This window comes from Sminthopsis crassicaudata, chromosome 3, assembly GCF_048593235.1.
Source record: "Sminthopsis crassicaudata isolate SCR6 chromosome 3, ASM4859323v1, whole genome shotgun sequence".
In the NCBI taxonomy this organism is placed as follows: domain Eukaryota; kingdom Metazoa; phylum Chordata; class Mammalia; order Dasyuromorphia; family Dasyuridae; genus Sminthopsis; species Sminthopsis crassicaudata.
Window position 1 is genome coordinate 415,049,035 of NC_133619.1, and position 254,065 is coordinate 415,303,099.

The window sequence follows — 254,065 nt, forward strand, 5'->3', positions numbered from 1 at the left end:
CAGTTGTTTCTGTTATGTATGACTTTTTATGATCTCAATTGAGGTTTCCTTAGCAAAGATACTAGAGTGGTGATACTAGAGTGGTTTTCCATTTCCTTCTCCAGCTCATTTTAGATTCCTGAAAATTGAGGCAAACAAGATTACTTGATTTACCTGGAGTCAGACAACTACTGTCTGAAGCCAGATTTGAACCTAGAAACATGAGTCTTCCTAACTCTATGTCTGGTACTCTCTACACTGCACAACCTATTAGCTATTTTGAGGTAACAAAAAAATACAAACTGAGGGAACACTTATAAGGGATGGCTGGTTAAATTGTGGTATATGAATGTGATAAAAAAAAAAAAAAAAAAAAAAAAAAACCTATTATGCTGTAAGAATGAGGAAATAGATGATTTCAAAAGGACATGGATAAAAGAGAATTGACTATATAAGAAAATTGCTTTAGGCAGCACAGAAAGTGGCCATAACTAAACAACTACGGGCAGAAAAATCTAAACCATTTCATAAAATCATAGGCTCCATATTTCCAGGAATTTTCAGAACCTGAGACTGAAACCGGAGAGCAGGAAAAAGGGCAAAGATATGGGAACTCCTACTAGGGATTAGATAGTCCCAGGATAATCCTTTTATTCCTCCCAAACCCCCACCAGCATGCCTAGTTGATTTCTGCCCTGAAGGGACAAGCAGAGAGCCACAGCCCTCTGGGTGTTAGAAGAATTCAAATAGAAACCTGGGCAGTCCCTGCTGAAAGGCTTCTGCTATATATTTCCATAGCCTTGGGGATCTTTATAAGACTCTCCTTTTAGCAAATCAACTAAATTTGTTAAAGTTCCTTGAGGGATATGTATTTTGTCCATTTTTAGATAGCTGAAATGGGGAATTACCCACACCTGTACTTTATTTAAAAAAAAAAAAAAAAAAAAAAAAATCATTCCCCTTGCAACCAGTTCTCAGATGGGGATCTCCCTCAGATGGGGAATGAAGCTTCTAAAGGAAATGGATTTAATGTGTTGGATTTTTTTGTTTCTCTCCTAAGGCCTTCCACATCATATTCACTATCTATTTCCGGAGCAATTAGATCCCACCTTTTGAGGGAAGCCTTACCAAATGGCTTCAGACCTTTGCTATGGTTCTTTCACAACACACAACTATTTAGGCCCAAGTAGGATCAATTAATGAAATGTAAGTAAAATACTGGGACAATTGTGGCTTGAACAAACATTTCTATCAATGAAAATAGACATTCTGAATGTGATCACAGTCTGCCAGCAAAGACCCTGCTAGGTGGGCAAAGGAGTATGACATTATTCTTACTTTGGATGTTGCTCCTAAATTAAAGGATTAATCAATACTCCCATAGCCTTCCTAAGTGATCCAAATGGGGCAGAACCTGGGTGGAGCTGAAAGAACTTCTAGTAGCCAAATGCTTAATTTCCTGGAACAGTCTTACAAAGGTAGCTAGGTGGCACAGTAGATAGAGTGCTGGACCCAGAGTCAGAGGACCTGAGTTCAAATCCAGTCTAGCTGTGTGACCCTGAACAAGTCACTTAACCCTATTTATCTCAATTTCTTCATTTATAAAATGAGAAGGAAATGGAAAATCACTTTAGTATCTTTGCCAAGAAAACCTCAAATGGGGTCACTGAGAATGATTTAGCAACAACCTAGAAGGTAGCCCATGGAAAGAAGGGCTGTTTGGGTGAGACTTTTCAGCAATCTCTAAGCATTTTATTCTGGGTAAAACTAAATAGAAAACCTTAGAATTTCCTGGAACCATCCCATGTAGATAACATTGGATCCCTAAAGAAGTGAAAACTATTTTTCTCTAGTGATGGAGAACACTTTCTAAGCCCATATTTCCTTACAACAAGCCTGTCTTACCTATGAGGAAGGGAGATGGGTACTAGTAGCTTGTAGTGGACTATGAGAATCTGAAAAAAAAAAAAAAATCGTTACATCTATTTCTCTAGCTGTTCCTGAACTCATCAACATTGTAGCTCAGGGTAGTCCCAGTCCACGGTAAATGCCATGGGGATATCAAACTTGTCAGTGTTTCTTTCTCTATTTCTATATTTGAGACTGGACAAGAATAATTTGTTTTTATATAGGAAGTAGTCCAATATGCATTCACTATACTTCCCCAAGGGTACATGAAATCTGTTTCATACTATCACATTATGGCAAAGACCTGAAAATACTTCCCTTTCTGAGGGTATTGATATTATCATAGTATTGCTTTCTAATAACATGAAGATTGTGAAAGTGTTGCTATATTAACTATGGTAAGTATAAATGTGTCTAGAAGAAAAGGGATCCTTTAATTGACATTGATGAGTTCCCAGCCCTTATCTCTAGAGTTTCCTCTCCCTAAAAGACAGAAAGCAGGGAGATGATAGGTCAGAGCTGAAGGTCTACTAAAAACTGCACATCTGCAGAAGGAAACAATAAAACCTCTTTTCTGTTGTTCCTCATTTGTCCTCTGCAAAAAATTGTCTGACAATACCTTACTAAAAGACATCCTGTCTTCTTACCTGGAGGAAAAGGCAAGTAGTCCTCTTACCTGGCTCCTTCTAATCTTTCTTTTACAACTTTGTAGACTGTTAGCCTGCTAGCTAAGCCCCCAAACTATAATTTGCTAGACTTCCTTTTGAGGCTAACCAATCAACACCCCAAAATCCAACACCCAAAGTGTAAATAAACTTTTTTGTTGCTTTAAGAAAATCCCTTTAAGTTCTTTCAAACTATGAACTATGACTCACATATTTTAACATGATGGTAATTTCAAGTCACTAGATGAGAGTGGATGAGAGTTTTTATTTAGTCATTCTTTAATGCCGGAGAAACTGAACAAGATAGAGATTAGAGAGTATTTAATAATTTATTAAAATGGGGAGATATACTGGGACCAATGGATCCATGTTTGGTCCCAGGGCTGAATGGAACTGTGGTCTCCAAGAATCCAGCATCCTCCATCCTCCATTAGATTGTAAGATTGTAGAGGTAAAGGTCAGTTTTTTACTTTCTTTGTATCTCCCTCGATATCACATTTCCTGATATATAGTAGATATATACTACATGACTGGTACATAGTAGATATGTAATAAAATTTTATTGACTGACTACTCACAAAGACCTTACACTTTAAAGTGAGGATAACACTTGTGTGTTTTCTTCTGTTATTGAAGAGAACCAAAATTATAACACTCTGTTACCAAATTACAATATGTTCTAACTATAGCTAATCAGATCAATTTGAGCTCAGAATGCTCTACCACAGGTCAGATACAAATCTGTACATATTTGTGAACGTTAACATCTGTGATAGTCTCCAAAGTTGTACATCTTGCATTTCTTTTTGTTAAAGTTTTATTTAGTATTTTATTTTCCCCAGTTACACATAAAAATTATTTTAACATTTAATCTTAAAACTTTAAATTCCAAATTCTCTCCCTTCCTCCTTCTCTGCATCTCTATTGAGAAGACAAGCAATTGTTATATATGTGTTGTCATGTAAAATATTTATATAATAATCATGTTGTGAAAAAACATAGACAAAAAAACTCAAGAAAAATAAAATAGAAAAAGGATGCTTCAATCTGGATTCTGATTATTCAAATAAGTTCTTTCTTTAAAAAAAAAATGTTTTTAAAACATGTATATAGCTTTCAGCATTCACCCTTGAAAAACCTTATGTTCCAAATTTTTTTCTCCCTCCTTTCCCTCCCCTCTCCTCTAGATGGCAAGTAATTCAATATATGTTAAACGTGCAGTTCTTCTATACATATTTCCACAATTATCTTGCTGCACAAGAAAAATCAGATCAAAAAGGGAAAAATGATAAGGAAAACAAAATGCAAGCAAATAACAATAAAAAAAGTGAAAACACTATGTTGTGATCCACACAAGTCCTCTCTCTGGGTGCAGATGGCTCTCTTCATCACAAGACTATTGGAACTGGCCTGAATCACTTCTCTGTTAAAAAGAGCCACATCCATCAGAATTGATCATCATATAATTTTATTGTTTTTGTATACAATGTTCTCTTGGTTCTGCTTACTTTACTTAGCATCAGTTCGTGCAAGTCTCTCTAAGCTTTTCTGAAATCCTGCTGATCATTTCTTATAGAAAAAATGATATTCCATAACTTTTATATATCATAACTTATTCAATTATTCCCCAACTGATAGACATCCACTCAGTTTCCAATTCCTTGCCACTACAAAAAGGGCTGCTACAAATATTTTTCCATATGGGTCATTTTCCTTTTTTTATAATCTCTTCAGGATACTGGGCCTGTGTCTCAGTAAAGACACTGCTGGATCAAAGGATATTGTTAGGTTCTTACTAAGTGCTAATGAGATAATGAGATATTAGGTTTTTACTAAGTGCTAAGTCGATACTTAACAATGCTCTAGTAACGCCTTTACTGGGAGTTTTACTTGTGAACTCCTGGGGAGGAGCAAGTTCATTGGTTGAAGTAATTTTTCCCAGAAGCCCTTGCATTATCCCACACCTATTCTCTGGAAGGCTAAAAGAGGGCAGCACTCCAGAGATAGAGAGTCTCTGCTCTAGGCCAGACTTGAGGCGGCTCTCTGAAGGAAGAAGTCTCTCTAGACCAGAGAGCAATCGGCAGTCTCTGGAGACAACAGCACGTTACAGGATATGGACAGTTCAATAGCACTTTGGGCATAGTTCCATATTGCTCTTCAGAATAGTTGGATCAGTTCACAACTCCATCAACAGTGTATTTGTCTCCCTGTTTTCCCACATCCCATCCAATATTCATCATTATCTTTTCCTGTCATCTTAGCCAATCTGAAATGTGTGTAGGGGCACTTCAGAGTTGTCTTTATTTGCATTTCTCAGCAGATCAGTTCTTTCTTTGGGGATGGAGAGCATTTTCCATCTTAAGTCCTTCAGAGTTGCCTTGGATCATTTTATTGCTAAGAATAGCTGTCTTTCCCAAATGATCATCTTACAATATTGCAATTATTTTGTACATGGTACATTTCACTTTGCATCAGTCCATGCAAGTCTTTCCAATTTTTCCTGAAAGTATTCTGCTCATCATTATATCACAATCATATTCCACAACATGTTCAACCATTTTCCAGATATGGGCATTCCCTCAATTTCTAGTTCTTTGCCCTTAGAAAAGAGCTACTATAAATATTTTTGTATATCTGTCCTTTCCTTTCCTTTTTTTTTTTTTTTTTTTTAATCTTTTGGGATATAGACCTAGTAGTGGTATTTATTGCTAGATCACAGTATGCCTGGTTTCATAACAGTCCTTTAAGCATAGTTCCAAATTGTTCTACAGAATGGTTAAATCAATTCATTACTCCACTGACCATGCATTAATATCACATTTTTCTCCCATTCCCTTCATCATTTATCATTTTACTTTTCTGTCCTATTAATTAGTCTAATATCTCAGAATTGTTTTAATTTGTAGTTCTCTAATTAATGAGTTAGAACATTTTTTCATATGGCTGGCTATAGATGGCTTTGAGTTCATATGAAAACTGTTCATATCTTTATTCATTTATCAATTAGGGAATGGCTCTTATTTTTCTTGAATTTAACTCAATGTTGTATGTTTGAGAAATGAAATTTTTATTAGAGAAATTTGCTTCAATTTTTTCATAATTATTATTGTTAACTGTATTTCCCTCCATCCTATTTGCCTCCCTATTTATTTTATTCTCTCTCTTTTCACTCTGTCCCTCCTCAAAAGTGTTTTGCTTCTGATGACCCCCCTACCTCAATCTGCCTTCCTTTTTATCCCCTGTTTCTTTTATTCCCTTCCCCTACTTTTTACTTTAGGGTAAGATAGATTTCTGTACATAATTGAGTGTGTATATTACTCCCTCTTTGAGCCAATGAAATGAAAGTAAAGGGTATTCATTCCCCCTTGCCTCCCTCTTTCTCTCCACTGTAAAAGCTTTTTCTTGTCTCTTTATATGAGATTATCCTGTCCCCATTCTGCTACTCCTTTTCCCTTCCTCTTAGTGTATTCCTTTATCACTTGATCTTAGCAATCCTTTATATTCAACTCACACCTGTGCCTTCTGTTTATGTAATACTCTTATCTGTCTTGATAATAAGAAAATTCTTATGAGTTACAAGTATTGTCTTCTCAGGTAGGAGTGTAAACAGTTTAACCATGTTAACCAGTTTGACATTATTAATTATGTTTCTTTTGAACTATGGCAATTCTGCTTTGCTCATAGAGCACAGTACTTTCTTTGATGTGGGTATACCATGATGAGAGGCACACTGAGTCTCCTATGTCACACAATCAGTTCCAAAGTTCTTGAGAGTAAAGACAACACATAAAATGAAGTTGGGAAATGGAGAGCAGGGAGAAGAACACCAGGTCTGAAGTATAATACAAGACAGTTAGCAGAGAGGTAGAGAAGGGAGAGTGAATCAGGCTGAACATTGGGGGCATGTTTGGGGCTTCTCCAGGGATGACAGGTCTTTAGAGGAAAGATTTTACCAGGATAGAAAGGGAATTGAGGAGGTAGAAATGCCAAGAGAACAAATTAGAAAGGAAGCTAGTAGGCCTAAAAAGAAAGTGAGATGAAGTAGAGATAATGAGCTTTAAAAAGCTTTTTCTAAGATTTTGAATGAGAAAGGGAGGGGAAATATAAGGAGATATCAGATATAGCTTCAGGGGTTGATGGTATGAAGACTTTTTTTTTTTTTTTTTTTATGAGTTGTGAAATACTTGAGCATATTAAAAAGTAGTAGCTAAAGTAGTAGATAGGAAGAGGTTAGAAATGGGGGAGGAGAGGCTTGGAGGGAATATGCATAATTGAGGTTACAATCAGGTAAAGAAGACAAGAGAGGATAAAATAAAGTAAAATTCAAGCTTGACAAGAAGAGACACTTCATCCTTAGACTTGAGGAAAAAGAAAGAGAAACAAATGTTGTCAAGGAGGTTTTGAGATGAAAAGAAAAGGGAAAATAGGAGTTCACACTGAATGGCTTCAATATTCTCAGTTAAGGAGGAAGTGAGTTTATAAAATAAGAAGAGAAAATGGGTAGAAGTGGAGATGGGAAAGTCACAATTCAGCAGGTAAACAGAATGATGTTAGTAATCCAGAGCTGAGGTTTGTCATAATGATAGAACAATGAAACAAGAGAACCGAATGTAGAGATTAGTGTAGAACTGAATTAACCCTAACTATAAGGTCAAGATTAGAAAGGGAAAAAAATGAAGTCAAAATGTCTTTAGAAAGTCTTGGAGTGTGTGTGTGAATGAATTAGAGGTCTCATTAAGAGTAAATAATGGCTTAGGAAGGGTTAGGTATAATAAAGTGATGAGGAATTATAAATGATTATAGTCTAAGAAAGGAATACCCAAGTTTTTAGTCATGGAGATGGAACTTTTCTGGGTAAAGTTGAGATTTGGCTTGTCATCAGACCTATAAATGGGACAGATGGACTACAGGAGGAGGTCAGTCACAAGATTTAAAGAGACTAAGAATTTTGGAGGTGGGGGAGTTTAAAGTTAACAATAAAATAAATACTAATGTCTTTGTGTATGAGAAGAATTGGAAAGGGGTAGGAAGACAGCAAATCTGAAATGATTTGGAGGCCAATTAATAACAGCTATCATTAAGTGAGATTAAAAAAATATCATATGAATTTCAAAGGATAGTGATAAAGGAGTTGGAGATGGTAATAAAAGAATTGGCAATATGGATCAAAAAATATTCCAAATCTTTCCTGGACCATTTTATGGAGATAGACAGTTGTAGATAAATGTATTATCAGTAATAGAAAGGAGAGCTAGGGATTTAGTGGTATCAGTGGAGGTGGGTCATTATAATGCCAGAGAAACTGAGCAAGACAGAAATTAGAGTATTCAATACAGAATTTATTAAATGGAGAGATTTACTGGGACCAATTGGATTCATGGTTGGTCCCAGGGCTGAATGAGACTATTGTCTCAAAGAATCCAGCCCTCAGTATCAGATACAGCATTCTTTTATAGAGTAACAAGAACAATGACATAAAGGAGCTACCTGGTTGGAGATGACCTAATGAGGGTAGGAACCTAGGATGAGGATGACATAATAGAGGCAGGCATAATGGAGGGAGGTACCGGAGAGGCTCCTGATATTCTAATGATGTCTAAAATGGATAAAGACCTTTATCCCATCAAACATTAAGAGGGAATGACTATAGCCTAAGGTCTAAGATATAAGACTTTTATCCTAACATTAAGAGGGAATGGTTATAACCTGAGGCAGAGTAATTGAATAGGACAATTAGGGAAACTGGGTCAGGACATTAAAAGAGAATTGAGGCACAACACTGTCTTAGTGAGGACTAGTAGATGGAAAGTGTGAGAGAGTTTCAAGATAAAAGAAAATCTCTTCACTGTAGCATGAGAGATAGAGGGACAATGGAAGAAGTGGTTAGAGTTGCAAGGACACATGAGTAGAGTAAGGATGAGAATGAATATGAGAATACAGTGTAATGCCTGAGAAATTGAGTAAGATAGAGATTAGAAAGTATTTAATAATTTATTAAATGGAGAGATATACTGGGACCAAATGGATCCATGGTTTGGTCCAGGGCTGAATGAGAATATCATCTCAGAGAATCCAGCAAACAATGAGAGTTCTCAACGACCTATATACACATTGCTCAGACTGGGGTAGGCTGAGGTGAGGGGCTGAGTCAGGGTGCTGAGAGCTGGAATGGGGCTCTGATAATCCAATTCTGACAAGGTGAGGGGAGGCATGGAGGAGGAACCGAGGAGATGGGGAGAGGCATCTTGATAAGATGGTATCAGACATTCTGGTAGCTTGGGATAGGGAGAGGCATTCTGATATTCTAAAACATAAGATCTTTTATCCTTATCAAATATTCTGATAAAGATGGAGGGGAGGTTTTGCAGGACTGAGAAGCAGAGAAACTGAGTCAGGTCAGGATAATTAAAGAGACTGAGAACTGTGGCATAACAATAGGAAGTAGGGACAATTAGGAGACTATTTTTACCTTATGCAGTTGGTGATTGACTAATTCATGAATAGGAAGAACAGATGGTGAGAAATTATTAGTCATAGGAATAATAGTGGATGGTAGTTTGTTTTTTTTTTTTTTTTTTTAAATGCTCATTGTCTTGAAGAGGTGATACTAATGGACAAGAGCTGGGAGTATAGAACCTTAGTCACTCATGCTTATGAAAGTGAGGTCAATGGTGCTAGGGGTCCCCTTTCCCTAAAAGAGGGCAGTGTGCAGTTCCCAATTCTGAATTGAGCTGGCCTTGACATTGCTCTTCAGAATTCATTATCTAAAAGATGACAAAACAAAAAGAAAATAAAAATACCTCTGTAATGCCGGAGAAACTGAGGCAAGATAGAGATTAGAGAGTTATTTTATTTTATTTGAAAGGAAGTGATTTATTGGGACCAAATGGATCCATGATTTGGTCCCCAGGCTGAATGAGACTATCTATCATCTCCAAGAATCCAGCAAACAATGTGACTTCTCAATAACATACATATGTATATATGGCTCAGATACAGGAGTAGACCAAGGATTGGGGTGGAGTCAGAGCACTGAGAGCAGGAACTGGACTCTGACAGTGGAGGGAGGTACCAGACATTCTGGGATTGGGAGAGACATTCTGATAAATAGGGAAGGGCTGAGGTCCTGATGTCTAAAATAGAAGGTCTTTCTCCTTATCTGGATCATCATGATTAGGAGGGATGAGGTGGTTTTGCAGGGTTGAGCAGAACAATTCAGGGAAACCAAGGCAGGACAATTAGGGAAACTGAGTAAGAACAAGAAAAGAGAATTGTGGCACAGCACCTCTTCAAAATTTCCCTATTTCTGTCAAAGATGTAGTTGTTCTAGTTTCCTCAATTCTTAACCTTATTATTATTCTCAACTCCTCATTTTCCCTCACTTTACATATTTGATCAGTTGCCAAATCTTTACATTTTTCTTTCCACAATATTTCTTATATATAGCCTCTTTTCTTCATTCACTTTAGGTCATGGCATCATCAGCTCTCCTGGGTTATTGTCACAGTCTCCTAATTATTCTCCCTGCTTCAAATCTTTGTCCTCTATACTGCTGCTAAATTGCTTTTCCTTGAGTATAAGCTTTCTGTTCTTCACACATAACATTTCCCATCTCTGGAGCTTTGCATTGAATCTTTTCTATGTCTGGAGAGCATTCCTTACTCACCTTTTCCCTCACAAAATCCCACTCTTTCTTGAAGACACACCTCAAGCCACTTCTTTCTATGTGAATCTTTCCTGATCTCCAACTATTAGTGATCTCTCTCAAATTATCTAGAATTTGATCACTTTGAAACATTTGAGTTGATGTTTTATATTTATTGTACATTTATCTTCATGTACACTTATATATGTCTTTGTAGTCTCCCTTTTTTATAATATAAATGCAGAAGAATAATTTCATTGATCATATTTATATTCTTAGCCACTGGCATATAGCAGGTATTTAATATTTGTAGATTGATCTTGTGCACATGTCATCTCCTTGATGAATTGATTCTATAACTCAATGAAAATTAAATCTCACTTGATAAAGATAGTAGGATAGTAGGAATACAAAATTATTCTTAATTGAGAGATGGTGGTGGAACCCTACTCATTATACTAATATCTGAATTTTGTATAATGCTTCTACTTTTTAGGGGAAAACAGAGGCAAGATTAAAAGGGGAGTGCACAAAAGGGGAGAGAGATCACATGGAGAAAATAATAGAACTAACAGAATTTCCCATAATATGTGGAGCAACAGTGTGAAATGGAGGCAATGGTTATGGCAAGGCTGACCATTCCCCTTCCTCAAACCCACAGTTCTGGGAAGGTGAAATCTAGAGGTGGAAAAAAAGGTGAAAAAAAGAGGTGAAATCTAGAAAGTCACAAGATATAAGACTTAAAAAAAAACCAAAAAAAAAAAACAGTCATTCAATCAGAAAGCTAGTCGAGCAAAAAAACAAAAAACAAAAAACCCCCACAAGTTTTAATCTTTATCTCCTTCTCTGCCTTATTTTGTGTGAATGTACTTGGCCCCTGTTTGTAACATTGTTCTTTTATTTTGTTAAAGACTGTATCTGACTGATATTATTTCTCAAACTCCTATGATATGACTTCGTCCTTTGCATTTTCATTGAATCATTTTGCTCTTGATGTATAAACAAAGGGAAGCTCTGGGAGTCTCACAGAGCGATACCATCCCTTCCACACAACTCCCACCTCCTCCCCATTTTTAGAGAGTTTTCACTCTCTAACTGGGTCATAATCAGAAGCTATTTATATATTTCAAAACTATACTTCCAAAGAGCAGAAAAGCCATGAACTTCGTCCTCATCAAACCATGAACCAAATTTAATATCTATAGAATTATGAACACTTTATTTAATCTTTAAAACTGCCCTTCTAAAAAATATAATGAAGATATTATTATCCCCATTTATTTTTTGGATAAGGAAAGAGATTCAGTTATGGTGATGTAAGTATTAAGTGAAAAGAATTGTGAAAGAGGATTCAAATCCAGGACTCTCATGACCACCCCTCCCCCAAATGCAGGGTTATTTCCATAATATCAAAGAAACAAGTCTCTTCTCCATCCATTCTTCCAATTCTTGGTCTTGTTTCCTAACCTTTACTTATGCCATTTTTGGTCCTGGAATGAACTTTCCCTTTCACTCATCTATTGACATCCTTCCCTTCTCTCAAGGCCCAGTTCAAGTGCTAACTCTTGAGTTATCCTTAACCCCTTTAAATGAGCAATTTTTCCCTCTTCAAACTTCTCCCTTTGCCTGAATCTCTCCTTCACACTTTATGCATCTCACTCTGTGTCATGGTTATCTGTCTATCATTTGTCCCCAATGGAATATAAGCTTCTAAAAATCAAGGTTTATCCCATACTTATTTTGAATCTTTTTATCTTACCCAGAATCTGGCATATAGAAATAATAATCATCAAAGACATTTATATAGTGTTTTAAGGAATACAAAATGTTTTACACATTTCATTTCATTATAACCTTACTAAATGCTTGTTGAATGAATAAAGGTATGAATGAATGAATTAAATGGTGTTTTTTAAGCTCCATATAACAATAGAACCTTGATTTTTGCCAATTTGCATAGCCAGCATAAAGCAATGATATCTGGAAAAGCTGCACATATACAACAGCACAGATATAGGTTCAGTTGCTCCAAGATCATCAAGAGATAAATAATCATGTCATCAGAAATTACAACATTATGTACTACCATAAATATGACAAATGATAGGCTAAATATTCACTGGCTCATAACAGTTGGCAGGCAAGCCATTCATAGAGCAAGAGTTCAATCTATTTGTTTACTTTCCAACAGTTGCTTTGATCTTTGCCTACTGCATTTGGAACCTCTGCCTACTAATGTAGCCTAGGAAACCTGGTGAAACCTTTGACTTCATTAGTTTTCAATTAAGATATGTGATTATTGTTGCAGAAAATGAAAGAATCTCTCCATGTGAGTGGGGGTCAGTGTGCTAAAAGCACATGTAACAAGAAATCTCATGAACTATTCCTAATGTAAAAGAGCTTTTTTTATTTCTAAAGAAGCTTTGTGTAGGGAAAGTCAAGACACAAGGATAATTAAGAAAAATGATGGTGTTTGTTGCCACAAAAGAAATAAATCTTTTGTGTCTCTTCTTCCTTATTGATTAAGCAAAGATCCCTACAATGGGTTTAAGTTGCTGCTTTTGTCACTAGTAAGGTAACAAGGAAGTTCATTATTTCATTATGTGCAATACAAATCTATATTTTTCATTTAGGGCTTAAACTACCATTGGTATAAAGGGAACTTCTTCAGTGGCACAGTAAATAGTCTGTGGCCCTCCAGTATAGATCCTTAATAATTGGTGGTTTTTTTTTTTGTTTGTTTGTTTTTGTTTTTTTTTTAATTCATACTAAGTAGAAGTTCTAGTGGAATTGTTCAAGGTGTTTCCTATTAGCTCAGTGCTAGAATACTAGCTTCTCACCTTGTATTTTAAAATCCCTCATCCATCTTCTGACTATGTTTATGGCATGATTTCACAATAGCCCTCCATTCACATATTCTATGCTTTAGTCAAACTAGCTTTTTGTTATTCCTAGGCATGATATTCTATTTCCCACCTTTGAACATGTGGTCTTCCTTCCATAGCAAGAAATAATCCCTTCTTCCTTCTTCTTGAGTTTTTCCTTGATTCCTCTGGCTCTTAGTACCCTAGTCTCAATGATTGTGTACTTAGTTTCTATAAATTTTGCATTGACTTATCAGTGAACATGGTATATTCTCCAGTAGAATATTACTTCCTTTAGGGCAAGGACAGTCTCGATTTTGTACTTGGATTCCCAGTACCTAGGACAGTGCCTGGCTCAGAATAGCTATTTAATAAATATTTATTGAGCTATTGACTGATTAACTGAGATAGTCCTTTAGCTAGAATCTTTCTTTGTATGTTCTATACTCAAAACCTTGATGTTAAAAATAATTGAATCAATCCAAGCAAGGGCTATATGTGTGTATACGTATAAATGATTGCATGTATATATATATATGTATATATATATGTATGTATACATATATAGATTTTAAAGGAGATATATGGTTGGTGCATCCTTAATTTTCAAACACAGGGTAATAAGACATGATTTATGTTCAGTTCTAGTAACAATTTCAGGTAGTGGACGGACTGCCCAAGGTTTCCCTTTATTTTCTCAGAGAAAGCTTGTCCCAGATTGCAAACATAGTAATTGAGGGTCTCACTAGATTAGAGGAGTAAAGACCCCTCTCTTTATATTTGCTTTTTTTCTCCAAATGCTAGATATGGTATCAGTCTGGGGATTGCCAAGATAGGTTCTATATAGCTTAAAATGTATCTATTTTAACTTTTATAGCTTTGGCATTTTTTCCTGACCTTCCCCCCCCCAAAAAAAAAAAAAAAAAAAAATTCTTGCTCTTGCTCTGTCCTATGCCCCCAGGGCATTTATCTAGCTATCAGATCTTAGTGGGAGCTTGCAGCAGGGTCTGCCAAAACCTACCATAGCATATGATCCAAGCAATGAGAAACACCAGCACTGTTCTCTATAGCAAGCATCTTTGAACAGTCATGAAACACAGCTTGAGAATAGAATCATCAAGAACACTCAAGAGAGAAGATGTGCTTTTTCTTGAATTTCATGCATTTTGGCTTAAAATCAATCTTCTATGTGACTGGTTCCTATTTCAACATTTAGGAACATAATGCAAAATTACAACAGTTAAAAATGATTCCCTGTTTTATCCTCTTACCTGTCTTTCCTGTCATGATGCACACAAAAATATATAACAGTCTAACCAAATAATCAACACAGACAGACTTTTAAGAAATAACCACAAACAAATAAGAAACTGGATAAGAACTGGATCTATAATTGCATTGCCATCGGATATTCACTTTATCAATGCAGATCAGTTCCTTCCATAAAACTTACAATCTTAGAATTGCCTAAAGGTTTGACAGATTGATTGACATGCTCAGAATTATATGACTAGTATGTGGCAAAGATGGGACCTGACTTTGTGTTTTTCTAGCTTCAAGGACAGCTCTCTATCCAGTAAACCATGCTACTTCATAATAAGAGAAAAGTATATTAAAAACAATTCATTAGCAGCAGATTTTAAAAGATTAAAGTGAATAATAATAACTAAAATTATATAGATCTTTACAATTTACAAAGTACTTACTTTACATATCATTTACAACTTTTAAGAACTCTGGGAGGTAAATTCTATTAGTGTTCCCATTTAAAAAATGAGAAAACTGAGGAATGAGACTGGTTAAATTACTTGTCTCATGGTCATATATCTAATGATTGTATGACAGAGGATTTGAAATCAGAATCCTGAATCCAAGTCTAGCACTCTGTACTTTGCTGCCTCAGTAAAAATTGAAAAAAGCAAACTAATACTGTGTTGGTAGAACTATGACTCAGTCTAATAATTTTAGAAACAATTTGGAATTATCTGGGAGATTTAAACTTCATACCCTTTAACCTAGAGATCTCACTTCTAGACATATAACCCAAAGAAGTCAAAGACTTATATGAACTAAAACAACATGAAGTAAAATCAGGAAAAATAAACACAATGATTGCTCCAATGTGAATGAAAGAAACAGTAAAAAAAAATCTTGATGAATGCTATGTAATTATAATGACTAAACTCAGAAAGTAAGAATTCTTAAGAAAAGGCTTTTCCTTACCCTCTTTGCAGAAGTAGAAGACTTACACATGGCTGTAAAATATTCTATTTACTGCCTGACACAGTTGTGTATTATCTGTTTTTGATGAAATTCTCTCTTTCTCTGTTTCTGTCTCTCTATCTTCCTCTCCCTCTCTGTCTCTGCCTCCCCCTCTCCCTCTCCCTCTTGATTTTCTTCTTCTCTCTGTCTCTGTCTCTCTCTCATTTTCTTTTCAAATCTGTGTTATGGAAGATGGCTCATAGGTAAGAGACAGTGTAGGGATATATTTAGAAATGAAGAAGTTATAAAAGCAAAATAAAATAAAACATAATAAAGAAATCAGAAATTCAGAGAAAGAAGGGAAGACTTATATAATCTGTTTAGTAAGCATATCCAGGGAAACAAAAGCATACAACAATAATAATGAAAATAAAGAGAATGGTTATGATGAAACAAAATATTACATGATGGTAAAGACCAATTTTGGCACTAGTGAAAAAAGATAAGGAAATGCAAAACCCTATTTTATAAAAGAAAATGAGGAGACTATATTTGAGGAATGTTGAATACTCTGACATGGGTGGTTGAAACTTTTTTCAAGTTTTGTTAATTGTTTTTATTTGTTGCAAGGATTAGTTCATTGGATAGAGGCAGGGAATGGAAATCAGATGAAGGGCAACGATATGTGGGAATCATTAGAAAAAAAAAAAAAAACCAGAAAAGAGTCAGTAAAACATGGTTGTTGTTTTTTTAGCTACACAAACAGCTGCTGCAGAACTCTGATTGTAGCACCCACTTTTCACCCACATTCCCCAAGTTCAGAAATAGCCTATGCAAAATAAAATAGAGGCTAACTGCCAAGAGCTCTTTAGATAAATGAACTGAGTGAGTCCTTGACCCAATGCAAATATTAGAGAGTACTTACTCCTAGTGCAATTTGATAGGACCATTCAATGTTCTTAAAATTGTTTGACCTATACAGCTGAATATATATTTTAATTCATACAGACCTAATGACCCAAAAATTTGGATTTAGAGCTTCTTGGAAAATGTTTCCCTCTAAAGGAAGAACAATTGGTACCTATCTTTCCAGGTGCTAATATCTCTGCCTCTCCAAGTAGGGCCCAGCTCTAAGTAGCTCTCCAGCTCCAAGCCACATTGGTTTTTTGGCAACAAAAATGACTATAATGCTTTAGCTAACATAAATATTCATTAGCCCAAGTTGGAGAGGCCCTTGAAGCCATCCAGGTAAGGACCCTTGCTATATAGGCTCCAGACTGAGCAGAGCAGTGATAACATATTTCCAAAATCTGAGGCAATCTCTAGGGCAAGTTCCTCCACAAACAATAGCAACAAAAAAGAAGAAAGGAAATTCTCTCAGTAAAACATTGAAGAAACATGCTAGAAGCAAAATGGAGACCAAGCTGATGTTCTATTATCATTGAAAGTTATAAATAAATATCCCTTTCCTTTTAACTGCTTTTGCTTCTTCAGAGAAAATAAGTGTCTATTAATCAGGCCAACAAGAAATATGGAAGTTTCCCATCATCAATTGATTTCAATAAAATTACTATTTTGTAAAAATGAAGACAAATCCACTTTGGAAAAAAATGCAAATTTGGGGCTACATAAAGGATTATTATCATTTTAGCAAGTGACAGTGAGATAGATAAGTTGGTTACTTGCCCAGGGTCATACAAGTACTTAGAATTTGAAACTTGATTTGAACTCAGATCTTCCTGATTTCAGAGTCAGTATTCTATATCCTGAGCCACCTAATTGCAATGCAAGAACTTCTTTCTGAGTAGAAAAATATTGGAGGCTTGCTTGCTTAGCAGAAAGAATTATGCAACAGAGAAAAGAGGGAACTGAGAATGGTTTCTAGTGGCTTAGGGGCTCAAAGAGTACAACTTCAAAGGAAGCATTTGGAAATAGATTAATCTCAATATTTTCTAGCATCCTATTTCACATCACACAAAGCCAATCAGGAGAAATCAGAATAGCTTCTGACTTTTTTAGTGTGAAATAAAACTAACACCTTTATATTTTTTGTGATTTCAGTGATTCTGAAAGTGAGACTGTGCATTCTGTCTCTACACACACACACACACACACACACACACACACACACACACAAAGGTAAGGCAGTTTTTCCCACACAAATGACTTCCATTTGGATTTGCAACAAACCTGTGGTTTCTTTCCTAAGTATTGATAGTTGATTAAGTCAAATTATGTCCTGTAATTTATATCATAGATAAGCATCCACTAAATTCTGTGGCTAAGAGCACAAACTCAGTTTCTTTCCAAGTTAAGCCAATTTTAGGACTGTCTTAATTTATTTTCAACTTGCATTGGTATGCAGGTGGATATACTGCTCAATTGTCATTTAACCATAGATTAAGTGTCTGCATGAAAGAGAGTATATTTTCTATTTTCAAATTGTTGAAAGTTTTATGGGGAGATGTAATGAAAATCAAGATGCTTTTTATGCAAGAAGAAATTCTGTCTGGCATTTAAAATCAAAGATTGGAATTTAAAAATCTGGGACTATCTTGCCCCATCACTTGTACTAGTTGTCAGGAAGCCCATACTAAAAATGTGGGAGTTCCAACAATTAAGAATTTAACAATTGATTTAGAAACTCTCACAACTCCTTTTCTTTCCTCACAACTTTGTTGGTTCTAGGTCTAAAGAAAGTATGGTATATTGGGTGGTTAGTGGTCTCTACTTTAGAAAAACTTGGGTTTGGATCTTTTTAGGCATTTCATTTAATCTCTGTGTCTCCCAGTATTCTTACCTGCAAAATGAAAAGACTGGAGTTAATGGCCAACCAAGTCCCTTCCACATATAAATCTATGATCCTATGATCAAAAATTACCTTTTTTTGGCCATGTTAGTGACCCTAGTCATATCCACAGTGGGGCAGGACTGAGCTGGGAAATGTTTAATAACTAACTTTTCATACAAAGACAATACCTGAAGCGCTTTTAAGTCCTGGGCAATCAACAAAACATCAAATTAAGCTCTGTTTGGAGATTATCAATTTCTAAGATGTAAATACACTGCTAATTTAACAATCAGCTTTTCAAAAGCTAGTTTGAGCTGACTTTAGCACCTTTGTCTGAGGGTTTCTATTCTGGAGGTTATCATCACTCCTTCAACCTATATTTAAATAGTACAAAGGTCCTAAGATCTTTAGTCAGATATTTTCACTAAATATATCACTTCAAAATGGTAACAAAAAAACTTCCATCTTATTTAACTTAATTCTTATTAAATATTTATCAAACCACCAATTCATAGGATCTTAGAATTTGAATACTTTAAGAGATAATCTGGATCAACCACCTAGACAATAAATTTCTTCTTCAATACCCCTGACAAATGATTTATTCTTTACTTGAATCTTCAAGACAAATTTAATCATTTAAAATTTCCTCATTCTGTTGAGGCCCAATCTGGCCCTCTGTATTTCTATTCATTTAACTAAAATCTTCCTGCTACAAAAACTTTCTTCTTCACAATATATTTTCAAATATTTGAAGATAACTATTGTGTATGGTCCAATGGTAGCAAAAACATTGATTCTTGAATCAGAAGATTTTGATGCAAATATTGCCTATGTTTACTGCCTATGTGAACTTGAGCAGTTTCATTTAACTATCTGAGCCTCAGGTTCTTCATTTAAATTTTTTTAAATTAAAAAAATTGCCAGCATTTATATAGTTCTTTAAGGCTTATAAGGTGCTTTGTAAATATTATCTCATTTTATCTTCACAGTAATCCTGAAAGGCAAATTATTATCATCACCATTTTACAGATAAGAAGACTAAGACAGAAGAGATTATAGGACTTCCTCTGGAGTCATACAGCTACTAAGTATCTGAGACTATATTGAACTCAGGTCTTTTTGACTTCCTATGTAGCACTCTACCAATTGTACCTTCTCGTTCATCTGTAAAATAGAAGGGGTGAAATAGATGTATCCCATGCTCTTTTCTAGTTTTTAAGCTATGATCTTATGGGCCTATTCCTTTCCTGAATTTCCTCTCCTTCAGACTTAATGTTCCCTCAATAATTTTTAAACTTCTTACCAGTCTGATTCTACTTCTTTGGGCTCTCTTGAGTTTTTCAGTGTTCTAGTATCTTGATGTAGTCTATATAGTTAGACTATTACTTCCCTTGACGTACACACCATACTTTCATTAATGCTGCTAAACATTGAATTTTTAAAAAAAATCATTTCATACTCTTTCTTGGCTTGTATTAAGTTTGTGATCAACTAATCCCCTGGGATTTTTTTTTTTAACATGATTAATCTAAACCAATTCTCTTAATCTCATTCTTGCATGATTAATTTTTGAAATCTAAATATAAGTTTTTTTGTGTGTATGTGTGTATTTGCAGATACATCTATTAAATTATATCTTTTTGGATCTAAGCAATATTTTCAACTTATCAGGATGTTTCTAGAACCTGATTCTGCCATTTCTCCCATGTTTGCGCCATTCAGAAATTGGATATGAATGCATTCTACACCTTCATCTGCATTTTATTATAATTTCTCAACATAACAGAGTCAAAGATAGAGAGATGTGTCATACCATTAAAATTACCCTTTGGGCTCAAGTACCAAGTACTTCCAAGTATCCTTGGAATTGAAACTACACATACTCTTGATCTATAACAATTTAGGATATCTTTTTTTTTTTAATATATTTCCCTGTGCCCCCAAGAAAGGAAACAGCTTTTTAGCTACTTGAAATAAATTTGTCCCATTTAAATCATAAAATTACCCAATAACCAACACTCTTTGGGTACAGGTGTTCAACCAGTACTTATATACCTAGTTACATTATCATCTATTCCACATTTCCCCATCTTCTTCTCAAAGAAATTACTTATCAAGTACTTAAAAAAAAAAAAAAGTCAGGGCATGGCATGATGGAGTTAAGAGATTCCAAGCAAATAAATGCAAGAGTATATTTGATTTTAAAATATCTCAATTTGCTGTTAATAGTGTCACTGTCACTAAAAAATGTCATTAATAGCTCTTTGAAAACAAAAAAAAATTCACATTTCAAGGAGATGAGTTTAAGTGTTGATGATACCATTTATAATCCATACTTTAAAAACTATAAATATAAGTAAATATCCTTATTCTTTCTATATGTGATCACTTTTCCTATAATTAATCTCTATTCTTCTGCTGTTTCGGGAACATTTGCAATCAGTAGTACTGCTACTGACTTAATTTTAATTAAATACAAACAGAATTAGTTGTCTTACTTTTCTAAAACTACTTCTACTGTTCTCCAAAATTCCTATTATCATGGGTAAAATCATTATCCTAGCTCTCCCTAGATGAACTACTCTCCCACCATAATCTTTCACCCTTCTCAAATTCATCTAGTTGCTATCTAAATATCTGTTTCAACACCACTGAAATCTATCTATTCTTCTTTATTCTTATTATATTCTCTTCTAGGGCCTAAGTTATAGAAATACTGGCATATTTGCTACTTCCCATGATCTTCCAACCTCTTTTCCAAACTTGTATTTCCCAAAGTCTAATATAAGCTTCTGGCTGTTACCTTTCTATGATTCTGATTATATCCATACTTCTAAAATGATATCTTTGGAGGCCTGAGAATAATTCCCATTCTTCTCTGTTTATATACTTTCACCCAAATTTTCCTAGACATATGGATCTGCAGCTTCTGCCCCTAAATCATACAGGTTCCTACCATTAAACTGCAGCTTATAGCCTACCACGATAATTTCTTAGATTCATTTTATCCATGTTTTAACCTGCATTGTGATTTCTTTCTGTCTTTGGTTTTTTGTTTTGCTTTGTTTTTGCTTTGAACCCATGATTCCATAAGATCAGGAAAGTCTCATTTTTATGTGTGAATTTCTATTGATTGCATAACCACTACATGATACAACAATTAAAGTTAGGCTCTTTTCATTTAAAAAAAAAAAACTTTTGAAATTTTGAAATTTTGAAAATTTGAGATTTCAAGACTGGAACAGAAATGAGCTTTTAAGGTAATGTTATTCTGTGTGACTAAAACTATCAGAGCTGTCCTATAGCTCACTAAAAATCAAAGATATATAAGGAAATACACATCTACTTTTACAGAGAGAAAGATAATGCATATGGAGAAGAATCAGCAAAAGGAAACAGCTTATTTCATAACATGAAAACTAATTGCAAATCAATGCTTGTTAATGAATTGCAAGAGAAGGAAGAAGGAAGAAATAGATCATTTCCTTCATATTTCCAGACAATGCATCCTCTGGGAACTGAAACTACTCGTACTCTTGATCTATAACAATTTAGAATAGTTTTATATATATATATATATATATATATATATATATATATATATATATATATATATATATATATATATATATATTTCCCTGTGCTCCCAAGAAAGGAAACTGCTTTTTAGCTACTTGAAATAAATTTGTCCCATTTAAAACATCAAACTATTCACATGCAAACAAGGCATCAAATTACATGTTTTATAAGGTAATTTAAGTCTTTATATTTATACCACAGTTCATTTTCTCTCCTAAACTACTCATGTGAAAACTTTTTTTATATACATATTTAGAAACTTTATTACATAAAAATTGTTTTCCTACTTTTTAAAAACATAAGCATATTCATCTATAATGGCTGTTATATTTTACATCTTTTCTTTATACAAAAATTGTTTTTCTTCCCTTTTCAGCACTGAACAGTGCCATACAAAAGGGGCTCTAGTTAGACAGTACTTTACACTATAAATTATAGTTACCTATATGTGGAATCTATTGCCATAGGAGATAGTAGGTTTCTTTCATTCAAGAACCTACAGCGGTAGTTTGATAATGACTTGTCACTTCATGTATAGCAAATTCTTATTCAGTTTCTGGTTCTACTAGTTAGCTTTTCTTTTCTAATTCTGAAATTCTGTGATTTACTGACTAATCATGAATTTACTTAATTTTCATGGTTTAGTGTTTTTTTGGGGGGATTGGATTTGTTTGTTTGTTTGTTATTTGCAAGATAATTAAGGTTAAACGAATGCCCTGGGTCACACAGCTAGTGTTGAATATTTGAGACTAGATTTGAACTCAGGTTCTCTACTCCAGAGCCAATGTTCTATTTACCATGTCATCTAGCTGCCCTTGATTTTAGTATTTTCTTTACCAGATTTGGTATGCAATTTATATGTGTGTATGTGCATGCATGTGTGTCTGTGTCTGTGAATAACATAGAACTAGGGATGTAAATGTGATTTTCTAACTTTGGAGGAGAAAAGAGATAAAATAAAAAGAAAAACATACCCTAAACTTGTAATAAAAAAAAAAAAAGTGGTTTCAGAGTTTCTTTTAAGGAAAAGTATAACCCTTTGAATATTGAAAACATACTTTAAATATAGATGAAAATTCACTACTTTGCATGTTAATAGGTCTCTCTCCCAACTATTTTATCATAGTGAAGCTTTGGGAAGTAAAGAACTCCAGGGCCTTTCCCTTAACCATTCTAAGGTTTTTCCTCTTGTCTTTCATATTTTTTTTCCTTATTTCCCACTGCCTAATAAATTACCAGCAACTACAAGCTTAAAACATTTATTATCCTGAGCATCATGTGACTGGTGAAGGACTGCAAATCTCTGTAAGAATAATTCATCCACATTGATTTTGCATGAAAGAAGTTTTTGCCTTTTATTATCTGATCCTGATAAAATCAACATTTAATCTTTCCTCCCCCCCCCCAAAAAAAAAAAAAAAAAACTAACAATAATGTAAAATATTTCTTAAGGAAAATATTCCTTTTACCAAAAATATTGCTTTTCATTTTGAAGACAGGTTGTTTTCTTTAAGCTAGTTTAGAATGAAGGAAGGTTACTTCACACTAGATAAATGGGGTTAACATTGACACATACCCTGAAAAATTCTCACTTTCAAAATCTGTAATGAGTTAAATAAAGGGAGCATTGGGTGAAAAGCTATCTATGGCAACTTTACCTTTATCCATTCACACATTTGCTCAACTTTTGAGAAATATTTATGAGATTTCTGAAGTATGCGCTGGGGCCATAAAAGGTATTGCAAGATTTGATTTGCTTCTTCTCTGTGGATATAATAAAATATTTTCCCGAAGCCTGTGACAGAACATAATGGATACAGCAAGCTGTAGTGGAATTTTGCTGGACTTGGACTTAAAGGTTTGCAGCCTAGTTCTGCCACTTGAAGACCTTGGATAGTCACTTGACCATCCTGGACCTCAGGTTCCTTATCTACAATATGAAGGAGTAAGACTAGGATGCCTCCAGGGTTTATGATTCTATAATGAATAACAAAAACATACTGTTGGATCCAAAGAAAAATCTTTTGAGCTTCTTGTAGCTGTACCAGAAATAAATTATATTATAAAGCAGTAGTCATCAAAACCATTTCATACAAAGAAATAGAGTAGTTGATCAGTGGAATGGGTTAGGTTCACAAAACACAATGATCAATGACTATAGTAATCTTGGATTTGATAAACTCAAAGACCCAAGCTTCTGGGAAAAGAAATTACTATTTGACAAAAATTGCTGGAAAAATTGGAAATTAGTTTGGCAGAAACAAAGCATTGATTCACACCTAATACCCTTTACCAAGATAAGCTCAAAATGGGTTCCTGATTTAGACATAAAGAGTGAGCAAATTAGAAGAACAAAAGATAGTCTACTGTTAGGTTCTTACTAAGTGCTAAGTCGGTACTTAACAATTCTCTAGTTCCAGCCTTTACTGGGAGTTTAACCCCTTTAAACTTCTGGGGAGGAGTTTGCATGCTTAGGAGGAGCAAGTTCATTGGTTGAAGTCATTTTTCCCAGAAGCCCTTGCATTATTCCACGCCCATTCTCTGGGAGGATAAAAGAGGGTGGCACTCAAGAGACTGGGAGTCTTGTCTGGGCCAGACCTGGGGCTGCTCTCTGGAGGCAGAGGAGTCTCGACTTTAGGTCAGAGTTGAAGCGGCTCTCTGGAGGAAGAAGAGTCTGGCTGGGAGATTGAGTTAATGAGAGCAGATCTCCCAGAGAGCGATGGGCAATTTCTGGAGACAACAGCACATTACAGTCTACCTCTCAAATCTTTGGAGAAGGAAGAAATTTATGACCAAAGAAGAACTAAAGTGTATTAATAAATGCAAAATGGATAATTTTGATTATATTAAGTTAGAAAGTTTTTGTACAAACAAAACCAATGCAGATAAGATTAGAAGGGAAGCAGAAAATTGGAGGAAAAAGCTTACATCCAAGGTCCTGATAAAGGCCTTATTTCTAAAATATATAGAGAATTGACTCAATTTTATGAGAATATGAACATTCTCCAACTGATAAATGGTCAAAGGATATGAACAATTTGCAGGTGAAGAAATTAAAACCATTTCTAATCATATGAAAAAACATTCTAAGTCACTATTGATCAAAGTAATGTGAATTAAGAAAACTCTGAGGTGCCTCTACACACCTCTCAGATTAGCTAAAATGACAAGAAAAGATAATGATGAATGTTACAGAGGATGTAAGAAAACTAGGATACTAATAATACATTGTTGGTAGAGTTATGAACTGATTCAAACATTCTGGAGAGCAATATGGAACTATGCTCAAAGGGCTATCAAACTGTGTATACTCTTTAATACAGCAGTGTCTCTACTGGGATCACAAATTGATCATAAAAAGAGATAAAAAGAACCCAATGTGCTAAAATGTTTGTGGCAGTCCTTTTTGTAGTGGCAAAGAATTGAAAACTGAGGGGATGCCCATCAGTTGGGGAATGAATGAATAAGTTATGGCATAGGTATGTTATGGAATATTATTTTTCTATAAAGAAAAACAATAATAGGATGATTTCAGAAAGGCCTGGAGAGACTTACATGAACTGATGCTAAGTGAAGTGAACAGAGCCAAGAGATCATTGTACACAGCAAAATCAAAATTATGTGATCAATTCTGATGGGCATGGCTCTTTTCAACAGCAAGGTGATCCAGGCTAGTTTTAAAGGTCTTGTGATAGAGCCATCTGCACCCAGAGAGAGGACTTGTGTGTGGATCACAACACAGTATTTTCACTTTTTTATTCTTTGCTTGCATTTTGTTTTCTTTCTCATTTTTTCCCTTTTTGATTTGATTTTTCTTGTGCAACATAATTGTGGAAATATGTATAGAAGAATTCCACATCTTTAACATATATTGGATTACTTGCCATCTAAAGAAGGGATAAGAGGAAGGGAGGGAGAAAAAAATCAGGGATACAGGGTTTTTCAGGGGTAAATGTTGAAAATTATCTATGTATACATTTTGGAAATAAAAAGAAAAAATTAAAAAAAGAAAAGAAAATTGAGGACCTCCCTCAATCAAAAAAAAAATAAATAAAACTCTCAAAACTTAGAACATAGTCAGCCTTAAGTAATTTACTAGTGATTAGTAGAATTGAAAAAGGCAAGAAGAATTGGACTTCTCTATTCAATAAATTGCAGTGGTTCCTTATTAATTCCAGTATCAGATGTAAAATTCTTTACTTGGTATTCAAAAGCCTTCATAACCCACTGTTCTCCAATTTTCCAGGCTTCTAACATCTTCTATATACCATTACCATCCTATATTCTCTGCAATTTAATTACACTGTCCTCCTTGCTATTTATCACACAAAACACTTTACTTCCTGTTTCTAGACACTCTATCTACAGACATTTTCACAATCAGTCCTCCATGCCTGGAATTCTCTCCCTCATCATCTCTTCCTCCTGACTTCCCTAATTTCACCTTCTCCAAGTAGTACTTTTCAAACCACCTAAATTCTAGTGCCTTTTCTCTCTTAATAATCTCCAATTTCTATCTTATTTGCATATAGTTGCTTACATATTGTTTTAACCACTGAGCACCCTGAGAGTAGAACTGCTTTTTTCATTTTTTTTGTATACCCAGTGCTTATCAGTGTAAAGCACATAGTAGGTACTTAATAAATGTCATTTGATTGCCTGTCTGATTCATGGGAAAGGACATAAAAGCATTGGCAGGGTATTTAGAACCTAAGGAAGGAAGGAGCTGAAGAAAGAAAAAGAAGTAGGTGTTTAAAAGACATTAATTTCAATACATTTATTTCAATACAATCAAATACAAGTCAATGAACATTTATTAAGTGCTTACTACTGCATGTATAAGGGAAAGCACCTTGTCTAAGGCTGGCTCCATAATAAGCCAGGAAATATTGAAGATTTGTTCCCTTAGCATCAAATTATTCAAATTGCCCAATTTGCAGTGAAGAGTTCAAATTAATTCAGTTCACTTCTATAAATATATGAAGTCCCTACTAAGTTAATACTTATGCCTACCAAACTCACAGGACTCTTATGAAGAAAACACTATGTAAACCTTAAAGCACTCTAGAAATATGAGCTTTTCATAGGTACAGCACACACTAATTCTTGTGCTAGCTATTCTCTGCCTAGAATTTCCTCTTTTTTTTTCCCCTCCCTCATTCTTCTCAGTATATGTTCAATAAATATCAATTTTAATAGCATTTAATTATTGTCATTATGCAAAAGAAGAGGGGATATCATGACTTCAGAGATCATGTCTCTGCCCTAAAGAAGCTTATAGTCTCCTAGGAAAAATAAGACATATATATAAATAACTATAATACTAAGGGATATTTCAAAATATGAGACATAAGAGAAGTACAAAGTATGACAATGGAGGTGTGCTAGGAACTATTTAGCAACTGGCTCATTATAAAAAATTGTATGCATGATACTTTTAAGTTTAATTTTCATTATTTACATTGTCTCCAGAATTTTGCGTCTAGACAATCAACAAAACAATGAATCGAGAACTGACATGTAACATTTCTGAGGTATATATGCTCAGATTGAAAATTTAACAATTGACTATAATATATTCCTAAATAAAAGCTAAGAGAACAGATCATTTCAGGATGAAAGGAAATAAGGAAATCTTCATGGATGAGATAGTGTTTCAACTGGATCTTGAAATTCTCGGTTTATAAATCTAAATCTGGAGGTAAACCCAAAAGGCTATCTATTGCAACCCTTTCATTTTACAGGAAAAGAAAGTGAGGTTAAGGGAAATTTAATTACTTGCCCAAGGTTTAACAGGAATAGAAATCAGAGATGAGTTTTAAACCTAGATTCTCTTACTCAAAGGCGGTATACCATGGTGACTTCCTTATATGAATAAAATTTCTATTGGTAAAGATGGATGGAGGAGGGAATAGTATAAGCCTGAAGAAAGCATATAGGAGAAAAACAAATGCAATATGTCCAAATATATTGTAAACTAATGCATTGTAAGCCACGGAGAAATAAAGGCATCTAAAAATTAAGAACCTGCTGGTGTTCCCTGTTCCCCTGCTTCTTGCTATTCCCTCTCCCTATTTCTATCTCAACAACACAAAAGCTTTTAACATCTGACTCACCTTGCCTGGAGATAAGGTGAAAAGTGTGAGTAAACTTAAAAGATTCAAACATTCAAGACAAGAAGAAAAGGAGAAATGCTTATAGATATAAAAAAGAAATTAGGTTTTTGTTTTAAGCAAATCTTAATTAAGCATATCTTAATAGGGTATCTTTGAAAAGCCAAGATATCTCTCTTCTAGGTGAATTAGTAGAAAACAAAGAGGTAATAATTATCAGAGGTCTTGGATAATTGCAGTTACAAGTTATGAGATAAAGAATTTTATTCTGCTTGACCTATCTCATCAGTCCAAAGGCCAGAGGGCCCAGGAAGAAAAACTGCCTTTTGACTGTTGCTCTCTTTCTAGAAACAGAATAAGAGAAGAGAAATAGAGAGTCTATGCCATATGATTCACATATTATTTTGTTGACTTGCTTATCCCAAGCTTCCAAGTCCTAGTCTGTGCTGGAGAATTGGGAGGACAGAATTAGACATTTTAAATGGAAATGGCAAAGTCAAATCCAGACAATAATCATTTAAGTGACTAATACATATACTGTAAATACTGAGAACACAAGAAAAGGAAAATATATGTGGCTGTATTTGTCCTCAAGGAGCATAAAAGAAGAAAATTTAGTCTTGATGTAAGGGAAAACTTTCTAATAATTAAAGCTGTTCTAAATTCAGATAGGCTGCTTAGGAAGCTAATGGCTACCTCTCACTGAGAGAAAGGGAAAATTCAAACAAAAACTGAAGAGCCAGGGCCATTTATTCAGGTTTGAGTTGCTTTAGATGTTCTGTAACATTGTTTTTGAGTCTAAAGGTCTGTTATGTTCTGAAAAAAATTGTACTCAGTAAAGTTAGAAGGGGAATAGATGTTTGCTTTCTGTAAACAAAACTCTCTCCATATGAGTATAAAATCTGTTATCAGTTGTATTGATCATTCCCCAAATCATTTTTTAAGACTTAGGAATCTGGACCTTAGGACTTAGGAATTTAGAGCTTGAGACATTACATATCCATTTTCTACTCACCCGAAAATTGGAGGCAGGGGAAGGAAAAGGTAGGACTGGCCAATAGGTCTTATTGCTTTTAAAGTAGTCGTGATTAGAATTCTTAGCACTTAGTAAAATTTTATGCTCTCATAAATCATAGAAGTGTGTGTATCACCACATAGGTATTCAAGATATCTCTCTCTTAGGTGAATTAGTGGAGAATAAAGAGGCAATAATTGTCAGATGTCCTGGGTAATTGCAGAGTTACAACTTATGAGTTAATATACTACACTAAAATGAGCAGCAGAAAAAAACCAAGGGGGTGGAATCAGAGAATGAAAGCTTACAAAACCATAAAGGCTAGTGTCTCAGTACAAGGCTCTGACTGGATGAAAAACACATTCACATCTAAAAAGAGACTAGACAAGCCAGGTATCCAGAGAGATTTTAATGTTTTACAAAATATTGATTAGAATTAGACCACCTTTGAAAAACAAGGAGTTTTCTAGGAAATAAAATAAAGCAAAACAAAACATCAGGACTAAGAAAAACTTTCTACCAATTATAAAGTTTCCAAAACCCCAAAGAATTGAAAAAACAGAAATATAGATTCCATACAAGGATTCACTTTCTGTTCAACAGCTTTTATAGAGCAGATATGTCACTGTGTTAGGAGTTGTGTGTGTTTGGAGAAGGGAGGAGAAACAAAAGAAAAATAAGGAAAGGTCTTTGTCCTCAAGCAATTTACAATCTTATTAAGGAAATAAGACAGTCACACACATAACAGAAGTAGCTGGGTGGTGCAATCAGCTGAAGGCTGGGTCTACTAGTTCTGATGATCTTGAGCACTTAAATGCTTGCCTCAGTTTCCTCAACTAATCAAATGGAGATAATAATAGTATTTACCTCCCAGAAGTTTTGTGAAAATCAAATGAAATAATTTAAAAATATTTAGCATAGTTCTTGGCATGTAGTAGGTTTTATAGAAATGCTTATTATAATAAGAATTATTATTATAAATATGGAATCTTACAGAACAAAGCAGAGAAACAGGTGAGTAAAAGCCAAAATGAGTTGGTGCATATGATAATGGGGTTAAGGGGGGAAAAAGAGAAAAATAAGGAATAATTTATTCCAGTCAAGATTATTTATAAACAAAGTAAATGTTTACAGTTTTCCTCTCCTTTTTCAGCATGTATACATCTTTTCTTCCTGTTCCTCCTTTGTTCTCCTGCAATCAGTCATATCATAGCATCCTCGAATTGCCTAGAGTTCTCACCTAATTTAATCTAGGGAAGTATTATAATTTAGATCATTCCTAGATTACCAAGAAAGTACACATAATCTAGATCTTTCTTTAGTTAATTAAAAAACTAATCTCTTAATCTTAACCTTAATATTATATTAAATATTGGTTCTAATGTCTTAAAATTCTCCACCCCAAAAAAACAAACAAACTAACAACAATCATGCATTTTAACAGATGAGCTAACAGCTTTATTTATTCTAGAAGAAGCTAACCCTTTTGGGTTTTACAGAGGCATCCAGCTCCGAGCACACAGAAGAAATTTAGTCATTCTTCAATAATTGTTTGATAATAGTAGGGAAATTCAAGCATCCTAACTAACAGTCAGATTGGCAAGATATTTTTAGTTAGATAGGCCTTTCAGTAACTCCTGCATCATTCCCTAGAGCATTACTGGTAAAAGAAGGACCACAAACAATAGAAATGTGTTTTGCATCAGAGAGACTTTCTAGGTGAGGAAGTTACAAAGAAGAAATAAGATAATTCACTTTAAAACAAGCCCACTTTCATTTTCATTTCCAAGTCTTAAGTGCTCCCTAAGGCATAGTATACCAACCCTCAAAGCTTTATAGGCAAAAATCCACCTTGAATCCTAGCTCAGCAGTAACTCTTGCCAGGGGTAGCTTTCAGATTTGGGCCCGTGTAAATGCTCTCAAGGTTTGGAATTACTTGGATATATAGGAAGTTTGCCAGTTAGACTATTGCCTGGGATGTCAAAGCAGATCAATATATCAATTGCCCTTTTGTTCTTTGAAATCCTTAGGAAATGAGATTCTTAAAGTTGGAGGAGTTAAAAATATAAGTGATTAAAAAGCTACATATTTTGCTTCCTCCTCTAAAGTTGAAGATGTAGATATATATCTTTATGTATATGTACACACACATATATACATATACATATGTACACACATATATACAAATACATATTTAGCAATAATACTTTTAAATAACCAAACAAGTAAAATATCCAGCAAATCATTTGGGCAAAGGGGATATTCTAAGATCCTATTATTCTTCAAACTTCTGAATCCATTTGAAAATTTCCAAGGAAATAATTAATATAGTTACATATCTATATACTGTGATCACATGACCCACAAGCTCAGCATTAAGTTAGGAATTCTAAATAACCACAATTTATAAGGAAGATTTAAATAGCCTGTATGAAAATGTTTTATGTCAAATCATAGGCTCAGGAGTCCATTACAGTCTAACTAGAAAACAAGGCTGTCTTTAATTAGTATCATTCTAACAGTAGCACTTATCTGCATATTCTTGGATAAAGCTCACTAATGCTGCCTCTCTGTAGTCAGGATGGAAGTCATCATCATTCTCCCTATTTTTGCTAGAAGGGGAAAAAAAAGTCTACAGTTTTCTACATGGTGTATAAATCCACTTAACACAATTATAATGCCCAATTAATCTTAGTAACATGAATGATGAATCATTTCTCCATGTGTCTGAAGACAATAAATTTATTTCAGCATTTGACTATTGTTTTAAAACCAACTGATACCTTTCCAGTTTAATCAGGAGACTCAGAATTGAACACAAATCTATACTCGGAAATACTTTGTCCCCAAGCAAATTCATGACTTTGTGCTACCCAAGGTATTGCATTTTCCAGGGACTAAGGAGAATTCCATCATCTGTCTGCATTTGGTGGTATCTCCTGCCATCTACTGATAGTTGAAAAGGACAAAAAAAAAAAAAAAAAAAAAAAAAAGATTTTTTCCCCCCTACTTTATTTACAAATTCTACAGCAGAATCATCAATAGTTGTGCTTTCTTAAGATCACAGATTTAAATGAGCAGCTAGTCCCTCATTTTATAACTCCCTCATTTTACAAAGAAGGAAAGTAAGGCATGATGAGGTTAAATGCTTTGCCCAAGTTCACCTAAGTAGCCAGTGGAAAATCCAGAATTTGAACCTATGATAGAGGAAGCTAAATGGCAAAGGGAGTAGAGTGCTAGACTTGAAGTAGGAAGATCTGGGTACAAATCCTTCCTCTGACAGTGAAGAATCTACTTAACTTCTCTTTGTCTCAGTTTTCTCATCTGCAAAATGAGGGTATTGGTCATGATAGCCTCTAAGATTCTTCTCTTCCAGATCACAAATCTATGATCATATGAACCCCAGTCCTCTTACTTTAAATCATCTGTTCACTGTGTCATGATGTCTCCTTTTCTTTTTGCTCCAATGTAATAAATGATCTAGAAAATTGAGATTTCCACATAACCAGTCCCTAATTTACTGCCTTTAGTGAAAAAACATAAAGGAGTTTCTACATGCCTCATCTTTCACATTGACAGGCAGTGTAGAATGGTTGAAGGCACATTGATTAGTTACTCAGAGACATGAGTTCTACTCCTGGTTCTGGCCCTCAGAGATATAAATAAATATTTTCACACTTGCAAATACCATAGACCCTAACTTTAGTGCTAAAGACAAAAAGCAAAGCAAACTCAGAGCTGTGCGCCTACTCACTGTGAAAAGGAACAGAGACCATCTAGGAAACATGTTTCCCATTATGGAGAATGCTCCTGGAAAAGGGAAATGGGAGCAACAGGAAGAGAAATTCACCCCAGATTACAGTACCATGGCTTCCTATTTTAACTAATTAGAAGACATTAGCTGTAAAAGGCTAAGGTCTCCCATTGCATGTAGGGCCATTTCCACTCGTCCTGATCTATATCTGGCCACTGGACCCAGATAGCTCTGGAGGGGGAAATAAGATACAGCCCTCTCAAACTCAAATCCAATTCACTGCATGTCATGGTTTCATGGTCCTCTTCAAGAAGGAGGGACAAACAACAGTTTTTTTTTTTTTTTTTCTAATTAGATGCTAATTCTGTTGAAGGACTCCAATTGTTGTTATTGCACACATGCCCAACCCCCCACTCATAAATTATGAAGTTTCTAATATGCCTTGGGGTAAATCTTCAATCTACTCTGTGAATGGACCTTCTAAAAATTCTAAGTTTGCAGAAAATAAAATTCATAAAATCAAAAAAACTAAAAATATTATAACTTCTAAAATAAATGTCTATTTTATAGTTTCTCCAAGTTCTAATGAGGGAAGTGGGGTTGTTGTTAGGTTCTTTTATTTTTTATTGTGTTCTGTCTTGAGATAGTACATTCTGGTGTCTTCATAATCTCAAAGATTATTTTGACATTCCTGGGAAGCAAAATTCTGAATTCCTTTTCAAATGTTCTAAGTATGACTTTGGCAAATCATTTCCCTTCCCTTCCTCATCTATACATAACATATGAGGGATGAACTAGATGAATTTTAGTGTCTCTGTCAGTTAAAAATTCTATGATCCTTTCTGAAAATTTAGTGTTGGATAAATTCCAGCTCAGTAAATTTCTAAAATAGGAACATTCAGATTCTACACATTCTTACAGATGGACAATAAAAAAGCACAGGAGCTCCCAAACAGGATCAGTCACACATTCTGTCATTGACCCTTCAAGGAAAACCCTTTCCCTTCTCACTATTAGACAAAACTCCCACATTTCCTGTCTTTCTTTACTAGTTGTATCTTTAGAAATTATAGGCAATTTCTCCTTCTATTTATATAACTATTTTATCATTTAATTTTCTGCACTTAGACTAAGAAAACTCAGTAGAGGAATACTAACCATACAGTTGACTGTAAATAAAAAATTTACTAGTGAACTTGGTCAACTTTAATTCTTAGTCAAGGAAATGATGGATTATAATCCTTTTTTGAGTAGTATAGCATAACTCATGTAGCAACCTAAATAATCTAGAAGTCTAGAGCATAGATAGACAAATAAATAGACAGACAAATTGATAGTTTATATATATATATATATATATACATATGTACATTATACACATAGGGAAAAAAATATATATATATATACTTGGAGTCATCTGAAAAAAGATGAAAATTGAACCCATGGAAACTGATGAGGTCACTAAAAGAAACATGTAGAGAAAAAAGACAAGAGACTCAGAACAGAGTATTGAGGTACACCAATACTTAAGGAACATGATATAGATTTGATCTTGCAAAGTAGACTGAGGAAAGCTGGATTTTTTGGTTTCTCAGCTCATAACAAATTAGAAAAGGATAGTAGGGCTTCAATAGATAGGCATACCAAGAGGAACAAAAAGTGAGAACTGACAAATTATGAGCAAGAAAGAAGATGGGGAGATAACAAAAAAAATATAACATATGCCATTCATGTGCTGTTTATATATTTCAGTTAGCCTTAAGGACTTCCCTATGCAAGCAACAAATAGTACAATTACTAATGTTCATAATGGTGACCATAAATCATCAAGAAAAGGTTAAATTTGGTTCAGCACACTTATTTACTAAGTTAAGAAAATATCTAATGCATTTAATTCCTTCCTAAATGACTGAAATTTTGTATTAAAAAAAATCAGTTTGAAGTTAAAGTTGCAAACATCAGAAATCAGGAAAATTTGTCATGATGCCAGATAAATGAAATGATATTTCATATTGCCAAAAATGATGATTGTAGCTCATATTCACATAGCATTTTAAGGTTTAAAATTTTTCATTCTCCATGTTTTATTTTGATTATCAGAGCCTTATGAAGTAGGTGCTATTATCTCCATTTTAGAAATGAGAAAATTGAGGCTACATGGTAATTAGCGTCTGAGATAAGATTCAAACCCAGATTTCCCTGACTTAAAAGTCCAGCACCCTATCCATTCTACCAGACAACAGAAGGAAAGAAGGAAGGAAGGGAGGGGAGAGGGAAGAAAGAAGGAAGGAGGGAAGGAGGAAAGGAAGGGAGTGAGAGGGAGGAAGGGAGATAGAGAGAGAAGGAGAAAGGAAGAAGAAAAAGGAAAGAGAAATTAATTTTTCAATGGTTTCTCCCAACCTACTTTTTCATGCTATAATTAAATGATCTTTACCCCATAAATCCAAGGATAAAGTGAGAAGAATGCTGGATTTGTTATCAAAAGATCTGAGTTCAAATGTTGGTTCTCTGATTTATTGTCTTTTACTTTGGGAATCTCACTTAATCTCTATAAAAGATAAAAAAAAAAAAATCCTCTGAGATACCAACCAGTTCTAGATCTAAAACAACAATAACAATAATTATAATTTAATACTAATAATGATTAACATTTGTATAGGGATTCATGGTCTGCAAATAGTTTTTGATATATTAATTCAATTGATTCTCAAAACATCTTTGTAAAGTAGGTCCTATCATCCTAGAAACTAAGACTGAGGGAGGCCCAACCACTTGTCCAAAGCCATACCACTGATACTATTGGTCCACCTGACTTCATCCATTATACCACCTGACCATTTTTATTTAAAACAAGGTGATCCAGATGACTACTAAAGCCTCTTCTAGCTCAAAGCCAATAATCCTATGATCCTGCTCCTATAAATCTCCTCTTCAGAGAATCAGGAGAAATGAACTGGATTAAAGTTTTACATCATCAATATTTGTCATCAAAAAGCACTCCCATATATACTTCAGTAATTCAAGGAGCCATGATTACTGTGGTGTGGTCACTCTATACTTTAAAAGTAAATTGTTCTCATGAATTGCTGTGGTTGCAAAAATAAATCCATCTCATTGGTGACTTAGTTTTCTGGTAATATGTTCTCCATATTTAGCCAGACTAGTACTGCAAAGATGGTCAGTCAATAAGAATCTAATATATGCCAGACACTGTTCTAAGCACTGGACAAGCATAGAATTCTTTGCTAAATCTGTAATCAAAGCCTTCCCAGTTTACTAGGTCCTACAAAAGCTTGCATCCCATTAGCATGATTTTCAAAAAGCTTGAGGCACTTTCTTATACTGGATTATGACAAGAATAGGACTCTTAGTGTGGATCACAACAGAAGATTTTCACTTTTTTGTTGTAGTTTGTTTGCATTTTATTTTCTTACTCATTTTTCCCTTTTTGATGTGATATTTCTTGTGCAGCATAATAGCTGTGGAAATATGTATAGAAGAATTGCACATACTTAACATATATTGGATTACTTGCTGTCTAGGGGAGGAGAAGGGTGGGTGGGGGGAATTTGGAAACAAAGTTTTGCAAGGGTGAATGTTGAAAATTATATGTGAACATATTTTGAAAATAAAAAGCTTTAGCAAAAAAAATTTCAAGTAAAAAAAGAGAATAGGACTCACAATACACAGACAATAATATGCAAGACATTCTAAGAGAAAAAAAGAAAATCTTTCTCAGATATGTTCTCTTAGTATCATGCATCAGGGTGTGAAGAAAAATCATTTGGGAAGAATTTAACCTGCTCTGCAAAGGTCAAAGAAGTTTCCAGCTGAAACTGATGACTCACGTTCCATACATCCTGATATTTCAGAGTGTTCAGGGAAAATGTAATCTGGTCCAACACACCCTTTTAAAAAATCTCTTTGCTTTCCGTCATTTTCCTTCCAACGCACAGCCTTTGCACATTTCATTGCAGAGGGAAGTTCAACAGCCAAGGTAGGGGAAGTCTCCTAATAACACCCAAGTTCAAATGCAGGGCAAGGCAAAGCAGGCATCTCCATGTCTCATATTTACTAAAGGGGCAGGTTTCATCCAAAAACACACAGAGGTCTCTCTTTCCCGCACCAATCTATAGTTCTACATTCTGGAATCTTTCAAAGCAAAGTTCTGAGGGTGCATTCCCCCCCTGTTTCTGTACACACACATATGCACGCACACACAAACACTAGCTTTGAAATCTGCTGCTATTGTTTCAAAACTTGAAACACATCCAGCATTTGACCTTAATTTTCCAGCACTTCAGGAAGCATGGATTCTCACACCCTAAGGCTGCTTCTAGAATGAAAACATGGAAATAACTCCCAACTAGACATTTCAAACCATTGTAGACATTTCTTAAATATCATTTTCCCCTTTTCTCTGAGGAAAAAAAGTGACTTTTTCATCAAACATATAAGATCACACCTTTGGGATCTACAGAGGAATTCTTCCCACGCCAGCAAAGCAACATGACAAGAAAGCAAACCCCATAGTGTATTATTGTGATACAATTCACACATCTGGCTCTGACCCTTTTTCAAACTCACATAACAGAGGAAGGGTTTATGTGTACACATGTGGGAATGCCCCTCACCAGCCCCAGTGAAATGAATAGATTTATACTTTTTTACTACTGTCACTGCCATAATTGCTTTGTGAACACAGGAGTATCACTTGAACATAGGAAAACAAAGAACTCTGATCATTCTGATTTCCTTCCCACCCTACCTCAAACAATAAGCATTTATAGAGAGCCTACTATTATTAAACAAATAGCATTGACTTACTAATGGTATCACCATTTCTTCTGTCTTTTCTGTCCAAAACTCTCCTCTGTAGTCACTACTTTTGCTTATGTGTTGTCTTCAGATATTAAAGGTAACTCTTTGATGGTCTTGCTCTCTTGAATTTGCAACTCTAGTTGCATATAGTAGATATTTATTAGATGTTTCATACTAATTCATTAATTTGTTCATTAGTATAAACCCACTGTAGTACCTAGATTGTGCAATGGTTAGGGTGTTGGGCTTGGAATCAGGAAAACTCTTTTGGAGTTCAAATATGACCTCAGACACTTACTAGCTGTGAGAGGCAGGGCAGGTCATCTAACCTTGTTTGCCTCAATTTTCTCATCTGTAAAATGATCTGGAGAAGGAAATGCAAACCACTCCAGTGATCTTTGCCAAGAAAATCCCAAATTGAGTTGTGAAGAGTCAGATGTGACTGAAAAACAACTGAATAACAACAAATGTATCCATTATTATAAAGCACAAGTGTTGAGTGAGTTGAATTAGAAAGATATGATTCTTGCCCTTTAAAAAATGTATAATCTAGCTGGAGAAACAAATTATACAGATTGGAAAGAGGAAATTGCTAAGAGACAGTATATGATTAAATGCTATTTTGTGTCATATAGACCATAACTGCTGTCAAAGTTCAGAAAAGAAGAGATCAATGAGGTCAGTAGAACCTCAAAAATGCTGCTTAGAGGAGGTGGGAATTGAGCACCAGGACTTGATGGATGGGAATTGAATAACGCAGGGCAAAGGGAAGCGAATTCTTTATGAAGGGAATATGAGTGAAAGCACAGAGGAGGAAGGACCATAACAAATTCATGGGTCAAATGAGAAAATAGATGTCAAGTGGTCTGTAAGTCTTGAAGCATCCATCTCTCTCTCTCTCTCTCTCTCTCTCTCTCTCTCTCTCTCTGTCTCTTTGTTTCTATCTCTCTCTCTTTCTGTCTCTCTGTTTCTATCTCTCTGTCTCTGTCTGTCTGTCTATCTCTCTCCTATAGTTAGAAAGCTTGAATTTTCTCTCAAACGCTTACTAGTTGTATCATTCTGGGCAACTCATTTATTCTCTGTATGCCTCAGTTTCCTCATCTCTAAAGTGGGGATGGCACCTTCCTTATAGGATTATGAAGATCAAAATCTATCTACCTATACATATTTTTAAAACACATATAGACTTCTGTTGTTTTGAAAAAGTAAAGAGACTATCCAGGTAGTTCAAAGTAATAAAAATAAATTAGATATTTACAAAGCATTTCAAAGTTTGGAAAAGTCTTTATTATATTATCTAGCCTGAGTTCACAATTATATTATCTAGCTTGAGTTCTTGTGAGATTGTTACTATGGGTACTAGTATCCCTATTTTATAGATGATGGAACTAAAATGCAGAGAGTTGCATTGATTTGACACTCAATTTGTGTCAAAGATAAAATTTGAATCTGGATGTTCCTAACTCCAAGTTCACCATTCTACACACTATAAGGTGTATGTATTATAGAGTAGTGAGAGATAAGGTTGGATAGATAGGTAGGGAACAAACCTTAGAGGGTCTTCAAAGCCAGCTACAGAACTTTAGAGAATTCTCTAAAGGAATTAATCTCCTTAAACAGAAAGGCTGGATGCTTTTCAGAGGTAGGCTGGGGAATATCATAGCAGAGACCAATGATATTTAACAGATGTTTTAAGTTCCTCCATTATGTGATTTGTTATTCTGAAATTAACCAAGTCCCAGAGAAACTTGGATGAGTGGCCAGCTTCATTAGATCCCTAAAAATAGCAAAGCTAGGCTGTTAAGATATCAAGGTTTATTAGGCTAAGTTAGGAAAAGAAATAAAGATCTTTACTGTACCTATCATTTCTCCCTTACTTTCCCCATATTCATGGGAGCATAGATCTATAGCTTCAATTCCTATACTAGAACCTCCTATAGTTTAACCCCTTATATTTTAGTTTTATTTTATTGAGTAGCCTACCAAACATCCAAGCAACAGGTTCATACAATCTTAAGACAGAATTACCTAATTTTAGAGCCAGAAGGGACCTCAATGGCCATCTCAGCAGACCCAAACACAAAAGGAATTCCCATTGTAACACACCCAATAAATGGTTGTCTCACCTCTTCTTACAAACTTCCAAAGAATGGACCACTTGGAGCAATTCATTCCACTTTAGGATAGCTCTAATAATTGACACGTTTTTCCTAACATCTCATCTAAAAATGGTCCTGTTGATCCTCCTTTGGCCCTCTGCAGATTAAGCAGATCAAGTCTATTCCCTCTCTCATATATTCATTCTTCAAATTTTGAAGGCATGTATTATGACCTGAACCCCAACCCTGAGTTTTCTTTTCTCCTAACTAAACATTGCCATTTCCTTCAATTGATTCTCATACATCAGATGTTTCATCATATTGATTTTTTTCCTTTGTATATTCTCCATTTTGTATATTATTCAGTGTCATATATAATGTGAGTCCCCTTTTTGACATTCCTAGCTAGTGAACTTCTATCATGTTGTTGAATACTTCCAGTGACAGAGAGCAAACTATCCATTTGGGAGATAATTCTAATTATTATAAAGTTCTTCCATGCATTCAAATAAAATCTGTCTCTTTCTATTGACTGATTATTTATAAAGTACCTTAAATTTACAAAATGTCTATATGGTATTAAATTTTATTCTTAAGGCAATACTGTGATAGAAGAGTTATCATTATGCCCATTCTGTAGAGAAGGAAATGGAGTCTCTGAAAGGTTGAGTGATTCTCCCTTGATAGCATAGCTAACAAATGTCAGAGACTGGATTTGAAATATATTTTCCTGACTCTGGGATCAGCAATCAACTACTACCACAGTCTGCCTCTTTCATAACACCCATTCATTCGTTCTAATCTTTCCCTTTGAAGGCAAAAGAAACCTAATGCTTTTTCCACTAATCAGTTAGTTATCTTGTTTGTTTCTTTTTTTCCCTTTCTTGGGATCAGAAGTTTTAAAATCTGGAAAAAAGACACTCTAATCCTTTCACTTTTACAGGTGAGGGATACAACTGAGATCTAAACACATTAAGCGGCTTCCTTAAATTGACACAGGTAGTAAACACTGAAGCTAGGCTTCAAACAAAGGCCCTTAGACTCCAAATCTAGAGCTATTTCCACTATAACACACAAGCTAAACATTCCCAGTTCCTTCAATTGTTCTTCTTTCAGTGCAGTTTCCAGACCCTTCACTATACTACTCATCCTGTGCTGGATGAAGTCCAGGTTACCAATGTCCTTCTTAAAACGTGACATTCAGAACTGAACACAACACATGAGGATCAGAAAGCAATTACGGGGCATTCTGTACCCTTTACAAATAAGCCAGACACATGTGACTGCAACAGAGATTGTGATTTTGGATCAGGAAGTAGTTCAGAAACAACATGGGAATCAGGGCAGAGAACTGTATTTTATTCTTAAATCATTCAGAGTGAAATATATCTCTCTCAAGGGAGCTAAGTGGTTCAGTGGATAAAGCACAGGACCTGGAATCAAGCTGACCTGAGTTCAAATCTAGATTTAAACATTTATTAGCTATGTGAGCTTTGACAAGTCATTTAATCTCTGTCTGTCATAGTTTTCTCAACCATAAAATGTGGTTATTGATAGCATCTATTTCCCAGAGTTATTGTGGAGATTAAATTATATTAATGATATCGCAATAAATATCAGATATTTGTAAAAATGCTTAAACCAGTGCCTGACACATAGTAAGTACTTAAAAATGTTTTCATTTGTTATTGATATTAGGAAATAATATTACATAGTAGATAGAAGAGGACCTTTTAGTCAGGACAGTTTAAATTCAAATCTTGTCTCTGACATATACTTGTTATATGACCACAGACAATAAAATAAATTTATCAGCATTCCTAGGCAACTCTCTAAGATGGTAAGTTAGAAACAACTTGCCTTGCTTAATGGAGTTTCTATACAAAGAGCTCCTTATACCAATGAAATCACAAATTTCTCATCCTAGCCCACTCCCCTTCCACACCACACCCCTTCCAAGGAAAAATGGCAAATGTGGTACTGTTTCCTAAAAACTTTTCTAGTTCTTACAATATAGATATATTCACATTTCCAAACTGTACGATCCTTCCTAAAAAAAGAAAAATTTCTGGCTTAGGTTAGAAGAAATATGGGTTGTGAAGGAAAACATTCAAGCGTGTTTGATCTGATAGTCATTTGTGTAGTCAGAGCCAAGTACATAGAGTCCTCACCTTCTCCACATCATTCTATCTCTGTCATTGGTGTGTTCTCAGTTAACCTCTGTGGCCCTCACTTTCCTTGTCTGTAAGATGAGGAGTTTGGAATGGGATAGTTTCCACATCAACATATCCTCTGAACTTTGCTACCCTGGAATAATTCAAACTTTTCCCCACAACAGGAACAACGACAAAATTCAGGATGATATTAAAGGAAAACAGGTTGTAATCCCAGACAAATTTTTTTTTTCCTCTCAAATTGGAAATCAAAAGTAGATTTCACACATTGAATGCATCCCATACAACTGCTAGAACAAATAGCACCAATGGAGGCTTCTCTGATCTGCAGTCAATAGTAACCTGTCTTACTCTGAGTGATTTTACATTGCTTCAGTTAATTCATAGATTCAGACCTTTAGCCTAGAGAATACCACATGCATTTTTCTAACAGTATCGAGAAATTCCTAATACATAAACCAGGGAATATATTACACTCATCCACTTGGCTTCCTCTGATTCTGAAACATACACACACACACACACGCACACACACACACACACACACACACACACACACATATATATATATATTACTCCTAAGAGTAACCCTTTAATTGTAGTCAAATTATTTACTTTCAAAATTCAAGAAGCAGAGATAATGGCTTCTCTACATTCTATATAGACCCTAGGCCTAGACTGGAATTCGCAATGGTATTCTTAACATTGCTAATATGAAAATTAAGGATGTTCTTAACCTAATTTAACATTTCTAGAACAACATTTTTAAAATGCTTTAAAAAATAAAGAAAGGAAAGGAGAAAGGGAGAAAAAAGAGGAAAAAGGGAGGGAGGTAAGGAGGAAGGAAAGAAGGAAGGAAAAAAGGGAAGGGAAGGGAAGGAAGGAAGGGAAGGAAGGAAAGGAAGGAAGGAAGGAAGGAAGGGAAGGAAGGAAGGGAAGGAAGGAAGGGAAGGAAGGAAGGGGAAGGAAGGAGGAGGTAAAGAAGGAGGTAAAGAAGGAAGGAATGGAAATAGGGAGGCAGGAAGGGAAGGAAAGGAAGGAAGGAAAGGAAGGAAGGGAAGGAAGGAAGGAAGGAAGGGAAAAAGGGAAGGGAAGGAAGGAAGGAAGGGAAGAAAGGAAGGGAAGGAAGGAAGGGAAGGAAGGAAGGAAGGGAAGAAAGGAAGGGAAGGAAGGAAGGAAGGAAAAAGGAAGGGAAGGAAGGAAGGAAGGGAAGAAAGGAAGGAAGGAAGGGAAAAAGGGAAGGGAAGGAAGGAAGGGAAGAAAGGAAGAGAAGGAAGGAAGGAAAGAAGGAAGGAAGGGAAGGAAGGAACGGAAGGAAGGAAAGGAAGGAAGGAAGGAAGGGAAGGAAGGAAGGAAGGGAGGGAGGTAAGGAGGAAGGAAGGAAGGAAAAAGGAAGGGAAGGAAGGAAGGAAGGGAAGAAAGGAAGGGAAGGAAGGAAAGGAAGGAAGGGAACGAAGGAAGGGAAGGAAGGAAGGAAGGAACGAAGGAGGGAGGGAAGGAAGGGAAGGAAGGAAGGGAAGGAAGAAAGGGAAGAAAGGAAGAGAAGGAAGGAAGGAAAGAAGGAAGGAAGGGAAGGAAGGAACGGAAGGAAGGAAAGGAAGGAAGGAAGGAAGGGAAGGAAGGAAGGAAGGGAGGGAGGTAAGGAGGAAGGAAGGAAGGAAAAAGGAAGGGAAGGAAGGAAGGAAGGGAAGAAAGGAAGGGAAGGAAGGAAGGAAAGGAAGGAAGGGAACGAAGGAAGGGAAGGAAGGAAGGAACGAACGAAGGAGGGAGGGAAGGAAGGGAAGGAAGGAAGGGAAGGAAGAAAGGGAAGGAAGGAAGGGAAGGAAGAGAGGAAGGAAGGAAGGAGGTAAAGAAGGAAGGAATGGAAATAGGGAGGCAGGAAGGGATAGAGGAAGGGAAAGAGAGAGAGAAGAAGGGAGGAAGGAAAAAAAAGAAGTTGAATGGCACCTGCTAAGTAAACATTGCTTATGTATAACATGATTTGAAATGATGATATTTCACAATGTTGTTATCCCATTGGAAGAGTAGGAAAATATCATATACTTATGTCAAATAAAGCCTGTTAAAGCCTACCTTGTTTGAAAGTCCAACCTAAGAAATAACTTTTACTTTGCTGAGAAGTATACCACTTCCTCAACATAGCAAACTATTATATCCCCAACTACAAAATTCTATGCTACAGTTTATGATACATATTTTACAGTATATGATAGATATTTCTGCAGACAAGTACAGCAAACAACCTTTGTAGAATGCATATTCAATTGTTGTACTCAAGCATATAAAATTATAGGCTCAGAGTGAGCTCCTTGAGGTCAGAGATTATTTTTTTTATCTTCCATTGTCTCCCCAGTCCTTAGCTTAGTGCCTGGTACATAATAGGCACTTTAAATGCCTACTGACTGACAAAGAACTTTACTTGGTCCCCAATCTCAAAACCTGCAGGTAAGAAGTAATCAGATACTACAATTGACATTTTTAGAATAAAATGTATATAAAATGTCCTAGGATCACAGATTTAGAGCTGGATTGGACCTTAGAGGTCATTTAGTCTGGCTACCTTATTTTACAGAGGCAAAAATTGAAACCTAGAAAGATTTCATGACTGACCAAGGTCATACAGTTACTAAATAGTGATACCTGGATTCAAACTCTGTACTCTAAGGCAAGGCCCAGTAGATTTCTGAATAATGGGAGTATCTGCTATTTGCAGAGGCAGTGTGGTAAAATGGAAAGTACTCTGGGATTAGAGTCAAAAGTCTGGGTTCATATTCTCACTTAAGCCATGTAACTTTTAGGAAACGCCATCTCAGCATTGAATTTCAGTTTCTTTATCTATATTTACTCTTATCATGCCTCTTTCCCATGATGTATGAACTGATATAAATAAATCAGTTTGTAAACTTAAAAAATGCTATAAAATGAAAGATAAGTGATTAAGATTATATATAAATTATGTATATATGCATATATATAGATAAATTAAAATAATTTGTATTTCTCTGAGCAGTATATTATTTTTATCCCTGCTTGAGAAGATGTGAATAATGGAAATGAGCAGTACACAGGGCATCAGGAGTAACCTGGGTTCAAATGCTGCCTCTGAAAATAATCAGCAGTGTGACTTGATTCTTAACCCCCTTGAGTTTCTATTACTTCATTCATAAAACAATGATAACAATATCTGTAGGATCATCTTCACAAAGTTGTTATGAGGTTTAAATAAGCAATAGAATGAAAAGTTCTTTGGTACACATGTATAGCAAATATATAATAGTTACTTCTGAGCAATTTAGTCATTAAACATTTGATCTATAGAGAATTTATATGAAAACATGGACAAGATGTGAAGCAGACAGATAAAGAGAGTATTGGATGTGGCATCTGAGGCCTTGAGTTTGAATAAGTCCTTTGCTTCATATTGATACTGTGACTTTCAACAACTTCCCTCAATTTGTTTCTCATTTTCTAGGACTCAATTTGTTCATAAGAATTATACCAGATGAACTTTGAGATTAATAGATCTCAGCTCTAGATCTTTTAGATAGATAGATAGATAGATAGATAGCTTTTTATTTACAAGATATCTGCATGGGTAATTTTTCAGCATTGACAATTGCAAAATCTTTTGTTCCAACTTTTCCCCTCCTTCCCTCCACCCCCTCTCCCAGATGGCAGGTAGACCAATACATGTTAAATGTGTTAAAGTATATGTTAAATACAATATATTGTATATCCATACAGTTATTTTGCTGCACAAGATGAATCAAACTTTGAAATAATGTACACTTAATCTGTGAGGGAAATCAAAAAGGCAGGTGGACAAAAATAGAGGGATTAGAAATGCTATCTAGTGATTCACACTCATTTCCCAGAGTTCTTTTGCTGGGTGTCAGCTCTAGATCTTTAATGCAATTAAACTGTTGCAATCTGTACCTCAAAAATTCTATTTTCCATTTATTTTCTTTTCCAAGGAATATATGGGAAGTATGGAATAGGAATAATTAGCATTAAGTTAAAATTCAGCATATGTGAAGATATAATACTAATGTTACTAATATTTAGCATTTTAAGGGTTACAAGGGGCTTTCTTCATAACAACCTGTGAGACAAGTAGTAAGTAATGAGAACACTTTTAAAGAATTCAAGTCACTAGGCCACACCAAAGCATATTCAAGAGTATTGAAAGAATTGGTTGATGTGATTGCTGAGATGGTACTTGCAACCTTTGAAAGACTGGGGAGTGCAGGGGAAGTTATAGAAGCCTGAAGAAGAGCAAAACTTGTCCTGATTTCAAAAAGGGAAAGAGTGTGGCTTCTAAAAACCAAAAACAAATGAATTTGACTTTTATTTCTGGAAAAATTCTAAAACATGCTATTAATGTAATAGTTTGTGAAAACTGAAAAGGGAAATGCTCATCAATAAAAACAGCACATCATCACCAAGAAAACACATCATACCAGACTAACCTCATTTCATTAATTAATAAGACGGGATAAATAAGCTGGGAAAACCAGTGGAATTCTGTAGAAATTATTTACTTAGATTTGAGCAAAACATTTGACCAAGTCTTTCATAATATCTTTTTGTAAAAGATGGAAAGATATGGACTAGAGGAAAATTAGTTAAGGATATTCAGAACTGGATGAATGTTAGCTTGGAGGGAAGACTCTAATGAAGTATCTCGAGAATCATCAGTCCTTGAGTTTATGCTGTTTAACAATGTGGAAAAAGGCATAAATGCCTTTGTGTCAGACTTGAACATGATATGAATTCAAAATTTGGAGCTCAAATATTTGATGACAGATTCTGGATCCAAAAGAGATCTTGAGAGGCTAGATCAATAAATCAAATGGAATAATTTTCATTTTAATAGAAGTAAATGAAAATAGAAGTGATTCAAATAATCACTTTTGCAAATATAGGATACATAGCTAGATAATGGTTTCTATGAAAAAGATCCAGATGTTTAGTTCACTGTGAGCTCAAAAAGCATCAACAGGGTCATACATTAGTCAAAACTGCTAATGCTATCCTAGATTGAATTAAGAAAAGCAATTTTTAAAAAATAGTATCTTCTGTGCTCTGTCACATCTGAAATTTCCAATTAAGTTCTGAGTGCTAAATTTTAGGAAAGAAACAAACTGAAGCATGTCCAGAAGAGCACACCACAATAGTAAAAGGCTTTGAAATCATGCCTAATCATAAGGTGTTCAAGGAAAAGGGGATATTTTTCATGAAGGAGAGAAGACTGAGGGAGAATATAATAGTTGTCTTCAAGTACTTGAAGGGAGAGGCACATAGTGGATATGAAGAAATTAAAATGCACTACTAATAGGGTGAGAGAAAATCAGAACAAAGACTATCATCAAAGAAATGTACAATTGCAAAAGAAGATGAACTGATCACAGGGCAAGAGAGCAGTCCATATGTGTTACATTGGTAACAAGAAAAAGTCAAGAAGGCTACCATAGTTTACATGAACCCCTTATTGTAAGGGCCCTTTAAATGGGCTGCGCCACAGTGCATCATTGAGGCCGGGAAGTAATTTCTGTGGATATTAGGACTGCCTTGTAGGTGGGATCCTGTCCATTTTGAGATAGCTTCGTAATGGGTGACTCTCTCCCTGATTGGCTGTGTGTGTGACCTCACAGGCCCTTTATAAGCCCACTGCAGGCAGCAGTCCCTCTCTTTAACCTGGTGCTCTTCACCCTGGCTCCCTAGCCTGGGTGGCCAAGCCAAGATGGGTAGCCAAAAGAGGTAAGGAGTTTGGTAGTGAACACGTGGGTCTTCTGACCAGGTGTTCACTCGGGAACCAACAAGTCAGGGCATCAGTCAGGGCGTTATGTGAGTAGGTATAATAAAGGCTTTTAAGATTACACGTGGCTGTTCTTGAGTGTGCTACCGGTTATTAAGCTATAGATTCAAGAGATTTTGGCCAGAGACCTTTGAAGGCCTCAGAGAAGGCGAGCCGGGTAGAGTTCACACTGCAAAGGACAGTGGTCAAAGGTACTCTGGTGGGTCTAGGACAGACTAGTAATAGTAACTGCCAGGAGAGCACGTTACACCTTATCATTAAGGTATCAGAGAATACAGACAGGATGCAGACAGAATGGGCAGGCATGAAATTATTGTAAACTTTCTCTTCAAAGAGAATATCTTCATTAGTAAGATCACAAATCCCTTTGCGTATTGTATATATGGATTGGTCCATATACATGTATTATAAATATACATACAGATAGAGATGGGGATTTCTCACAAGGTTGCACGCCTACTTCAGTCCTGGAATTCACACCTCTGATACACTTTTTACTGTTGGAGCCCTACCTCTGATTAGATCCTAGAACCCCTGTTTAAAGAGGGCCCTCAGGCCAATCATCTCTTCATTTCCCACCAGGGTATACCTCAGATTTCTTCATGTCCCTGCATGCAGTACCCCCTCTCCTACCTTTTTAGTTTCATTTTATGTGTTGTCTTCCCAATTAAGATGTAAGCTCCTTTAGGACAATGGTTGTCTTTCTTTTCATTAATATTTGTATTCCTATTACTTAGTACAGTACAGACTCAAAAGCTTAAGCAGTTCTTGAATGCTTTTTGATTGACAAAGAAAGATGTGACATTGACATATATCTGTAAGGTTTGCCACTCACTATTTATTCGTGTATTCATTTGAAGTATCTCTTAAGACAAGTAGTACGAGAATTATTATCCCCTTATACAGATGAGGACATGAGAATTAGAAAGGTAAATTAGCTTTCCTGTTGTCACAAATTAGTAAATATAAAAGGTAAGATTGGAACCCAGATTTTCTGATTCCAGGTTTAGTGTTCTTTCCATTACATTACACTGCCTGCAGTGGCTATCTAGCTCTTTAATTCTGCAAATTCTATAACAGAATCCAAAAAGATTGTGAAAAGCAAGAATGCTATGCCAAACCTAATAAGAGAAAATGTAATAGGAATACATGTCAAATTCTACACATGGGATCAAAAAATCAATTTTGTAAGTTCATAGCAAGAATTTTAAGAAGGAAATTGACAAATTAAAGCAAATCCAGGAATGTAACAAAGATGGACACCATGTAATATGAGGATTACTTAAATGACCATTAAAGGAATGGGTTTTTTTCCTCAAAAAGAAGATTTATGGAGGCCCATGGTAGCTGCAATCAAGTATTTGAAGGGTTGACAAATGAAAGTGAAATTAGTTTTCTATTTGGTTTTAAATCAAGGGTTCCTGACCTTGTTTTCATCCTTTTGGTCTTGAGTAACTTTCTTATGTCCTCTAATCAATATAAAAGGAAATAAATTCTATTTTACCAAGTATGTGAAAATAAAAAATAAGAGAATAAGCTTTCATAAAGATTTAGCATACAACATAACATATTTGTATTTATGTTGTAATATTGAATAACTTTATGCTATTAAATAACTATTAAATGCTGCTTTGTGCCAAAAAAAAGATTTTCTTTAATAAAAGAGTTATTAAAAGAATGCAAAGCAATGGGTGAGAACCTTGATTTTGTTTCTTGTCAACCTTCACTTTTATTTCTGTTACCAGTTTAAAAGAGATGTTACAATATTGTTCTTTCTTGTTACAAATTCTGAAGACATAATAACATAATTTCCAGCTTAAAGTTTGTTTCTTGCTTTGGATTTGATTGTGAGCAGGAATGAGAATCCTAATTCACTGAGTTACATTTTTACAAATGAAATTAAATTTTTGTGAATATTTTAAGTGAAGGGATACATTTCTCCAAAGTTTCAAAAATGCTTTAACTACATTGATTTGAAGTCATTTTGGAGTTTCTAGTTGTTGCAAAAATGAATTAACTCATCATTCCCTGGGTAATTGTCACCATTTTGTTTTCAGTTTAATATTAAAAAACTATTGTATCCAAACCACATTTATGTGACATTGATCAATAGGAATTATTTTTCTTAACTATTTCATCCAAATTTTCAGCTACATTAAAATATTTCCTCCTTGCCTATCTCCTCACTTCCTCACTGGTCCACTTTTCCCCCCACTACTTTGGGAATATTTCAGTAAGATAATATAACTATTTTTCAAATATACCTCATAATTCTTAGACAAAGTTATCATAGTACCTACAAGAAGTCCTTTAAGAATCCCTTCCCTAAAGGATAGAACTAAGAACAATAGGTAAAAGAAACAAAGAACAGATTTCAGCTTAATGTAAGGAACAACTTCCTAAAGATCAGAACTGTCCAAAAGTGAAATGAGCTGTCACAGAGGGGAGTGGATTTCCATTCATTAGAAATCTTCAAGGAGAGACTATTAGTGATATTTAAAAAAAAAAAAAAAAAAAAAAAAAAGGATTCTTATTCAGATATCATTCATAACAAATGGTCTTTGAGACCCTTTGCACTCTGATTTCTATGATTTTGTTTAGTGTACTTATGTTCCTGTAGCTCCCTCAGCATCAGGAATTCTCTACCTCTATCAATCCACATGTGAAAAAGTTCCACAGCTTAGAGTTACATAGAGTTGTCTGGGATGCTAATCTATAGCATACCTTTCCTAAGGTCACAAGCTAATAAGAGTCAGAAGTACCTGAAGTCAGGTTACCACCTTGACTTTGAAGGCAGCCCCACATCTACTATGGTACTTGTCTTTATGATTTTATACCTGTGCTACTAAAATCACAAATCTTTCAAAGTAATTATTTTTACTATGATGGTTACTACTCTACATGCTTATCAAGACAATTAAAAAGGTTCAAGACACATAGTTTCTGGGCAACAATCATTTTATTAATAAGGCCAGCAGATTATGAATAAAAAGATGATCATTAGACTATCTCCCTTTAACCAAAGACTTTTATGGTGGATGGCATATATATTATATATCTTTGGAAGAGTAGTTGTTCAATGAGGCCCTGAAAATGACATTGTGTGACTTGGGCAGAAAAAAAATATATATCTCTGTACTTAGACCACTTTAGCCTTGAGTTATCTAGATAAAACATCTGTCTCCACAGAAGCTTGAGTAGGATCTAAGAGGCTTTCCCACCTTAGATTAAATTCCTTGTTATTTTATGGACAAGTCACACATGGGAAGCTCTCATAAAGTGGTCAGAAAAAGCAATACAAGAACACTCTCAAGATCTCTCTCAAAAACTTTAAAATTGGTTGTATGACACTGGAACAGGACTACCCAGAAGGGATGCCCTCATCAGAGAAAGTGTTGTGTTCTAAGAACAAAGTGGAATTGAATTGGCTCAGAAGAAATATCAGATTCAGGGCAGCTAGGTGGCACAGTAGATAGAGCATCAGCCCTAAAGTCAAGGGGACCTGAGTTTAAATATGGTTTCAGACATTTAACACTTCCTAGCTGTGTGACCCTGGACAAGTCAATAAACCCCAATTGCCTCAGCAAAAAAAAGAAAGAAAGAAGAAATGTGAGACTTGCCAAATTAGAGAAGTCACCTCAAGTGCTTAATAGGGATTATTTGTGTCTGGCCTATGGCAGAGTATCCTGAGCTCATATTGGTCTGATCAGCTAATCAGACACACTGTAACTTGACTCTTAACATAGTGATGTCATTTCGACAATAACAAATCAAATTCCTTGTAAGATTGGATGGAGTCTGACCAAAACTGAGAAGAGTGAATTCAATCTCATTACAATAGTGTCCTTCAAAAGCATGAATTTAAAATCAGGATTTTGGAAGAAAGGGAGAGCTCTGAATTTCCCCAAGATATTGGTTATTAATAATCATGTCTCTCACAATGAAGCAAACTTTGACATGTTGTTAAAGGAAAGACTGCAGGAAAAAAATATATTCATTCATCCATTCATTCATGTATTCATCAAACATTTATTAAGTACCTTCTTGGACCAAAGAACTGGGACAGAGAGAAATAAGATGCATAAATGGATTATCACTCACTTTGTGTTACAGAGAAGAAGCAGCAGATAAAAAAGGGGAGGGGAGGTGATAAAATAAGGATTTTTATTTCTGAAAACCTTGCAAAACAGTTATAAAGGTAAGAACTGAAAACTGATGAAATGGTTAAGAGACATAAGAACAAACTAGGAAAGACATAAGAAAAAAGAGGCAACTTCACAAAAGAAACAGCAAAATTTCTCTACTCCTGAGCAGTTTAAGAAAGATGGGATAGAAATGGTAAAAAAAAATAAATAAATAAAAATAAAAAAAACAGACAAGAATGGAGGAAAGCCATATGCTATTATCATGCTTCTTATAATTGTTTTTATTTTATTCCCTTCATAAGAACAATTTACTCTTCTAAGGATTTTTAAATACAGTTAAAAACAAACAAACATAACTTTTGGTTTTCTAGTCTTCAAATTTTGGCAATGCTATTTCTAGAAGATCTAATAATAAAATCTTTCTCTATTTGAATAGAATTTTTCATCTAGAGGCCTCCAAAAATTCATTTTCTGGCTGGGAAATCTAGGGCACTTAGAGGTTAAAAGACTTGCCTAGAGTTACACGGAGTCAGCAGCTGAGCCAGTAAAAGAAGTGAAGCTGTGGAATTCCCGCCCCCCGCATTTCTACATCATATTAAATCTTCGTACTGGATACAGTTGGTTTGGGAGTTGCAAAGAATCATATAATTGTGTCACATACTATAAAATGTGAGAGATAGGGAAAGTATTTACTACAAGACCGCATTTTTTGACCCAGATGCTATTGCCAAAGGAGTTTATTGTTTCAAGGCAAGGGTTGTTTATTCATCACAATAAGCTCATCTTAGATGCTAAGACCTCTGGGTTTAAAAGCAGGCACAGTTAGGTTGTCTGACCCTGACTAACAAGCTGAAATATGTGCAGTATGCATCATAAGAGAAAAATGCACAGGTATGTTAGTCTCAGCATTGTTGGTACGTGCTCCCGAAATACTCAAGGCCTGACTGGGAAGCAGAGAGTTCTGCCAACCTCAAGCCTTCAGTGGAAACCCCACCCAGGGAAAGATTCTCACATATGTTAAGCTGACAGAACAAACAGAAAGGACCAATTTTGGTCATCCAGTGTGTGTTTCCAAGGAGAAGATTTAGCCACTGGGGACTGACCCCTCAGACCTTTCCCAGGAAAATATTCTAATGTCACAGAAAGAGTCTGCATCTGTGAGGCTATTGGGATCACTCTCTCCCTTTCCTTCTGCTCCCCACAATTCACCCTGGCCTCAGACCCTGAAAAGGGATGGTTTTCAAGAATTTTGAGTTCTTACATTTCATTCCAAATGAGAATCAGTATTAAGCTTGCCAATTACAAACACCCCCCCACAACACACACACACCTCAAATATAGCTTTTTTATTTGCTAATCACAAGCCAGGTTTCAGAAGTTTTGAAGTAAAAATGAAACTCAAAACATAGTTAAAAACCTATCATTTATATCCCCTGCAGTAGGCTCTTCCTGCTTACTAATCTCAGTAAGAAAACCACAGCATTATGAAATAAAGAATTTTGAGAAAAGCATAAACGGGAATCTGAGACATACAGTGGGAAAAGATCTAGAAGAAAATAAAATGAGTTATAGCAGAATTCTGCCATTGATTCTAGGTTGTTGAGCACTTAAAAAAAAATTAATCTATGCCTCATTCTCACTATCTGTATCATGAATAGGCTGGAATTGATAACCTCTAAGGTCCCTTTCCACTCTAAATCTGTGATTTGAACATTGTCAACATTTAATAAATGTTCCATCTATCCATCTAATTTTTTAGGAATCTATGGTTCATGCTTTGTGCTAGATCCTAGGAATACAAATAAGTATTGCCTGCTCTCTCAAGTAGCTTATATTCTAACAGGGGTGGTGAGAAAGACCTATGTAAGAATATGCAGAATAATTATAGAGATTAAATGCATAAAAGTAAAGAAGTTTAAAAGGGATACAAGAAGACTTTATGTAGAAAAAACTGGTGTTTGAGCTGAAACTTGAAGAATATATTTTTGTATATTAGCATAAAAATTTCTTTAAAATACTGATGCCTAAGAATAATAGGTTGAATTTTTTTGACTAATTAATTAACATAAATTCCTATTATAGTGGTTTTTAAAGTTTGTCTAGGCTTAAGTCCATCATAAGGAGGAAAAGTCTATAGGATAAAGGGAATGAGGACAAGTAGATAATAACTTACTTGATATTAGTGTTCATGACATATTAGGCACACTAATTGGCATATTGCATGTGCCCTTTAAAGATATTTGTTGAGCTGAATTCTATAGCTTTGTTTTAAAGGGGGAGGAAAAAGGCTGGAATAGGCAGATTTTTGGTTTTGTGCATTTGTTAAGCATAAATATCCTCCTTTACCCTTAGGGTGGAGAAGAGTGAAAAGACATCATATAAAATACACTTCATCTCTTCTCTAAGGTGAAGATTGGAATTTTAGAAAAAAAAGAAGTGGGAAAAGATATAGGAAGGAAAAGCACAGCCTGCTATGCAAACAGTGTCAAAGCACAAAATTTGGTTTATTGGAGGATGGCTTGAGACAACAGAATGATGGGTTCTTGGATAAGCACAGAGCATATCTCACAAGAACTGTGGGAAGAATTTGTTTAGCTGGAGACCAGCCAACCTTCTCAAGAGAGCTTTCTGCTGAAAATTGAGGGGGAGCAAGAAAAATGCTCAGATAAAACTTTAAAACTAGATAATGTAGAGAACAAGAAGTATGGCACTGGAAAAAAAATAAAATAATAGGAGCAGAAGTGCCCAGTAATTCACGGGAGAAAATAACAAGGAAGAGAGTGAGAAACAATGTTTAGGCCCAAGATGTCTATATACCAATGTACAGGGTATAAGAAACAAAGTGAACTTGAAATGTCAACACAAGGAGGTAAACACAATCTCAAAGGTATCATTAAGACTTGATTGGATGAGACTCATGGCTGGAACATAGCAATGAAGACTATATCTTGTTTAAGAGAAATAGATCTGATGAAAGGGGCGTGGAACATAACATTTTAGGTCAAAAAGATATGTGCGCAAGAATTTCTGGACCTGAGAGTAGAAGTATAGTTGGGTGTTTCTGTGCACTAAATTGCACACTCATGTTGTTGCAGAAGGATCAAGTCCAACTAACCCATAAAATGTAGAATTCACAGCTGTTCTGATGAGCAGCTGAATCCATCCATTTCAGATCAGCTCTCTGTTTTGATATGGCTTGCTTAATTCTCCATAATACCCACCATATTTCTGTCCATCCCCAGAAATTCAACCTCCTATTTCCCCATCTGGTTTGTTAGTGTTATTCCTGCTCATCCTGATTACAGATTGGAACAGGAAGTTTCTGCAACCCTGAGATTATATATAAAGTTCAGCCTCCACTGCTAGAGGTATGATTAACCAGTCAACTATATTTGCCTTTGTTCTAGAATTTCCCAAACACCAGACACTCCAGCTTGTCTCTAGAATAATTCAGGACCTCCAGCAAATTTACAGGTTACTGTGGTCTAGGAGGATGATGTTTCTGTAATAACCCCTGGTTACTACTGGAATGACAGGAATCATTTACAGCTAATGTCTCTAGATTGCTTCATTACTTATAACTTTACCTATTATGTCATTTTCTCATTCTTGTTTACAGTGATTCTTGGGATGCATTCCCTGATGCTGCATGATCCCATATCTTGGCAGTCGAAGTAGATAATATTTAATTCTACTGATTGTCTTCAATAGTAGCCGAGAGTTCTTCATCCACTAATAAGCTATTAACACTGTTGTTTGGACAAATACTACAATCTTTGTCTTAACTGAGGTAGCTATTCAATTGCCCCTACTATATTCACAATCATATGATTAATTTAGTCCTATGGTTCTCCTACTGAGAGACCACACTATATCATCTTCAGGATTGAGACCCCAGACTCCATACAATGTAGAAGGACAGCACAGAAAGAATAATAGTAGCAGAGATGGCCAGTAATTCACAGGATAAAATAACAAGAAAGTTATGTAATATATATAAAATATAACTTATATAATTATATTTTATAATAAATATAAATAAACATAATAATATATAGATTAAAATGTCTATATACAAAAGGGCAGAGAAACCAAATAACCTTGAAAGAGGAATCATGGACAAAAACATCAAATAGGACTTCATCTGGTTCTCTTCCTTTGTACTGTTTCCTCCTTTTTTTTTTTTTTTAAGGTCACCAGTATTGTTGGTTAGAAAGAAAAATGACAGCTAAGTGACTCAGTTGACAGAAGGTTAGGTCTAGAATCAGGAAGACTTAAGTTCAAATTTGGCCTCAAGAAGTTACTAACTGTGTGACCCTGAGCAAATCACTTAATCTCTGCCTCAGTTTCTGTAACTATAAAATAGGGATAACAAGAGTACCTATTTCCCAAGGTTGCTATGAAGATTACATGAGATAATATTTGTAAAATATCTAGCACAACATTTGGCACACAGTAGGTTTAATAAATGTCCTTTTCCTTCCTTTTTGTTCTTTCCTTTCTTCTTTCCTTCTTTCCTACCTACTCTACAGCTTTGCTGTGATTATCAGGCATTTAATACTCACACCATCAGAGATTGCTTTACACATTCCCTCATTTACAATCTCCTGGACCAAACAGGACTTTCACAGAACATACATCTAATATTCTTTCACAAGGATGATGAATAGAAGAAGGCATTCTAAGCCCATATTGGACAGTGTTATCCATAATGCCTTTGCTGTGCTCTAGCATTTCATAAATTTTGTCTTCTAAGATTTGTAGGATCATGGTCAAATAATCTATTAGCAAATAAAAAACAAACAACTTAATCTAATCTTAAGATCTTGTGCATCAAATACAATTAATCACCCAAGTTTTGGCCTTTTTTTTGACAAATATTTCTTCTATATGTTGTTAGGAAAACATCAGTTTGACAGAGAGGGAATAGAAAATTCACAGACATCTGAGAGGCCACTTGGGATTCAGGTTAGATCTCTAGAAAGCAGACTTGGTATTTTTTTTAGGGTGATGGTGGCAGGAGAGACTCCTAAGATAACAAAAAGCCAGCAAGGATTCCTGGATTTTACAAGGAATATTTTGAGAAGTTCATCACTAAATATTGTAAATATATTAAAATCCCCAAAGCAGAGCAATAAGCAACCATTCTAGGAATTAGAGAGGAGCTTGACACTGTCCTACTAGAATACCTTAATACTTTTCTTTCCAGTGCCCATTTTTGTGAAAACTCCTGTCTTCCCTAGCTCTCTTCAACAATAAGAGGATTCAAATCAGTTCCAATTGATCAGTAATGAAAGAACCAACTACACCCAGAGAAAGAATGCTGGGAAATGAGTATGGACCACAACATAACATTTTCACTCTGTTATTGTTTGCTTGCATTTTTTTGTTGTTTCTTCGCAGGTTATTTTTACCTTCTTTCTAAATCCGATCTTCCTTGTGCAACAAGATAACTGTATAAATATGTATAAACATATTGTATTTAACATATACTTTAACATATTTAACATGTATGGGACTACCTGCCATCTAGAGGAAGGGGTGGAGGAAAGGAGGGGAAAAGTTGAAACAATTTTTTGCAAGGGTCAATGTTGAAAAATTACTCATGCATATGTTTTGTAAATAAAAAAGCTATAATAAAATATATATAATTTTATATGTATATACAATTCAGGAAAAAAAAACAAAGGACAAACAGCAATAAAATTATATAAAGTACAAAAAAAAAGAGAAAACTCTTGTCTTCTAGGTAGCAAAAGGGGCCATTATCAAAAGGTAGGCTGGCTAACCATTTATTAATAACTTTACTCAAGAAAAAACAACGGGGCAAAAATAAAACAATACCAGTTTGGGGAAAGGATTGTTAGAAGACATCCATTAACATCCAAAGAGGGTCCATCATCTTTCCAACCTTTAAGCTCCCTTCCCATAAAATCATAAAGTTTAGACCTGTTCCCATTAGAAGAGGAAATATCCATGTAAATAATCTGCTATTAAAGGAGTGTTTCTTGCCCTGTGGCCTACCATTAACATGTTTTGAGTTAGAGGATCCATGTTGCTATGTTTTTCCTCCCTACATTGCCATAAAGACCATGGAACAGTGTTGCAATTGAGTCTAATCCAGTCCCTGGGTCTTTACTCACCAAATACTTAGATTCTCACCAGTAAGAGCTTATGATGTGAAGGTTAGTTTTTCTCCTTTCCTAAAGAGTTAAAGTACCTGGCTCAGTTTTCTTCTCTATCTCAATGAAATTCAAAATATTTAGAGACTTCAACATATCTATTAATATACCCTCAAATGCCAATGCTCTCTGACCTCCATTTTGTCAAATTCCTATGGACATGAACATGCCTTAAATCTTACCCTCTCTCAGCCACTTTTATCTGTCTGTTCCTTATGTCTGGAAAGAACCAGAGTAAGCAAGCTTTCATCTCACATTCACCTCTTATGGTCCTTTGTTTGCCTCAAAATCTGCAAAAAGTATCACCTTCTATATAAGACCTTTCCTGCTCTCTCTAGCTCCTACTGCTCTATCTCAAAAAGTACATGTATTTATTTTGTATAAAAATATTGGTTGTTGTTATTGTTGCTGTTTTTGTTGAGTCATTTCATTCTTGTTCAACTCTTCATGACCCATTTGTGGTATTCTTGGCAAGGATACTGGGGTGATTTACCATTGGCTTCTCCAATTCATTTTACACTTGAGGATACTGAGACAAATAGAATGAAGTGACTTGCCCAGAGTCACACAACTAGTAAATATCTGAGTTTTCTTGAATTCAGGTCTGACATATCCTTTGAGCCACCCAGCTGCCCCCACATAAATTATATATGACTGTGTATATACATATATATTTACTTATTCAAATATACATATATTATGTACAAATTGCCTATACAAGTATATAGATTTATATATACACATGTATGTATGCTGCTTCCCCTGTTAGAATATAAGTTCTTTGAGGCAGAAAATGTTTTTTTTTTATGTTGGTATTCCCACAAACTGACATAGTACCTGGAAAATTTTAATAAATGCTCATTGATGGGTTAATTTTCCTTTTTGGTGAAAATCTCCTAGCCTTCCATCTTTCCCACTGACTCACTCCTCCTATACCAATTCTTCACCTTCACTGAGACCTTCACTCATTTCATCCTTCTCTGTTTTCTAATCCACCAATCTAGGTCTTACCTCACTTTTCTTATTTAACAATTTTAATCCAGTAGTTAGATCAGCTATTCATTGTCCCCTGACCTTGAATGCCTGGCACCCTAGTACCATTTTTTCCCTTCTAATTCTCATCCCTAGGTCACCCTCACCATCTGCCTTATTTGCTCTTATTCCTATGCTGCTAAACACTGATGGGAAGTTATGCCAAATGTGCCAACTGGGTAGACTACAAATTCATGTTATCTAATCTCATCTGGGCCTTCACAGCTACACAGCAATCCTTTTGTTCTTCCTGACTGACTCTATTATGCTTCCCCAACAGCTGTTCCAAACCTCATCCTCTCTCTTCAAGTTCCATGTCACTCCCCATAGCCCTATCTCTCAGCAGATGACCTCACCTCCCATTAATGAGAAAATTGAAGCCATCTCTCATGAACTGCTTCTACTTCCTCACTCCACACCTCAAAATTTCATTGCATCTTCACCTCTCCTCTCTTATCTGTAGTCACTAAAGACAAAGTGGTTTTTTTCTCTTCAGGGCTAATATTCTACTTGTACACTTGATCCTATCATTTCTAATCTTCTCTGAAAGTTTGTCTCATCAATCATTCATTCACTTTTCTGCTCTTAAATCATTATCTACCCCTAACAGTGCCTTTCAACATGCCCATATCTCCACCACCTAATTTTTTTTTATTTGATCTTGCCTGTTCATTCTAGGAATATTTAAAAATCTTTCTTCTCTTTCACTGCCAAACTCCTAGAAAGAGTTATCTGTATTCTCACTTCATTTTCTCACTGCCCATTCATTTCTCAATCCCTTGAAATTTTCTGACTCCAGCATGTTACTTACTAAAGCTTCTTCTTCATAGGCTATCAATTTGGCATTTGCTTTTGAGGGCTTTTCCACCTGGACCTTCTGGACAGTATTGACATTTCTTACCATTTCCTGCACTCCTTTTTGTCTATCTTTCTGTTCTTTCCCACCTTGGTTTCATAATACTTTTCTTTCTTGGTTCTTTTTCTATCTGTATGGTCATCACTTCTTAATCTCATCTTCTAGCTCCTGTTGGACAAGTTTAGGAAAGGAGAATGTTTTGGACATGTTGAGTTTGACATCCTAACAGGACATTCAAGTGAGAATGCCTAATAGTTGGTGAGGTAAGACAGGAATTCTGGAGAGACATCAGATTTGGATATATGAAGATTTGGCAATAATCTACACAGAGATGATATTTAAATCTAGATAAGGTCCCCAAATGTAGAGAGAGAACCAGTATAAGCAATTAGCTTAAAGGCATTTGTTATGATGACATAGTAAGAGTAGTAGCTACAAAATATTCTTCCAAAAATATGGAGTACATTCTTACACAACTACATATAAAGTCAATGTGATAGTGAATAGAAATTTAGAAAATATTGTTCATAAGGCACACAAAACAATATATGTGGCCAATACAAATAACCTCTGGAACTGAAGAACCTTAAGGTGCTTTCTCTTCTCCCAGTATCATCATGCTGTCCTTCCATAAGTACAGTATTTCTACTGAGTTAATTTACCTAGACTCCCTATACCTATCCCTCTCTACAACTTGACTCCACACTACCAAAGTTAATTCTTTCTTCAACTCATCATTGACTCTCTTCTCTACTACTACTACTACTTCTCTACTACTAGGAGTCTTGGACTATACTTCCTGCTGGATGTAGTGTTTCTTATAAGGTGAGTAGTTCTGATATAACGCTTCATGGCCAATGATGAAGGGACACAGAGAGATCTCTTTTCATTTCCTCTAAAATATAAATTATAAAAGGAAAGACAAAGTAAGTGCCCCTTTCAAGAGATAGCTATTTCCCCTATAATGAAAACGATACCGGTCTTCTCTAAACATTTCCTCTATATCACAAAAATGTCATTGCTCAAGGATCTTGGGACTATTTTCTATTTTTATTGCTTTCATATCTGGAAAGATAACTTTTAAAAAGTCATCAGAAGTATGATTAATCTTTGGCCTATCCAACAAGCTGGCAAGCTATCTGACAAGCTAACCCTAAATCCAATTCCATCAAGTGAAAATTCTACACAGATCATAAAGGATAACATGTAGTAGTTATGAATTTATACTTTTCTTAACACATTATTTCTGTTGTTTGCCTCTTTTGAAATTTCATCTCCTGGGTTAGATTTGGGAACGAGGGAGATGAGCAGATGGTCAGAGATATAGAAATAATTTTATTATTGTACTCCTGACCAACTTTTATATTCATGTATATATATACATGTATGTATGTACATATATATTCACTCTAACATATGAGTATTTGTAACTTAATTTATTTTACTAATAATTTCATTCTACACAAAATTGATATTTATTATATATTTATTTAAAATATCTAATATTATTTAGGCATTCTGCTAAGTGTAGGGACATAAATACAAGCAAATAAAATATCCCATATCCTCAAAACCCTACATTCTAATAGGAAAAGAGAATACAGAAAGGGAAGGTGGAACATTCTAGAGTAGTAGACATATATGGACATGTTAGAGGAAGAAAGCAAGTGAATTGAATTGGGAGTTAGAAATGGTGGTAGAGAAAGTGCAAGGCAAAACTGTTTTTCTGAATTTAATTCTGGCCAACAAAGAACTCTGGTAAAGTTGAAGTGTTAGAGACTTAAGGAGAAAGGGATTGTGTAATTTTTAACTTTACAATATTGAAGAAACTAAATGTTGGAGATAATCATACTTTAGTACAGCAAATTTCAAAAAGTTCAGAGAATTTCAAGTATAATCATACAGCCAGAAACATTAAGGAGAACTGGCTCCAAAGGGAGGGAAGACTCTCAAAAACCATAAAATTACAAATTATTTGGATGAGAAGTTAAAGGAAGAGGTGCATCAAGAAACTGGTGTGTCTACACATGGAATGTTTCAGTGAACCTAAAAGGGTTATGTATAAAAAAGGATTAAAAGGGCATATAGCCAATAAAAAATATAGACGACTTAGAGAGAACTCTAAAAATAGTATAAGACTAAAGGCCACAATAAGCCATCTCCCAAGAAAAGACAAAAAAGCTTTCTCATAATGGCTGGGAATAAGAAGGAAGACAAGGAAAGGAAAGTCTCTCAGCTTGGTACAAATGGTGTAATGTTGACAGATGATAGTAAAAAAGGAGTATTATTCAAATTCTATTTTGTTTCTATCTTCTGCATGAGGAAGAACCATTTTCAGATTAGAAAGAGTAACATAAATAGGGTTAAGGCAATTGTTGCTCAAGATAATATGAAGAGAGAAAAGAGAATAGCAAGCCTTTTGAAATTAGTGCAGATCTTCAAATTATTGTATCTAGGAGTTCTGAAAGTTCTAGATGTTCTCATTAAACTATTTCTATCAATCTCTTAGGAATATTGGGGAATGGGATGGGTATTAGAAGACTGAAGCTGGGTTTCAAAAAAAGAAAGGGGGAATGGATTTCAAAAACAATCAACTGAAAAATCTGATGTTGATCCTTGACAAAATTCTAGACTAGATTATCAAACATATGAATCAAACATAAATAATCAAACATTTCATGCTTCAAACAAAAAGTTACTATCATTCATTAAGAGCAAGGCATGCCAAACTAACTTCATTTCCTTTTGGACAGTAAATCAGGAGAATATTGTAATCATAGGATCATAACAAAGCATTCTCATTCATTCAACACTAAATGACTAGCATATACAAGGCATTATAGTAGAGATTGAGTGAAATGCCAAAATAAATTATAATACAATACCTGCCCTCAAGGAATTGGCAATCTAATGGACTAAATCATATATGTGCACACAAAAACAACAAGCAAAACTCTAAATCAAATATAATTAGAGATTTTTACCAAACCTATAATGATATTTTTGTACAGAGACTTCTTACCTGATGTAGCTATGGAAATTTTCCCCTAGAAACTTAAAAATATATAACTACCAAGCTATTGAAGAGAGTTGAAGTGTAGTTTTGCCTGATATGAAAAAAAAAAAAGCTGGGATAGAATAATCTCTTGAAGTCAATTACATTTATATATGCTATGATGCTACATTAAGACACTATATTAGATATCAAATTCCAAAGCACACTACATTCTGACGTAATGAAAGGTAAGTCTCCTAACTAAGAGATTAAAGAAGTACTGTTGTCTAGTACTATTGTCTAGTCCATGCTTCATATGAAAGAATCTAGATTATAATATAAAGGGAAAATAAAATGCAATTTGATTCCTTTCAGAGAGTAATAAAAGTCAAATTTGATTGCCTGGTCTGAAAAGACCTCTTCCTGGACAGGGAATAGTGTTTAAGGACTAGGCTTTTTTTGTCTAATACTCCAGCTGTAAAGAGCTAGTAAGTCTTGGTATAGAATCTCTAACACTAATGAACTGTGTGACTATGGACCAGACACTTATAGTCTCTGTTTCAGTTTCCTTGTGAGAATAATAATAGCCATGATGCTTATAGAACATGGTTCTTCTCATGAGGCCTAGATTTTGGATATACATGCATACATATATATACATGTATATATATATATATATATATATATACACACACACACACACACACACACACACACACACACACACACACACACACTCTTTGCAAACCTTAAAATGTTATATAAATATGGGTTTTTAATAACAATGACAATACTAAACATTAGCATAGAATTGGGAAGGAGACTACAGAATCTTCTCATTGTAGATCTTTAAGGTTAGAATAAAAAGTCAGTTACTCTGTCTTAAATAATTAGGTATAATGGCATTCTTAGATAAAATTTTTTCATCTACTCTTTTTAGTAGATAAAATAGAGAGAAGGAATTCTAAAAATAACTAGCATTTATAAAGTTTTTTTAAGCTTCGCAAAGCACTTTACAAATATTTCCTTTTACACTCATAACTTTGGAAGATAGGTGTTGTTATCATTTCCATTTGCAGATTATAAAACTGAGGCAAACAGAGATTAAGTGACTTGCCCAGTATCATACAGCTAGAAAATGTCTAAGATCATATTTGAATTTAGGTATTACTGATTCCAGTTCCAGCCCTCGATCCACTATGCCACTAGCTTGCCTAATTATCAAGTCAAGTTGACCTTAGGCTGATATAGGCAGAATACACAGAACCTAGTCAAGGGAATAGGGTTTTTTTGAGGTGTTTTTTTTTTTTTGGTATAAATAGTATTTAAACTTTTTTTTCTTTTTTTAAAATTCCTATCATCAAAGAGCATAATTCTTCTGCCTTCAAAAACTCTTTCTAATTATGTGAACTCCCCAAGAACAAATAACATTTTCCTTTTTTTTTTTTTTTGTATCTTCAGCATCTAATGCAGAGCCTAGCACATAATAGACATAAAATAATTGTTGAATTCAATTGAAATGAAATGAATTGAGTTTCCAAATCTTTAGAAAAAATCTTTTAGAAAAGATGTGAACAATTACATTTTTCCACTATAAGGAGAAAATATATGAAGAAGGAATCAAAGATTGGAAACTATAGATTCAGAGTTAGAATTCATTTAGTCCAATCCCCTCACTTTATATAGGAGGACACTGAAGCTTATAGAACTTGATATTTTTTCCTCAAAATGTGATATCTGGGGAAAGGAGACCTACATGAGAAGTGGAAAAATACAAGTAACTATGATGCTTCTGGGAAATAGGGACTAGTTATCCTTTCTTAGTCCTTTCACCAGTGATATTTTATAAGACACTAATCTAAAGAAAGAGTCTGGAAATTGGACTTCAACGACTTTACCCCCATTTCTGTCCTAACCATCCATTTGATTTCCCAAGAGCTGGCTTTATGTGGAGGCCAAATAGGTAACTGCCTGTGTGGATTGATTTGAGGGAGTGTGAAAAGACACTAAAATCTTAAAAAAAGAAATCTCCTGTTGGCTTAGTCCCTCTTTAGTACTTTGATGTGAGACTGATTCCTTTGGGATTTTAAGGCTTCCAAATCTTTAAGAGTTCTCTACTAGATTGCAAATGCCCTTGGGAGAAATAAAAGTCTAATTTGGGTTAAGAAACATTGATGTAGTTTAAATTGTTCTTTTCACAGATGAGGAAAGTGATATATAAATAATGTTCCTAGATTTGTCCTGCATGATACATAATAGCAAATTTAAGTATTACAAGTAGTAGTATTTAAGAACAGTGAAAGTAGTTTGAGAAAAATAAGATTCAAGGTATAGTCACAAGAATTCTTATGTGACATAATGGCTAGAGGATTAGCCTTGGAATCAAGAAGACCTGAGTTTTAATTTTGACTCAGATGTTTGCAAGCTGTGTAACCCTGGGCAAGTCATACAACTTCTCAATGCTTCAGTTTATTCTTGTAAAATGAGGATCATAATTTTTTGTTGTTCTTCAGTCATTTCCAAATCTCCATGACTTTATTTAGGTTTTTCTTGGCAAAGATACTACAATGGTTGTTCATGAGGAAACAAAAGTAAACAAGATTAAGTAACTTGCCCAGAGTCACACAGCTAAAAAGTGGTTGAGGCCAGATTTGAACTCAGGAAGATGAGTCTTCCTAGGACCAGCACTCTACCCACTGGGCCACCTAGACCATAATAATAGGACTCATCTAACAAAATTGTTGTGAACATCGAATGTAAAATGCTTTGTCAGCTTCAAAGCACTACATAATTATTGGCTATCATTATTATTTCAAAATGTATATCACTTCATTTCATTGGCAGCTAAGAATCTCAGATAACATATCTTTTTTTTTTTAATAAATATGCTTTTTAGGGCTATTATGTTGCCCATAAATTATTTTCAGTGTTTGGCATTTATAGAAATGTATTAAAATAAAATTGGATATTTAGCTAATACAAGGCAGGGTTTGGAATTATCTGGGGCTTCTGGTGGACTGCAAACTCACTAAGAGTCATCAGTTCAGTATAGTAACCAAGAAGGCTCATGGGAGCTAAGACTGTATCACTTAGAGACCTAGCATGCAGGAATAAGGAAAGGGACCTACTGTTCCCTGTACCTTGATCAAACCACATATAGAGAATTACATTATTTTCTAGGTGCCACATTTTTTAAAAAGTCATTAATAAGCTGGAGGAAGGCAACCAATATGACAAAGAATCTCAAAGATCAAGCAATATGAAGTTCATGCCATATGAAAATTTGTTGGAGAAATTGGGCATATTAGTCTGGAGAAGAAAAGCCTTAGGGGAAAACATGATAGTTGTCTTCAAGTATATGACAGGTTGTCACTCACATGGAAGAGAGAATAAACTTGTTCTGCTGGGCCCCAGAGGACAAAACTTGAAGCAATGGGTAGAAGGTGCAAAGTGGCAAATTTCTGCTGGAAATAAGGAAAAACTTCCAATTACAGCCTTCAATCAGTGCAACAAAATGTCTAGAAAGGCAAAATATCTAGAATTATACTGGTTTCCTTCTTCCTCACTGGAAATTTTCAAGCAAAAATTGAATGCATACATGTTATGAGGTTTCGTAGTAAGAGGGGATTTTAGTTTAGATGTGTGTTAGACTCATTATCTTTAACATCCCTTCCCACTCTGAAATTCAGTTATTCTCCGAATGGAAAGTGTAAATTAACATTTATATATAGCTATAAAGTTTGCAAAATAACTTACATATTAATATAATTCCTCACATAATCCTGTGGGTACAATGTAATAAGTATAGTTAACCCATTGTATAGATGAGCAAACTGAAGCTAGGAGAAAGTAAATTTATGACTGGTCCAGAGTTAAGTCACTAGTAAGTTCCAAAAGCAAGATTCAAATCTGACTTTCTGACTGAATGCTATGCTTTATTTTCTACTCCTTTTTCAAATATGCCTGTCTTTTCCACGAATAAATCTATACAAAGACACAATGATCCAAGAATCTACTGTTATTCTTCACAGAATAATAACTGACAAATTTCCACAACAGCAGCCTTATTGATTTTAAGATCACTGAAGTCTGATCTCTCCCCAACTCGGCTTGCCTTCACAGCTGTAAGGAGAAGAAGAAGAAGAATGGTACCATTTGTCTTCTCATTCACAGGGTTACCACTGTCACTGGGGAGCTCCCAAAGAAAACATTCCTGAACCAAATGAACTTCAAGGTAGCCTGAAAACTCTTTCCTATCTCAGTAGGAAACATCCCTCCAGAAACTCATTAGATCATTCTAGGGCTAATGCAAACAATACTTTCCGTTACAATAATTTGTATCCAGGAAAAAAACACCGGCTCTGTGTTGCATCCGTAGCATAGCAGCCAGTGAAAAGTTTACTGGTTTCAGCCAATTGCAGCCCATGGAACAGGGCCAAGTCAAAATGTTTTCTCCGCCTTTAGATGAAGTCACAATTGAAATATGGCATTCTGCTTATTAAAGGGGGGGGGGGGGAAGGAAATCAAAGTAATCCTGCAGGCAAAGTTACTTGTGCAGAAGAGGAAGGAGATGGGAAGTGTTTGTGTGTATCTAAAAAACTGAGTAGATTTTGGAGTGTTCTAGCTTTCACCTCCCACTGGGTGGAGTAGGGGCTTTAAGAGCAGCTGGAATGTAGTTTCCATGATCAGAGTTTAGCCAATTGTTGCCTGCTTGTACCTCTGCCAGTCCTGAAAGGGTACTGCTCTGAACAGCAGCTCAGCTCAACCAGAAGACATTTACTTTGTGCCTACCTTTCAGGGTAGTGCTGACCAGCAGACCAAGGAGTTCCTGTTTGCAGGAAAGAAACATTTTACTGTTCCTAACATGGGAGAGGATGCTGTGCAAGCTGAAAAGTTCCAGGCTAGAGATAACCCTGGCCCAGACATGCTGCTACACCAGGAGAAGGCATCAAATGCCAGTCCAGTGCCATCATCCACCCCAAGTCCCAGCCTGAATTGTATGACCACAGATGACTCGATCCGGGAGAGTTCCCAGGTGAATGCTGTCACAGTGCTTACCCTCCTGGACAAGCTGGTGAATATGCTGGACACGGTGCAGGAAAACCAGCACAAAATGGAACAACGGCAGATCAACTTGGAGGGCTCTGTCAAGGGCATCCAGAATGACCTCACCAAGCTATCCAAGTACCAGACATCCACAAGCAATACTGTCAGCAAACTCCTGGAGAAATCCCGCAAAGTCAGTGCTCACACCCGAGAAGTCAAGGAGCGCATGGAGCGCCAGTGTGCCCAGGTGAAAAGACTTGAGAGCAATCATGCCCAGCTCCTGAAGAGAAACCACTTTAAAGTGCTCATCTTTCAGGTTAGTGCCTCTTGTGTTCATTCACCCCTATGCACGCCATGTGTTCACACACCATACATACATGTACACATGAGCACTGTACTTGGGCAAATTATTTAGAGGCTTTTCTATAGTACAACAGGTTTTTAGGTCTGGACGTAATCTTAAGGCTAATTAAATTCAACTCCTTCCTACCATTCTGTAGGTGGAAATTGAGTTTATAGTTAGAGAAATAAAGTAACCAGGTAGTGTCTGACAGAAGCAGCTAAAATCTGAGCCTACCTCTTTTAGCTCCAAACTCCATGTTTCTTCCATTGCAATAACCATTTCTTCTGTAATACATTATTCTGATATGCATTCATGTATAGATTATCGGTTTTTTTACATCAGTCCTACCTATCTGAAATACCTGTCTCCATCTCTTTGTCTCTGTCTCTGTCTCTCTGTTTCTACATACACACACACACACACACACACACACACACACACACACACGCTGTCCTTTGTTGCCCTTCAGTAACCTAATGTACAATCTGTCCACAGGAACTTGATTTTCCCAGGTCTGTACGTGTGTGCCTTACTGCTTAGCTCTGGGCCAATCCAGTCTGGCAAATACTAAGTCTAAGTCTGAAAGTAAAAACCAGAAAGTATTTGCTACATTTTGGGAGTGTATAAGTTAATCAAGAGAAATTCAATTGTCTATTAGTATTTCCTGTTGCAGCTATGAAAAGTAAATGAGAAGGAAAGAGAGCCTTGATTCTGAAAGATATTCAGGGAATTTTTATCAAGACAAATTCCTACAATTGTTCCAACTTCTCACTGAAAACATGACACTGATTTGAGGTTTGAGATAGGAGCCCAGATTATCAAGAACTGTGTTCCCATTAAAGTATCTGGTTTTATTTTTTGTTTTTTTCAAAACTAACATACAAACTCAATCCCTCTCCCTCCCCCAAACTCTTCATTTTCCTTTGAGTTTTGTTAATAGCCTGGGCAATTGTACTGTTTCCCTTTTTTAGTAAATGACCTTTTGACAATGAAGAGCACAACTCTTTGCAGACACTGGATGTCCAATTCATTGGTCAGATCTACCAAACAACAATTTAAAATAAAAGTCAAGCACACTCATACAATAGTCAATCTATTGACATATAGACCCTTCAAAGCAAAGCCTTTGAAGGAAAACTGTATGGGAGGGGAGGATCACAACAAAAAACTCTGCACCTTCATAAATGACTCCATTATTTGAGGAAATGACTATTTGGGAAGGGAGAGTTTGGGCATGTGATATTATCTGGAAGTGCGCATTTATGATCCAGGGGCTGCCCTGCCCAGTGTTGGAAGTTCTTCAGCCTCACTAAACACAGACAGCACACAGCCAACTAGAGTCAATGCCACCCGAGCCTCAGGGCTGTCTAGTTTTGACTGTGTTAATAAGGAGGGATTTCAAAACTGTTCTAGAGGGAAGCTATCACAGTCTGATTGTGAAATGCACACAGGCAGAGCCTTCATCACTATAGAGAGACATTGAAAATTGGATTTAAACCAAGGGAGCTTTCCTCCTCTAAATGAGTGAGCTCTGCCAGAGAGAAACCCAATTCTTCTTCCCTTCATAAAAGGAAAGACTCCATCTCGGTGCTCATTGTCCTCCCCAAATTGCAGTTTAGGATTGTAAAGCCCTGGGCAGAAGATATCTTCCTGTGCCTTACAGGCTTTTTTTCAGACCAGAAACTTTTCAGCTTTTAATGCAAATGAAATAACTTTTCATGTATCTGATGAATTGAAACAGATACTGTTAACTAGGCCCTTCTTAAGCCATGTGAAATCCTTTCTTTATTACCCCCCAAAGATATTAGAAATCTCAGCTCCTGTGGCATTTATAAAATTAAATCTGGATCTCTAAACAAAGCCAAACATGCACAGACCCATTTATGTTTGAGTCATCCAAGGAAATTCCCTTTCCGTAGTGTGAAGCTGAGATTACGCTCTATCCCATCTCTCAATTGGGAAAACACAATGCATTTACTTAGCAGAGAAAAGTCACATTTCCCTGGACTACATAACCCATTCCCAGTCCAAGAAGGCTTCTGAGGAAGCAAGATTATTTAATAGCACAGGAGAATCACAAAAGATACCATGAAAGGGAAATTGCTGAGCTGTCTAAAACAGGTTTGGGATGTTGCTCTGGCCCTGGCACAATTTCCTGGCACTTGTCACATTAGAGTGACAGGTGTGAAATAGCAGTCTGAAGTGCTTAAAATACTTCACATTGAGTAGGAACTACATTGGGGCCCACAGCCCAAGGCTAAATTTAAAGGGACCCAGTATAGGCTGGCCATTTCAAACCTGGATACTTGGTTACCTTGAAAAGAAAGACCTTCCCTTCTCTCCAACTCCCATGCCAAAGTCCAAGGCAAATTTACTTTAAGGGTGTCAGAGTGACAGGATGTAGCCCCTTTATACAATCTTGACTTTCAACTAAAGAAACCATTTCAGAGCTTTGAACAAGAAAAACTCCCAAAGACCCTCTGATAATTACAAATTAAACAACCTCTTTAGATGAAAAGGGCCCTTCCTTTCAGAGGCTTCAGAATTAGACTTCTCCTTGAATAACATTCTTGTTTAATAGCTAAGCTTTAAAAAGATCAAGTGACTTAGATCACATCAAGTTAATTGCTGAGATAAGATGAAAATCTTAAGTCATATGACAAAGAAGCCCAGGTTGCCTCTCAATATGTTCTCTCTTCAAACCAGGGATTCTGGGATAGGAACTGTGCCACAGGAGATTCAATGGGTCTGAGTTTTTTACACTCAGAAATCCCAGTTGCCTTTCACATTGTCAATAGTAAGGTCCTTAAGTGAAGGGGTGAACACACCCTGCCTAGGATCTCCAGACATTCATTCTTATGGGGTGTTTCTTATTTAGTTTGGACTTTTTTATCTCCTCTCAAGACCATGCTTTGTACTAATGTTATCTTGCTGGAATTAGCATCTGTCAAGATGATCTACATACACTCATTTGTTGCAAAATTCTGGGACCACCCCAGCTGATGAAGTGTTCAAAACATGATATAGGGTAGTTGAATCTCTACATGGTTCTGACATAGAAACAACACACACACATTGATTAATTCTAGCACTATGCCAGGTGCTAGAAATATATGTTAAAAGTGAAAGTCTGTACTTGTAGCAAGCATACATTCTACTGAGGAACAGCACCAATACAGATAAAGACAAGATAATTAAAGATGAGAAAGAACACTGGTTCTGGAGATGGGGGAAAGGGGACACTGAGGAAAGACTTTTGTACAGCATGAGAATTAGAAAAGATAATGAGTTCTAGTTTGAATATGTTGAGATTCAGATGTCCATAGGCTATCCAAATGAAGACATCTAATAGATAATCAATTAGCAGATAATTAGTGATGCAGAACTGAAGCTCAGGAGAGAGATTATCACTTGATTTATGTATTAAGGAGTATTTTAAAGATTATCACTTGATTTATGCATCAAGGCATATGAATAAAGAAGATAATCAAATCCAAAAAAAACTAATGAAATCACCAAGAGTATAGAGAGAACAAAGAAGGCTCTAGACAGAACATGGGGGTAAGGGGATATATTATAGCTACAAAAATGAAACCGCAAATGTATTTATTATTATTATTATTATTATTATATATTTTTTTGCTAAGGTAATTGTGGTTAAGTGACTTGCCCAGGGTCACACAATTAGGAAGTGTTAAGTGAACTCAGGTTCTCCTGACTTCAGGGCTGGTGCTCTATTGACTACACTACTTAGCTTCCCCAAATGTGTTTATTTTAAAAGGCTTAATCCATCAAATAAAATCTTGCATTTTCATTTGGTTTGTGATTTTTGTCATTTATAAAGCACTCAAATTTGATGGTATTATTTTTCCTGGTTCTACCCTCTCCCTTCCCAATTCCAAACTCCCAAATTTTCTGGTTTAAGAAAAGAACTCAATATGCAAATGAAAGAAAAGAGTCAAAAAAGAAAAATCCATGTCTTTCAAATAAATTCAAAATCACTAATGTTACCATTAAATTGATCATTTGTGAAGTCCTGCTGTAACTATAGAGACTCAGAAACTTCACTAAAAGCAAATTCCAAAATATACTTGTAAAAGGTTAATTTTTTTTATCCTAGGAAATCATAGCTTTGTGTTTCTTAAATAACATTTCATTCTTAAACAATGAAATTATTTAAAAATAGGTTAAATTTGGATAGTGTTCCTCTTTCTTGGGAATAGCCCACTATTTATCTATGTATGTGTTAATACATACATAGATGCACACACACTTATACATATATAAGTGTACACCCACACACATGCAACATAAATAAACTCCCAGTGAAGAGACAATGTGGTGCAGTAGAAAGGACATTGTATTTAGAATCAAAGCATCTGGCTTTGAATCTCAGCTCTGCTATTTACTATCTGCATGACTTACACAAGTCACTTTACCTCTCAAGCCCTCTCTTTTCTCACCTGTAAAATAAAGTGGTTGCACTAGTATGACTTTACAATTATTACCACCTCTAAATTGATGACTGAGATTCAAATACAAAAGAGAGAGCATATTATTTTTTTCTGTATAGTCTGATTACTAGCAAATTCACACAAGGTATATCTCTAGACAAGTTTATTCAAAATCTATAAAATGAAATTACTTCATTTTTAATTAGAAAAACTAAAGAAAAGCCTGTATTAAACTGAATCACTAAAAGTTGTCAATTTAAGCTTATGGAAATAATTCTTTTTCTAAAAGAAAAGTATATTTTAAATGTTTTCAAGTACAGGAAAAAACTCGATAATTAACAGAAAATTCACATTTATATGTTCATAAAATTATGATATTAAGAAAAAGAAGAGAATAATTTCTAGTTATTTGCAATAGGAACATTGTGAAAAAAATTGAGAAACAAATATCCTTTCTCTTAAGTATATTGAAATATTCATTATTTTGTATTAGTATATAAGATCAAATTTTAGGCAAATTACTATAAACTTTGAAACTTTTAACTATAGACTTTTCAAAAATCGATTTTTTAGAAAATTATGTCCTCTCCATCCAAGTGACATCCTCTAAAATTCTTACATTAACACAAGTAATTGAAAGAAAAATTCAGTCATGTAAATACCTCTCTATGTCCCACCCCTAGAAGATTGTATCTCATTGATCAACATTTGTGTAATAGGATTTTAAGCCTGACAATACTGGATAATCTTTTCATTTCTAAGCTCAACAAAACAATAGTTCTCACTGTTATTATTACATTTATTGAATGCCAACTCTTTAAATAAGTAACTGATTATAGTTGATCCACTCCAGAAAGTGATATTACATTCTCTCAAATGCAAGAAACTTGGATGCAATCTTTTAAAATTAATCTCAGTCCTTTGTTTTTTGGCAATTTCCTTCTCTAGCTCATTTTACAGATGAGGAAACTGAGGCAGACAGGGTGAAATGATTTGCTTAGAGTCTAGTAAATGTCTGAGGCCAAACCTGAACTCAGGAAGATGATTCTTCCTGATTTCAGGCCTGGCACTCTATCCACTCTACTTGCCATAATATTAGCTATTGCACGAAAGATAAAATCAATTATTAGTTTTACCATAGGAGTTAATCTATTATATTTACTTAATTGAAGTAAATATAATATTTATTATAACACAGAATCAGGATATTTCTGTGGAAAATGACCCCAGAAATCATCTAGGTCCACTCTGTTATTCCTCCTGGTTCTGGATGGACATCATTATTTAGATGAGGAATTAGGGCCAGGAAAACTGCTATGACTTGAAGAAAGTAAATGTATTAATAATAAAAAGCATATTTGAATTGTCAAATAAAAACAAAGCAGAGTGTAATGTTTCATTGTGATGGACTGAGGTAGTATGTAGTGGGCCTGTGGATAGGATAGTTCAAATATGGTTTGAGATATTTACTAATTTTGTGACCCTGGACAATTGTTTGCCTCAGTTTCCTCAACTGTAAAATGTTAGTTATTATTATTACGCTTTTCTATTTGGAATAGGTGAAACAATACAAAGAGGAGTATATTTCTATCAGAAATACTGCCTGAATTTGAATAAAGCCCCAGACATGTACTAGCTCAATGACCATGAGCTGGTAATATATTTAATCTTCTTTCCTCAGTTTCCTGATCTGCAAAATGGAGATGGTAATAATATTGCCAAGAATTAAATAAAATAATATATATAAAAGATTTTGCCAGCCTTATTGTGGTATTATTAGCTATTATTATTATTATTATTAAAATGATTCAATATATTTGAATTTTACATAATCAACGTGAATTATTTTTAATGCAGCAAAGTATTTAACAAATGACCTTAAAAAGTGAAGGACAAAACCAAAATGTAATGAAATTTCAATTCTCTAAAAGATGAAAGACAACTGAACAAAAATCAATGAATGTTGTATTACAATGTAACTAATTTTATATTTAGTTCTCTAAGGGATGAGTAAGATCCTGACCAATAGCTTTATCCTCTCTGTAATCCACACCTTGATTCAATTTAATTCATTTATTTATTTATTTCGAGGCAATTGGGGTTAAGTGACTTGCCCAGGATGTCACACAGCTAGTAAGTGATAAGTGTCTGGGGTCAGATTTGAACTCAGGGTCTCCTGACTTCAGGTCCAGGGCTCTATGCACTGTACCAGCTAGCTTCCCCTGGTTCAATTTAATTTAATGAATATTTGTTAAGACTCTACTTTGTGCAAGATTTTGTGATAGCTGCTATGGATCCAAAGGAAAAAAAATAAAAACAAGCTAGAAAAAAAATCTATAAACATTTTAAAAGAAACCAAGCAAATAGCAGATAATAGATTCCTTGAAGATGAGATTGTGGGTCTTTTTTCATATTTATATGTCTGATATTTTGCACAAAGTAGATACAAGGTTTTGTGACAGCTGCTATGGATCCAAAGGGGGAAAAAAAAAACAAGTTAGAAAAAAATCTATAAACATTTTAAAAGAAATCAAGCAAATAGCAGATAATAGATTCTTTCAGAATGAGATTGTGGGTCTTTTTTCATATTTACATGTCTGATATCTTGCACATTTTAGGAGTTAGACAGAATGCAGATATAACTTTATTATTGGAGAACTCTTAAGTTGTAGCTCTTTCTACCAAAACGGACCACCAACTTTTCTACAACCTATGTAGTCCTAGAAAGCTGATTGTAGTACTGAGATATAAAGATTCTTGCTTATAGTCACTCAGTCTAAATGTATGAAAAATAGGCATAGAATGTGGACCTTTCTTACTCTACAGCCAGACTTCTTTCGACTACATGTTGCTTTAAAAAGACAGGGGTTAAATGATACAAGTTCATTAAATTGAATTCAATATAACAAATGAGCATTATTTTGTTACCATTTTTTGGAACAGTATTTGCAGATCACTAAATACCAGTAGCATTCTAGGCATAAAACTATAGTTCTCAAATCCCCCATGGGCAACATACCATCCATAGAAGGAATGTAGCAAATGGGAGAAAAAGTTTAAATCATTCCCCAAGGATCACATGGCCCATTGCAGAAAGTAGCACTCCTGGCTCTCAACAAATTATCTAATTTTTAAAATATCAAACTATGGATTCAATTTTCCAAAGCTAGTCATAGAATGACTGTGATTACACATATCTGTGCATATCTTTAATCATGGTTTGCCTCCAATGGGATTCAACTCAAGGAGAAGACCCAGAGTTTGAGCCAGCTCTAATTAGGTGAACACTCATTGGCATGTGTGGTTAAGGCTATTAGTTCAAGTAAATCAATGAAAAGAGCAAAGGAGCTAAAGTGGAAGTTAAAATGCTACTTATCAAGAGTACTTTCCATTCTTTTTAGCTTTCATACTTCAAGTACACCTTTCATACATTCTTGAAATGTAGTTTAATTCTCTCTTTATTTGGAAAAACAAAAAAACAAAAGTCACAAAACAAGGATCCTCATGAAGGATGAAGGTCAGTAGCCACAGCAGCAACAAATGAAAACCCAAAATCTCTTTGAAAATTAATCTGGCAACCAATTGACTGGCTGCTTCATGGACCTCTGAGACCCCTCTAAGCTGCTGCCTTAAGTGCTCTCTTAAGACAGTCACATACTCTGCTTATATTTGAGGAAATTTGCAATAGTTAAAAAGTCTAGTAAGAATTGATGAAGCAGGGTGGTTTAATTTATAGAGTGCCAAAGTCCTGGGTTCAAATGAATCAAATTCCACTTGCTAGCCATGGCAGTGGCATGTCACTTAAATTTGCTGAGCCTCACTTTCCAGATTTGTACAATGAGACTAATGATACATAGTACCTGTCTCACCAAAGTGATATGGGATTTAAATGACATAGTGTAAAATCCTTGGCAAGGTTAAAAGCACTACTGAAATATCAGTCAGAAATGAATAATAATAGCTGACCTTTATATGGACATTTAAAATTTACAAAGCAGAATATATATATATATATATATATATATATATATATATATATATGTATATATATATATATATATATATAATCTCATTGGATCTTTACAACCTCCCTTTAAGATAGTTATACAGGTTTTATACCATCATTTCACAGATTAAGGTGACTTATTCATGGTCATACAGCTAGGAAGTATCAGAGCCAAAATATTCAATTATCTCCTGAATTAATCTAATTTTTTATAAACTAATGTATATATATATATATTTGTCTGTGACTATGTGTATATGTATTTGTATACATATGTGTGTATGTATGTATATTTATATGTATATAATTATTTTATTTGCTAAAACCTGGGGAAATTGTGAAGCAACACAGAGAAGTAATTACACTGGAATGGCATTAATAGGATGATAATGGAGAGCTCCAAAGAAGGGGGAATCTTGGGACAATTCTCTAAAGACTGAAATCCTGAGTGAACAGGAAGCCCTTTTTTTCCATTGGGCAGAAGAAAAAACAAAACAGGACCAATCTAGAAGCAGCTAGATAAGGAGTGGTGAGCCTATAGATAGAAAGACCTAAAACTCAGCCCATTCCTAGCTTTGTGACTCTGGACAAGTCACTTAACCTCTTTTTGCCTCAGTTTGCCTCAAATGTAAAATAAGTATGATAATGACACCTCCCTCCCAGGACTTTTGTGAGGATTGAGTGCTCTTATATCACAATACCTTATAAATAATAGGCATTAAATATTTTTTTCTATTTTACCTGCTATTTGAAGCCCAAAATATTATCTCCCACCCACCTTAGCAATCATTGCAAACTTAAAAACTATGCCTACTAGTTATTAAAACCTAGAGAAGAGCAATATGTAGAATTGAGAGGAAAGAAAACAAAAAGGCTATCCAAGATGACTCAAATCATTTGGAAAAGATATCAATATTTTCTCTGCTTTGAAATGAAATATTTTGAAGCCTCTCTCTCTCACAGAGTAAAACAAATTTATCATTGCAATAACCTCAAAAAGTGACCAAATCAACACTGATCTATATAAGCAGAACACACACAGAGGCCATAGTCATAACAAAATACTTGCAGTGGCCAATGTTTGCCAAGTATACATATCTTCCTTTCAGAAACACATCCAATTCTTTCTGGATTATCTCTGTTCTCCTTCAATTTATTTTTATAGTTAGCATCAAAGAGCTGTGGTATAACTTGCCCTTTTCCCTTCCAGAAAAGTTGAATTATTTTCCTCCTGCCTCTATCCCACAGTTAGTTGATATTACATGAATAATTCCAAAAGTGCCAAGCCAATCAGTTCCCTTAAAGCAGAAGAAAGACAATGAAAAGGACAGAAAAGTTGAAAGTTGAAAAATCTACCATAAACTCTTCTTGCATTTTATATCTAGTCTTGCAAAATGTACATTGAGAAGAGCAGAAAGCAAGACCAAGTGTTTTTCTTCTTTATAAAAGCAAAATTTGGATAGCAATGATTTTGTTGGAAGTGAAAGAAGAGAAAGTATTGACTTAATAAACTCAAGGATGCAGATACAGCTAAACTGGTTAGAGAAGATATTTATAACCCACTGCTTAGATTTCTGCTTACATCACAGAGAAATACTTACCCATAGCATCTTCCTTTATTGACATCCAGGCCCCTAAGCATCATTCTCAGCTCTCTTACTAATTTATTCTTAACCCTAAGAAAGCCAGAGCTCTCTGATTATTTACATTAATATCCTTACAATGGGATCTCTAGTTGATGCCATAATGTCTTCTGCCTTTGCTAGGTCATTTCTCCAAAACCACAATTCCCCAGGAACTTTTATGACTCTGAAATCTGTCTTCCAAAACTTCCAGATCATCAGATCAGTTAGTCAGTCTAACGTAATAGCTTTTCTCTTCTGGTCTCTGTATCAAATATTTCAGAAGGCGATTCCATTCTCACCCCAAGTAGCTAGCATTTTTACTTAGTGCTTTAAAGTTTGAAAAACACTCTACATATGTTCTTTCACTTGATCCTCTTAATAACTCTGTGATGTAGTTGCTATTATCATCCTCATTTTATAAATAATGAAATAAGGCCAAGAGACATTGCTTAAAGTCACATAGCTAGTAAAGTATTTGAGGGAGTATTTGAACTCAGATCTTCCTGACTCTAAGCCCCATACTCTATCCACTATACCAACTAACTGCTTCACATAAATGATGTGTGAATCCCATTCTCCTAATGTGATCTTTTTATCTTACCTTTCTATTCAAAAGTGAGATATAATAGAGCTATCACAAGAGAATTGTCCTAAGTCTGCCTAGATATTTTAAAAGTTGTATCATGCATTTAAAGGAAAAAATTAAGTTATTTTAAAGAGCAGATTAATAAATTAATAAATGTCAGGTTTTATTTGTGATCTTATTTTTGACAAAAAGTTAAATATATTTACTAGTGAACCAGCCACTTTATTAACTAAATATATTTTAAATTATAATAAAGTAAATTGACCTATTTTGTTAAGTTCTTCTGGAGATATAAATTAAATTAAAATGAATTGTTTCCATGTCCATGGACATAGAATATTGAAAGTAAAAAATAGTTTTAATAGTTTTACAGTTGAAAAACACTGATATGCAATTTCTCCAAGTCACATATCAGTCAGTCAGTCAATAAACAATAAACATTACCATGTGGCAGATATTGTGCTGAATGCAAAATCATATCTAATTAATGGTACTAACATATACAATTAATGACTAATCTAATTAATATATCTAATGGAAGAACCAGGTAGAACTTTGGGAACTCGGTCCAGGACTCCTACTATAACATTACTTTTTTCCCACATAGCAAACATATGTTCTGTACTTAAGTACATAAATGATGAAGCTATCATGGTCAGCTCTTATTTCCAAATATTCTAAGAATAATATATGTCAATCTCACTTGGATACAGATCCATTATCCAGTAGTGTCCTACAGTGAAAATAGCACTGGTTTGGAAGCTGGATTCAAATTTCATTTGTTCTACTTATATTTGAAAGATGGGATGACATATTGATTTATTAAACAATGTGTGATGATTGCCCAACAAACCATGACCAGTCTCATTTCCAGCTTAGATCTGAACCTCTAATACAGGAAGAAGTAAACTTTTATACATTAAAACAATTAAATGAAGCCAATTGATTAAAAGGAAGACAATACAACTGTAGCTGATCTGATTGCTAATCAGATGAAAGATTAGGGACTTTCCAAGTTGGGATAGGAAAGGGAACAGGTACAATTCCCTGAAACCACAGATATCCCACTCTCCAAAGTGTCTATAACATGGAAACAACTAATTGATAGAGGGCAGTTTTTAGATAACACGCATATCAGTTATTTGAGAGCTATGATAATGAGAAAACTCCTTGCATCAGTCTTTGGTTCAGACAGATTTCTGGTTAGCCTAACCTAGGCTCTTGGTTAAAGATCTCTAAATAGCAAAAAGAGATAGTCTAGTTTCCCAGCTACACAGGGCTAAGTTCAAGTAGTGCCTTAAGTTTTTTTTTTTTCTCAGTTCTCACAATTCAATGAAATTTTATCAAAAGACAGAAATTGGACTAGACTGACAATTGAATAGAAAGGGAACTCCAGAATTAAATAACAAGACAGAGTTACTAATCATTTGCTGTTCTAATCCTCTCAATTCTGTCACTCTCACTACCTGTCTAACTTCTTTGGGCCTCAGTTTCCTCTTTTATAAAATGGGGATGATAGTTCAGATAATTGGTCCCTTGAGCTCTGAATCCATAATCTCATCCTATGAATATGGCAGCATTTCCACTCACTGGGCAGAGGACAATAGTTCAGTGAGTTTAGAATGACCTTTTGAGGTCTGTGTATATTGATGCAACAGAAAAAAAAAGACATGGCTTACATCAGTTGTCAAAAAATAATAACATGGTTCAGTAGTGAACACCATTTGCAAAGTGTGTATGGCATTGACTATGAAATGTTTATTATCAACTTCTTTTTTTCCAGGAAGAAAATGAGATTCCTACCAGTGTGTTTGCAAAAGAGCCTGTTCCCAGCATAACTGAAGGAAAGGAAGAGTCTGTGGATGAAAACAAGTCCCTGGAAGAGACCTTGCATACAGTGAATCTGTCATCAGATGATGAAATGCCTAATGAAGAGGATGCCCTGGAAGATAGTACTGAAGAAAAGGTAGAAGAAAGTAGGGCAGAGAAAATAAAAAGATCAAGCCTTAAGAAAGTGGATAGTCTCAAGAAAGCCTTTTCTCGCCAAAATATTGAGAAGAAGATGAACAAGTTAGGCACAAAGATTGTATCTGCGGAGAGGAGGGAGAAGATTAAGAAATCTTTCACCACCAACCACCAGAAAACATCGTCAGGGAAAAGCTCTCCTTTCAAAGTATCTCCCCTGACTTTTGGTCGAAAGAAAGATCATGAAGGAGAAGGTCCCACTGAAGAAGAGACCAAGCCAGTAGACACATCAGCCAGTGAGCAGGCCCTGACTGAGAATGAAGCAAGTTCTTTCACTGAGGCCCCTTCAGAAGCATCTTTCCCTACAGATCAGCAGGAAGAGAATACAGCTAAAGATGTTCAGGAGAAGTCTGTCACAAGAGACAGCAACCCTGCAACTAAGAACATTGAGCTGTCCATTGTGGAAGATGAAGAGTTTGAAATGGCCCAGGAATACTCTCAAAAGAACCATGATGAACACTACAGACTCACCATTGGAGAGGAAGAACAGTCTGATGAAGAGCAAGCCCAACCTGCAGTTCTCCAAATAGACCAAACAGCATAACTTCTCAGCTTTCTTTCAAGTCTTCACCTCCCATAAGGTTTAGTTACGTGAATAACCAAAGGCTATGAACAAATTGCTGCCTATTTCCAGTGTTATCGATTCACTTTGTTATCTGTTATTTCCTTTGCTGTAATAATTTATTTCATAGGAGCATCATCCAGAATGACCAAGACTTACTACTATCTGTGTTCTGATTCTTTAACTCTCTTTGTAGTTGACTCCATTCATATAGAATTTCTCTAAGCACTAATTTAAAAAGAAAGAAAGAAAGCAATTCGGGGGAGGGAGAGCTAATTAGTTTGGTTTAGAGAAACCACCAGATGCTTGGGATACTAGTCATGAAATCTATGATTTAATGTTTTCTCCCCTACAATAATTTCATACTTAAGTGAATAATGTAGCATGTATCTAATGTTAACAGAATTTGATTTCCCGTACTTAATGCTAACTGTGAATTACTGATTGTTTCAGTAGGTATATGTGTAGATATATGTGCATTTTACTTAGGTTTCATTGAAACCTAAAGCATTTGCAGAGGACAGAAGTTAGAATATGATATTCACTTTTTGAAAAAAGCACTGTACTATATTATAAATGAAGAAGTCATCAAAAAGAAAGAGACAGAGAAAGAGATAAGTAGACAGGCCTAATGAGCCAAGGCAAAAGAGTAAAAAAGGGGGACAGAGGAAAAGTGATAGCAAGATAAATCGAAGTAGGAAAGAGAACAGAGAATGAAAGAAAGAGGAAGGAAAAAAATACAAAGAGATGGGGGAAATGCTTCTAGTGCTAACCTTACTAATTCATTCCTTAAATAGCACCAATTTAATACTTTCTTATATCCTAGAATAGTATTTTAGTAAATAGCATCCTTGAAATATTGTGTCAGCAGCTATTTTGAAAATAATAAAGTAGATACATAATTTGTACAGTATTAAAGCAGAAAAAGTAACAAGAATGTAATGTTTTCTTAATGACGATAATAAGCTTTAAATGTTTCTCTGAGGAAACTCAAGAGAACATGTTCTAGTTAAAGATGAAATGACTTAGGGAACAGCAAATACCAATCAATAGATGCAGAGTTTTGCCAAGAAAATATCTTCCTTTGACTTCATTTTATAATTTCCATGTTGAAGCCACCTATGTCTTACTATTACAGAATTTAGGTTTTCAAATAGTTCAAGATCAGACACTGGAAGTGTATAGAATGAGATTGGGTTAAATTAACTATCCCTTTTCTGTGCAGAATATTAATTGCATTCCAGAATATAGTTCACTTAGAGATTAATTTACAAAAAAATATAACCAATGTTTATAGTCTTGAAGCACAATGATGTTTATATGCTTTTTAATGCAAACATATTATAGATTCAGTCCTGACTTAAACTGTGCCAAAGGGTTGCTTTCTCTAGAAGTGTTTTGCAATGAGAAATGCTGATGTGATGAGAAAAATATTACATCATAAATAGCTTAATGACAACTATTTAAAGAAAGAAAATTCCATGCCACCAGTAAGTTATATGAGGAATTGCCTTTCCCCTTTCTTCCCTCCCGTTCCACCATCTCCCAAATAGAGACTCCTAGATTACATACTTCAACGTTTCAACATTTTGAGAATGTGTGAGTCAGTCAGCAAGGGAACTCTGCCCATGGATGCAATTTTCAACACTCTCCCAATTTGGGTCAGAAAAAAAAAAAAAAAGTCTTCCAGGAGTTGTCATGGATGAAAATCAACAGCAGCTGTAGTCAACCATGTGGTGAAGGACTTCTTCATCTAAGCTGGCCTGAATTGCAGAAAATAGGCATACCATCAATTGCCAGGCCTATTGACATGCACTGGAAGTTCTGTCGTCTTGATGGGGCCTGTCAATACCTCCACTTTACTGATATTATTTTCAAGAAGTGTCACCCTGTTCCTTAATGACAAATCACAGTAAGACTTCAGTGGCAAGGGATATTAATATTAATGTACAAAAACCCAAATATCTGCTAGTACGAGTAAATCTGAACACACAAATCTTGCCCATTGTAAAGATAAATCTGAAGAGATAAATGGCTCTCATTCTTTCAAATGTGCAAATATTAACTGTTTTCTGGGACGTGTTGTAATGGAAGGAACATTGGATGTGAAAACAGAAGAATCAGATTCAAATCTCAGATCTACCACTTTTTACTGATTATTGATTCTGGACAACTCGCTTCAACCTCCCAGGGTCTCAGTTTCTCATCTGTTCAATATTGTGCTAGGTGACCTTTGATAACCTAACTCTAAAATTATGATACTACAATATGATTTTTGAGTATTTCATATGTACAATCACAACAAAAAAGAAAAGCCAATTCCAAGAAGACAATAAAGGTGGAAAGAGGAAAATATGAAAAGAAAACAATGGCTAAAAAGTACCATTAATTTCCTTGAAAAAAATGCCAATAAAATCAGTAATCAACTCTCATTTGGAGAGAGTAAAGAAATTCTTTATATGTATATATATGTATACACACACACACACACATTAAGGACTAGCTGTGAATTTTTAAACCAATTTTTTTTTTTGCATTTTTCCCTGATTCCTCAAAACAGGTGGCATCCTGAATTCTCAGAAGTCATTATAACCGTTCACTATGACAAGAAAAAGGAATTAGAATCTTCTTCTGAGAGCATCTTAGAAAGGCAATCTTTAATGGACATTTTGCTAGCAAGAAGCATAGAGGTAGATTCCTATTTTGTATTAGCAACAATATAATTTCAAATACTGAAAAGTTGTACTAACAGCAGATTTATTAAAGGGTAAATAAACAAATTTTTTAAGTGTCCAACAATTTGAATTTTTTGACAGCAATTTTAGATACGGCAGAAATATATGATTTTTAGTCTCCATGATAAATAGACCAATAATGTTGATTGTTTCAGTCTTAATTTCTCCTATGAACTTTCCTTCCTTTTCCCCTGATCTCATTTAGAAACCAAGCCTCATTTTTCAAGTTTAACTTTCCTGACATCACCTAGCCAGCTCAGGAGAGTCTCGGAATACAAGCAGGCAGCTTGATGATTCTGATAGCTCCATCTGCATTTTTATTGTAATTCACCAGACTTTATAATGCCTTAAAGAGTTCTACAAACATAAATGTATTGAGCTGTACATTCAATTTATTCACATAGATAAACCTTTGTCTTCTACAGTGCCATGCTCTTGGTAGAAGACTTAATTTTACTGACAGTCCAAAACACACATGTTTAACCTTTATGGAGTTGTTGTCAGCTCCCAGTAGCCATGAAATTGGGGCACCAAAATCTAATGTCATGTTTACATTTCCCTTTCAGAAATGCCTATTCCATTTGTTCCTGTAAACTAGATGTCAATAAGTACAACGTGGAAAATTGTGCCAGGGTATTTTTTTCCCAGTTTTTTCAGGAAATAGAATCCATTATCTCTTGAGTCTCCTAAGTATTAAAATCCAGTGTAATAAAACATAGAATTAGATCAAATAATTGCTTGAAAACACATGTGTTCTCTAGGGATTCGAAGTAGCAACTGGTTGGATTGAAAATTATTCATTCTATATTACTTCTGAATTATTTACCAATTGGGTGAAGCTACAAAGTCCCTAAAATTCCACATTCCAAACTGTGTACCCATAGTTAGGGCACTGAACTGAGCACTTTTCACCAAAATTTCTAATGCAATCAAACCTAAAAAGCTTGTATTAAGCACTTGCTAAGTGAATGACACTTTTCTAAGTTATAGGGAAACAGGCAAACCACAAAATTGTCCCTGTTTGCAAAAAACTTATAACCGGCTTTGGACAAAAAGGTTTAGAGGATGCAACATGAAATGGGTAAATATATACATGATCATTTGAGGAAGGAGAAAAAACAAACAAACTAATAAAATTCAGGAAAGGCTTCTTGGAAGGAGTGGTCCAAGGGAAGAGATTTGAATGGAATCAAGAAGGCTAAGAGGTAAAGATAGATAGGTAAACACATTCCATGAATAGGGAGAGCCTTAGTAAAAACACAGAAAGAAAGACAGGAAATGGGAAGTACTGGACAAAAAATAGCATGTATAGCAGTCTTACAGAATATAGAATGGATTGAAAGGAATAATCTGAAACAAATATGGAAAACTAGACTAGAGTAAGATTGTAAAAGGCCAATTAACCAGACCTAGAACTCATACTCTAAAATAAGTTTGTGCCGGGCTGCAAGTCGCACTTAAGTACAAAGGAGCTAACTAAAAGTTATTGATTCAAATAAAAAAAAAAATAAAAATGTACTCTAACAGGAAAATCTTCATTCCAAGCAAACAAATAGCAAAAACAGTTTTTTTTGCTTCAAACTAAAAAGGTTTGAACTTCAGCTGAATCTACATAGAAGACAGGTTTCTATGAACCTATGAAAATTAATTTGACTGGTATAGCCCTAGTCCTCTAGGATGCATATATGCTAAGGTTCATCTGACCCAGAAACCAAACATTGTCCCCCCACCCCACCCCAAAGTACTTGCTTACTCTTGCATAAAGTGAACTTTTTTTAGGTTTCTGTCCTTCATTCATTATTCTTAACAGTCATCTCAGAAAATATTCTGATTTCAATGTTCTAGGCAAATAACCCTACTGCTTTGTCCCATGGGTAACAGCACAGTCTCCTAGCAGTGCCATATCAGTTCTTTGAGTACACTCTATATAAATTATTGTCCTGAGTGTTTTGAAGTCTTAGATCAGAGTGCACAGCTTGTTGCATGTTTGAATCCCTAACATGCTAGAAGAGCTGAAAATAGTGCTGGGATTTAGGGGAGAGAATTTGCTCTTCCCCATTGGTATCTGTCCTTGGCATCTTTCCATCTCCCAAAGCTACCATTCCATGTGGCTCTGTCACTCTTTAGGAACAATTCCCTCCCTTTCTGCCCTACAGTTTTTATGGCATTAAATATATCAACCTTCAACTTTCCCACCCCTTTTAGTGCTATTTCTCTGCTTGATATTAGAAGGAGTGTTAATCATAGACAAGATTTTAGCCATCATTTAGTATACTCTAGTATCAGGAAGAAGGAAATTCTTTAAATGTGGCGCATACACATGTAAACCTTTTGGTTTGAAATAAATATTGTAACATAAATAAGTTCCTATTTTAAATACTGAATGCCAGAGTATAGCTAATTCATCTTTAAATGTTTGTTTACAAAAATGCTGAACCAAAAGTAAGTGATTTTACACTGCAAAATTAAAGCTAGTAATGATTATTTACTATTCCATGGCAACCACAAGTTTTCATCATCAATCTTGCTCTATAACTTAAGGTTCTAAAACTACAATCCAAGGTTTCGACAGCATGTCAACTTTGCCTTCTGGCAAATTTGAAGGTATGGATAAATATGTTAGAGTTTAGGGATTTGGATATAAAAGGATATAGGCAATATCCTATTCTTTTACTCTATTAAGGATAAATTTACCTTAAGTTTGTGTGACATTGTGTTATTACATACCATATTTTTAATGCATTATATAAATTCTCCAAATTATATTCTATTCCTATCACAAGTCCCCTTGATGATCATACAATAATTCTATAAATGATCTTCAAACTTCAGTTAACATTGTCACCCTCCTACCCAAAAAATTACCCCCATAGAAACAACTCCTTAAAGTTCAGAAGAAGGGATTGTTTCATGGCAATAATGTATGCTTTCCTGATTTCACAGCAGTCTTCTGACATAAGAAAATACAACCCAACAGTGTTTAACTATCAGTAATTGCTTAGTTTATTAAATTCTTAGCAGGCAGGCACCTTGCTGTACCTTAACTTCCTTTCAATAGCACCTCCAACAGTGCCATGTAACAGTGTATACTTTACAAATGCTATTTGATGAAACAGAAATAATAATTCATGATTGTTGCCTATTTCTACAAAGTAAGAATAGGACAGATTACTGGAGGGCAGCCATGTATATCAAGGGCTACCTAAATCTTCGAGACAGCTGATACAATTTATACTCTAGAATAACTATAATTATGACTAAGTGTCAAAGTTCCTATATTGTTTTTTTTTGAGCACCCAAGTTTAAGAAGAATATCAATAAACTGGAGAAGAGAACAATAAAAATGGTGAATAATCTTGATTCTCTTATCATATGAAGAACAGAAAAGGAACAAGGCATGTTTAGCATCTATACCTGTTTTTATATATCTAGTTATTTATATTTATAGGTACATCTTTTCCAAAGCTGTATCTACATATGTATACATATATGTGTAATATATAGCAGATATGTATTAACAAATAGCATTTGGACTATATAAATATAATATATAATAATATATAATATAATATGGACATATAGTTTATAAAATACATATTTTATACATAATGTACAACATATAGCATAAATAGTGCAAATATAATCATTTCTATTTTTCATGTGTAATAAGTGCCATATTACATGTAAAATATAGATTGGATTGGACTAGTACCAGATTGGACTTAATTGAATCAGATTGGAACAGCCTGCCATAGATTGATCTGGACTGGATGGGATTGAACTAGATTTGACCATATTGTATTATACTGAATTAGACTAGTTCAAGTGGAATCACACTGGACTGGGACCATATCACACATGTGTAACATGTTATTTATTGTTTGGAGTAATATACTAAGGATAGCACATGGTATTTAGATAGATGATAGAAAATAGACACATATCTATTATATATAGATAATGGAGAGAGGAGAGAGAGAGGGAAGGAAGGAGGGATGGAAGGAAGAAGAGAAAGAGAGGAAGAGGGGCATTGAGGAAAGGGAGAGTAAGAGGGAGAGGGAAAGAGAGAAAGAGAGGGAGAATTGTCTGAGAACATTTTAAAAAGACACAAAAGACTTTGGAAATTATTTCTATTCACTTCAGAACTCTAGCTTTCCAATTAAAGGGCACAGTATATTGAGTGAGGCATGATACTAACTCTGCCTATCTATCTCTATACTATATATATCTAAATACCTCTCTACATTTGTCTGTTCAGAAAAAAGGAGATAGAAGGGAAAGAATAGATATTCTATCATCTGAAAGGATGGCCCATGGAGTGATTATGCTTATTTGTTTCATTCTTGAGAAAGGAACTAAGAGCAATGTGTGGAAGTGACAAAGAGGCAAATAAAGTCTTGAGCTGCTTCAAGAAGTGAAGTTTTGGAAGTCTTCAAACAGAGAAGAAATGATCACTATCTAGTAGGTTAGTCTGAGGATTCTTTAGGAGTCTCTGCCATGATTCCTTCCAGTTTTTAAGTTCTGGAATTCTGTGACCTTAGAGGCATGTCACATTCCCACTTGAGGTTTTATTTTCCTCATCTAGAAAAAAGAGGCTATTGGGCTAGATGATCTCTAAGGTTATTTCCTTCTCTAGATGCTATCATAGATTTTTCTTGTACAATAGCTTCTAGCCCCAATTGATCCAGAGCTCAGTTTAAATTCAGCAAGCAATCCTAAAGCAAAAAAAAAAAAAAAAAGCCTTCTGGAAAGAAGGCAATACCAAATAAGTTACTGCTATGCTATTTAACTAATTACTAAAAATTAATTATATAGATATCACTTTAGAACTTAGTATTAAGGTCCATTTAATTGTGAAGATAGATACTGTTAGTATAATCAAGGCCTAAAACTTTCATAAGTTAAGGGCTTATGATTTCACAGAATGATAAGTCCCTTCCTATATGGAGATCACAACGTCAAACTTAGAGTCTTGGAGAGATACCTGAGATTTAAAGAGGTGAAGTGATTTGTTCAGCTTCAAAGAGTAAAAAATATCAAAGATAAGCTTTGGACTCAGACCATTCTGCCTCCAAGTCAAGGATTCAATCTACTAAGTTTTGCTTCCTTCCCTACAACTTCATTCTTTGAAACAATGATGCCTAAATTAACCAGATGCTGCTTTCTCTGAGGAAGGAATGAACAAATATTCTTTGTCCTCATGAGTCAGTAAATTTATTACAACAATAACAATAACTAATTCTTATGGAATGCTTCAAGGTTTGCAAAGTGCTTTACATATGCTAACTCATTGTGAAATAAATTCTACATAATTTGGCAGCCTCTACCTTCTCAAAGTAAGCCTCTACTTAAAAAGTACATGATGATTAAACCTCCTATATGTAATACAAAAATAACCACAAGACAAAAAGTTTGCTTTGAACTATGATAAACCAAACAAAACAAAACTCAAGAATAAAGAACTTGGAAATGATATATAATTATGGGCCACTCATTTCATTTCCCAGGTCTTGATTTCTTCACATGTAATATAGACATAATCATTCCACTACAATTGTAGCCAGGGATAACTTTAGCATAGAATTCTGAAAGCTATATTCAGTTTCAAAGTATTCTTTCTATTTAAAATCTTCCCCTTTTAGTTCCCACCCAATGCATTATCTTACAGACCAAATCAAATTTGACTCCAAAAATCACCAATGCAATGTATCTGTAAAGTATTACATAAGCATGCTATTAAGAAGCAAAAACAGAAAGGGTAGCTATTGAAAGTAAATCCATTCTTGATTTTTTTTTTTAATTAGTGAGAAGATTACTATTAATGCTATATAGTTAATTCACTGATTAGGTGTGTCCAATAAGGTCAAAGGGTAGTTCTACTCAAAAATTAATATGAATATCACCTTATTTTACTATTCCAAGCTCATTCTGAGTTACATGCATAGTATTCATGAACGTCAAAGGGAGATACATTTGTTTGAGCTGGGGATAGGGTATGCCTGTCTTTGCCATCTTAGGCCTCTGGGTCCCTATGACTTTTCTGCTGAACAATATCTATTCTGGTCAATAATACAGTGTTGGTAGAGCTAACAAAAGCAAGTCTGTATTCAGTTCTGTCATACATCATTAGCAAAATTGCCAGCTAAAGTTCCAATTCCCGACTCTTTATTGTCGGTAATGAGGTACAAAGGAAAAAGAACACAGCTCAATTTTTAGATGCTATATTGAGCTTTCAGTACAGAGAGCTGGGAGAAAAAACGATGGAGATTTAGCATGAAGGGTCAAGATGTCCTCTGTTATGGAATAACTTATATGACCCAAACTATTCTTTGAAACTTTATTATGTAGCTGCTGCTATGAGTAATATGGGCTAAATTTGCATAGCTCTTTCAGATCTTTGCAAAGAACTTTAATCAATCCCATGGGGTAGGTGCTATTTTATTATTTCCATTTTATATATAAAGAAACTGAGTCTAACAGCAGTAAAATGAATTACTCAGATTTTTTTTTGGTAAAGTGTCTGAGGTAGGATTTGAAATTGAGTCTTCCTGATTCCAAGACTGACACTTTAGGTGACTATATTACCTAAAGGTTTCTAAAGCAAATTTATTACCTGATATATATGCTAAGAGTTTAATGGTAGTAAGGTTCTCCTTGGTTTCCCTACTACTTTGTAGCATATATATGTGTGTGTATATATATATATATATATATATATATATATATATATATATATATATATATATATATATATCCAATTGACCAAGAAGGGATCTCATATAAAAAAGGTCTGTAGAAGTAAAGTTCATTGATATAGAAGGGCTATTAGCCCCATGGTTGTTATTTATTCTTGAAATTTCACTCATTCTAGAAATAAAGATGGAAATTCTCTAAGAGATAAAAGAGAGTGAAACTTCAGGATTGCTCATTGGAAAAGAATTCGCTATGGCTTCTCCTTAAAGCCTTGTCACACCTGCACCAAAAAAAAAAATTTTAAAAAAAAATGGCTGCTCTAGGGAATATTGACAAGCATGTCATCAGTCATCTTGTATCCTGGGATTTGTATGCTGGCTAACTTGCATTCTCTCTTTTCTTTTTTGTTCCAGAATTAAGATCTTATCAATATAGGACATCTGAAGAGAAGAATCTCACTCTACCAGTATAGATTGGAATTTGTTCTGCAAATTATATTTTAGTTCAGGGATTCTCAAACTCCGGCTCGCGGGCCAGATGCGGCCCACTGAGGACGTTTATGCGGCCCACCAGGTTATGGCAAATGGGCTGAAGGGTGGAGACAGAGTGAGGTTTTGTTTTTACTCTAGTCTGGCTCTCCAACAGACTGAGGAACAGTGAACCATCCCCCTATTTAAAAAGTTTGAGGACCACTGCTTAGATGCTGACTATACTAAGAGGCTTTAAGTGGTACAGTGGATAGAGTACTAGAGTCAGGTCAAATCTAACTTCAAATTCTTAAATAATAGTCATTGAACCTCTCAGCCTCAGTTTCATTATCTGTAAAAGGGGAACAATAATAGCACAAAACATTATTGTTTCAAATAAGATAATACATGGAAAGCACTTTGAAAACTTTAAAGTGCTATATGAATGCTAGGTGTTTTTTGTTATATATGTAGCAAGTATACAGTCAAAAGCAGCATTTGAACCCAGGTTTTCTTAATTCCAGGACTGGCTCTTTGTTCAATCTCTTAGGCCTCTCTCTTATTCCTTCTTGAAATAAAAATAAAAAATAAAGGGCCCTAAACAATAGTTTATTGTATTCCTCTAACTATATAGAGCCAAAATAATGCAATAACAAGATTTCTCACAACCCTTGCTTCACATATGACTAAGACATCTGATGAACTTGTGGGGTTATTGAAAGGACAATTCTCACCATGACCATTAGCTATTCTCTGGAGACTATCAGAATCAACAGCCTGGTGAGAACATCATTGCTTAAGTTGCAGAGCTTAGCCATCTGCCTCCATACTGCAATGTGTGGGGAGGGAGGTGGAGAAGTTTCTTAGACAGCATGTTATATAAGTCTTCTTGAATGTCTAGAGATTAAAGAAACCAACTAATAATGATTCTTCAGTGAATAAACTATATATATAATATATAATAGTGATTCAAATCAAGACCTCAGTCAGTTATATAGGCTATATAAATCAAAAAACAATATATATTCACACACACATATATACACACAAATGAGCATATAATATCAATTACTGTTCTTGCCACAAAGATGAAATTTCTTGTCAACAATCAGCAGGACTCTGGAAACTCAGATTTTCCAGCATCACCTTATTGGTTCTGACAAATTCACTCTTGTTCCAAAATCTAAAAGATGACCCTGGTATTCCTTTACAGAATCAAAGATGGGGGGGGGGGCTAATTATTCTGAAATTCTTTTAGAAAAGAACAGGTTTACCCTACAAATTATCCATGTTCTTAGAACAGCTCAACTTTAGGAACATGCTAGCAGGTATCACAGGATCTTCTCCAAAGAACTGGTCATTCAGTTAACTAGCATTTATTAAGTGCTAAATATATTCCAGGCACTATACAAAGTTCTAGAGATATAAAGAAAAGCAAAAGCATAGTCTCAATCCTCAACAAACTCATATTCTAATAATAATAATATGTAAAAAACTGTACATAGAGGGTATGAATAGTGAAAAGGTTGTATCAGAAGAAGACACTAGCAATGAGTTGGCCAGGGAAGGGAGGCGAGTATGGAGTCAGAGGAGCATTTGCCATGTTGGTGCTAGACTTAACGAAATATAAGATGGTATTAGTATTGATTACTACCAAAGAAGCTTATTATCTGCAGAATGGAACTATACACAAATACTCACAAAAAAAGTCACTGTCCTGCCTATATATACCATTATGATCATGTTATTGACATTTAAACTGCAAACTTCTCATCTGAGTCATCAAGGAAGAAACCTAAATCTAAATTGTCTTAGCTTTTTTATTTTTGATTCTTTGGCTCACTCCTTGTGATTGTTTACTTTGTTACAAATTCTCATAGGGAAAAAATTTATTGTCAGGATTCTGAGCATCTCCTGCTGCAGATTCCAAGTTTTTCTATATCCCTGAAAGTTTTTATCTTAGATAATTCTGCCCTAGTTTTTTCCTTCACTTTAATCGTCACATGATCAACTATGAGAGATCTCAAATCCTTCTGTGTCTAGAAGTAGAAGTAGAAAGCAGTGCCCTAAAGAGGAAATACCTAAGAAATTAAAATTGTTCACAAGCCAATAGCAAAAATGATCTATTTTTTTTTAACAGAGAATTGTCTTTAATTCCAAAAGAGAGTTGTTACATTTTCTTGACCAAAACAGGATGTAATAATATCTGAGAATTATGCTTATGAAGGTATTGGTTGGAAACTACATCTGGGAACAAATAATATAAGCTAGCATTTAAATATAATTTTCAGGTTTTCAATGAACTTTACAAATATTGTTTTATCTTATTCTCATAAGAAGCCTGAGAGGTAGGTGTTGCTATTATGCCAATTCACTGATGAGGTGAAAGTGAGGCAAAAAAGGTTAAAGGCCTAAGATCACAAAGCTAGTAGCTATTTGAGGCTGGATTTAAATTCAAATTTTCTTGACTCCAAGTCCAGCACTTTATCCCTTGCACCAACTTCCTGCCAAATCTAGATAGTGATCTGGAATTGACTCTTGAACATATTGTAACATTCCTGATTATATGCCGTAACTCAACAACAACAAAAAATAATGTACTTTTCAATGAGAAGTGTAAGCATAGTGGGAAAGATAATCTGTGAAACTGAAGGGAAAAGATGCCTCCATTTGTACTGAAAACCATGTTGCTGACCTGTTCCCAATGCCTAGACATAGTATTATCGAGAAGTTAGTTTGTGTGCTTCATTCCCAAATGGAGCTACATAATGGGTAAGTATCTCTGGAGACTAGTTCTTTCGTTTGACATATGACCAAAGTAACTAAGAATATTATACCAGGAAGCCTTATGTAAATCATGTAAGGAAAGTAATTGTGGTAGCTACATTGCCAAAATGATCCAAAGTGTTCCTAGGTCTTTCCCAAGCCATGTTGCAATGAATTCATCCTTGAGCCAGTCATTTGAAACATAGGGACTACCAAACACTATTGTTTCTCTCAGTCTCATCTGAATTGGACATTTTTAGAAAGAACATTAATTGAACTGTTACTATCAAGTCTCCTCATCTTCAAGCAATTGGTCAAAGAGACCAAATGGAAATTACAGAAAATGACTTACCAAGCTGCTCATCATTCAATTTATCCTTCTATGTTCAAGAGGAATCAATTCTCTTGAATGATTACTAGAGTAAAGCATCCTGAGTAGTGTTTCTCAAATTTTTCCCCAATGGCAGAGGCCTTCAGTTTAAACAAATCTTTGTGTTAAAATCTGCAAAATTTATTATTTTTAATGCTTTCTTTAAAAACAACAACATAAGGTTCATTTAAAAAAAATCAACAACAACCATGGAGTATTTCAGGTTCCTTGCAATGTAGTTTGAGAAATATTACTTTATACTCACCTTGGACAGTGTTTCCATTGAGATAAATATGGATAACTTAAAAACCAACCAAAAACACACTCTGGATTTTTACTATGCCCTCTGCTTGTTTTTACCCATGATAGTTTTTCTTGGCTAGAAATTAGAAAGCTGGATCAAGGTGAGTTTCTGCACAATTCCTAAAGTCACAAAACTCAATTGATACAAGAAGCTGCAGAGTATAGATGAGCCAGCATTGCATTAATCAATGGTAAAAGTCCTTCCAAAGGTGACTATATAATGGCAGAACCATTATATATATCTCCTCTAGAGACATCTTTAGCATTGATCTTTCTATTACATCTCCTAGGGACTCACTGGAGTCACCAAGCAAAGGAAACAGTATTTCTTTTCTGGGAACCACCATAGCCTTGAACATAATAAAGAAGCAGCTTTAAAAAATGTTGTCCTCTTGTTAGGTGAGAATATGTCAGTTATGGAAGACTATGTCCTCCTATGGAAGAAATTCAGTTACAAATGTAGAGTGCCAACTGAATTTAATAGCACCTTAAGATTTGCTTCATTGCCTCCCCAAAAGTCTGAGAAGTAAGTGCTCCAGTATTATTAATTCCTTTTTATAGACATAAAAATTAAGATTCAAGTAGGCTAAGTGATTTTTCTGTGGTCACAAAGCTGGAGTAGCATCAGATGTAGGATTCCAACATTGGGTTCCTATTTATTATGCCACATAGCTTGAGGGGAAAGTACTATCAAAGGTGGGTAATGTTGTTCTCTTTCAGTGCCTTGTTTTGGTTTTGTCTTTTTGTTGTTTTGTTTGTTTGTTTGTTTGTTTGTTTTTTGGCCAGGTTAGTGGATAAAAGGAAGGGAAGTTTGCTTTTAAGAAGTATAGATTCATGGGGTCAGTGTTCCTAAAATAGCTATGCAGATCAGAAGATAAGTTGCCCTTTCCAGGTAGATCTTCATATCCTGGTGGCTAGATAAATGGACAGGAAGCATGGAGCCTGCTAACTTCATAGCAAATTTTGGGGGAATGTTTATACGTCATAAAATTAGGGCTAGCTTTCTGTCTCTTCATTATGAATATGAAAAATAATAAATCAAATCAGGGAAGCAAGTTAATTTATTGATCTCTATTTCCTTTGCACAAACACTGGGAATTTTCTAAGGTACTCTGTGTGTGTGTGTGTGTGTGTGTGTGTGTGTGTGTGTGTGATCTATGTGATCTCTAGCAGACCTATATTTTTCTATCTGGAAATTCATCCTTTTCTTTCATTATGTACTTGTTAAGTTTTCCAAAATTCCTATTTTGAAAAAGAATAAGCCAACTCTTAAACCTTACCAAACAAACAAAAAAAAAAAAACTTGAATAACTAAGTTCCTGAAGGAATCTATATAGTAAAATATGAAAATCTCCAGACTATGTTTTCCTACTCATAGGATGTGCAAAGTATGAAAGGAAAAGTAATCAGATTGGAATGAAATTGGGCTATGGGACTTATCTCCATTTGAGAACAGAGATCAATTACTGCCCTCTGACTAATTTTTTTAACATAACTTTTTATTGACAGAATATGCATGGGTAATTTTTTACATTATCCCTTACACTCACTTCTGTTCCAACTTTTCCTTTCTCTCCCTCCACCCCCCTCCTAGATGGCAGGTAGTCTCATACATTTTAAACATGTTAAAGTGTATCTTAGATATAATATATGTGTGCAGATTCGTACAGTTCTCTTGTTGCACAAGAAGAATTGGATTCAGAAGATAAAAATAACCTGGGAAGAAAAACAAAAATGCAAAAAGTTCACACTCATTTCTTTCACTGTGTGTAGCTGATTCTGTCCATAATTGATCAATTGGAACTGAATTAGATTTTCTCTTCATCAAAGATATTCACTTCCATCAGAATACATCCTCATACAGTTTCATTGTTGAAGTGTATAATGATCTCCTGGTTCTGCTCATTTCACTCAGCATCAGTTGATGTAAGTCTCTCCAAGCCTCTCTGTATTCATCCTGCTGCTCATTTCTTACAGAACAATAATATTCCATAAAATTCATATACCACAATTTACCCAACCATTCTCCAATTTTTGGACATCCATTTATCTTCCAGTTTCTAGCCACTACAAAGAGGGCTGCTACAAACATTTTGGCATATACAGGTCCCTTTCCCTTCTTTAAGATCTCTTTGGGATATAAGCCCAGTAGTAGCACTGCTGGATCAAAGGGTATGCACAGTTTGATAACTTTTTGCCCTCTATTAACACAAATTCTCCTCCCTTCCCCCTTGCAAAATCACAGGATTATTATGGAAGATACATTTTCCACTCCTAATTATTGTAACTCTAAAGTTCTTAAACTAAAATGTTTTATCAATGACTTTAGAATATCAGTTTCTTCTGGTCTGTTTCTGCTGGAGACAGAGACAAAAAAGATTTTCATTACCTTTCCCTGCCTTGTGAATGTGATTAGACATTAAACAATAGACTTATATTGCTAGTCATAACTTATGAGCCCTAAAGCTCCCATAAAATTCATATATTCATGGTTTTTACCACTAAAATGACATACCAACCTCCTTTTATCAATTTAAATGAAAACATAGTAAGCAGTAATAAAGACACTGATTTCCATGAGTATTTCCTTTTTTTTTTTTTTTTTTTTTTTTTTGTTTGTTTGTTTAAGAGCCTGTGGTTTGAAAGGTGCTCTTCATGAGCTAGGTTCAATGGTTTAGAAGGGAAATAGCTATAAAATAAAATGCTAATACTTAGGAATTTTTATAAAAGTGTGAGAAATCCAAAGTGTTCCTTTTTAAGCTTCCTCCTTATCTCAACCAAATAGGCAGCCCACACAGACAATGTGACACATATCACTGAAAGTTGTTTATTGTATCACTAATCCTACCTTGGACCAGTACTATCTGATTAAGGAGGAGGAGAAAATATCTTCAAAGACTGAGACTCAATAGATATTGAAATGAGGTTCAATAAATGAAGTTGACAAGAAAATTCTCAAAGACAGACTGCAATTTACTTTTAAACTTGCAACTTAACCATCACAGTGAAAATTTGAACAGATTTTTGATTTTACAAATAGAACTTAGAAATCGGTATTTGTTCTAATTCAGCAAATATCTAAGAAAGTATTCAATAGGTGGTACAACTGATAGAGTACTATGCCAGAAGTCAGGAAGACTTATCTTCCTGAGTTCAAATCCAGCCTCAGATACTTAACAACCTGTGGAACTCTGAGCAAGTCACTAGTAAGTAAGTGGTTCTTACTAAATGCTAAGTCGGTACTTGACAATTCTCTAGGTCCGGTCTTTACTGGGAGTTTTTACTTGTGAATTCCTGGAGAAGAGCTTGAATGCTTAGGAGGAGCAAGTTCATTGGTTAAAGTAATTCTTCCCAGAAGCCCTTGCATTATCCCATGCCCATTCTCTGGGAGGATAAAGAGGGCAGCTATGGAGGAAAAAGGGAGTTGTTTTCTGCACCAGACTTCAGGCTGCTCTCTGCAGGAAGGGAAGTCGGCTCTCGACAGGAAGAAGAATCTGAGTTGACACAGCAGATCTCCTCCCAGAGAGCGATCGGCAGCTTCTGGAGACAACAGCACACTACATATTGGCGTCCACAATGTGGGGCAAGGACTTTTCCTTATCCTGACAAGGACTTATTCTGAGCCCTTCAGAGGAGCTAGACTGGACCATCGCAACTTAACCCTATTTGAGTCAGTTTCCTCATCTGAAAACGAATTAGAAAAGGAAATAGCAGATCATTTTAGCATCTTTGCCAAGAAAACCAAAAGTGGAATCTTGTAGAGGTGGACACAACTGAAAAAATGAACAACATAACATTGATACCATACAACATTCTTCTACCTGACACTCATCCGTGTAGATATATGTATATTCCATATTTTAATATAAACATTTTTATGATTAAATTTCATTTTTGTTTTTCCTTTCTATAGATTAAGCACTTGCAGAATAGGGAAAGATGATATTTGAAAGGGATAAATGTGACATTCTACACTTGGGTCCAAAAAAAAAAAAAATCAAATTCACAAATGTAGAATGACAAAGACAAGGCTAACCTGGGAAAAATCTGTAGGGATTTGAGTGGATTGCAAGGTCAATAAAAGTCAGCTGTGTGACATCATAGCTTAAACTGCTAACACCATCCTGGGTTGCTGGAAAAGAGTGTTTAGAGTAAAGCAAGCTTTTCTTGATACCATCTCCAGTTTTACTGTGGCCCTGATAGTTTTCTGGAGCACAGTGTTCATTTCTGGATGCTCTGTTTTAAGAAGGCCATTCATGAGTGACCTGGAAATCATCCAGGATTATGAGAATAATGGAGAATCAACAAGAATAGATTGGAGGAATTGGAGATGCTTAGCCTAGAAAAGGCTTCAAGCAAACTTGATAGTGGCCTTTAAATATTACCCACAGAAGAGGAATTGGATATGTTGTGTAACTAGTAATGATGGGGATGAGCTGCAATGAGGCAAATATGGACTTTTGCTATATGGGGGGAAAAAAAAAACTTCTTAACAATTAGAATTGCTCATGAGTAGAATATGTTGCCTTGGGAGGAAGATGTTTCCAGACCACTGAAGATTTTTAAGTAGAGGCCAAACACCCTTTATTATATTATAAATTGTTGTTCAAGAGTATTTTGGATGAATTCAATTCTAGGATCCTTCTAACTCTTAGATTCTGTGATTGTCTATAGCAAATTTTTATATTCAGACTGGCTTCCTCCAGCAAAGCATACTTTTGAATATTGTCCTCTTATCACTAGCCACAATTCACTTATACTCCAGAAACTCTCCAGTGATTGTTAGTGGGAACTAAGAGAATACTTTTTTCCCATTAAAAAACTATTTTAAATATATACTAAAAACAAATTATATTATTTCTTAAAATATTATCATTTTAAAATTACATTGTTTCTTACTGACTGTCCATTGCCTCTAGGATAAAATACAAATTTCTTTGTTGGACAATTAAAGTCCTTCACATTCTGACTCTAACCTGTCTTTCTAGGCTGACTATATATTACTCCCTCTCCCACACACCACACTTAAAACTTAACTGGCCTTCTGGCCATGCTTTACATATGACAGACATTCCATTTTCTATCTTCATATTTTGCCCCAGTCTGTGCCAATGCCTGAAACACTCTTTCATCACACCTCTGATAATTGGAACTCTAATATCCCTAAAGGTGTAGCTTGTATAACACCTTCTTTAATAGTTTTTTTTCTGATCCCCTCCATTGTTAGTGGTTCTCCAATACCAAATTACTGTGTATTTACTTTATACATTTAAGTTCAAGTTGCTTTCTTGGCCATTATCTCCTAAAGTTGGGAAAGTATATCAAGCTTCCACTTACAAGTTTTTTTTTATTCATTCCTGTCAAATGCTACATACACAAAAAGACCATCACAAGTAAGGAATAATAAGTAAATTCATTCATCCAAGTAGATAATGAGCAATGTAGTGGAAAATATGTGAGGAAATGAGTACTTTATATGAGAATAGGAAAAGATCTTTCTCAAGCAACAGATAAAGTCCAGATCTTACCCAAAGAAAAATTCTCATAAGTCTTTAAGGAGGTGCAGGAATATTGTGAAGCATCATATTTCCCTACACGCTTACCTTCCAAAATCTGTCTCATTCTCTTTATGTGTCTGGAATTGGTCAACAAAAAAAAATCTATAAGCGCACATGTTCCCTCTTAAAACATGAAAGCCTAATGTCACACTTCTCAAAAACTCTAACACTAATTCTGCTCTTCAGGCAAATATACAACATCCAGTCATTGTCTCTATATGAAGAATCATATGAAAAATGCTTCTGGCTTGGCTGAAAATCTGGGTTATATATATATACTTTATGTACTTCTCTATAAACCTCCCTTTAACATAATGTAAACTCCTTTGCTTCAATTTTGTATTTGTATCCTTAGTGCCTAAAATAGTGCCTTACATATAATTATCACATTGTCCATGCTTGTTAAGTGACTGCAAAATAACTTTATTGTTGAATCATATTACATAGAAATAGAGGAAATATTAGAACTGATAGTACATGCAACCCTTTTTTAAGATAATGAAACTGAATCATAGCAAATAAGTGACTCTCAAAGTTACATCATTATTAACTAGCAAAATTAATATTCAAACTCAGGTTTCCTTTGTCTCCAAATTCATCACTCCTTAGCCTTAATAAAACATAATTAAAAAGGAAAAACTGTTGTCAAAAATTTATTAACTATATTTTGGATCAAACTAAATACAAATTATGTTTGAAGTGTCCATTACTTTGAATAACCTATGTTTTATTTTGTGTTAGCCTAATTAATTGAAATTGACTATATTTTAAGGCTCCCATAAGTTTGATGTCTCTCTGTATGTTGGCCATATTTAAGCATATAAATAAAATCAATTAATGAATTTTTAATCATTTTTTTATTTTGTGAGTATTTTTCAATTGCCTTTCACCATCTCTCTATCTTTGCCTCCAACAAGAGGAACTGATGAAAAAAAAAAAAAAGAGATTGGTAATATATATATAGTTTGTTTCAATGTACCTCCATCTCTCCTTTCCTATGTTAGATGGTTTAATACAAGAAAGAATACTAAGAAAGAATTAAAAAGAAAAATTACTTAATTTAGTTTATTTTCTAATGTTTTAATATCATGCTTTTGAACATCCAGTGCAAGGAATGGACTAGCTACAATGTTTATGGGATTTGTAGTTTTTTGTTTTTTTTTTTCCATTTGGGGAAGACAGGAAACTAATAAGGGATCAATCTTCAGATAGGGAAGGAGAGCAGAGTTTTGATTTGTTTGTTTTAAGCCAACTGCTGCTATGACTGTAAATTTGGAATTGAGAGGAGAGATGGATGGAGGATATGACTATGGAAATTGGAAGTTGGTGGCCAGGACATCTACAATTCCTTTTTTCCCCTCTCCCCCCACCCTCTGCCCAAAGCTCTGAGAGGTGACCTTTGTATGAATAAGAGGGAAATGGCAACTATTCGAGGTTTTTTCCCCGTGCTCCTGCCAGTGGCAGAAGTGCTGAGGAAAAATCTGACCAGAGGAAAGGATAGTTCCTATCCCCACCCCTGTCATACTTTTACTTAATTATGTAAGTGCTTCAATTAACCAACTATATTCACCAGATTTTTAATATTAATTTTGCAAACACTGGTAACTGATCTTATATTAAGCTTGCCTGATGATCTTGTTCATAACAGAAGGATGTGGGAGAGTAATGGGAGCCCCTCAAGAAAGGTGGGGGGAGATCTTTCTCAATACAGGAATGGCAGTTAAAACCCCAGCCAACTGTTGGAGAGTTTTGTTCTCTACCTGGGGCATAAGCATGTGCCATCTTATAAATAGATCTCTTAAATCCAGACCCTATTGCATAAAGTTGCCTCATATATATAAGCAAGGACTACCTTTATTTAATAAATTTTAATAATAGTAACTTACACTTACATAGCACTTTATGGTTTGCAAAATGCTTTACAAGCAACAATTCATTTGATATTCATAAATACAAAAGGAGATAAGTGCAATTATTTATTTCCATTTTGCATATGAGAAAATTTGGGCACAACAGCATATCTGAGGCAGAATTTAAATTCAATTCTTTCAAATATTTCAAATTTCAAAATACAATTATTCTTAGACATTCCCTTCTAAGGCCCAAAAATAAATGGTCCCTTGTAACAAAGAAAAACAATTAACAGAAGCAAGCAATACTAACATTTTACCATATATGTAACATTCTATCTTCTTAGACCCTCATGTCTGCCAGGAAAGAGGCATGTTTCATTGCCTATTCTCCAGGAGGAAGATAGATCATGACAATTTTTAGAAGTCAGCTGCTTTGGGGTATTTTTTTCTTTTTTAATCATCATGTATTATTATAGTATTTTTATGTATATTATTCTTCTGGTTCTATTTCTTTCTTTCTGCATCAGGTCATACATACCTCCTTGTTTCTCTGAATTCCATATGTGCCTCATTGCTTTTTTGTATAATAATATTTCTTTACATTCACACAGCAAAATTTGCTCAGTTATTCCACAGTTGATGATTATTAATTTTGTTTCTAGGTCTTTGATACCATAAAAAAGTTGTTATTAACATGTGGCCTCTATAGGGCTTTCCTTTCTGCCTTTGACTTTCTGAAGATACATGCCACAATGGAAATGCTGATTCAGAAGGTAATAAACAATTGAATGTCATAATTCCAAGATGTTTTCTGGAATTGTTTGACAATTCCACCAAAATTATATCCATTTTCTATCTTACCATATCCATTTTAACATGAATTGTTTCCATTTTTGTCTAGATAATTTTATCTTCTAAATAAAAATTAAAATGATTTCATTAACAAATAGTGTTTATTGGATTATAATAGCACAAAAATATTACAATGTGAATATTTTTACTTTCAAGTTCATTTTAATACATTAATACATTTTTCCCATACAAATAATAGCTGGTTAAAATTTCAAGGAAAAAGCTTGGAAAGCTAAAATACTATCACTTTCTTTTTCATTTAAAATTTTTTTCAATAGTATTTTGTTTTCTCAAATACATAAAGATAGTTTTCACGTTGATTTTTGTAAGACTTTGTGTTCCAAATTTTTTTCCCTTCTTCCTTTACCTCCCTTCCCAAGACAGCAAATAATCTGATATAGGTTAAATATGTGCATTTCTTTTAAACATATTTCTATTTGTCAAGAAAAAAATCGGACCAAAAAGGAAAAAACTCACGAGGAAGACAAAAACAAGCAAACAAACAAGCACCAAAAAAAGGTGAAAAATATTATGCTCTTATCAACATTCAGTCTTTATAGTTCTCTCTTGGGATGCAGTTGGCATTTTACATCCCAAATCTATTGCAATTGCCTTGAATCACTGCATTGTTGAAAAGAAACAAGTCTATCACCACTGATCATCATCTTATCTTGCTTCACTCACCTCAGTTCATGTAAGTTTTTCCAGGCTTTTCTGAAATCAGTCTGTTCATCATTTCTTATAGAACAAAATATTCCATTACATTTACATACCATAACTTATTCAATTATTACCCAATTGATGAACATCCACTCAGTTTTTAGTTCCTGCCATTACAAAAAGGCTACTAAAAACATTTTTGCACATGTATCACTCACTTTCAAAATATAACATTGAGATGCTGATTTCACTATAAAAAATCCCATTAGCTGTAGAGAGGGAAATTGCCTTTATTTCCTGTACAAAGCTATTCTTACTCTTGCTCACAGAATTTTGCTTACCTCATATCACAGAGATAGCTTAAATGCCTAAACTTTCAGAGATGCCTTTTGAATTATCAAAACATTTCAAGTGATGTACTAATCATATAGCAGAGAACAAAGATTTAACAAGGATTTTAACTGCTTTAATAATTACCTCTGTCTGTTCAGTAATAAAAAGTAACTTCTAAGCGTTTGTTTCTAGATATAAAGAAATTTTAAACCAAAAAATTATTTTAATAAAGAATGGTGGTTTAATTCACACCAAATCTCAGAACTATGAGGTTCTGTGCTTTTCACCAAAAAAAAAATGAATCAAGTAGAATTAAAAGAAATTATCTTAAGTATCCATAGTGACCTTGGAATGAACATTGAGAATTGTCTGTGGCTTTGTCCTGGTGTCAATTGTACATCTTGGGATCATCCTGATAGATACAATGCTGTACACAGAACATCTTGGAAATAAAGCAAAAGCTATCTATCAGCTTATAAAATGCCAACAGAAAATTCTTCCACAATTGAAGGTATAAAGGTACTTTTCCCATTAGAATTCTAATGAGCAAAGATAATATTTATCTGAAATAAATGCCAAAATCTAGAGGAAAAGATTTACCAACATTAATTCATTCAAGAATTTAAAAAAAAAATTAATGACTATGTCAAATGTTAGATGAACTTTGAAGGCAAGAGTGGCTTCCTTCCTGTCGTAAGTGAAGTCATTGGAGATGAAAAGATTGACAATTCCATTCAGTTCCACTTAATTAGATTATAGTCCACCCCCTTGCACTTGCTTTGCTTGTTAACAATCTGCAGCCTCTGACATAAAGTATCCTTAACCTATTTTGGTGCTCTTAATTCAGAATCATTCCTTCTTCCCGCATGAAGGAAAAGCTGCCAGCTTGGAGAATATCCATTAAGTTAAGGGCATTGAGCAAACACTAACATACTACTTGAAGTATGGTAAATAGACCTTATACATCACAGAGGGGGGAAAAAAGTGTTTTGCTGAGAAAAGAAGCTTCAGCTTAGGGGGAATGTTGTTTAGATAGGCATTATCTTCTAAGGGGAAAATGGAATATAAAGAAAATCTTATTTGCATTTGAAAGTGCTATTATATGTGAATGCTTTGTATAGCAAGAAACTGGCCCCTATGCTATACTCTGGATCTATTCCCATTTCTCAACTACTAGCAGAGAATTTTCTAGTTGAGAAATGATTCACATTTTCACTGTTGCTTTGTGATATATTGATACAATCTAAAACAAATCTAAATCATTATTATTTAAGAGATAATGAGTAAATAAGAAACCAAAGGCTGGATGGGTATGTTGTCAGTACTTTTGGGAGGGGGGATAAAATCATATCAAGCTGAATCTTCCAACTTTGTAGCTTCACTTGAAATAAAGAACAGAAAAATATCCAGCTCTACAATTAGGATGAGGCTATGAGGGTTTTGCCCTAATATGATGAAGTTTAAAAGGTACTGAAAGCATTTTCACATTTTAGCAGCATAGAAACAATTGAGTTTAGCACTAAGTTTGTAAGAATAATTAATTAAAATAGAAGCTATATTTTTATAATCTTCTCAGCAGCCTCACTTTACTTGTCTGATCATGGGGGACAGTGTCTTCACCTTGCAGAACTTGCACTGAGATATTTTGTCCTATTTGCTTTGGGCTTTGCCCAGGGTGAAAAAAATGTCTAATTAAAGCTTTGAGAATATAGCATTCAAGTTTTTATGAAAATGCCAGAACCCTAAAGTAGCAGGGCAGAGAAAGAAGAAAGAGATTTGACTCTCAATGTGGCAAAGTGGATCTTTTCCTTTTTAAACCTTTGACCTGAAGAAGAATGGTATCCAAATCTTAAATAGAAATAACAGTTTGACTACAAAATGCTTTGTCAGACAAAATGATAGAATCCCAATGGTGAAGGTCATCATTATAATAATCCAACTAGGATGATATGATTTCAGTAACTCTAAGTCCAAAGAGATATATTTCCTAAATTTCACATGCAGCCTCAGCAGTGGGAGACTTTTTGAGGCAAACAAATCAGTCTCCTTTATCTTGATTCAGCCTAATTCTACCCTAGCCACCCAACCTACACATTAAATATTTCCGATTTTGAGGTTCCATTCCTGGAACAAGGAGTGGGCAGTGGACTGGATTCTATTTTCCACTAAATTGAGGAACCTTACTGATAAGAAAAGCTACATTTTTCTGTGACTGTGCTGAGACAGAATGCTTGCTGCAGAGAAAAATCCCATGCTGGGAGCCAGAGGACAAGAAGGAAAATGACTGATTGACTGTGATTAAAGGACAGCTGTAAACCGTTACAAGGCTCTGTCTGGCACCACCCCACCCCCATCCTGTCAGAACCACATCCACAAAGAAATGGATTTCCAAAAGTAGATGTGGGCATAGTAGCAAAATCTTTGCTTTGCAAGTGTTTTAAGTGTTGCCTTGGACAATTGTATCCTGGGTAATTGGGGCAAGACCCTCATGTTATAATTAGCTTTAATTTATCACAATAATGAGATCTTTTAGCCTGGAAATAAAATCATTTTTTATTTGGGCTCAAGAACAACTACAATCCTCTGCCGCTTCCAGCAGCCCTAGGGCATTGATTGTGTTATAACCTTCTCTGTAGCTAACTTGTACAGGTTTACTTCACCTCACACATTTATTCCCAAGAAAACATAGCATGTAGGGGAGAGCATCATAAAAACAATATCATATCGTTTATAACTATACAAGGCAAATTGTGAGACCAAATTATTTTACCATAGAGTCAATGTTCTTTGTACTGCATTGATACATTTAGTTTTCATTTTGTTCTGACTTGCCCTTTCCTTTCTTGTCCTCTTCATCCCCCCCCCCCCCTTATATCCAAGGTCAGGAAAAGTATCTATTTACAATGGAAGAACAATATCTTCCCTGCTCCCTTTCTATGCCACTATTTGCTACTGCATTATCCTGAGTCATGCAACAACTGTAGACAAACATATTCCTTCCATGTTATGTGTATAGAGAACTGAAGATTAGTGATACTGACACATGAACAGATGTTGAATACATCTAGATAACAGGCTAAAAATAGGGAACAAGTGCCTAACTTGTGATTCGAAAACTTCCCAATCTGGCAAATAGAAAGCCTGTGCTTGTATGCCCAGGTAAAGCGTTGCCCAATTTTAAAACCTATTTAGGACCACTCAGGTTGAAGTAACAAATGCACTTAACAATTGGGTCATTACTGATGCAAATACAAAATTCTCTCTCACTTGAGAAGAGCACAGTTTTGTTTAACCATTAGAACACATTTGTGAGACATTTGCCTTGAGAACTTTAATGTCTTCGAAAGATACAAGAAACCAAACAATGGTTCCTGCTTGAGCAGGAAAGATTTTATTCTCTTCAGCTCAAAACAAAGTTGATAGTTTTAATAGCCCTAAGTAATTCTCCATACTTAAGGATTTCTATGAATTTGTTATCACCCACATATTTTTTAAAATGAATAAATTTGGGAATTGGAAAGCAAACATATTTATAGGAATCAAAACCATAATGAAGAACATTTTCATTTGAGGGAAAAATAATATAGGAAAGAGTGGGATTGTGATGCCAAAGGCAATACAAATAAAGGCATAGTCCTGCTGAAAGTGGAGATAGTCTGATCCTTGACCCCCCCCCAGGAGTGAGGAGGACAATTTTATATGAGGAGCAATAAAGAAATAGAATGAACAGAAGTGATTGCTCTGTTCAGTGATGTGAGTCAGCAGAGGACTACAAGGTGAAGACCAGGAAGAAGGGTCCTGTAACAAAACCCCACTTACCTATACTAGTTATAACTCTAGAAGTAGTTCCTAAATATTGTAATTATTTATAATGGCTTTCTGTAAGTTTTCACTCTCTCTTTCTCACCATTTCTCTAACATCTAAATTCAGCATGCTTCAGTATATAAACATGATCTATCCTTTTGTTTGAAACAATTATTTTAAGAAACTTCTGTGCCTGCAAAGTAAAACTATCCACACCCCCATTAAAATGCACTAAAAAGGAATCTGGAAAAAGAAATGAGTTTGTAAATGTAGTCTGGAATGGTCAGACTAAACATTTTGCTAAGGGTGGTCTCAAGAGAAATATTTGCTCATGGAGCAGACTAGCATTTCAGCTAAGAATCAATAGTGAAACCATTTGCACTGAACTTAGTGTCCAAAACATTTTAGTGTGTTAGTACCATCTCTCTTGCTGTTTCCATAAATAGACATCTATGATTGTTCATCTCTGAAGAGAATAATACTGATAATTGTATTATCCTTATGTGAGAATATATCTGAACAGTCCACTGAATTACCCACAGTCTTTTCCATACTGCATAACCAAACATTTCTCAGTTAGAAATACTATTGGCTGCTGTTTACCAAACCTCTTTATAGATCTGCCTCTTTGCTCCATGGTCTGTCTATTGTTGTGATATCTTTGCCTAAAATGAGCCATCTAGTTTCAGATTACTAAAAGTCAGTTCTAAGTATTGCTTTTACTTCCCACCATTCCATAGCTATGACACTAATGGATATTATATCTCAGTGTACTTCAATGGAGTTGTGATCTCATCAATGTAAGAACTCCTTCCAGCAATGCAAATCATAACCAACTAAGCCTTCTCATTCTATGTTGTGATACAGGAGCCACCTACCAGTGGCTGCTGGACGTCTAACTCAGACCTGTAGAATGGATCTCTTCATGTGAGAAGATGATGATACAAGGAGACTGAGAGGCAGTTGCATTTTCTGACCTCTCTACTCTTCCCTTTTGCCTCCAATTTATTTCATTCCCAATCCACAAGGAACATCTGTGTTAGTAAAGGCTGCTTTGCAACTCCTTCAAGTGTTTTGATTCACAGCTGTGGAGGCTCTTGGAGAATTGATCTGCCTCTTCACTTAGGCATAATCCTTAACAAATCTGTGAGATTCTTGCCTATGTCTGCTTGCAAATCAAATGAGTTAATATTGGTAAAGTGCTGTGCAAACCTTAAAATTCTATACAAATGTTAGTTATTATTATTGTTGTTGCTATTATTATTAATTATATTCCATGAAGAATCCATCCTTCTTCCAATTCTTTTGACATTGCATAGTTCCCAGGAGAACAAAAGGACTGTTTATCCATTATTTCCCCACTGTCACTTTTCTAATATCTTTTATGTCAGCTCTATTGCGTAATTCGTAGTTTGTAATAGGTTAGAAAGTATTCATATACTCTATTATAAAAATGACCCACAATTTCAATTATTCAAGAAAAATGTAACAAAAATAAATCTGTTTGATGACCCTGTGATTATTAATATCAAGTGAAGCATAAAACAGGGAGATATGTGCTTGTCAAAACTGATTACCATTATCATGGAGTATGTCAGCTAGATGGGAGAATGGATAAAGTGTTGGAGATGGAATCAGGAAGTCCTGAGTTTGAATTCTATCTCAGGCACTTAGTAACTATATGAGCAAGTCACTTAAGCTCTCTCATCCTTACTTTGTCTATAAATAATAATAGCACTTATCTCATTTGTTATGAAGATCAAATGATATTTCACATAGGTAAAGCACTTTGCAAACCTGAAAACACTATGTGAATGCTAGGAAAACATAATTTTCTATAGATGATGGGGACATCCAGGTGGTCTTGCTTACACACAACAATGTGTAGAGTAGTCTCAACAATATGAGTAGCACATTATAGAGCCTCCAAAAATGAGGTTTATAATCATTCCAAAGATCTTGGCCTAATTATTCTCACTGAAAAAAACAACAAGACAACAAAAATATCCCAATTATTATATAAAATTGGATGTGAAACATTGCCTATGTTAGACAAACATCACACATGGATAGTGAGGTAGGTTCCCAATTAAACATGGAGAGGAGAATGGGCTACCTTTAAGAAACTGTACAGTACTTTTAATGATCCCACCACTCTGTTTCCTCCAGTGATCTGGTGATGCTATGTGGCTATAAGCCATACATCTTAATGTCTATGTATTGTTTCTTCTGCCTACCTTGCTCACAATTGGTCCACTTCTGCCAAATACCCAACCTGGGATGCTTCTTGTTTCCCATTGCCCAAACTTACCTCACCCAGACCCAGTGGAATTTTGTTCTAGTAAGTATTGCCCCAATATTTTTTACCAGGATTAACTCTAATTTGAGGTTTTACCTCCATTTAAGAATTTAGAACAATAGCCATTCTGTAGTCTATAAGTTTCCGTTAGAACTCTGTACCACGTTGCTGTCTACCAGACAACTAGGGGACATACTGACCTTTTTCAATGGGTTTTGGATTTGTTTTTCTTATCAATCTATCAGCACATCCTTGGACAGTGTTCTGACTAGGTAGCAAAATTCAGTGACAGCTTTCCGGCTTTGTACTAATGATGGGAATCTTTGGCTGGTACAAGCTGGAACATAACCTCTGTCTTCTGCAAGTTTATCATCAGTTTACAGGGCTGTGCTGACTCTGCAAAAAGAGGTAACATCTCTATTTTTTGCACTTACTTTTTAATAATAGAGTCAGAAGCATACAAGATTTCCTTGTTGGTGACTTATTCAAGTATTTATAGTGGTGCCTGTGTCCCAGTGAGTTTAAAGAGTTTCCAGCACAGCTGGGGGCATAGTCTAAGACCTGCTTCCAGGTCTCTTGTTATATTATTGAATTCTTGAACAGAACTCTAAAAAAGAGTGAATTAAAGTAGAAATATTATATCCCTGTTTCAATCCATTTCATGATACTATCAATCCTGATGTGACTGCCTGTACCTGAGTAAATGTCAAGCCAGCCAAAATTCAAACAATTTTTGTAAAATTGATGAATAACATTTTGAGGCCTTGATGGCTTTGCCCTGTTCAGGCAACCGATTGAGAGGCGTGCTTCTCTTAAAACTAGAACTGCCAGATATCAAAGGAACTCTCCCTTCTTTCTCATTGTTTTTCTTGGTACATTGTAGGTAAAATGTTCATTGACTTGTCTTGATTTAAGAGGCAATATGATTACACAGAAAAACTTGAATTTAGATAATCTCCATTCTATCATTAAATGTGACTCAAGGCAATGATGATCCTCTGAACCTCAGTTTTTTTATTTGTAAAATGAGGCCAGGCTAGATGGTCTCTAAGGATCCCTACCACTTTGATTCTATGTTCCCTATTAAGGTGCTTATAGTGTGACCTTGGACAGGTCATAATCAGTTTTGGCCTTAGTTTCCTAACCTGTAAAGTGAGATCAGACTAGATGGTCTTTAAGGTCTTTATGACTTTAGCTAAATTATTAGTTAGCTGTATCACATCAGGCAAGTGACTTAACTATGTAGATTTACTTATCAAGAGTAAATTAGAAGGTTAGATCAGATAGTTTCTAAGATCCTTTCCAGCTCTAAATAATGTTGGGATTCCTTATCTCACTAATGCATTCTAGCTCAGACCCTATATCTTCTCAACCCTGTTGCCCATTTTTGTTTTCTTCTCACTTTTTACTGAGCAGTCCAGAACAGAATCCATAGTGGAAAAAAGGCTGATGATTGCAGGGATAAGGATGGTAGGGGAAAAGCAAAGAGTAAAACTTGATGGTTGCTTCTTTTATGTCTTCATTTATGTTCTTCTGACTATACCAGTTCTAGAATTGCCATTTTAGCATCATTCTCAGACACTGTCTTATTTTTTTATCTCTCTACCAATAGAGAAATCCCTAATTCTCTACCTCAGAGCCTCCAACCCCAACCTTATCTCCTATAACAAAATGTCCACTTTAGATTTCTTCAGAAAAAAAAAAAAGATCTAGCTTATTTTAACCTCATGTCCAAAGTCCTGTCATTATTACATATATAAGACTTGACCCCCCCCCAATTGGGAAACTTTAGTAAAGGGTGTATAGAAGTTGTCACTCTTCCTGGGGAAAGTTCTCTCCAATGTGAAATAAGCCACAGAAGCTATTTCTAGTAGCTCTGGGCTATGAGAATCCCTTCTCCCTCTATCTGGCAGATCAGTGAGATAAGGAAAATAGTATCCATTGCTACATTCTACCATAGTCAGGGGAGATAGTCTGTTAGTATCCAAGCTGAAACTTTGAAATTTCCCAAGCTTCATACATATGATGGTTGAGGTCTAAATTAGATTAGCACAATCCAAGGATTGACCTAATAATCCAGCTACCATTTAGTCTCCAAACTTATTAATGAATTTTTAAAACATGCCCTTTTCATAATTTCTGGACATACTATCTTCCCACAAAGATCCCAGGTGCATGTCTACATTGCAGCCTACAGCCACATGGTATTTTCACAGCACATTTAAGAAATGATCTTGATCTCAGTCACAAAATGAATAACTCACATAAATGACAAGATGATTCTGAAGGCAGGAAAGATAAAGGACCGATTCAAATCAACAGCTAATTTGTAGCAGTTTAAAAAAGAAATAGGGATATCACTATAAAAATACCTGTAAAATCAGATTGGGCTCAGACATTTTATATCTACAGGATGATGTCCAGCTTCAATAACAAAACAAAGCAAAGAAAACCCACCCCCCTTTCTCCATAAACAGCTCCATTGATCTTCTATAGTGCACCAGCACCATCTGCTGGCTGGAACCCATGAAAAGTCTGGACCTTTCAGAAGCCAGAATCTCAATTTGCCTGCAGCTCCTATGGGTGGGCTGCTATTAAATACACTGAACACCAAAATATATTTCTAATCTTATAATATTGTTGAATAGTATGAATAAAGTGGATTTTCCAGAACCCAATAATAAAGTGGCAACACACTAACCAGAGTGCATCCACATGTCTGCTCAGGAAGGATTTCACTGGAGCAGATTGCCAAAAAATGCACTCCAGTTTTGCCCATGTGTTAGACACATTTGGGGGAGCACAATCTGTTTTAATTTCATAGTTTTTCTTTTTATACATATTTCTTTTTTGCCCACTTCCTCCATTCCAATTGTCTCTACAATGCATCCTATATTGAGGTAATAGGCTCGGTATCTCAATGTTAAAAACAATTCTCTTCAAAGAGATTTTAAAGGAAGAAGGAAAGGATTCTAAGATGAAATACTGTCTTTCTCAGAGCATTTGGGAGAACAGAAATGACATGCCATTGAATCCTGTGATGGTATTGCCTTGTTGGTTTATCTTTTTTACTTAATATAATTTTTTTTCTAATTACATGTAAAGATAGTTTTCAACATTCATCTTAGTAAGCTTTTCAGCTCCAAATTTTTTCATCTTTCCCTTTCATCTTCCCTTCCAAGACAGCAAGAAATCTGATATGTTTATATGTGTGTATAGATATAGATATATATATCTATATCTATACACACACACAATAATGTTAAACATATTTCCACATTACTCGTGTTGTGAAAGAAGAATCAGAACAAAAAGGGAAAGACAGAAGAAAGAAAAAAATAGTATGCTTTGATTTGCATTCAGACTCCATAGTTCTTTCTCTGGATGTGGTCAACATTTTCCATTGTGAGTCTTAGCATTGTCTTGGATCATTGCATTGCTGAGAATTGACTCTAGCATAGTTGATCATCTAATAAAGTTGCTGTTACTGTATACAGTTCTTCTGGTTCTGCCCACCTCACTCAGCATCAGTTGGAGTAAGTCTTTCCAGGTTTTTCTGAAGTCATCCTGATCATCATTTCTTATAACACAATGGTATTATATTACATTCATAGACTAGAATTTGGCCAGCCATTCTCCAATTGATGGGTGTCCCCTCAAACTAGAAATGAGGCCTTTATCAAAAGTACTGACTATAAAAATAGTTTTCCAGCTTTCTCCTTTCCTTCTAATTTTGGTTACATTGGTTCTGTTAGTCCAAAAACTTTTAAATTTAGTGCAATGAAAATTATCCATTTTGTATTTCACAATGTTCTCTATCTCTGATTTGCTCCTAAATTCTTACCTTCTCCATAGATCTTACATGTAAGTTATTTCTTGCTTTCTTAATTTGCTTACACTATCACCCCTTATGTATAAATCATGTACCCATTTCAAACAATATGTGGTATAAGATAAATTATGTCTAGTTTCTGCAGTTTCCAATTGTCAGAAGTTTTTGTAAAATACTGAGTTTTTATCCCAGAAGCTGTAGTCCTTGCATTTAATCAAACAGTATATTACTATTTATTTTTAACTACTGTCTTGTGTACATACTCTATTCTACTAATCCACTAGTCTATTTCTTAATATCAAATGCTGTTTTATAATCCAGTTATAATCCAGTATGGTATAGCTAGGCCACTTTCCATTGCATTTTTTTTTAATCAATTCCCTTGATATTCTTGATCTTTTGATTTTCTAGCCCTACAAAGTGATTTTTTGGCAGTTATATTGGTATGGCACTAAGTAGATTAATTGAGATAGAATTATAATTTTTATTCTATCTTCACTGACTACCCATTGGCAATTGATATTTTTCTAGTTGTTTACAACTGACTTTATTCGGGCAAAAATTGTTTAGTAATTGTGTTCATATATTCATGGATTTATTTTGTCACGCAGATTCCTAAATATTTCATATTTTGTATAGTTATTTTTTTTAAAAATTTCTCTGTCTCTTGCTGCTGGACTTTGTTGATAATATATAGAAATATTTATGATTTATGTGGATTTATTTTATATCCTGCAACTTTGCTAAAGTTATTAAATGTTTCAAGTAGCTTTTTTATTGATTCTCTAGGATTCTCTAAGTAAATCATCATATTATCTACAAAGAGTGATAGTTTTGTTTCCTCATTACCTATTTTAATTCCTTTAATTTCTTGTTCTCCTCTTATTGCTAAAGCTAACATTTCTTCAATCTCTACTAATATTTTATTACTTTGTATCAGTATTCATTAGGGAAATTGAGAGATTTTATTTCTCTGTTTGGTTCCTTCTAATTTAACTGTCAGTAATATATTTCTGTCATAAAAGGAATTTGTAGGACTCCTTTGTCTAACTTTCCAAATAGTTTATATAATATTGGAATTAATTGCTCTTTAAAGATTTGGTAGAATTCACTTGTAAATCCATGTGATTAGATTTTCTTAGGAAGTTCATTGGTGATGTGTTCAATTTCTTTTTTCTAAAATCAGGTTAAGTACTTATATTTCCTTTTTTGTGAATCTGGGCAATTTATATTTTTATAAATATTCATCCATTTCACTTAGATTGCCAGATTTATTGACATACAGTTGGGCAAAATAGTTCCTAATTATAGCTTTAATTTCCCCTTCATTGGTAGTGAGTTCACCCTTTTCATTTTTGTTATTGGAAATTTGTTTTTCTTATTTATCTATTTTGCTGGGTTTTTTTATAATGTCTGATCTTAGTTTTATTAGTTTAAAATTTTTCTTACTTTTGATTTTATTAATCTCTTCTAATTTATTAAATTGGAGATTTTCAATTTGTTCTTTTTCTGACTTTTTTAGTTGCATGCTCAATTCATTGATCTTTTCTTTGTCTGTTTTATTCATGCAAGGATTTAGAAATAGAAAAATAGAAAATAGTTTCTGGTCACAATATCAAAGAATCACAATGTCAGGGCCAGAAGGCTCAGTGACTATCTTGTCCAAGAATTCCTCCTAAAGGATAGGCATACATTCATTGCTTGAAGACTTCTAGTAAGGATCAATCCACTACTTCCTGAAGCAACTGATTCTTCTTTTAGGTTGTCTAGTTGTTAGGGTTTTTCTTATTTGTTTGTTTTCATACATCAAGCTTATGTTTCTCTTTACAATGCTTAACCATTACTTCCGGTTCTGTCCTCTAGAGCAAAGAACAAATTGAATTCCTCTTCTACATTCAACTGAAATCAAAGATGGATTCAAGCATAGTATCACAGCCTAACATCCAAAGCAATCTAAAAATTCTGTATGCTGTTGAATATAGATTCTAGAATGTTAGAACTGGAAGCAACCTTAAGAAATTTGAGAGTAGAATTTCTTCATTAGGCAAAGAAGGAACCCAAGATCAAGGGAGCATTTTTAGGATCATAGATTTAGGGATTATCAAATACAAACCAACCTCCTCATTTTGCAAATGAAGAAGCTAAAACCAACAGAGGTTAAATGGTTTGTGAAGGGTCACACAGCTGCTAAGAGGCAGTATTTAACCTCATGTCTTCTGGGCTCTAAGCACAGTGCTCTATCCACTGTCACCAAAGAAACTGTTAATCATGGAAATTGCAGAAGTGCCCCAAATAAGGACACATCTTTGTGACTGGTGTTAATGTAGATAAAGCCCAAATAAGTTTAAACTCCCAATAAATATGAATTCATTTGAGTTCATATTTGATTTATATTCCCATATTTGTTAGAAATAGGGGAACAGGATTCTATATTTGATTTATATTCCCATATTTGGTAGAAAGAGAACAAGGTTCCACCTTTTTTCAGCTGCTCATTAGAATTGGACATCTTAGCTTTAAAAAAAAAATAGATTCAAAACTGTGGGGAAAGTCATGATTTGCTGGTTGTGTTTGGTTTCTAACTTTCTTTAACTTGAATACCAAATAAATCTACCCAAATGCTATTTGGAAGAATAGAATTATTTCCTCCATCACGAGTCAAGATGCCATCAACTCCAAATAAATGCCGACTAGTTAACTGGTACCTTTCTGGCATTTCAGGAAAAGATCAGAGTTATCTCTATAATTGGACATAGATGTAATGTTTACTGCATTTAGCACCAGTCTCTTGCTCTAGCTGACTGAAATATATTTAGGGAAAGTAGCCAAACATAATTTCCTACAGAGCTCCAATCAGATTGAACTGGCCCAAAACAAGATTGAAGCCATTTAATCCTACATGCTCCAGTTTGATTCGAGAGTCACATTGTTATCTCAAAACAATGATACTTTCAATCCCATTCTTTTGTGAACATGAAATATTTCCAATTTTACTAAATCAAATACTCCAAAGAAGTAATAAAGAAAGTTTTCCCAGTTAAAAAAAAAAAAAACAATTATATTCAGCTTTGTCTTTAATGTAAGTTAAGCCCCCAAAAACAAATTCTACTATCTCAGCTTTCATGGTTTAAATGGCTTTTATGGAAATTGGTGGATTTCCTTATATCCTACTGAAATTAATCAATCAACAAGTGCTTGTTGGTTGTCCAGAACAAACAATATGTTCTGAAAAACTGTTTTTCAATTCTTCTTCATCTTACTCCCTTTGATCCATCCCCCATAACACAGAGAAAAAAAACTAAACATAAGTTCAAACTTAAAGTGGTACTATATGTGTTGTTTATATTATTATTAGTTTAGCAGTGATGCTCAACATGGGGGATATGTATTCTCCAAAGTATGAGAATCTTGTTAAAAGAGGACAGGAAATATTTGGAAAATCATTGTTATTCTATTGAAATATTCTAAAACATCAATTTTTTTTGGGGGGGTGCTTCGGAGAGAGAACAATTTAATGATAATTTTTAAAAGTTATAGTGTATTAAATAAAGTTTCCTTTGTGAAAAACTAATCTTTTTTTCATTTTTTTATAATAATTTAAAGGCAGGTAGTGATACTCTTTCTACAGCACTGGATCAAGAGTCAGGAAGACCTAAGTTCAAATCTAGCCACACACTATTAGTTGTATGACCCTGGATAAGTCACTTAGCTTGTTTGCCTCAGTTTCTTTAACTGTAACATGCAGAGAATTGTATTATCTACCTTCCAGGGTTACTGTGAAGATCAAATGGGATATTTATAAAAAGCACTTAGCACAGTTCCTGGTACATAGCATACACTATATAAATGTTTATTCCTCTCTTCCCCTATGCCCCTTGTGTATATATATACTTGAGTAATTCTAAAACTTACTCTTTTTCAAATATAATAGCGGAACTGAAACCAATTCCTTAAAATTCATAAGACTCTTTTATATCCACTAAGCCAAGGTGCTTGGCAGCAGCATCAATATCATCATCAACAACATCATAGTAAGTGATAATAATAATGACAGAAATTGATATAATAATAATTTACAATCTGCAGAACAATTTACATGTGTTATCTTTTGATAAAAACAGACATGGTAATACCTAAATTATTTCTGTTTTAGAGAAATGGAAATTGAGGATCAGAGAAGTTAAATAATTTGCACAAAGTCACACAGTGAATGATATTAACTCCACATTCAATGATCTTTGTCCTATACTTCCCATCCATACTTTTAAGCTCATGGGAGGGAAAGACTAAGTCTTACACATTTTTGAAGCTCTCTAGGCAAGAAGTCTCACAAAGTGCCTTACATATGGTAGAAGTTCAGTAAGTATTTATTATTTAATTTCCAGAAAAATCAACTGGATCCTTGCTCTCTTTATTCTCTCAAGAATGACAGTGACTTCTGGGGTTAATCAGATCCACTTGGATTTCTAGGCTTGGTTTTCTCTGGTTCTTCCAGTCACATAAGTTGTCAATTTCCCAGTTGTTAATTTTTAATAATATTTATTAAGTACCTACCTACATGCTGAGTATTGTGTGAAGCACTTTACAAATATTCTCTCATTTGATCCTCAAAATAACTCGGGGAGGTAAATGCTATTATTATCTTCATTTTACATTACAGAAATTTCTGAGGCAAAAATAAGTTAAGCCATTTACTCAGGAACACCCAGTAAGTGTATGAGGCTGAATTTGAATTCAGGTAATCCTGACTCCTGGCATAGAACTCTAATTCTATAGCACCTAGTTGCCTACACTCATCATAATGGCAAATGAGAGGTAGACTTCCAGGTCTCTGCTGGATTTTCCTTTAAATCTTAGAATGTCAAGCAAAAGCATATCTTTTTCACAACTTTAGAAGTTTGGTAATTTTTTTGCTTCACTAGAAGGAATATTTTCAAGTACAGAATTAGCTCCAATAAAACTATAGGGATTAGGGTGTCCCAAGTCAGAGAAATAGAGGAATATGAGGAAAGAGCATTGTCTACCTGTGAGGTGCAGTCATTGGATTGTTTTCACTGCAAGGGAAGATTCCATCCGGGGATGAAAAGACAAGAGGCATCAGAATATGAGGAGTTATTATTGCCAAAAAGAATGTATGGATCTTCACTCTACAGCCACGGAACTTTCCTGAAGAAGACAGTGTAAAAAGATGGTAGGTAAGTCAAATCAGAATTCCAGGCCAAGAGGCCAGCCATGGGCCACCCAATGTAGACCATCCTTCCCAGTTTTTTCCTCATAAACATTGTTTCAAGGAATAACAATCAAGTGAATTAACCATCTGACTATAATTAGGAAAAACTGAAAAGTTTTTCAGCTGGCCAGATACTAAGGCCAGTTACTCCAGACTAGATAAGGTGCCTTGTATGCATCTTGAAAATCAAAGCTTGAACAATTTCACGTGCAAGATCATCTCTCCTTATTAAGGGGAGAATAAAAGAAACAACACAACACCCACAACTCCAGTCGTTTATAATTGCCCCTCAATCAAGGCAATTTTGTGATTTAAAAGAATATTTAATTTGGGGAGAAAAAAGGCCTGGCACTGTACCAACACTCAGCAAACATCTTGGCATCCATTCAGATAGCATCCACCAGCACTGGCAGTAATTCCTCTTGTTATAGTGTTTACATGCACATAAATCAGAATCAGGTGAATTTACAATATACAGTACACTGTCACACTGACAGCAGGTAATAGATTGTCAAAAGGGTTTTGGGGACCATGAGGTTTTTTTGTTTTGTTTTAAATACATATCTCAGAGCTGCTGGGTAACATTCCACGATATTTTTTTCCATTTTCAGAATTCATTGCCAAGTTCATCAATGACCTGTTACTCTTGCCTGCTTTTGTCTGCAGCCTAAATTTGACTTTCATGAAAATACCATTCTTATTTTTTTAAAGCCATGTTTCCAGCAAATGGCACTTTTAAAAATGAGTTAAGGGTTTTCAAAGGCTGAAGCTCTCCATGTTGAAGTAAAGAGATAGAATGTTACAGAGTTCTTACACAAGGCTGCACATTTCATACTTCAGGCTAGCACATCAGCATTCAAATTCTTTTTCTTCTTACAAAGCCTACAATTTCCAGGTGCACTTCAAACAGAATCAGAAAAAGATATCCCACTTGACTACCTAAATTCCAATCCTATCCTTCACATAGGATCTAAGCAGCTATCATATTAAGCACAAAACCCAAGGGTCCAAGGCAGACCTGAAAGAAAATAGGTAACAAGCAGACCTAGGCCGAAGGTAATTTCTGATTAAGTTAATTCAATTATAATTAGAGCTAGAGTACCCTGAAGCATCTCTTCCAATGATTTTTCTCAAAGCTTTTTATTCAGAAGTCTTATGATATTGGATCTGGGTCACAAAATTTCATAAATCATTTCATAAATCAGTGTTTACCTTCCCCCTTTTTTGTAAGCAAGGTTCTAACAGTAGTGAAGAGAATTGGAAACCATTGTGGGGAGAGGGGAAAGATAGTTAAATACCATCCCTATTCTGACAGTGATGAAGATTGTCCTATTTGATCAAATTTACAAAACAAATTTGTTTCCAAGTCAAATTTCTAAACAAGTCACTGAGAAACATTGTGGTGAAAAGCAGTGGAAAGGAATTGACAAAACCCTTTTTAGAGTAGAATTGTCATTAGATATAAGGACACCTAAGAATTAAAATTAGAATGGGATCAAAATTAAGGACATCTATTTAATTAAGCACACCTACTCCATGTATTAAGTACTACACTCTTCAGAATCAGGAATTAGAGAGCATCCACTTAGTGAGTATCATTGTAGCCTGTATGATTTTGAGAGGATGATCCAGAAAGTCATGAGTGCACAGAGCAGGCACATGTCTGAAATAGAGAAAACTGCTGTGTTAATGGATGTAGCCTAACCAATCTATTCTGAAGTGTTCCAGCTGAGAAAAAAAAAAAAAAAATATATATATATATATATATATATATATATGGAGATATATATATATATATATATATATATATATATATATATATATATATATATATATATATATATATATCTCCAGAGAGCAATGGAAAGTAATGTGTTTATAGAAAAGTGTAAGTCAAAAGGTTGTTGGTATACAGATTGCCTTTGGAGAGTTAATGATCTTATTAAAGTACAAAGAAAATAGTACTGAGAATGCAAGCATTTAAACAAGTTTTTGTGGCTTGCCACCACAATTACATTCCTGCCCCTCACCCTCCCCTCTTCTCTTGGCCCCTGAGCTCACATCCTTGAGTACATAGGATCCCAAGAAATAGGGACTTCTTCAAATCATCCAGACCAACCTTCCCTATCTCCATCCAATTTTATAGATGAAGAAAATGAAAGGGAGGTTAAGTGATTTGTCAAAGTTTATGCAGGTAATTAGTGGTAGACATAAAAGAAAGGAAAAAAGGAAACAAGAATTTAGTAAGCATCTACTATGTGCCATATTCTATTTAAAATCCTTTACAAATATTATCCCATTTGATCATCAGAACAACATGAGGAGGTAATTGCTACCATGATCCTCATTTTATAGTTGAGGAAACTGACGCAGACAGAAGTTAAGGTCATAGCATTAGTCAGTACTAAGGCTGGATTTGAACTCAAATCTTTCTGAATGCAGATTCAGAGTTCTATATACTGTACTACCCACTGGACTTAAGTGCTAGACTGAAAGGGACTTCAGAAGCTATGTAGTCCAACCTTTTCATTTTCCAAATGAAGCCCAATGACTTATTCACAGTTACAAAGATAGTTAGTAGCATAATGGAACTCAAAATTCTAGTTTCTAGACCCTTAACAAAGGAGAAGAATATAGCTGGTAGAGGATCAGATAAGTAGGAGTGGAGAGAATTCTTCCCCAAGCTCCTCAGGATAAGCTGAGGAGAAATATAAGGTATCCCTAAGAGAAGATGCAGCCCACCTGGCTTTGATATAGGAAGTCAAATCCTACATGCTACACATATCCTTGTATCACAATAGTCTCCTATCCCTAAAATAATAGTACTAGCATTCGTGTAAACTTTTGTATTTTCTCATTTGATTTTCACAATAATCCTCTGAGTTAGGTACTACCGTTATCTCCATTTTACAGATGAGAAAACTGAACCTCATGGGGATTAAGTGGCTTTCCTGGAGTCATACATCTATTAAGTGTCTGAGACAAGATTCAAAATATTGTCCATCCTGACTCTAAGTCAAGCCCTCTAATTGTTACTCCATTTATTTACTTCAGATAAGTTCCTTGAAGGAAGAGACTTATGTTTTCCATTTTTGTACCTATCCTAGCATCTTCTCATTGGGACACCTAGGTGTCAGTGCATAGAATGCCAAACCTGGAGTCAGGAAGACTCATCTTCCTGAGTTCCAATTTGACTTGAGACACTTACTAGTTGGGTAATCCTGGGCAAATCACTTAACCCTGTTTTTCTCCATTTCCTCATGAGCTGAAAAAGGAAATGGCAAATCACTCTAATATCTTTGCTAAGAAAATCCCAAAAGGGACTAGCCACAAAGAGTTGGATATTACTGAACAGCAACACTTCTTATTACTAGTCCTGAGATCACCTACTTTCAGGTTAAAGCAGTCAAGCCTCTAAAGATAAGGGGGACATGTCAGACTAAGTGGATTTTATGTTTTGATGCTACTGTTTGTGGAGTCACAAAGTCTACACACACACACACACACACACACACACACACACACACACACACACACACCCTGAAGGAATCCAAGAAAGTTTACCAGGAATCTCAGTCCCTTCTTTCAGAGAAGGGCATGAGTTTTGTCTTATCTCCAATCAGGTAAAGCCTTATCCAACATTTTCAGCAACACCATTCTACCCCTACTATTAAAAATATATATGATTATTTTCCAGTCATTTAAATAAGAAGATTTGTTGTCTTAATCTTATTCAAAAATATTCAAAATTCTTATTCAGAAAATACTGGATAGAGTGTTGCATTTCCCTGGATTCATAAATTTTATATAAATTTCAACTTAACTATAATATATTGAAGGCTAGATATGTTAACTTTTATTTCCAAATTATTTGTTATAAATTTAATTACAAATCTTAGTATAGTTAATTAAGCATGCTTTAAAATTGTTTATTATTAAATAAATTCATTTTAATGCATAAGAACTTTGCAATACAGTAAAAAGAGAGTAGAAATATGCTACACACTAGAATGAAACTCCCAGTCTATGTTCTCAACAAAGCCATCTGGGTGGGATGCCCCAGGAGAAGCCAATACTATTTCTAGGAACCCTCTATTTCCAACTGTTTTGAAATTGACAATATTCTACCAAAGTGGGACATAGTGACCTAAGCGTATTCTTCCCATTACTGAGATATGGCATAAAAAGTAAAAGAACAAAAAATAAGAAAAAAGAGATGAAAAAGGATTCCCTTTTTAGCCTTCTATAATTCCCTTTTTACTTATTTCCTCAGTAACCTCATCTATGATCAAAACTCCAGCTACCACCTCTATGCTGATGACCCAGAGTCTACTTCTCTTGCTCTTGACTACACTTCAGTTGCATGTCTTTCAATTTTCAGTTTTCATGTTGGGGGGAGGAGTTGATCACAATTTCCACTTTAACATTTTTCCTTCTACTGAATCCTACCTTTTAATTATAAAAAAAAAAATTAAGCACTATTCATGCACATTTTACCCCCCTGCACATATTCTTTGATCCAACCATACTGTTCAACTTGGTATATATATGGAATATACATGATTTTCCATCTACTGTTCTTTTTATACATGATTTTCCATTTACTGTCTTTGTATGTTTGTATTAGCTGACTCCATATATATCCACCCATGCCTGGAATGCTCTCCCTCCCCACCTCTACCTCCTACTTTTACTTCCTTCAATACAATTTAAATCCCATCATTTGCAAGAAGCCTTTCCTTCACTACCACCCCTTCCCAACTGCTAACTTGTTTTTTCCCCCACCTCTGAGATTACCTTCCATTCATTCTGTTTTTAAATATTTTATGTACTTAGTTATCTTTATCTCCCTAATTAGAATGTGGACTCCTAGAGAGCAGCAACCATTTTAAAATTTATGTGTGTGTGTGTGTGTGTGTGTATCACCAAAACTTAGTACCATTCCTGGAAAATGTTTTCTGAGGGACATCAGTCTGACAATTTCTACCAAATTCCACATCCACAATCCTTCTTTCTTTACTGAGAGAAATATCCCCTTATCAGAGCTTTAGGACAAAGATTATTCTATCAGAGTTGAACTGATTTTAGTGTTGTTAATTATATCATTATATTCATGGATGTTCCCTTTGTTTTACTATCATCATTCTACATCATTTCACACATTTTCCTATATTTCTCTGAATTCCTCAGATTCACCTTTTTATAGCACATCTTCCATTATACTCATGTAGCATAATTTGTTCAACCATTTCCCCAGACAATGGGCCTCCTATTCATTTCCAGGTTTTTGGAATATATATATACAAATTCCACTGCTGTATTACCTACAGGATTGTCCTTTGGGGCATCAGACTTCAAATCCTACCTCTTATTTTTACTACCTATGTGACTTTGGGCAAATCATTTAATTTGCTTGGGTCTTAGTTTCCCATCTGTAAAATGACTAAGATGACTAGATGGTCTCTGAGATTCTTGCCAGCTTAGATTCCCACTATCATCTTAAGGCTCAGTATAAGCAAAGTTGACATTGTCTTCCCAACAACACTGAGTACCCTTCCAAACCACTTCAGTAATTAATAATACCATCATTCTTTCTGTTTCCAAGAAGAGAAACTTAGAATTTTTAACTTTTCTCTCTTTCATCCCCTTTGTTATATGCTGCAATCTCTGAGTCCTTGAAATGTCTCTTCCTTCACTAGTCCCATTGCTGCTGAATCTAAATTGCTGCAATATCTTCTTTGATATTCTTCCTCTCCATCCTCTCCAAAACTTTTGTTTAATATATTCTTCCTAAAACACTATTTTCATCATTTCCCTTTCCAGCTCACAGTGCTTAATGCATTGAGACCAAATTAATTTTCTTGGCTTTTAAGACAATTTGCAATCGAACTCTGTTTTTTTGCTTCCAAACTCTCCAATAGATGATCTTCCTTCTAATTGGATAGTTCCATCTAATCTCCTCTATACTGCCATATTCTTGCTTTCAGACTTTTATGTCCTTCCCAGTTCCCTCCATCTAGAATGCATTCATTCCTCTATTATATAAATTTTATCCATTTTCCAAGAACTAGGGCCAATCCTAAAATAGTCCAATCCTTGAGTGGCCACAGTAGCAAGTGTCAGAGGCAGGATTGGAACTCAGGTTCCTCCTAATTCTTAGTCCTATACTTTTTTCATTACAGTGTTTCATCTGTAATAATAACAGTGGACATTTTGTATATTTTATGATCATAAAACAATGCAATAGATTAACTTAGTAAAATCATTCTACATCTGCCTCAAATGACATGATATCTTAATATCTTATCATTATAGGTTTTTTTTCTACAAATTATCAAGATAATTTAAAATGGGATTATTACAGAGATTTGAGTAAATGTGATATTTCAACTAAACCCTTGCAGAAGGAACCACTTAGGGGAAAGAGGCCTGGGCTTCAGTCTCAGTCTCTTCCCCCTGATCCCTCAATTTTGGCAAAAGGATGATTTTTGTGAGCTTCACAGTATCTGAAGGATTTTGGACTTCTCATAAGTGTCTTAGCAGTAATCCAAGATGAACTGATGGCAGTAAGTCATTGGGAGCCAAGTACAATTTGAATATAGATGCATAGCTTCAAAATGATCCTAGCAAAGAAACTCTACTAGGCCTAAAGGGAACTCCTTATGGCCACTTACCTCATGTTGTGGGTAATTCCTTTGCCATTTGTACTTTCTAAACTTCAATCCATTTCCTCTTGTATCCTCCTTGTACTTGTGAGAAAATGTGTCTCAGATTAAGAAGAGGTGAAATTTTCATGTATGCTCTTACTATGCCACTTTAGTAGATAAATCTCTTCTTAAAAACCTATATTGGCTGACTAAATAGTTATCAACTCATAATAATGAGGAGAAAATACATGAAAAGGAGCTGAGCCAATAGCATCAGAAAAAAGTTAGCCCATACCCTCAGGAACACTTCTAAAGTCCTGAATAGAAGATATATCTGACCTAACTCTGGGAATTTAATCTGCTAATGTGTCTATGGATTGGGAGAGAAAGTCTAGATCTCACAATGGTTACAAAACACTTTATAAAAATAATAACCACTCATATTTCTAAAGTTCTTAACAATTTTCAAAGTGTCTTGCAATAGTCCTATAAGGTAAGTTGTATAAGCAGCTGTATTATAAGAAAATATGGAATTAGGAATCAGAACACCTCTGTTTGAGTTCCCTAGGTACTGCTTAGTAACTATTACTGTCATTTATTAGCTGTCTGACCCTGGGCTATTTATTTAACTCCTATCAACCACTAAAAATGCACCACAAATATCATAAATGGAAGGGGATAAGAAATGCAGAGAAAGAGAGTAAGGAAGTCTGAGGGAAGCCAAAGTTTTTGTTTTTTCACCTGCTCAGAAATATACTGAAATTAAAGCGTTCCAAAAAGACATTATCTGCCTCAAGTCCTGATGATCACCACCATCATAATAATCATCATCATCATTATTATATAGTTCTATCCTATATGTGTACTTTTAATATATTTCAATATTATATTTCATATGTATGTTTAAGGTACACTTCCACCCAGCTCTTCCAAGTCTTCTGCAGTATACAGCTGGGTTACTAAACTATCTCCATTTCTAAGAATCCAACCACATTCCAGGTGATAGCATTAGGCAGGTAAGGGTTACTAACTGGAAAAGTCTGTTGGCCTAGTTAAAGTAATACTTCATCTTGTGGAATTTTGTGGAAGAATAAAATATGTCACTAGATACTCAGTTAAATAGAGAAACTCTCTAAAAGGCCAAACTCTTCGAAACCAATAAAGTAAAAGCATTCACTTCCCAGTGACAACTTGTCACTTTCTCAGAGGCATGACTTTGCACAGGCAGTCTCAGGACATCAGCTGCTGAGTATCTGTATTGACATGCCCTACAACAATGGACAGGTCTAGAGAGGTTCTGCTTTGCGTCTGGGAATGTTATATTTATCAAGACAAATTTTCCATTATGATCTTCCTGATATTTGACCACTGATCAGAAGCTCTCCATCATTTGTGATCTTGCAATATTGATATTGTAATAATTGAACAATTCAGCACAGGCCCTACACCTCCACCAATCCTTCAATCCTAAGAAAATGATGCATGTTATTGATATTCATCCTTCTTGACAAACTGTGGCAGGGTAAGACTCTTGACTATACTCTTGCTCTGACAATCCTCATAAGAATTGTAAATCTGCTCTGGTTCCTACCTGGATCCATCCAGACTGTTGTGTTTTAACCTTGTTCATGTTCTCAGTGGCTCAGATTTTTGTTCCAGATTTGTGATTTTATTGTGTTAAGATTTACCCTTATAGAAACTCTCTTCAATGAATCTTATCAGCCACTCATCCATAACTGATTATACTTGTAGAGAATTTTGGGGTACATCAAGGAACTGGGGCAATTAGGTAGCACATTGAATAGAACACTGGGTTTTGAATTAGGAAAACTTACTATCACAAGTTCAACTCTAGCCTCTGACACTTACTAGCAGTGTGACCCTGGACAAGTGACTTTGCCTCAGTTCCTCATCTGTAAAATGAATTGGAGAAAGAAATGGCCAACCACTTCAGTAACTTTGCCAAGAAAAACTCCAAAATGGAATCACAAAGAGTTAGACAGGACTAAAATAACTGAATGACAACAAGCAAGGAATTAAATGGATTGTCTAGGACCACCTGAACAATAAATATTAGAAGCTAGACTTGAATCCTGATCTTCTTTATCTCCAAAGCAGGCCTGTGCGGCTTCTTGGGGACAATAATAGAGGATTCATATCTTTACTCTTATCCTAGGAGCCATAGATTATGGTCTAAAAATTGCATAAAGTGATCAAAGTACCTTGAATATATAAGATAGCTTTTAAATTTTGGACGGGGCTTAACTTGGACTTTTTTCATAGTGGAGTGTAAAGGGCTAGAACTGAATGCACTTGGATAATGTTGACCCTCCCCAGCTGTTCTGTGCTGACTTGATTGGTGGGACAAAGAGGGGGAAGTGACATGTGTGGGAGGAGAAGGAGGAGGAGAAACTTGGGTTGTGGAACTCACGCTCTCTCGCACTCGTGACCTGGCTTTGGAGGGTGACTATAAAAGATCAAGAATAAAGACGTTTAGTGATCCTGACTCTGGCTGATTTCTGGGAAGATAGAGTTCCAGCAGTGGAGAAACTCCTATTTGGAGAGTTCTTCCACTAATTAAATTAACAATTTACCTATAAAAATTGTTTAGAGGCCTTGAGAGATTAATTAACTTGCCCACAGTCATATCACTAATAATATGTGTCTTAAGACTTAAGTTCAAGGGTTTATAGGTAGCATAAATTTTTATTATATCAATTTTCCAGATACTCTATTAATCTATTAGACTAATATTCGACCATTAAACTAATAGTCTGACTATTTGGGATATGACAAGCAATTCCTACAAACTATTAGTGATGTGATAGAAAGAACATTGTCTCTGGAATCATAGAACCTGAGTTCAAGTACTGTTTTTGATGCATCTTTGTACATGGGAAGGAAGGAAGAAAGGAGGGAAAGAAGGAAGGAAGGAAGGAAGGAAGGAAGGAAGGAAGGAAGGAAGGAAGGGAGGGAGGGAGGGAGGGAGGGAGGGAGGAAGGAAGGAAGGAAGGAAGGAAGGAAGGAAGGAAGGAAGGAAGGAAGGAAGGAAGGAAGGGAGGGAGGGAGGGAGGGAGGAAGGAAGGAAGGAAGGAAGGAAGGAAGGAAGGAAGGAAGGAAGGAAGGAAGGAAGGAAGGAAGGAAGGAAGGAAGGAAGGAAGGAAGGAAGGAAGGAAGGGAGGGAGGGAGGGAAGGAAGGAGGGAGGGGAGGGAGGAAGGAGGGAAGGAGGGAGGGAAGGGAGGGAGGAAGGAAGGGAGGGAGGGAAGGAAGGAGGGAGGAAAGGGAGGAAGGAGGGAAGGAGGGAGGAAAGGGAGGAAGGAGGGAAGGAGGGAGGGAAGGAAGGAGGGAGGAAAGGGAGGAAGGAGGGAAGGAGGGAGGGAAGGAAGGAGGGAGGGAAGGAAGGAAGGAGGGAAGGAAGGAACAAAGGAAAGAAAGAAGGAAGGAAGGGAAAAAGGGGGGAGGAGAAGGAAGGAAGGAGGAAGGGAGGAATGAAGGATGGAAGGAAGGCAAAGAGGGAAGAAGTAGGTGAAGAGAGGGAGGAAGAAAGGAAGGCAGGAAGGCAGGGAGGAAGGAAGGAACAAAGGAAGGAAAGAAGGAAGAGAGGGAGAAAGACAGAGGGAAAGGGAGAGAGAGGAGAAGAGAGAGAGAAGGAAGAAGGGAAAGAGATGGGGGAAGAGAGAGGAGGGAGGGGAGGAAACACTTATTTTGCTATGTCCTAGACAGTGTGCTAGGAGGCTAGGGTTATAAAAACAAAGGAGACAGTCTTTATTCACAAAGAACTTACATTTTTAATAGGGGAACCTAATTCCTATTTGGGGAGTGGTGTCTAGGATAGAGAATTTTTGTCCAAGGAATCAAAGAAATGGTGAGTGTGAGCCAAAAGAAAGTCCATTGTCATGCCCTTTCCAGAAACAATGGTCATATTGATTTAAAATTTGTTCCCAAGAAGAAAAGTAAAAGTTGAGGATGATGAGGCAAGAAGCAAGAGTGAACAGAAAAAAAGTCTGAGGTGGATGGATGTAACACATGGCTTGGATAATACATCCAGATATAGTTTTCCCTTCCACATCACTTTTCCAATCATGGTTTCAATATATCTCAAGTCAGTATAAGAAATCAAATGGAAATTTTGGGATGTTTTGCAGAAGGCTTGGACAACACACAAAAGCCAGAAGATGACATGGAAAATATTTTTATTTACTATTAACCTACATAAACGACATAAATGAATATACTTAATCCAAATTTTACAATAAGGTATTGTAAACACCTCACAAAAGAAAAAGAAAAAAAGTTTTACAAAGATTTTCTAGATCTCAGGAATGGAAGGGATAACTACAGTTCTTACAGCAAGTTTGCATTCACTTGCTGACTAATAAAGCTCAGAGAGCCAAGTTAAGTTGATTAATAAAAATAATTAATATTTAAATAAAGATTTCCTTTTAAGTCCCTTATAGTTCTAAATCTATGATTCTGTGACACATATAACATAAGGAATAAATATTTATATAGTGCTCATATGTCAGGCACTGTGCTAACAGGTTTTATAAAAATCTTATTATCTTCACAACTCTGTAAGACAGGTACTATTATTATCCCCGCTTTATAGTTGAAGAAACTGAGACAGAGGTGAAGTAACTTGCCAAAAGTCACACAACTAGCAAGCATCTAAGGACCGATTTGAACTTGGTTTTCCCAACTCCAAGTCCAATGTTCTTTCCACCATACCACTGTGCCACATAGTAGATACAGCACTGAACTTGGGATCAAAAAGACTTAGATTCAAATCCTACCTCAAACATTTACTAGATATGATACTGAACAAATCACTTGACCTTTCTGAACCTTTTCTGAACCTGTTTTCTCATCTATAAAATGGGGATATTGTCACTTATTTACAGGATTGTCATAAAAATCAAGTGAGATGATAGATGTTCAATTCTTAGCAAATATTAAAGCATTATATAGATATGCCTATAAAGGGAAAAAACCCAGAAACTCATGCTGTTGCAATTTGTACTTAATTTCAATGAAGATATATGTGTATTGGGTAGCTAGGGAAAGGAGACCTTTGTAGAAAATTCAGTTATTACAATACCACCCAGAGAAAACAATATGCAGAGATAGCCTCCCATCAATACCTAACTGTTAAAAAGATTACAGTAAAAAATTTCTTAAGAATCTCAAAATATAGAATTGCAATTTCTTTCTGTGAGAAAATTATAGTAAAGAAGCAATTAACTGAGTCCCCTTCAAGAATATACTTATATTTGTATTTTAATTTATTACATCTACATATTACTGGTTGGGATCAAGTCATTATGAGAAATCAAGGCAACCAAAATATCCATTTCACCAATCCAATTTTCACTTATAGACTAAATGTCTGAAACTAGGGCAATGAGCTATTTCACAATGAAAAACATGAAATCATATTGCAATAAAGCTGGAATAAGATGCAATACAGAAATAATAATATTGGGAGCCAGATATTTATATTCTATTACTTTCTATGCCAAAATAGTTGTAGTTATTCAAAATTGATAGTTGCAAAAGATTTCGCCTAATCTTCTTGATACCCCCAAATGCTAATTCTTTCTCCCCTAGGGAAAAAAAGTCACCTTGTATTTATTTTGTATATTTTATATAAACTGTTTATGTACATTTGGTTTCTTCTCTTAAATGGCTTCTTTTGTTTTGTTTATTCCTGGTTTCTAGGATGTAGAATGTGCTTAATTTTGTTACTTGACTGATTGATTGTTTGATTGAAAATCATAAGCATCAGAGCTGGACTGCACAAATGGATTATAAAAGATAGAGCAGATATAAAAATCACCCCAGAACTAAATAATCCATTATGATTCCATGGAAACAAGGCTGTTTCTAGAACCAGAGGACCTCGACTGTTACCTGAATTTGCTGCTTAATTCCTGTGCAGTTTCAGTCAATCACTTCCCTTTTCTGGATTAAATTTAAGAGAGAATTGTAAAGTGAGTTTGATCTACAAGACCTTTGTGGCCTGTTCTAGTTCTAAATTTATGATACTATGATCTCATTAAATGCAGAATGTGAGCCTCTTGGAATCCTGTTCCAATTCTAAATAGATTTCCAACCCTAAATTTATTCCCAATCCTCTTTAACTTGATTTTATCCAGAGGAATCACAGTTGGGCTCAAAGTCAGAAAAGAGTGAAAGAAGCATGCATAGTATGTACTTGGAGCAGTTCTTAAAGTGTGTGTGTGTGTGTGTGTACTGAGTCCTTCTGGAAGTTTGGTGAAACCTATGAATGCCTTTTCAGAATAATGTTTTTAATTATATAAGATTACAAAGGAAACCTTCTAAATTGAATAGAGTTGTCAGTTTGTGAAAAATGTTCATAGATGCCAGATCCTTTGACTAAAGATTCCTCTGAGTGACTTAGGTTGATTATAATATATTAGCACTTCCCCAACCTATAATTAGCTGAGATATTTAGATTAGTCAAAGAGACAGAACAGAACTGTTGTATCTTTGACCAAACCAGACTTTATATGCTAGTGGGATGAGATGTTGAGATGACAGTGAAGGTGGAAAGATCAGATGAAAACAAAAGGATAATACACCAATATATTCACTGGGGCTCATAAAATTTTCCTCTTGTGATTTCCTTTTGAAGATTGTTCCCAAGTGTCTCTGCAGGTTTTCATAGTGATGTAGTTGTATGGCTCTAGAGCTCAAACCTAGCATACACTAGAATGTAGAAAGTGAGTAACAAAAAAAAGTGTGAACAGATTCAACCTAAAACTACTATCACATTTTCCCAGATGATCTTGCTCCCTTTTCTCTAATCACAAAGGAGAAGTACCACATGATGAATATCAAAGCCTAAAACACCCTCATTTATGCCCCTCTCATCCCCCAGTCTGAAGCAGATAATATATTTAGCATTGGAGAGGGGTGAGAGGTAGCATGAATACTTAAACATTCATCATTGCTTCCACATTGAGCAAATTCCCAGAAATTTACCAAGTCTTGGATTAGCTATTAGCCAGGACTAGGGACTCCTCATATTCCCTTCTGATGGACACATACCTATACTTTTTACCTCTAGAATTGATACTTAAAGCATATTGTGTAATGTGACAGTCTCATACTTTATGGTTCTACTTTTAGTCCTTTGGATTTTGAGTGGTAAAACACTTAATCTGAAGTTCCTTTTGTTAGACACCATTCCTAGTTATCTTATGCTCATTAAATCACCTCAATACCTCTAGTACCCTTTTCCTACTCTATGTCACTTTTTTACTTTGCTTTATGATAAGGAAGGGTTTACAAACCATTGTTTACAAATAGGTGCCTTTTCTCAGGAATTACTATCTTAGGATCTTAGAGATAGAGATATAGAGATAGATCCAGGGAACTCCTCATTTTACAAATGAGGAAATTTTTGCCCAAAGTCATACAGCAGTGTCAAGACTGGGATTTGAACCCAGGAGCATCAAGCACTTTCCATTGTGCTGAAATGCATATGTATCTTTCATATTGAAATGTCTATACTTCTTTCCCAATAGAATATAAGCTCTCTGCAGGTAGGGTCTATTTCTTTTTAATCTTGTGTCCTTAGTATAAAGCACACAATATGCTTGCTGAATTTAAGGATACCCCATGTATTTTTTACTTCTTTAATTGAAATTAATTTTATATGTTTTTTTTAAGTTAGATGAATTTTTAACTATCTCCTCAAATTACTGGAATTGTAATAACTATTTTAGTTAAATATATATTTTAGACTAGAGAGGTCGAGTCAGAAAAAAATAAAAGATTTTTACCCAATTCAAATGTACTAAATTTTAAAAGAGAAATTTGAATGAAATGTGCATCTTTCTTTTGTAATTTGATATTATTGGCTGCCAAGGATTGTTTTTTTTTCTACTCAATTTCCAAACTACATGAATAATATGCAATAAAGTAGTCTAAGAAATAATATTGCAATATATCTATGACTACAATTTATAAAGAACCTTGTACTCCCAACACAGTTGAGATAAGAAAAGTTTAAGAAGTCTTTCAACAAACAAAACAAAACCATTTCAACATTTGGATACTTTTGAGCAAGCATTTCATAATGAAACAAATTCTCTTCAGGTCTTGAGTCACTCTCTAATACAGTATTACACAAACTGTTTTCTGTAAAACCCCAGGGTATTATGAAGTAGCTCAAGGAGTTCATAAAGGAAGAAACTAAACTATTATGCTGGACCTCTTCCACAATGAGTACATTTTGACAGTATAGAAAACCAATAGATACTGGTCGGAATTATGTGGCTAATCCAGAATCAGTTCTTGAATAAACTATGATTTATCATGTACATTCAGTCAATTTGATTATAGATAGTCCAAGTGCTTCTTGGGTAATTAGATGGTACAGTGGATCAAGTGCTAGGTTTAAAGTCAGGAAAATTTATCTTTGTGATTTCAAATCTGGCCCTAGATTACTTAGTAGGTAGATGATCCTGTGCAAGTCACTTAATCCTGCTTGCCTCAGTTTACTCATCTGTAAAATGCACTGGAGAAGGAAATCACAAACAACTCCAGTATCTTTGCCAAGATAATTCAAATGTGTTCATAATGTCTCCAAAAGATTTAAAATGACCAAACAACAAGGAAGGGAGGGAGGGAGAGAGAGAGGAAGGAAGGAAGATTAGATAAATGAGGCCATTCTCTGCTTCATTTCTTAGGCAGCCTTAATCACTGCTTGGGCATTACTTCAGTCACACTGAGATTTGGAAAAGATCTTAACTTAAAAAGGTAGAGATCTCCCACTGCATCCAGGGCCATCTCCAGTCATCCTGATTTTTATCTGGCCACTGGACCTAAATGGCTCCAGAGGACAAAGTTAGGCTCGTGACCCTGCACAGCCCTTGCTCATTTAAATTCAATTCGCTTACCTGTCATGGCATCACTTCACTGATGTTATGGTCCTCTTCAACAATACCCCAATGTCGTTTTCCATGCTACAATGGTAATCATTCTGGGATAAGAGATTGCTAGATTTATGCCTTTTGAAACTGAGATAGTGAAATAAGCCATTTGTCATGTAAAATTTCAAACTGCTGACTGTCAATGAGTGTGATGTGAATTTAGCCAAATGACAAACAGTCGTGTCCTTACAACACCATTCAGTCACAACTTTGAAAAGAATATTTTCAAAGCTATTTCTTCAAGGGTTACACAATTGTTCATTTTCCATGTCAGGTCCCTCTGACTGTACTTTCAATTTTTAGTGTTGCTACAGAGCCTCATCATTTCATCAATCAGAGTTATTCTATCTGCTGAAATGCTGACAAATCCAGCTGCTTTGTCACTTATAATCAATTTCATTAATTTTTCTACTTTCTGCCCCAATTAATGCCCTACTTTTGGGACTGTTTGATGATTTGACACTACCTACTGCCTGCACATTAATAATCAAATTGCAAATTGCTTTGTCCTTGACATTAAAGGCCCCTTCTCTTTACCAGATCTTTTTGGTTTCCGTGCATGTTCCCTTCTTAAGTTAAATTACATTGTGCCCTGCTGAGAAGCAAAGGGTTCAATTGTTGTACAAAGGAATGGACTCGTCCTGGCTTGTTCATCTTGACATCCACTTAATCCATGTGCCCTCACTCAGAATTCAATCTACTTTCATCTTAAGGCTTTTCATTACAGTGAATTTTTTCAGCTCATTGCCTAAAACACCTACTTGAAATGTTTACCTGAATTTAATCCCCATGCTTTCTAAAAGCATCAGATATAATGCTGCTATTCTTCAGGTTTCTTGACACTGAACAAAATGTCACAGCTGTAATATTAATGTTGTACCTTCCTTGTAGGTCTAATGGATAAATATGAAAAAGTTGGGAGTTACAATGGTTGTTATTGATATTGATGAGAATTCTATTGAAAAGTGATTCTGAAACCGACATGTGAACAGGCTGCTTTATTCTGGGTTCCAGCAGCTAAGTTTACAATTTTCTTTTCCATCTATTCTCTATCTCTTTGCCTGTCTCTCTGGATATGCTATTTCTGTCTGTCTCTGCTTCTGTTTCTCACTGTATCTTTCTGACCTTGTTTCTATCACTACCACTCTATTTCTGTCTCTACTGTCTTTTTTTCTTTGCTCTTATGTCTGTCTGTCTTTCTGTCTCTACCATTGTCTCTGTCTCTCTGTGTGTCTATATCTTTCTCTGTCTTTCCGTGTATCTTTCTCTCTTCCTTCTGCTTCTGCTCCTCTATGTATATCTTCTTTTTTTTATCTGTCTCTGTTCTTCTGCTTCTCTCTGTATCTTTCTCTCTATCTCTTTTTTTCTCTCTCCATTTCTACCTCTTTATATCTATTTTTGGGCCTCTAACTCTGTGCCTTTCTGTCTCTGTATTTCTTTCCCTTGCTTTCCATTGAATCCTGACACCCTGACCTTCTCTGCCTCTCCTTACTTCCTTCACTCACACATATGCAGAAAAAACCCAAGGCTTTCCAGCTTTACTTATACACCAGCCTACAGATTACAATTTCTTGCCAAAAGTTTGCAAGCCACCTTGACTTTTGCCCTGCTTTGTTCACACTTAGCAGTGCCACTAGATGATATATATAACAACACTGAGGAGCCTCAATAGCCTAAAGCAATATAGCAGTAGTGCTGTGGGTCATATTTTCAACCTTTGTAACCACTTGATCTTGCCAGCAGCCTGCCTTATTTCTGACTCAGCTGATTTCTTATGTGTCTGTGAAAACATAAGGTAGAATTGAGACCACTTTTTGGCTCCTGCCCTATTATTTTTCTTTAGGATGGCCAGCCTTACAATAAATTAGTCAGGGGTTAGACTTTTGTTCTTTTTTTTTTAGCTCATTCTAAGAAGTCACTATTTTCTTTCAGACTACAAAATTTCCTAAATCCTGTCTATTTTTGAAGTTGAGAGTGGACAAGGTTCTGCCAACAGTAGCTTTGTTACAAATTGTACTGCCCTCTGCCATATTTAATATCCCCTTTCTCCCTATTCTGATGTTGTCATTTTCACATTTTAAAATACCAGCAGGCAACTTGAGACCCATTTCATATATGACTATCATGAAGTTTCACTACCATTAGTTGCCAATATGTCATGTCTACTTTTCATTTCTTCTTAGAAATATTTCATTAAAGGTTACATTGTGACTGTGGTCATTTAAGAAACCTAAAAATGTCCAGAGGGATGAAAGAACTACCCTTTAAGGACTGATTGTTAGGACTTAGTCTGAGAAAAAGAAAAAGAATGTGGGCCAAAAAAAAGGATAATGATAGTATGTAAAAATCAATAGTTATGGAGAAAGTGAGCAAAAATCTCAGAATCCCAGAATGCTTTTGCCCTAAGCAACTTGAACTAGGTAAATTCAAAATAAATAAAGGTTAATATGGTGCTACAAAGAATTTGATATCCTTAAGGATAGAGACTTGTTCTGATTTTGTCTATATGTCCTCAGAATTTAACATAATGTGTAGTTCACAATAGGTGCCTATTAAGTGCTTATTAATTGATTGATTAAACAGAAAATAAGAGATTTTAATGTAATAATGTGACATAAACTTAAAATATATAAAATTTCAAAAAAGATTTGAATGCATCTGTGATCCAAAATGAAACTTATTAAAGAAATTAAGATTCTTTGAGTTACACTCTCAGACGCATGCTATATACAGTTCTAATGACTTGGGAGATACGAAAGTCCATAATTAAAATTTCACTGTGAGTTTTTATACCTCAGAAATCAGTAATCCCTAGAAATCAAAAGATTAATAAATTGTTGTTTTAATTGTCTCAACTTAAGAAAGTGTTATACTTCAAAATGGATGTACATACATTTTCTCTTACCTTCTAGCCCCCCACTTTCCAATTAGCTTCTCATGATATAAACATCACTTGAGTTTAACAGAAGTGCAATAAAAGTCATAGGGAATGAAATCATCAGATTGGAGGCTAACAATAATAGCAATGATAATAACTGGCATTTACATAGTGCTTTGAGATTTACTGTGTGATTTATATTATCTCATTTGAACTTCACATGTGACACTTCTGTACATTTCTTGATTTTTGAAGCTGCCATCAAAGAAGATATCTAACATCCTAGAATGTTCCTTTGGTACCATTAATCAGAAAGAAAATGTTGGGCTTTATGAGCCCATGAACCTAATTTAGTGTGGCAGACTTTTTTAGTCCTTAGTGTGACCTTCGTGGGAACCAGTAAATAAAAGTTTCTTTCCTTTGCTTCATGTAGTAAATCATAAATTTGTTAACATTAGAAGAAATTGTTGCAGTCATTCAGTCTAATTTAGACCTGAAAAGTAATACTCATATTATTTATCTAGTCTCTGTTTGAAGACCTATGTTAAGAAGAAGCCACGTAAGTACCAAGAAAGTCTTTTTTTTTCCATTTTCACTTAGATTGTTAGGAAATGCTGTGATTTTTTTCCCCTTTCATCAAGTTGATATTTGCTTCTTTGAAAATTCTCACAATTTTTATTATTCCTGTTCTGTTGGAGTAAATATCCAAGTGTAATCTCTCTTCCCTATGTCAAACTTTCAAATATATGAAGATAGCTATCACATGGTCTTTAAATTATCTCTTTTTATAGGTAAAAAAAATCTTCAATTCATTCATTCAGCCTCTTCACTTTTGTAGAGAACAGAGGAATTGTCACTTTCTTTTCCCTAGAAGTTTTGCCTATCTGAAAGGAACTAAAGGTCATGTCAGTTATTTGAATTTTGTTGTTGTTGTTGTTTGTTTTTGGGGGGAAGGGTAAAAATCATATCACACTGCAGACTCATATTGAGCGTGCAGCTATACTAAAATTATGCAATCTCTCTTTTAAACAAATTTTTATTTAACTATGCCTCCCTATAAAAAGTACTTGTGAAACTGACATTTTTTAACTTAAATGCAAGACTTTACATTTATCTATATTAATTTCATTTTATTAGATTCAGGTCAATGTTATTGACCTAATCCAAAGTATTTTTGGATTCAGTTTCTCATCCCATGCATTAGCTAGCCTTCTGTGGTAGGAACCATATCTTAATATTTTGCCCACAAAAAAAATTAGAAGGGTTTTTTCTTACATGGTATTGAAGCAATCCTTGAGATTTGATTATCTCGAGGGACCAAAAGTTCAGACTACAGATATCATTTCCTGAATGCTAAAGTGCATGATAGTTTTAATGAGCTCCAGGCATGCTCTGATGCTTGATTGGTTGATCATTAGCTGTAAAACTCAGAGGTGGAGAAGTTTCAACAACTGCTACAACTTAGTTGTGCTCTTGATACATATCTTTGATGGATCTCTTTATCCTACTCTGGATAAGTTTTTTTTTTTTTTTCTTTATCTTGCTCTGGCTAAGTATTTTTTTTTTTTTTGTTAACTGTTGAACAATGTATGAGTGCCTAATTTAATTCCGAAATTGAATATATCTATAAAAAACTGGCCTAACTGAAATCTAGACTAAAACAGTTCTTAGATTTTCAGCAACTACAAATTTTGTAAAATGTCATCTATGTGTTTAACTAAGTCAGTAATAGAAACATTGAACAACATACATTCAAGTACAGATCCTGGAGAAGTAGAGAGCTTTTCAAAGTTGATATTGAACTACTCTTTGGTGAGTTACTCAATCACCTCCAAATCCACATAATTATATTGTTGTTGTATCATATGTATCCATATATTTTCATTATTTCCACAAACCTACTATTTTAACAAATCCTTAACTAAGTATTAGGGTAAAAAAAAAATCTTAATATGCAGAGAAATAAGAGGGGAATGGGAATAGAATAAGAGAGGAATCCTTAGAAGAGTATGCAGATTAGGGAGGGTGGTCAGAAGTAAATTAGATTTCTGAGGAAGGAATGGGTAAAGAGAGAGAGAAAGGAGATGGAGTGGGAGAAGAATAAACAATGAGGAAAAATAGGATGGAGAGAAAAACATAACTAGTAATTATAACTGAATGTTAATGGGTTGAACTCACATATAAAATAGAAATGGATAGCAAAATGGATAAAAAGAAACAGAACTCAACAATATATTGCTTATAAGAAACACATTTAAAAATAAGAGACACATAAAGTAAAAATAAATGGCTGGAGTAGAATTTATTATGCTTCAGCTGATGGAATATAATCATATCTCAGACAATTAACACTAAAATAGATTTAATTTTAAAAGATAAACAAGAAAGTTATATTATGCTAAAAGATACCATAGAGTCCAATGAAGTGATATGAATATTGAACATGGTATTGAAACAATGCACCAAATGGCCTAGTATCCAGATTTTTTTGTTTTTCTGAGGCAATTGGGGTTAAGTGACTTGCCCAGGATCACACAGATAGAAGTCTAACATAGGGAAGAGAGATTACACTTGGATAATTACTTCCAGAGAACAGGAAATAAGGAAGGAAGGAAGGAAGGAAGGAAGGAAGGAAGGAAGGAAGGAAGGAAGGAAGGAAGGAAGGAAGGAAGGAAGGAAAGAAGGAAGAATTCAAGGATATTAATAGAATATTACATAAACTAGAAATTATAGAAATCTGAAAAGAATTGAAAGGGAATAGGCAAGAATATATCTTTTTCCCAGAGGTACATGGCATCTTTATAAAAAGTGACCATATATTAGGGCATAAAAACTTTCTAGCTAAATGCAGAAAAGCAGAAATATAAAATGGACTCTTTTCAGATCATAATGCAATAAAAATTACATTTAATAAAGGACCATGGAAATATACATTAAAATTAATTGGAGACTAAATAACCTAATCTTAAAGAATAAGTTAAAGGACAAGTAATAGAAATAATAAACACTTTTTTGATGAGGATGATAATATTGAGACAACATACCACAATCTATGAGTTGTAGCAGAAGCAGTAATCATACAAAAAATGTATACCTTTAAATGTTTATAGTAATAAAATAGAGAAGGCACAGAATAATACAATTAAAAAAAACTAGAAAAACAATTTAACAACAAATTGGAAATTCTAAAAATTAAAGGTAAGATTTATTAAATTGAAAGTAAGAAAACCATTGAATTAATAAATAAAATTAAGAGTTGATTTTATGGAGGAAGAAATAAAATTATTTAACAATTGGTTGACTTGATTTAAAAAGAGAGAAGAAAACCAATTCGCTAGTATCAAAAACTAATGAAGATGAAGTGAAAGCAATTATTGAGTCATTTTATGCAATTAACATGCCAATAAATTTAACAACTTAAGTGAAATGGAAGAATATTTATAAGAATGTAAACTATCCAGATTAACAGAAGAAAATCAAATATCTAAATAAATCTATTTTAGAAAAAAGAAATTGAAAAGGTCATAATGAGCTTCCTAAGAAGAAAATTATCAAAACCAGATGGATTTAAAGCAAATTCTACACATTTAAAGATAAACTAATTCCAATATTAAATAATTTGGAATAAAGTCAAAGAAGGAGTCCTACAAAGCTACTTTTATGAAACAAATATGGTGTTGATATCTAAACCAAGAAGAGCAAAAGGGCAAGAAAGTTATAGATCAATTTGACTAATGAATTTGGATGCAAAAATCCTAAATAAAATGCTAGCTAGAAGATTACAATATGTGACAAAGATTATACATTGTAACCAAGTGAGACATATAAGAAATGTGGAACTGATTCAATAAAAAGAAAACTATAAGGTAATCAATTATATCACCATCAAAAATGAGGAAAGTAATCATATGAATAGATGCAGAAAAAGCTTTTGACAAAATACAAAATTCTCTTATTAAAAACAATAAAAAATATGGCTATAAATTGATTTTTCCGTAAAATGATGCAAAGTATTTACCTAAAATTATCAGCAAACATTATCTACAATGAGGATAAGCTAGAAGCTTTCCCAATAAAATCAGGAATGAAACAAAGATACTCATTATTACCAATCTCATTCAAAGTTGCACTAGAAATGTTAGTAGTAATAGGAAGAGAAAAATAAAGGAATGAGAATGTACAATAAGGTAATAAAATCATCACATCCGTAAAAAAAAACAAAAAATGATGGTATATATACTTGGAAAACTTAGAGATACAATTAAAAAGTTAACTATTACAATTAATTTTGTCAAATTTTGACAAAGTTACAAAATAAAAAATAAACCCATATAAATCATTAGTATGATCATCATATATATCATCAACAAAGCCCTGCAGGAAAAGATAGTAAGAAATTTGTCCTGTTAAAATAACTATAGAAAAAGTAAAATGCCTGGTAGTATGCTTGCCATCACAGACTCAGGAAATATATAAACATAATTGTAAAGCATATTTTAATAGAAATAAAATTATATTTAAATAGTTAGAGAAATATGATTTGTTCATAAGTGAAATAAGCCAAAATGATAATTCTGCCAAATCTACTTGTTAAATGACATCCCAATTAAATTGTTTAAAAAAAATGTCTTTTACTGAGTAAGAAAAAAATAATAAAATTTATTTGGAAGAACAAAAAGTCAACAATGTCAAAGGAAAAAAAAAAAGGAAAGGGATCAAACAATACCAGATCTTAAAGTATATTATAAGGTATAATTATTAAAACTATCTAGTACTGGCTAATAAATAAAATGATAGATAAGTGGAATATAATAGATATATAATATATAGTTATTAATGATTATAGTAACTGTGTTTGATAAATGTAAAGATTTAAGTTTTGATAAAAGAATTCACTGTTTGACATATATATAAAAAGAGAGAGAGGGAGAGAGAGAGTAAATATATGTATGTATGGGGTGTGGGTGTGGATAGAGGTGGGTGTGTGGGTGGTGTGTTGAAAAACTGGGAAGTGGTATGGCAGAAATTAGGTATAGACTGTTATCTTGTACTATTTATCAAGACAAAGCTAAAATGGATATATGATCTAAATGTAAATGGGGATATCATAAGTAAATTATAAGAGCATGTAAAATTATTTAGGAATAGGAAAATTTATAAATACAGTTAGACAACATTATAGGTTTATAAAATGGTTAAGTTTACATTAAATTAAAAAAGGTTTCTGAAACTTAAATTAGAAGAAAAGTAGATAACCGAGGCAAAATTTTGTTAGTTTCTCATATAAAAACATCGTATCTCAAATTTATTGAGAACTTTGCCAAATTTTTAAGAATGAGTCATTCTCCAGTTGATAAATGGCCAATGTGAATAGGTAGTTCTTGGAAGAAAAAATGAAAGCTATCTACTGTCATATGGAAAAATGCTCTAAATCATTATTTTTTAGAGGATTGCAAATTCTAAAAAAAAAAGGAGATATCATCTCCCATTTATCAGATTGGCTAACATACATAAAAGAAAAATGATAAATGTTTGAGGGATATGAAAAACTAAAGATATTAATGCACTTTTGGTGCTTTTGTAAAGCAATCTAGAATTATGTCCAAAGAGTTATAAAACTCTATATACCATTTGCTGCAAAAATACTATTAGATCTGTTTCCCAAGATGATTAGAAAAAAAAAAAAAGAACCTATATGTATTGATACATTTATAGCAGCTCTTTTTGTAGTGGCAAAGAACTAGAAATTGAGGAAATGTACATAAATTGGGGAGTGACTGAATACATTGTGGTATGTGATTATGATGGAATACTATTGTACTATAAATCAGGATTTTGTAGATTTCAGAAAAACATAGAAAGACTTTTATGAAATAATGAAAAGTAAAGTGAGTTGAAGCAATAGAATTCTGTATAAAGTAATAGTAATATTGTTTAAAGAATAACTATGAATAACTAAGCTATTCTGAGTAATATGAATATTTAAATCAACTACAAAGGACTTATGAAGGATAATGCCATCTACCTCTAAAGAACTGATATATGCATGTATTTATACACACACACATACACAAATATTTATATATGTTAAATGTTGGCCTTCTCTGGTGTGATTTTGGGAGAAAGAAGGGAGTCATATAGGAATTCAACACATAACAAAAAGGAAATGAAAAATGAAAAAAAAAACTGGATAGGCCAATAAAATATAATAAAATGAAGATAATTAATGTGTTCTCCTGAGTTTTCCTTTCCTTTTAAAGTCAATTAGAGTTAAATGCCTTGCCCAGGATCACTCAACCAAGTAAGTATTAAGTAGCTGAGTCTAGATTTGAGGTGCTCCTGACTCTAGGGCTGCTGCACCATCTAGCTGCCCATGAATTTTCCTTTTCCAGGCTATCTTCAGTTCCTTTAACTTGCCTTTCTATCACATGGCTCCTAGACCTTTCACTACCCTGGCTGTCTTCATCTGGGAAGACTACAGTTTGTCAGTATCCTCTTTAAAGTGTTACATCAAGAATTTAATACTCTATTGCCAGTGTTATCTGATCAGCACACTTCACTCTATATTATCTGCCTTGGGCTGTATCTATACCTTAGTTCCTGCAGCCCGAGATTACTTTGTATTCATTTGTATTTTTAGAAGCTGTATCACATTATTGGTTTATATTGAAATTGTGATTAAACCTATTTGGGATTTTTTTGTATGCTCTGCTTTCCAAACAGATTTTTTGCATTCTCTAAACAGGCAACTGTCTTTCAATCTTTGTTGGTTTTTAAAAACAATGCGGAATTGTATACTTCCTCCTGTTAAATTTCATTCTTCTTCTTAAATTGTGGCAACAGGTGGAGGTGCAGTGACTGACAGGTGAGAAGTTCCTGAGCTAAGCCAGGAGTAGTTCCAATTTGAAATATGTCAACAAAGAACCATGGCAAGAAGTCTTAGAGAAAGAAAGTAGTAGTTACTAAAGTAAAAGAAGCATAGATCCCAGAAAAAAAGAGGGAAAAAATTGACAATGGCCAAGTTCTAAAGATGCTCAGTAGTTGTAAATGGCCCAGAGGCTTCTGTAATTAGTTCAATGAGACTTTGGGGATCTTGTGACTGAATCATTTTAGGAGGGAAAAAGGAATGACACCCACTACTGGACAGGGTATAACTTTTCTTTTGCTAACAGAGTTAAGATATTAGGTCTTTTATCCTGTACTTTATATACCATTTAATATATCTATATGATGTTTAAAAATAAATGTCTTCATTTTGGAATTTTCCAGCCTGTCAAAATGCAATAGTGGGAAGAACACCTGATTCTGTAATTAGAAGTTGAAATTTCCTCTCTTTCATTATACCTGTATGATCTGCAAATCACATGACCTTTTAAGCCTCAGTTTGCTTCCTGATAGGATGAGGGGTTATACACTAGATTAACTCCAAGGCCCACTTCAGTTCTGGCTCCATGATACTATTGTACCAAAAAAAAAAAAAAAAAAATCATGATTTGATCCCATAGAGTATTAACTCTCTCCCAGGGGAGTCCCATCTGTCTATCTGAAAAATACATTTTCTTTGCTTTAATCCAAATTATTGTCCAACCAGCACAAAACTTAAATCAGTGTTATCCCAATGACAATCTCTAAGGAAACACTAAGCTGAAATTAATGCATTAATCAATATTCTTTGTATATGAATGCTCAACTCTCTACTGCAAAACTACCTAACTATATTTTGTTTCTCTAGTCTAAAACGCTGGACTCTTGCCACTTCACAGAGATAGATATGCAAATATATGAAATATATTTCATGTTAGTAGAAGAAAAGTTACTATATGGTAATATGAGAGTGAGTTAATAACTTAGGTGAATTGGAGCATATGTTCAAAATACTTGATTTCAGAAACATGAATAAATATATTGCCAACTTCACATCATAGAATTTACAAATACTATATACTTAGACATAACAATGAAGATTTTGGGAAATGGATATATTCTAATTGAAATGTGGCCTTAAAATTTTAAATGCACCTTAATTATTGTCTCTGGCATATCTGTTGTATTTCTATTTTTAATTGCTATCATGTATTGTCATTGTACTAATCCATAGCATTAAATACATCATACAGATGAATAATAATAGGCATATCAGCTAACATTTATATAGCACTTTAACATATTTAAAGTGTTTTGCAAATGTTACCTCATTTTATCCTCATAACAACCCTGAAATATAGGTGCTATTATAATCCCTATTTTACAAATGGGAAACTAAGGGCCAAACCAAGATGGCAGAGTAAAGCCAGGAAGCTGCTCAAGCTCTTCCTGTTTCCTTCGAAAACTACATGAAATCAAGTCTCTGTACAAAGTCTGGTGGAATAAAACCACTCTTCAGCTCAAGATAGATTGGAAAAACTTCAAAAAAGTCAGTCTCACTGGGTGAAATGAGTATTCAGCCCAGCTCAGACAGACTTTGGGAAAACTACTAAGAAACTTTTAATCACAACAGATCAGAAACTGAGACCCTTGATCCTGGCTAAGCAGAGCAGTGGAGCAGCCTCCAGTTCCAGCTCAGAAGACAAATTCTAGAAAACCAGGCTGTTTTCTGAAATGAGGAGGCAAAGCTACCCCCTGCAAACACAAGTGGCCCCTGTACTCAAAGCTAAGGCTCAGGGCTACAAGGAAGCTTTGGGAACATACCCCTTTTAACTTAGGAGCAGAGATCAACCACAAAAGTCACAAAAGAGAAATACTAAAAGAGAAAGAAAATGAACAAGGGTCAGAAAATAATCTTGACCATAGAAAGCTACTATGGTGACAGAAAAATCCAAAACACCAACTCAGATGAGGATAAATGTTCACAGAAGAAATCTCAAAGAGTGATATGAATTAATCTCAAACCTAAAAAAGCTTCTTGGAAGTGCTCATAAAAGATTTTAAAGGGCAATTGAGAGAAACAGAAGAAAAATGAGAAAAGAAACAAGAGGTATTCAAAAGAGAGTCAACAGCTTGTAAAAGGAAGGCAAGTCCTTAAAAAATACAATTGGCCAAATGCAAAAAATAAAATAAAATCCATTGAAGGAAAAAACACCTTGGAAAGGTGAATTAATTAAATAGAAAAGGAGATATAAAAGCTAATTGAAGAAAATAACATATTAAAAACCAGAACAGGCCAAATGGAAGTTAACGATTCTATTAGACATCAAAAATCAGTCAAACAAGCTAAAACAAAAATGAAAAGAATGGAGGGGGGTAATGTAAAATACCTCATAGGAAAACAACCAATCTGGAAAAAAAAACAATCCTGGAAAATTTGCCAGTAGAGGCAAATTAAAGATCTACCTGAAAGGCCATGACCAAAAAAAAAAAAAAAAAAAAGAGAGAGAGAGAGAGACCCTACACAGCATTCTTCAAGATATCACCAAGGGAAACTGTCCCAGGATATTAGAGCCAGAGAGGGAAGTAGTCATAAAAGAGTTCATCAAATACTCTAGAAAAAGATCCCACAAGGAAAACCTCAAGGAACATTATTACAAAATTCCAAAACTATACTCTGAAGGAAAAAATACTGCAAGCTGCCAGACAAAACAATTCAAGTATTAAGGAGCCAACAGTCAGAATTTCCCAGTATCTGGCAGCATCTACAATAAAGAATCAGAAGGCCTTGAATACCATATTCCAGAAGGCAAAGCACCTGGGATTACTACTAAGAATTGATTACCCAGTGAGAATCAGCATCATCTTTCAGGGAAGGAAAGGGATGTTCAATGAAGTAAGACTTTCAATCATTTCTACTGAAAAAAATAAACTAAACAGAAAGTTTGATCTTCAAACACAGGACAGAAAGGTAAACAGAAGGGGAAAATATATAAATAGTTTTTATTATTATTTAAAAGTTATACTGTTTACATCCCCAGATGGAAAAATGATATCTGTAACTCTTGAGAATTGTATCTCTTATCAAAGCAGTTCGAAGGAGCAAATAAAGATGGAGAGTACAGTTGTTAATGGACTTTGATGTGATAATATCAAAGAAAATGATATTGAGGGGTGGAAGAAGGATTGTACTAGAAGAAGAGGAAAAGGGAAGTATAATGGGGAAAATTAGATCACATGAAGAGGCACAAAAGACTTATTACAGTAGAAGGAAAGAAGGGAGGGGATGAGCATTTCTGAAGTATGATCTCATCAGTTTTTGGCTCAAAGAGTAAATAACTTTTTTTTAATTATAACTTTTTTGACAGTACTTATGCATGGGTAATTTTTTACAACATTATCCCTTGCACTCACTTCTGTTCCAATTTTTCCCTTCCTTCCCTCCACCCCTTCCCTATTGTAGGCAGAATTATACATGTTAGCTATGTTATAATATTCCTAGATACAATATATGTGTGTGCAGAACTGAATTTCTTGTTGCACAGGAAGAATTGGATTCAGAAGGTAAAAATATCCTGGGAAGAAAAACAAAATGTAAACAGTTTACACTCATTTCCTAGTGTTCCTTCTCTGGATGTAGCTGATTCTGTCCATCATTGATCAACTGGAACTGAATTAGATCTTCTCTTTGTTGAAGATGTCCATTTCCATCAGAATACATCCTCATGCAGTATTGTTGTTGAAGTGTATAATGATCTCCTGGTTCTGCTCATTTCACTTAGCATCAATTCATGTAAGTCTCTCCAAGCCTCTCTGTATTCATCTTGCTGGTCATTTCTTACAGAATAATAATATTCCATAACATTCATATAACACAATTTACCCAACCATTCTCCAATTGATGGGCATCCATTAATTTTCCAGTTTCTAGCTACTACAAAAAGGGCTGCCACAAACATTTTGGCACATACAGGTCTCTTTCCCTTTTTTAGTATTTCTTTGGGATATAAGCCCAATATTAGCACTGCTGGATCAAAGGGTATGCACAATTTGATAAAGTTTTGGGCATAATTCCAGATTGCTCTCCAGAATGGTCGGATTTCTTCACAACTCCACCAACAATGCATCAGTGTCCCAATTTTCCCACATCCCCTCCAACATTCAGCATTATTTTTTTCCTGTCATCTAAGCCAATCTGACAGGTATGTAGTGGTATCTTAGAGTTGTCTTAATTTGCATTTCAAAGAATGAATAACTTAATCACTCAATTAATAATAAAAATTTATCTTACCCTACAAAGAAGAAGGATGAGAAAGAGGAAAGAAAAGGGAAGGTCTAGATAAAATGGAAGGCAGAAACACTAGGAGAAAGGGGTAAGAGAAGGAAGAAGGCATGACAGAAGAGAGGGCAAGTGGAGGACAGAGTGAGTTAGAAAAAAAAATACTACTAATGAAGGACAGGATGGAAAGAGAGAAAAAAAGTATATATAGGGGAGAAAATAGGAAGGAGGGAAATACAGAACTGGTAATCATAACTGTGAATATGAATGGGATGAACTCTCATAAAACAAAAGTGAGTAGCAGAATGGATCAAAAAACAGAATCTTACAATATGTTCTTTACAAGAAACACATTTGAAACAGAGAGATACATACAGAGTAGGAATAAAAGGTTAGAGCAGAATTTATTATGCTTCAGCTGAAGCAAAAAAGACAGGGATAGCAATTTTGATCTCAGATAAAGCAAAAGTAAAAATAGATCTAATTAAAAGAGATAAGGAAGAAAACTACATGTTTTTAAAGGGAACCACAAACAATGAAGTAGTATTTATACTAAATGTATATGTACCAAGTGGTAAAGTATCTAAATTCTTAGGAAAAAAAAAATACTAAGCCAGTTATAGCAAGAAATAGACAACAAAACTATATTAATGGGAAACCTCAACCTTACTCTCTCAGAATTAGACAAATCTAGTCACAAAATAAACAAGAAAAAAAACTAGAGAAATTAATAGAATCCAAGAAAACTTAGATATGATATATCTCTGGAGAAAATTAAATAGGGATAGAAAAGAATACATCTTTTCCTTATCAGTACATGGCATTTACACACACAAAAAATGACTGTATTAGGGCATAAAAACCACGCAATTGAATGCAGAAAGAAAGAAATAGTAAATGCTTCCTTTTCAGACCATCATGCAATAAAAATTATATTCAATAAAGGTGCAGGGAAGGATAGACTAAAAATAATAGGAAATTAAATAATCTCCCCCAACCAAAAATTAAACTTGAAATACAAAAATTAAAAGGAGAAATCAATAATATTGAAAGTAAAAAAACTATTGAATTAATAAATAAAACCAAGAGTTGGTTTTATGAAAAAGCCAATAAAATAGATAAACCTTTGGTAAATCTGATCAGAAAAAAGAAAGAGGAAAATCAAATTGTTAGTCTTACAAATGAAAAGGGGGATCTTTCCACCAATGAAGAGGAAATTAGAGAAATAATGAGTTACTTTGCCCAACTTTATGCCAATAAATTTGATAACTTAAGTGAAATGGATGACTTCCTCCAAAAATATAGGCTTCCTAGATTAACAGAGGAGGAAATAAATTGCTTAAATAGTCCCATTTCAGAAAAAGAAATAGAACAAGCTATTAATCAACTCCCCAGGAAAAAATCCCCTGGACCAGATGGATTTACATGTGAATTCTACCAAACATTTAAAGAACAATTAGCCCCAATGCTATATAAACTATTTGAAAAAATAGGGAATGAAGGAGTCCTACCAAACTCCTTTTATGACACAGACATGGTACTGATACCTAAACCAGGTCGATCGAAAACTGAGAAAGTAAATTATAGACCAATTTCCTTAATGAATATTGATGCTAAAATCTTAAATAAGATATTAGCAAAAAGACTTCAGAAAATCATCCCCAGGATAATACACTATGATCAAGTAGGATTCATACCAGGAATGCAGGGCTGGTTTAATATTAGGAAAACTATTAGTATAATTGACCATATTAATAATCAAATTAATAAAAACCATATGATCATCTCAATAGATGCAGAAAAAGCATTTGACAAAATCCAACATCCATTCCTACTAAAAAATCTTGAGAGTATAGGAATAAATGGATTATTCCTTAGAATAATCAGGAGCATATATTTAAGATGAAAAGGGTGAACTTGCCACCAATGAAAAAGGAATTAAAGCAATAATTAGAAATTATTTTGCCTAACTGTATGCCATTTTTGTCTAACTGTATGCCAGGAAGGTGGATAACTTAATTGAAATGAATGAATACTTACAAAAATATAAAGTGGCCAGATTAATAGCAGGGAAAATAAATTACTTAAATAGTCCCATTTTAGAAGAAGAAATTGAACAAGCTATCAATGAGCTCCCTAAGAAAAAATATCAAGGGGAGATGGATTTACAAGTGTATTCTACCAAACATTTAAAGAGCAATTGTTCCCAATGCTATGTAAACTATTTGGAAAAATAGGTAAAGAAGGCATACTGCCAAATTCCTTCTATGACACAAATATGATACTGATACCTACACCAAGAAGAGCCAAAACAGAGAAAGAAAATTATAGACCAGTTTCCTTAATGAATATTGATGCAAAAATGTTAAAATATTAGCAAAGAGATTACCATAACTTATCAGCAGGAAAATACAGTATGATCAAGTGGAATTTATACCAGGAATGCAGAGCTTTTTCCTTATCAGGAAAAATACTGCCATAATTGACCATATTAATAGCAAAACCAAGAGAAAACATATGATAATTTCAATAGATGCAGAAAAAACTTTTGACAAAATATAGCACCCATTCTGATTAAAAACATTAGGGAGCATAGGGACAAATGAAGTTTTTCTTAAAATATAAATAGCATATATGTAAAAACAAGCATTATTTGTAGTGGAGAAAAGCTGGATGCATTCCCAATAAAATCAGGGGTGAAAGAAGGAAAACCCCTATTATTTAATATTGCACTAGAAATGTTGGTTTTAGCAATAAGAAAAGAAAAAGAAATGAAAGGAGATAAAATTATCACTCTTTGCAGATGATTATATACTTAGAAAATCCAAGAAAATTATCCAAAAACCCATTGAAACAATTAACAGCTTTAGTAAAGTTGCAGGACATAAAATAAACCCACACAAATCATCAGCATTTCTATATTTTACTAACAAAACCCAGCAGTAAGAGATAGAAAGATAAATTCCATTTAAAATAACTGTAGATAAAATAAAATATTTGGGCAAGTCCCTGGCAAAACAAATCCAGGAATTATGAACACAATTACAAAAGAGTTCTCATGAAAATAAAGTTAGATCTAAACAACTGGAAAAATAACATTTGTTCATGGGTAGGCCAAACTAATATAATAAAAATAACAATTCTATCTAAATTGGTCTACTTGTTCAGTCCCATACCAAACTGCCAAAAAATTATTTTATAGAGCTAGAAAAAAAAATAATATTTATTTGGAAGAACAAAAGGGCATGTATATTAAGGAATTAATGAAAAAATAAATAAAAAGGATTTTAGCCTAGCAGTACCAGATCTAAACTCTTATTATATAACAGTGATCATCAAAACCATTTGGTACTGGCTAAGAAATAGAGCAATGGATCAGTAGAACAAGTTAGACACTCATGATACAATAATCAATAGCTATAATAGAAAAAAAAAAAGCAGTGGTTAATTAGGACGGAAATAAAGTACAGGATTTCATGGAGAGTCTGAGCTCTAGAGGAGAAAAGGGAAAATGATTTTCTCTTTCATTAGAGTGTTTGGGGGATTGCTGGGAACTTCTTATAAAACTATTCTTCATATCTGCACCTTGGAAGGAATACTGAGGTTTAAAAATAAAATTTAAAAGAAAAAGCATTCTGTACAATAGGATTCATAGTTGCAGGAAGGAGCCATGGGCTATGGTCTGATCTGAAGGGAATATCAGTTCACGTAAGTCTCTTCAGACCTCTCTTAAATCATCCTCCCTAATTACTTATTTTATCTAATTAGTTGGTGTCTATAATTCTATCAAAAGTTTTATTCCTCTAAGTTAAATATTTTCTTCTCCCAATATCCTCTTTCAAAATAAAAAAGACTTGGGGAAAGATATCACTTTGAGCTGGTTTGCTGTTTCAATTCTCTGCCATAGGAAGGGTTTGAGCAGTATGATGATATGAATGTGGAAGGGAAAGAGGATAGCCAAAAAAGAAAGAAATGAGTACTTTCCAGTCAACTCTGCTCCAATTTGCTGAATAACAAAGGTCTTTGGAGCTCTTGGATCCATCTTCCACTATAGTTGAGGTTGTGGACAGTAATCATTCTTCCAATGAAGATTGTTTTAAATGATCTTTGAAGTTACTTCCAGTTCTGAGGAACTCTCATTCTACATTTTAAGAAAGAGTGGTTTAGTATTATATACAATGGTCCAATATTTCAAAGGTTGAAGGCTCAGTTTCATGATAGGCCTACAAACAAAGGTTGAATAACCAATGAAAATATGGTTTTCAGATTGTGGTCCATAGACTTCTGAAGATCTTCAAGACCCTTTAGAGAGGTCCTTGAGATAAAAAGCACTTTCATAATCATACTAAAATGGTATTTACTTATTAAAATCCTCCTCCCTTTTCCAACTATATGTCTATGAAAAGCCAAATTTTCTTCATATGCTTTAACCAAAACAACATATTGCAAGCACATTGAATACAGAAGCAGATATGGAAATCCAGCTGTCTTCTATTAAGCCAAACATTGAAGAGATTTGTAAAAATATGTAAAATAGTGCCACTAATCACTGGTTTTTTTTTTGTTTGTTTGTTTTTTTGCTTTGGAATATATAATTATTTTTATTTAAAAATATGTTATTTCTGTTAACATTGGGTTTTTTATTGTTATTTTAATAAATTGATAAATGTTTTAAAATGTTTTATCAATTTAAATTTCTAACACAATAAGTATTCATAGCAATAACTCATATAAGTAAAATTTCTTTGGAATTCTCAAGTTTTAAAAGTATAAAGTATCTGAGGCTGGATTCAAACTCATTGCTTCTGAAAACAAAAATGTTTAAGATCCATTTTTACAATGAAAAGAAATAACTCTCTTGGCTTCAGGTTTTTAATTTGTTAAAATGGGGGAGGAGGTGAGGGAAAAAAAGAGTGTGAACTAGAAGGCCAATAACCACTAGTAGCTAAATGTCTAGTGGGTACAACATTGGGCCAGGAAACAGGAAGATCTGCTTTTATATCCTGCCCTCAGACACTTACTATCTGCGTGACCCACAGCCAGTCACTTAAACAGTTCACTCAAATGTAAAAAAAAGAAATAATAATACCATCTACCTCCCATGAGAATCAAATGAGATAATATTTGTAAAGCGTTTAGCACAGTGCTTAGCACAGAGCTTTCAACTCAAAATTTTTGTGATTCTGTAACTCTAACTCTGTATGTTGGTGTGCAAGACCACCAGTCATTTTATTTTAGTACAATGACTTCCCAAATCTATCATTATCATATCTCATGCCTTTGGTTTCACTCATAGATGTTCAAACAAATAGATGTTTATAAGTAGTAAATAGTATAGCCCTTTTTCCCCTTGGCTCTATCAGATCCTGACACTCCACAGGTAATTGGTATTGTGATTTTGTTTCTCAGCTGTTGACATCTGAAACAGTTTCTTTAAATAGCACCTCACCTGCAGGTACTGAATAATCCTACACCAATCTCTAAAAGTTGTCAGAATGTGCTTTCTTGAAATTGTATTACTTTGTAGGAAAAATGTGAAATCTTTAATACAACCACAGACATTTCTAGGTTTATTCTTTGGAGAAAAAAAGTTCTATTTTTAGTGAGAGACAGCATATATTTGCTTTAAAAGGTTTCTTTCAGCTCATATAAGCACAATGTCATTGACAAGAACCAAAATTTGCTTTTTCCCTCACTACTGGAAACAATTTATTATTAAAGTGCATTCCTCTGTAAATTCATTCATAATTTTTCATGGCAGGAAATACTCATCTCTTATTATCCATAAAGAAATAATAATAATAGGAGGAGGAAGGGCAGGGTAAGGAGGAGGAGTAATAGTGATAATAGTAATGGTACTAGTAGTACTATTGGTGATGGTGGTGGCAGTTATTTTTATATAATGTTTCAATTGATCAATATAACTCCTAGGTATCAAGAACTTTGCTAAGCACTGGGGATACAAAGAAAAGAAAAAGCAATTCTTGCTCTCAGGAAGCTCACAGTCTAACAATGGAGACAGATAAGTACAAACAAGATGGATACAGGATAAATTGGGGTAATGTCAGAGGTAATACTTTAAGATTAAGGAGGACTGGAATAGGCTTTTTGCAAAACTTTAAATTTAGGGATATCCTTTTTAATATCTCATTTTTATACCCACAATAACCCTGGATTATTATCATCCCTGTTTTACAGTTGAAGAAATTGTTAAGAGGTTAAGTGACTTTTCCAGCATCATATACTAAAAAGTATCAAAAAGAAGATTTCAAAAAGCAGGCCTTTCTGACTTCAGGTTAACTGCTCTGACTACTCTACCAACATATCTTCATAATCATGTGCTAGGAAAATGCTTTTAAAAATGTATCTGAAGCACACCTAAATCATTAAGCCAATGCCAAGTCAATCAACTAGAATGTCCCTTATCAATTGAAAGAGAGTGATTACATTTTTATATTCCCAATAAAAATTCCTTTCAAAAAAATAAGCCTGGGGGTGGAGCCAAGATGGCAGAGAGTAGACAGGTATAAGGTCTGAGCTCTTCCTGGCTTCGCTCAGATCAATACCAGTTCAAGTCTCTTCATGGGCTTTGGAGTGACAGAACCCATAAATATTTGGAGTATAACAAATTTCCAGCAGAAGATATTTTGGAAGAAGTTCAGGAAAGGTTTATCTCAATTGGGCAGTGGGCAAAGGGGGAGGGGGAAGGGAGGGAGGTTCCAGCCTAGCATAGGTGTGGTGCAGTGCAGTGCCAGGAGACTCAGGATGGAGAGGGTTATGTATGCTGGGAGAATCTAGTAGGAGGATCCTAATTAAAATACAGCAGCATTTGCTACTCTGACCTGGTTCAGAAGCCAATGCATCAGCAGATTAGCTATGAGACCTTCAATACAACTACAGAGCACAAATAGTGAGTCCCTAATCCCCAGCATAAAGAGAGACTTGGCCCTCCCAGCACAGGATGGAAGGCAACAGCACTGGTCCCAGGGCAGCATAAAGATGCTGTCATCTGTAAAGGAAGCTTGGGACAATCTCCCCTTTACCCTAAGAGCAGATCTCAACCTTTAAAAATGAGCAAAAAAAAGCGCAAAAAGATAGCTTTTATAAACACAGGGAAGAATAGACCTCATGCCCTGAGGACACTAAAGGTAAAACATCTCCAAATGAAGCCTCAAAGAATGATATAAATCTCACAAGGCTCTCTTGGAAGAATTCAAAAAGGATTTTAAAAGAGAAATTGGGAAAAGAAATGAGATCTCTAGAAAAGAAAACACAGAAATTGTGTGAAGAAAATCACTCCTTAAAGAATAGTTTGGGGGCAATGAGATGGTCCAGTGAATAGAGTACCAACCCTAAAATCAGGGAGACCTGAGTTCAAATCTGACCTCACTCATTTAATAATTCCTAGCTGTGTGACCCTGGGCAAGTCACTTAATTGCTATGGGGGGAAAAAAAGAATACTTTCGGTGAAATGAAAAAAGAAAACAACTCCTTGAAAAACAAAATTTTTGAAATGGAAAAAACATCCAATGAACAAAACAACTCATTTAAAAGTTCAATTGGCCAAAGACAAAAGGATATTAAAAAAAACTAACTGAAAAAAATAATTCACTAAAAATTAGAAATGAACAAATAGAAGCAAATGACTCAATGAGACATCAAAAATCAGTCAAGCAAAACAAAAAAAAAGTGAAAAAATAGAAGAAAATGTAAAATACCTCATTGGAAAAACAACTTACTTGAAAATAGATCCAGGAGAGACAATCTAAGAATTATAGGGTTACCTGAAAACTATAATTAAAAAAAAAAAGAACCCAGACAACATCTTTCAAGAAATCATCAAGGAAAACTGCCCTGAGAGAAACAGAACCAGAGGGTAAAATAGCCATTGAAAGAATTCATCAATCACCTCCTGAAAGAGATCTAAAAATGAAACCTCCAAAGAATATTATAGCTAAATTCCAGAATTCTCAGATGAGGAGAAAATACTGCAAATAAGCAAAAAGAAACAATTCAAATATCAAGAAGTCACAATCAGAATTATCCAGGACTTAGCAGCTTCTACTTTAAGGATCAAAGAATCTAGAATATGGTATTCCAGAGGGCAAAGAAACTTGGACTGCAGCTAAGAATTAATTATTCAGCAAAATTTAGCATTACCTTTCAGGGTAAAGGATGGATAGTCAATGAAATAAGGGATTTTCATTTAATTTTGATGAAAAGACCAGAGCTTATAATGCCAGAGAAACTGAGGCAAGATAGAGATTAAAAATTTTTTAATATTTTATTTGGATTTCTGAGAGAGACTGTGCTGAGGGCATGATGCTCCCAGGGCTGATGTCCAAAGCATCTAGAAGTTAATGAGTTCTCAATGAGATATTTAATGCTCTTAGCTCAGATAGCTAAACAAGGCAGGAGGTAGAGTCCAAACTCTGGTGAGTGGGAATCTCCAGGCAGGGAATATCAGTCCAGTTCTGACAGTGTGGGGCATAGAACCATACATTCTTGATTACTTTTGAAGGAGTTAGGAGCCAGGAAGTTTGAACTCCCCCTTATCTTGAGTTTACACATTTACAATTTATATCTTTAAAGTAACTAGCCCTGAGTTATATCATTCCTAATGAATAGGAGGTGGGGTTGCAACTAAGGGGATTGAGGCATAACAATTAAGGGAAACTGAGTCAGAACAATTTAGGGAAACTGAGGCATGACAATTATGGAAATTGAGGCAGGACAATAAAAGGGAACTGTGGCACAACCAGCTGAACAGAGAAGTTGATCTTCAAATACAAAATTCAAAAGAAGCATAAAAAGGTAAAAAGGGAAGAAAAACTTTTTTAAAGGTTAAATGTTTACATCTCTATAGTGTTTAACTATATGTTTAACTCTTGAAAACTGTATCTTTGTTAGAATTTTACTTAGGGGGGAAGCTAGGTGGCACAGTGGATAGAGCACCACCCCTGAATTCAGGAAGACCCGAGTTCAAATCTGGTCTCAGACACTTAACACTTCCTAGCTGTGTGACCCTGGGCAAGTTACTTAACCCCAGCCTCAGGGGGAAAAAAAAAAAATTATACTTAGAAGATATAAGTATCATTTGACTTTTTTATGATGATATTAAAGAGAAGCTATGGGTAGAAAAGGGATTGTACTAGAAGAAGAGAGAAAGGAAGTAAAATGGGATAAATAACATCTTCATGTAGAAGCAAAAAAGATCTATTATAGTTGAATAAAAGAAGGGAAGGGGGATAAGCATTGTGTAACCTTAATCTCATCTAATTTGACCCAAAGAGAGAATATTAGACATATTTAATTTAATATACAAACTTGCCTCATCCTATAAGGAAGTAGAAAAAGATAGAGGAAAGAAAAGTGAGGTAATAAAAGGGAGAACAGAAGTAAAAGGGGAAAAGGATAAGAAAGAAGAGTGGGGTTTTAAAAGGGGAGTTTTAAAAAGGTTTTAAAAAGGGATTGAGGGAGGCGGTGATCAGAAATTTTTTTAAAAAAAATTAAGCCTTCCATATTCTCTGGAAACTAAAGATATTCTTAGAGATTTTCACAGGAAGCAACAATTTGGGAACCTTAAAATAATTATCAGCCTTGTTTGATTTTTTGTCTCCTTGAATCCAACATTTCAGGTTCTGATGCCTTTAGCAACTAGATAGAAAAATAAATAAATGAATAAGTAAACAAAGAAATAAATGAGTGGGCTAAACAAAAGAACAAGCTATTTACCTTGGAATAAAAGGATTAAATCTATTTTGAATGATTTCAAGGATAAGCTGAGTTTGACCATGCACTGAAATCTTGGTCTTCAGTATTTCAGCTTTAACAAAGAGAAAACCTCAAAGTTTGGGAACTGGGTTTAGTAAGATTTGGTGACTTGGGACCTGAAACTTATTTTTTTTTTTTTCACTTAAAATACATATTATGGTTTTTTGTTCAGGCTAAAACCTGGAATTTGTTTTTAGAACTTCAATAATGTATCTGATAAATAAATGGATACAAAACTAGTTTTTTCAACTAAGCTGGCAACCTATCAATCAATCTACAAGCATTTTAAAAGACTAAGTTCCCTCTGGAAATAGAAAGAAAGCTAAAACAGTCCCTACCTTCAATAACCACACATTCTTATTAGGAGAGACAACATGAATATATATAAACACAAGACAGAGAGAAAATATAAAGTAACCTTGAAGAAGAAGAAACAAAAACTAGGAAGAGGGAAAAGACTAGAACTCAAAAAGATCTCAAGCAAAAAGTCTTGCTTGAGCTGAGTTTGATGTAAACTAGGAATTCCAAGAAACAGGGGAGAAATGGGAGCATATCAGGTATGGGGGACATCTGGTATGAATGGATTAGAGAAAGAGAGTGGATAGAGGAGTATGTGTGTGTGTGTGTGTGTGTGTGTGTGTGTGTGTGTGTGTGTGTAAGAAAGAAAATCAGCACACTAGACCATAAAATCAGTGCAGGAGATCAATAGGAAATAAGGGTGGAAACGCAGGATAAGCCCAGGATGTGAAGGACTTTAGAATCCAATTTATTCTGAAGGGCAATAGGAAACCACTAGGGTTTACTGAATAAGGGTGATATGATCAAACCTGTACTTTAATAAAAAACATCTATGTGGAGGATAGAATAGAGAGAGGCTTATGAAAAAAAGAAAAATTAGGTGTTTATTGCAAAAGACCATGTAAAAGACCTATATTTATGTGGTAGCTATTGAGAAGGAAGGAAATTATGCAAAAGTTGTTGGAAAGAAAGAAATAACAAGAATTGGTGATTGATTAAATAGATAAGAGAAATGAGAGTAATTTTTTGAGTTTTCATATAGTTGTTTTTAATCATGTCCAACTCTACATGAGCCTATTTGAAATTTTCTTGTTAAAGACACTGGAGTGATTTGCCATTTTCTTCTCTAACTCATTTTACAGATAAGGACACTGAGGTAAATAAGGTTAAGTTTTTGAATTCAGGTCTTCATGATTCTAGGACTGATTCTATATCATCACCTAGCAGCTCCAAGATTTTGGGTTTGGGATGGTAAATCTAGACAAGTAGAAGAATGGTAGAGCTCTTGACAGAAATAAGGAAAATTTGGAAGATTGGGGAGGGGAAGAGGGAGTGAAGAAAAAAAAGATTATGAGTTCTGTTTTAGATGTTGAGTTTGAGATTTCTTGTAGGACACTCTCTGGGAAGAGAGAATGCTCAGGAGAGGCAGGTATCTAGATCTGGAAGACACCTGCATAGAAATGGTAATTAAACACACGAGAGCTGATGAGGTCACCAAATGAGAAATGAGAGAGAAAAGAGGCCCAAGAAAGAGCCTTGAAACACACCTGCAATTAGGAGTGACATAGATGATGATACAGCAAAAAAAAATCTGAGAAAGACTAGTCAAACAAATAGAAGCACTGCCATGAAAACTGCCATGAAAAAAAAAAAAAGTATCTAGGAGTCAACAGTATCGAATTCCAAGAATAAGAAGCAGGTTGTTTGTTGTTATTTAGTATTTTCCATGGTGTCAATCAATCTACAAGCATTTTAAAAGACTTAAGTTCCCATTAGAAATAGAAAGAAAACTAAAGCCTCTCTTTATGATCCCATTTGGGGATTTCTTCAAAAAGATACTGGAGTTGTTTGCTATTTTCTTCTTCAGTCCATTTTATAGATGAAGAAACTGATGCAAACAGAGTTAAAGTGATTACCCAGGGTCACACTACTAAAAAATTTCTGAGGTCAGATTTAAACTCCAAAGACAAGTCTTTACTAATTCCAGGCCCACTACCCTATGTCCATAGCTGCCTTTTGAGAGACATAAGAATTGAGAAAGAAAAAAAAAAACTATTGGTTTTGGAAATTAGGAGATGATTTGTAATTTGAAGCAAAATTTTAATTGCATAATTAAGTTGATAGCTAGATTGTCATTGGTTTGCAGGAAAGAAAAGAAGAAGAAAGGGATATACAATGTAAACTAGTGGTATTAAATTCAAAGAGAAATGGACACTCTTGTGGGCTACAAATTGATTTGGAAAACCATTTAATAGCATTCTCTATGTTCTATTGTATTTTAATTTGTCTTGTTAAATATTTCCCAATTACATTTTAATCTAGTTCAGCTGCAGTGGGACTGGGAGCTACATGTAACATTTCCCAAGTATTTTGGCTGAGAAAATGAGAAGAGATATCAGTCCAGCTAGGCTGGAATAGGAAGATATGATGAGGAAGCTATATTGGGTTGGGTTGGATTTTGCTTTTAAATTCAGGTCGAGAGTTGGTCATGCTTCAACACAGTATTGGAAAAATAAATAAAATATAGCCATTTCACAAGATTGTGTCTCTGCTACAGTGTAAGATATCTTCAGAGAATCTTAAGTAAACAAATCCAGCAGATTCCAGATTAGAGGAATGGAAGACTTTATTTTGCTTTCCATGTAGCTTTTACTTGAGTTCTGGGACACTACTTGTATTTAATACTAAAAGTTTTCATCAGTTCCTTCCAAAACAAAACAAAATTGTGAATTGAGCAAAATGATTTTTCACATAATATCTTCTATTTTATAACCCCAAAAATAGGAGAAAAATTTTGCAAGGGCTGATTGATTTTTTTTCATCTTTCAGCTAGTTTGGGCATCCATTATATAGACCTAGTTTATCAATCAATGAAATCAGCTCCCTCATTGTATACATAGCACCATCAAAGACATACTATGAAGTCACTGCTTTATTTGGCTGGCCAGGAAGTACAATGAGAGAAAGCCAAGGAAGGATTGTTGAATTGGGAAGGGAAAAATACACCCCTGAAGCATTAGGGCAAAGTCTAGGGATAAGCAGATTATTTCAGATAAAGAATCCTTTTGCTCAAACCTTTGCTCCTATACTTCCTGATTTTCATTATAAAACATCCCTTACTAAAATAACAATAACAAAAAAACAAAAAAAACCACCTATATACACATGCTTCTTTGGTCTCTAGCTTTCAACTTCTGATTTTTAACCCCTTGGATTTGAACACTCTAGAAACACCACTTCTTGATTTAATCTAACTTCTTTGTTTATAATCTCATTGGGATATGGATTTATATGTCTCATTTTCTCCAGGAAATTTCTTTCAGGTCTGTTGGCTTTCCTTATCAGCAGCAAAGGATATGACAGCTACAACACCCCTAAGAGAGTTGGCAAAGTTTATCTGAGAAGATAATAATAATAGCATGCTTAGCTAGATTTCAAGCAAGCAATGGAAGCAATGGGTCATTTTACCTCTGGGAATGTGTGATAAAGGAACCTTTTTCCCCATTTCAGAGCATGTGAAGTATTTCTGGATTTTAATCCAACAAATGAAAGCTTGGTGAGCTTTTGGAAGCACCAAGATCATAATTTGGGTCAATTTTGTCTCTTGATATTCATTCACCTTTATAGACACACTCAATTACTGACTCAGACTCAGCTAAATTATCAGTTCTTCCCAGAACTTGAATGAACCAGAAAACCATACTTCATTTCAGAGTACTGGTGCCTAACTCCTAGATCATCATCAGTCATCTTGACCATTGTCTTACCACTAGACTTGGATGATTCTGGCGAAGAATGTGAGGCTGATCACTACGTGTAACTCTGCCCCACTCATATCCAAGTCACATTCGAGTCAAGACATCACTCTTGTGATGTCATTGGTCCTCTTTGAGAACAACTATCCCATTAGTCATTTATGGTCAGAGGAAGGCTCACCACGGCTCTATGTGTTCGACTGAAAGAAGGCAGGGAATAGGGTTTATGTTCTGAAGTGGGAGAAGTATCCCCCCATTCTGAAAGCTCAGAAGCAAACCAAGCCAAAGTCATTATGTACTTTACTAGAATGCTTACTGAGTCTGGCTCCAAGGTTAGGCAGGCCAAGAGGAGAGGCAGAGATAAGTGCATGGGGCAGGCAAAGCAGTAGAACCTACACAAAGCATAAACACATGAAAAGTTAAAATTAGTATAACAGAGCAACAAAATGGAGAACTAGAGTTTTATTTTAATTCTCATTACCTCTCAAATCTGTCCAAAACAACAATTATATGCCAAAAATAAAGTGACTTCAGCTGTTTCCATGATCTAGGACACTGAGAAACTGAAAGAAAGTTTTAGAAAAACACATGAATGTCAAATACTGGCTTTTATTTGCTTGTAAGGATTATAGGAAGCCACTAGATTCTATTCTGAACTCACTCAGCACCTCCTCCTCCATCAACTGCCATGATACTGTACTAGCTGATTCAACAACTCAATACAAGGCTTATTAAAAAAAAAAAAAAAAAAAAACCTCTAACCTAATTCTCTGATACCCTTTTCCTTCATCCAGGGTCATGGAGATAAGGTTTCCAGGTTGTAACAATGATATGGTAGCATTCTGGGTTGTAAAAGGTCTCTTCAGGAGTATATGAGCTTCTTGTTGTTGTTGTTATTGTTTGTTCTTTTTTTTTTTTTTTTTTTTTTTTTTTTTTTTTCCTGAGGCTGGTATTAAGTGACTTGCCCAGGGTCATACAGCTAGGAAGTGTTAAGTGTCTGAGACCAGATTTGAACTGGGGTCCTCCTGGATTCGGGGCTGGTGCTCTATCCACTGCACCACCTAGCTGCCCCTTGTCCTTTGTTCTTAAAGATAATCATAACATCAGGGAGATGATGCCATGACTTGCAAGTGAATTGTATTTAAGAGAGGGAGAGCTGTGCAAAGTCATCAGCTTCATTTTCTACTCTGGAGTCATCTGGGTCCAGAAGTAAGATATAGATTACAATGACAGGACATGGCCCTAGATGCAGTGGGAGACCTTAGCCTTTTTAAACTAAGGTCTTTCACAGGTAGAACTCAAATCCACACCCTTATTTACCCACCCTCACCTCCTTCCATAGCCTCTGAGACCAATCTACAGAAATCAACCCCATAGCACCACCACCCATGCTGTGTGTCAGATTGCACAGACAAAATAATTGGCAAAATAGAAAAACTTGAATCTATGATGACAAGAATCATCAAAAAAGTAAATGAGGGAATAATTGATTGGGAAGGCAAATACACAAAAATGAAGGAAATCTAGGAGAAGGGGAAAAAAGGAAAATATGCTCACTATGCAAGCAAAACATATTGAAGACAAGATGTACAGAGTCAAGTTTAGGATTATATCTCCCATAAAAACACAACAGGAAAAAAACCTTCAAACTATAAGAAAGTAAATAATAGAAAAGAACTGCCCAGAAGTTCTGAATGAAATTCTATTGAAAGAATTCACAGATTACTTCCAATGGGAAAAATCTGCAAAAAGGCTGCAAATCTCAAGATACCTAGTGGTTAAATTTAACTATTCAAATCAAAAACTAGTTATGCAAGTCATCAAGAGAAAGGAAAGGAAATTCAAGTATTCTATACTCATAAGAAAATGTAGGAGGGAAGGGAATAATGTGTTCTGAAGAGGACTAGAGCTCAGGATGCAGCCCAGGGTGACCTAATCTGCAAATTTGAATATAATTATAAATGAAAATGATGAACTTTAAATCATAAAAAAGAATTTGAAAATTTTTCTAAAGAAAACCAGATCTGAAGCAATCATTTGTTTCTTGAACAGAAATTCTTGCAACAGAAATGCAAGATAAGTAAATAAAATGGACCAGCCAAGGATAGCAACAGCAGCACAGTGATTACAGAGAAATCAGTTAAAACAAAACAAAACAAAACAAAAAAAAAAAAAAAACACTTTTTTTTCTCTAAGAAAACAGGGGTAAAGGAAGAAGTCAAATGAAGTTAACAATGGAATAGGACATTTTGGACAGAACATGGTGACACTCTCCCTACAGGTAAATGAATGATTTGGGGGGAACTACATTTAAAATAGAGGAGAAGTGAATTAGGAAGTGTAATGTTCTGTTGTCTCCAGAAACTGCTGATTGCTCTTTGGGAGGAGATCTGCTGTCTCAACTGCCACCAACTCTGACCTCTTGTAGAGACTCTTTCTCAATCTTTTGAGTACCGCCCTCTTTTATTCTCCCAGAGAATGGACTTGGTATAACGCAAGGGCTTCTGGGAAGAAATACTTCAACCAACTCCTCCCCAGGAGTTCACAGGGGTAAAACTCCCCTAAAGGCCGGAACTAGATAATTGTTAAGTACCGACTTAGCACTTAGTAAGAACCTAACGGAGAAGGAAGAAAATAGGGTGTGATATGTTTAGACCAATAAGTGATAGGATTGAAGGGAAAGAAACCTCTATAATGTCTCAAGAAGAGATAAACCCTTCAGTGAATTGAGAGAGAAGTGAAAAGGAAGGGAAAGAAGGGAGATTTTATTTGGTAGTGGAAGAGGGCTTCCACTACTAAAAGATTATTTGTTTTTTGAAAAGAGATATTCTATGAAGTGAGTTAGGGACCTTGTGCTGGGGGATTTGTTGCTTGAAAGAATCATTCATCTTACCTTGGGATAGGGGAAAAATAAAACTTCTGGTTTCAAATGGCACATTAAATATGGATCTAGGGAGGAGATTTTTGAGGCAAATGGGGAAAGAAGGTAACCAGGAAAATGATATAGATCAGTGGAGGCCTAAATAATCAGGGATGTGGAGATTTAATCTTACTATGGGACAATGTACCTTATGTCACCTGAAGGAATTGACAATTGTTCTGGGAATGATGCACAATGCAAGTAGGGAACCTACAGAGCAAACTACAAATCAGTAATAGAAACTTCTTGGAGGAGAGAGCCCAGAATGGATATGCCAGAAATTTTGATCCTTGAGGAACACAGAGAATAAAGAGCATAGCCTTTTTATTAATTTATAAGAATCATGAACTGGAGAATGAAGGTCTAGAATAGACAAAGAAGATAGATAATAACAATAGTAATAGAAATCCTCCCTGGAAAGGGACACCAAAAAATGAAAATGAAAAGAAAAAATTTTTAAAAACCACCCACTAATAAATGAGACTAGTTAAAGGAGGAAGAGATAAAAGGGGAATGAACTTAACTAACTAAAAGGAGGAGAAGAGGGAAAGAATTAAATAATCAATAAAAGTAGAAAAAAGAAAAGAAATTAATAAGCAGAACTCCAAAGGGAAAAGTGTGACAAATAAAAAATAATCAACCAATGGGAATAGTACTACTTTAAAAAAGAATAAACAAAGGTAAACTGAAGCAATAGAGTACTGTGTTTATAGCTACAAGGAGAGAAATGTTAATTTTTAAAAAACAATATTAGAGATAAATAGAAAAGAATATAAGTTTAATCCTCATAACTTTTAATGTGAATGGATTAAACAATCTAATAAAATGAAAAAGAATGACAGATAAATAAGAAAACAAAATGGCATAATCTGTTGCTAACAAAAAAAATATGTATTTTTTAGAAAGACACAAAATAAAACTAAGGGAATGGAAAAAAATTTTCATTGTGCATTCAGTGAATCTAAAATATCAATTTCAGATATGCTGACAAAGCAAAAACAAACATTCAAAAATTAAAAAGGATAAACAAAGAAACTACATTATCTTCAAAAGAACTACAAAGCAGTATCAGTAATAAACTTATATGCTACAAATGTCTTAGTGTCCAAACTTATTAAGAAAACATTAACTGAATTAACTACGAAAAAGTTATAAACAATAACAATAATAGAAGGCTTCAATATCCTTCTTTCACTTTTCGATAAATCTAACAGAAAGGTAAACAAAAGGAAAATACAGAATTGAATAAATTTCTGAAGAAACTAGAGCTAAGACTTGTGGTCTCTGTTGCTTTGTTATCTTTATTAAAATATATTTACTATTTCTGCCTTTTTACATTTATTTATAATACATCCTGAGAAACATGTATATAATTTTGTGGTCCCACTTAGAAGATGCCATAAGAACAAGGAAATCCTAAATAATGAGTGGGTAAAAGAATAAATCTTAGGAACAGTTAATAATTATGTGAAAGAAAATGATAATGATGGAAGATCAAAATTACTAGAATGCATTAAAAGTAGTCGTTAAAGTAAAACGATAGTACAACAATTGAATAGTACTGTCATGCAAGAATTTTAAAGGTCACAATTGACTAATTATGAAATGACTGGTATAGATTATAAATGTTCTCAAGTTTTTAAGCATTAGGTATATGAGAAAGAATGCTATTCTTAATTCAACTCCTATTCCCCCACTCCTTGACAGTGAAATAACTGTGAGAATGCCGGCAATTGCTTCACTTATCTAAGCCTTTATTTCCTCATCTGCAATTCATTAATGTTTGCTTCACAGAACAATATGAGTATTAAAATAAATATTTTTAAAGTATTTGCAATCCTTAAAGCATATTAGTTTTAGGTATTAGTTTTAAGTTCAAAGAAGGAAGGAATCACTGATGTCATTTAGTAAGCATTTAATAAATGCTTATTTAACTGACTTACTGAGTGACTGGCTAATGAAAGGCCAGATAGAATGGATCAGAAAAACTTCACAAAGAGAAAGGGACTTAACCAGAACTCTATGGATGGAGAAGCCCTGAATGACTGAAAAGGAATGAGGAGAAGGTAGGCAGTAGGAGGTAAGCTATATGAACAAAGAACGAGAGGTATTAAGTCACAAGATATTTTTGGAGGACAGTGAGCAATGGGTACTTTTTGGGGAACAGCAGAAAAAATTAGATAAGAAGAACTGGAAGTGGTGAGTCTAGTCTTGATCCTATAGACAGTAAATGAGCTACTCATGGTTTTAGTGCAGGGAAGCAATGAATCTAAGTCATTAAAACTAGGCAGAGGTAAAATAAGATCTCTGATCTAGTAGCTTTTAATAGGAGATACTGACTGAGAAATTGTCCCAACTTACTCAAGATTACAGACCTAGAGTGGAAGAGACATTAGAGATCATATAATCTAATCCTTCTTACTTTGCAGATGAAGATGCTGAGGACCAGAGACTCAATGTCTTGGCACATAAAGTAGTAGTATATCATTCACTACTCCCAGATTATTCTTTATTATTATTATATATTATTATATAATTATAAGTATTATATATAGTATATAAATATTATATAATTATGTGTTATTATATTATTATATATTATTATTATTATTATATTACCAAAATTCAAAGTAAGGTCCTCTGACTCCAAATTCCATACTCTTTTTTACTTCACTGTAATCACTGCCTCATGCTTTAAAAAATAATTCTAGTTTTGCAAATTGAAATTAAGCAACTCATTGTAAATTGAATACTTCTGGAAGATTCTTTGATTCTATCAAGCCATTAACATGTTACATATACCAGAAAGTGCTATGTATTTTCCATACTTATTTTGTTCTCAGTTTGAAGAGTATGATCATTCCTCACAATGATCATGAATGCTATAATTTTTTTAATGTTTTTATTTTATTTTTTTCAATTAAATGCAAAAAACAATTTTAGCATTATTTTTTTAAAATAATTTTTGAGTTTCAAATTCCTTTCTTCCTCCCATCCTCCCCACTTATTGAGAAGAAAATCACTTTAATATAGATTATACATACATGTGCATTCATGTAAAATTTTTCAGTATTTTTCTATTTTATTTATATTTATGTTATATGTGTTATTTATATTTTATATGTATTTATACATTTATATTAGCCATGTTGCAAAAGAAAATATAGATTAAAAACAAAGACAAAATAGGAAAAATAAAGCTTCAATATGTATTCAGACTATCAATTCTTTTTCTGGAGGTATATAACATTTTTTCTCATAAGTTCTTTGGAAGCTAAGTTGTTCACTATTGATCATCATTACAATATTGCTGTTATTGAATAGAATGATGATCTGGCTCCAATCATTTCTCTTTGCATCAATTTATATAAGTCTTCCCAGGATTTTCTGAAATCATCCTGTTTGTCCTTCTTTATAGCATAATAGTATTCCATGAGAATCATATCACAACTTGCTCAGTAAATGAATAATGGATGGTTGTACTTTCAATTTCCCATTTTTTGCCATCACAAAAAAAGCTATTATAAAATATATGTGTATATATATATGCATATATATATGTACATATGTACATGCGTTCCTTTTTATTTGATCTCTTTGGCCCACCATTTTGTAGTTCCCTACAATTCAAGTATGAAATATTTAAAACTTCTAGGCCAGTGCCTTTGACACTGAAATTAACTCACTTTTGACACTGGAAGAAGCTAGCACTTTCATTATATCCACCTCAAAAACTTCAATACAGAGTGATGAGATGAAAGGTTACTAATTCATGGCTCTTTCCAGTTAAGTTTATTCTGCTCAACATTTTTGCCAAGGACTATAGGAAATAGACCCTAAACCTGAAAGATTGAGAGATCCTCTTGTCTCATTCTCTCATCACCCTGTTTTCCCAATCTCATTTGTAATTACAAAAGCACTTCCAATATGTATTGTTTCATTTCTTATTACTAATTTTTTCATTAAAAAATCAGCATATGACTCATCAAAATGTCATTTTAAAAAAAATCAGGCCTCCCACACCACATGGGGCCATAGCAACTCTCTCAAATAAATCAGTTGAGTTTTATTATAGTTGTTAGTCAAAGATCTTCATTTTTATCTTGGCACTAGGACAAAAATATGGAATACAATATCCAGATGGCAAGTAAACAACATTATTTCCATTCTCAAGTGGGAAAAAAAAGGCATGACTTAGTTTCTACAAAAACAAAGCAGGCACAGGAAAAGAATATATTTTATAAGACAACTTTGACTTCAGCCTATAACAAATATATTACATAAAAACAAAGTATAGGAGTATTATTTACCTTCATGGGTACTTCTGAATTCATTATTTTAAAATCTATTCTTTAGCCCTTCAAAAACATCACTCAGTTTAAAGTGATCCTGATTCAATGATATATGAGCCAAACAATGAATTTCCAAAAACTGATGAAGGAAATAAGGTTTCCAGAGGCAGAAAAAAAATTGTTTTTCTTCTTCACTTCATGTGTAATAATAATTATTATTACCTCTTATATGGCATTTCGTGGTTTACAGAGAATTTTACATATGTCATCTCATTAATTTTAGATCACAGTAGGTCACAAGTTAGGTCACATTTAGGTCACAAGTTAGGTCACAATAATTTTAGAGGTAGGTACTATTATTATCCCCATTTTAAAGATGCAAAAACTGACTTACCCATCAGGTTCCACAGCTAGGAAGTATCTGAGGAAAGATTTGAAATCATCATGTCTTCCTTACTCCAAGTCATTACTCCAATACTTTGCCTAGCTCTTTCATGAAAATATCTTTTATGAATATATCCATCAGGTCATAGATGTGGAGCCATAAAAGATCACAGATGTCATCTAGTTAAAGAGGAAACTCATGGAAAAACCAAAGTTCAGAGACAGTTTAAATAACTTAGCTGAAATTATACTGAGAAGAAGTAGCAAAGCCAAGACTTTGAACCCAGGCAGGTCTTCCAGCTCTCATTTCACTGTACCTTGCTGAATTTCTAAAAAAAAAAAAAAAAAAAAAAGACATAGCAGAAAGCAGGATGGGCTATATGTATGTTCAACTATTTTCCCATGTTCACATGTTTCTATGTGATATAGTCTTATTTGCATAGAAATGTGTCTGAAACAAAACTGAGACAAATCTAGCAAGAATGAATCTTTCCTGGTACCCAGTTTGAACAAGAATTAAAAGGGAAGAAAGGTTCTCAGAGTGGAGGGTAAAAATCTTTCCTAATTATGATTAGGAATGGAGTGCCGGAAGAGGGAAGTGAATTACACTGTATTTAAGGGAAACTCCTATAACACTTTAAGGATGAAATCACAGAATGGTCTGCTACAATCTACAGAGACAAAAATATGCTTTTGAAGTCATTGTCAAGCACTTTTATTTTGTCTCTTCTTTTTACTGTTTGAAAATAAAACCCCAAAAATCTCATGATTGGAAATCCTACTTATATCTAAAGTTAAATGAATATATCTCATAGACATGATATCACCATTTTTTTTTCGGTCGTCCGTATACTATTGACCCCTTAGGACTAACAGTATTTATAAACTTAAGGACTCAGTAAAATGTAAATATCCATCCTAATGCTTAAATTCAACCTCACTCTTCCATTTGGGAGTTCTAAGTAAGAATTCTAATGAAAAGGAAAAGTGCTAATTGAAGAGAACAGGGAAACAAGCAGCATTTCTTATTTTTCCATGGGTCAGTATAACAAGTCATTTTCATTTAAAAACTTCAAATATCCTTAATTCCTTTTAGGGCACAGAGTCAAAATAGGTAATACTAATAATGTTATCTAGTTGTTCTTTATAGAAGATCAGTACTTGTTCTCTGAAGCCTAACAATTATACTCTTTTTCAGCATTGACCTACTTTATTCTATATTTGTCATTAATGATTAATTCTTTTGGTCTAAGGCTTTGCATACTAACTCATCCTGAACAGTGTTTGATCTACATCATTCTAAGTTCAGCCTTTATTCATTTAGCTGCCTCCCAATTCCCACTGAAATGTCTATTTTTGCTTGAATTTGGTCCTAAGAGATATCAGGTAATACATTTCAAGAGTACAATACACCTCCTCTGGAGCATCACTTCCTCACTTATCCCCTCAGTCTTTAACATTTTTAATCTCTCTCTCTCTCCATGGGTTCTCTTTCTTTTATCTTCAAATATTCTCAAGTCAGTGAACTGATTAGGCACATAACCCATAGAAGCAAATGAACATAGTAGTCTAATATTTAATGAAGGCAAAGATTCCAGCTAGCTAACTAGACTAAGAACTCACTATTTGATTTTTAAAAAACAACAAATTGCTGAGTAAATTGGACAGTAATATGCAGTTAAAATTAGATTTAGGCCAATACTTCATATCATATTCCTTGATATATGACCTATATTTGAAGTTAAATCATAATCATAAAGTCCAATGGCATCTAACTGCCTCAATAATATACAAAACAGGGGTAGCTAGGTGGTGCAGTGGATAGAGCACCAGCTCTGACTGAAGTCAGGAGGACCTGAGTTCAAATCTGGTCTCAGACACTTAACACTTCCTAGCTGTGTGAACCTGGGCAAGTCACTTAGCCCTAATTGCCTCAGCAAAAATATTAATGATAATAATAATAATAATAATAATATACAAAACAAAAGAATATAATCATAGGAAGGGTACAAAGAGAAATGTGCATTCTTTATTCCACCTCACAAGCATATCATGAGCCTTTGTCATTGTCTGGACAAAGAAATTAGGCTGAACATATAATTGCTTCCATAAAGTGTTAATAGACCATTTAGCATTTTCCCCATAGACAATGAGAAATGGAGAATAGTATAAATGTACCAAATTTAAGTATGTCAGCTAAAGATAAAGGCTTGTAGGATGTCCTAGGAGCTAGAGGCTACCCTCATACATGTGTTCCTTTAGCTGCCTTTATATTTTTCCCTTTCTTTTTGAGGACAAAGGGGACTTGGTCTAATTGGCCTGCATCACCTCCAAATCTCTATCTTCATTTGTCAATGATTCTCTCCTCATATTGCTTGCTTAACTAGCTCATCCACTGTCTGAACTTTCTCATCATATAAATTACATCTATGTGAGTGACCTCTCACTTGTACCCTAGTCTCATATTTCCAGTTACCTCCATATGGCACCACAGCCAATATCTCAAACTCTGTCAGAGCTGGACTCATCTTCTTTTTTCTCAAACTCAATCCTCTTCCTAATCATCCTATTTCTGTAATGGTATCACCATATTTACAGAATCTCAGGGTAAAATCTTAGCATCATCATTCACTCTTCCTACTCCTTTTATCACCTACATCCAATCTGTCACCACGTTGTAACCAATCTGTTACCTACCCACTTCCCTTAATGTCTCTTAGATTTGTTCTTTCTTCTGATAACAATGATAGCATTTATATTGTGATTTAAAGCTTACACATCACATTATCACATTTGATTTTCCCAACAAACCATGAGGTAGGTACTATATTATTCCTGTTGCAGAGTGCTACTATTAAATGCCTATGAGGAAACAAACAGCAGATGAGGCTGAGGCAGATTATGGGACTTGCTCTGGGTCATACAGTTAATATCAAAGGCAGAATTCTAATCCAAGTCCTGATTCCAACTCCAGTACTGTATACACCTAGCATTCTTTTCATTCCCCTTGTCACTGCTGTAGTCGAGACCCTTGTACATGTTTAAATTACAAAAATCTGCAAGCTGATTTTCTTGTGCATTTCAGTCTCCATTCTAATATAATTTAAGTGCCACTTTAATCTAGTTGTTTCCCTAAAAATGACTCCAAATTGCCTATTATATCAACTTTAGTCTTCTCTGGATTTTCAAAAGCACCATACTACTTCTGAAACTTTATTAACCACTACCTCACAAATATGATCCCCTCATTTTAATTGTTTAAATCTTCCCACTATCCTCTATGCATATCATGAGTATTCTTGGTTCTCCCTCTGTCTCTCTGCATGTCTGTCTTTCCCTGTCTGTCTATCTCAGTCTCTCTTGCTCTGTCTCTCTGTCAGTTTCTCTCTCTGTGTGTGAGTGTTTGTGTTTTTCAGTCCTCTGTCTCTTTCTACATATGTTTATATATATATGTATATAAAACCATTTACATATCTATGTCTTTATCTATCTAGGTATGTATAGAGAGAGGAAAAAAGAGAAGGAGGGAGGAAGGGAAAGGAAGGAGGGAAAGAGAAAGAGAATGAAGAAAGGGAGAGAGGAAGGGAAGGAAGGAAGGAAGAATGGAGGGAGGGAAGGAAGAAAGGATGGAAGGAGGAAAACTGGGAGAGATGGAGGGAAAAAAGAGAGGGAGGGGGAGGATAGAATGAAGGAAGGAAACTCTGAGCTTCTGTAATTCATCCAATGGTTTGTCTGTTATAACAGGCCAATGCTCATAGTCTATAATACTCAAACCAGTTTTAGCAACTTAAGGAGTTAATTGGTTAGGGGTTAAATCTGTTCAGGCCATCCTAGTAGGAAGATGCCTGATATTTAAGCAGCAAATCCAGTCTACCACTCTAAGCTTTACCCTTTATAAAGGAACTAAATATTTAGTTTTTCAATCAACTAATAAGTGTTTGCTCATTATCTACCATGTGCCAAACACTGGATAAGGTATGTTGGAGATAGGGACATAAGATAAGCTTTCCACCTTTAAAGAGATTATTCCTGAAACAAGGATACAACACTAATATGCATTTTAAATTATGTGCATGTATATATACATATAAATGTATATGTGTATATGTACACGTATATATGTGAAAAAACAATGAAGGACCAAACTAAATCATTCTTTGATAGCCATTCTGAAAAGAAGAGCATAATGAAATTGAAATAGCCAAAGATGGTTTCATGGAGGAAGTGATACTTGACATGGATCTTGAGACATCAGCATGGGACAGATATCTAAAGTGGTACAAGGAATTCATTTTCTCTCTTTCCTTCCTTCTTCATTCACTTCTTTTTCCTTCTCTCCCTTCCTTTCTCCTTTCTTTCCTTCCTTCTTCCTTTCTTCCTGTACACATAGCTAAACACATAGATATGGATATAAAGAGAGATATAAAGAGAGACTTCTTGTGCTGTAAGGAATAACAAACAGGATGATTTCAGGAAAACTTGGAAAGACTTATATGAATTGATGCAGTAGAGGCCGCAGAACCAGGAGAACATTGTAAGAAGTAACAATGATATTATTTGATAAAAATATGACTTAGGTATTTTCATCAATACAATGATCTAAGACAATCCCAAAAGAATAACGACGAAGCATACTATCTATTTCCAGAGAAAGAACTGATATTTATTAAATACGGACTGAATCATGTTATTTTTCACTTTCTTTTTCTTCTTTTATTTAAGACTCCTTGTACAAAATAACTAAGAGAAATGTTTTATATAATTGTACATGTATAACCCATATCTCACTGTTTACTATCTTAGGGAGGGAGGAGAGGTGAAAAGGAGGGATAGAATTTGCAACTTAAGACTTCATGTTTAAAAAAATTGAAAGAAAAAAATAAAAATTCTGATCAATGTCATCCAATGAGTTCCAGTCCCTATTTTTTCAAGGGATATAAAGTGGAATTTTGTAAACCTATGCATGACAACTTTGACATGGAAGCTAAGGAGAGTTATCATTATTATCACCATCACTGATAACTATATAGAAGTCTATGATTTTAAAATTATTTTACATATATTAAATTTAATAGTGATCCTGTAAGCTATCATCCTAGGCCAGTCTTCAGTTGATCATTGTTTGGGCCCTGATTGATTCAGTGAATGTAAATAGCAATTATTTCTGTTTTATCCAGAAACCCTGAAGGTCTTCCCTTGCCAAATGGATTTTGCCTCCATCAAACTGAGATCGATTAAAACCTTAGCTTAAAAAGGCTAAGATTTCCCACTAAATGCAAGACTATCTCCAATCTTCCTGCTTTATATCTTGCCACTGTATCCAGATAGCTCTGATGGAGAGAGTGAGAGAAAGGGGTGACTTTGCACAGCCTCTCTCACTTAAATCCAACTCACTTGCATATCATGACATTGGCTCTCTGATATCATGGTATTTTTCAAGAATGAAGGACAAATAACATCAACAATATTCTGGATTGCAAGTCAAATTATTAAACTGTATAATGTCAATTCTATTCAACAAATATTAGTCTCCTCATCTATGAAATGAATGTTTTATATCAGATGACCCCTAAGGTCCTTTTCAACTTTAATTCTATCCTCCTATTAAAGACCTACTATGTATGAAACATTGTTCTGGGATCTAAGGGAGCAAAAAGATAAATGACTCAGTCCCTGCCATCATCTGGCATATTTCTTTGTTTATTTGCTTTTTCATAACGTGAACTCTGGTTCTAATTTAATATAGGTTGACATTAGCTTTCTCAAAATTAATGGCAGAACTCCTTTTACAACTCAGCTGCCAAATTAATTTAAAAATTAGCATGCAGAGCTTTGTTTCTGTGAAAAGAGAGGATTGCCAATCCAATCAACTAACCACCTTTATGATTACCTTCAGCTTTCAAATCTTATACATTATTATTATTATTATTGTTGACCTTTAACATAAATTATTTCTTAAAATATAGGGGCATGCTTACCATAAGAGCCAAGCCTGATGGTATCTAACTGGGTCAATAGTTATCTGAGGGGTGAAACAGTCCCTGAAGATATAAGGGACTCATAAAAGACTGTTGGAGAGATGAAGAGCCATGTCATGTCTGATTGCATGTCAGAAGGTCCCTTTTATTGATTCTGGCTTGGGGACCTAATATATGAATTTATATCACTATGGACTAGTTACAATCCTTTCTGGGCTTCCATTTAAAAAAAACTTATTCTTACAGAGAATTCAAGGAGAAAAAAAACAAGAAAAAGAAATTGTTTCAAGTTCATTGTAGAGCAATAGTTACAGATGCAGGGACAACCAATTACAAACCCATCAAAAATAAAGGCAGTGAGTAAAAGATTTCATCTCCTCTCAACATTTTTATCAAAAAATTTTATATCACCTTTAAAAAATAATTATTTAGATAAAAAAGCAACAAGCATGAAATGTAAAACATGATTAGTTCTTTTGGAATGTAGGGCAGCCAGCATCTTGTCTATGAATCTATACAAAGAAATTTGGAGCAAATAAGGTCTATTTTGGGTTGGGCAAGTGATAAATATTTTCATAGAATGCTGAGTCTCATTTACTGAATATCTCTATAAAATGTGAGCTTTTCTGGATTGGTTTTAGTTTGAGTTTAACCATTTTAGTACACTGTTTCAGAACCAAAAAAGATTTGAGGCAAAGTCTATTATTTTATTATTTATTATTTTAAGATAGAAGATGATATTAAATTAATGACAATCTAATTTTTTAAAAAAAGTGGAGGGACTATGTTTTGCTCATTGTTACAATCAATAAAGAAAAGCAGCAAAGAGAGTTAGTAGGATGGAGTAGATATATGAGGAAGGATGGGTAGTTTGTCTTTGGGTATTTGAAAAAGAATTAGACTTCTGATTACAAATTTAGAGCTAGAAGAGACCTTAGAAGCCATCAAATCTAACCCCTTCATTTTACAGATCAGGAAACTGGGGCAGAGAGAGATTATTATTTGCCCAGGATCACACAATTAACAAGTATCTTAAATGAGAACTGAACCCAACCACTTTACCATAATGCTTTTTGTGCTATTTAGACTCAGAGGGAAGAATTAAAACAAAAATTTCCTAACAATTAGGAAAAGTACAATGGGCTGCCTTACAAAGTAGTGGATTCTTCCTAAATGGAGGTCTTCAAGCAAAGGCTGGGTGGACACTTTAGTGGTCTATTATAAGAGGAATCTTACTCAGTTATAGAATAGACTAGATAGTTTATGAGGTGCCCTCAAATTCTGAGATTCTGTGATTTTGCAAAGGTTTTTCCCAATCTTCACCCAAATTGGAATTTTATCCTCTAGTGGGTCCCAAACATGTAGTCCTTAAAACTTCTGTACTTCTTCCTGAATACTCTTCCTCCTACCAATTTCCCTGTTACTCCATTAGTTTGAGAAGTGTCTTCTCCTATTGTACCTAAACAAATCAGTGTGAGGAGAAGTGATTTATCACTCATGAAAAGCAATCAGATTGCTTGGGGCTTACAGCTGTTCCCAAAATGCAACTGAAAAATAGACCTTTGGCAAAGGTTAGAATTTGGAAGAAAATCATATTACTGCACCTCAGACTGGCAGAAAAGGATACTGACAGTGAGTTTCATTACAAGCAAAATAACACACAGCCAAATCCACTGGTGGCAAATCCATGTCAATGAATCAAGATAGTGAATTTTTTTTAGAGGTCCAAGCACGTCCACATGAGTTTCTCCTAATGTGAAGAATATATGCTTACATTCTGGTTTTTATTTTCATCTTAAATTAAAACATTTGGGGGTTTTCTATTTGTTGTTTAGTGATATCATTCCACCTTTAAAATTAAATTTCGGAGGGGGAAGCAGGTTTTAGAAAGGACAAAAACAGCAGTAGGATCACATAGGAGACAGTCCCTTTTTATGAGCTTAAGAAGGAATTTACAACATATTTTTGTTTTGGAGCCTTTATTCATCATAAGATCATTGGCTTAGAGCTGGAAGATAACTTACAGATTGAATTCATCCTATTCACTTCATAGTTGAGGAAAATAAGGTTTAAATATTTACCCTGTTCACACATCTACTCAACATCTGTTGCAAATTTGAATCAGGTCTTTTTGATTCTAGGCTCAGTATTCCATTTACTACACCACCTATCTTCTAAATTCTACCTCTCTAATTCCAGGGGGTTGGACTTTATGTCCTCTAAGATCTCTTCCAGCTCCAAATTTATAATTCTTCAATCTTGTAATCCTATGAAAAGCCAGGCTTTGAAGTTGAGAGGAAATTTTTAATAATAAACTCTTTAAATAACCTCTTTCTTCTCCCCAACTCCCTCAGGAATTAACCACAACTAAATGAATATAATGAAATATTGTTAAGAAATGATAAAAATGAACAATTCAGAAAAACATGGGAAGATTTGCATGAACCACAGTAATATAAAAAAGTCAAGAGCAGAAAGAATAAAATAGTAGTTTGACTACTATAAAGTAAATGAAAAGAAATCTAAAATGAAACTGACTCCTAAATCATTGTTGTAACCAGTGATAATGGAGAACAAATAATCAAACATACTCTGACTTTTTACTGTCTGTGTGACTTAAAGCAAGTCACTTACTATCATTTATAAATAAAAAGAGGGGTTTGAACCAAGTGATCTATAATTTCCTTACTATTCCCGTTCTATGATTCTCTAAGTCTCTTAGTAAAAAGCTGGAAAACTCTGGGAGCAGACTATCATATACATTTTCTGACATTATCTCTATTGTTTCATTGTTACCAGGGAGAGGTCCAAAATTAAGAAAGTTAAATGGAGGGCGGGGAGAGAAGTGTTGGATCTATTAATATGGCATGTACAAAAATAATGTGCAGTTATAAAACAAAGGCATCAACAAATTATTTTAATAAAAAAGAAAGCTTAAAAGCATAGGATTATACCTTAAGTGCTAAACAGGACCCTAGAATTCATATAATTCAACCTTCTAAAATGCCTTCCAAACCAGTAGTCCAGTTGAAAAGGCAAGAAGAGATCAAGTATTAGAGAGAAACTATAAAATAAATAAAAGGCAGCTACATGGAACAGTGGATAAAGTACCTGGCCTGGAATCAGGAAAATTCATCTTCCTGAGTTCAATTCTGGCCTCAGATATTTAGGAGCTAGGTGAATCTGGGCAAGTTCCTTTACTCTGTTTGTCTTTGTTTCTTTGTCTGTAAAATGATCTGGAGGAGTGGCAAACAACTCTAATATCTCTGCCAAGAAAACCCCAAATGGAGTCACAAAGAAAAATGACTGAAATGCCTGAAGAACTACAACAATAATAATAATAATAACTATGACAACAATGACAATATTAACGCACAATCAAACTATATGGAATTAAATGATTTTGAAATATATAGATATAATAAAAGAAAGCAAAATCATGTAACATACTACTAGAGTCATTGTTCTAAAGATGGGTTTCAGTGAGTCTCACAAAAGATTAGCTTATATCCCCATATCTTTATTTACTTATAAAAAAAAGTCATTTTACCCTGCAATTTTAATAAATGCTGTTAATAATAATAGTCTTATAGGACTATAATGTTGTAAGGTTTGCAAAGAGCTTTCCTCAAAAAAAACCCAATAATGTAAGATATATAGCTATGGAGCAAATTCTGAAATGATTTTTCCTCCTCCAAAGAAATAGAATGAAAATAAAACCATTTTAGAAAAGATATAGGAGAAAAGCCATCTAACTTTGCTGCATTCTACCATAAGCCTGGAGTTAAAAAGAAAAAAAAACAAGGGCCAACTTCTTGGAAATGTATAATTAATGTAGTATATTTACTCTCAAAATTCTTGTTCATCCTCCTTCAGTGTTTACCTCATTAAAATTAAATATTTAAACAGATACATATGTATTTTCCCAGAGTAAATTATACGGGGCTAGTTTACATTTGTGAGGTTTGTTGTGGGTTTTTTTTTTTTTAATCTACTTACATATATTACTTGGTCATTCAGCACATTAATTGATGATTACTGTGGATTGGACTGTTCAAACATTCTGTTTGCAAATCTTCCTGGAGGGTCTGCTTTTTTTTTAAATCATCTTGATTATTTGAATGTTAGTCATTTTAATCAGATTACTGTAGTCAATTGCCAAATGAGCCATTTTCAGCAGAATCACTGAAATGTATTTAAAGGAAACCACAATAAACTAAGAAATTGCTCTCATTGGTCTTAATATAGAAACAATTTAAAACCAATTTTGTGTAAGTTTAGATATTTTTCAATCAGCAGGGTAAACTAAATTATTCAGCAGTAGACATTCAGAAAGTTTTCCCTTTTCACTAATTTACAGGTTAAGCTATAAAAACATTCAGTTCCAGAGATCTGCCTCCCAGTCCACTTAGCACAAAGATGTGGGTTCTGAAAGGTCATTTTCATCATAGTATTTTTTTTTCTTTCTCAGAGTCCCCAGCATATTTTTAAAGGGTTTTCAGCTTTCTTCTGTTCTCAGAGTAGACTAATTTGGGCTTACCAGCATTTTTCCACATTGATCTTTTGTTATTCCAATTATATTTTAGAGAGGCTTACTACCCACTATCTTTCCTCTTAGATAAAACCAGTATCTTCCTTAGCATTTCCCCAAAGAAGCTATAGAAGTCCATTTTTGGACTTTTGAAATATATAGATACATACATGTATATATATATATATATGTATATATATATATACATACATACATACAATATAATTTATATACACTATATATATATAGGTATATGTATATGTGAAAAACAGAGTCAAAAGAGTAATATATGATGGCTACAATAATGTAAGGGGGCCACTAAGTGACACAATAGATAGAGTACCAGGTCTGGAGTCAGGAAGACCGGAGTTCAAATCTAGTCTCAGACACTTACTAGTTGTGTGACGCTGGGAAACTCACTTAATCTTATTTGCCTCAGTCTCTTCATTTGTAAAACTGGTTGGAGAAAGAATGGCAAACCACTCTAAGGTCCTTGCCAAGAAAACTTGAAAAGGGATTACAAAGAGTCAGACATAATTGAAACAAATGGACAGAAAAAAAAAATAAAGGGAAATGACCCTAAAAAGTAGCTGAATCATATAAATTGCAGTGAACAGTCTTGGTCTTGCAAAATAAACAATGAAACATAATTTTTCTTCTTGATAAAGAAATGGAAAAGTGTGGAAGTGGAATGTTGCACATGTTGTTGGATATGGTGTTCTGTTTTCCTTTGTTAGAAGAAAAGGTTCAGAAGGAAGCATATATTAGGAAATGACAGTAGTTTTTTTTTTTTTTTAAAGATAACCTTAAAACATTTTTAAGAGGGAAAGTATATTTGTATGTCTTTAAAATGTCTTAAGGATGTCTTTTTTTTTTAAGAGGGAAAATATATTTATATGTAGGGGCAGATAGGTAGCACAGTGTGTCATGCACTGGGTTTGAGTTCAAATGTGGCATTAGATACTATATATGCGACCTTAGCTAAGTCATTTAATTCTTTTTGCCTCAGTTTCCATATCTGTAAAACGAGTTGGAGAAGGAAATGGCAAACCATTCCAGTATCTTTGTTAAGAAAATCCCGAAAAGGGTCACAAAAAGTTGGATACGATTGAAAAACAAGTGAATTAAAGAAATGGAAAAGTGTGGAAGTGGAATGTTGCACATGTTGTTGGATATGGTGTTCTGTTTTCCTTTGTTAGAAGAAAAGGTTCAGAAGGAAGCATATATTAGGAAATGACAGTAGTTTTTTTTTTTTTAAAGATAACCTTAAAACATTTTTAAGAGGGAAAGTATATTTGTATGTCTTTAAAATGTCTTTAAATTGATTGTCTTTAATAATTTCACTTGAATTATTTCAAATTGTAATACTCATCCAGCATACATTTGCATTTCTATTTCTGAGCCCAAAAGTCAACAGTTTAATTGCTTCATGCACTCCTTTACTTTTATCTTCCAGGGGGAAAAAGTGAATAAAATTAGATTCTGTGACATGTAGGAAGGTCTCTGTTTCTTTTTCTACAACATATGGTTTGTAGCATAATTCACAATTGTTATAAACCATTTCCTAAACTGGGGACTTTAATATGATCTTGGATAGAAAGCATGCCTCATATTGACCTGTTATGTGAGGATTTCACATATGCTTTCCTATTCTTACCTAATCTTAGGAGCAGAGGACAATGTAAAATCAAGAAACAATAGCACAGGTTTCCTGGGACATCCAAGTGAATGATGTAAAACTCTCCTTTTCTTGTGTCCAGTGAGTTTTTGAACATATATTTAATTGAACTATTAGAATGGTTCCTGATCCAAAGAAGTAAGATAAGCTACTTTCAGTCTGAAACATTTTAATAGGAGGATAGAAATGAGGAATACTGGAAGACTATGAAAGGAGAACAATAAAAGAAGTAAAGGAGAGAAGGACAAATAAAATACAAAGAGAAAGGGTAAAGAGAAAGAAGGGTGAAGAAAGGGATGAGAAATAGTCTGGTCAAAAAGAAATGGGAGAAAATAAAATACTTTTTTATGCAAATTTAGTCAGATTTAAATAATTGAAGTAATATTTATTTTAAAGCCAGTATAATTTTTAAATGACAATTTTACCTAACTAATCTATATATTCAATGAAATCCTAATTAAATTATTTAAAATTATCATACTGAGAAAAAAATAATAACAAAGTTCATAAAGAAGAAAAAATGTAAGGAAGCAAATTTAACAGTATCAGACCTTCAACTAAATTATAAGGTGAGAGCATTGTTGAAGTACAAAATGGATAATTTTGATTATTCTAAATTAAAATGTCCTTGTATTGATCAAAAACAGAAGGAATGCAGAAAATTGGGGAAAACCCCTTATAGATTGTTAGACAAGATGTGATTTGGTTGGAATATTGATGTGGTATAGACAATCATGAGCTGATTGATTTGGAAAAACATGGAAAGACTTCAATTTGTGAAGAAAGATGCAATCCACCTTCATAGAAACTGATGAGAGATGGAAATAAACATAGTAGTCTTACATATGCGTGTATAAGTGTATATGTGTCTATATGTTTATAGATAATTATAATTATAAATAACTAAATAATGTATATATACATATGTAAATATATATACACACATAACACATATATGTGTATGTGTAATATGTATTAAAAAGTACACAGGAAAGATAAAAAAAAAAACCTACAAAGAAGCAATAAAAAGCTGGGCAGCTTTGAAAACAGGCAATATTTATTATAAGTTTTTCTTGAATTGAAAATTTATTGTTTTATATTTAATTCTCCCATATATTCTGCAGTATATATGACAATTTTTTTCTTTTCTCATTTTGTTTTCAAATTTAAAATAAACAATATTTATGCCAAAAAAGAAAAGAAAAAGAAATGGGAGAAATTTTGGGGGAAGGTTGGAGAGAAAGGAACTGACAATCTACTTAAATCATTACTAAGCTACTCCAGGTGCTAAAAATTATCATCAGTCTTTGTCTATTCACTTTTATCTATTTTCATTCATTATAATGTGAGCTCCTTGAATATATATACATATATATGTATAATTGTTTCTAGCAAATGATAAGCATTTAATAAACAATTTTACATAAGAGGTAAAGAGAGGACAGACTATGCATAGATGAAGAATCCTCACTAGCACAATCAAATGAGAAGTAGGGGACACTTGAGGGAAATACACCCAAATCTAAATAACTAGAGTCCAGGTCTTTGCCCATCAAAGTGCAAATGAAGGAGACTGTGGTGTAAAGGACACTCATGGATGTCTTTCCCCAATCCCAGTCACTATTCCAATAAAAATCATCTCCCAAGCCACCACTGACAATCATGCTATTAGTTGTCAACCCCCTTTTTTGTTATGGTTTTGGTTTGGATTTTTTTCTGTGATGTTATCCGGGTTAAGTGACTTATCCAGGGTCACAGTTAGTATGTGTTATTTGCCTAAGACAGGACTTGAACTCAGGTTCTCCTTTGCTAACACCTTTTCTAGACAAAATAAAAATGACAAACAGACATAAAAAAAGAAACTCAGAAAGATGGAGACAGGGAGAAAGCAGATTGAAAGAAAATGAGGGGAATACAGGAGAAAGCTTGCCCATCACTAGTTGAGAGGGGATGAAGAAAAAAAATTACAAGTACTTGCTGGATGGTCTTAGTAGTCCAAAGATAATTCACACCTGATTTTGTTTCTATTTAAGTAGTTGTTGCTATCCAACAGCATCAACATAAAGTAGTGGAAAGAGCAAAACATATGAAAATCAGAGGATTGAGTTTGAGTCCTGACTTGGAAATTTACCACCAAAATTATTGTAGTAAACTCATCTTTAGTTCTCACTCAGCTCCCCCTCTCTTTCCAGCTCCCATACTTTAATAAAGCAAAACAATCTCACTGTCTTATACTTCAGAATCCACTCAATTTCCTTGTTGCTCCTGTAGCCTCTGCCAGATCACTCTGCATTTCCCTTCACCCTACCTTTCTGTGATAATAAGCAACAGACTTCAACTCTCTTTACTGCCCTCCCTGGCAATGGTGGGAGCTATCAGACATGAGCATTAGGGCAGTGGCGCTCAACTACACTAAACTACCAAAGACCTCAGAAAGAAGAAAGCTGACTTTAATACCTTAAGATAAAAAACAGGTAATAATTAAAATGGAAAGGAAGATAGCCAAATATTTACATGGGTTCAAGCATCTGTAAATAAATATCATAAAATATAAGAAATCAAACCAACATCTGATAAGTTTAAGAATCCTGTGGATTGTCATGAGAGCATGGACCATAGCAGTATGTTACTGAATTGTTCAGAAAAGAAACAATAATTGTAAAAACAGAAAGCCGGTCCTGCACAGCAGAAATAATTGGCAGAATAGAAAAACTTGAATTCACAATGACAGGTCTCCTCCAAGAAGTAAAAAAGAGAATAATTAATTGGAAATCCAAATATATAGAATGCAAAGATTCTGATAAATAAAAGAAGCAAATGCAATAACACTAAACGAACTTGATCTCTATATAAACAACATATTGATGTCAAAGATAGGATACACAGAAGCCATTTGAAATCTTGAGTCTCTCAGAACACAAACACACACACACACACCATTCTGAACACCATAATGCAAGAAATAATAAAACAAATCATCCTAAAGTGGACATTAAAACAGACTGTTGGTTATATACCAAAATCCCAATCAGCTGCAGTAGTTCCATGTAACTTTACAGAACAAAGAAGATTTACACTGTTAAGTGAAGGGCCATACTTCTATTTCTCTTGCTAGCAGTCATTTAATTTATGTACAGACTGGCATTTTTCTGTGTAACTAAGCACAATAACAGATCACAAGATCATAGGATTTAGAGTGGCTTTAAATTTTTATTCCCATTTGCCTCAATTGCATCACTCCATTAAAGCTTCAACTTAAACTTCCCTGAATTTTTGGTGATATAAAATTTCTGTAACTTAATTAAACTTGAAAAATGTTAATTTTATTGAAATCATTTAAATAATATTTCTGAAATACCCATTCATGACAATCACAGACACTCACTTTTTCTATCAGTTATTTAACTCCTACTATCTATTATCTTAATGAGCACTCTTAAAAGAAAGGAGAGAGAGAGAGAGAGAGAGAATTATGGTCACCATGTGATCGTGAATATATAAAGTGAAGCTGCTGAATTTCTATTTCAAATTTTCACTTTTACATTAAACAGAGCTTAATACCCTCACACAGAAGACACATGTGAGAATGTTGTTTTTATTTGCCTCATTGGATCAAAATCACAGAATGTAACCGTGGGACACAGTTTAAAAAAAGTCAGAAGCTATCAGAGCTGGGATCTGAACTTATGCATGCATACATATAGAAAGAAAGATAGCTATGTAGAGATTAATTTATTTATATTTGTGTCTAATGGTAGCTATAACTAGGGCAGGGTAGCAGAAGGGAAAAGAAAAAAATGGAAAAAAAAAGAAAGTTACATGATAACTTTATTATATATTTAAAAGGAATAGCAAGTTATACATAATAGATTTGCAGTTTCATGTACTATCATCTTTTTTTAATACTACTATGTTATGGAAATGCTTCTGTTATTTTATAAATTTAAAAAAATTTTGAAAAAATCCCATGATACCATGACTGTCTCTTTAAGACCACTAACTAGGCCATTGCTATACTGATTCAGTCACTTTCTAAGTGATGCCTTGAGGTTATAAAAACCACTTTAAACCTTACTTCAAAAACCTCGTTAAGATTTGTTTCAAATTATTCATTTTGAAAAGGATCTGAAAAAAAAGAAATCTTTTAAAATTTTTCAATAGTTTTTGTCTTGATATCACCTAGATTTCTTTTTATATTGTTTCCGCTATCCCCTCCCAGGAAGCAATTATACATGATAGATATTTTTTAAGAAGTTAAGATAGAAGTCTGAACAAACTCCTACTAAATAATAATGAAGCTTTGTAAAAGTTGCAATTGCTACAGGCAGCCTCAATTATTAAGAGGAGCACTGTTTTACTGACATTTCAAACTAAGCCTAACCCAACAGTTGTTTCCAGAGCTTCCTACTGAGAGGGGTAAATAATTTTTTTCTTCTTTAAGTGAGCGTGGGAAATTATTCACTTCAGTTCAGGAAACACAACCATGGGATTTCATGCCATGGGCATGGAGATTCAATTGCATCAACATTTTCCAAAATAATTAGCCTATGAACATTTTAGGGCTTAGAATATAGGAGCAGAACCCAAAAATACTCATGATGGAAGGGTATAAAATATTCTTAGAGTCAAGGAAAATTGGAGAAATTGGGACACAAATGGAGGAAATTGAGCCCGTTTTCATTCTGAATAAAATCATTATATGTAAAAAGTATTTGGGGTCATTTTAATAATTTCTATCTTGGAGAGGAAATTGTCAGCACTGAAATTCTCTCTGTAATGCCAATTCAGATTCTTTGTAACAGTAAAGTTCCATAGAATACAATTTGAGAAATGCTACATGGCTTACTCTTCCTTTTTCTGCTTCTGCTCTGGATATAAAGGCAATGAAATTCAGAATCCCTAAACAGAGACCAAATAATGTTTCTCCTCCTTCTCCTCTTTTTTTCTTCTTCTCTTCCTCTTCCTTCTCCTTTTCCTTCTTCTCTTTTTTCTCCTTTTCCTTTTTCTTCTCATCCTCTTTCTCCTCTTCCTCTTCTTCTTCCTCTTCCTCCTGTCTAGGCACTGAGTGAGAAAGAACTGAAAAGTAAATAGATCCTATAGCTGTTTAGTCAGAGGACCTCCATCTTGTGCTTGCCAAATTAAAGTTCTGTAAGATTTGGTATTGAAATTGAATTTCCCTGACTTTCATTAGTAAAATTCACTTCACCTACTAGTACTACCTCTCAACCTTGTGTTTAATTACTTTTTACATTTTTTTAACTTTATCCTTATTCTGTGCACAGTTTTATGTGTGTTATTTCTCCCACTAGTATACAGGGTCATTGAGAGTAAGAAACATTTCATCCTTTGCTCTTGTATCCCCAGTTCCTAGCAGAGTGTCTTTCACATAATAGGAACTTAACATCCAGTACTTCTTGCCATCACAATTTCAGAATCTGACTCCTTCAGTGTGTCCACTAAACTTCCCCACTTTGTGTCATCTACAAATTTGATAAGTATGTCAACTATGCCTTTATCCAAAACATTGATAAAAATGTTACACATTTGAGGGCCAAGTACATATCCTCACAGAATTTTGGTCCATGCAATGCTATCTCCTCTTTGTGTGATTCCTTCCAAATATGAATACCCTGAAGTACACATTAAACTATGTTTCATTTTTCCCTTCTCTTTCAAATGAAAATGTTTTCAGTGAAAGCTGGGTGGCTGAAGAGGAGGAATGCAAAGCTCCATGGGTGGTCAGAGAATTTGCTGTATCGGTGTTTATGATAAGGACCTTCATGAGCAACTCCCATGTTTTACAGATGAATAAAACCAGAGACACAAACAGATAAAGCTCCTTAGCCAAAGAAACAGGATTAATAACTGGAACAGCCAGGACTTCACTCCCAATGACATTTCTACAATACCTAAATCAGGACCAAGGGAATGGCTCAAAAGCACTTTTAACCTGAACAAGAAAGCACCATCTGCCAAATCACAGACCCATGTTGGGCTGAAATCAAAACAGAAAAGAAATGAGGACCAGCTGCAAATTTGACATTTGACCTCTGCTACAAATGGAGGGAGATGCTACAAGTCAGATGGCCAAAAATAAATCAAAGTGACATTAACACTAAAAGCCAATTTTTTGCAAACCATTGCAGGAGAGGGAGGAGAATGCAGCTTGTATTTGGGTCAGAACAATATGATAATGATAATGGTTTATATTTACATAGAATTTTATACCTTACAAGTATGACAAATGTAAATCCTCATGTCTTTGTTAAACAAATAAGAAAATTAAGACTCAGCTAAAAAAAAGTAATTTCCTCAATGTCAAGCAGATCCTTAGCATAAGAGTACTAAGCCTTCTGACATATAGTGAAATGTTCTTTCTACTATTCCATACTGCTTATCTTGGTATCAGACAGTGTATGATGCTGGTCAAGTCACTTGGTTCCTTTATCTATAAAATGAAGATAATCATAGCACCTACTTTTTGATTATTATGAGAATTAAGTGCATTACTACTTAAAGAATGCTTTGCAAACCTTAAAACCCTCTATAAATATCATCTCTAATTATGAATACTTGAATATATCAAGATTCTATCTTTACTCATTTCTTGCCCTATTCTAATTGGTTCTCCACTTTCCTAGCATACCTGAGACCTCTTCCCAGAGATTGTTCACGTCTGTTTATTTCTTAATGACAGAAATGTAATTAAGCTATTAAAAGCCTCTTCTTTTCAATCTTCTATTACTCCCCATTCTTTCCTGCTTATCAAGATCTTGACATTTTTCCTCAGCCTTCTTCATTTGCCTAACATATTCATCATCCATAAATATTAACTGGCTTCCCACTATGTGGATTGCACCATAGAAGGGTTGATATAGGTCACACAATAAAACTTTTTCAGAGTGCCAAAGAATAGGTGGAAAAGCCAAAATCAGCTGAAGTAAAGGCTCTGACAGGAACCAGCACAGGTTTAAAGAGAAAATTGCACTATTTTATAGTTCACCACAGTGTGGCTGTCAGTTGATATTTTCTGTGAAGTGGGAAGGAAATGAGAGAAGTTTCCCCCAAGGAGTCCACAGAAACTGCTATGGAATTATGGACTGCTATTAGTCTTCATGGATAACACATTTTGCAGAGTGATCCTTTCTCATTTTTGTCTCATTCATCAGGCTTCTCATATGGTTGAACTGGGGAAGGGTCCTTTCATAGCCAGCAAATCATGGAATTGTTTGCAGAAGAGTTAGGGTAGCATTGATCTTGTCATAGTAATTTATCATGGTTATTTAACCAATGGTTGCTGGTTTGAGTTTTTATATCTCAATTGCAGCATGGAATCCTTCTCTAGCTTCTACTTCCTCTCATTTCTTTTCTCCTAAAGCCAATATATTTAAGCCTTGGAGAGTGCTCCAGGGCTTTTCTCCCAGCTGCATTGACACTGGTCTCTTTCTAGATTATTCCTTTACTATCCTCATTGCTATGTTCTATGTTACTTTGACTTAACTTCATTCATTTCTGTGCATTACATCCTTTCATTATCCCCTGGCCTAGATATAGAGCTGGAATTACATTTGAAGTCTTTTTCTTGGGTTATACAGGTGGTCTTGCCCAAGAGCTGCTCCCATTTATTGTTAGCACATTTGTACTAATACCCCACTTGAACAATAGGTTCACATAATCAACAGTGTTAAATTTAAAAGGGACCTAATCCAACTCTCTCTTATTGCAAATGAGGCTTAAACAGGGGAAAAGATATATCCAAGATCATGTAAGTAGTAAGTGACAGAGCCAGGTCAGAGTTGTTTTAATTTGCATTTTTCTAATCAATTGGGATTTAGAACATTTTTTCATATAACTATATATTGCTTTAATTTTGACATCTGACAATAGTCTGTTCATATCCAATAATCATTTATCAATTGGGATGGCTTCTATCTAAATTACCAGGCTTTCTGGTTCCTGGAGGTGTTATGTTTATTGATTTTAAAAGATTTATTTAACTCTATTTCAATATTTTTTATGTATTTAAAGACATTTTTCTGAGAAGAGGTACATAGGTTTTACCAGATTGTTAAAATAGCCCATGACACAAAATAGTTTAAGAACCCATTCAGTAGAGTAAAACTCAGTCTTTTTAAAAAAAAATTATTAAAACTTTTTATTTTTCAAAACATATGGATGGATAATTCTTTGACATTAACTCTTGCAAAACCTTGTGTTCTGATTTCCCCCTCTTCTCCCACCCCCACCCCTAGATGGCAAGTAGTCCAATATATTTTAAACATGGTAGAAATATGTTAAATCCAATATATGCATACATATTTATATAATTATCTTACAACACAAGAAAAATCATATCAGACCAGAAAAAAATGAGAAAGAAAATAAAATGAAAGCAAATGCTATGTTGTAATCCACACTCAGTTCCCACAGTCCTCTCTCTGGATGTAGATGGCTCTCTTTGTCACTGAATAATTGGAACTGGTTTGAATCATCTCATTGTTGAAGACAGCCACTTCCATCAGAATTAATTGTCTTATAGTTTTGTTGCTGTGTATAGTGATCTCCTGGTTCTGCTCATTTCACTTAGAATCAATTCATGTAATTCTCTCCAAGCCTCTCTGTATTCATCCTGCTGGTCGTATCTTACAGAACAATAATATTCCATAATATTCATATGCCTTAACTTATTCAGCCATTCTCCAATTGATGGGCATCCACTCAGTTTCCATTTCTTACCATTACAAAGAGGGCTGCCACAAACATTTTTGCACATGTGGGTCCCTTTCCCTCCTTTAAGATCTCTTTGGGATATAAGCCCAGTAGTAACACTGCTGGATCAAAGGTATACACTATTTGATAACTCTTTGAGTATAGTTCCAAATTGCTCTCCAGAATGGTTGGATCCATTCACAATTTCACCAACAATGTATCAGTATCCCCGTTTTCCCATATCTCCTCCAACATTCCGCATTATTGTTTCCTATCATTTTAGCCAATCTGACAGGTGTGTAATGGTACCTCAGAGTTGTCTTAATTTGCACTCCTCTGATCAATAGTAATTTAGAGCACCTTTTCATATGACTAGTAATGGTTTCAATTTCTTCATCTGAAAATTGTCTGTTCATATTTTTTGACCATTTATCAATTAGAGAATGGCTTGATTTCTTATAAATTTGAATCAATTCTCTATATGTTTTAGAAATGAGGTTTTTATCAGAACCATTGAATATAATTTTTTTTCAGTTTATTGCTTCACTTCTAATGTTGTCTGCATTAGTTTTGCAGTCTTAAAGATTCTTCTCCTATGACAATTCTCTCATATATAAGTTAAGATCAACTATGATCCCTTAAGTAATGCAGCTACATAGAAAAAGTTATCATAAGTGAGGCATGAAACAAAATATATATGCAACTTTTGACACAATCAACTACCTTCTCCTCCTGGATAATACCTCTTTCCTCAAAAAGAAACATTGTTTCTTATTGATTCTTAATCTTTCTGAATTTTTTTTAAATTTAGAAACCTAGAGTTGGATCTTCATCAGCGGACCTCTACTCTGGAGCTAAAAACCTAAAAAAAGGTTTAGAACCACTGGAATACACTGTCCTCCACTCTTTGTTCCTTTGTTCATTTACTTAAACTTCAATAGATTCATACTCGTCCAACTCTCACCAAATACCCATTTCTTTTTCTTTTTAAACTATTGTACTATAAGAAATGAGAGAAAAGAATGATTATTAAAAGACATGAAAAATTCATGTTGGCACTCTTCTGATCAAAAAACCTTCACTGGCTCCTACTTTCTTGTAGAATAAAATATACACTCCTTAGATTGACATATAACTTTTTGTGTAATCACAATCATAGAATCTCGGGGTTTGTACTAGGTTTGAATGATCTTGTCAAATCTTGAATAGAATTCCTATTGGTATTGATGTGACTTGTTTTCTTTAGAAGTATGTCAATTCATTGACTGGTTACAGGATAAAAATTTCATATTTAGAGTTCCAACAGTTAAATTAACATTTATAGATGGTCTAAAAACTGTGTGGTGCTTAGCACCCTCTGCCTATTATCTAGCCATTCTACTGCCACCACCATTATGGAAATATAAGAAAAATTAAAGACAATTTTGCAATTTTTGTGGACTATGGTGGGCAAAGAATCCATTAACTAATGAGTCAACATACTAATGACATGTTGGCTAAGTTGTTTCTCAGAAGATTCAGTCTATCCCCAAGACTACACTTGAATCCTTTTTCAGAATAATGACACCTGACAGATCCTATACTTCATTGGTTTAGATTTCAGTAACCCAGAGTCCCCTCTATCCCACAATGAAATAATGAAGTAGGATTTTGTGGAGTCAGTTTCATTTTACTGACGAAAGAATAGGTCAACTTTTATTCATTATGTTTGACCATAATATTATAAAATGCCCAAATAAAGTAATATAAGAATAAACCTGGTTCTCTGGGTAGCTAGAGAAATAAAGTTTATGTAATGTATATCAGGGCATTACACATTATGATGTATTACAGGTTTTAATAACATAATATGTTTAGGTATTTCTGCAGTGTTTTCATCTCTGTGGGAATCCAAAAGTCCCTAAGTTCCCAAAAGGGAATATAGAATTGTGAAAATACACCACATTCTTCCAATCACCCACATCTGCAAGCTCAATGTCGTCCTTGGATTTTTTTCTCTCATTAACTTCACATATCTAATGAATTGTCAAATCATATTTCTTCCTTTGCAACATCTCATGTATCCAGTGCGCTAGCCCTGTGTGCTAGCATTGTTCAGTTTTCAGTGTGAACATTTGTACTTCAGAAATTGACAAATACTACAAATCAAAGTTTGATTTATTGTTTTGTTGATTGTCTAGACTTAAGTGATGGAAAAATGTTAATAATACAGGTTAAACTTAAAGGTGTGTCTTGTAGGTATATGTATTCCTGAGCTAATTGTTAAACATTTATTATCACATCCTTTTCTAACGTTTGTTCTCCCTGGCTTCAAGACTCAGCTCAAGAACTATCTCTTCTAGGAATGCCATCCTGGTCCTCCTAACTACTAGCACCATCCCTTCTAAAGTTATCTTTCATCTACTCTGTATTTATCTTGTAAGTATTGATTTATATATATATATATATATCTTTCCCACTAAAATGGAAGCTAGTTGAGAATAAGAACTATTTTTATTTTTTTCTCCATGTCCTTAGTATTTAGAACAGTTCCTGGCACATAGAAAATGTTTAGTAAATGATTTTTATTGGAAAGTAATAAGACACTATGTGCAGGTGAATAGATTTATGATTTTTTTCTTCTTATCCCCTTGAGACTTTTGATTTGCCATGATCAGTGATTGCCACTAGAAATAGTGTACACTTCTAATCAAATAGCAGAGACTTCCTGCTTACCTTGCTGGGAATAGGGAACTGACAGTTTTGACTGCACTGAACTTATCTGCCCAGTAAACAAGTGAACAACAATTGACTTTGGGATTAAAGACTGTGAGGTCATAGTAGATGAGCCAAGATTCTATCTACTGATAAGTGGAGGAAGATGGAAGACTCAGAGCATGGAAAACTACCATGAATCCCTATGTATTGGTAAGCTAAGAACAGGTGTTCCCTTTTTCACACTCAGTGGCCTAGAATGCATACCCTTCCTCTTTTCACAAATTGAATATGATTTGAGATTCTCCAGTCATACTCATTAATGGGGAGGCTAAGAAGAAAGAATTTGGGAAGTTGATTGAAAGCAGATGACTCCATTTTGAAGTATTTAACATTTGACTTTCATTTTCAAGGCCTACAATAAACTATGGGGACATAGTATGGTGATTTCCTATGTTCTGGAAATGTGAGGATTATTGACTAAAAGAGGAAGTTCCAGATGTAGGAACAAAGTTCTAAACTCAAAATTTTCCAATTTTTAAATATTTTTTAGCAATATTCTATACCATCTCCCAGCTAAATGCTGAACTTAAATAGCAGAGTTTGTTTTTGTTTTTTGTTTTTTTGTTTTTTTTTTTTTTTTTTTTGGAAAGGGAAGAGAGTAGAAAGTGCATTTGCCTGATGAAAAACTACTTAATTCTCTTTCCCCCTAAACTATCCCCTCCTTCTATCTTCTCTCTTACTATTAAAGGGTTACACTATTTCCCAGTCTTTCAGGATGCATAGAAGTCATCCTGGAATCCTCACTACCTCTCACCCCTTATATCCAAACTGTTGCCATGATGGGTTGATTTTACTCTGCAACATCTCTCCAATCGTTCTCTGACACTGCCATCATTGTGAGGCAAGCCTTCACTACCTGAAACCTTGATTACTACAATAGCCTCCTGGTTGGTCTTCCTACCTCAATTTTTCCCCATTCCAATCTAGTCTTCATTCAGCTGATGAGGTACAAGAAGTCATAATGTTACAAGTCGTGAAGATAAGGAGTTGTCGAGCATGAAACCACAGGCTCAGCCATTTCCAGTCAAGAGGCAAAACTTTATCATAACCCTTAGCAAGCCGGCAAAATTCCTAATGAATTGGCACTTACCAAGGGGCGAGCTGGGTCCTTTTATTGGGAAAGGACTCAGAGCAATATATACAAACCTTGCTAATTGTCTAGGTCAGTAAATCAAGTGGTGCTCATGGTGGTCCTGTTTCTATGAGATAGCTTCAGGAGTTGATATCTGCAACTTAACTCTAGATTGCATAAGGTAACAGTGGGTCTCGGTACAGGATAGCTCCATCTGTACATGATAACTTCAGCACAAGATAATTCTACAGGGTCAGCCTGCTCCTCACTAGGGCCCACTCAGATACTGGGTTGCTACCAGAGACATAATCTTTTGCTGAATTCCATTGATACCAAATCACTTAACCCTGTTTGCCTCAGTTTCCGCATCTAGAAAATGAGTTGTAGAAGGAAATGACAACCTACTCCAATATCTTTGCCAAAAAAAAAAAAAAAAAAAAAAACCAAATGGGTCACAGAAAAGTCAGAAATGACTGAAAGAACTGAACAATAACTAAATTGAGGCCCATGGAGAGAGCCCCTGTTGTGTAACTGTGGTATTATATTCCCCTCATCAGATAATTACTCAGACTTAAGGAAAACCAGCATGCAAGCCAATTTGAACTGATGACCCTGCAATGACACTACTACAAGGCTCCAAGTGTCATATGGTACCACACGAAGTGGCAGCTAAGGTCCATAGGAGTCATACGAGCAAATATTTATGGCACTCTTTGTTAGGAGACACTAAAAACAGCATTTGTTAAGCAATACTGCTTAACATACTTCACGTGGACTAACGAATATATGATTTCTTATTCAACAAATTAACCTCTATATTTCTTGATAAATGATATACACACACATACACACTCACATATGTGTGTATGTGTGTATAATTTGAAGAAAAGCACACATTTAGAAAAGTAAGGTCAAAATGCTTATTATGTACAGTAAAAAAAAATTTATAATTCATTATGTTTCAGGATGAGACTATTTAAATGTTCCTTATCTTACAGCATGCTCCAAAAAATGGCAATCAGGATAATGAAGGGTCTTGAGTCTGCCATGTGAGAATTCATTGAAGGAAATGGAAATGCTTAGACAAGAGAAGATTTAAGACAAATCTAGTTCTAACTATTTGAAAGCTATCAGAAGAGAGATTATACTTGTTCTGCTTAGCCTCAGAGGCCAGAACTAGGAGTAATGAGTAGAACTTGAAAAGAGGCAAAGTGATGTTTGAAGTAAGGGAAAACTCTCTTAACAATTATAGCTCTCCCAGAACAGAATGGTTTGTTCTCATGAGATGATAGGTTTTCTCAAGGGAAGTTCTTCAATCAAAGACCCAGTGAATAACAGGACCCCAGTAGCATCCCCAAACTGCTAATTGAAGAAATCTCAGGGAAAATTAAAACTCCCAAATCACCTTGTCAAAGTGAGACCAAAAGTAACAATTCAAAGCCCCTTTCCCTCTTGACTAAGGTTAAATACAAAGGCCCACTAATTCCTCAAGAGTCTTTCCACCATCCTAACTTTCATGCCCATGAATCAGCACCAATTCCCAAGTCCAAAATTTTTGTTCCCTTCCCTCAGTGTCTGATCTCGTTACTCTCAGATAAGAGCCCTACAAAAACTCACAGAATTCCACCTGAATCCTAAGGAACCAGACTCGTTTCCACCATCCTCTCTTGACTGTCCTTCATATTATAAGTACATCCCTACAATAAAACTAGCTAGCTTTATTGTCTTATTTTATGCTCCATATTTCTCTACATAACCCCAGTCCCAAAACCTGTCAGTATGAATTGTTCCTCTTGGTGGATATGAGTGAATGCTCTGTGGAATGCCCTATGACTCTGTAAGGGACAAGAGAGTAGGGGTGAGAGTATTAAAGAAGAGAGTTTCAATCTCTTCCAGTTTTTTCAAGAGTCTCTTTGGATTTTTTACTCTCTACATGTTTTGGACTTTTCTGGCTTCCAGCTTCATAGAGAGAAGATGAAAAATGCTAATCCTACTTTAGGCTGCTAGAGCAAAAGACTCTGGGAAGAAATAGAACTTCCTGCATTCCAGGGACTGTGCTAAGTGATTTATAAATATTATACAATTTGATCTTCACAATAACCATGGGAAGTAGGTGCTATTATCATCCCTATTTTATAGATAAGGAAACTGAGGCAAAAGACTAATTGACTTGCTTAGGATCACAACTAGTTAGTGTTTTGAACCCTTAGCTTTTCTTGAGTCCAGGCCCAACATGCTGCACAGTGAGCCAAATAGCTACTCCATCATGTCCCTATCTTCAGCTTGCTGCACTAGACACTTCAGAGAACTTCCCCTTAGGTGAGATCTAGGACCTTATCTCTCTTGGATGTGCTGAGTTGCCTTCTCCCAATGGATGAGCTCCTTCACACTGTATTGTCTGGTATATATTCTTCTATAAATACTTTCTCTGATTTGTTTGATATTGAATTGAATAAATGGATTTCTTTGATAATTGCTATGTGTGTTCATTGTAAACACATCATTTGGTGGAAAGAGCCTTGAATATAAAGCTCCCCATTAATAAAAGAGCAATCAGAAGTTATCCTGAACCTGGAATCCACATCCCCTAAACCAACAATATTTAAAGCAGCATATATATATAATTCTAGCCTATTTACCCTATGTCCCACAACCCCCACAGATATATCCCTTTGAGCCACACAATATCCCTATGCTACATGTGAGAGTTCAGCCTTTTCAACATTTGTACTGGGTTTGGTTATTCTAAACCTCCCTATACCTGTGACCACTTTTTTTGGATATGGTTTGGACTGAGTGACCATTGAAGTTCTTTCCATCCTGAAATTCTGCAAAAAAAAAAAAGTCTGTGGAAGTGATATTCTTTAGAAAGCTTAGATCTTCAGGAGATCATTATATACTTCAACAACAATACTATATGATGATCAATTCTGATGGATGTGGCCATTTTCAACAATATGGTGAACCAAATCAGTTCCAATTGAGCAGTAATGAACTGAACCAGTTACACCCAGTGAAAGAACTCTGGGAGATGACTATGAACCACTATATAGAATTCCCAATCCCTCTACTTTTGTCCGCCTGCATTTCTATTTCCTTTACAGACTATTTGTACACTATTTCAAAGTCCAATTCTTTTTGTACATCAAAATAACTGTATGGACATGTATACATATATTGTATTTAACTTATACTTTAACATTTAACATGTTTTGGTCAACCTGTCATCTGGGGTGGGAGGAAAGAGGGGAAAAATTAGAACAAAAAGTTTTGCAACTGTTAATGCTAAAAAAAATTACCCATGCATATATCTTGTAAATAAAAAGCTATAAGAAAAAAAAAAAAGGAAAAAAAAGCAAGCTTAAAGTCTTTCTGCTCCCAGATCACCTCTCAAGGTTCTTTGCAGACCTAAGATTGTGCAAAAATAAAACTTCTCAAAGAATGGATTTGGGAGGAGGCAGCATGAGATAATGGTTTTCCATATCTAGTTCAACTTGTGTGGCTTGAAGCATTTATTACACATGCTGCACCTTTATTTTTAGCAATTAGGAAAAAATGTGTCTTTTTTTCTTTTTTTGACTATTACCATTTAAAGAATAAAGCCTGGACTGAAAGAAAAGGCAAAAACTTCCTTTTTGGAAGTCGTGGGAAAATAATATATGTGTAAACCTCAGAAAATTCACCTAAAGAAATGACTTGGAAAAAATTTTTTTTTCAATTTAATTTTTTTATAAAGCTTTTTATTTTCGAAACATATCCATGGTAATTTGACAACATTGACCCTTAGACAGACCTGGGTTTCAGATTTTCTCCTCCTTCCCCTCATCCCCTCCCCTAGATGACAAGCAATATATGTTATACATGTTAAAATATATGTTAAATCCAATACATATAAGCATTCATACCATTTTCTTGCTACATAAGAGAAATCAGATAAAAAAAAAAGTAACTGAGTAAGAAAACAAAATGCAAGTGAACAACAACAAAAACAGCGAGAATGTTATGTTGTGATCCACATTCAATTCCCACAATTCTCTTTCTGGGTGTAGAAGGCTCTCTTCATCACAAGATCATTGGAACTGGCATCAATCATCTCATTGTTGGAAAGAGTAACGTTCATCAGAATTGATCATCACAAAAAGTTAAAGAAAATAAATGTACTTGGAAAGAGAATATATTAAAAACAAAAAATTAATTGATAGGATTTGGGATCAATAAAACACACATGGCAAAAGGTTGCTTTTATCAGAGGTTTTCCTCTTTTATTTTCATTCCATCTTTCTTTCTCCCAGCTTCTCCCTTTGAGCATTTCTAGGCAACTAGATGGCATAGTACTTAGAGCATCAGACATGTAGTCAGGAAGACCTGAATCCAAATGTAGCCCCAGGTTTCTTCAATGAGTGACCTTGGGTAAATCTCTTAATACTGCCTCAGTTTCCTCACCTGCAAAATGAGCGGGAGAAAGAAATGGCACACCACTCCAGTACTTTTGAAAACCCCCATCTAGGAACATGAAGACTCAGACATGACTGAAATAACTAGGCAACAACACTAAGCAATTCAGCATTTTTTGTTTACCAATGAAGAAATGTATCTTTTTAATACTTAGAAATTTTCAAAGTATGAAAAGATGGGGAAATGAACCTCTTTCTCTTCGTTTTAAATGTAGCTAAGGAGTTTAAATAATGATAGTTTGAACTAATTTAAATAAAAATGATATTGTGAATAAAACTGGCTATGCGAATTCTATCACAAAATTATTTGGAGATAATTTTATATAACATCACTTCAAAGTGAAATCTTGGATTTTCCTTACCTCTTTTTTCACTCTCTTTAGCAAAATGAAAGAAAAGGGGGGAAAGTCTCAAATTAATGTTTATGATATATGTTGGAGTGTTTTAAAATTGAATACTTCCTAAATGTCTTAACAGCATTAATTCATTACTCTTCCCACAATTCTTTTGCAAAGGGTAGCTAAGGAAGTGTTACTAAGGTACCAAACCCACACCATTGCTTTGTCTTTGCCAATTACTTTTCATGTACTGAAGCTACAGAGTAGCTAAGATTTTGATCTCCTGCTAATTCAGTGCCCCAGGAGGAATATGGTCTTTTCCTAGATAATGCTATCACTTGCTCAAAATACCTGATTACTTTGTTACAGAATGTATCCTTTATAGATGCCTTGAGATTACTTTAAAAACAGACTTTTCCTGAAAACTTCAAAACTTATTCAGGAAGGGGAGAGGACTATTGCCCAATGTACAGTCATCATCAGAGGGAAAACAAAAACCTCTAGTGTTTGAGAGAAAGGAGGAGACAGTTGGCTGTTTCTATACTATTAATGATCTGTGTGACCCTCTGTTAAAGCACTTCTCTAGTGCTATGATATTGGGCGGATGATACTGGTTATAAACTCACAGGCCAATCTGGTGACAGACTAAGGAGCTAGCTATCATCTGAGCATCAGACTAGCTAAATTCAGAGAGGGTTCATCACCCAGAGAACTAACTGGTCACCGTTAATGAATTGGAAGAATCATAGCTAGTCACAAAGCCTGGGGCTTGAATGAAGACTGTTCTTCTTTGGGGATAATTACTGTTTAATGAATGCTGTTGTTGCTGCTTTTCCTTCTCCTCTCCTTCTCTTCCTTCTTCTTTGTGGGAGATCATTACAAAGTGATACTACAATAAATTGTGGTTCAATTGACTTGAATTACTTGAATATCCCCTTTTGACCTTTGGAGCAATAGGGAACCAGGCAGTGGATATGTGTCAGTATCATAATAACAGCATCCAAGAGTTCTGTTTCTGATAATCCAAAAAAGGTTTCAACTCTACCCAGACATATTTTTCATCATTCCCCTTTTTTCTAGCATCCCTTCTTTTTCTCCCTTTCATCCTCCCTCCTTCCCTAGCCACATAAATAAACTGTACAAAGCCTGACTTGAAGAGCCTAGTACATTCTTGGTGAGTATGCTGCTCAATAACTACTAAACATCTCAGAAGATCCCTAAAACCTATCACACTTTTTCTTAAGGTAGAGAGACCAACAAGTCACTGGACCACTCCATGCCTAGCACAGTAAATTTCTATAGATACTAACTATGCATAGAAGGTGGGGAAACTACAACTAGCCCCAGAATTCCAAATCCTGATATGATTAGGAATGACCTGAAACTATTCCAGGGTTACAGTTCATAAAATCTTTTTTCTGCCTGGGTTAGCTTCTAGGTCATGGACAAAAGGATTATGATTGGGAGAAATAGGAGCTGTTTACCTGCTGTATGGTTAAGAGAAATTAAGGGGTTTGCTTATAATGATACAACTAGCAAACCAGAATAGTTCTTCACAGTCCTAGCCCAGTACTAATTCTAATATGGCCATCTGCCTCTCACTATGTGCTACCAAGGAAACCCAGGCTTTTCCTTTCCTCTATATAGACTAACCTCATCAACGGGCAGTGAATACTAGCAGCATGGGAAGAAAACAGAAATATCATGTCCATTCACAGGATCATTAGATGCAGGCCTGACAGCAACTTTAGGGGTCCCACAGTCTAACCCTTTTATTTTACAAATGAGGAAACAGACTCAAAGGTTAAAAGCAATTACCCAAGATCATGCAGATTATAACTGACAAAGGTAGAACTTGAACCCAGGTTCATTAATTCTAAATCTGTTGTTCTTTCAGAGGCTTCTAAAAAGCTAGCTGTAAATAACCACATGTTATAGCTAACAGAATTAAAAAGAAATCCCATTACATTCAATTTTTACAAAGGGGGTGCTCATGAGCATATATTTAAACATTCCCATTCCCTAAATGCATTTTGCACAAATTGATTTTGAAAATGTCAGCATAAACATCTCCTCCCTGGTATCATAATATCTCTCAGCTTGGCCAAAAAAAAAAATGCTCTGAAAAGGATTTGAATGTTGAGCAGAAAACAGCATTCACAGATTTGTGCAAAGGAACATGGAGGGTATGCAAAGAGAATAGAAATCCAAACACATTGAAATAGAATTTCATCTTCCTTATCAAAGTGAATAAGAGAATCACCAAGTCTGGCATGTATTTTATGGATTAGAATTCTACTGGCTATGTTCCTCTGAATATCATGTTTGTGAAGTCATAAATATACTTGAGTTAACTTTGAAAAGATATTTTCAATAATCCTTAGCATTTATATAACACCTTGAGATTTGCTGAGTGCTTTACAATTATCTCTTTTTATCCTCATAACAAACCTGACAGATGCCATTATCTTCATTTTACAGATGAGAAAATTGAGGCAGACAGGTTAAGTGACTTGTCTAGGGTAACATAGCTTATACGTTGAAGGCTTGAACTGTGCTCTTTCCAATTCCAAAACTCTATACAATGCCTAATTTGAATGGAAACCTTATTGCCAACAATATTAGTGTATGAGGAGTGAATAAAGTGGTGGACTTGGAAGTCAGGAAAAACTGAATTCAGATTTGTTGTTTAATCACTTTTCAGTCTTGCCTGTCTTTTTGTGATCCCATTTGGGATTTTCTTGGCAAAGATGGAGTGATTTATCATTTCCTCCTCCTGCTCATTGTTCAAATGAGGAAACAGGGTTAAGTAACTTGACCAAGGTCATACAGTTAGTGTCTAAGGCCAGATTTGAATTCAGGAAGATGAATCTTCCTGACTCCAGACCTAGCTGCTCCAAATTCCAAATAAATATTACATATTTATTATTTATGTATATGTTTATTAGAATTTTTATTTATTTACTAGACTAGACTTTATCAAATTATTTCATTTCAATCTGTTTCAGGCAAATGCCTAGAATTTATTCACTAAATGGTCACAATTTCTACACATGCACTTGCCTAAGTGACTTGTCTTCATTAGTCAGTCAGTCAATAAGCATTATTGAATGCTTACTATATGTCAGGCACTGTGCTAAGGACTGAGAATATAAAAAGAGGCAAAAGAAAATCCCTGCACTCAAGAAGTTTACAATCTAACAGGGCAGACAATAACAAACAATATGTACAAACAACTTAAATACAAGATAAATAGGAAATTATTTAAAGAGAAAAGTCACTAGAATTAAGAGGTTAAAATATATTCTTTTCTGAAAATTTAATTCTCAAAAGATTCTTGAAAATAAAATATATATGGATATTAGAAGCCCTCAGAAAATTGTCATGAGTCTCTTCAAGTATTTGCTATTTAAAATAGAAATCATTACTTCATGAGACATTTCAAAAGATCTGACACACCACCAAAGGCAGATCAGTCAGATGTTATTATCTCCATTTTACAGATGAAGCAACTAAGTGTGGGTGACTTCCCACTGTGGCTGATCAATCTGCCCATCCATGATCAGACATATCAGTAAGTAGTAAAGGAAAGGATTTAAAATTGTAGGATCTCAGATTTAGAGCTAAAAGAAAACTTAGAGATAATTCAGCCTATTTCCTTGATTTTACTGATGAGAAAACAAATTGAGAACCAATGAGATACAGTGATTTATCTAAAGTTACACATGTTCAAATAAGCAATGAAACTAATAGGAGTAAATACTTTGTCCCCACTGTTAAAAGAAAAAAAATTCCACTGAAAATATTCTCCATGTTCTGCCTTTATAGCTTCAAAGGTTTGTGGGAAGGAAAGAAATGTTAGTAATCATTCCTCTGAAGGAGAAATATAAATCCTCACTACTCTAAATAGTGATACTTGAAATAGTCAATTAAATTATTTTCATATTCAATGAAAAAAAGATATAGAGACAATAGAGCCAAACTAGGGCTCAGAAAAAAATCACTGAATTGGCCTTATGTTCACCCCCATTTAGAATGGATGAATGTCAGCCCATCTATCTAGTTCTGCTTAGTTTTTAGGTGAGTGCTCTATAATACCTAGAGGTTCCAATGCTGTCTCTGAAGCACGCAGGTAATTTGTTGCCCACATTCTGTTCCCCTTTAAGTGGCCATGGTGTTTTACACTTGCCGTAACATCTTGACACTCTTTAGTTATAGATCTATACTGGGCCAAATCCAGGAATTTGGTCTGTCAGCAGGTTTCAGAAGAATGGATTGATAACAGTTGCATCAGAAAGTAAAGAACTGACTTTCATTCCCATAACAGTTGGTGGTGGGAGAAAAAAAAAAAAAGGTTTTGCTTTGCAGCTATTTCTTTAATCTTCCTGTCAGGGAAATAAGTAGTTACTTCTCTCTAAGAGAAGGCCTCCCTAACTCTCAGCAGATGCCCTCACATACTTTACTGAGCAAATATAGGCTGTCTAGTAAAAGGTTCCTTATCTTCCCCTCCCTGTACTTATCGTCATTCCCAGAGTCATAACTAGAGTGAGATGAGTAGGACTTTATTCCCAGAACACTGAATTTAGAGGATGCCAAATTTAAGGGGCACTGAGAGTACTTTTAATACCTTCAGCAGTACAGAAACAACAGAGTTTAGCAATTAGTTAGCAAGAATACTTATTTTTTAATAAAAGTTACAGACAAGCTAAATTGAATTCCCCTCCATCCCATTTCTCCCTCCAAGTCTGTCTCACACCACCCCCCATTAGTAGTGCCCCTTTGTTCTCTTCATCCAGTAGAAGATATATTTCATGTTGCTTGTCTTCAGAGAGAAAAATTCTTAATTATAGGCTCTGACTACAATCATGTTGCTATCTCAATATTTCTTTTCTTACTCTCATTCATTCCTCCTCTCCTATCTTAGAAAAAGAACTATCTCTCTGTGCTCTCAATCGCAGGTCCCTTTGTTCTCTCCAAGGACATTGCTCCCTCAATTAATCTCCCTCTCATTTGTATTTTCACTTTTTTATTTTTCTAACTTTTTATCTAATATGCTCACATTTCACCATTCCTAAAAATATCTTCCTTCAACTCTACTATCCCTTCAAGCTATAGTTGTCTGTTTCCTACTTTCACAGAAGAGCTCAACAATCTCCCACAAATTTCATGACAATACATTCTATCTTCAGTTCTTTAATTTCATCACCCATTTATCCAGTAAAGCTTTAAACTGTACTAAGATTTTTGAAACATACTGCATACATACATGTATGTGTTTTTGTGTAGGCATTGAATGATACAGAATCTAAGAATGTCAAGTAAAAATTAATCAAATTGTGGGAAGAAATAGACAACAAAACTTTAATATTTGGGATTCAACATACTTTTCTCTGATAAACCTAAAATTAGATAACTTAAAATAAATAAATCTAAAAATATCACTAAGAAAAAAGATTAGGCTCTGAATGGAGCATAAGAAAAGTTATCAATGATATATCTCTGGGTAATTACTGAATGGAAATAGTAATAAAAACATTTTTCAACTTATTGGCAATTTTACAAAAATTGATTATTACTGGAGCATAAAAACCTCAGACAAATACACAAAAGCAAAAGTTTAAATGTATACTTTGTGGAAGTCTTTTGAAGAAAGAACTCAAACTTAAAGGGAGACTAAATAAATCAACATTAAGGAATTATTGGGCCAAAAAATAAACTATGGAAACAATAAATTATTTCATTAAAGAAAATGAAATAATAACAATAATTGACCAAAATGGGAGAGATGTGATAGAAAAAGAAAACAAAAACAAAAATATTGTCATGTGCCCAACAGAAATGAGGGACGATTCAAAATATGTAACAATAAATTTCACTTCAAGAAAGCATATACAATAATAGAAAACACTACATTCATAACTATCCATCTTTTCTTTGCTTCCTTGTAGGTTTTTTGTTCTCTGCTGCACACTTTTTACTTTATTCTTTTTTTTCCCTTTCTTCCTCTCCACCTCTCTCAAGAAGAGTATAGTTAAACATGGATATATTAATATATACATATATACATCCACATGCATACACATACATACACCTACATAGCTAGACACATAACTATATACCCATATATACATATATATACATATATGTAAAACAATATTGATATGGCTGACATATAATGTAGAAACTTTTTAAAGTTTGACTTAATCAATGATTACTACCTCTAATTTCTAATTATTTCTAATAACTCTACTCCTGATCATTGTTATTGTGTTTGTATATATGTCCCCCCCATTCTTACCATCCCTCTTTATCCCATTCCCATTAATCTACACATCTCATTTTAATTCTCTTAATCTAAACAACCTGCTGTACCTCACCTTATCCTAGATGTCACCTTTTCCCTCCCTCATTACCTCTTTCCCATTACCCTTCATACTTTATCCAACTCTTGTTAATCTACACATCCTTTTTTTCTGATTCTTTTTTTATTATAGTTTTTTTATATACAAAACATATGCATGGATAATTTTTCAACATTGGTCCTTGCAAAAACTTCTGTTTCTACTTTTCTCCTCCTTCCCTCCACCCTCCCCTAGATGGCAATAGTCCCATACATGTTAATATGTTAAAGGATAGGTTAAATACAATATGTGTGTGTGTATTTATACAGTTATCTTGTCGCACAAGAAAGATCAGAATTAGAAAGAAGGTAAAAATAACCTGAGAAGAAAAAACAAAAATGCAAATAATAACAGAAAGAGTGGAAAATGTTATGTTGTAGTCCATACTTATTTCCTAATGTTCTTTCTTTGGGTGTATCTGGTTCTGTTCATTACTGATCAATTGGAACTGATTTGGATCCTCTCATTGTTGAAGAAAGCCACGTCCATCAAAAATGATCAAAATGTAGTATTGTTGTTGAAGTGTATAATGATCTCCTGGTTCTGCTCATTTCACTCAGCATCAGTTCATGTAAGTATCTCCAAGCCTCTCTGGTAATTTCTGATAGAACAATAATATTCCATAATATTCATATATCATAGTTTATTCAGCCATTCTCCAATTGATGGGCATCCCCTTCAATTTCCAGTTTCTAGCCATTGCAAAAAGGGCTGCCATAAACATTTTGGCACATACAGGTCTCTTTCCCTTCTTTAAGTCTCTTTAGCATATAAGCCCAACACTGCTGGGTTAAAGGGTATGCATAGTTTGATAACTTTTTGGGCATAGTTCAAAATTGCTCTCCAGAATGGTTAGATCCATTCACAACTCCACCAACAATGCGTCAGTGTTCCAGTTTTCCTACATCCCCTCCAACATTCATCATTATCTTTTCCTGTTATCTTAGCCAATCTGACAGGTGTCTACACACCCTTCTGTGTGACACTTTATCCTGTTCTCTCCCCTACTTAATTCTCTATAGATTTTGGTGGTTGTTATATGCTGCTTGGTATAACTAGGTAGAGAGATGGATAATAGATAGACAGACATGTGTATAGTTCCCTTTTTAATCCATTCCTGATGTGAATAGGTTTTCAGAACTACCAACCCTCCTCCCCATTTAACTCTTCTATGTCTGTTCTTGCTCTTGCACCTAATTCATACAATTTAATTATTTTTGCCTTTTCTGAGACAGGTTGCTTTTTTAAGAGTCACAATCATACTCAGCTCTACCTCAATCTCTCTCTTGGACTACTCAATTACTATTGTTAATCTTCCATTTCCACATATAAAACAGTTTGTTCTTATTGAGTACCTTTGAAATAAGTCTTTGATGTTGGCTCTTATAAGTTAAATTTTCTATTAAAAAAATGTGACAGTTCATTGAATGTCCATTTTTTCATTCAATATTATACTTAATTTTGCTGGATATAATATTTTCACCTGCAATCCTGCTTCTTTTCATTATTGATATATAGTATTGCAGAACCTGTGTTGTAGCTGCTGATAAATCTTTTGCAGTTCTAATTGTAGCTACAGCATATTTGAATTTTTTTATGTTGTTTGTAAAGTTTTCTCTTTAATCTGGGAATTTCAAAATTTAGCAGTGACATTCAAATATGTTTTCCTTGTAGGATTCTCTTTGAGGTGGTGATCAATGATTTTTTTTCTATTTCTACTTTCCACTATCACTTCAGGACAATATCTTTTAATTATTTTTAGTATTATGTCAAGGTTCTTTTTTTGGTCATACTTTTCAAGTAGTCCAGTTAATTTTGTTTTTCTTCTTGATCTGTTCTCTAGATGTTATTTTTCTTTTAAGATGTTTCACATTCTCCTATTTTTTCATTCTTTATATTTTTGGTTTATTATTTCTTGTTCTCTTATAACTTCATAGGCTGATACTTGCCAAATTCTAACTTTCAAAAAGTCACTTTCTTCAAGACTTTGGATCACCTTTTCTAATTGGTCAATTTTTTTTTATTATCATCTTGTTTTTCTTGGATTGGTCTTCCTGTTCATTTTTCCTCAATTGCTCCCTTTTGATTTTTTCTTTTTTCTTTTTTTTTTCTTTTGCTAAGGCAAATGGGGTTAAGTGACTTGCCCAGGGTCACATAGCTGGGAAGTGTTAAGTATCTGAGAGCAGATTTGAACTCAGGTCCTTCTGACTTCAGGGCTGATGTTCTATCTACTTACTGCACCACCTAGCTGCCCCTCTCATTTGATTTTTAAAGTCTTTATTGAGTTCTTCTACAACCCTTTTTTGGGAAGGTAAGCATTCAATACTATACTCTTTGGTATAGAGGGGCTTTTTTTTTTTTTTTTTTTTTTTTTTTTTTTACATTTTTTACATCAGTATCCTCTCTGAGATGAACCCCTGGTCTTCCTTACTGCCATAGTAACTTTTTGTGTTTGGGTTCTTTCTCTCTTGCCTGCTCATTTATTTTTTCTTTTTCTGAGGCTAGGGTTAAGTGACTTGCCCAGGGTCACACAGCTAGGAAGTGTTAAGTGTCTGAGACCAAATTTGAACTGGGGTCCTCCTAAATTCAGGGCTGGTGCTCTATCCACTGCGCCACCTAGCTGCCCCCTGCCTGGTCATTTTTTAAAAGAAGAATTTATTAGTGTAATCACATCTGGTCCTGAGGTGGAGGTGGTACCTCTTACTTCTCAGTTTTCCCCTCTGGCCAGGTGTGCTGCTTCCTTCTGGTCTAGGGTGGTATCCTCGCAGCACAATTGGGCCTGGTGTTTCTTATCAGCAGGAGTTCCCTCAATCTTCTTGGACTCAGACCCTCAAATTTCCATGTTCCAGGAGGTTAAAGTTCCTGTGGTTGGGTCCCTGGCTATTTTTGAACCCCAGAGCTCCCCACATTGTTTCACTGGCACTAGACTATAAATATTTTTACTTTACAGGGCCAAAACTTTGTCCTGAGGTCCTTATTCAAGATTTCTCTAATAGCCTCAGGAGGACTGATGTTCTGCCCCATGTTTTATTTGTTTTTTACTAGTCTATCTTCATCCTGAGGCAAAATTTTATTCCTTTTGTGGGGGAAATCTGGAGAACTTGAAATTTTCTGACCTATTCCACCATCTTCTTAAAATCTTCCTCCCCTCTGTTTTTTAAAAAGCACAAAGCATAAAAAAGTAGATATTTTCTTAATTTGATACATAGTATCTAAAACCAAGAGCTAAAAGTATATGTAATGAAGAAATGCTAAAATCCTTTGCAATAAATAAAGAGTATCTATTATCACCAGAATTACTTGATAGAAATCTAGGAATGTGGCCTACTACTTTGCATGTTTATTCTCACTACTAGTATTTGATGCTCCTAGAAATGCTAGCTATAGCAATAAGACAAGAAAGACAAATCAAAGAAATAAGCAAAAGAGGAAACTAAATTTTAGATGAAACAATTGTCTATTTAAAGAACCTTAGAGATTCAAAGAACTCTAGAGATTCAACTAAAAAAAAAAAAAAACTAAAAAAAATGAAGCAATAACTGTACTTATTGTAATAAAGTATTTGAATATAAAATAAATCCACACAAATTCATCAACCTTTCTGTATATGACCAATAAAACCCAGCAGGAAAAAAGAGAGAACATAGAGTCAAAATAGAATATTTGGATGTCCACCTACTAAGACACATATAGGAATTACAATACTATAATTATAAAATATCCTTTATAGAAATACATGCCCAAATAATTAAAAGAATACTAATTATCCACAATTACACTAATTGGGCCATGCCAGTGTAATAAAAAATGACAATGCCACTTAAATAAGTTTACTTAGTCTCATTCCATTCAAAATACCTAAAGTTTATTTTATAGATGTGGAAGAATAATGATAAAATTCACCTAGGGAAATAATGGGGAAATGATGCTAGATGACACAGAGCACAGAGAAATAATGGGGGAAAATGGAAAAGGTGGGAAGGGTTGGGGAGGTGGCCTTTGAGGCCTTAGTAGTACTAGATTTCAAACTGGGCTACAAAGCAGTAATCAAAATTATCTGGTACTGCTAAAAAACAAACAAACAAACAAACCTGAAAATTAGTTCAGGAGAACAAATTAAGAACACATGCTCTAGAAGCAAATGAACATACAGTCTACCACGATTTGTATTTCAAAAACTCAAATTTGTTATAACTCTACTGGTATATTGGGGAACATTTGAGTATAGCTTAATTTTTGAGCTTACTTCTGTTATTTTTACAAGACTTCCTCCATAAGAAAGAGAAAACTATTTCATGTCACAATAACTTTGAAGTTGCAAGCCTTCCATTGCCCACTTTCACAAGCAATCTTTGCCAATTTATTGTACATTTCTCCTTGTGTACTTGAAGCTGTGAGTGAAAAAAGTCCAATCTGTGACATATCTACACTCACTTGTTTTGTCGAGATTTCCTCACAGGGCCAAAATGCAGCCTGCCCACCTTGCTCATGTAGGCCCAGGTACAGTATGAGCAGTAGGCTGAGGCCACAGACCAGGTCACTATTTATTGTCCTATTTACATATTTTAACCATTTAACCTGCATAAAACAGTACTATGTAGCATTTAATTAGATTCTTATTTTTTGTATATATTGTGAGATATATCTTTTCATGTGATAAAATTTTAAGTGTTGGAGTCCTTACCCAATTTTCTCTATAAAATTTGTGATTTCTGCAACATGATTTTGCATGGCATAGTTTTGTTAGGGAACACAAATATTCCATTGGAGTAAAACTAATTTTGTTTGCATGACGTTCAATATTTCTAAGGACCCCAACTATTGGGGAGGACATACTATCTGACAAACTGCTGCACAATCTGGCAGAAATTAAATTTGTATCTCACATCATAGTCCCTAAATAGATAGATGACAAATATAAATGATCACATTCTAAACAAATTAAAGAAACACAGAAGGAAATACCTTTTACAACTATGGATAGGAGAAGAGTACTTGACCAAATGTATGGAGACAAGCATAGCAGATAGATTGGGCAATTTTGATTCTATAAAATTGAAAAGCTCTTACACAAATAAAAATCAACAAATCTAAATTTAGAAGGGAAATGTATTAGTTAAATGGAAAAAACCCAAAACTTTACAACATATTTCTCTGACAATAAAATATCTAAGATATATATGTAGGTTATTGATTTCAAATATGTCATTCCTCAATAGATAACTGCATATATGGGCAGTTCTTAAAAAAAAGGCAAACACCAACAATCATATGAAAAAAATATTTCATATATCACTAATAATTTAAATACAAATTAAAACAATTCTCAGATTATACTTCTTATCTATCAAATGCAACAACTACAATAACAAAAGCAAAGTGACAATTGATGGAGAAAATGTGGGAGCATAGGTGCATTAAAGCATAGTTGGTGAAAGCATGTATTTCCTCATTTAGAACTATGACCAAAAAATGTTTGACCTTCATTTTTGAAAAGAACCAATGACATGACAAGATAATGTCTTGACTTATGCATCAATTGGATTTAAGCGAGCCTTACTCTCTTCCAAAGTCTTTGAAGTCCACTAACAAAACAAAAGTCAAGATGACTAGCAAAGATCCAGATATGATGAATGACCTTGATATTTTCAATGTCTGACCAAGCTCTAAGTGCTCCATAGTACTTGCTTCAGCAGCCTTCAGAGACAATAAATTGTTTTCAACTGCCCATTCTGCTGGAGGAAGTTTTCACATGCTTCGGGAGACATTGATGGGTTTGAGGTCTGTTGGTCACCCTCAACCTGGTAAACCAGATAAAGCCAATATGCAGAGACAGTTTTACCTGGATGTGACTGTTGTATATGGTGGCTTCTTGGAGCCACAGGTGAGAGAGCTGGATGACAAGTGGACACCAAACGTGGATGAACAACTCTGAAAAGGTTCAACAATCCCTCACACCAGAAGTTCTAGTCCTCCATGAACATCCCATATATCATCTAAAAAGTAGTAAATAGCTAAAAAAATATATTAGTGGAATGGAAATCTTTTGATTACTGGCCTCTTTGCTTTTCCTCAAATGAGCATTTTCACTGTGTCCCTCATGTTTAGAATGTTCTCTCTCCTCATCTGTACTCCCATAGCCTCCCTGGGTTTCTTTCAAATTCAAGATAAAAATACCTCCTTCAAGAGTTTTCCTCATCCCTTTTAATTGTAGTGCTTTCCCTATGCTGATTATTTCTAATTTATCTTAAGTTTGTGCGTAGTTGTTTTCATAGTGCTTCCCCAATTAGACTGAGCTCCTTGAGAGCAAGCATTGTCTTCTCCCTTTCTTTGTATCCCCAGTGCCTACCATCATTCCTGGCACATATTTAGTTCCATTTTACATAAGTGTGGACCATGAATATCAGATATAGTCTGATGATTTATTTCCTCTACAATAAAAATACCTAAGACACACAGGATTTTCTAGGCATGAATAAATACAGAAACAAAACAGTAATCTATTAAACTCATTGTGCTCTCCTAGAGGGAAATGCAACTTCAAGGGATTATAGAGCAGATTTATAGGATGTTTTGGATTCTGTGCTGGTGATCTGTACTGTCAGAGCACCTCATAAGGTCCTGGCTAGCCAGGACGTGGCTTGAGCTTTCTTTAGTATTTACAGTGACAACATCCTTTTAAGAATAGGGCTCTTTTTTTGAGAATTAATGCTGTAACAGGCTGATTTCAGAAAGGCCTGGAGAGACTTATATGAATTGATGCTAAATGAAGTGAGTAGAACAAAGAAAATATTGTACAGGGCAACAAGATGATTATGTGATGATCAACTGTGATGGACTTGACTCTTTTCAACAATGAAGTGATTCAGGGCAGTTCTAATAGACTTGTAATGAGGTCATTTGCATCCAGAAAGAGAACTGTGGGACTGAAAGTGGATCACACTATAGTATTTTTATTATTTTTGTTGTTTGCTTGTTTTTTTCTTTCTCATTTCTGTTTCCTTTTTGGTCTGATTTTTCTTGTGCAGCATGATAAATATGGAAATATGTTTATAAGAATTACATATGTTTAACCCATATTGGATTGCTGCTTGTTTGGGAAAGGGGAAGGGAGGGAGGTAAAAAAATCTGAAACACATCACAAGGTTTTCCAAGGATGAATATTGAAAATTATCTTTGCATGTAATAAAAAGCTATTGTTATATTTTTAATTTTTAAAATTAATGCTATGGTGGAAATGTCTTTCCACAGGCCAATGGCACCAGATTCCAGAACTCTGAGCCTCTCAATCAACAAAGAGACTAGCAAATCTGGGAAAGTGCATCACTGGTCCCTGTGCCTAGAGTAGATAGAAAGCAACAAAAAAAAAAAAATAGTAGACAAATTCAGGCTCACTTAGTCAAATACAACATATTCCCAATGCTATATTATGCCTATAGCTACCATTATCATTTGTAAATGAAACTCCTCCTTCCCTTTTTTAAAAGTCCAAGGAAGAGTAAGTGCCAAAAGAAGAAGCTGGGTGGTTTTTTTTTTTTAACTCTATTCTTTTTATAGACCCCAGAGTGGGCAGCTCCTCCTGACAGCCCACAATCATCTTTGTTGATGATTGAATTAAACCTCAACTCCCCCCAATTATAGGGACCATTAAGGATCAACTCAATAAGATGCCTGTCTTTCAGCACACATCCCCCTAGAATGTATGTCCAGTTCCCTTCGAGGTGTGCCAGTCTCCTCAATTTCTTTTACAATTATATGAGTATATGCCCAATTATCTAATGGAAGAAGCACTAAATTGGAAACAAGAGATACCTGGGTTCAAATATTAATTCTGACATTTGTTAGCTGTGTGAATCTGATTAAGTCTGAGCCTCAGTTTGCTCACCTGGAAAATGTCAAAAAAAATTATACCACTTACCTTCCAGGATTGCAAAGACTGTGCTATATAAACATGAGAAGCAGCATAGTTCAATAACTAATGAACCAATTTAGAGTCAGGAAGACATGAGTTCAAATCCCATCTCTGATGCATGTTGGCTGTGTGATTCTGGGCAAATAACGAACCCTTCTGTGCCACAGACATATATATAAATATCTTGAATCTTTATTGGGGGAAGGCACCTTCTCACTGGGATTTTCCTATATCAATAAAATCACAGATTTTGTTGAAAAATAAAATCTATATGACTAACATTATTCATTTTATTATGATGTTAATATCTATAAGGTATTAAACTGTGTTTGGAAGAACAGATGGAATTAACACAATATTGGGAAACATTAAGTAACTAATGGTATTAATAGGTATTTTCCCTGAGTGACAAACCTATAGTTCCTCCATTTTTTTTTCATGAAGCTTTAAGAAAATCTTCTTTCAGAAGAGATCAGGCGCGTTCAGGGTGGTATGGCGGTAGACGAAAATCTTCTTTCAAAGGACACATCCATCTTTTTCCTGGATATGTTTAGCTATTTGTTTCCTCCAGTGTCATGCTAAACTATTTAGCAACCAGAGAATCAGAAGACCATGAAAATTCTCTACAAAATCCTAAACCAATGACTAACCAAACAGAATGTGTGCTTTGGGATGCAGGTCATAAAAGTTGTCATTGTTCATTATGAAACGGTAAATGACTTTGTAAATATTAGCACAAATTCATTTTCTTATTCAATGGGGCTCAAGCTCACTGGAGCCTACAGTAAGAATCTAGTTCCATAGATGTACTTGACGTATTTTGGCCTCAGTATCCTTGTTGGTTATAAGGCTCAGCTTACCTATTAAAAAGGGATTTAGCATTTAGAAATTCACAATCAAACATATAACTAGATTTGTTTGAATAGGTGCATAAGAAAAATAGAGCACAAAATACAAGGTTAGAAAGTCAGAATTTTCAATGTTAATGAAATGAAACCTCAATTTATTTTGCTAACCATTGAATATTGTTAAATTAAACCTTCATTTAGCCCAGAATAAAAGGTAGTCATAAGATCTGAATTTCCTGTTCAGCTGTCACTTTGACTGCATTGTAAGTAAATAGTAATTCTCACTGTCAGCTGGACATGTTCAATCCACATGCAGCTGAAGTTTACCTTTCCCTGATTCATTAGGCTCATTCTTTTGCCAGATTTTTACTTCACAGACCCAGAACTTTGGTTATCTTTTGCCAAAAAAAAACTCATATGGGCCTCAATCTGTCCACCATTTCCTCTGTGGGATAAATGCCTGCCTAATGCCCTCTGTTCACTCCAACGCTTTCCTTGTTCTGAAAGCTACAGGCCCTGAATCATTGTGGAAAATGTCTTTTGTGTGACTACTCCTTCATGAGCCTGTTATGAATAGCTTCTTACTTCCCTACTATCTATGGTAGATGTAAAAAGTGAATCCATATTGATTTGCACTAGAGAGCTCAAAAGCTTTGTGCTTAAGTAACTGTTAGCTTAAAAAGTTTGTCATATTTCCAAAATTTCAACATCCAATTTTTCTACTAATTTGTTGCTTTCATGTTCATACTGAATATCAGAAATTTCTTACTAGTCTTGGGAAAACATGGAAAAATATGGTGAGTCTCCAGTTATTTTTTTGGAAACAAAAAATAGCCCAAAAAAAGACATGTTACTGTCACTGCCAAATATGTCCCTCCCCTTTCCAGAGTTAGTATTACAGACAGGGAAGACAATGATGAAAGTACTTGGTTAGAACTTTTATTATGTCCCCCAAACCCTGTACCTAATTATTTCCCTCTAGCACCAATGAGGCAAACATATATGGATACTCCAATGGGACTCCCTTCTAATACTCTTTGCACCCAAAGATTGAATTAGCTTTTATACACTTTGGTATCACCCCTATATTTTAGGAAGTTAGTTGTATTCTTATAACCTCTGCCCCAAAGCCTATTGGTAGGGGACTGTCTCCTTATTGGCAGACATGAATGAAGGCCCTGCCTTATGTGAGGGAGCAGGATGGAGTTTATGAGAGGCTAAAGCTTCGATTCTCAGCCAGTTCTGCATTGGGAATTCTTCCACTGGGAATCCTCCTTTGGGATATTCCAAGCTAGAGTTGTCTTCCCATCAAATTAAAGCTTGGAGAGAAAAAATTGAAGAGACTAATTCCATGTAAGATTGCTGAAAGATAAGACTCTGAGAAGATATAGAGAAGTGGGTAATCTTCATCATATTCCTATTACCAGCTTGCTGTTCTAGAGACTTTAGAGCATTTTCCCTTTGGGTGAGATCTAGAACACTTTCTCTTGGTTGAGTTACTTCATTTCCAATGAGAGTAGTATTTCACTCTGTTTTGTCAGGTATCTATTCTCCTCTGTATACCTTCTGTGATTTCTATTTTACTTGTATTTAAATAGGCTTCTTTGCTATTCCCAATGTGTACATATATAGAACTGGCATTAGGTGGGATAGGGGTCAAGCCTTGGATATAGATCTTGGGGTTCTTCCCCCCAAAATGACAAAGTGATCAAAATTTAGAAAGAACTCAATCAAATTACCTAGACAAACAATATTTAAGGAAATAGAAAAAAAAATTAGCCTTGTACCACTTCTCTATGAGGAGAATATCTTCTTGGCCCCAATTTCCTGCTTATACTCTCAAAAGAAATAAACATCTCCCTTGAGGAAGGGTAGAGTGAAAGAGAGTTTGGAGATATTGTTCTTCCTCCTTTTGAACCACACAATGACAATGGCCCCATTACTCATGGAAACCTCATTAGGTATGTGGAATTCTCATCCTTTCCTATATTTTTGAATTTCAAAAATGGTACTTTTCATTATATAACTTTGGTTCCTACCTTTTTCCAGCATCAGGCATGCCTTTTCTGCCATTGGGATTAGCTGATTCAAGTTCTTCCATGGAGCTTTAAAGCTTCTTAATATCAATATTCCAAACTGAGGGGACACCTCCCTCTTTTCCCCTCCCTCCACATCTGACAGATAAAATACTTGTATTTCACATGTTTGTATGTGTGGAAGGATTGCCACTGATGAAATTTTGATTACAGGGACTCATGGAGTCATTTACTAGGGTATGAAGAAAATGGGGTCTGTAGCAATGGAGGTGGTTACCCTTACAATTAAATCATAATCTTTTCAAAATTTTGAAGTAAGTGGAGAATCCCAAATAAAGACACAAATCCATCCTTCCCAGGTCAACTTTTTAGCCAAAAGATGAGGTATAGTTTGATTCAAGATTAGATCTGGAGCTTTAACACCTCTAAATATGAGGACTGAATTTTCAAGGCTATCATTGTTCCTTTTCTCAACATTACAGAGATAAAAAGAGAAAGAGAAGTTTCATATACCAGTCACCAGAATTGGAAGATAGCCCTGCACAACTAGGATAATCTGTGGGGAGCCCTTTGATCTTCAGAGGTAGGTTTTGGCACACAGCAGATAATACTAACAGATAAAAGTTGTTATCTTGAAGTCAGAGATGAGAAGCTTTTGTTAGACTTGAGAAAGGCCTGTTTCTGCTGCTTGCATTACCTTTTTATTTTTCACTGCAAAAAGTGCTCTGTCATCTTCTTCAAAACATGGCCCAGAATCTACCTCCTCTGGGAAGCTTTCAGTTATTGGCCCTATTCTTCTTCATGTGTCCTCTCAGAGCTTAAGTATGAAATTAATTATAATATATTAGTCCAAAGATAGGCTCCATTTATTTCCCAAATCTGGCTTATTTAAAAACTGAATGCAGCTTCAGAGTATTATTTTTCAGTCTAAATCTATATACTTTTTTCCTTAAAAGAAGCCTCATTTTATAGTAGCTTATACTGGATGTTTCAAAAGTCTTTCCATGGTTTTAAGCCATAATAGATTAAAACTGCACTAAGATTTTTGGAACACCCTGCAGAAGAGATGTCCTACATTTGGAACAGTGTTCTATATTAACTTTAGCTTGTTATCTTACTTCACAAGTGATATATGTTTCCACAGATGTTTCACATATATCTTCTGCCTTCCCAATTGCTTGAGTTGTAAAACATAAATGTGTAGTCATAATTTAATTGTATTAGGAAGACAAGTTAGAGACAAAATGACATATGTCTCTACCATGATACTATACTGCAGAAATCAATCAATATCCCTTCAAAATATTTAGGTTTCAGAAATATGAAAAAAATGTTGCTGAATTTAATGCCACTATGAAAAGAATTTAGTGGAGGGGAAAATACAAACTAATGGAAAATGAACATTTGTCTTTTAATTCTCTCATACATTGAAACTATCTTCTAAAATGGGACTTCCAGGCTGGAAAAGAGGGTGTGTGCTGGCTAATGTCCAATAAATGGTGTGCTAAGGAAAAGATGTATGTACAATAAACCTTTAAGTATAATCTACATTATTAACATTTTCTCCATCATTTTCATATGTCAAAGCAATCAACACCACCAAAAATAAATCAAGCCCTGATGTCTATTCTTTGCCCATTTCCACACTGAAATTTTAATAATCAGCTCTCTCTAGCTGGTACTAGCTGCTTCTAGTTCACTCCTGAGTCTGGGCCAACTAAGCAAACAATTCATAGAGGAGAGGAGTAAATAACTGAAGAAAATGTCTTTTAAATGAAAGTACAGGTTCAGAGAGAAACTGAAGGAATACCCAGTATGAAGAAGAGAGTCAAGAAAAGCCTAGAGAAGTTAAGAAAGAAAAGGTGGTACTATTAACACATGGAAACTAAGAATTGGAGGCTCACTTAAGGGCCTGAACAAAAGCTATTTCAGGTAAAAACCAGTAAATATTGACCAAACTGACAGGTCAAATGGCTGCCTAAACAGCACCACAGATATAAGACTAAAAAGTATAGATAAGTAGAAAGGGGAAGAATCTAAAAATGTGACAAGCCTGTCTTTTATAACTTCATCTTAGTTGTTGATTAAAAAAAATGTTTAACAGTACAGGACTAAGGACAGAACTATATGCCATGGCAACAGAGATGAGTGTGATAGAATAGAAAAAAATAGTCAGGAAAGCTGCATTCAAGTGATTTTCAGCAAGCTTATTTTTCTCCATCTATAAAATTAATTCTTTGAGGTCACCTCTAGCTCTAACCTATCACTCTGAACATTATCTAAGTCTGCTTCCAAGTTTTCAATAATCCAGAAATCAATATGCTTTGTAAAAGGTTGTTTAAATTACTACTTGCTGGGCAGCTAGTTGATGCAATGGACAAAGAACTGACTCTGGGGTCAGGAACCAGTCTGAGTTCAAAGCCATCTCAGACACTGCTGTGTGACTTTGAGCAAGTCACTTAATCCTGATTGCCTTCCAAATAAATAAAAAAATTGCATTATAATCCACCATATAGGCATTTTATGAACTTTAAAGTGAAAAATGAATGTGAATTATTCCTCTTGTTGTTTTATCATTTCTGGACCACTTTTTTTTCTGAGACCCCAGGATCTACCTGATCAACTCCAAGGATCATGAAACTGTGATCAGTGTGCAGGAAACAAAATCAGGAAGAAAGATCACATCTCTCTGGGTCAGTCTTAATGTTTGTACTTCCTTGGTCTTTCTGTGGTTTCACCCAGAAACCACCTGCTGGAAATTACCCCCAAAATATCACTCGCCTCCACGCTTGTTCCCACTCTTCCTGGGAAATGTTGCTTTTACATCTTCTTGCCTTGCCCTTCACCCACAGGGAAGTCCGCCCACCAACTGCTATAGAGTTAGTAATGGACAATGTGTTCCTTCCTCAGCCTGCCTCCCCCTTCTCTGGTACATGCTGATACACACACAGCGGCTCCCAATAGGATCTCTCTGCAGCCTCTGTCATCCCTTACTCATTCCTAGCCCACACATTAACAAATCAAGCATCTTCACCATTTGATTCTGAGCTTTTTCTCAGAGCTCCTGGGCAGTTGCTGCCTCTGGGAAGTGTTCCCTTTCTATTCTCTGATCTTTTTTAAAAAGATGCTGTGTTGCTTTTCAGCAGGTATCAGCTTTCTCAAGGAAAATGTTCAAGGGAGTTGGAAGAAAAAAGGAAAGAGATAATCCAGGGAAATAATGAAAGGAGAAGCATATGTTTGTGTATACACACACGCGTATATAATATATACACATATATAAATATTTCTGTGTAGAGGAATAAGTATATAGTTCTACATATTCAGAAATATGTCTCCATAAGGATAGTAATAAATTTCTATATTTAGAAATGTGCATATATTGTTATATGTAGAGAGACAATGTGGCTTAGAGAACAGAGAGATGATGAGGAATCAGGAAGTCCTGTGTTCATTTCCCTCTGATACATTCTACTGTACGATTCTAGAAACATCACTTAATCTCAGATTTCCCCCTACCAACTCTCTAAAGTAATAAATTTCAGAACAATTGCTTATCTGCATTGGTAAAAGAAGTTTCCTTATTGGAATTCTCCAATATGAATGAAATTACAGATCTGTGCCCTCCACAGTCCTTCACCCCAAACTGACAAATATCTGTACAATTATTTACTGAGGACATAGATGGCAACATGCATAGGGTGCCAGACCTAGAGTCAGGAAGATTTGAGTTCAAATACGATAGAAGCTGTGTGTTTCAGCTTGTTCAACTGCAATATTGAGGGAGGTGAGAGAGCAACAACAGCACCTATTTTCCAGGATTGTTGTGTAGCTCAAATGGGATACTAATTGTTAAGCATTTAGCACAGAGCATGGCACCTAATTGATGCTATATACATATTAGCTATGGTTATTATAGAACTGATATGCTTTCTTCCTTTCTAATTTTATTTTACTCTTTTTTTCTCTTCTTCGTTTATTTTAAAAACACTCTGGATGGGGAATGGGGATGGAATAGAGACAACTATATTTTGAATGGCAAAAATAGGAAACTATATATCTGCTAACATATTCCAGCTTTAGGACAGATGTCCTGAAGTGCAAAACTAAGAGGATTTGAATACAATATAATTTTAGACCACAGATTAGAACACCTGTAAGTTTTCTTCTAGGATTTTCATATTCTTTTTAACCCTCTTACTTAAAAAGGAAGTTGAGGATATAAACCTTGCTTGTTCTAGAGGATGTTTGTCAATAATGATTATGCTGTTTTTAGCATTCTTATTGCTCTTGTAGCACCACCTCTGGGTTTTTACTCTGGGCTTACTCTACCAACTGATACTGACACTGGCAGTTCTAATCCTCTAAAGGCAGTGGTTATTACTATTCCTGTAGAAGTCAAAAACTGTTTCTTATTTTAAGGTTTGAAGTTATATTCCCTAGGGTCACTGCAGTGTTGCTCATGAGCCCCCATCAGTGATTTTTCCATTTATCATCAGCTACTTAATAAGCTTTTGTAAGAAGTACATATTAAGCAGATATAGAAAAAAACAGTTGTTATTAAAAAAAAAAATCTCACAAATCAATAAGACAGGTTCCTGTTGCAAACATAGCAGTTCATTTAAATTTACACTAAAAAGATACTGAGGCCTATTTTTAAGTATGTATATATATATATATATATATATATATATATATATATATATATATATATATATATATATATATATATATATATATATATCGTGTGTGTGTATGTATGTAAGGAATAACTCTCAAGTCTTAGATATTGGGAGTCCTTTTTTTTCTTCCTAGTCCATGAAATTATGGTCCCAGAAATTTCCTTTCCTATATGTGTTTAGTTTATTCTTTCTATTTCTCAGCCATCATTGCTTTAGCAACACTGCTATCAATGACAACAGGAATACTAGATCTTCTGACCCTTCAAAATTCAAAAGGTCATCATCTAGTCAATAGGTTTGGGGGGGTAGAAAAAGAAGGAGAGAAGGGATAGAAAGAGGGGGAAGAGAGGGAGAGAGAGGGAAAGGAAAAGAGATTTCAATAGTTTCTAGGGATCCAGTTATCATTTCTATGTAGATAATTCTTAGATCAATTTATCTAAATCAGCTCCAAAACAGATTTCTCCAGATCTCCACTCTTGAAATCACCATTTGCCTCCATAATCATCTTGAACTGAATGTCCTATAAACATCCTAAACTCAATATGCCCAAAACAGATTTCACAATTCAAATATTTCCCACCTTCCTAACTTTTCTATTACAATCCAAGGCACTATTAATTCTCCCAATCACCTTTGCTTGCAACCAATGTGTCATCTTCAATTCTCATTCTCTTTCACACACCCATTGTCTAATTTATTGCCAAAGTCAGAAAATTCTACCTTCAAAACATCTCTTACATATTAGTCTCCTTCTCTCTTCTGTATTGCCATCACCTGGCCCAAGTCCTTATAACCTCATATTTGCACTATTAAAATAGTCTTCTGATTGGCTTTCTTGACTTCAATTTTCTCACAGTTCAAATATATCCTCTGTCAAATTGATCATCCTAAAATCCAGGTCTGACCCAAGTCTCCCCCTTTCTCCATTTTGAATAAACTCCAGTAGTTCCCCATCAACCAAAGGATAAAATATAAAATCCTCAGTTTGGCTCCTATTTAATAAACTTCAATGACTCCAGGAACAAGTATAAAATTTTCTGTCTTCTAAAAGCCATTTTAACATCGTCCCTCCAATTTTTACAATTGATATGCACTTTTCTCCCCTCCACATACTATGCAATCTAAAAACACTAACCTTTCCTGTTTTCTAATGTAACACTGCATTTTCCAACTCCATTTTCACTGGCTAGAATTTTCTTCCTCTTCATCTCCATTTTCTGGTTTCCATGGTTTCCTTCATATCTCCACTAAAATCTCACCTTCTACAGAGCTTTTCCCATCCTCTTTAATGCTGGTGCTTTCCTTTCAAGATTAGCTCCAAATTATCCCACATATAGCTTGTTTACATGTTTCCTCCTAGTTGACTATGAGCTCTTTGACATCAGGGACTGGCATTTGGCTTTCTTTGTTTCCCCAGTGTTTAGTACAATACCATAAAGTACATAGTACTTACTATACCATAGTACAATGACTATGTATGACTAGAGTATGTGTTTAATAAATACGTGTTGACTTAGTCTGAAAAACAAATAAATGGAGGAAAGAATAGACAATGAAAAACCCAAATAATTCAAATAAACCATTCCAATCTAAATGTTACCATTCTAAAAGGTCTAGAAATAATTGAAAATTTCCCAAAACAAAATTTCTACTAGAATATTTAATAGTCATACTTTCACAATCCTTCCATAACCCTGCGATATTCTTTGTATTTTAATTCCTCATTTCCTCATTTGTTAAACAAGAAAGATGAACATGATGACTTCTGAGGTCTCTTCTAGCTTTAGGATATGTTGATCTTATCATAAATGAACTGTTTAAGTCTTTGGAAAAGGTCCCCTGTCTCTTACAAGGTACCTAAATGGAGCTCATTTGGCAAGTTTTAACTGACCAAATGAAATCATTTCAATAAACATTTATAAAGCATCTACTAGAGTGCTAGTATTAGGAAAATACAAAATTTAGATAGGACACCGTCCATCCCCTTTTGTGGATTACAGTATAGGTACTGTTATTGTTTGTATTTTGTTTTCAAAGAGGACCAAATGACATCAAAAATGATATCTTGATTTATGCATGAATTGGACAATATTATCGACATCACTCATTCTCCTAAATCATCAAAATCCAGTGGTAAGACAACTAACAATGGCCTGGCATGTAGTGGATGCTCTCAGCATCTGCAATGTCCAGTGAAGCTCAAAGCAGCTCATAATACCTGCTTCAGCCTCCTGCAAGAGTGTGGAACAAATTGTTCTCATCCATCCATTCCATTTGAAGAAGTGTCTATGTGCCTAGGGTGGACATCCCCCTAACTCACTAACATGTCTGAGACCTATCTGTTACTGTTGTATATGAGACAGCTTCTTGAAGCCACTTGTGAGAGCTGAGTGAAGAAGATGGACACTCAAAGTGGATGAGCAGCTCTTACACAGAGGCACCAGTCCTCCCAAAGCACCTTATCCACTCCACAAGATACCTCATCCAAAGTGACCTTTCCAATATCCTAAAGACCCAGCATATGACTTTACAAAGTTACTCACCAACTTTCTACCTTAAGACAAGTAAACAAGTCCCTAAATTGAACCTGCATTTAGTAAATATTGGACGCCATGAGCAATATTATTTAATGGTTTTTCTAGAAAATTCTAATGTAAAACATTCTCATTTACTTCAGCTTTATAAAGACAAAGCAAGGGCATCAATTTTACACAAATTGGTGTCTAGAGAGAGGGGACTTGGTCAAAACTCTAACATTCTCATAATATTGCTCCATCACTTTTTGTTGTTTAGTCATTTCATTCATGTCCATTTCATTCATGAATTGTTAGATGTTACATTGCAAATCCCAAAGGAGTAGTTATTTGTGCCAAATGTTTGGACTTTATTTATGCTCCTAGGGTTCCAAGCTAAAATAATTTAAGGGTGAGATGAAACCAGAAGAGTTTAGTAGCTTTTAGTATATCTTGCTCAGTACAATCCTGTCAGGTAGGCAATATAAGGAACTGTCTTGGAAACATAAAATGTTAGAGCTGAAAGGGACCTTAAGAGTTCCAGATCAATTGCCTTATTTTGACAGAGAAAAAACTGGATGTGGTAGGGATGTTTTAAATTCAACATGTCCAAAACCGAATTCATTTCCCTTCTGGTGTTCCAGGTTTGTAATTTACATATTACCTCTGTCTCCTCACTCTCTCTTACTACACATAACCAAGCACTTTTCAAGTCTTGCCCTTTCTACTTTTACCTTATTTCTTTCATCTAATCCCTATTCTTTACTCTTACAGCTACCACCTTCATTTAGATCCTAATTACTTCTAGGCCTAGATTATTGAAATAATTCCTAATTGTGCTCCCTGCCTTAAATCTCTTCCCTATTCTAAACTGTCCTACATACTGCTGACAAAGTAATTTATCTTAATCACAAATCTGACCAGTTGATTCCCCTATTCAGTCAATTCCTGTGGCTTCCTATTGCCTGTGGAGCCAACCCTTCTGTGAAAGGCCTTCATAATCTAGCTCCAACCTATCTTTCCAACCCCAGTGGAAATTGTTTTCCCTCTTGAACTCTGTGATCCAATTAAATTGGTTATCTACTTAATTCATCACATTGGGCACATCATCTCCCATATGTGTACGTGGCCATCCACAGGCCTAGAATTCATTCCCTCTTAAACTCTACCTAGAGAGTCTCTTTCTTCTTTCAAGTTGTAACTTAAGCACTAAGTACCATTTTCTACATGAAACCTTTTCTGATCCACCAATCTCCCAAATTGCTAGTGTCTTCCCTTCCAATTTACATGTATTTAACTATTTTGTATACAGGGTATAACAAAAGTCTTAGTGTAACTTTAAACTTTTGAGTATTTTAGATTCCTGTCATCTTTCTTTCAATAGATATCTCTGTGTTTTCCCTTTCATTTTTATATGGCATGTGAGGGTACACCCCCCTCCAAATTGCATATAGATCCTGTTCTCAGAGAAGCTAATACAGGTTCAAGGTCATTTTGACCTTGTAGACATCAAAGGGACCCTGGGATGGTTTACATTAGGCACAGTCTTCCAGGATCATAAACTTTGTGAAATACATCCCTGAAGTATAAGAACTGACCTGAAAAAATATTTCCAATCTGCTCATTCTTCATTAGTAGAGATTTGTGTAGGATGTGGAGGGAATGGATTCTGGATGCTATATAGCATTTCTTTGGACAATTACTTAGATGATCTATTACTTCCAAGACCTCCCTAATACAGGCAAAATATTTCTACTTCCTTCAAGCAATGCTCATTTGGTATGCTCTTACCATCCTCTAGATATTCTCCAGTTTATAAACACCCTTTCTATAATGAAGTGTCATGAACTTAGCAAAATACAATAGACAAAATTTGTCAGGACTGAATACACTGAGACCATCACCTCCCTCTTTCTGAACACCATTGTTGTTGTTGTTCAGTCATTTCATTTATGTCCATTTGGGGTTTTCTTGACAAATGTACTAGAGTGAATTGCCATTTCCTTCTCCACTTCATTTTATGGATGAGAAAACTGAGGCAAACAGGGTAAAGTGACTTGCAAGGGTCACATAACTAGTTAAATGTCTGAGGCCAGATTTGAATTCTACTCTTCCTGATTCCAGAAAACCTACTAGCTGCCTTATTAAAAAGGATTTTTCTAAAAAATAATAGTTCTATGCTTCATTAGCCCCCAACAATCTCATGTACTTTTTACTAGTTGGCCAGAGGGCGACAATTATTTCAAAGGGAAAGTATTTAATGAAATATTATTATAAGAAAGAATTAGAATACGATGACTAAAATGAACCCAAACCATATTTTTCCACATATAAGATGTGAGTATATTCATAGCACACATGTGAACTCACTCCTCTTAGCACTCTGGCTTCATGTGATGTCTGTCAGATATTACAATGTACTGGCTGTATGAGCATGGTCACAATAATTTTTCCAAGGGTTGTTCCCCACTGTTTTCACAGAGTTGCCATTAAACAATTTGGTAGTTTCATATTCAATGGTCACTGCTGCCAAGGTATCCCTGTCCCAGACATGAGGACGGCCTATGTAACTTCTCTATACTTCCTGCTTCTAAATTCTAATCATCTTGATTTGAGCTACTTCCTATTTTAATTTTTAGATCCCAGAGATATAAATTTTAGTTCTCTTGGAAAATCACATTTCTTGTCATCCACCAAGGGAAAACTCTCCTTTTTAAATCATTTCTTTTCTTTTGCATTTAAGAGCATTTTTTCCAATTGCCATAGTTTTCAACATTCATTTTTGTAAAATTTTGAATGCTTATGTCCAAGGACCTGTAAATTTGTGTAGCACTAGCACTACTGGGTCTGTATCCCAAAGAGATCATGTGCAAAATTGATTGTAGCAGTTCTTTTGGTAGTGGCAAAGAATTGGAAATGGACTGGATGTCTGTCAGTTGTGGAATGGCTGAATAAGTTTTGGTATACGAATGTGATTGAATAGTATTGTTCTATAAGAAATAATAAGGAGTAAAGGAGATAAGGGGAGGAAGTAGAAAAAATTTGGAACACCAAGTCTTACACAAATAAATGTTGAAAACTGCCTTTGCATATATTTGGAAAAACAAAACACTAAGATTTTGAGTTGCAAATTTTCCTTCCTCCTTCCTCAAGACAGCAAACAATCTGATATAAGCTATACATGTACAATCTTGTTAAATCTATTTCTATATTAGTCATGTTGTGAAAACAAATCAGAACAAAAGGGAAAACTGAAGAAAAATCAAAAACCAAATTTTAAAAAGTAAAAATAGTATCTATCTGCATTCAGTCTTCACATTTCTTTCTCCAGATTTGGATGGTATTTTCCATTATAAAACCTTTGGTCTTGAATCACTGTGTTCTGAGAAATCCTAAGTCTATCATTGCACAATGTTATAGTTACTGTGTATAATGTTCTCCTGATTCTGCTCACTTTACTTATGTTCAGTTCAAGTCTTTCTGAGTTTTTCTGAAATCTCACTGCTCATATTTTTTATAGCACAATAGTATTCCATTACATTCATATACCATAACTTGTTCAACTATTCACTATTTGATGGGCATTCCTCAATTTCCAATTCTTTGCCATCACAAAATGAGCTGCTATAAATATTTTTGTACACATTGAGTCTTTTCCCCATTATTATAATTTTTTTGGGATACAAACTTATTAGTGTATTGCTGGGTCAAAGAGTATGCATAGTTTGGTTTGCCCTTTGGGAAAAGTTCCAAATTACTCTCCAGATTGGTTGAATCAGTTTACAACTCCACTAACAATGCATTAGTGTCCCAGTTTTCCTGCATCCCCTCCAACATTTATCATTTTCTTTTTCTGTCATATTAGTCAATTTGGTAGGTATGAAATATGTCAGAGTTGTTTAAATTTGCATTTCTCTAACGAATAGTGATTTAGAGCATTTTTCTCCATGACTTTTCATTGATGGTTTAAGTATTTTATTTCCTCTTCTATTAATCTGGGCAATTTATATATTTATAAATATTTGTCTATTTCATTTAGATTGTCAAATTTGTTGGCATACATCTGAGGAAAATATTTCCTAATGATTGCTTTAATTTCCTCTTTAATTAGTGGTGAATTCACCCTTTTCAATTTTGATACTGGTCATTTAGTTTTCCTTATTTTACTTTAATCAAATTAATCAAAGGTTTATTTATTTTGTTGGGTTGTTTTTTCATAAAACTAATTCTTAATTTTTTATTTATTCAATAATTTTTTTACTTTCATGTTTATTAATCTCTACTTTGACTTTCAGAATTTCTAATTTAGTATTAAGTTAGAGATTTTTAATTTATTCTTCTTCTTTTAGTTGCATACCCAATTCATTGGTCTTCTTCTATTCTGTTCCTATAAGCATTTAGAGATATAAAATTTCTAAGGAAAACCTTTTGCTGCCATTTTCCCCTCTAAGGATGATCTGTCATTTCTCAGGGTCTTGACTATGATAGATAAGTTTTTCATTTCTAAAAGAAAATTCTTTGCCTCACAAGGGTAATGATTTTTTTTTTTTTGTTTGTTTTGGAACATAGAAAAAAGCAGGCTATACATAGTGCCTGAAGGAATTAAGCTTAATTTTTAACCTCAATTTCCAGCTCACTAAGGATAGTGTATCTGTCCTGCTTCTCTAACTTTCTTAGGGTTAGAAAATCCTTGTAATCCCTCAGAAAGTCTAAGTGCCAAATTATTCTTCTTTGGAAACATTTTAGGGCCTTCTTTTCAACAAAATGCCGCAGGCTATTTGATTTGAAGTCCACTAGTTTTTTCATCTCCATATTCTTTTTTGGTTTCCCATGCAAATGAATGGGAGGGAGAGAAGCCCGGAAAATAAAATCTCTATGTTGCAACCATTTCAAAGCACTACCCTTAACCCCTCACCCCCCATCCTTTGTTTCAATTTCTGCTTTTACATAAAGATAGAGATATATTGCCAGTACAAACCTCTCCAAGCTTGAAACCAACCTTACAAATAATTTCTTAGAGCTTTTAAACCTTCAATATCCTCTAGTGAACACAAAGATTCTCAGATTTGTTTTAACAGGCAAAAAGTAACATGGATACAGGTAGAGGGGAGAGAACAAAAATGTACAATGGTAGTAGTTGATATCACACAGAAACTTAAGATAATACCTGTAGGTTTTGGTAAAAGGTCATTCCCTCAAGGAAAGGGGAAGTTCCCTAGGATGTTAAGTGCATAGAAGCAACTGCACTATAATTTTTGGTATCTTTAAAGATGGTAGGAACCATATTTCAAAAGAAAGATTTAGCTTTTCCCCTTTTGTTCTGATTCAGATAAAGTTGATCAGTCAACATGCACATATTAAGTGCTTGCTATATGACTATATGTTGGAAATGTAAAGAAATAATGCCACATATGTTGTTTTTGCTTATTTTACTTTGTTATAAAATAGAGTTCAAATTTTGAAGAACTGGGAGGGATTATATCCAGAAGGGAAAAAAAAGTTGTATTAAAAACAAAAGGTACCAATAGCACTTTTAAAAAAAAATTGCAATACTTTTTTTTTCTAGGATTTAAAGAAATAGCTCATGAGGTATTTGATTTCCTTTCCAATAACTGGTAGAAATTTTAATTACTTTAAATCACTATTTTTTCTGAGTATTTTCTTAATCTTCTGCAATATGAATTGACATTTGATATTTATTTAAATGAGAAAGAAGTAGAAACTGGCTTTGATTCTATGATAGACCATGAAAAGAGTTGGATGAATATTTCTCTTGAAGGTTTTCTTTGTCCACTAGCCTGACAAAGGAATGATGTGATGAAAAGAGCAAAGAAAAATATATTTGGTTAGTTAAAGAGAAAAGCACTATTTTAGAGATAATCTAAGCTAAAGGAGGTCTGCTAAAGCCAATACTTACATTATTCCCTTTCACCTAATTCTCAATTGACACTATTTTGACAAATGGGATTTCATGAAATATGTTTATATTTTAATCTCAAAAATCAACATCATCACAGGCAGATTATAAAATTGTATAAACCACACTGCTTAATGATTTTAGGTTAATATATATATATATTATATGTACATATATATATATATATATACTTTATACTTACTATGTATATAAATTTAGGATTAGAAACAGTCATGTATATTTTAGCAAATTTTTTTTAAGGTACTTAAATAATAAAGTTGAAAAAACAAATTCAGAAGCCTAAATTATCCTGGAATTAAGAAAGAAAATAGTTCCCAAAACTAGACTAAAGAATTAGCCAAGACTTATTTGAGCTCATGATATAGTCATAACTCTGAAAGGGTGATAGAGCTGCCCCTGGCTGCAATCCCCAGGGTCCCATTGTTGTGATCTCCCTCACCAGAGACCAAACTTTCCTTCCCTCAAGAAGTTAGACTATCCCAACCTGGTGATACTTCCACTAAGACAAGCCTATTCTCTGTGCTACCATACTTACCCTCATTCCAAACTGAACTTGTCCCTGGTGCAATTTTACCTCATTATTTCTATAGTTTATATAAAGGAACACTAAGAAAAGGAAAGGTGTTCCAGAACTAATTGCTTGTTTGCATTCTGTCTCAAGCAACTGTGCCCTGAGCCACATATAAAATCAAGTTTATTCAATTTATCCATAGATGAACCTCTTCTCAACTCCCATATATTTTGTACCTTTCTCACCATATATTAATGATTCCAAACCAAAGCTCATTCATTATTTTTTCCCTTAAACTTGTTCTTTTAGTGTAGTTCCTCTTCTGGATGGTGCAGCTTTTCTCTGAGCTTGTAGAACCCTGTATTTGCCTTTCCTTATTGTGCACTCACTTCATTGGTTCTTGAAGCAGACATTATCATCAACTGTTGCTGTCCCAGAGACACTGCTAGTCTCTGTCCAAGTTGAGGGGAAGAGACTGAGGCCAAAGCTAAAAGGCAGAGTTAGGGTTCTTTTTTTCCCTACAATTCCTTCTCAGGGGCTAAATTGCATGGCTTCCACTCTTAAGTTACCAGAATATTCAGATCCCCAGCTGTAGAACTGGGCCGTTAATTTACAATTTTACAAAAGGAATGAGCAAATTTCCTTTCAATAACAACACACTATCTTCACCTAAGTTATTCGAATGGTTTTTAAGGACTTCTAAATTAATTAAGCCCATTACTTAATGATTCAGTAAACGCTAGGTCTTATTTATAACCCTTTTTCACACTTCTCACACTCCTCAAAAAAGATAGAGGCATAATACCTATAGAAAAGCAACTGGCATCTTTTCTCACTACCCCTTCTTCTCTTCTTACTATTCCCCACACACATCTCCAAAACATACATACCATAATGAAGTTCATAACAAAGTAGATTTAGAAAACTAAAGATAAAAGCCATATTATATAAAAATGTTAGGAATCTATTCAGATAACTAATTATTCCTTGAAAAAAGGTATCAATAACAATGAACTGGCTATAAAGTAGGAATTTGGAAAATGAAATTAGCAACCTCAATATTAGGAGTACTATCCATAAAGGAAGGAAGGGGAGGAGTAAAAAAGAAGGAAAGGAAGGAAGAAGGGAAGGAAAGAAGGAAGAAAAGAAGGATGTCAAGATTACCTTAAAAATAAATCACCTTGATGGAATCCTCTTCCTCTCCTCTTCTTGCATTTCTTTGTCTTCTTCTAGTTCTTTTTTCCTCTCTCTCTCTCTCTCTCTCTCTCTCTCTCTCTCTCTCTCTCTCTCTCTCTCTCTTTACACACACACTCACACCCCACATATTCTCACATTCATGTGCACACACACTACTTAGAAAATACTGTGATTTTCCAAAATAGGGCTCCTAATATTACAGATGGGAAGGAAAAGACAAATAATCATGAAAGGTGAATTTCTTTTCCATAGACACTAATTCAGCCCCAGTTTTGTTTCATTTCTATCCCCTGTACAACAGTAAGCTCTCTAGCATGTGTGGTGTATTAGAAACACAAATCATTTGGAATTAAAGGACCTAGTTTCAAATCCTAGCTCTGATACTTACTAACTATACCTTCTTAATGAAGTCATTGGATTTCTAACATAGCCAGCTAATTTCATACACATATACATATAGTGTGTATACATACATTGATAAAAATTTTAGTCTTATATCTTACTCCTGCTAGATAATATTGTTTACCTTTTCACAGTCTTTTCTGGAGGAAAAAAAAAGACATATTCTAACTCAAAAAAATGATTATACTGGCTGGAATTCTAGAAATTGTAGTGGGCTGAGGAGAGATAGATTTGGGAGCATGAGATCTATCCATACCTAATAAATCATAGCTCAGAGGCATCTGCCAGCTCAAACTTGACATGTTAGTACTAACCCTATCTATAATTGTCATGACTTTATAGACTATAGTAATCTTTCCCTCCTCAACTCTGATTTTCTCCTTGGTGAAAGTCTTTTGGTCTTCAATGGAGCATTAGAATAATCTATTGCTAATTTTTTACAACAGCTCACACACATATAGCCCCTTTTTAGTTAGCAAACTTCACCAGAACTCTGACACAGATAGTACATGCATTTGTGTCCTCCCTTTTATATTTAAGGAAACTTAGGCTTAGAGAAAATGACTTTCTAGTGATGTGAAGGACTTCTGGTTAGTAATAAGTGTGAAAGCTAGGACTCAATCTCACATTTTCCAACTCAGCTAGCCTTCCCCAATAGCATGCTGCCTTCTGTGTTAAGCTATAGAATTTATGGATTAAAATTTTCCATGGGCTAGTCTGAGAAGAAACAAGTATTTTTTTAAAAATTATATGAAGCAAGCTACTGAAAGCAACTACAGATAACAGTCTTGTAAAGGTTGTTCTACTACTTAACGTGTGAGAGCAAAAAAATTAATCTAAGTTTGATTAACCAAGATTCAGTTTTTGAGGAGTTCCATTACTGGGCATTATAATCTTCTTTGCAGATTTTCATTGGTATTTATTGTCTATCTTTTTTACTTCCTATTTATATCTTTCCACTTTCTGCCTTCACAGTTCCAAAGAGAGAAATACTAAACTGCATCAAAAATGTAAATGATAACTGAGCCCCAACAGTCAGATTCATCTCTAAAGGCTGGTGGCTTGGACTTTGTCCTTTGGGTTTTTCTTCCATTTTCTTGAATCTTTTTCTAAATGATTAGGTATGATCTTTTTCTTAAAATAAAACTGAGTATATTCTTCCAGATAATTATTTTCTCTTCACCTCTGGCACCCTATTTTATACTTGTTTGTCAAAATGAGAGACAAGATACTACCAGACTATGGAAGATGGTAAGCCATTCATATTAGATTATGAGTGGCAACAGACAATACATGACAAGGAACATCCAATTCAATATCAATAAAATTTTTGTTGACTGAAGATCAGGACTTTCAGAAAAGAATTAAATTTTGAGAGGGGTACTGGAAGAGACAGAGTTTATCTTAAAATAAAATGAGTTCTCTCATTTCTCATAAGCACAAATTACACCTTACTTTACATTTCAGGTTTCAAAAAATTAAAATCACTATCTACCATAGATATACATACTCTCCGAGATAGGAAGCAGCAAAGCAGAATGATCAGCCTTGAGTTTGCCCCAGCAGGTGGGTAGAAAAAAAAGAGGGGGCTTTCTGTTAGCTGGCATTTGATCACACTTTAAATTCACTAATGCAATGACAGAAGCCCAGCATACTTACCACCATGGTAAAGAAATGAACTTATTATATTCTCCCTCTTCCACATATTTCTCTCCTTAGTCTGACATTTTGTGATCTCTTTTCCTCTTCAATGTCATCTGTAACATCATGTTATGTGCTCATATATATGTGTGATGTTTATAAATACTGTTTTCTAGACTTTGTGGTTCTAACAGTCCATCAGACCTTTATTTTATTGTCTTCCCCTTCTGCTATGGTCCCCACTGACCTCTGTGCTCGCAGAAATTCACTCTAACCACAGAAAAGTACTCCATCCATCATCTCCCAGCAGGTGTCAGTCACTACCAGGAGCTTAAGAAATGGAGATTCTGTTTGTGGCAGCCCTCTTTGTAGTGGCCAGAAACTGGAAACTACGTGGTTGCCCATCAATTGGAGAATGGCTGGATAAATTGTGGTATATGAATATTATGTAATATTTTTGTTCTATAAGAAATGACCAGAAGGATGATTTCAGAAAGGCCTGGGGAGATTTAGATGAACTGATGCTAAGTGAAATGAGCAGGACCAGGAGATCATTATATACTACTTCATCAACAATACTATATGATGATCAATTCTGATGGACGAGGACCTCTCCAACAATGAGATGAACCAAATCAGTTCCAATAGAGCAATAATGAACTGAACTATCTCCACCCAGCAAAAGAACTCTGGGAGTAGACTATGAACATTACATAGAATTCCAAATCCCTATATTTTTGTCAGCCTACATTTTTTTATTTCCTTCACAGGCTAATTGTACACTCTTTCAAAGTCAGATTCTTTTTGTACAACAAAATAACTGTTTGGACATGTATACATATACTGTATTTAACTTACACTTTAACATATTTAACATATATTGGTCAACCTGTCATCTGGAGGAAGGGGTGGGGGGAAAGAGGGGAAAAGTTGAAACAAAAGGTTTTGCAATTGTCAATGCTGGAAAATTACCTATGCATAAAATTTTTGTAAAAATTAATTTAATTAATTTAAAAAAAGAAATGGAGATTCCATCAGACACCTGGCAGAGTGTCTCCTGCTTCTCCCATGAAACCAGAATACCTCAAAGCATTTCAATTTCTCTATGATAGTCTCTCAAGTACCTTTAAGTTTCCCTGGTAGTTCCCTGAGTGGGGTTAGTCATATTACCTGAAGCTGCTTCTCTCTACCATTTAGAGTAAAGGAAATGGGACAGAAAGATCCTGAATTTCCTACTGGCAATACTAGTAGTCTAGGAAAGCAAAAAGAAGGGGGAAAGAAGAAACGATCTATGTTGCCCATGAATTTACCATGAACTTACATTTCTGAGAATAAAGATTTTTCCCCCATTTGCTGAGCAGAATCATGTTCACTGTAAGCTGCTGCTGTTTCTAAGCAGTTAACTGTATATGACCCAGAATGACAAAATATATTTAATATATTTGTTCTCATTTCACATATTCTGGTACTTATTGCTTTAACCACAAGACACAAAGAGCTCAACAATACAAAATACCCAACAAATACTTAGTACATCATTTCACAGCAGGGACCTCCACATCTCACAGCATGTGGCTGTGCTTCTCAATGATGAGCAAAACATGTCACATGCTGGCTTTTCAGCTGATACTGCAGCCTTCTTAAATTCAGGATAAGCAATATTTTTTAACCATTATTTTTTTACATGGAGTCTAGAAACAGTTAATATGAATTTTGCTCAACGCGGCAGCTTTAAATTTCTGAAAATATAACATTTCTTTCTGCTGAGAGGAAAGGAAAACAAATGAAACAAAACCCTCAGAATGCATTCTAAAATGGATTCTAGAGATTTATCCATTACATGCCGTGTGCAATAATAGTTAAGCAGTATGGTAGCTTTTGTCTATTAAAAACCTGGTGCTATCATTTAAATCCTACTGGATTTTAAACTCTCTGAGGCCAAGGATAGAAAAATAACACCTATTTTTGTATACTCAGAACCTACACAATGTATTACATATAATAGACAGTTAGGAAATGTTTAGTAGATTGAATTGAGTTAATCCACTTTTTAGGTCACACAACTTCCAGCCGCTAGGAAATGTTCAAAACCTTTAAATCCTGGACTTTTGGGTCTGTCCACATAGGCCTACATGGTTACAACTGCAACTTTGATCTTTCTACCCTTTGTTCTACCTTTCACTTTAACCAGCTAAATGCTACTACAGAAAAAAAAATGATACTACTAATTGGATCTAATATTAATTTATGAGATCTAACCATAATTATGTCCTCACTGTTACACAATGTCAAGAGAAAATGTTAATATCATTGCTGTACTCTGAGATTTAGGAAGCAGTCTGCCAGAAATGATTTTATTTATTTAGAATCAATAAATATCCAAGTCTTGGATAGAGAGATGTCAATCAGTTATTTTTTTTTCTTCTGTACCAGGCACTGTGCTAAGTACTGTTGGATACAAAGAAAGGCAAGAGATAGTGGGGACTATCTTATGAGGGAGATTCCTACAAGACAAATTGGAGACAATCAACAAAGGGAAGGCACTAGAATTAAAAGGGACTGGAAAGATGAGATTTTTAAGCTGGGATTTAAAGACAGAAAGTGAAGATGGGGAGGGTGAGAATTCCGGGTGTGTGGAGGGTAGAAGACCCTTGCCCAAAATGACTACTCAGAGATCACTCAAAATAGAAAACAGAGAGGTCATTGATTATACCTTCAGAGGATGAGCCGTTCTATCACAAGATAAGGGAAAGAGAAAGCTTGTGGTAAGAGGGCTAAAGAAGTAGTAAAGATACACAGCTTTTATACAAGAGCTTTTACACAAGTAAGAGAGCATTGAAAAGGGAAGGGGAAGGCATCTAATTGGTTGTTGCTATCTAGAGAGATTGTAATAGAAGGTTTCTGTTTCCCTGAAATCTCCTGATTTCTAGGAAACAGAAAATCAGGCCTTCAGGCTTCAGATATAGCTGACCAAGGCTCAAGTACATATGGGCCTGCACATATTATACAGGTCATGGGGGAAACACAGAAATAATGAAAATAAAATACAGAAAAATAATTCACATATTCCTGTAAGTTCTTCACCTTATCTCTCTACTCCACACACAGGCACGAAGGACAACATAAGATTATATGCCAAAATAACCTCCAAAATGACTGCTCCAAGAAAATTTAGGTAACATTTATACGAATCCTGAAAAAGGAATGGATAACTTAAAAAACAGATTGGGTTAGCATTATAGAATTTGCTAAGTAACCAAGTTGTCATCTTCTTTCTTTTTCCAGGACTACTCATCTCTGGAATAAACAATAGAATCCCTTCTCAGAGAACTCTGTTGGTAATCTAAATTGAATAGAAGACAATAAGAATATCTCCATTTAAAGGAAAAAGAAAGATCTTTTAAAAAAGTAGGTCCTAGGATTCCCTCCTAGATCATTGCTTTATAATAGCAGAGGGGTTTCTGTAGCTAAAAGAAACTATGAATCGTGCCATATAGAGTTAACAAAATGAATAGGTAATATTAGAGACTTCTTACAAAAAAAGGTGATCCACTGGAGAAGGAAATGGCATACCACTCTAGTATCTTTTCCAAGAAAACTCCATGGACAGTATTAAAGTGATTAAAAATAATAATAATAAGACATCTGAAGATGAGCCTGTCAAGTCAGAAGGTATAATACAATTCTGGAGAAGAACAGAGAACAACTATAAGTAGCTGCAGCATAAGAAGTTGCTGGAGCAAAGTCAAAAGGAAGCTCAGCTGTGGATATGTTTGGTGAAAAAAAGGAAAGTCTGATGCTGTAAAAATCAATATTACATAGGAAACTGAAATGTAAGATTCATGAACCAAAGCTAGTTTAAACATTAACATCTTGAGTGTCAGTGAACTCAAATGGACAGGAATGGCTAAATTTAATTTGGGTAATCATTACATGCAGTACCTATGGGCAGGGAGATAGGGATCCCTTGAAGAAATGGAGTAGCCCTTGTAATCAATAAAAATGTGAGAAAAGTAGTTCTGGCATATAATCTCAAAGATAAGAAAAGTGCTATCTGTTTAAATCCAAGGAAAACCACATTCAACATGATAGCAATATAAATCTGTGCTCCAATTGATGAGGGGAGCCCTGAAACTCTCACTTTCTCTCATGGACTTTGAGGGGAAGACTTGAGAAACTCCCTCAGAGAAGCTCTCCCTTTCGAAACCTTCCCCAGGGAATCAAGATAAAGTGGTTTCATTTTGTTAACTGAATGGGATTAGCTGAGTCCAGGACCACTCCTATTTAGCTCAATCTGGAGATCTAGACTTTGACTTCTATGGAGTTGGAGACTAGTCCAGGGACATTCATTCAATTGGAAGATTCTCTATTCTGATTTCAACTCAAACTGCTCCCAGCACCCACCAAGAGCTACCCATATAACAAACTTCCTTCAGCTCAATTCTTTACAGAGAGGCCAAAAAGTAAGAATTATGCCAGACCAAAGGACCTCTCTTGACATAGCTGCCTGTGAGGGACTCTCTGCCCACTGAAGAGACATTCTCTTTTCAGCGTTAACCTTTCTTTGTCTCTCTCACACATTTCCCTAACAGTACTATATACCTCTTTACATCTCTGACCTTTACTTCTCTGTTGGGACTTTGCCAGTAAGGAAGTCAGCCTCCAAGCAAAAAGCTCACTTCCCAGTGCCAATAAGCTTCTTTTGCCAGTCTAACTTTTAGGATTCATAAAGTCATTTACAAAGGACCTGAGCAGACCAGAAGTGGGTTCTTACAACTCTCTACCCTGCATTGAACATCATCACAATCACTGATGCTAAAAAGGCCAACGCTGATCATTCTATGAAGATGTACAACGTCTTTTAGAAATAATATCAAAAAATGTCACATTCATGCTAAGGGATTAGTGTGCTAAAATTGGAAATCAAAAGATAACTGAAATAATACGCAAGGAAAAACAATATGGATTTCTTAAAAGAGAAATGCAAAGAAAAAGAAGAAATAGAAAGGGAAAGAGCTTTCCAAGAAAATTAGAAATAAAGGAAATGAAACATTTCATACAAAAATTAGCATGATAAAAGATTAAAATTGTAGGTACTTAACAGAAGTAGAAAAGATTAAGAAAAGGTGATAAAAAATGTATAGAAATATACATGAAAAATCCTAACATGTCTAATAGCTACAAAGGTATGGGTACTGGTATCAGGTCAGATATCCTGAAATCAGGTGGGCCTTAGGAAGCATTGTATTACTAACAATAAGAAAAATAATAAGAAAAATGGACAGAATTCCACCTTAGCTATTTAAAATCCTAAAAGATGATACTATTAAAGTGCTATATTCAATATGCCACCAAATTTAGAAAATTCAAGAGTGGCCATCAAATTTAAAAAGATCAATTTATGTCCCAATCCTAAAGAACAACAAATCCTAAAGAACAACAATGCCAATGAATGTTCAAATTACCAAACAATTGCACTTTTTTCACCCACCATGAAAGATTATGCTTAAGATTTTACAAGCTAGGTTTCAGCTGTATTTGAACCAAGAATTACCAGAAGAGAAGTCTGGTTTTCATAGAAGCAAAGGAACTAAAGACCAAACTGCCAACATTTGCTGGATTGTTGAGAAAACAAAGGAGTTCCAGAAATATCTGTGTGTATTTGTGTTATCTAACTTGGTTTAGGTATCAAGATCATATTTACATTTTAGATGTATTTTCTTCTTTTCCTAGTACTGCAAACACTATATAATATTGAAATTAATCATTCTTTTAATAGAATTTACTTGTAAATCTATCTAAGTTCAGGAATTTCCTCCAATCTCCTTTGAGAGTTCATTTATGACTTGTTCAATTTCTTTTAAATCATTTACCAAGATAAATTTTTAGTGGATACATAACTTTGACATAAAAAGTAACATTATAAGTAAATTGGAAGTAAAAGGAAAAAAATCAATTTTTTAGATTAATAAAGAGTCCATGATGAATATTTGATTTTAAAAAAATCACAAAAATATAATTAACAATTTCACTTAGAAAAAAAAAGTTATTTGCACAAATAAATCTAATATAGTCAAAATTAGTAGGGAGAGAAAAGTGATATCCTAAAAATATTAAGAAAATATGGAAAAATGTGCCTGTCAGAGCTATGCATAAGGGAAGAGTTTATGACCATATGAGATAGAGAGAAAGTACTATGAGAGGTAAAATGGATAAATTTCATTATGTGAAATTTAAAAGTTTTCATATAAGCAAAAGCAATGTAGATAAAGCTAGAAGGAAAGCAAAAAAGGAGGTAGGAGAGGTAAAATATTTAACAAGTTTCTCTAAAAAAAACTTTGATTTCTCAAATATATAGGTACTAAGACAAATTTGTAAAAAAAAAAAAATAATAATAATAATAATAGTAATCATAACAGCCATTCCTCAATTGATAAATAGTAAAATGAATAGGCAGTTTTCAGAAAAGTTATTAATATAGCTATTTGAAAAAAATGGTCTAAATCATTAATAATTAGAAAAATACCAATTAAAACAATTTCTAGCTTGGAATAAATCCAAGCTAGAAACAACCATATGAAAAATGCTAAAATTAGAAAAATAGAAATTCTGATATTTCTGCTTTATGCCTATCAAAATGAGCAAAAATGATAGGAAAGGGGAAATGACAAATGAGATCAGTATTTGGGAAACAGCTACATTAATGCTTTGTTGATGAAGCTGTGAATTGATCCAGCCATTTAGAAAGCACTTCAGAAGAATGGCCAAAAAAGTCACTGAACTGTTCATTCCTTTTAACTCAACAATACCTCCACTAGGACTATACCTCAAAGATCATAGAGGAAATTAACCTGTATGTACAAAAAAAAATTATGGTTGTTAGTAACAAAGGGATTCCCCCCCAGATGGAGATTGGCTAAATAAATATATGTATCTGTTTCTGTGTGTGTGTGTGTGTGTGTGTGTGTGTGTGTGTGTGTGTGTGTGTGTGTTTGTGTATAAATATTTATGTAATGGAATATTTTTGTGCCATAAGAAATGGCAAAAAGGACAGTTTCAGAGGAAATGGGGGGAAAAATCTCTGAATTGTAGCAGGCTGAAATGAATGGAATTAGAAGAATAGCTTATAGAATGATAAAAGTATAAGGAAAAACAACTCTGGAAATTTCAGGACTCTAACCAATGAAATAATTAACCATAAAAACAAAGTGCTGAAGATGAACCATGTTGCTTACTTCCTGCCAAAAGAAGTAAAAACCAGAATCTGACAATATGCCAGAATCTGACAAAATGCTATTTATAAGAAACATATTTTAAAATGAGAGCTATACAGAGAGTAAAAATAAAGGGCTGGGGCAGAATTCATTATGCTTTAATACATACTAAAAAAACAAACAAACAAACAAAAAACCACCCAGAAACAGCAATCTCAAAGTTAAAGCTAAAAATAGAATTAAAAGAGATAAACATAAAAACATTATGATAAAAGATACTATTATAGGTAATTAAATAACATCAATATTAAAACCTATATGCATCCAAAAATGCTATATTATCCAAATTATTTAAAGAAAAAGCTATTTGATAGTGGGGGAACTTCAAATTTCCCATCTCAGAGCTAGATAAATCTAACCAAAAAATAAATGTAAAAAAAAGCCAAGGAAATAAATAAAATTTTAGATTAGCTAGGTATAATAAATACCCAGAGAGAATAGAATAGAAGTAAAAAAGAATAGACACTTTTTCTCAGAGGTACATGGTATTTTTACAAAAACTGACCATCTATTAAGGCATTAACCACATAGCTAAATGCCATAGGCATATTAAATGCATCCTTTTCATATCATAATGCAATAAAATTATATTTAATAAAGGGCATGGAAATGAAGATTAAAAATTAAAGATTAAATAACCTAATTTTAAGGAATGAATGAGTGGATTAAAAAATAAATCATAGAAATAATACTTTCATTAAAGTAAATGACAATAATGAGACACCCAAAACCCATGAGATGCAGCAAAAGTAGTAATCAGAAGAAAATGTACTTCTCTAAATTATTACAATAATAAAATAAAGAAAAAACTAATGAATTGAATATGCAATTTAAAAACTAGCAAAAAGAACAAATTCTAAAATCCCAGTAAGACAGCAAATTGGACATCCTAAAAATTAAAAATGGTATTTATAAAATTGGATGTAAGAAAATCATCGAATAAATAAATAAAACTAAAAGTTGGTTTTATGGGGGGGGGGGAAACAATGAAATAGATAAACTACTAGTTAATATGATTTTTAAAGAGAGAGAGAAAAATCAAATTGCTAGTATCAAAAAAGGAAAAGAGGGAATATATGACTAGTAAAAATGAAATCAAATCAATGATTAGCAGTTATTTTTCCCAAAATCAAATTACTAGTATCAAAAAGAAAAAGAGGGAATATCCAACTAATGAAGAGGAAATCAAATCAATGGTTAGGAATTATCTTGCCCAATTATAAGGCATTAAGTTTAACAATTTAAGTGAAATGGAAGAATATGTACAAAAAACATAAAAAGCCTAGATCTAAAAGAGAAGAAACAACATGTTTAAATAATCCTATTTTAGATAAAGAAATTGGACAGGCCATAAATGATCTTCCTAAGAAAAAAGCATCAGAACAATGGATATAAAAGTGATCTATCAAACATTTAAAAGCCAACTAGGTTCCAGTATTAAATAAATTACTTAAAATAATAGGCAAAGTAGGAATTTTACTAAACTACTTTTAAGAAACAAATATAGAACTAATATGTAAGCTATGAAGAACAAAACAGAAAAAGACCAATAAACCAATTTCAATAGTTAATATGAATGCAAAAAATTTTTAAATAAAATACTAGCTAGGAGACTGCAAGTATACATCACAAAGACTATGTACTGTGACTAAGAGAAATTTATACCAAGAACACAGGGATGTTTTAAAATAAGGAAATTTATTAACATAATTGGTTATAACATATAATCTATATAACATATAATAACATATATAATAACATATATCTATTTTGCCAAATACAATACTCATGGCTATTAAAAACAATTGAAAGGCTAGTTTAAATAGATTTTTCCTTAAAAGAATAAGAAATTTTCCCAACAAGATAAGAAGTGAAACAAGAATGTCCATGATCACCAATATTCAATATTATGCTAAAAATCCAAGTAATGGCAATAGGAGGAAAAATGGAAATTGAAGGAATCAGAATGGGCAAGGAGAGTAATAAAACCATCTCTTTTTGCAGACAATATAATATACTTGAAAAATCCTAGCAATTGAACTAAAAAGTTAGTTGAAACAATAATTTTCACAATAGTGTAATATAAAATAAGCCCACATAAATCATCAGCATTTTTATATATCACTAATAAAACACCACAAGAAAAGATAGTAAGAAATATTTCACATTAATTGTAGACAGTATAAAATTATCTGGGAACACATCTGCCAAGACAAACTCAGGAACTACATGAATATAATTATAAGACATTTTATACAAATAAAGTCAGATTCAAATTAGGAAAATATTAATTATTCATGGCTGGGCAGAGTCAATATAATAAAAATGACAATTCCAGCTAAACTAATCTACTTATTCAATGCCAACCAAATTAAGTTACTTGAAAAATTACTGAGTCAGAAAAAATAATAATAACAAAATTCATTTGGAAGAACAAAGAGTCAAGAATAATCAAAGGAATTAATGGGGAAAAAAATGTAAAGAAAGAAAGAATAGCAGTATCGGATTTTAGACTATATTATAAGGAAGTAATTATCAAAACTATTTGGTACTAGCTAAAAAAATTAGAAAGATGGATCAGTGGAACAAAATAAATATAAAATATACAGTAGTAAATTATTATAGTAATTTTTTTTGTTTAAGAAATCCATAAGCCATGTTGTCCCACACTTCAGATTTTGGGTTGTATTAAGAGGAGCATAGTTTTTAGAAATCAGGAGGGTAGTCCAGCCCTCATTAGACCTCATCTAGAATATATCACCCTCAATTCTGAGCACCACGATTTATAAAAAACATTAATAAGTTGGAGAGAGTCCAGAGGAGGGCAACCAAGATAATGGAGGAGGTTTGAGTACATGATACATGAGTACCAGTTGAAGGTACCAAGAATGCTTGGATAGAGTAAAGACTCAAGCATTTGAAAGGCTATCATATGGTGGAGAAATTCAATTTATTTTGTTTGGTCCCAGATAATAAAACCAAGATGTCAGTAAAATTTTTCTAACAATAAAAGCTAACAACAAAGTAGGATGGACTGCTTCAAAAGGTTGTGGGTTCTCCCTCCTTGGAGGTCTTAATGTAGAGATTGAATGGCCAATTGTGTGCTATGTTATAGTAGGAAATCCTTTGGTATATGGGCTTGACTAGAAGGCAACTGAGATCGCTTCCAATTCTGTGATTGTAATACAAGGTCAACCAATGAACAGAGAAGGTAAGAGAAGATGGAATGAGCATCATACAATCATGGAGAAATCTCAAAGATAATCAAGCTCAACCCCCTCATTAATCTAAATGAGGAAATTGAGACCCCATTGGTAAAGTAACTTGCCCAGAGTTACAAACTAGTCTTTGATTTAAACCCAGGTCGTCTTTGTAACCCAGCTAGCCACTAAATCATGCTGCTTCATTGTATGTCACAATTTATGGTTACTTGTCACCAATGATATTTTTTGCACATGAAAAATTCAGATAGATAAAGGTTGGTAGAAACTAAGTTAAATCTTATTGGATCTTAATTCTTTTGACATTTCCAGACATTTCAGAAAAATTTTGACATTTTTCCCCTTGTGATATATTTGGAAGTCAACAGGCTGGTGAGCTTCATGATCCCTCATTGTCCCTTTCAGGGACACATCCACAACTAATAAGGGTAAAACACACTTTGAGAAATGACATACGGGAATAGAGCTTATTTGCACAAAGGCACATGACTTGGCTCTGTTCTTTAATGGAAGACACATACAATATTTATTGGGTGGGGTGAGGGAAAGAAACACATAAGTATCTAAGTCGAATTTCCTGCATCCTCAGCAACTTCATTAATCTTTAAGATTCTCTCCCTCGTTTATTAACGAGCAATGACTCATCCAGATTTACACAGAAATCAATGGAAAAGTTAATTAGAATCTAGATCTCTTAACTTTTCCTCTGTTCCTTTTATAATTTCTCACTGCTTTAAGCAGAGGGATAAGTATATAATGGGAGAAGGGGGGAAAGGGGAACAAGAGTCAAAGAAAAGGAAGCAGAGAAACACAGAGAAAGAGAGAAATTTAAAAAGGAAAACAAAGATTAAGAATATTTCCTTTCAGATTTTGAATTTAAGCATCATTGTTCTGATGGAAAGACCAGGCAAGCTGCTCTAGCACTGATAACTGTATGTCTCCTCAAGGACATGAAAATAAACAACGGTGTTAACAGTGTTAACAGTCCCTCATTAGTATCCTTAGAAAGGGAAATTTGGGAATAAAGTGAGAAGTACCTGAGATTAAGGAAGGGGGTAGAAAAAATAGAAGGCTGAGGCTTATTCTTCTCCTTTGCTACCCAACTAATAGCAATCAATGAGCTTCTCTTTAACAATCCATTCTGGAATGGGAGAATAAGACCTTTAAAGCCAGAAGACCTATCAGTTTATATACTCAATCACTAACAATGTTTGTTATGGACAACTTAGCCATTTTTCAACCTTCAGTTTTCTCATCCATAAAATGAAGATAAGACAAATTCTTTGCAAATCTTAAAGTACTATAGCTACATTCATATCAGTTTTCATTTTTTTCCAGTTAATCCTTTGTCCTGACAAAGAAAAACATTCAGTTTAGCAGTCTCTGCCAGGAAGCAACAGTTAACTATTTCAACACCAAAAGAAAAAAAGAAATGAAACATTTAGAGAAAGCTTTTTTTAAACTTTTTCAAAGTAGCAGAGAAATAGCAAATGGACAAAAGCAAAGTAAATTATAGTGTATTTGACCTTAAACACTTATCATGAGAAAATTTGACAAAGTAGCAACCCAAGCAAATAGACATTTTACTGAATATTGATTTTGCTTTAAGGAGATTTGTGTGAAGATCACATAACAGACTTAGTCTTTCCTAATGACCCTTAAAAGTTTACTGGAGTATTTTCTGGTGTTTTCTTATTTAAAAAAAAAATGATTGTGTTAAAATTCTAAAGTTAGAATAGCTCAGAATCTAAGGTAGGAGGAACCTAAAGGTCAATTCAATCTACCACCAAAGAATCAATTCAATCTACCACTACTGTGCAGGGAATCCATAACTTATTGCTGTTGCCTCACATCCAGCCTTCTCAGGTGAGAAAAATCACATCACCTGAGAGAAAACTGCAAGGCCCTTCTGAGCATCTCCCATCTGTACCAGAACAAGTCAATTTCTACCTCCTGCTGCTGATCAATCCCAATTGGGATGTGGAGAATGTCCCATACAAATAAGAACAATCCTCACTTGGACTTCAAGCCTTCCCCATCTCCTGCTGTATTGACCTTTGTTAACTGACCTTCAATAAAGAGCATTCTTATATCTGATCATATCCTTCACATCCCAGTGACTTTGAACTCCTATAGATTATCACCTAAACCCCATTCCTTATGCCTCCCACCATTTGATTCCCTATTGCTATTCTCCTTTAACCCTCTCAACCCAAAATTTCAAACTAAGTGTCCATTTACTCCTTTCCACTGTGCCCTCTATAATGCCTGTTCCATAGGCAATAAACTTCCTTACAACCTTACATTCCTTACTTCCTTATATTAAATCTTTTCTTTTTCCTTCCCATACTAAGAGATCATCCTTTCTTCAATGTCCCTGACAAAGGAGTTCCTAGTGTGTTTGAACATTTTCAATATTGGATCTTCATTACCTTCCAAAGCATTCAATGAATTGTTTGACAACTGTGTTCCTTCTACCAGCTTTTACTGAAAGCTGATTCCCTCTATCTCTATGACACAGCTACCCTGTCCACCCTTTCTAGTACTGCCTGTACTTTCACTTGTTCTCCTAAGCTCATTTGTCAAGATGCAGGAATTATAACTATCTTTGCTCCCAAAGGACACTTCCAGGTTCTCTCTTTTCCTTCATCACTCAGTAACCTCTCTTCCTTTAAGATCCATGCTATTCATGATCATATCTTGATCAAAATCCTATTATTTGCTATATATAGACTCCCAAGTGACTGCCTTTCTTTTTTCAATGAGTTTCAATGTCAATTTTTTCCTTTTCAACTCCTGCCCCTCATATTTGGAAATTTTTTATGCTATTTTACATGTACTTCATTTTTGTAATATTTTGAGCTCCAAATCTTTTTCTCCCTCCCTTATCCCCATCCTCCCCAAGACAGCAAGCAATCTGATACAGGTTAAATATTACAATCATCAGAAAAAAAAAAAAGAGAGAGAAAAGCCATAAGAAAAAAAAATCAAACAAAAAAACTAGATGAAAATAGTATGCTTTGATCCACATTCAGTCTTCATAGATCTTTCTTTGAATGTGGATGACATTTTCCATCTCAGAGTCTATTGGAATTGTCTTAGATCACTGTATTGATGAGAACAGCTAAGTCTATCATACTTGATCATCACACAATGTTGCTGTTATTTGTGTACAATATTTTCCTAGTTCTGCTCACTTCACTCAAAATCAGTTCATGTAAGTCTTTCTAGGTTTTTCTAAAATAAACCTGTTCATCATTTCTTATAGAACAATACATACTTGAAATTTTAACATTATATAGACACTCCCCTCAAATACTCTTAACTGCCCCAACTCCTCAATCTTTGCATTTCCCATGACTTATTCCTCTATCCCCTTAACTACACACAAAAATCAACATAATTCCTGTTCTTGCCAATCACACACAAATACATCTTTATGTTCAAAAATTTTGAAACCACCTTATTTACAATAATTTATTGGTTTTTTATCTCAACCTTCCCTTAAAAAAAATCAATCCTGCTTTTCATTTTCTCTATGACTTCTAATCCTTTGACCCATCAATTTTGTCTCAGGTTCTCTCTCCTGAACTAGTCATTCTTTTCACTTTTTTCCACCTCAATTCCTTGGTGATTTAATTCTGTCCTCCTCTATTGAATTTCTAGCCCCCTAATCACATCACTGATTAAACTAAGTCAAGCCTCAGCCTTGGATCCCTCATAATATTAGTCAACCTCTTTCCCCTAAATCTTTTTCTGCTTAATAAAGATGGGAGAAAATCATGCAACTGAGTCCATTAAAACTTTGTTACATGACCTCAACTGGGCCCTCACTGCTATATCCTACAATATCTCCTTTAATAACTCACTCTTCCATTATCCACAGCAAATCTTCTAAATCTTTTCATCCCTCCTCAAGCCTTCCATGTCTCTGCCTCCCTCCACTTTCTCAACTGAGAATTTTGCTCATATTTTACAGAAAATACTGAGACCACATACTCTCTCCTCATCTCCTATTACTCAGATGTCTTCTGCCACTATCTATCTCCTCCTTCACTCCTGTCTCACATGATAAAGTGGTCTTACTCATCATTTAATAACCCTTCTATTTGTCAAGAAATCCCAGTCCATCCTGTTTACTCCAATAAATTGCCCCTCTGATAAATCCTACTTATTATCACTTATTTTCAATCTTTCTCCATCTATTAGCATTTCTTACTCCCAGCAAACATTTCCATGTCTTTCCCATCCTGAAAAACCTTCATTTGATCTATCCATCCCTGATAACTAAAATCCTCTATCTTTTCTGCTTTTTGTAGCTAAACTTCTTCAAAATATTAACTTAAAAAATATTTATAGTATTTCAACTTTCTCTCCTCTCACCTTCTTCTTAATCCCTTATAATCCAATTTCCCACATTATCATTCCAGCAAAACTGCTTTTTCCAAAGTTACCAATGATCTCTTAGATGTCAAATTCAATAGTCTTTTCTCCAGTTTCATCCTTCTTGACTTTTCTGCTTTGACTCTACAGATCATTCTTTCCTTCTTTATTTTTTTTTCTTTTTAGGTTTTCAGGATGCTACTCTCTCCTAGTTTTTCTTCTTCAATGTCTTCTTTGCTAGATCCTCCTTTAAAACATATCCTCTAACTGTATGTATACCTTGGGTTCTGCCCAAGACACTTTTCTCTTGCAATGCTATATATTTCACTTGATGATCTCATTAACTCCTGTGGATTTAATTACCATCTCTGTGTTGGTGATTCTTGAATCTATCTATCCTGCTGCCCTCTAGTCTTGTTATGTCACATGCCTTTCAGACATCTTGAACTGGATGTCCAGTAGACATCTTAAACTCAATATATGATAAACAAAACTCTCTTTCCCCATTACATATTGCTCCCCTCCTATCTTCCCTGTTAATCACTCTCGTGACCCCCCCCCTCAGGATCACAACCCAGGAGATTTGAATCCTTTCATTATCTCTCAGTCTTGTATATCAACATTCACCAAGGTCCATCAATTTCACAATTTGCAATATCTTTCAAATATGCCCCCTTCTCTCCTCTGACACTTTCACCACTTTATTTTTAATAGTATTTTATTTTTCCCAATAAGTCAAGAAAAAATTTAGTATTAATTTTCATAAGATTTTGAGTTCTAAATTTTTCTTCCTTCCTCCCGCCTCCTTCTTCCCTCTTTCAAGATGGTAGGCAGTTTGATATAGTTTATACATGAGCTATTATATAAAACATATTTCAATATTAGTCACAATTATGAGAGAAGAAACAGATCAAAGGGGAAAAAAAAGGAAAAAACCAAAATCATTAGAAAGAATGAAATATGTGAAAAAAATATATATTCTTTGATCAGTCCATAAGTTCTTTATCTGGTTATGGATAGTATTTTCCTTTGGGAGTCCTTTGTACTTTTACTTTACTTATCATGGAGTTGAATGCTACCATCTTAGAGATGAACAATCCTGCTGGAGTTCTCGTTTTTTCACTTAGCAGCTTCTTAATTTCCCCATTATTTTCATGAAACAGAGTTGATGTTTGCAAGTATTTTGACCCAGATGAACAAATGCCATGCTGTACACCAAATCTCTGAAAGCTGCCCACTCCTTTTCTGCTCTATTGTTGCCAATTGTGTGTTGGCTCAACTTATCCTCCAAGTTAGCAAATAAACTGTTCCTTCTCAGAGAAACACTCTAATCTGCTGACATTAATTCTTTTAGCAATCTTTTTGCATTGGAGCCACCACTTTTGTTGAATATCAATATTCAACTTGGAATATTCAGCTTCCATGTGAATTGTCTTAGGAAAATGCTTTTAGGATAAGATACTAGATAGACACTGAGGTCCTTTCTTGAATTAAATTGCCAAGCATTCCAACTCTACTGCAGAAACCACAACTTCATTGGGCTGACCATGTTGTTCAAATGCCAAATGTACGCTTGGCAAAGAATTTATTTCATGGAGAACTCACATAGCAAACACTCATAAGGTGGTCAAAAAGAGCAATACAAGAACACTTTCAAGATATCTCTTACTAATTTTAGAATTAATTGTATGACATAGGAGACATTGGCACAAGACTTTCCAGCATGGTATGCCCTCATCAAAGAAGGTGCTGTGCTCTATGAACAAAGTAGAATTGAATTAGTCCAAAAGAAATGCAAGATGCGCAGAATTAGAGAAGCTATCTTAAATATTCATATGGACTATTATGGCAGAGCATTCTGAGCTCATATTGGACTGATCAACTATAGTTGGATACATTGTAACTTGACTAACATAATGATGTAATTTTGGTCCTCTTCAAGAACAAAGACAACAACCAAACTTTGCATTAATCTTGGTTCATTATATTGCTGAGAAGAGCTGAGTCATTCAAATTTAATTATCACACAATGTTGCTGACACTGTGTACAAATGTTTTCCTGGCTCTGCTTATTTCACTTTATGTTAGTTTACACAAGTCTGCCTGTTCATCAGTTTTTATTGTATAACAGTATTCCATTACATTCATATATCACAGCTGTTCAGCCATTCCCCAATTGATAGTCATCTTCTAAATTTCCAATATTTTGCCACCATGAAAAGACCCAATATAAATATTTCTGCACATTTAGGTCATTTTCTTTTTTTAAGATCTCTTTTGGATATAGACCTAGTAAAAAGTCAAGTGCACCACCTGTCAGATTGGTTTGAATAATAGGGAAAGATAATACACAATGTCCCTGGGAAAACAGGGAAACTGATACATTGTTGGTGGAATTGGGAATACATTCAGCCATTCTGGAGAGCAATTTAGAACTATGCTTAAAAAGCTATCAAACTGTGCATATCCTTTGATCCAGCAGTGTTACGACTGGGTTTATATCCCAAAGAGATCTTAAAGAAGGGAAAGGGACCTGTATGTGCAAGAATGTTTGTGGCAGCCATCTTTGTAGTGTCCAGAAACTAGAAACTGAATGGATGCCCATTAATTGGAGAATGGCTGAATAAATTGTGGTATATGAATATTATGGAATATTATTGTTCTGTAAGAAATGACCAACAGGATGATTTCAGAAAGGCCTGGAGAAACTTACATGAACTGATGCTAAGTGAGATGAGCAAGACCAGGAGATCACTGTATACCAACAATAATATTATATGATGATCAACTTTGATGGACCTGGCCCTCTCTTCAACAATGAGATGAACCAAATCAGCTCCAATAGAGCGGTAATGAACTGAACCAGCTACACCCAGCAAAAGAACTCTGGGTGATGACTATAAACCACTACATGGAATTTCCAATCTTTCTACCTTTGTCTGCCTGCATTTTGGATTTCCTTCACAGGCAAATTGTACACAATTTCAAAGTCCAATTCTTTTTGTACAGCAAAATAACTGTTTGGACATGTATACTAATATTGTATTCAATTTATACTTTAACATATTTAACATGTATTAGTCAACCTGCCTTCTTGGGGAGAGGATGGGGAAGGAGGGGAAAAATTGGAACAAAAGATTTGGCAATCGTCAATGTTGTAAAATTATCGATGCATATAACTTGTAAATAAAAAGCTATAATTCTAAAAAAAGAAAAAAAAAAAAAAACGTCAACGTCATATGCACTTTAGTTGTCCTTTAGCCATAGTTTCAAATTCCTTTCCACAATGTTTGGATCAATTCCCAACTTGGTCAACAATAAATTAATGTCCCGCTTTACCCATATCCTCTCCACCATTTATCACATTCCCTTTTTATAATATTGAACAATCTGATAGGTGTGAAGTGCTATCTCATTGTTTTAATTTGCATTTCTCTAATCAAAAGTGATTTAAAGCATTTCTTCATATATCTGTAGATAGCTTAGATTTCATCTAAAAACTGTACATATCGTTTGATCATTTATCAATTATGGAATGGCTTATATTTTTATAATTTGACTCAATTCTCTATTATAAGTGAGAAATGAGGCCTTTAAGAGATATTTGCTGTAAAAATTGTTTCCCAGCTTTCTGCTTTCCTTCTAATCTGGGTTGCTTCAGTTTTGTTTATACAGAACATTTTTAATTTTATGTAACCAAAATTATCTACTTTACATTTTATAATGTTCACTATATCTTGTTTGATCATGAATTCTCTTTCCCACAAATCTGACAGGGAGACTATTTCTTATTCTTTTAATTTGTTTCTAATGTCACCTTCCATTTCTAAATCTTGCACCATTTTGAATTTATCTTGTTATATGGTATGAGGTATTGGTCTATACCTAGTTTCTATAATACTGTTTTTTCCAGTTTTTCCAGCCACTTTTATCAAATAGTGAGTTTTTATTCCCAAAGCTGCAGTTCTGTGAGCTTAACAAACATTAGGTAACTTTTGTCATTGACTACTTGTTTACTAACTCATTCCACTGATCCACCATTCTATTTCTTAGTCAATGCCAGATGTTTTAATGATTATTCCTTTATAATATTTTGAGATCTGGTATTGCTAGACCACCTTTCTTTGTATTTTTGAAATTCCCTTGATATTCTTGATCTTGTGTTCTTTCAGATTATTTTTTTTTTTTTTTTTTTAGTTCTATCAGTTTTTTTGTTTTGTTTTGTTTTTTGTTTTTTTGGGTTTTTTTGATAATTTGATTGGTATGGTTACAAATAAGTTAATTTAGGCAGAATTGACATTTTAAAAATGTAGACTCAGCCTATGTGTGAGCAATTGATAATTTTCCAGTTGTTTAGATTGACCTTTATTTGTGTACAAAGTGTTTCATAATTCTGTTCAAGGAGTTGCCATGATTTGTCTCAGCAGGTAGACTCTCAAATATTTTATATTGTTTATAGTTATTTTAAATGGAATTTTTCTTTCTATCTCTTGCTATTAGGCATTGTGTGTCATCTAAAGAAATGCTAATAATTTATGTATGTTTACCCTATATCCTGCAATGTTGATAAAGTTGATAATTATTTCAAGTAATTTTTTAGTTGATGCTCTAGGGCTCTCTAAGCATATCATTATATAAACTCTGTGATAGTTCTGTTTCCTCATTGCCTATTCTAATTTATTTAAATTCTTTTTCATTTCTTATTGCTAAGGCTAACATTTCTGGTACTATTATTACATAATATGATGCTAATGGAAATCCTTGCTTTACCCTTGATCTTATTGGGAATGTTTCTAATTTTTCCCTATTATAGATAATGCTTGTTGATATTTTAGATACTGATTACCATTTTAAGGAACATTCCCTTTATTTCTATGGGGCTGTAATGTTTTTAATTGGAAGGGGTGCTTTAATTTTGTCAAAAGCTTTTTCAGCACCTATTGAGGTAATCATATAATTTCTGTTGGCTTTATTATTGATATTATCAACCAAATTATGTTGACAATTTTTCTGATATTGAACCAGCCCTGAATTTAGCATATAATTCATAGCATATAATCCTTGAGATATATTTATGTAATCACTTTGTTAGCATTTGTTCAAAGTTTTTGCATCACTAGAGAAATTGGTCTATAATTTTTCTTCTCTAGTTTTGCTCCTCCTTGTTTAGGTATCAGCACTATATTGTGACATAAAAGGAGTTTGTAAGACTCCTCTCCTTTGCATTATTCACCCAAATAGTTAATGTAGTACTAAAATTATTTTTTTTCTTTAAATGTTTGATAAGATTTCATTCATAAACCCATCTGGCCCTAATAATTTTTTTTTTTCCTAGAGAGTTTGTTTATAGCTTGCTTAATTTTTTTCTAAAATAGGATTATTTAGGGCTCCTATTTCCTGATCTGTTTAAGTAATTTATATTTTCATATATATTCATTTATTTCACTCAGATTGTCAGATTCATTGGTCTATAATTGGGCAAAATATTTCCTAATTAATTTCTTTAATTTCTTCTTCATTGGGAATTATTTCACCTTTTTCATTTTTGATACCAGATTATTTGATTTTCTCCTTTTAAAAAAAAAAATTAACCAATGACTTATCTATCTTATTGGTTTTTAGTTACATACCTAATTCATTGAGCTAGTCTTTTTCCATTTTGTTGATGTAAGAATTTAGAGAAATAAATTTTCCTCTATTTGGCTTTCCTTTCACCCTTTTCCTCCTCACCAGTATTCTACTTCAGTCTACCTCCTCTCCTTATCTGGTCTCCCCCT

The 254,065-nt window shown here is 34.5% G+C and overlaps 1 protein-coding gene and 2 long non-coding RNA genes across 3 annotated transcripts; 1 reads left to right on the forward strand and 2 right to left on the reverse strand.

Annotated features, from left to right (window-relative positions):
* Positions 1-67,165: 67,165 nt before the first annotated feature.
* On the forward strand, positions 67,166-84,080 carry CAVIN2 (caveolae associated protein 2). Its single transcript, XM_074302821.1, has 2 exons — positions 67,166-68,002; positions 80,484-84,080. Exons 1-2 carry the CDS (start codon positions 67,505-67,507, stop codon positions 81,267-81,269), a joined length of 1,284 nt encoding a protein of 427 aa, XP_074158922.1. The 5' UTR covers positions 67,166-67,504; the 3' UTR covers positions 81,270-84,080.
* Positions 84,081-110,186: 26,106 nt separating this feature from the next.
* On the reverse strand, positions 110,187-162,612 carry LOC141562749 (uncharacterized). Its single transcript, XR_012488238.1, has 3 exons — positions 162,536-162,612; positions 118,838-118,979; positions 110,187-110,377 (listed from the first exon to the last, which is right to left on the reverse strand). It is a non-coding gene; the product is annotated as an uncharacterized LOC141562749 (long non-coding RNA).
* A 23,339-nt stretch (positions 162,613-185,951) lies between these two features.
* On the reverse strand, positions 185,952-223,105 carry LOC141562748 (uncharacterized). The gene is made up of 2 exons (XR_012488237.1): positions 222,344-223,105; positions 185,952-187,063 (listed from the first exon to the last, which is right to left on the reverse strand). It is a non-coding gene; the product is annotated as an uncharacterized LOC141562748 (long non-coding RNA).
* Positions 223,106-254,065: the final 30,960 nt, after the last annotated feature.

Coding starts and splice junctions, on each gene's coding strand:
- CAVIN2 (XM_074302821.1), top strand. CDS start 67,505: ATGGGAGAGGATGCTGTGCAAGCTGAAAAGTTCCAGGCTAGAGATAAC. Junction 68,003..80,483: donor TTAAAGTGCTCATCTTTCAG/GTTAGTGCCTCT, acceptor CTTTTTTTCCAG/GAAGAAAATGAGATTCCTAC.